Raw genomic sequence first — 288,358 nt, 5'->3', positions numbered from 1 at the left:
ATTCAATCCCTCTGGGAGGAAATCTGAGACGTGTAGCTCTGAGAGAGGAGTAGGGGTCTCCTAAGAACTCGTATCACCCTTAGAATAAAAGAATCTCTCCCCCCCCCCCATGCTTATTTCCATGCTTAATACATACAAAAAAGGGGAACAATACTGAAAAGGGGGTACAACTTAAGAGGGAAAAGGAAAGTAAATAAAATTTACACAATCTGTTAAGATAAAAATTATGACAAAAATTTGTGATTACAATTTCATGTTACAATAAAAGTAAAAAAATCTCATTATATTTTATACCCGATTTCCCATTTATTCCTTAATTCTTTTTACATAAATTTACAGTGGTGCCCCGCAAGACGAATGCCTCGCAAGACGGAAAACCCACTAGACGAAAGAGTTTTCCATTTTTGAGCTCCTTCGCAAGAGGATTTTCCCTATGGGCTTGCTTTGCAAGACGAAAACGTCTTGCGAGTGTTCCGATTTTTTTCCGCTCCCCCCCTTTTTCTAAGCCGCTAAGCCGCTAATCCACTAAGCCTGTAATAGCCGCTAAGCCTTTAATAGCCGCTAAGCCTTTAATAGCCGCTAAACCGCTAATAGCGCTAATCCGCTAAGCCGCTAATAGGGTTGCTTCGCAAGACGAAAAAACTACTAGATGAAGAGACTCGCGGAACGGATTAATTTCGTCTTGCGAGGCACCACTGTACTGCCTTATCAAAATACTATTTCTTATGTTAATATTTTCACAGTTTATAAATATTTATATTTATATAAGCAATTACTAAAAACTGCTGGGGTCACTTAAAAGCTGCTACAGATTTTAACATGGTATAATTTTGTTTAAGATATGTTCTGAAGGCCTCCCGTTTTGATACAAATTCAATTCTCGGTTTATTTTTTCAGATAGACCATCTAATCCAGCAGATTCAGCCAATTTTTGTATCCACTCTTGTCTAGAAGGAATTATGTCACTCTTCCACCTTGTAGCGGTGGAAGAATGAAAGAATCTCATAGAGTTGGAAGGGACCGCAAGAGTCATCCAGTCCCTCCCCCTGCAGTGCAGGAGCCTTTTGCCCAACGTGGGGCTCGAACCATGACCCTGTGATTAAGAGTCTCATGCTCTGTCATCTGAGCCATGAGCCCTCAATGAACTCCAGTTCCCAGGGGAAGCTTATAGGGGACATGAGAGAAGCTTATAAAACAATGCATGACACAGTCACAGCGGAGAGGGGAAAGTTTTCCTCCCTCTTTCATAACACTAGAACTCATGGACATTGCTGGAAGATTCAGGGCAGATAAAAGAGAATCCTTCTTCATGCAGCACATAGTTAAGACTATAGATCTAGCTCCCACAGGAGGCAGTGATGGTCACCAGCCTATATGGCTTTAAAAGAGGATTTGACAAATTCATGGAGGAGAAAGGCATTGATGGCTTCTAGCCCTGATGGCTCTACAGTTGGAGGCAGCCATGCTTCTGAATACCAGTTGGAGAGGAGAGTGCTCTCGTGGTCAAATCCTGCTTGTGGGTTTCCTACAGACATGTGATCGGCCACTAAGAGAACAGCATGCTGGACTAGATGGGCCACTGGCCGGATCCAGAAGACTCTACTTTGTTCTTATGTCCAAGCTGTGTCTGTTAAGGTGGCAAATGCCACTTTACATGTATAGAGCAGATGGGATACCTAAGACACCGGATGCCACTCTATTCAGAACACTATCCATGGCTAATGTTCTTATTCTGTCCTTGTAAGGTCGCTATCACCTCTGGCCTGAGAGAAACCAGGATGCAGCTGCAGTAAAGAATGGTCCCTCCATCCATCCAGCCATTCTGTAGGAAGCATGTGAGCAGCTTCCCATCCCAGCAACTTCAGGCCTTTTAAAAAAAAGATCTCACTTGACGAGTGACTCATGGAAAGAGACAGGGGAGATATTTTGCTTTCGCACAAGCACTGCAATGAACCTCCCTCCCTTCCCATTTGCTCTGAACAATGTGTTATTTTGGAAACACTTTGATTCCCCCCCTCCATGTTGCGAAGAAGCGGGTCATTGTTGGGGGTAATTAGGCATTATGTACTACATAATTGCACAGATTGCAAAAAAAGCGGCTTGTCCTTTTTTGCTGGGGGAGCAAAGAGAAAACGTTTAAATACATGATTACCACGAAACCCGTAACAGAAAAGCATTTTGAAAAGCTAATTTAAAGCGCCATTTAATTTCGCAATTGTGGCTTGATAACAACAGCTATCTTGGAACTGGGAAAACAAAAACAATGGCTAGCTAACTTTCCTTACCAACCACGGCCCATTATTCAGGTGGGATTGTTTGTTTTTTCTCATTGGAAGCTTAGTGCCTTGCTAGAGATGTTAGTCAACATACTAACAGATGTTAACTTCTTTTTTTCTTCTTCTTCCAAGAAAGTGGACAGCTTAGGCATTGATGGGCCAAGTGGTGGTTGGGTGGGTGCAATGGAATACCAGGAGGGGATAGGAGATGCAATGAAGTATCTTGGGAAAGGTTGTGGCTGGCTTGCTTGAATGCAGAACAGACTCCATGTGTGCACACTCCATGCAGTAACTTTTTGTTGAAGGTCCCACTTGCAGGATCCTATGACAGATTGATGAAAGGTTGTTGTTTTTTTGGGTGGGGTAGGGTTGCCATATGTCCTCTTTTCCCAGGACACGGCCTCTTTCTCATGGGTATGTAAAATGAGAGTCGCCATAGCAATCCATAGTTAAAATTAGAAGTTGCCAAACGTGTCCTCTTTTTTGTTCTTCACAATATGGCAACCCTAGAATAGGGCTTAAATGTTTGATATAAATAAAATCCACTTTTGCTATCAAATTCTTGTCCCCAACTGAAACAAAGCCATTTGTAGCTATATTTCCATGCCTTCACCTTCCCCACCATCTCTCTCTTTTCTCTCTCTCTCTCTTTCTCTTCTCCCCACACTCCTTTCCTCTTTCTGCCTCTCCATAGCAAAACTTTGTAAAATTGCAACCCAAAATGCAGGTCTTGCTTCTGTTGCTTTCTGCAGAGTGCTGTGTTTGTACCAATAAAGTATTGTAAAAGAAAAAGCATTCTAATGTCAGCAATTGCAGATGCAATTTGTTCTTTTGTAGCAATTAATGCAAGGCACCAGGCATGCGGAAGGTCATTTCTGTGCAAATTTTGCCTACAAGTCGATGAAAACTACAAACAACCCCTCTTCCACAGCCTCGGCGTAAAATATGAATCTCTCTGCAAAGGACAGGTGTACTTGCAAGATCATTCATGACAGGCTTGTCTGCAGTGTCTCTTTTTCAAGGTTTGAAAAAGTTCATCGTTTGAGACTTCAAAGAACCCTTCCATTCCCAAGTCATAAATACGAACTCCCAACGCTTCATAACTTATTTCACCTCTTGTTGAAGAGAGGTGTGTGTCATGCTGGAGATGAGAAGGCTGTTTTCCTCACCAGCACATTTGCAGTGCTCTCTAATAAGCACAAGACTGCTGTGAGTTATTTTCTGTTTGCACAATTGATCCTTGAGAGCATGGGATTGAATATTGTGTTTGGTATAGCTCTCGTCTTGCGAATCTTAGCTCTCGTGTCAAAACAAGGCAAGCTTCTAGTCCATCAGTGCAAAGATGCAGCAGTCATTCTCTTATGTGGGAGAAATGAAATGGATGCTCTTAGGGAGCAGGACTAAGCCTGATCCATCTCCTTGGCTTGCAGTAAAAGCAACCCACAGCTTCATCGTATTATTGAACACACTCTCACGAGAGGCAGTGATGGCCACCAACCTGGATGACTTCAGAAATGGACCTATTGAAATGAATGACTCTGACTCATTTTGGTCTGTTCATTTCAATGGGCCTACTCTGAGTAGGAACAGTGTTGCATACAGTCCTTTACTCTTCTTTGCTGCAACAGGCTCAGCGCAGCCATCCCTCTGGAAGTTTTCGGGGACAGGAGTGGTGAGTGGGTTACCCCTTTGCTATCGACATTGCCTCTTTACCCTGTACAGTAATAGCTAGCGGGAGCCACTGGGATCCAAGCCCCCTTCTATCTGCATAGATCCACCGTTCATCTGCAAAAATCCTGCCTGGGCTTCTGTTTACTGGTGGTGCCAGGAGTCAGCCTTTTCAAATACGAAAAGTGATTGCGGGACCTTATGTCACAATTCTGAGCTCATCTTTCCAACATGTTGTAGAATGAGGAAGGCTGGCTGTGCAAATGAGTTAATCGTGTGCGATGGCCCAGGCCCATTGTAAGCGCTGGAGCAGCCCGGCTCTGCAACATCTCCTCCCTTTTCTCTCTAATGTGGGCTTGATTAATTTGAATTGCGCCAGGCAGCTCCTTTTAATTAAAAATAAACGGATCACATCTGAGCACTGAGCACTGAGGCTTCGGGATGGATGGAAATGCTCTAGCCATTCAGATTATATGCGGGCTGCTCCTGTCATTCTGATGTCTGCAGGGCATGGAAGGAGGCATTCTGCTGTGCTCAGGGCCTGCTTGTGTGCTGCCCATGTAGGGGTCTGGTTGCCCACTATGACAACAGGATGCTGGACCAGATGAGCCACTGATCTGAACAAGCAGGGCTCACCTCATGTCCTTAAGGAGAAGGAAGAGGGGACAGCCTTCCAATGGGCTATCAGTCCTGAAGACATATGTACTGTGGTACCTCGGGTTAAGAACTTAATTCATTCCGGAGGTCCGTTCTTAACCTGAAACTGTTCTTTCCAGTTTCCCACAGGCCTCATTGGAATCATTGGACAAATTCACTGATTTTTTTTTTGATTTTTTTTTGCAGTTCTCATTTCCTGCACCTGAATCATTTGTGTCCTGCCTTTAATATTGGGGGATCCTCTATTCTTATTTTCCTGTATCATGACCATCAAATTTTTGAGAGCAGACTCCTGCTTTGTTCCAGGCACTTCAGTGAACCGTGTCTCCCATTCCACCCATCAGCTTCATTGGCTTCTTACTCTCCTCCAGAGCAGAGTCCAGCTGAAGGACAGATTAATGCTTCACTTGGCATCTGAAATGCACATCCTCCATCACTGCTGTTATGCTGTTGTTCCTGTTCCCTGGCCATATTTCCATTCGACAGCCCAACCTATGTTCTCGCTCGTATGCCCTGCAGCAGGGTGGGGGGGAACTGTTCTAGCCTGATGGCCACATTCCTTCTGGGCAGCTTGTTGGGGGCCACATGTCAGTGGTGGGAAGGGCCAGAGGGAGAAGTGGACAGAGCAATAAATGTCATTTTTTCCCTGTTACACTAGGCGAGTTTTTTCACATGTGGCAGCCCTTTAGATATTTGAAAATGCCTATCATATAGAGATATATGATATCTCTATATAATATCAGTCTCAGTCTCCTCTTTCCCAGGCTAAACATACTTAACGCCCTCAGCCATTCCTCCCAAGACCCCTTATCATCTTGGTCACCCTCCTCTGCACATGTTCCAGCTTGTCAATATCCTTCTTAAACTGTGGTGCCCAGAACTGGACACAGTGCTCTTAAGTGTGGTTTGACCAAGGCAGAATAGAGAAGCCAGTGTGGCATAGTGGTTAAGAGCGGTAGACTCGTAATCTGGTGAACTGGGTTCGATTCCCCGCTCCTCCATATGCAACTGCTGGGTGACCTTGGGCTAGTCACACTTCTCTGAAGTCTCTCAGCCCCACTCACCTCACAGAGTGTTTGTTGTGGGGAAGGAAGGGAAAGTAGATTGTTAGCCACTTTGAGACTCCTTCGGGTAGTGATAAAGCAGGATATCAAATCCAAACTCCTCTTCTTCTTCTTCCCTTGATCTGGACACTATACTTTTGATGCAGCCTAGACTAGCATTAGCTTTTTTTGGCTGCTGCATCACACTGTTGACTCATGCTAAGCTTGTGGTCTACTAAGGCCCTTAGGTCCTTTTCACATGTACTATTGGCAAGCCAAGTATCCCCGTCATACTTTGGTGCAATTAATTCTGCCTGCCTAAGTGTAAAATCTTACATTTGTCCCCATTGAAATTAATTTTGTTTGTTGTGGCCCAGTTCTCCAATCCATTAAAGTCATCTTGTATTCTAATGCTGTCTTCTGCGGAATTAGCCACCTCTCCCAGTTTGGTGTCATCTGAAAATTGAACGAGCATCCCCTCAATTCCTTAATCCAAGTCATATATAAAGACGCTGAACAACAGATACACTCAAGGTGCTAAACGCTTTGGTATAAGAAGCTTAGAATTGAGCTCTGCATTTCATTGTCACAATAGGGAATTGCAGTATCTTTTATCCAGCAATATTGAAATGATTGCTGCTTTCCTGATGTTATTGGTGCACCACTGATATTAAACAGAATGCAGTACCATACTATAAGGTGCTCAGCTCGGTTTTCCTCTTTTTGAAGTGCTGATTGTTACTATTACATTACTGGTGTGAAACTTTTGCTTTCTGCCAGCAGTCTGCTCTGTTCCTCCCACACCATCCCAAGCTGCTTTTCAGACTGAGCAGTTTGAAGGCAACCGTGGTAAAATTAAAAACTCCTAGGTGTTACTGAATGACATTTTATGGAAATGCATATTTACCTAGACGGCTACCTTGATTGATGGGCAGCCCAAGGTATTTTGCTGCTTGAAGTAAATGACAAAATGGCACAAGACATCTCAAGACACACTGGTTAGAAATTGAGCAGGCATTGTCCACACAACTGTTGTGGGTTCCCTGGTTATGGAGTTCTTTGCATCTAGCCGGCGACTGGACTAGATGGTGTAAGTAAGGCCCACACCAATATGATAATTCTATGTGCTGACTTGGGGAGGAGCTTGAATCCCCCTCCATTTTTTCCTCTTTTGGTTCATTCCGTACTGGCTGCAAATCCGCTACTGAGCCAAGTTAAAGGTGTAGGTGTTACTAACATGTAAGTCCATATACAGCTCAGGACCAGGTTACCTTATATACCCAGCAGATTGCTGTGTTCAGGGGGAGAGTATCTCATGCAAGTTCCAGAGATCCCAGGAGACCGCTCTGCAGTGACCCCTAGCAGGGCTTTTAGTGTGTCTGCCCCTGTTCTGCATATGTACTGCAGCAATTGAAGCATTAAAGCCTTTTGGGAAGAAATCTTCCTCCACTCTCAGTTCTTCCGCAACTGGGGGCCAGGACAGGCACTGGTGATGTGAAAAAGAGGGACAGGAAGGAGTTAAAGCATGGGTAGGCAAACTAAGGCCCGGGGGCCAGATCCAGCCCAATAGCCTTCTAAATCCGGCCTGCGGACGGTCCAGGAATCAGCGTAGAATGAGTAGAATGTGTCTTTTTATTTAAAATGCATCTCTGAGTTATTTGTGGGGCATAGGAATTTGTTCTCACCCCCCCAAAAAAAATACAGTGGTACCTTGGGTTAAGTACTTAATTTGTTCTGGAGGTCTGTTCTTAACCTGAAACTGTTCTTAACCTGAAGCACCACTTTAGCTAATGAGTCCTCCTGCTGCTGCTGCGCCGCCGGAGCACGATTCCTGTTCTCATCCTGAAGCAAAGTTCTTAACCTGAAGCACTATTTCTGGGTTAGCAGAGTCTGTAACCTGAAGCGTATGTAACCTGAAGCATATGTAACCCGAGGTCCCACTGTAGTTCAGCCCCCCACAAGGTCTGAGGGACAGTGGACTGGCCCCCTGCTGAAAAAGTTTGCTGACCCCGAGTTAAAGTCTCGGCTCAGAGGGTCTTCATTTATTGGTTTGCAGGCTGCCTGTTGAGGAACAGGGAGCAAAACGCCTCCTTTCTATCCTGAAATATTTGGAGAGTGATTGCAGCCAAGCGTATTTCTGCTTCCTTCCCCCACCCCCCCAGGGGCATTCCCACCGTGCCGCTGTAACACAGCTTATTGTCTCAGCAGCACAGCAGTTACACATGGCTGAGGGGAACCGCAGGCCACATGAGGCTACTTTGTCTAAAATGGCATCCCGGATTAGTAAATACTCAGGGCAGCCTCAGAAAGGCACGTCAAGGAGCCACGGCCTCCGTGAGGAAAAATTGCCAAGCTTCTTCCTCGCTTCCCCACAGGAGTCTTTCAGCTACACAGCCTAAAATAAAGGAACAGGCAGTTTTAAAAATGAGAGGAAGGGAAGATGGAGGCGGCAAAGGCAGGTGCATCGGTGCTGGGATAATGAAAGGGTTCTAGTCAGCTTTGGAGAACCATGGAATCCCTCAGCCGGCTGAGCACTTGTGTTCATTTAAAGTGGCCTCTGGTAAAGTAATTGTTCGGTAGCAGGAAGGGAAATATCTGTTGCATATGCGCTAATTGAATGCACTGCTGCTTTTAGCATGGAATATACCAGTGTGGTGTAGTGGTTAGAGAGTTGGGCCAGGACTTGGGAGAGACCAGGGTTCAAATCCCTGCTTGGTCATGAAGCTCACTGGGTGACCTTGGGGCACAGCCACCGCCTCTCAGCCGAACCTACCTCACAGGGTTGTTGTGGGATTAAATGAGGAGGGGAGGAAGAACCATGTATGCCACCTTGAGCTCCTCGCAGGCCTTCTCTGGGGTAGTTCCAATGCTTTTAAATTCTTTACCTAGAGAGTCACCTTGGCCCAGAAAAACCATTTTCTGAAATGCTGTGCAGGACATTTCTATATTGGTAAATATTTAGTTCCTTTTTGTGGGCATGTATTTTTCCCCCATTGTTTGTCTGGAATCATGTTGTTGTTGTTTAAAAAAATAAATACATCTTTTATTATTTTATTTTATTATTTTTTATTTATTTATTTTATTCATTGAATTTATATACCCCTATACCCGGAGGTCCCAAACCATCTTCTGTGGTTTGGGCAATAAAAAAAGAAAGAAAACAAAAGCCCAACATAGATGCAAGTGATTTGTAAGCACCTATGAATTATTAAAGTCTTTTTTTATTTAAAAAAGAGACAGCTCTCAAACAGGTTGGTCCAGCGAGAAGAGACAGACTCTTTGGCTCTTTGATTCTGCCCCCGCCAATGATATCCTCTGGCAAGAAGCTGGAGTCCTGCTCGAAGGATAATAAGGCCCCGTGTCCCAGAGCCCCTTGAAGAGAAGTTCTTTTATATAGGAGGAGTAGGTGTGTTGTCTTCCTAGAAAGAAAAAAATCGATGGCTTGGCTGTGTGGTCCGACTGCTAATTGGGAATGCCTTCAGAGTGCTGAGTCATTGATTTCCTCCTCCTGCTATGGAGGTTTGTGTGTGATCCATGCTGCAGAAAGCTCCTCTCTGTGTGCACAGGTTAGCACTGGATGTTGCTGCACATAAGGACACCAGGTGGGGAAGCAGGTCCCATGGTTTATATGTGCATGGCTGTGCACATGTTGACATGATCCATAGCATTTTTCCCAGGAAAAACGAGGCTACACTTTTCATCTGCCTCCTGTTGCAGATGCCAGCCTGCATCCACATCTAAGATCTGGACTGACATACACTAAGTGCATTTTTCTGTGTGCAAGTGGCCCTGGATCTGGGCCAAAATCATTAGGACCCAGAGAGGTGTCGTCCCCCCACCCCAGCAAGCAGACAGAGAAAAAAATAACAACAGTAATTAAAGACTTACCATATTTTTCGCTCTATAAGACGCACCAGACCACAAGTTTTTGGAGGAGGAAAACAAGAAAAAAAATATTCTGAATCTCAGAAGCCAGAACAGCAAGAGGGATCGCTGCGCAGTGAAAGCAGCAATCCCTCTTGCTGTTCTGGCTTCTGGGATAGCTGCGCAGCCTGCATTCGCTCCATAAGACGCACACACATTTCCCCTTACTTTTTAGGAGGGAAAAAGTGAGTCTTATAGAGCAAAAAATACGGCAATTTAAAAAGTTGAAATAAGACTAGACTAAAAACAGATTAAAACTCGCATAAGCTTTCTGAACATTTGGGTAGGCTAGTTTAAACAAAATTTATTTAGCAGGTGCTGAAAAGACTATGGTGTCAATAGGCAGAGAGTTCCAAAGGGTAGCTGCTGCCACACTAAAAAAAACAACGAGTTCTTACAAATGTGGAACAGGTGGCACCCATAAGGGTGGCAGTTCTGCCTATCAAAGTGGGCAAATATGGGGTAAGGCAATCTTGCAGGTAAACTGGTCCCAATTTCTTAAAGGCTTTCTATACTAACACCTTGAACTTGGCCTGGTGGCAAACCAGGAACCACTGCAGATCTCTGTGTTATATGCTGACAAGGCCTTACTTCTGCCAGCAATTGTGTTGCAGCCTTTTGTAGTCACTGCAGCTTCCGTATCACACACAGGGGAAGCCGGATGAGTCTTCCTAGCCCACGCCCAGCATTTTGACCCCCAGCTTCACAAGGAGCCCAAGATGCTTGCGCTGGAGAAGGGCTGCAATTCATGGCTTGTCAAGCCAGTAATGCGAGACTTATGCTCTTTGATGGATGTGTAGACTGAGTGAGGAGCTCTATGCTGCCTCACAACTCCAAGCCTTTGAAGTGCATGATGAGAATCAAAGCTGATTGATGAGATGTTTGCGTGTGTGAGTGTGTGTGAGAGAGAGCAGTTTTGTGTATAATGATTTACTACTTTCTCTCTGAGTTTCTCCTCTCTGAAAGATGAGAGGCACGTCAAGATGAGTATGGCAGTCAACCTCCCAGAAGATGAAGAAGCATTTCCATATTATTCTTCCACTCTGCTGCTTCCCCGCCCCCCTCCTTGCTGTAGTACAACACCTTATGCAAAGTTAAGAATGGTTTCTTCCAGGTCCTTTTCCTGTCATGGCTCTCCTGGTGTTTGCCAGCTTGCATGTCAGGGGTCAACAACCATTTTGGAACAGTAGCAGCTGGTGAGAGGGTGTGGCGTCACAGAAAATGGCTGTTGTGGGGGAGTGGCTTAGCACAAAATGGCTGCCACCCAGAAAGAGCAGAAAAAGAAGCAGAAGCTCAACATGGTGAGGATGTGCCACCCTATGTTCACCACTGTTGTGCGTCCTCACATAACTGACCTCTTTGAACCTCTTCAGAATAGATGGCAGTGGGTGTCCAATCCTGACACCCAGTGAATGTGGGCAAGTTTAAGGGGTGATTTGTTCAATGTGGGAGGCTGGACCAGTGCAAACAGGAACTGAACTGGAAGGGCAAACAGGAAATGATGTCACAGAGATTGGTAGAAGTGGAGGAGCAATGCCCCAGTTTCCCTGGGGCTCGGGGCTTACTGGGTGCAATGTAATTACACAGAGCCTTTTCTAGTCAGGTTACGTCAGGCTCAGGCAGGGCAAGGCAGATCAGGACCCTGGGCAGCTCCCAGTGGGCTGTGATGGCCGAATTGTGATGCATGTTGTCTCAGCAAAGGGCCAGGGTCAGCTGAAGGCTTAGGACAGCTGGCAAGGTGTTCCCCAACCATGGCTTTGCCCCCCTGGGACACCTGTCCGCAATCCTGAAAAGCAGGTATGGGAAACCTTTGGCCGGCCAGGCTCTGGATGTTGCTGAACCACAACTCCCATTCGCCTGAGCAAGAATGGCCAATGGCCAGGGATGATGGGAGTTGTGGTTCAGTGACATCTGCAGTGCCAGAGGGGTTCTTTACTCACATGCCCCTACTAGGCATGTGAAAGTCATCCCCAGAGCTTAAAAAATGATGAGGAAGCCACATCCTAAGGCTGGGAATGTGTAGGAAAGGGTTCCAAGGATTCCTCAACCCACAACTGAGGTGATTTATGCCATCTGTAACTGAGTCCCCCTTGAGCTGACACAGGAACCTGGATTCAGGGTCCATCATTATCATTATCATTATCATTATCATTATCAACAACATTTATAGATCACCGTTCCTTCAAGGAGCTCAAGACAGTGTAAACATTCTTCCCACTATCCATTTTACACTAAAAAACCACCTGTGAGGTAGGTTAAACTGAGATATAACAGTATGTAACAGAGACTTGGTTGGATGAACCAGATGGGCCTGTCCTTGCCGCTGCTTGTCCACCAGGTTTCTCTTACGCACAGCAACCCAGGTCACGTGGGCGGGGGGGGGGTTGCAGTGATTTTTAGGAAGTCATTAGTTTGCACCAGGCGTCCTATTGGGAAGACCCAGTTTTCTGAGTGCATGTTCTGGAAGTTGGCCAATAGGGGCAGTACAGGATTCCTTTTGGTGTACCGACCTCCCCGCTGCACCAAGGATTCCCTGCCCGAGCTGCTTCAGGTCGTGGCGGATGTTCTCCTGGAGACACCTAGTTTGGTCGTCCTAGGGGATTTTAACATCCATGCCGACACGACCTTACAAGGGGCCGCTCGGGACTTCGTGGAAAGCATGGCCTCCATGGGGCTGTCCCTGAATAAGTCTGGCCCAACCCATAGCCGTGGACATGGCTTAGACCTGGTGTTTACCTCTATGGATGTTGGTGATCTGACACTAAGTAAAAGCGAAACAAAAGAAGTGCCATGGTCAGATCATTTCCTGGTGCAACTGGACTTCTCTGCGACCCATCCCCTCTGCAGGGAGGTGGGACCAATTTGGATGGTCCGCCCCTGCCACTTAATGGATCCAAATGGTTTCCAGAGAGTGGTAGGGGATGCTTTATCCCATGTTGATGGCCTTTCAGCTGATTCCCTGGTGGCCCGCTGGAATGTGGAGTTAACCAGGGCTATTGACTGTTTGGCTCCGAAGCGCCCTCTCCGATTGCATGGAGCCCGGACAGCCCCGTGGTTTTCCACGGATCTGAGGGCAATGAAACAATCATTGAGACGGCTAGAGCGCCGGTGGCGGATAACTCATTCCGAATCTGACCGGACACAGGTTAGAGCTCAACGTCGAGCCTACCAAGTGGCGATAGCGACGGCGAAGAAGAATTTCTTCACCGCCTCTATTGCATCTGCAGAAAACAGCAGCAGGAGACTTTTTCAGGTGGTTCACAATTTAGCGGAACCACCTGCAACATCGAGGCCCAGTACGGGCCACATGTTCTCCTGCAATGATTTTGCAAAGTTTTTTGCAGATAAAATCGCTCAGATTCGGGAAGAAGTAGACTCCACAGTGGGAGCAGGGCCGGGGCGGGAGAGTGCTAGAGTTCTGTCTAGTCAAGTTGAGTGGGATCAATTCCAATCTGTTACCTCTGAGGATGTGGACAGGCTGCTTGGACGAGTGAAACCAACCACCTGTCTCCTGGATCCTTGCCCATCCTGGCTTATAAAAGCTAGCCGGGAAGGACTGGGCGATGGGCTTTGTGGGGTGGTGAATGCTTCCCTCCGTGAGGGAGCCTTCCCAGACCCGCTGAAAGAGGCGGTTATTAAACCGCTTCTTAAAAAACCATCTTTAGATGCGGCCACGATGGCCAACTACCGCCCAGTCTCAAATCTTCCATTCCTGGGCAAGGTGATTGAGCGAGCGGTTGCCGAACAACTCCAGGCACGCCTGGAAGAAGCGGACCATTTGGATCCCTTCCAGTCGGGATTCAGGCCTCATCATGGGACTGAAACTGCCTTGGTTGCACTGGTTGATGATCTCCGGCGGGCTAGGGACAAAGGTGAGAGCTGTTTCCTAGTTCTGCTGGATCTCTCAGCGGCGTTCGATACCATCGACCATAGCATCCTTCTGGACCGTCTTGAGGGGCTGGGAGCTGGGGGCACTGTTATACAGTGGTTCCGCTCCTTCCTCCTGGGCCGTGTTCAGAAAGTGGTGGTGGGGGATGAGTGTTCAGACCCCTGGGCTCTCACTTGTGGGGTGCCTCAGGGTTCTGTCCTCTCCCCCATGCTTTTCAACATCTACATGCGGCCGCTGGGAGAGATCATCAGGAGGTTTGGGCTGGGTGTTCATCAGTATGCGGATGATACCCAGCTCTACCTCTCTTTTAAATCAGAACCAGTGAAGGCGGTGAAGGTCCTGTGTGAGTGTCTGGAGGCGGTTGGAGGATGGATGGCGGCTAACAGATTGAGGTTGAATCCTGACAAGACAGAAGTACTGTTTTTGGGGGACAGGAGGCGGGCAGGTGTGGAGGATTCCCTGGTCCTGAATGGGGTAACTGTGCCCCTGAAGGACCAGGTGCGCAGCCTGGGAGTCATTTTGGACTCACAGCTGTCCATGGAGGCACAGGTCAAATCTGTGTCCAGGGCAGCTGTTTACCAGCTCCATCTGGTACGTAGGCTGAGACCCTATCTGCCTGCGGACTGTCTCGCCAGAGTGGTGCATGCTCTGGTTATCTCCCGCTTGGACTACTGCAATGCACTCTACATGGGGCTACCTTTGAAGGTGACTCGGAAACTACAACTAATCCAGAATGCGGCAGCTAGACTGGTGACTGGGAGCAGCCGCCGAGACCATATAACACCGGTCTTGAAAGACCTGCATTGGCTCCCAGTACGTTTCCGAGCACAATTCAAAGTGTTGGTGCTGACCTTTAAAGCCCTAAACGGCCTCGGTCCAGTATACCTGAAGGAGCGTCTCCACCCCCATCATTCTGCCCGGACACTGAGGTCCAGCGCCGAGGGCCTTCTGGCGGTTCCCTCATTGCGAGAAGCAAAGCTACAGGGAACCAGGCAGAGGGCCTTCTCGGTAGTGGCGCCCGCCCTGTGGAACGCCCTTCCAGCAGATGTCAAAGCGATAAACAACTACCTGACATTCAGGAGACATCTTAAGGCAGCCCTGTTCAGGGAAGTTTTTAACGTGTGATATTTTATTGTATTTTTGGTTTTTATGGAAGCCGCCCAGAGTGGCTGGGGAGGCCCAGCCAGATGGGCGGGGTATAAATAATAAATTATTATTATTATTATATTATTATTATTATTTCTGGTCTGTGACTATAATAAACTGGTTCATTCATTCATTCAAACTGAGATTTATAATGATGGGTTAAGGTCATCCAGTGGGCTTCATGGAGATTTGAACCCTGGTCTCCTATCTGACACTCTACACCAAACTGGTCCTTCAGTCTGTGACACCATGGTCAGGACAGGGGTAATCATAGGAAATGAGATATGGAGGAGCGGGGAAAAGATGGGAGAGTTTGGGATAGAGTTTGGGCTAACATTGCAGATACTTCAGTGCATTGTGTTCCCGTGAATTGTAGCTATAAATGGCCCAGCTCCCGGGGGGGGGGGGAGAGATCTGTTGAAGAAATGATGGGTACATCTTGAGAGAGGTCAGCCTGGAGAGGAAAAAGAAAGAAAGAAAAAGAGTTTTATTTTCCTCACTGGTAGCAGCACAGCCTATGAACTCTTTGCTCACTTCAGAGGCACTTTACATAATGGAGACTGAGATAAACCAAGGAGATGGTATTCTGGTCCAATCCTTTGCTGTAAGACAGACCTGCTGTGTTGCTGTTATTTTTTCCCCTGGAGGTGGGTGGGGAGAAAGTTTGTTTGTGTGTGTGTGTGTGTGTACCTGCAAAAGGGGAGGACAACGAGGGAGAGGCAGTCCCAGTTGACACAGGATGTCAGATTAAATCACTCGTGTTTGCTTATATAACATAATAGGACTGACACAATGTAAGGAGATGCGATGAGCCTCAGAGCTGTCAGTTGTGAAATGCTGAAGTTGTATGGCTTGTTTGACGCTGCTGAGATAGAGGGTGTTATTGTTTCTGAGACAAGACAGAGACCACCCTGTGAATGGCAAGCGAGACGCATGTACCACATCGCAGGCACTGTGGAGACATGGAGCATCTCCCAGGAATGGAGAGTCGTTTCAGCATGGGCAGATTCCTTCTTTGCTTTTGCCTGTCAAGTCCATTATTTATTTTTATATATGAATGAGAGAGGGAGGGAAAACCCGTTAAATAGATAAATGCCTCCTGGCAGATTGGGAGACCCAAACTAACATTCTGGTCCAAGCCACATGGCCATACCATATGTGCCATTGCCAGTGGAGGCTGGCCCATTAGGGCAGGTGGGGTGCTGCCCCACCAACCTCAGTGTGCCTTCAGCCAGACCCCACCTAAACCTTACCCCATATATGCCCACTCATCCACTTCAATCAGCGGAAGTGGCACTGTTACAGGTGCTATATATTATGCACTCCACATTCATAATAAATCAATCTATTAGCACCAACACTTTGGAACTCTCTGCCTATTGACATCAGGTGCCTTCATTGCACTCTTTTCATCACCTGCTCTATATGTTTAAAAAGTGTGTTCAAAAATACCGTTTCTTGAAAAACGACGGCTAGTGGGTCACCTATATTAGCTATGGTCTTTCTCCAATTTGCAGTGTGAGGAATCTATATCCTCTTTTTGTATGTAACCCTTTGGTTCCTGTTTCTTCCATACCGCAAAATATCACCAACACAACTCAAGAGTATGGACTTGGAGACAAACATCCCTTGCCTCATTTCATGCTTTTCTAATGATTCACTTGAAGAAGCGGTAATCTTTCAAGCCTGCAACTTCAGCCCATCAAAATCTAATCTTTGATCTGCGTTGACCAGGTTCCCATTGATGTTGTATTGCTTGACATTAAGGATGTTTCCTTTCCCTGCCAGTTGTGCATGATATTCAAAATCTGCCTTGAAGTATTCTTTTACAAAACAGTCAAATTTTAGATGCTGCGGCTGCACTCAAAGCAAGGAGAGTCGGGGTGATGAAGTGGTTAGAGCAAGGATGCGGAATTTGTAGCCATCCAAATGTTGCAGAACTCCAGCTCCCATCAGGCATGACCAGTAGTCGATGGGAGTTGGAGTCCATCCATATCTGGAGTGCTGCATGTCCTCCACTATGGCCCTATTGGAATCCATCAACAAAAAAAGTTCAATGGGTTTTTGCCAAATGGCCTCATGTTGCTTAGATGCATGATGGACATGGGCTCCCTTGAAGCCTAGGCCAATATATTTCTAACCCGCTGATTTCAGGTAGGGCAATTTGAAGCCCTTGCAGCTTGCCCACCAGCACAGTACACAGAAGCCAAGCTTACTGATAAAGAGTTCCCACCAACGAGCAATTAATGTTACTCTTTCATTCCCCGTGGCAGTAGCACGGGAGAAAAATAAACAAGTGCACTTCTAATGGGTGACCCCACCAATTAGAATTTGACCCTCCCGTTTAAAGATGATCTCCCCAATTAATCAACTTGCACTTATGTGAGCACTGGCTTCAGCAGATGCAAGGCGGGGCAAGAGGGTTCCAGGCAGGGTTTCGGCTGAATGCTATGTTCAGTATAAATAAAAAGTGCAACTTAAATGATCAAGGTGGTGGAGCAGCTCCCTTGTGAAGGAAGGCTGCAGTGTTTGGGATTTTTTTTAGCTTGGAGAAAAGGCGAGTAAGGTGAGTGCAAGATAAACCTGCTGCCTTGGTTCCAGCAACTGGGATTCAAAAGCATGACTGCCTCTGATCATGGATCCAGTTACAGATAGGTAGCCGTGTTGGTCTGCCATAGTCAAAATAAAAAAATTCCTTCCAGTAGCACCTTAAAGACCAACTAAGTTAGTTCTTGGTATGAGCTTTCGTGTGCATGCACACTTCTTCAGATACACTGAAACAGAAGTTGCCAGATCCTTCTATATAGTGAGAAGGTGGGGAGGGGTATTACTCAGAGTCGTTAACAGTCGTTAATGACTCTGAGTAACAGTCATTAACGACTCGTTAAGAGTCGTCAACAGGCTCATCTCAGCTATCTGCCACTCTCCCATTCCCACCACCCTTCTGAGTAATACCCCTCCCCACCTTCTCACTATATAGAAGGATTTGGCAACTTCTGTTTCAGTGTATCTGAAGAAGTGTGCATGCACACGAAAGCTTATACCAAGAACTAACTTAGTTGGTCTTTAAGGTGCTACAGGAAGGATTTTTTTTATTCTGATCATGGAGGCAGAGCGTGGCCACCATGGCTGGTAGCCACCAATAGCTTTATCCTCCATGAATTTGCCTTGCTGTTTTGCAAAGCCACCCAGGTTTGTGGCCATAACTGCCCTGTATGGGAGAGGGTTCCATCGTTTTAATTATGCACTCTCTGTGCAAAGAGGTTCTTTCTTTTATTTGTCCAATGTCACCCAACATTCATCTTCATGGATGTCTCTATGTTATAAGAGAGGGAGAAAAACTATCCATGTTCTCCCTGCCGTGCATCATTTTATAAACTTCCATCATGTTGCCTCTTAACCGCCTTTTCTTTAAACCAGAAAGTCCCTAATGCTGCAAATGTTCCTCAAAGGGAAGTCACTCTGTCCCTTTGATCATCAGGGTTGCCCTTTTCAGAACCCTTTCCAACTGTGGAGTGGAGTAGTGGTTTGACTCTGGCCACCTGCCAGCTCACATTGGCCAGGAAGGAAGGAAGGAAGGAAGGAAGGAAGGAAGGAAGGGGGGTTTCCTTTAGTTATGGCTACGCCAGTTCCAGGTGAAAGTCCAGATTGGGGCACTCTCAGGTGAAGTGACAAGCTTAGGATCTACGGCCAGCTCTGCTCTGTACCCCTTTCCCTGGGTTATCCTACACCAGCTACCATTGATGAGGACCCCACTGACAGTAACATCCTCCCAGGAAAGATTGTACTGCAATCATGTACAGTGGTACCTCGGGTTAAGAACTTAATTCGTTCTGGAGGTCTCTTCTTAACCTGAAACTGTTCTTAACCTGAGATACCACTTTAGCTAATGGGGCCTCCCGCTGCCGCCGTGCCGCCGGAGCACGATTTCTGTTCTCATCCTGAAGCAAAGTTCTTAACCCGAGGTACTATTTCTGGGTTAGCGGAGTCTGTAACCTGAAGCGTCTGTGACCTGAGGTGTCTGTAACCCAAGGTTACCACTGTACGTACTTGTCTGGGAGTAAATCCCATTGAACCCAGTGGAGATTATGTCTCAATAGGCATGTTTAGGACTGCAAACTTCAGCCCACTGAACAATTTATTAAAAAAAGGAATTCTTTTTAATTTACAGTTTGTGTGAATGCTGTCATTTACCATCTCCTTTTTTATTGCGTAATACACACAAATATGAAGAAGCCGCCAAGACAAATCTTAAGCACGGCCAATTTTTCTACTTTGGGCCCATACTCCTGGTGTTTCGACCACTTCACACACACACACACACACACACACACACACACACACACGGGTTAATTCAGAGCCCCTGTAAATTACCAATCTAATGTTTAATTTGCATTGTAGAGAGACAAAACAATTTCCATCTGTTTATGTGGGGGGTAGGGGGAATTAGATGCCTACTGGAAGAATTACAATTCATTCGGGCCACTTATGAAGCAATGTTTACCCCTAAAAGTATTCTTAATGTTTAATCAAAGCTGGAACAGATGCTAAATTCATCAGAAGGAAGTCTCTTTCCTTACCCGTCTAGATCATCTTCACCAGAGGCCTTGAACGAGACACTAATTTGTATCCTCCAGCTCCATGTTGCACTGTTAGCAGATCTTCAGTCCAAATATTTCATCTGCCAGGGATCATTTTCTTGATAAATGTAATCACTGCTGCAAGATGAAAACAACAAGAGGCTCCTGGACCTGACTTGAAAAGCAAAGCAAAACCACGAACAATTTCCAATAGAATTACACAGGCCCATGTCTCAATTTTCGCCAGCAGATGCCCTCTCCTTGAAGAAGAAGCATCCATCATAATGATGGGAACATTGAAACTTGCAAATCAGGGTAAACAATTGTACATGGTCTCCCTGCTGGCAGACTTCATGCAAGCCCAGGCATCTTAATTTCACAATCTCTAGATCCAGAATGCTTTCGTCATCACTGCTGTTGCCCAGAATACAGTTTTTACTCACAGAACAAATGTGTTAGGACCAATTTAAATGCTGTTTTCTGCCAGGTCTACCAAGTACCATAGAAAAATTGAGTAAGGGGATTACAGTCCCCATCATTCTTGGCTATTGGCCATGCTGTCCAGGGCTGACGGGAGTTGAGGTCTGACAAGTTGGGGATGGCTGGGGAAACCTGGGTTCAACCCTCACTTAGCTGTCATTGTCTCTCAGCCTCATCTACCTCGCAACTGTTGTGAGAATAATGTTGGGGAAGAAGAGTAAGTGCCTGTCACAGGAGTGCGCTGGCAGTAAATCACACTGTTGGAGTTAACTCTTTATTAGCAAAATGCCATCTCCACAGACTTGGTTGTGTGTCAGGCCTGAAAGTTCCTGCCTCCTCACAGCCATCTCAGGGCTTTCCCCCAGTAGCCAGAGACTGTGCCTGCATGCAGCCAACCTCTCCTCTGCCCTTTTCATGCCTCTTCTGGTTCTGGGACACCAGGGGTAAACAGAGGTTGTTACAGCAGGAGGGCAAGACACTTGTGACTCTTCACCAGCCTGACTCAGCTCTGACTCTTGGTCTCCCTCCTCCCCTGCTTCTGCCTCTGATTCTGAACTTCTCTCTGCCATAGACTCTTCCAGCTCACTAAGCATTGCCACCTCTCCAGCTTCTGACACTTCCTCTCCCGTTCTTCTTCCTCTTTTTCCTCTGATCACACTTTGCTGTCCCACCACCACTCCCTGGGCTCTGAGTCTTCTTCCCTTGATGGTTCCCTAACTGGTTCCTCCCACCATTCCTCTGTGTCCAACCAATCTATGACAGAATTAAAATGCAGAATTAAAATGCAACAAATAAATATGATTCACCTTTCCTGGCATGCCTTTGACCCATCCCTTCAGTCCTCAGCCCAACCTTAGCATCTGATCCTCTGTGCCTTTGTCTGCACTGCTCAGACTGCAGCCATTGCCTCCAAGTGAGCCCACCAGGTGTCATGCCCGGCCCCAACCTGGTTCCAGCAACTGAGTCTTTGAAGGATGAACCCATCACTCTGCAGGTTGAGGACCCTGAGGAGTGGGCAGGGTCTCCTGGAACTAGTAGAGAGGATCCCATAGAGGGGCCTTCTAGTTGAGAACCCTTAGAGAGGTCATAGGAGGAGGTGGAGCCACCCCGTAGTCCTTGAGAACATTGGTGCCAAAAGGCTCAAATCAGGACTGGAGAGGGAGGTGGGATTTCTGTAAAACCCATTATCAGTGAGACCAGTGTCACATATGCAGGAATACATCCTGACCACAAAACTGGTAGAATTAGTTAAGGAGGAATCTAAATGTTAAAGTGAAAAACAACTCCAGGTAAGGTGCAAGGAGGATTCAGCACATACAGGAAAAGAAACTGGGTTGAATTCCAAGGACTGTGGTTGGATGAGAGATGGTGGGTCAATGGGGTGGCAGAAGACGGTTGGGAAGAAGATGAAACAGCCAAGATGACATATCTTTTGCCTATATAGTGTGTGTCCTAATGGAAAGCTCTTGCAGACGCTTTGGGCTTAGTCCACTAATACATTACTGAATAAATTCTAATTGGGAATTTGCTATGAGCCTCCATACAGTGGTGCCCCGCAAGACGAATGCCTCGCAAGACGAAAAACTCGCTAGACGAAAGGGTTTTTCGGTTTTGCGTTGCTTCGCTAGACAAATTTCCCTATGGGCTTGCTTCGCAAGACGAAAATGTCTTGCGCTTTTTTCTTAAAGCTGCTTGAAGAGGCGCAGTTGTGACGGACCGTGCTTCGCAAGACGAAAAACATCGCAAGACGAAAAGACTCGCGGAACGAATTATTTTCGTCTTGCGAGGCACCACTGTACTTGGACCTCCAAGGCAAATTCCCCCCACCAGAGTTATGACATACGTAGTATGCATCTATGGACCCAGAGTTTTCATGCGGTCTCCTTGTGAGTAGTCAGTCTCTGGAAAGCCTTGACTACCAGCAGCTCAGGTTAGTAAGGGCTGTGATAGTGACCTTGGACTACTTGCCTCTTGATCTCATTTTGAACTGAGACTGATCCTCTGTGCTAGTCTTTGGGTTGTCAAGATGATGCTGTACCATGAACTGCACTCTCTTCAGTGTTTTGGATAAGAGGCTTTTACCTCCTTGAGACCCTTGACCCCGAGGGCACACAACACCAGGACTCATTGATAGTAGAGGGAATTTTAGCCAGGCCCCACATCAAACCTGGAGGTGGCCCTAATGTTGGCGGGTGGTCCATGTCAAAAATGTCAGTGTGGGAGAAGTCCTCAAGAGGTTGACAGGTTTTGGATGCCGTAATCTCCGTGTTAGTCTTCTGCGCATTTGTCAAGTTTTGTGACTTGCCAGTTGTGTGCATCGCAAAACCAGACTGCGTAGGAATGAATATGAATGGTTTTCTAATTGGCATGTGATTCTCGAGTAAACATGTCACATTATCAATGCACATGTTTTATGACTCGAACCTGCTACACTTTTCCCTCTCATTATTTTTCCCGGTGACAACTGTCGCTTTTGCGTGTGCATATATATATATATATATATATATATATATATATATATATATATCCAGCTACAAAAAAGCAAACATCAAAACCTCCCAATCAAAAGGAGCATTAACTGTTAGGGAAATGATTTCCGAAGATTAATTTGAACTTCATTTTACTGCAGTGTTCCCATCCTTCACTTAGGAAAGTTTTTCGCCAGAATATCATTAGCAAGTTACATCCAGCTATTGGGAGTTTAGGCTCTTTGACTTAAGCCTCAAGCGATTCTGTGCATGCACACAAAAGAAAATGACAATTTTCTGCTCCACATAGAAGCTACAGGATATTGTTCCTAACCCTCAAAAATGAGAACTTGCAGCATAGCAGAGTCCCCTAGAGCTAGTATACAAATCTCCCCAAAATGCATACAAGGGCAAAGGTGCTCTCTTCGATATTAACACACCCTCTCCTTGGTTTCCAAGGATTTTTTATCTTATTTTTGGTCCTTCTGGTGGTAAAATAACATTTATAAAAGTCTCCAGCATGGAATGTAAAAGAATGAAATATTGCTCTCGAAAGGTAGAATAATCTAATTACTGAAAACGCAAGGACGGCAAATGATGAATCTGGTTTATAAAAATTATTTTATACCCAAATCTTTGAGATGATGTATTCAGTGAGAAAGTTTAACTCATCTTCCGGATACAAATAGCATCCCATTTCTTAAAGCCTGCAATGATGGTGTTGTGTTATGCTCTGAAAGCATTTCTAAAGATTCAGGTCACACACAACTGAATCTTTTTGGACTCTGCTACAGTATTAATCTTATATGTGTTTATATCTATGAGCAACGTAGATATAGACATTCTCTGTTTGCTAGTGTAGTGGGTTTTGCACTAGCAGGTGGGCGATGAATCAATCAAAAGAACATGATGGATCCTACTGGATCAGGCCAATAGTCTATCCAGTCCAGCATCCTGTTCTCACAGTGGCTGACCAGATGCCTGTGGGAAATAGGCAAGCAGGATTTGAGCACAAGAGTGTTTTCCCCTCCTGTGGCTTCCAGCAACTGGTATTAGGAAGCCTTGGTGGCTATCGGTCCTCCTGCAGGAGTGAGTTCTGTAGCCAAACTATTCATTGCATGAAGAATGACTTTCAACATTCAGCTTCACTGGAAAATTAAAACATACAATATATTTATCAAAATAGTATATTTGTCATCACCTGTGGCTTGGTGTGATTCTGCTGCAAATGGATTTGAGCATGCATTATTATTATTTTTCCTGCTGCTTTCCCCAAGGAAGAACATTTATGCCAAAAACGTGATGGGAATCAGCTTGGTGATAAGTTCATTTATGCACCAGGTGTTTTCTGTTTCTGCTTCTTTCTTTCTTTTTTTGGCATCTATTCATAAATATTCCAAATATTGCTGTTTCTTCTTCTTCTTCTTTTTAAAAGCCTCCCTCTCTTGTCTTCCCGCATCATCATCCTTTGGGAGTCAAGCTAAAGAGGTAAACAGCAGCTTTCCTGTGACCTTGAAAGGTGTTGTTTATTCCACCAAAGGCAGTTTGCAGATGGATTGGGGGGGGGCTGAAGAGGGAAGGGCTTTGTATCCAGTTTGTGCTGTCCCAGGGATTCAAACATGTCCAGTGACCTGACAACTTCAGTGTAAATGTAAAACCCTTTTGAAAATGACTAGAGGGAAAGCCTTCAAATGGCACAGCTATTACTGTGACAAGAAGCAGCTACGGATCAGTCCTGTGTGTAACGAGATGAAAAGTTGTGTGTGATGCTGACTAGGACCAGATAATCTGCCATGCTCTGTCCTGACTTGACCCCAGAGGATTCATCCTTTGACGAAGGACCAGACTTCTTGGAGCCAGGAGAGCAGAAGGATACCTGCCTCCAAACTCTGGCACTGACCCAGAAGACTTCAGTATCCAGGGAGAGACCTCATCAGGTTGAGAACAGACTGGCTCATGAATAAGAGGGTAAATGACTTTGTTGTTGTTGTTTAGTTGTTGTTTAGTCGTGTCCAACTCTTCGTGACCCCCTGGACCAGAGCACGCCAGGCACTCCTGTCTTCAGGTGAATGACTGCTGTTGTTTAGTCGTTTAGTCGTGTCTGACTCTTCGTGACCTCATGGACCAGAGCACGCCAGGCACTTCTGTCTTCCACTGCCTCCCACAGTTTGGTCAAACTCATGCTGGTAGCTTCGCGAACACTATCCAACCATCTCGTCCTCTGTCGTCCCCTTCTCCTTGTGCCTGCCATCTTTCCCAGCATAGGGGCCTTTTCCAGGGAGTCTTCTCTTCTCATGAGGGGGCCAAAGTATTGGAGCATCAGCTTCAGGATCTGTCCTTCCAGTGAGCACTCAGGGCTGATTTCCTTAAGAATTGAGAGGTTTGATCCACTTGCAGTCCATGGGACTCTCAGGAGTCTCCTCCAGCACCATAATTCAAAAGCATCAATTCTTTGGCGATCAGCCTAGTCAAGGGCTAGTCAAGGGCAGAATTAAGAGCTTGTGGCTGGTCTGGATAGAGTACTTATGTTCTTATAAACAGTTCCTAACAGGTGCATTTATTCTAGGCTAGGGTTGGGGAACCTCTTCTCTGTAGGCTGAACGTGGCCTCCACACCTCATCATCTGGCCTTCATAACTACACAGACTATGTATCCTCACTGGCCATGCCCCTGGTTGGAATGCATCCTTGAACTGGAATGATACCACTTGCTTGCCTGAACAGAGGGGGGTGGGTGTGGGTGGGTGTGCACAGAATCCTGTGAATTTTGCATGGATGCAGACCCTCCAAGTGTCCCTATTTTCCAGGGACAGTCCCGGATTTACAGAATCCGTCCTGGTTTCTGACTTGATCACAGAATGCCATGTTTTCCCTTAAAGGTAAAGGGACCCCTGATCATTAGGTCCAGTTGTGGCCAACTCTGGGGTTGTGGCGCTCATCTTGCTTTATTGGCCGAGGGAGCCGGCGTACAGCTTCCAGGTCGTGTGGCCAGCATGACTAAGCCACTTCTGGCGAACCAAAGCAACGCACGGAAATGCTGTTTACCTTCCCGCCGGAGCGGTACCTATTTATCTACTTGCACTTTGACGTGCTTTTGAACTGCTAGGTAGGCAGGAGCAGGGACCAAGCAATGGGAGCTCACCCCATCATGGGGATTCGAACTGCCGACCTTCTGGAGTGTATGGAGTTATGCGACACACACACCCCCGAGCCAAGGAGATGGGTAACAATACAACAATACAACCTAGAAGAGAAGGTTTTTTTTTTTTAAAAAAAATGTTTTATATATATTGGAAGCCACACAGAGTGGCTGGGGCAACCCAGTCAGAATGGCAGGGTTTAAAAATAAAGTTGTTTGTTGTTGTTGTTGTTGTTGTTGTTGTTGTTGTTGTTGTTGTTGTTGTTGTTATGGAATAGAACATCCCTATTTTATCAGATAAATGTTGGAGGGTATGTGGTAGAATGTAGCCTACTGTACAAGTTACACCTATTGCTCTGTCTGCTTTTCGTCTGGTCCTACTCACCATTGCAATACAGCCCCTGGAAACTTTCCCTCAAGGGGATGGAGCCGTTCATCTGAAAAGAATCCCCTGCCCCTGAGTTCAGCCAAGGTTGAATCAACATGGTGAGAAATAGGATGAATGTTTTGCCAAAGACCTGGGTTTTGGTTTTTCTGGGCTTTGGTTTTCCTCTATTTGGTCAACCAGTTCTGTGGGCTGTGTGTTTATATTTGAATTCATGAGCCAACAACATCATTAGGCTTTGAAGATTGTATCACATTCTTTCTGGGTTAAGTGTTAGCGACATGTTAGGGCCTTCGAGAATTTAAAATCTGGTCCTTCGGAGCAGGTGAGATATTTTTAAGTTGCTCTTTTGACTCACAACATTCTGAACTTGGGATTTAAAGTCTGTGCTTCTTAAATGAAGCAAACTTTCTGTTCTCCTGCAGGGGTTTTTGGGGGAGCGGGGAAGGAGGGAGGCAAAACTAATGAAGGCATCAGGCAACAGGGACAAGCTTTTTTTTTTTTAAAAAAAACTGAACACTTTGCACAAATGGATTTCTGGGGCCGTAAGCCATTGATTAACGCAGTGGCCTATAGTAAGGCAAGTTCCAGATCTGGGGCACTGTGTTCCCCTTGGGCCTTTTGAAAACACTCCTTGCATATAAATAGCATCACAGTGACACCCCTGGAGATATACTGCTCAAAAAACAAGAGTTCACAGCAGATCCACAGAGGCAGAAGGAAAGGACTCTGTAAAAGGTGTATCTGAAGTAAGAAAAAGATGTAGATTAGTTTCAAGGAGAAGTGTGAAGCTGATCCTCTTGAGACTGAGTGCCTCTCCGAAACAGCACAGGTTTCAGTCCTGTTCCATCCCTTATTGTTCCATGAACCAAACCATAGCACTGCATTCCCATTTTGTTCCAAGAAAATGAAGAGAGGTCCTTCTTTCCTCCCTGACCTGAGGTTCTGCAACAACAAGCTGAATTTCAGCAAGTAAAGCTTTCCCCATTGTTGCATTTCCATATTGGGGAACGCTGCGCCTAAGAATACAAGAATAACCTTGCTGAATCAGGTTGAATGCCTCTTGAATACACCATCAGGCTTCCTAGAGTGGCAAAGCAGTGGCAGAATGTATGATCTGCAGGCAGAATGTCCAAGGTTCATTCTCCAGCATATTCAGATACCCAGCCCTCTTTGAAATCTCATCACTATTATTTATTTAGTTACTAAATCTCTATACTGCCCTTCACCTGGGGATCACAGTTTAGAATATAAAAACACAAAAATACATACTATGGTAGCAAACAATACAATACCGCCCCCACCCTGGTTTAAAAGATCATAGGTTGCTTAATTAGACAAAGGCCTGGGAGAAGAGGAATGTTTTTGCTTGGCACCTAAAAATATGTAATGAAGGCACCAGGCGAGCCTCCCGGGGAGAGAATTCCACGAGCAGGGAGCCACCACAGAAAAGGCCTCTTCTGGACCTCTTGTGGAGGAGGCACATGAAGAAGGGCCTCAGATGATGATTGCAACATCTGGGTTGGATCATACGGGGAGAGGCGGTCCTTGAAATTTTGTGGCCCTGAGCCCTTAAAGCCTTTATAAATCGAAAGCAGCACTTTGAACTGGGCCTGGAAACTAATTGGCAGCCAGTGCAGTTGGGCCAAGATTGGCGTTTTATGCTCAAACTGTCTTGCTCCAGTGAGCAACCTGGCCTTTGAATTCTGCACCAGCTGAAGTTTTCAAAGTATCTTCAGAGGCAGCTCCACATATAACACATTGCAGTAAAGAAGTGTATCATCAGCATTTGCCAAAAGCTGTACAGTCATACCTCGTGTTGTGGTAGGTTCATGTTGTGTCTTTTCGGCTTGCGAACGTGGCAAGCCCGGAAGTGTATACTTCTGGGTTTCGCCACGCGTGTGTGCGCAGAAGTGTTCTGTGCACTTCACGCATGCGCAGAAAAGCTCTATCACGCTCTGTGCTTGCACAAATGCCCCCTCTCTAGTTGTGGACTTTTCGGGGTGCGAATGGATCGTGTCTGCAACTAGAGGTACCACTGTATAATGAAGGTGGCAGGCACATTCCCCTGTAAAGAGGGAATTCCACAACTTAGGAGCCATCACAGAGAAGGTCCTCTCCTAGGCTACCACCATTCCTGAGCTTCTGAGGGTGGAAGAACTACCAAGAAGGCCCCTCTGCTGATCTTAAAACCTAAGAAGGTCTGTAGGTAAGGATGTGGCTTTTCAGATATTTACAGCCTGAGACGTTTGTGGTTTAAAAGACTAATGTGAGCATCTTGAATTGGGCCTGGCAAGAGACTGGCAACCTGGGTAGCTGTTTTAAAACAAGGGTTAGATGGGTTCTAAATGGAACCCTGGCCAGTCACCTGTCCAAAACATGGGAGAGAGAAACCAAAGTTTATCCACGGTGCTATCATTTGCATTCAAGGAGACAGTTGGATTCAAGGTGTCATTTTGGGCACAAATGTAGTCTGTCACCACTTCCCAAATGGCTTTAATTATCTGTTTTTAAAAAGTCTATAATTGAAACCATTTAACTTGATGGAGCATATTATTTCTCCCAAAAAAGAAAGAAAGAAAGAAAGAAAGAAAGAAAAGAGAGCAAATTATGCTAATACAATTATTGTTACAATAAAAATGGTGCTAATTTGAGGCTTTTAAGGATACAAATTCACCACTCATAAACGTTATGTTCTCATTAGTCACCTGCAGAAGAACATGACACAAAGCAGGTATTTCATCTTTCTTGGAAACAGAGCAGCTCAAACAAAGGAAAGATAGCTAATCAATTCACCAACGGAGAAAAATATGTCAGCTTCAGCAGACTGGGTCTTGCAGAAAACATGGAGCAGGGAGCAGAATGGGGAAAATACTGTCTTGAAGGGGAGAGGAGATTAACACACACACACACACACACACACACACACACACACACACACTTTTCAGCTTTCAAACCTTCAGTGTTCAGTGACACCTTTGCCACCTGCACTCGTGTGCCAGAGATCCCCATCATTGGCAATCTGCTAAAGCAAGGCTTCAGAAGCTTTCTTTTTCCAGCCTGAGGGCCACATGGGCAACCTTCTGGGGGCCACACGCCAGTGGTGGGCAGTGCCAGAGCTAAAAGGGGATGGAGCAATGGATGTTTTACCTGGGTACAATGGTCTACTTTCTACATACATTCACACACCTATCCAACCACCCAAGCAAGCAAGGGGCATCATCAGAATTGAAGGTCACATCCCAGCCAGGTAAAAACGCTAAAGGAAGAGTGCAAGGGAGTGCCGCAGGAGGGACGTGGCCTGAGGAGAAGGGGTGTGGCCTGAAGAAAGCCCTGAGGATCAGATAAAGAGGTTCCAAAATGGCGGAAAGACTCCAAGCAGGTATGTAGCAGCGCTGATGAGAGACGTGGCCTGGGGAGGAAGGATGTGGCTGGGGAATAGGCCCCTCACCAGCCTCACAGGAAATATGGAAGTCGAAAGACTTTCTAACTGGACTTTCTGGCTCCCTTCTCCACATTTTCTATCCTCTCATTCCTATTCAGCAATGTATGTGTTTTGCAGTTGTTCCAGATGTATGAACTTAATCCTCTGCCTTTTTATCTGTTTGTCTTTCGTTTGCCTTATTTTGTATCCGTTTTTCTTTTTTGTATTGTATTAACATAAATTACCACAAAAGTAATGATTTCGTGCCCTGAAATGGCAGAGATACTAAAAAGCTTTGCTGCATTATTAAACCCATGTTAAATGTCATTGTGGGCTTGTCCACACTTTCTAGACATGCGTCTGAGAGTTTTTCATTTGCCCTGGCAAAACCTGCTGTTTACCGTTGACTCAGAAGAAGCATCAATCTTCAGAAAACCCAAATGACCTTTGTTCCGGTTCAGGGGTAAGCAGCTGGTTTCCCCAGGGGAAAGCGATGGGACAAACAGAAGTGTGGCGGAGTCCCAAAGGAGCATCTTCTGTGCATTTTATAATCCATGCTATCTCTCCCTTTATCTCTCTGTGGCCAAGATTTTAAAGCCTTTAAAAACGACTGCTTCTGTTAAGCTTGCAGCTCTGTCAAGACCAGTGAATTCATCTCCCCTTCAGGGCCTGAGGACTCTAATAACATACAAGAGGTGTAACTTAACAGAAGTGGTTCAAGACGCTGCCATCCATTTCCTCAGCTCTCCCACTTAAATATCTGCCCTGTGGGTTTTCTTTTAGGGTCTGCTTGTTTTCGTTTAGGTGTTTATACAGGTGCTAATGTGGATTTAAGCACTTTTGAGGCCAGGATGTAACTTAGAAGGCTGGCATTCTTCCCTACCCAGACTTCCAAATGCCCTGATTTGTTTTCCCTAGCCGAGCATTATTTTTAATTTGCTTTTAATCTGCAATCATCTTCTCCATCCTATTGAGAACAGAGGTTGCCTGCTCCACTAAAGGGGAATCTGCATGAGTGAAGGGCTCCCTTTGCTCTTCTTGTTGCTTGGCTTGAATGCTCACTCAGAGAGGGCAGATGAAGAGGAGGAGGAGGAGGAGAGGTGCCAGTGAGTGGCTGTGGGCCCACTCCTGGGGTGCTGGCCTTTGCAGTGCAGAGGTTGGGTATCCATCTGCCATGTACGATTTAGTTGAGATTCCTGCACCTCGACTTCCGGTCGGCGCCAGCGTTAATGGCGGTCCTCTTTCCGAGCTCCGGAGGAGGGCTGCTCTGCGAGTTCGGGTCTGACCCGCTACGGCAAGCGGGGGACCCCTAAAATCACAGGCGCTGAAGCCTGTGAACAAGGAGACTCGGCGGGCACCAGAAGCGCCCCCCCTTACTGCAGAAAGAGCCTTTTTAAAGGCTCTGGAACGGCATCGGGAGAGCGCGGTGCTGAGAGTCGCTACCCAGCCCGCAGAGTGAAGCCGCGTCGCCATTGACGGAGAGCGCCGATTCCTTCCTGTAAATCTAGGACTGAAAAACCTGTGAGTAAGACTGATTGCTAATTTGGAACATCTTAAATTGAAAATTTGGCTGAAAACGGGGAAGGTAAAAATTAAGGAAGTCTGCCTTCCCCCGACTGCATGACAGCTAAAGCAACGGAAATTTAAAGCTGCATCCGTATGAAACATTCCTTGATTATTCAACCTGGCATTGGACTTAGATCTCCCCTCTAGCAAGCAGGACAGAGGGGAGGAAAAAGGGACAATAAGAACTGCATGATTTATCTAAAAGGGAAAAATCTTCTGCTGCCTTAATACCCTGAAAACGGACTGCCAAACAAAACAATAGAGCACTGAACTGTCTTTAAATTCTTGGGAAAGTTACATGGTTGAAGTTTCCTTTGCTACAAAGTTTTTAGACCTTGTTGCCACAATATATTGGAGTATGTTGAAATAGTATCTACTGGAAAAAGTACTGTAACATATATCTATAAGCCTCCTGATATATCTGTCTATAACTTCTTTGTCCCCGTACTCGGACATTTTGTTTTGCTCCCCCTAGAGGGCTTGAGTAACGGTTGTAACAGTCTAGGACAGTGGAATTTTCCATCGGGGGACTGCTTTCGTGAGAACGTCCTTGGGACATGAGTGGCCCAGCAGAAGAGATAACCGCCAGACCCAAAGCTAAACAGCAACAACACCAACAACAGCAACGAAAGAAAAGAGGCTCAATTACAGGCGTAACTCCTACAGGAACAACAGGACAAGAAAAAGTGACAGCTGCTTCCATGGAGTCAGTGACACAAGCGCTACTCAAGATAAATCAATCTTTGGAGACCTTGACAAAGCAAAGTACAGAAAATACACAGAAACTAACAGAACTAACAGCAAGACTGGATTGCAATACAGAATCTATAAACAGGCTGATTCAAGAAAACTCTGCAACACGTAAGATTGCAGAGGAAGCTAGAGCTATTGCCGGAGAGACACAACAGAACTTTGAACCGATTGCTAAAAAGGTTCATGAACATGATGCAACTTTGGCTTTGTGGGAATTACAGAGAAAGGAAAGAAATCTGAAACTGAGATTGATTCCAGAGAGCGAAGGAGACAACCTCGTGGAGTTCTTAACACAAGAGTTTGCTGATTTTTGGGAAGACTTGGAGGAGGAAGAGTTTAAGATAACAACAGCATTCAGACTGGGCAGAAGACAGAACAGAAAGACCCCGAGGGATTGCCTGATTACCCTTAGATCTAAGGAAGAAAGAGATAAAATATTAAAACTACATTACCAAAAGGCCCTGCAAATTGAAAATTCATCTATACAGATTTTTAAAGACATCCCTAAACATATTTTGGAGTTGAGAACCTTCTATAAGGATCTGGTCTACCTGCTGAAGAAGAACATCATTCCTTTCAGGTGGGAGTTCCCACAAGGACTGTCTTTTGACTACAAAGGAAAGAAGGTGAAAATAAAGACAATACAAGACAAAGAGAGGTTCCTGGAAAGAAACCAAGAGGACCTACAGAAGGGAACTGTGGACCCAATCGCAGAACAAAGGAGAGTACTAGATATTCTGAACTTATCGTTTGGACTTAATCCACCACCATCGGAGGAAGAGCAACAACTGGGAGCAGTTGGAGGAACAACGGAAAAGTAACAAGATGGCCCTGCAATTCCTTAGTTGGAATTGTAATGGGCTCAATATGCCTTTGAAGAGACGTCAAGTTTTTCATATTTTGAAAAGAGAACAATTGGATTTGATATGTTTACAAGAAACCCATGTAACCAGAGCACACAGGAAACTACTTATAAATAAAAGACTAGGACAAGAATTCATTTCATCGGACAAAGTTAAGAAAAGAGGAGTTGTGATTTATGTAAAAGAGAAATGGGTCCCAAAAATGATGTTTAAAGATGAACAAGGAAGATATTTGGCAGTTGAAATACAAGTGCAAGGAGAAAATTTTTTAATAGTTGGAGTTTATGCACCAAATGAAGGCAAGGCGGAATTCTTCAAGAAGCTCCATGAAACTTTGATGGACTATTTGGATTATAATGTGATAATTATGGGAGACATGAATGGGGTGGTTTCTACAAATATGGACAAGGCACAAAGACTGACAATTTCAAAGGAAGGGAGACTTCCGAAGACCTTCTTTGAAATGACCGAAAACATGGATTTAATAGATATATGGAGAACGAGGAACCCTCTTGAGAGAGAAGGAACATTCTTTTCTCAAGCAATGATGACCTGGACCAGAATTGATCAAATCTGGATCACTAGTGGGATGGCTCCAAAGATTAAGAAGATAGAAATCTGTCCGAAAACTTGCTCCGACCATAACGCCGTAAAGATGGAAATGAAACTTACAACAACTGGTCAATTTAGATGGAAGATGAATGACACCATATTTAGAGACAAGGAGATCCACATGAAGGCCCAAAAAACTTTAAAGGACTATTTTGAAATAAATCTAAAGGCCGATGTGGAAAAAAGAGTGATCTGGGACGCAAGTAAAGCTGTGATGCGAGGTTTTTTGATTCAACAAAACTCAATAAAAAAGAGAAAGCAGAATGAGAAGAAGGAAAAGATCCTGGAAAAGATAAAAGAAGGAGAGAAAAAATTAAGATCAAAACCAAAGTCCCAGGAGATTTTGAGAGAGATTAAGTTATACCAGACACAATATATGGAATTGATGAATCAAGAGATTGAGTGGAAGTTAAAGCAAATGAAACAAAAGACATTTGAATCGGCAGACAAATGTGGCAAACTTCTGGCATGGCAATTGAAGAAAAGGCAGAAACTAAATACAGTTACAAGCCTAGAAGTGGATGGAAAGAATATATCTAAACCTAATGAGATTAGAAACTGTTTTCTGAGCTATTTTAAAAAACTTTGTTCTCAAGGGCCACAAAATGAAGAGGACATAGATAAATTCCTTAATAAATATGGATTACAAAAAATCTCTCATCAAAGTAAGGTGGATTTAAACCAGAGAATAACAGAACAAGAGATAGAGGGTGCCATTCAGGACATGCAATTGGGCAAATCTCCAGGACCAGATGGACTGACTTCCAGATACTACAAAGCTTTGAAGGAGTGGTTGGTTCAACCGTTAAAGGAAGTCTGCAACGAGATCTTAGAGGGAAAAAAGGCACCAGAGTTGTGGAAGGAAGCGTATATTTCACTCATACCAAAGACAGAGACTGAAAAGACTCAACTTAAGAACTACCGCCCAATATCATTACTTAATGTGGATTACAAAATTTTTGCAGACATTTTGGCGAAAAGATTTAAAAGAGTGTTGATGGAGAAGATTCATAGGGACCAAGCAGGCTTTCTCCCAAAGAGGCATTTATCAGACAATGTAAGGAATATAATAGACATTTTGGAACGGCTAGAGGTGAACATAAACACCAAAGCAGTGTTGATTTTTGTGGACGCGGAGAAAGCCTTTGACAATATTTCTTGGAGTTTTATGAAAAAGAATCTTCATGGGATGGGGGTAGGCCAAGGATTTGAGAATGGTATGGGTGCGATATACTCTGAACAAAAAGCTAAGCTGATTGTAAATAATGTGATAACTGAGGAACTGAAGATAGAAAAAGGAACACGACAGGGGTGCCCAATTTCTCCATTGCTTTTTATTTCTGTTCTGGAGGTGTTGCTGAATATGATTAGAAATGACCAGCAGGTTAAAGGTGTACAGGTCGGGGTTAAACACTACAAGTTAAAGGCTTTTGCAGATGACCTTGTATTGACTTTACAAGAGCCAGACACTAGTACGAAAAGGGTGTTGGAGATAATCCAACAATTTGGCCAGGTAGCTGGATTCAAACTGAACAAACAAAAAACTAAAGTATTAGAAAAAAACTTAACAGTTACGGAGAAGGAGAAATTCCAAGAAGAGACAGGTTTGACAGTGGTTAAGAAGGTGAAATACCTAGGGGTCTATCTGACATCTAAAAATCTGAACTTATATAAAGACAACTATGGAAAATGCTGGTCAGAAATTAAAAAAGATCTAGAAATATGGTCAAATTTGAAATTGTCAATGTTAGGCCGAATTGCAGTTATTAAGATGAATGTATTGCCTAGAATGTTATTCTTGTTTCAAACTTTGCAGATTCTTGACAAGATGGACTGTTTCAAGAGGTGGCAGAAAGACATTGCGAAATTTGTCTGGCAGGGCAAAAAGCCCAGAATAAAATTTAAAGTACTTACAGATGCAAAAGAAAGAGGGGGATTTGCCCTGCTGGACTTAAAATTGTACTATGAAGCAGCAGCGTTCTGCTGGCTGAAAGAGTGGATGCTCCTCGAGAATACAGATATCTTGGATTTAGAAGGTTTCAATAATGCATTTGGTTGGCATGCATATCTATGGTATGATAAAATCAAAGTGCATAGGGCCTTTAAAAACCACATTGTTAGAAAAGCGTTGTTTAATATATGGATAAGATAAAAAGACTTGTTGGAAAACAAAACCCCTAGATGGTTGTCACCTTTGGAGGCTAAGGCATTGAAGAAACTCAATATGGAGGCCGGATGGCCAAAGTATTGGGAAATTTTGGAACAAGATGGAGACAAATTGAAATTACAGAGCCAGGAGAAATTGAAACCAAAAGTACAAGACTGGCTCCATTATTATCAAATAATGGAGGTTTACAAACAAGATAGGAAAATTGGCTTCCAGGTGGAAAAATCAAAATTAGAGACGGAATTGTTAGAACCCAATACTAAGAATCTGTCAAGAATGTATAATTTGCTGCTGAAATGGAATACACAAGATGAAACAGTTAAATCGGCTATGATCAAGTGGGCACAGGACATTGGTCATAACATTATGTTCGCTGACTGGGAATGGTTGTGGAACACCGGTATAAAATTCACGGCATGTAATGCCTTAAAGGAAAACATTATGAAAATGATCTACAGGTGGTACATGACCCCAGTCAAGCTAGCAAAAATTTACCATTTGCCTGACAATAAGTGTTGGAAGTGTAAAGAAACTGAAGGTACTTTCTATCACCTTTGGTGGACGTGCCCGAAGATTAAGGCTTTCTGGGAAATGATAGATAATGAAATGAAAAAGGTACTTAAATGTACTTTTCCTAAGAAACCAGAGGCCTTTCTCTTGGGCATAGTCGGCCAATTGGTGTCAAAGAAAGACAGAATCTTCTTTATGTACGCCACGACAGCAGCAAGAATACTTATCGCAAAGTATTGGAAGACACAAGATCTACCCACCCTGGAAGAATGGCAGATGAAAGTGATGGACTACATGACACTGGCTGAGATGACTGGCAGAATCCGTGATCAGGGGAAGGAGACGGCGGAAGAAGAATGGAAGAAGTTTAAAATTTACCTTAAGGACTACTATAAACTGTATGAATGTTAGAATGTCGAGGTTTTGAGAAAGAAAGGGTTACAGCGATATAAGATTAGAATGAAGGAAAGATTAAGAGGACAGAGGTTTTGACAGAACCATTTAGAAGTTGCTGAAAAACTTTGGACATTGGGATACAGAAAGGGGAGGTATGGGGGAGTCGAGAAACAAGGATTATGAAAAAAAGGGTACGAAACTATACATGTTTGTATGTCTTTTTATATGTTTGTATTGTTTTAATTTTTTTTTGTAAAACCAATAAAAATCTTTTAAAAAAAAGAGATTCCTGCACCTCAGGGGGTTGAACTAGATGACCCTCTTCCAACTCTGCAGTTCTATGATTCTTGACAATGGTGCCCCCCCCATGCTACCCATTAGCACAAGGGTGGGGAATTTCAAGCCCCAGGGCCACATGTGGTCCTCCAGCCATCTCTATTTGGCCCTTAGGACTCTGCCCTGACTACTCCCCTCGCCAGCCCTGTTCCATGCACCTCCTGAATTCTGTTGCCTGGCTGGAATGTGTCCTTGAACTGTTCTCATGCCTATTGCTTCTCTGGATAGAGAATGTGTTGATATATCAGAAAGGTAAAGGTAAAGGACCCCCAGATGGTTAAGTCCAGTCAAAGGTGACTATGGGGTTGCGGCGCTCATCTCGCTTTCAGGCCGAGGGAGCTGGCCTTTGTCCACAGACAGCTTTCCGGGTCATGTGGCCAGCATGACTAAACTGCTTCTGGCACAACAGAACACAGTGATGGAAACCAGAGCGCACGGAAATGCTGTTTCCCTTCCCGCTGCAGCAGTACCTGTTTATCTACTTGCACAGGCGTGCTTTCAAACTGCTAGGTTGGCAGGAGCTGGGACAGAGCAACGGGAGCTCACTCTGTCAAGGGGATTTGAACCGCCAACCTTACGATCAGCAAGCCCAAGAGGCTCAGTGGTTTAGACCAATGAGATGATAAAATGTAAGAAACCCCATTTATATACCGGTATATATTTGGTTTTTTTTGTTTTGTTCTCTTGACTGTCCACTCACACAGGGACTGGGTGAGTCTCTCTTTCTCTCACACCCACCCACACCCACAAGCCTCCCTCACGTTTTGCTACTTTCCAAGTACTGATTTCTAAAAAGCAGCCACTGAGAGTCTTAATGGACGCCACATCTCATTTCCCCCTTTCCACTAGACATCCAAAGGCATCCAGAAATTTCAGTGAGGGGGGTAGGGGAAAATATTTCAGGAAATAGGCTTCCAGAAATGATAGCTGTAATGCATTTACTCTGGGCCTTAATATTAACAGGTAAAGTGTTGCAGGAGAGAATGTTGTATAAATGCAATTTTGAAAAGCCCCAAAAGGGCTTTGCCCATAGAAACAGCAACAATGCTTTTCACAACAGTAATTTGCTTGGAAACTGTTGGAATAATTATATACAAATAGCACCAAAACCCGATAAGGCTTTAAAGAGCTTCTCTACCCCCCTGGTCCCCACCCTCCTCCTCCTTTGACAATTGTAATAAGTCATTCCTAATTAAAAAGATGGTGTTTAATGGAACTGGCTGTCAATTCCAGTGGCAATCATAATTTAGAAAAACGTTGCTTTTTGATGCCTTGCTTTTTAATGCGCAACAAAAGCCCAAAGCTGCTTGTGTTCTGCTTTTGCAAGATTAGAGCATAATTTAATGGCAACAACTTGCTTACCTTATTTTTCTGTACGTACAGTGTATAGCAGATTTTGTGTAAATACATAAAGATGTTTGTGGCTTTTCAATTTGTCTTGCAAAAATTACTGGTCCTGTTAGAAGGTGCTTTAGATGCACTTCCTTGCAAATGATGGCAGCACAACCCAGTGGCAGTCAGTGCTGCGATTAGACAGTCCCCACCCCAAGTGTAGCAAAATAACAGGAGCAACCCATCACACATGGTATGCGGTCGCATGGTGAATAAGTTGGTGGCGGTGGCGGCAGCAGCAGCAGGCGACTGTTTCTTCTCTTGCAATCCCCTCTCCCTCCTTGGCCAATACAACCACCCCATCTCAGTTTCAGTGTGGTGCTGTGGCTGTAGAGTTGGACTAAGACCTGGGGGATCAGGGTTCAAATCTCCTCTTGACCATGAAACTCACTGTGCATGACCTTGGGCCAGTTGCTGCCTTTTAGTCTAACCCTACCTCACAGGGGTGTTGTGGGGATTAAATGAGGAGGGGGAGAAGAACAATGTAGGCTACCTTCAACTTCTTGGAGAAAATGGTGGGATATAAATGCAGTCAGTCAGTAAGTATGTTTGTTTGTTTAATTTGTATTCTGTCCTTCCTTCCAAACCAGCACAGGGCAGAAAACAACAGGTGATAAAACTAGATGAAATCATCTTTAAAAAGCAAAGCCAATACAGATACAGGCTGGGGAAGAGCTCAATTCCAAAGGTTTGTGGAAAGAGGTAGGTAGGTGCCCAACGCTCACCTGTCTACTCTTCAAGGGAAGGCGCAAATCCTACATCCTGCAGAATGGACCTCCTGATAAGGTGGGATCTGCAGGAGGCCTTGCATCTGCAAAGCAAAGGGATCAATTTTGTATGTAAGGGGGTGAAACAATCTTTCAGGTATCCTAGTCCTAAGATGTATAGGGCTTTATACACCAAAACTGCCAAGCTTAGTCCAGTAGCTAGCTGGCAGCTAATGCCATTCTTTCAACAGAGGTCGCTGTTGGTGATCTCTTGCCCCAGGGAAAAGCTGAGCCACTGCATTTTGCAAGGGCTGCCACTTCCATACCAGCTTGAAGGGCAGCCTGGAAGTTACCAGTGGTCAGGCTATCCCAGTCCAGAAATGGCTGTAGCTGTCTTACCAGCCAAGTACTCAATAATAGGATTCTATAGTATCATTTGCTTAAGCCACCCATTCACAACCTGGTAGACCAGGGGTGTCAAACTCAAATTTATCGGGGGCCGCATCAGCAGTTTGGCGCCGCTAGAGGGCAGACATTCTCTGGCTTGTAGGCTGCCGCGCATGCGCTGAAGAGGCGGCTTTCTTGTGTAAAAAAAAAAGCAAGAATAAAAGTTGAAGGCTGGCGGCCGGCGGCAGCTACACGGGCCACATGACGAGGTCTGGCGGGCTGGATTTGGCCCGCGGACCTTGTGTTTGACACCCGTGTGGTAGACGAACCTCCAGTTGTGACCCATATGTAAACTGCAGAAAGGCCCTTGATTATTGGGGAGGTATAGATTACATTACACTTGACATAATGCCCAGGTGAGGGTGGATTATGGGGTGGGGGTAAGGAGAGGTAAGGGATGCGGGTGGCGCTGTGGGTTAAACCACAGAGCCTAGGACTTGCCAATCAGAAGGTTGGCAGTTCGAATCCCCGTGATGGGGTGAGCTCCCATTGCTCGGTCCCTGCTCCTGACAACCTAGCAGTTCAAAAGCACGTCAAAGTGCAAGTAGATAAATAGGTACCGTTCCGGCAGGAAGGTAAACGGCGTTTCTGTGCGCTGCTCTGGTTCACCAGAAGCGGCTTAGTCATGCTGGCCACATGACCCAGAAATTGTATTCCGGCTCCCTCAGCCAATAAAGCAAGATGAGCGCCGCAACCCCAGAGTCGGTCATGACTGGACCTAATGGTCAGGGGTCCCTTTACCTTTAAGGAGAGGTAACAGTGAAAGTCTATGCTGGTGTGGGCAAATAATTGTGCAGTATGCTTTTGTTTAGCTATGAGCTTCTTCTGTTACATACAAACACTTCAAAGAGTTGGGATAAATATAAAAATTACTTCCGCCAGAACCCGCCCCCCTCCCTGGCAAAGATGTGAAATCTTTCCTCTAACTCAAAGGCCAGTCTTGTGATTGGCGGGTATAAAGGCCTTCCTCTCATTTGTAAGGAATGGAAAGCTTTGCTAATGAAAGCTGGCTGGATTTGACCTTCCCACAACTCTGCAGGGACCATCTCAAGCTTCTCTCGTTAGTCTTGCACAAACAATTGTTCCGGCTCAGTTCAAACGCAGTGTCTATAGCAGGAGGAAAGAAGTGCAAGGAGGATATTATCTTTCAACTCTGCTGAAGATCACAGACACACATGTATGTCCATTGCTTGGGACTTTTTATTACCTAAATTCAGTAATTGTGTTAAGGTTTCTCATTGTCAATAATGGCAACAATCTACTGTACGCTTTGGAAAGTTGTTTGTTTATCCGCTATGCATTTGGACACCTCTTAAGATATCACTATAAAATTTTGCATGAAATCAAGGATCTCTAGAAAGCTTTGTGTGCAACCTAGGGTGGATCTAAACATGGGGGGGGAGGTGGGGGGACCACTATAAATAAGTCAGGCATTAGATCATTTTAACAAACGAAAAGAAATCTCTATGGAAAACCGTGTTTCAAAATTTACTGCTCTCTGGTGCCATCTGGTGTTGCATGTTTACAGTGCGTTCAAATCGCTGTTTCTTTACTAAGGTGCCTAGATGGCTTGAGAAGAGGACTGAACAACTTCATGGAGGAGAGGGATATCAATGACTACTAACCATGATGGCTATGTTCTGCCTCCACAGTTGGAAAACACGATCTCCACAGACTTGAATTCTTGTGCCTCCTCCAAGAGAGGTCTGGAGAGGGGCAACATGAGAGGGAGCCTTTTCTGCAGTGGCTCCCAGCTTGTAGAATGCTCTCCCCAGGGAGACTTGCCTGGCAGCTTTGTTACGTATCTTTAGGCACCAGGGGAAAAACCCCACATTCCTCTATTCCCTGGCTTTGGCTTTTTAATTTGGGGGTGGGGTGTTGGTAATTGTTTTGGTTTGTTACTATGGTATGTATTTTTCTGACTTTTTTCATTGTGAACCACCCTGATATCTTCAGATGAAGGGCAATATAGAAAATAAATAAATAAATAAATAAATAAATAAATAAATAAATAAATAAATATGATGATGATGATGATGATGATGATGATAAAATTATTATCTGCTCTTCACCCTAAGGTCCCAGGGTGGGTTACAGCATTTAAACAGGTTACAGTCGGGTTACATACGCTTCAGGTTACATACGCTTCAGGTTACAGTCTCCACTAACCCAGAAATAGTGCTTCAGGTTAAGAACTTTGCTTCAGGATGAGAACAGAAATCGTGCTCCGGCGGTGCGGCAGCAGCAGGAGGCCCCATTAGCTAAAGTGGTGCTTCAGGTTAAGAACAGTTTCAAGTTAAGTACGGGCCTCCGGAATGAATTAAGTACTTAACCCGAGGTACCACTGTATTTAAAACAGTTTGAAACAACTTATGAGTACAAAAACTAGGTAGGTCCTAAAATATACACCTCAAGTGTCAAAAGTAAGGGTGAAGAGGTCCACCCTCAGAATATGTGCAATGAAAGTGAGAGAAGTTCCTCTCACACAGTAAGCAACAGTTTGGCTCACCGTGACGTGTGAAGTGGGAACCAGGCCGCAGTGAAGAAATGGGGAGATTTATTTCAGTCACACGTCTGTCGTCTGTATACAATGGCCCTATATTGAAAAGGCTTTTCCAGCAAGAGAGAAAGAACATGACCTGCGATGGATGTTTCCAATGCTCATCATATTCCTGAAAGGGCTTTCTCAAGTGTGCAAACTGTAATAATCATAGTAGAGAGAGAGAGAGAGAAGAAGAAGAAGAAGAAGAAGAAGAAGAAGAAGAAGAAAAAAACAACTTACAGTAACCGTTTGCTCCTTTTGTGTGATGAGGTACAAAAGGAACCCATTGGAAGAACGATTATAGAAATATGACAAGATTTGTAAGAAAAGAGAGCAGGTTCAATAGAATCCCAGGGCAACAAAGGAGAACTTTTTTATTATTTTAAAAAAAAGCTTTCTCTTCCCCGCGCTTGAAAAAAGAGAAAAATCAAAGCTCATCCATTAAAATAGCAACAGAAAAATAAAATAGCAGTAGTTAGTCTTACAACTCAGTCACCTTCAGGAGGAGACCTGCTTCCAAAGCAAAAAGCACTTCGTTTATAAAGGTATCCTTAAGAGTGGTGTGTCCCCCCTCAACACCTCCCCCTTCTCTGTCAAATATACTTATTGTAGAAAATTGCTTCCCCATCATTTTCCAATTTTATTCGTCTTTTGTTAGTCACCAAACCGTGCTGCACTTATTCCCTGCATGCTGTCCCTATCTTCTTGTGACTGTCAGATGCTCATTCACTTCCTTGGCATTTTTCTGAATATCTCACAGGCAGAGGAAACCTTTCCCAAGATTGTGTAAGGGCTGCATACACAGCATGGATTGCAGCCAACCAAACCCTACTCAGAGTAGACCCATTGAACTAAATGCACATTGGGTACTTCATTGATCTCAATGGGCCTGCTCCAAGGAGGTCTAGCATTAGCTACCATCCCTATACATTTAAAGCCCCCTCCAAATAATGCTGTAAACTGTAATTTCCCCCTCACAGAACTACAATTCCCAGTGCCATTAACAAACTACAGTTCCCAGAGTTGTTGTTTTTTGCTGTGTGTGCATGTGCTTGAAATGTACAGCCAAAGACAATCTGTGAAATGAACCCTCCCCCCTTTTTGCAACAGCAGAGCAAGGCTGGACCAAAACATTTTGCTGCCCTAGTCCATACACAGGGCCCACTTGCACTATACAGTTAAATAGTTTTGACTTTTCCCAAAGAATCCTGGGAACTGTATACGGGATATCTAACAATCCGGGATAGCTGCGGGAAACAGCGCTGGAATAAGGGAATAAGGGAATTTCCTGCAAAAAAAGGGAAGGTTGACAGCTATGGTCTGGTAACCCTACTTTATAAGCTTGAGGTACCTAAAAAGTATAGTGTGATTGCATGCTTGGGCGTGTCCAGTAAGAAACAGGATGCTGAGCTGGATGGATCTTGTTCAGTCATATATCTTCCTATGTACATAAAATATAAGGCTGTCATCATGCTAAAGTTTGCGCTGCCACCACCAGGCAACCACGTGATGACAAAACAGCTGGCAGGTGAGCAAGCAAGCAGTGAGGGTGGCATACAGCCCAGGCAAACTGTTTAATGGATGCAGGCAGGCGCTTCAGAGAGCAGTTTGCCAAAATACTCTCTGAAGCACCTCCCCCACCATTAAATGCAGCTGCAGCCAGGTAACATGAAGAGGAGGGTCTTGGGGTGAGCTGTGAGGGGATAGGAGAGGGGGTGGGTGACATGTTGGCCAGGTACGGGGTAAAGGAGGTTGGTGAGCACAGTGGTCAGGGGTGGCAGCCCCAACGCGTGTGTGTTCAATAAGCTTCTTGCGGTTTTTAGGCTTTGTGGGCACATTTGGATTTTAGTGCCATGTGTGCCCCCTATGTGGATAATTTCTCTCATCCTCCTCCAGATCAGTGCCTCCATAAAGAAAGAGAGAAAGCATGCACATAAATAAATAAATAAAATGAAATGAAATAATGAAATGAAATCAATCAGTCAATCTAGTAGAGTTGATCTGTGCCCTGAAAAGCACATAGAGCTGAAAGAGGAAGTGGGAAAGATGTAAAACTCAATCGTTAGCTCCCTGGATCAAGGTAATGTAGCTAAGTGGCTAAGGCTGCAATGCTATCCTATCTGATTTTGAGTCTTGGCATTTGTTAGGGCATTTGCTTGTGTTTGTATTAAGTAGGACATTTTCGAAAACGCCATAATTACAAGCACTGCATATTTACCTTTCCATATACATTCATTCTTTCTTCCAGAGGCCTGAAGCCTTACCAATTAACACTTTTAAAAGATGAGATACGTATTGACTTAACCTTGCAAAACACGAAACTCCTACACATTCGCAGTTGAAAGGGAAGGGGGGGAGGAAGAAGGAGGAAACGCATCGTACAGTCCAAATAGCGCCAAGAAGATTAAAAACCACATTTTATCATGCCTTTTAAACACGCTGTCAGGTGGGCAGAAGATCAAACATTTTTTAATATATATATAAAAGAAGTATTGCTTTGAATCCAGAGCTGATAACTCAGGCCGGTGTGTGTGTTGTGTGTGTGTGTGTTTAAAAAAATCTCCAAAGATAACCTAGTTTGCAATGTGTTTAGCCCATCTATATTAAACGAAAGAGGCTTTCTTAGGCACATACATTTTTTTTGGAAAAGAATTCTCATTCTACTCGATTTCTTTAGAATCAGATACAACATAACACATCTTGCTGGATCAAGAGAGCGCCGTGGTTAAGGGTCCAAATTTGCACTCCCCCCCCCCTTACTGCAGAAACAGGTGAGTGGTGCTCTCAGTCATGAAAGTGCTGCTCAACGCTTGGGAGAAGTGGGTGTCTGGATTCAGTCCCCTTTCCCCAAACAGGCATCATATTCTTTGGTGTTCCCTAAGCTATGGAATTCCCTCCTCACAGAGGGCCACAAGCCAGTTGAATTGTATGGTTTTATCATGTGCAGAAGACATGGCTCTTTCCCTTAACCTGAGATAGCTGCATAACCTCCAACATTTCTCCAATGAAAATAGAGACTTCCATAATAATAATAATAATAATAATAATAATAATAATAATAATAATAATAGTATCTATACCCTGCCCATCTGACTGGGTTGCCCCAGCCACTCTGGGTGGCTTCCAACATATATAAGGTAAAGGCAAAGGGACCCCTGACCATTAGGTCCAGTCGTGGCCGACTCTGGGGTTGTGGCGCTCATCTCACTTTATTGGCTGAGGGAGCCGGCATACAGCTTCCGGGTCATGTAGCCAGCATGACTAAGCCGCTTCTGGCGAACCAGAGCAGCGCACGGAAACGCTGTTTACCTTCCTGCTGGAGTGGTACCTATTTATCTACTTGCACTTTGATGTGCTTTTGAACTGCTAGGTTGGCGGGATCTAACATATATAAAAACATAATAAAACATTAGACATAAAAAACTTTCCTCTACAGGGCTGCCTTCAGATGTCTTGATGCCTTCTAAAGGTTGTATAGTTACTTAGTTACTTATCTCCTTAGTTTGGAGATCACATAACTCCTCATTCTCAAACATTTCTCATGAAAATAGGCACATCCTCAGGAAAAGCAGGACATTCCGGGATCAAATCAGAAACTGGGATGGCTTCAGTAAATCCAGGCCTGTCACTGGAAAATAGGGACACTTGGAGGGTCTGTAGCTATAGCTATAGATCAGGACCCACCCCATTCTGCTTATTGTAATTTTTTAAAAAAACTCATTTCAATATTGTATTTTGATATTGTTGTAACACCACCCTGGGGTCTTATGGTGGAGAGTGTGTAAAAATGCTAATTAATAATGGTGACAATTTGATCGCAAATCACCAACATGCCTCCCAATTTCATCTCCTGTGAATCAGCCAGGGACAGTGGGATTTTCTGTTATGGCTTTACACACTCTAAAAATAAACATTTTGGGGTGTAAGACCCAAACGTGTCTGCATTTCTAACCTCAGACATTCAGGAAATGCTACCTTAGGGCCAAATTAGGAGAGGCGCCATTCATACAAGTAGAAATTCATGAGCAGCTCTTAAAAAGTAGATTTCAGGTGCATGTTTGTGCAGGAGGCTAAGCCAGATCTGGACAACAGCGTGCAGAGTAGTGGAAGTTAACCCTCTGAACCCTGCTATGGCCCCAATCTGGATTGGCTATTTACACCAGGGGGAGAAAACGTCCAGTTGCTCCAAAGGAAGCCACCTCACTACCCTACAATCTGCACTGGGATTGCAACGGGAGACTAAAAATTAAAGCGCCAGTTTCTGATCCAGATTCCGCCCCCCCCCCAGGGCATATGTGTCATTTATTTTCCAAAAACCTCTGTGTCAAATCTGGCCCTCAGCAAATAAATGAATCGTCCACTGGAATCCTCAGTGCCACAAAGGAGCCCCTGCAAAGTAGGCCATTCGTGGGGCTGGCCACAACTCACCACCTTTTGTGCACAGCTCCCCATTCATTTCTCAGTCCAGTTCATTGCTACTTATGGACCGCAAACAGAAAAATAACCACACAAAGCCCACACACCACAGGAGCCTGATTTGATTTTTCTGCTTAGCTGCTTCCAGGTTTTTTAATCAGCTGAGTGTAGTGTTTTATATATTCAGCAAGGATATTTTTAGGAACCTCTTGGATATGTATACAAAAGGTGCAGGAGAAGTGGATTTGATCCAGTGAGCTGTTACTTGTTTCCGTTGGGGAGCTAATGAAAAATGACAGCCCGGCTTTCGAATCTCAATCCCCCTGAGCCCCTCTTTTTATACTAAAACGCTAATTTTGCTCACAGTTATACTCCTTGTTGACGAAAGGTCACTAGAGTGCCTTGGTCTATAGAAGAGTTAATTTTTAATAACCAGGGAGAAAGCATAGTATTCGCTCATTCAATCTTTATTATAAAAAGCAAGCTCCACAGAGATTTGCCTTGCCCTTTAAATAATATACAGTGGTACCTCTGGTTAAGAACTTAATTCGTTCTGGAGGTCCGTTCTTAACCTGAAACCGTTCTTAACCTGAGGTACCACTTTAGCTAATGGGGCCTCCTGCTGTTGCTGTGTCGCCGCCACGCGATTTCTGTTCTCATCCTGAAGCAAAATTCTTAACCCAAGGTACTATTTCTGGGTTAGCAGAGTCTGTAACCTGAAGCATCTGTAACCCGAGGTACCACTGTACTTGGTATGGAAATATGGGGAAATTGATTTCTTATATTTATGGGGGAAATTCTTTATGGCCACATCCACAACCATATATTTTAAGCACTATTATAACATTTTCAACAGCTCGTGCCTTCCCCCAAAGAATCATGGAGACTCTAGTTTGTTCACAGTGCTGGGAATTTTCTCCTCCCAGTTTGTGGAGTGGTTTAGCAATCAATCTCTCTTCCCAGGGAACTCTGCATGAGGGGTACAGGGGTCTCCTAAAAACTCTCAGCACCTTTAACAGCCTGCAGTTGCCAAGATCCTTCAGGGGACGCCATGACTGCTTAAAGTGGTATGATAACGCTTTAAATGTGTGGTGTCAATGTGCTCACATATATCTGCAATTGCATCATGAAGTTTAGGGTGGAAAGATGCAAAACAGGTGAGGGCTCATGCACCTTTAATAGCTCCACTGCATGCCATACCTGCTGAAACTGTCTCTTCTACATAACTATTAAAGGTGCACGGGCCCCATCCTCTTCTGCGTCTGACCACCTTCAGGAATTCCTCTCCTCCTGTGAGCTGTTAGTTGCTAAGCAGATGCATTTGTGTGTAAGTGTAGCTATCAATCAACCCTTAGCAAATAGAAGTGTGGGTTGTGTTGGTTTTTTTGTTGTCTCTCTTTGTGGGCCAATGGGAATCCTCTAAATCCAAAGAACCAATTTTCATTACCGTGGATAGAAATAGCAAGATACATTTGCCCATACAATCTGGTCAGCCAATCTCACAATTAGTCCATTACTCAGTTCATTACCTAATTGCTTCCTTTGGGGCCTAATGGTCATCTATAACCAATATTAGTGCATCACTCGGCGAATGTAGGAGCTGCCTTACACAGAGTCAGACGTGTGCTTGAACAGAAGATTGGACAAATTCATGGATGAGAGGGCTATCGATGGCTGCTAACCATGCTGGCTATGCTTTGCCTATAGAGTTGAAGGCAGCAATGCTTCTGAATACCATTTGATGGGAACCACAGGAGGGGAAAGTGCTCCTGTGCCTGGGTCCTGCTTGCACTCAGGTCTGGCTGACCACTGTGAGAACAGGATGCTGGACTAGATAAGCCATTGGCCTCATCTAGACGTTAGTGGCCTCCCATCTGCCCCAGCCTGCCTGCCCAGTAGTCAGAGACAATGGGGTCCTGACCTCACATTCTCTCAGTCATACTGGTTTCTCAGGGATCAGGAGTTCATTTATATGGACAAGCATTCAGACACCTGCCACCCCCTTCTCTCTGGAGCAAATGGTACAGGCCAAAGAGGGCTGTACCGCTCTGTATTTCTCAACATGCAATTCAGCGCTAACTGAAATCTCATTTTCTTCTTCTTAGCCTTTGCTCTCCTCCTCTGCTGCCTTACTGCCCTGCTTTTTTGGCAGCTTAAAATTCACATTACTCCTGACTGTCAGCCCATCTGTCACTCAGGCAAAGGTTCCGCTCTTCCAGAAGCGAAACCTACAGGCAGCTCATGGTTTCTATTCTCTGGCTAGAGGGAAGGCTGGTTTCAGAATTATAGCAGAGACAGCAGGACTACCGTCAGTCCACTGCTGAAACATGCCCGTTGAAAGGAAGGAAAGTACTTTATTAATTAGAAAAGAGTATTTGCATGCTGTGTGCAAATGGCATCAGGGAGAAGGGGGGTTGGAGACTGACTTGGAAGAATGAATTGGTGATCTAGGGGAGCCAGGATAGCCACACTCAGCCAGTTATATCATTGTAACTCCATTGTAAAGATGCAACCTCAGATGGCGCTGTAGAGCAAAAAAACTTTGTGTGATTTTACAGAGGTTTTATTTCCCCTTTTGTTATAATAATCTAATTTATGACTTATTTATAGCGTTTCCCCCCCTATACATAGATCCAGCGCCCAGAGGCAGGAGAAGCTTCAGGATTGGAGAGTGAAGAACTGGTGCAGGAGGTAGAGATAGGTCAGGCTGGTGTAGAGTCAAGGTTTTCACACCTCCTCCTACTGCTCCCACCTCTCCTGCTCCCCTGTCTCCCTGGGCCCAGAAGATGATTGAAGCAGGAGGAGCAAAAGGTTACACGCAGCTGGAGTCTTCACCTGCTTGTGCACAGCTCAGGTGGGGAAGGCAATAATTTGAGCTCAGTGGTGGGGCCTTTCTGTTGCAGCAACTGCCTCATTGGGTGCGAATCTAGAAGTACCTGAGAGACATAGGAATGATGGAGATGCCTTTTCCTAATTTGTATGTGTACTTTTGACATTAAAGAGTTAATTCCTCACTCTGGACAACTGTCCTTACCTGACAGCTCTGGGATGCAGCATGCCCCCTGAATGCCAGTTGTTGGGAATCACTGTAACAAGAATATTGCTGGCACCTGCCTGTCTCAAGAGACAATGGAGTGTGAAGTCAAATGGCTGAAGAATCACAGCGCCTGCTATGGTTGCAGAGACTGGTAACTCGTAATTGCTGGATCCCATGTTGTTTTTGCTGCATTAGCAACACCAAAGTGACCTCTCTGGGGCGCAAGCCTGGGCAATGTGTATAGAGGCCATGGGCTGACCAGACACCTCCACTCAACCTCATTGGTGTGGTCCAAATGAAAGCAGAGCAATACATCTGGTACCAGCTTGGCTGGAGGAGTTTCTGGAAATAGGTGTAAATTACACCATCCAAGTAAGTGTTGGAGGTGTAATCATGAAAATGGAAACCTTTTCCACATGTGGTGGACGTGTCCCAAAATTAAATTATTGTGGGACACGATGTATGAAGAAGAAAATGTTAAAATACACATTTCCTAAAAAAACCAGAATTATTTCTATTAGGTATTTTTACAACAAACATCCCAAATGTTAATAAGAGTCTTTCTATATGCAAATACAGCTGCCAGGATTCTGATAGCAAAGTACTGGAAAAGTAATGTAATACCGACAAAAGAAGAATGGCACCTAAAGCTATGTGAGTATCTTGAATTGGCGAAATTAACAGAATCAAGAAGAAATAATTCAAGAGATAAGATAAAAAAAGAATGGGATGTTTTTTAAAATTATATGATGAAATATGGTTCCAATGGTTATACTTGGTTGAGCATAGCCTAAACTCCACAGAGATCATGGAAAGGTTCTCCGACAAGTGAAAATGGAAGCAGAAATTTTAAGATACCAGAAATTAGGAACCACATAGAGGCAGAAGGAAGTCATCAAATCAATCATGGGAATAAAACCAGAGACTAGGTATAGATAAGAAAGTGAGAGTCGTGAGGAGAAAAAGATAAGGTGAAAAGAAAAGAAATTCTTACTGGAAACATATGTTCATAATAATGTCGTTGATGGTTTGTATTTCTCAAATTACTGTATGTTTTTGACAAGATATGTCGTTTAACATTCTTTCTTTCTTTTCTTTTCTCTTTTTTCTCTATAACAGAATATTGTGTCTTATTATGTGTAATTTTTAATGTGCAAATAAAAATAAATTTTTAAAAAATTACATCATCCAACCTTCTTAGGGACTCGGCTCCGGATTTGTGTAGGGTTTACTCCTTAGCCTTTTCTTCCCCTGAAGATGTTCTGCACAGCAGTAGGTACGGATTCTTCCTCAGCGTTTACTCCCAAAGTGTTTCCCACAAATGAGTGTAGCCGCAAGGCAGCAAACGTTTAGGACCAAAGATTTCCTTCTCCAAGATGGAATACCTTCCCAGGTTGATGAGCCCCAACTGCCCCTCATTTTTCTCTACAGTATGTGCAGTAACTGCCGTCTTGACTGTTGGACCCACCATTGGTCTTATCCACTCAATTCGCTGTAACCTGTCTTCACATGCAGGGAAAGTCCCTAACTCACTGAGGGTTTGAAATCCATTGGCTACCCTCACCTGTGGTGGATCTAAACATGGGGGGGGGGGAGCTCTACACACAAGGGCCGCAGATGGAATCGAAAATCGACCAATTTTTGAACACCAATGGATTACAAAAAATTTCTCAAGAAAATAAAGATTTTCTGAATCATAAAATATCTGAACAAGAGGTGGAAGGCGCAATTCAAAATATGCAACTGGGTAAATCTCCAGGACCTGATGGACTCACCTCCAAATACTATAGAACTTTGAAAGACTGGTTAATTCAACCTTTGAAGGAGGTTTGTAACGAAATTATGGAAGGGAAAAAGGCACTTGAGACGTGGAAAGAAGCTTATATCACACTTATACCGAAAATTGAGTCTGAGAAGACACAACTTAAGAACTACCGCCCCATATCCCTGCTTAATGTGGATTATAAAATTTTTGCTGATATTTTGGCCAGAAGATTGAAAAAAGTTTTGGCAGAGATAATACATAAAGACCAGGCTGGCTTTCTGCCTGGAAGGCACTTATCGGACAACACGAGGAATATTATTAATATTCTAGAAAAGTTACAGCTGAACATCAATACTAAAGCAGTTTTGATCTTTGTAGATGCGGAGAAAGCCTTTGACAATATTTCTTGGAGTTTTATGAAGAAAAATCTTCAGGGGATGGGGGTTGGACAGAAATTTGGAAATGGTATAGGTGCAATATATTCTGAACAAAAAGCTAAATTGATAGTCAACAACATGGTTACTGAAGAGTTTAAAATAGAGAAAGGGGCACGACAAGGTTGCCCAATTTCCCCATTGCTCTTTATTTCAGTCCTGGAGGTTCTCTTAAATATGATTAGAAGGGACCAGCTGATCAAGGGTATTCAGGTCGGAGTTAAACAATACAAACTTAAAGCCTTTGCAGATGACCTTGTTATGACACTACAGGAGCCGATACCTAGTACTAAGAGGGCCCTAGAAGTAATCCAGGAATTTGGTCAAGTGGCAGGTTTTAAATTGAACAAATTGAAAACCAAGGTTTTGGAGAAAAACTTAACACAGACAGAAAGAGAAGGGTTTCAGAATGAGACAGATCTAACAATAGTAAAGAAGGTAAAATACTTGGGGGTGAACATGACATCTAAGAATTTAAATCTTTTTAAAGATAATTATGAAAAATGCTGGTCAGAGGTGAAAAAAGATTTGGAAATTTGGACGAACTTGAAGCTTTCCTTGCTGGGTCGAATCGCTGTTATTAAGATGAATGTATTGCCTAGAATGTTATTTTTATTCCAATAATTGCAAATCATTGATAAGATGGACTGTTTCAAGAAGTGGCAAAGAGATATATCTAGATTTGTCTGGCAGGGCAAAAAGCCCAGAATAAAATTTAAAATTCTTACTGATGCTAAAGACAGAGGGGGGTTTGCCCTGCCAGACTTAAAACTCTATTATGAGGCCGCAGCTTTCTGCTGGCTGAAAGAATGGCTACTTCTGGAAAATACAGATGTTTTGGATCTTGAAGGAAGTGACAATGTATTTGGGTGGCATGCATATCTTTGGTATGGCAATGTTAAAGCTCATAAGGCATTTAGAAACCATATTGTCAGGAAATCACTGTTTAATGTCTGGATAAGGTACAAAGACTTTTTGGAGACCAAAACTCCAAGGTGGCTATCACCTATGGAGGTGAAAGCTTTGAAAAAACTCAACATGGAAGACAAATGGCCAAAATATTGGGAAATTTTAGAACAGGAGGGTGACAAATTGAAATTGCAGAGTTATGACAAGCTTAAGGAGAAGGTGCGGGACTGGCTACATTATTTTCAGATAAGAGAGGTTTATAATTTGGATAAAAAAATTGGTTTCCAGGTGGAAAAATCAAAGTTGGAAACAGAACTGCTAGAACCCAATGTAAATATACTTTCGAGAATGTACAACCTGCTGTTGAAATGGAATACTGAGGAAGAAACAGTAAAATCGGCAATGATAAAATGGGCACAAGACATAGGTCATAATATAATGTTCGCTGACTGGGAGAAGTTGTGGACCACCGGGATTAAGTTTACGGCATGTAATGCCTTAAGAGAAAATATAATGAAAATGATGTATAGGTGGTACATGACCCCAGTCAAGCTTGCAAAAATATATCATTTGCCCGATAACAAATGTTGGAAATGCAAAGAGATTGAAGGTACATTCTTTCACCTTTGGTGGACGTGCCCAAAGATCAAGGCCTTCTGGGAAATGATATATAATGAACTGAAAAAGGTATTTAAATATACTTTCCCGAAGAAACCAGAGGCCTTCCTCCTGGGCATAGTGGACCAATCGGTGTTAAAGAAGGATAGAAGTTTTTTTATGTATGCTACAGCAGCAGCAAGAATTCTCATCGCAAAGCATTGGAAGACACAAGATCTACCCACCTTGGAAGATTGGCAGATGCAACTAATGGATTACATGAAGATGGCGGAAATGACTGGCAGAATCCGAGACCAGGGAGAGGAGACGGTGGAGGAAGATTGGAAGAAATTTAAAATTTATTTGCAGAAATACTGTAAAATTTATGAATGTTAAGGACATTGAAATGAACCGCAGGGGCTTTAGCAACAAAGTAAAATGTAAGATTAGACTAACAACAGATAAATCAATAGGATATGAATTTGCTGAATTTTTAAAAAAGGGATACAAGAACGGGAGACGTGAGGAAGTCGGGAAAATAAGCTAATTGAAAATGAGAAATTAAGAAAGAGGGAATTTTTGTTTTTTGTTACTATATTTTTTTTGCTTTTATCTTTTTTCTTTTTCCTTGATGTGTTTAATGTTTGTATTTTTTTTCTATTGTATTGTTTCTTGTGATTTTGTATTTTCTTTGTCTATGTATGCTTGTCTATTGTGAAAACTTAATAAAATATTTATAAAAAAATAAAAATAAAAATAAACATGGGGGGCGCTATAAATAAGCCAGAAATTAGATCGCTGTAACAAAAGAAAAAAAATCTCTATGGGAAATCGTGTTTTATAATTTCCTGCTCTCTAGCGCCATCTGGTGTTGCATGTTTATAGTGCATTCAGATCAGTGTTTCTTTACTAATGTAGCTGAGTCCCTAGTTTAGCCAGCCAGTCAAAGCTGTTCCCTGGGGTGTTGCCGCTGTTGCATGCTGGCAGCTTCCAGGAGCGACAGGTGAGAGCTGAGTGCAGAGTGGGGACCAAAGGTGGGGACCAAAGGTGGACAAAGGTAGTACCAGTGGTTCTACCCTTCCATTAGCACCCCAACAAGAATACAGTGGTACCTCAGGTTACATACACTTCAGGTTACATACGCTTCAGGTTACAGACTCCGCTAACCCAGAAATAGTGCTTCAGGTTAAGAACTTTGCTTCAGGATGAGAACAGAAATTGTGCTCCGTCAGCGCAGCAGCAGCAGGAAGCCCCATTAGCTAAAGTGGTGCTTCAGGTTAAGAACAGTTTCAGGTTAAGTACGGACCTCCGGAACGAATTAAGTACTTAACCTGAGGTACCACTGTACAGTTTCAGGTTAAGAACAGACCTCCAGAACGAATTAAGTACTTAATCTGAGGTACCACTGTATAGCAAGAAGAATACTGCAATAAAGTGCAGATAATGCAGAGGGCATCTGATGATGATCACAATGCATAGGCAGGCTGATGTGGAGGTGGGTTCACAATAATGGCCTACATATGCAGGGATGCTTTAAGGAAAGCAGAGATAAGGTTCATGGAGAACTTAGGGGAAGAGCTATAAGACTGCTAATATTAAGCCAAGACACTAGGAAAGGGCTCTGAAACAGGGAAGGACTGGTAGAGCATTTGCCTTGCATGAAGAAGATCCCCATCAGCATCTCCAGGCACGACGGGGAGAGAGCCCTGCCTGAACCCTGGAGAGCTGCTGCCAGTCAGTGTAGACAACACTGGGCTAGATGGACCAATGATCTGACTCGGTATAAGGCAGCTTCCTGTGTATGGCTGCTCCTTTCAGAAGTCAAATTAAGAAAATGTGAATAAAAATGAAGTAGAAGGGAGACCCTGTTGTTTTCCTATCCCACCCATGGTTTCATGCTATTAAGAGCTCCACTAAGATAGATATTTATTATAGGCGGCGGACATATATTTTTCCAGCGTTCTCCAGATTGAGCTGAACTGACAGGCATGTTTTGTAGTTTCAAATGTTAATGAGGTTCGGCTTAACTTTACTCGACTCTATTATCTCTACATTTATAATCCATAAAGCGCAAGAGTTTACATCCGCTACAGATTTACTGGGTAAACTGTCGTCATGAGCAATATCTTAATCCTATTAATTGCCATTTCCATGGATAAAAGTGCCATTTGCGTATCATATTTTTATTGGGAGCCTCATCAGTATTGTATGAGTAGCCATCAAAGAGCAGGAACTGTGCCAATAAAAAAGTGTTTATTGCCGGCGCCAAAGTGTTGTTAAAACCAAAATTCAGCTCAGGTTATTCTCCATTTTATGACTGTCACAAATGTAATTAGATCAGACGCAAGCTAGGATGCAGTTTATGTCATCACCGGTGTCTGGGAGTTTTTTGATCCACTTCCTAGGCTGAATCTGCATTTATTCCTCATGAAAACACTTCAGTTGGTCCTAAATGTCTCAGGGCATTTTGATAGGATCCCTAACTTGTCCACAAGGGTGGGGGAGTGAGAGAACATGAGAGAACACAGCAAAGTGGACAAACTGCACCCTGTATTGAGTCAATACAGTACATAGCATTTTGCATTGAAATATGGCACGATCCCTTATTACCGTATTTTTCACTCTATAGGATGCACTTTTCCCCTCCAAAAATTAAGGGGAAATGTGTGTGTGTCCTATGGAGTGAATGCAGGCTCCTTGGCTTCAGCGATAGCACCGTGAAGCCTCCGAAGCGCTGAGGGAGTGTTCCCTCCGCACTCTGGAGGCTTCGCGTTGCTTTCACTGAAACCTGGAGAGCAAGACTCTCCTGGCTTCAGCAGAGAGGGAGAGCTGTGCAGCGCCCCTTCAGCCAAGTGGGAGGAGAAATGGAAGGAGCTCCATTTCTCCTGCCGCTTCGCTGAAGGGGCACTGAGCAAAGAGGGGGAGATTTTTTTTCCTCGTTCTCCCCCTCTAAAACAAGGTGCGTCCCATGGTCAGGTGCGTCCTGTAGAGTGAAAAATACGGTATATGGGGTGGGGGCCCCAATTGCCTACAAACCATCTTGGAGACTAGGCGGAGGAGGCCATCTTTGTTGTTCTACCACCCTCAGAAGATAGGAAGATAGAGACATCACAGGAGAGGGCCTTCTCTGTGGCAGCCCCTAAGTTTTGTAACTCCGCCCTCACAGAGGTCCATCTGACACCTTCATTATACATTATGAATGCTGAAGACACCATGGCCTTTGACACCTGAGATGTATATTTTTAGGATCCACCTTATTCATATCATACCCTCCAACATTTCTCCGATAAAAATAGGGACGTCCCATTCCATAAATGATAATTTTACTATTTATACCCCACACAGCTTACTGGGTTGCCCCTATACAGGGATTGCCTTCAGACAGCTTGGGAGTCGAATGACGCCATATCCTCCAGCATTTCTCCAATGAAAATAGGGACGTCCTAAGGAAAAGCAGGATATGATTTTATCAAATCAGAAACTGGGATGGTTTCTCTAAATCAAAGATGTCCCTTGAAAATAGGGACACTTGGAGGGTCTGTTATATGATTGTATAGTGTTTTGTCCTGTTTTTAATGTTGTGTTTTAATTGTTGCAACCTGACCCTGGGACCTTGGGGTAAAGTGTGGGCAAATAATAACCACATTAATAATGATATTATTAGTAATAAAATGTTAATCATAACATACCCATGCTGTCCTCATGGCACACCAGGATTTTGTATGATGTGGTTAAATTACAAATGTCTGCTCCATGCAAAGTCCACTATGCTTGTTTGTATGAGGGGGCCACAAGACATCCTTTGCATACAGAAGGTTTCAGGTCCAGTCCATAGCATAGGCAGAGAAGGAATCTGGTCTAAAGCCCTGGAAGGCTTCTGCTAGATAATGTTGCTGGATGGACCAATGATATGACTCAGAATAAGACAGCTGAGCATGACTGCCTTGCCTACATGCATGCACACACATCGTTTTATTTGTATGTTGCCTTCCCATAATTCAAACCATGCTCAAGGAGGTTTACAACACACACACACACACACACACAAAGACAATTACAAATATAACAAAAGTATATCTGGAGAAAATGGGTAAAACAAACATCATTAGATGTGTTGCTGGATGTTTAATGGTTATTACGTTTGTTAAAAAAACAATGAAAAATTGTGTATGTGTATATATATTTCTTTGACAGAAACTTCCTTTCTACCTGATTTTGGAACTGGGAAAGAACGTCCATAGCGCAATACTGTTGTTGAATGCAAGAATTCCTCCAACCCCTCTCTTTCACTATCAGAATAAAATAACTACAAGCCAGCTCTTCAGCTGGGGTTAAATGCCACGTGCTATTATGCACATTGACATCTGCACACTACCCAACAACATGCTTTAAAAATGGGGAAGGAGATGATTTGATGTGTTGACAATCTTGCCGTTAGCCCCTAATAGCAAATCATATTTTTAAAATTTGCTTTTATTGCTTCCCATGTCACAAAAATAAAAAAGAATAGAAGGCAGTGTTTTTAATACAATCTGCATAGAATGAATTCTGTCATGCATGAAATATTTCTCATTTACGAAGATTCATAAGAAGGGTCCCCCCTCCCCTCCCCCCCGCTTGTCGGAAATAGGAGTGTTTTCATTGCAATACACATTACTGTCAGAAATTACGATTCTCTTCACTGAGTGCTTGCTTTTCTTATCATATTCCCTTGCAAATGGCCTACCTAGTTTATTATTTCCATGAAATATTCAAGCTTGCCAAAGCATGAAAGGAAATGTCAGTTTGGTTGCTAATGTTGTCAGATCCCAGAGAAATGGAGGAGGCAAGTTTGGGCAAACCACAGGGCCAACCCTCCTTCTCCCTTGGTAAGCAAAGTACCATATTTGGACTGCAACAGCTAGGATTGGCAGATGACATGTCATTGAATTATGATTCTAATTAGCAAGGTGATAATTAGGAGCAGAGGGCTTAGAGTCTTAGGGGAGTAACCTCTTTAGTGTTGCAAAGGGCAGACAAAATCCACGAAGCATTTGGGTTGCATTCTGTTATTAGGAGTTTATGTTTAGGAAGTTTGTCCTTAGCATGTCCCAGTAGTTGGGAAGGAATGGGGTGAAGAAAGAGGCAGAAAAATATATATGCTGGGAATATGATTGGATGTTGTGAATAAAGATCTCAAGGATTATATTTGAATCTATTCCTCATAAGCAAAGCAGGAAAAATAAAAATTGAGAAGGTGTAAATTTTTCTAATAATAATAATAATAAAATATTTATATCCTGCCCTCCCCGGCCAAAGCCGGACTCAGAGCGGCTAACAAGTAAAAATAGCACAGTGTACAATTAATTAAAATACATTCTAAAATCAATTCAGAATCAAATTAATGGCAACCATTGGGCTAGAGTTCTATGAGGATTACAGAAGGAGAGAGGGGGTCAGACTGTACCTTGGCCAAAGGCCTGGTGGAACAGCTCTGTCTTGCAGGCCCTGCGTAAAGATGTCAAGTCCATCAGGGCCCTAGTCTCTTGTGACAGAGCGTTCCACCAGATTGGAGCCACAGCCAAATAAGCCCTGGCTCTGGTTGAGGCCAGCTTGACCTCCCTGTGGCCTGGGATCTCCAAGATGTTTTTGTTTGAAGACCATAAGGTCCTCCGTGGGACATACCAGGAGAGGCGGTCCCGTAGGTACGAGGGTCCTAGGCCGTATAGGGTTTTAAAGGTTAAAACCAGCACCTTAAACCTGATCCTGTACTCCACCGGGAGCCAGTGCAGCTGAAGTGTGGAAGGTCATCCTGACAACACCCATATCTACACCCACAAGCAGCATCCAAAAATAGGGACGTGTGTGTTAGAGAGTATGTGTACACACACACACAATTTTAGCAACCAGGACTATCTGTGTTTACTAGGCATGATGGCTATGCTTTACTTCCGCAGCTGGAGGAAATAACACTTCTACTTACCAGTTTCTGGAAAACACAGGAGGGGAGAGTGTTCTTGTTCTCGGGTCCTGATTGCTGGTTTCCCCCATGCATCTGGTTGGCCACTGTGAGAACAAGATGCTAGACTACATGGGTTATTGGCCTGATCCAGCAGGCTCTTCTTATGTTCTAATGTTCAAAGGGAACATCCAGTGGAGCTGATTAGCAGGAGATGCAGGGCAGATCAGAGAAAATACTTCTTCATATAGTGCAGGAACAGGAAATCTTTGGTCCTCCACAAGTTGCTGAACCACAGCTAGAAGCATGGCCAATGGCTGGGGATGATTGGAGTTGTACAGCAACAACTGAAGTAACAAAAGTTCCCTGCATCTGACATGGTGCAATATGAACTTCTGGAATAGGTTTCCAGAATCACGACATCACAAGGTGTTGCGATTTCCCACCAGCTTAGTTGGTATTTCAAATGGAATTTGCCAAATGTATGAAGGACAAAGCTATCAGTGGCTACTGGTCCTGATGATTCTATGCAATTACTAGTAGGCAGGGTGCCTCTGAATACTGGGAAAGAGCAGGATATAGTTATTTTGTGTCATGACTCACCTGGGCAAGTCCTCGTTGTTGTAATATGCAATTACTGACTCAACCTTGCATGCATGAAAGGGTTAACTTGAGCCCTGAGCTCAAGTTACCAGAGTGGGTGTGGCTTGGCAGGCTCACAGCAGTCTCTGTTCCCCCAATCCATTCCCCCACTTCTGAGACTTTTACTCTTTGCGCTTCCTGAAACAAGCCCTGAAAGTGAACTGAATCCCTCTAAAATGAGATTTTAAAGCCTGCATCTTTGCTAAACCAAAGGTTGCGTGATCCTTTTGCAAGGAAACCAGGCACTTCTTTTTTTTCAATCATTTGGAAGCTTTTTCATCTTCGTTTTACTGCCAGCAGATGAAGACTTGTTTGTTGTAACGTCTAGAAACTCTGTGAGTAAAGCAATCACTTATTTGCAAAGCTAAATGTCTGTGATTTATTCTAGTCTAAGTATTTTATGTGGGGAATGTTTGTTTCGAGGTGGATGAGGGCAGATACAAATCTAACCAAGTCTAAATGTGTTCGGTAGCAATCACCATTGTGCTTAGCTGTGCTATGAAAGTGTAAGAATCTCTCTTCCAAACCTCTCTCTCCAATCACTTGTCAGAGGAAGCTCTGGCCTTACAGCAAGATCCATCTGGGGGCATGGAGCCAGGATCCTGCAAACAGACGAAGAAGAAGAAGAAGAAGAAGAAGAAGAAGAAGAAGAAGAAGAAGAAGAAGAAGAAGAAGAAGAGTAGTAGTAGTAGTAGTAGTAGTAGTAGTAGTTTGGATTTGATATCCTGCTTTATCACTACCCTAAGAAGTCTCAAACTGGCTAACATTCTCCTTTTCCCTTCCTCCCCCACAACAAACATCTGTGAGGCAAGTGGGGCTGAGAGACTTCAAAGAAGTGTGACTGGCCCAAGGTCACCCAGCAGCTGCATGTGGAGGAGCGGGGAAGCGAACCCGGTTCACCAGATTATAAGTCCACTGCTCTTAACCACTACACCACACTGGCTCTTTGAGGAGAGAGTGTCTGAGGAGTTAGTGTCTATACCCAGGGTCAGTTCAGCCTTTGACATCGAGGGCAATGGTTCCCAAGTCTGAGGGAAAGGCAGTGCTTTAAAAATCAAGTGGAAAATCTTGGCCTCATCCTGGCTTCTCACCCCCAGATGGAGCTTCTTCCAGGACTTGGTGAAAGGCTGGGTCCTCTGCTGAGGACTCTTCTAGCAGAGACCTGACACAAGGAATCCAGAAGCTGCCCAAGGGTGTGAGGTGCTCAGACAAGCCCTGACTGTGTGCCAGGGATTGCAAACAGAAGGGGAAGAGCAATTACCTTGATGCTTTATTGTTAGATCACCCGCCCTCCTCAGTTTACCCCCGGATTATCCTTGTGTTCCTGCAGCTGATTGTCAACCAGTCAGTTCCTGCTTCTGTAAGAGATTTGCAAGTAGGCCCCTTGACAACACAACTCCTTATCTTGGTACAGGGCATGCATGTGTTTCTGGGTCAGGAAGATAAAACATTTTTATCAAAACAGCATTCATTTAAGGATGCAATGTGGGCATCTGCTCCCAGCCTCCTCTAAACCAATTTGGTATTTTGTTGAAAAACTGTCATAAAGATCCAAAAAATGTGATTATAAATATCTTGGCAGGAAGGAGACCCACATATCTTTAGGAACTGCTACACTTGCTGGGGCTGGATAAGGCATCTGCTTCCAACAGCTTAATTTTGTTATTATCAATAATGTATGCAAAAAAAAAAAGACATACCTAATTAACATCTCCAGTTAGCAACACAGCAAGAGTGTTGGTCCGTGTGCAATGACGTCCTTATAGTTTTCCCCAAGTGCAGGGACAAGAGTCTTGCATATTTCAAGGGGAACCAGGACTCGTTTTTAAACTTAGGGAGCGGGCTTTAATGGAAAGAAATATGTGCCAATTAGAGCATAGCTGCCTGGCTCATTGGGCAGATGGTTTCAAAGCATCCAGTCCCTGAAGTAGTCAGATAACACCTACTTCAGCCTAGGTTTGTCTCCCACCAGGTTTGATGGTTGATCAGGCAGATGGCAGGATCAGTGCTCCTTCGTCTCACAGCAGATCATCGTCTTTTTGTTCCCATGCATATTGTGGTATCTTGAGGTGGTGTGCTCTCCTCAGCTGGAGGTATTTGAGCAAAGGCTGGCTGGCCACCTGCAAAAAGTATTAAGAACCTAATATAAGAAGAACATGATGAGCCAGTGGCCTATCTGGTCCAACATCCCGTTCTCACAGTGGCCAACCAGATGCCTGTGAGAAACATTCAAACAGGTCCTGAGTTCATCAGCACTCTCCCCACTTCTAATTCCCATAAACTGTGGGAATTCAGAAGCATTCATGCCTCCAACTGTGGAGGCAGAGCATAGCCTGTTAGGTTTCTGTTATGCCACTGTGCAGTGCTTGGAGTCACAAGACTCTGTTTACATTCCAGATTGTTGGGAGTCACACGGGAGACGGGAGACGGGTGTTGATGTTACTGGTTTCCTGTTTTCTTTGTTCCAGTTGCTCTCTGCCTTTCACAGAGAGAGGATGTATATTCTTTTCTGTCTGCATAGTTAGAAATAAATCATAGCGATGTAGCACACATTTCTCGTCCTTCTGCTGCTGTTTGTATACTCTGCATAATGGGCACGTGCCTGGAGCCTCATCAAAGGCTTAGGTCATTAATCACCGTTGGAGGAGATTCCGAAGACTCGACCGGAAGAGTAGCTCGGTCGAGCGGAGATTCCGACATAGCCATCATGGCTCATAGCCATCAATAGTCTTTCCCTCCATGAATTTGTCTAACCCTCTTTTAAAACCAACCATGTCAGGGGCTATCCTGCCTCCTGGAGGGATGAGTTCCATAGCTGAACTATGTGCCGGGGGATGAGTACCTCCTTTTCTCTGCCCAGAATCTTCCAACATTCAGTTTCATTGGATGTCCATGAGTTCCAGTGTTGGGGGAGGGACTTTCCTCTATCCACTTTCTCCATACCATACCATACCATACATAATTATACACACTTTGAACATCGTCTCTTACTTAGTTTTGCTTTAAACTAAAAAAGTTGTGACTTTTCCTCAAAGTGAAGATACTCCATCTCCTGGATCATTTTGGTTTCCCTTTTCTGAACCTTCTTCCACCTCCGCAATATCCTTTTTAAGGTGAGGCAACCGACTGTACTTTGTGGTTTGCAAGATTCCTGCATTGAGTAGGAGACTAGACTAAATGTCCTCCCTGGGCACTTCCAACTCTAAAATTCTGGGATGGTGCTGGTACCCACATCCCTTCCTGCTCCCTTTCCAGGGAGATCTCCAGATCTCTTGGTCATTGCAAAGAATGCATGACAAATAGATCTGTTGTATCTATGCCAGGTTATCATCACCCCATCCCCCAAATTCATGCACCCATAAACATCTTTCTTCTTTATAGCACTTACAGTAAGTTCCTTTTTATTTCCACTTTGTGGACAGACTAAAAAGTGAATTTAAGATTCAATTTCTATTACTTCTTTTGGAAGTTCTACTTGTTTTTAAAATAAAAACACCCCTATTACACAGATGTCAGCTCCTGTGATTTTGTACTAGAATCTGGAACATTGCATTTTCTCTCCGTCGGTCTCCCTAACACACTTCCAGTGACAAAATGGTCTTGTCACTGATTGGATTTACCCAAGGAGAAGATCGTTCCACAAGATAATACCTTCCATAACCTGATGGGCTGCTCATTAGGGATTCCCAACACGTTAGCAGGCACTGCCACCTTTGGATCAGAAATGAAATTTGATTCTAGCTTCAGATAATTACTTCTACCCTTGCCAGAAATTCATAGATCAAAGATCAGCAGCCAGACCATAGCAGAACCCCACCCCACCCTCATTCTTTAATTCTCCTCTGCATTTCATGCTTCCTGGCTGGCTCACGACTTTCAGAGTGCATGATTTATCTTATGCCTCCTTCAGTTTTTGTTCTGTTTATTTATGTATCCTACCTGTACTAACCTGCTTGACTAAATCTGTGAATCGTTGTCATTGCTTTCTTTTGGGATTCCTGTGAAAGCTTCCCTGCCATCCCCGAAATGAATGGCACACTGGTGCTCAATGGTGGGCATCCTTTCTACGAGTTTTTTTAAATTATTATTTTCTTGCTCTAGTGTTTCACCATTCTTCCAAGCTTCGGTTTATGCTCACAACAGCCCAGACAAGTAGGTTAGTCTAAGGTAAAACTATGTTGAGCTAACAGCGACTGGCCCAAAGCCAACCACTGAAATTCAGAGCTGAGCAGAAACCCGAACCTGGAATTGTAGGACATATCCTGGTATCAATGTCAAGTGCACAGTAGTTACCTGGGTCTCCTCTTTTTGAAGATGGGGACAACAGTTGCCTGCCTCCAGTCTGCTGGGACCTGATCTGTTCTCCAAGAATTCCCAAAGATCACAGACAAAGGCTCTGAGATTACATCCACAAGCTCCTTTAGCGCCCTTGGATGCAGCTCATCAGGCCCTGGAGATTTGAATTCATTTAAAGTAGCTAGGTGTTCCCTTACTACCTCTTTTCCTAACTTGGGCTGCAGCTCCCTTCTTACACCATTTATTCCAATATCACCAGGTTGGATATCCCTTTCCTTTTTAGTGAAGACGGAGGAAAAGTCAGGGTTGAGCAGTTCCATCTTCTCTCTGTCACCCAATAGCATTTCTCCATCTTCTCCACGCAAGGGACCTAGTACTTGCTTGCTCTCCAGCTTGCTTCGAACATAGCTGAAGAAAACTTTTAATAATATTTTTGACCTCCTTTGCAAGCCTGCGTTCATTCTGAGCTTAGGCCCACCTGACATTTTCCCTTCAACTGTTGACTACTCATATATACCCTTCCTTCGTAATTTCTCCTTTCTTCCATGTCTTATACATGACTTCATCAAGCCACAAAGCCCCTCCAGAAGGACTTTTGAATAGCAGGAGGCCTGGACTCCTTGGATTGGAATTTAATAAAAGAAATAAAGAAGAACCAATCAGTCTCCAATGTGTCTTTGGTAGTTTCACCATTCTAGATTTTTGCTTAAGCCTGTCGGCCAATGCCAGGTTCCACACTCTGTCGTACCGTTTACACATTACATCCCTCTGCAGCCTTCCAGTCAAGTGCTATTCCCATGCTTGTGACAGTCAGAAGGTGTCAGACAAGTGTCTTGCATGGAAGATCTTTATTTCGCCCTTTGGAATCAGAAAGGAAGGTAAGCCCAGCCTCTACCCTGTTGCAAAAATCTCAGATATAATTGAAAACACAGTGAGTCAAACCCCCTGAACTTTGGGGCATTCCTACCAAAGATGTATCAGGGTTCAGATAGTCAATTCTGAGCAATGCACCACCTCCTGAAAGAGGAGACCCAGCAAAGAGGAAATTCTAGTCGATTATCACCTGCCACGATGAACCATCAGCTTCTCCCCACGTCTTCCGGTTGCTATAGAAACATGACTCATGCTTGTTTGTGTTTCTCCGGTAATGATCCCCTACATTCTGGCTGTGCTCACACATTCGTTACCTGTGTTAATACTCCCTGTTGTGGTTTATGTAGTAGCAGGAGGGTTGGGAACTGCTCCCCCTCTCCCATATCTCTAATAGGGTCTAGCTTAGAGCTTCTGCCAAGCATCCGAGGGCTTGCTGTTTGACATTACTTTATAAAATGACGAGACAAGAATGGGGAAACCCAACGCAGTGTTGATTAAACGCATGCCAGTGGAAGCAATGTTCAAGCAGTACCTGAAATGCCTGGTTGCTAGCAGAGTGGCTTTGGCTCCCTGCTGTTTCCAAGTGAAGGCTGAAGGTCTTAGGATTTTTGGAGAGTGCTACCACATGGGACGCGGGTGGCGCTGTGGTCTAAACTACAGAGCCTGGGGCTTGCCGATCGTACTGGCCACATGACCCGGAAGCTGTACGCCGGCTCCCTCGGCCAGTAAAGCAAGATGAGCGCCACAACCCCAGAATTATCCGCGACTGGAGCTAATGGTCAGGGGTCCCTTTACCTTTTACCACATAATACCTGTGCTGCATTTGTAAGAACTTAAGTCTTCTAGTGTGGAAGCATCTATACTTCAGAATTCCCTGCCTGTTGATGTCAGGGAGGCGCTTTCATTGTATTGCACGTTTTAATCTGTTTTTAGTTTATTGTTGTTTTAACTTTCTGGAAGTCTTAAATTATTGTTATGAATTCTTCTTGGTAATTTTAATGTTTATTGCATTATCTTTATTGTAAATTGCTGTGAGGCTTTTTTTTTACAATCAAGCAGTATATAAATTCTAGGAAATAAACAAATAAGTCTGAATTGGAGGCAGGGAACCTGTTTGTATCCCTGGGCCAGATCCTTATCAGGACTGGTCTTGTGGGCCATATCTGACAGGTAGACAGAGCTGTCAGCCTGCTACTCACTTGATGTCATAGGGAGGTCAGGTGCAAGGTACTCCTAAAACAAATGTTTTCCCCTTTCATTGAAGGTCCTGCAAAGTCCTACTAAAATGTAGGTGAGGAGCATTTGTTTAGCCGGTGTTTTCATGGAATACTGCCAGACTGTTTTAACCCCCGCTTACAAGCTGATCAGTAGGGTTAAATTCTGCTGCTTTGGCTGTGCACCCCTGTTCCCTACTGAAAACAGGCACACACAGCCAAGGTAGGATTTAACCCTGCCCTTCTAAAGAAAGGAACTGGACAGAATGGTCTGTCTTAAGAATTAAACATAAGAACATAATGAGATGAGGCAGCCAAAACTCCAAATATTCTAGTGTTCCAAGTGCAGTCGCACCACAGAGTTGTATAACTGCATTATGATATCAATAGCTTTATTTTCAATTCCGTTCCTAATGATCCCTAGCATGGAATGGAATTTGCCTTTTTTTCACAGCTGCCACACACTGGGTCAACATCTTCATCAAGCTGTCTGCTACAACCCCAAATATTTCTTTGAGAGTCGCTTGCACGCTCAGGATCTGATGGGGTGCATGCTTGTTAGGAAAGTGGAAAAATAAAATCCATATGGGGGTGGTTCTCCCCATCACGTCCGATGACTAATCCATGTACCCTCCCGTATCCCAGTGTGATGCAGCCTGCTTATTACAGCTGAACAGCAATCTTACTGATTGCCAGGTTGTTCCAGAGGTGGTGGCCCATCTTGCATTTACAGACTGTCTTCTAGCAAAGGGCAATAATTTGGGGTTGAGCCTAAGCTGTAAGTTATAATTTGTTTCAAAGGAAGCTTTTCATCTAATAACCTCCATGCTTATACTCCAGCCCTTTCTCTCTCTTTTTATTACCCTCCTTGCTGTCTGGTGTTCTAAATTCAAACTGAAAGTATGTAGCATCTACCTATTATATTATTAGCATCAACAACAATAACTATAATGATACTTGACTGCCTTGTACACTCAGAAGATCGCTGCAGTCTGTGAAAGAGCTTGTTCTGCACATTCCACAGATTTCAGAAGCCCACTCCCTAACAACTTGGAGCAGGACTTTTAGTGTGGCTGGCCCGTTCTGTGGAATAGCATCCCTGTCAAGAAATGACAAACACCCACTAGCTGCACTTTCCAGAAACATTTGGAGGACGTTTTTCTTCTGACAGGCTTTGCCAGACCCTCCAAGTTTCCCTATTTTCCAGGGACGACCCTGATTTAGAGAAGCCACCCTGGTTTCGGATTTGATCCCAGAATGCCCTGCTTTTCCTTCCCTATTTTCACTGGAGAAATGTTGGAGGGTATGGAGTTATCTGACCCCAGAGCCATCTGAAGGCAATCCTGTATAGGGAAGTTTCTTTTAAATGCTTTATTATGTTTTTATATATGTTGGTAGCTGCCCAGAGTGGCTGAGGCAACCCAGTAAGATGTGTGGAGTATAAATAGTAAGATTATCATTATGGAATCGAATGTCCCTGTTTTCATCAGACAAATGTTGGAGGGTATGCTTTTCCATGTGTCCAATCATTTGATACCACCCAGTTGCAAATGTTTTCTAAGCAGTTTACAAGTACAATAAAAATAAAAATCGAACCATAGAAAATAAAAATAAAATCTAAAATCAGCAACAGGGTGAAAGCAGAATAAATCCATAGCATCATTACAACAGGTCTAGCAAGTACTAAAATATTTATGAATGGAAAAGCCAGGTGATCTTCTCTGGGGAGAGTGTTCCATTACTGCAGGGCCAACACTGAAAAGGCCTTCTCTGTTCTAGCCACATAGTGGTTTTCATTTTGACAGAGGTAACTGAATAAGGGCCTCAGATGACAATATTAGGGCCTGGGTAAGTATATGTGGAATTACAGAACCTACATATGGGAATAACAACAGCAAACAGTGAGGTGGAATATGAAAGCTCTTAGCTTGCCACTCTTGGACCATGTTCCAGATAAGCATTTGGGCCAAGGACTTTAGAAAGAGATGGAAAGAGATGGCCTTTTGACCTGAGTCTAGCTTGGGTTAATGACTTGCATACAAAATGACCCTTACCATCACCGATATCATTCCCCTGACTTTTGAGGTAATGGATACATTAATGATTTAGTGTTATGACTAATTAACTGCTTTAGTGACTTGGGAGAAATATGCCTGCATAGTTGCTGCCTTTGGGTTGTAGACATATTTCTCTCCATACACATTTCCGTAGGTATACTGTTTCTGTGAAGAACCTAGATTTAGAGGCATGAAAATAGTCGATGTTGAGGGTAAACATTTACATGCAATGTCTAAAGAAGGCATTCCCAAACCTTACCCTCCAGCTGTTTTGGGACTACAACTCCCATCATCCCTAGCTAACAGGACCAGTGGTCAGGGATGATGGGAATTGTAGTCCCAAAACAGCTGGAGGGCTGAGTTTGGGGATGCCTGGTCTAAAGAGTCCCTGACAGGTGGCCATCCAACCACTGCTTGAAAACCTCCAAGGAAGAAGAGTTCACCTTCTGAGGGAGTCCATTCCACTGTTAAACTGTTCTTACCACCAGAAAGTTCTTATTGGTTTTTTTTGTCAGAATCTCCTGTTTTTGCAATTAGAATTCATTGGTTTGTGTCCTGGCCTCCGGAGCAGCAGAAAACAAGCTTGCTGCAGCTTCCATGTGACGGCCCTTCAGATATTTGATATGATAGTCATCACCTCTCAGTCTTCTCTTCTCAAGGCTGAATATACCCAACTCCCTCAACTTTCCCTCATAAGGCTTGATTTCCAGACCCTTTATCATCTTGGTCACCCTCCTCTGCACATATCAATACCCTTATTAAACTCTGGTGCCCAGAACTGGATGCAATACTCCAGGACCAAATTAATTCTAGTCTGTACGCCCTTCCAGAAGGTTTTGACAACTGGGCACCTTCATAGTAGGTGGGTTGTGTTTGTGGCTCTTTACAACTCCAGCAGTCATCTGGGGGTGTAATGATCATGACAATGCCCAGTAGGCCCAGAGGAGTATTTTCTGTTAGATGAACCTCAGTCTACTGTCATATGCCTCTTTGACTTCCTGGCTACAAGTGCTTCCTTTTTGCTCTGGCTGCTGTTACTGATACCTACTCCTTTATTTTTTAAATGTTTCCTTTCTTTTTTAAAAAGTGGAGATGTGGAGGATTTGATTTGGTGCATTCTGCAAGCAAAACATGAGCTCTAGGACTGAACTATGGCTGTTCCCTAACTGGACAGTCTCCCTAAGGAAGCTTTGTGAGATCCTCTGGGACAAATAACCTGCTGTTGATAATTCCTAGTCAATAACTGGATTTATGGTTTGAGAGATACACACACTGTATTTATTTGCCTCCCTGATGAAAAGGGTTATCATTTCATGTGTTTATCTGAGCAGAGAGCAATATGCTTTCCCCAATATCGTATCAGGTTTGCAATTTGCTATATATAATGCACGCGCGACAACTGTGTTAAAACAAATTCTGATGATTTTGCAAAATTGATGGTTTCCGTTGAGTTTAAGGAGCTGCTTTATCTCCCTTACTATCAGAGCTGTCTGTGCTTTATTTTCTTCTATGCTGCTTTCTGCAAGTTGAATGATGGTTTTAAGGGGTGGGGGGAAAGGACTGTGTTCGCAATTCTTCCCGAGGATGCTCGAAGGTGCAGCAGAGATCAGGGTTTTGTTCTGTGCAAACTCTAAATTAATTAGCTAAATACAAACTACCATCCAGAGAAGATTTGGAAATGGCAGACATTTAAGAAGCAATTGCTCCCCTGAGAATCCCAGCCTCTTGTTACTGCGAAGTCAAAGGAAGGTCTGCAGAAATGAAAACAGTGCCAGACTCTCTAGAGATATGACTGTAGAGATATTTAAAATTTGATGGTATTCTTCAGTCCCATGACACGTGGCCTGTTGTTAGCATGCCACAGCAATAACTGCCAGGATAGGCTCACTATTCTCCAGCGGCCTTGTAAGCATTTGGAAATGCAGAATAGTTTTGCTTCTCTTAATCCACTGCAGCTTCTGGGCCCAACCATAACAGCCTATTTACAATGCTTAGGTTGAGTGTCATTGCTTAAGCAGCCCAAACAGTGCCTTCCATGCACAAGAGGGTGGTATTGTGAGGCATGGCAAAACACCAAAGTTTGCAGGAGTACCAAAAAGAATCTTGAGAACCACTAGGCACCTTACACTTATTTTGTATTTTGCCTCCTTGTCTGATTTGCAATACAGGTGGATACACACACACACACACACACACGCACACACACACACACACACACACACGCAAAACTCTTGCAGAAGGAACAGCTGAGTGGCAATAAAAGAGATCTGTAGGCTCAGCTTGCAAAGTTCAAAATGAACATTCACAGTGTTGCGATTGCTCTGGGTATAAAAATTTGTCCCTGACCCCATGCGGAGTTCTTCCGAGTCCCTCTGGCAGGAATTTATATTAATCATCATGATGGCTCCCTTTCCCTGTGTTTCAATTATAAGAGGGTGGTCTGTAAAGTCCTCGGCTGTCTAAAGTTACACTTCCCAGTTGATAGAGAATAATTACTTTTTATCGTTGGAAATGTTTCAGCTGATTGCAGCAGTCAATGTTCTTTTTCTTTGCCGGTGGGTTTTTAAGCCAAAGGGGGGCACAGGAGGTCACCTGCTGAAATACAGCTTCACATGCCAGTTTATTTTCGGCCTCCCAGTGGGTAGCAAAGGAGGAGAAGAAGCCATTCAAATGTTGCTTTTGGTGCTGCCATTTACGGTGATCACTTGGGGTGCCGGTGAATACTGACGGAAATGGAAGCAGAAATTGCCAATGTGCACTTATTCATCCCATGTCCAGAATGCAAATCAGCCTAGTGAATACAAACAATGTGTAATTGACAACATATCCCCTCTCCCTATTTGCATTGTGCTTTCATTGAATTGAAATGAATGGGATGGGAAAACATATGTGACAAGGTAACTTACATAGTTAATTATGTAAGTTATGCAATTTAGTCACAGAGGAATAATGTAGGTTTTGATGGAAGACAAACTGCATCAGAATGGAAACAGCGCTGCATACAATGAATGCTTTATGAAATTACATCCCTAGTGATCGCACAGTATATTGAGTGTCTTACTTAGTTAGGGGGTGCTGATGGGTGGGGTAATAGTAGCAATTTCCCCAGTGGTTCCCCTGAGCCTCTGCACCTGCCATTCCTAATCTCCTGAACCAGCACCCAGGTGTTGGTGATGCTTATTTGTTGTTGGTCTAGGTTGTCTGGCTACCTCACCTAATTGCCTTCCCTTAACATGTCAAAGACATTAGGAAACAAGACAGAGAGACAGCCAGTCCAGGCTACAAACACCATCAGGCATCTTGTGTGCCTATGCATGGATGCACTCTTGTGATTCATGCCAGTGCTACTTCAGCCACCAGGCGGAGTGGTGAACAAGGACTGAGCTGTATTTGCCATGCGTTCTTCCCTACACCCCTAAGTTAGCCTGGTGCAATGGAGGACACTGCCCCATCACCCATGTTAACTAGTAACCCAATTGGCTTCTGTGTATCAAATGGAGACCACCGCCTTTTCCTTTGTCACAGGTCTTCCACCCCCACTGTCTGTTTGCTTGATCCTGTGGTGCAGGTAGGTCATTTTAGACTCTGGACTTTATGGCTTAACCAAAGAGGGGAAGAGGTTCTCTGGATGGTAATGTGTATTACTTGCCTTACTTTAAAATGTGGTAAGCACTGCTTCATTTGGGGACCTTCCTGCTCATACTGCTGAGTTGGGCCCTGGGCTTCTGTCCTAAAGACCTGTCCTGGTGGCATTATTGGCAAGGCCATGGGTTCAAGGTAGCAGTTCAGTATACAGCAGCATTTACTGTGATTTTACAACCTCCCATTTTAAACTGTGCCCAGTTATAGGCACCACATATTAAGAAGGCTGTTGATAAACTAGAGTCTGTCCAGGGGAGGGTGGGATGGACCCATTCAAGTTCTCAGAGGGGACAGAAATAAGTCCATCCAATTTCCAGGTGGGTATTTAATGGAAAACCTATGAAAATCCGCCAGGAAACACACATTTAAAAGACAATTGAAAATGCTTACATTGTCTCTGTTCCCCTTCCAGTCAGCCATAGTGGCTAGCATATGGGGCTTCTTGCCATCCCATGGAACAAGTCTCCTTGGAGCAAGGAGACCTGATGGCATTCCATAGCTCCTGGGGGAATTGTACATAATAAAACCATGGCGGCTCCATTGTAAACAGCACTGATCTATATGTATCAATAGGTGCAGTGAAAAGAAGCCCTGCACACTAGCTGCTCAGGCTGTGAGTAGCTGGATACACTCTTCCTGAAGTTCTGAAGGGAATTTTTGAAGAAGGGAAATAAAGGCAACATGTAACCCTCAATCCCTCTCATAATGGAATTTGTGAGGTTGCAAATTCTGGAGTGGGGGAAGTTAGAATCCAGCTGCCAGTAAGATTTAATTTCCTACTGCTGCCATACTGCAAAGAACACCCGTCTGTGCTTGGATGGTGTCTCATTTTAGGGTGGCAAAGAGGTGCATCTCCCAGACAGATTGCATCCAGATGCCAGACCCTCTTTGCCAGAACTAGCACACTTTGCAGATCAGTGTCCTCCTCCTGCTGCTGCTGAATTTTGCATTATTTTGTCTACAGCTGCCCCTCTGTTGTCCTTCGATCAAATTTTGCCACCTGCTGCTACTAACAACTAGATTTGCATGACACAAAGGCCGGGTCTCCAGCTGAGTGGCAATTGTTAACAAGGGATATTTAACCGAACTCCTTTGATAATAGACTCCACCTCCCTTTCAAAGATTATTGTAGTAATCTACTTTTCTCTCTTAGATGATAAACTTTTATTATAAGCAGTGTTCGACAAAACTTGAAGGCAGTCTCTGGTGACTCAGTCTAACAGCAGCCATATGGAAGTATAATTTCAAAGTCCCACAGAACTCATTTAGTTTTATGCTGTGTTGGATTACATGTCAAAGTCATTGCTGTGCCATCTGCAAGATTTCTTACACTCTGAGTGGCTTTTCCTCTGGCTCCTACTATCAAGAGATGCATTCTTTACGTCGGGTTACCAAAATTAGAGTTCTTGTGGAAAAAATGTTCTACAACTTAATTTATCTCCTTGCCTTCAGTTCTGCAGACCGGATGTTAAATTTTACCATAACAAATGGCAGAAGAGAAGCCTTCCGCAACCTAGTGCCCTCCAGATGTTTTGGTCCACACTTCTCATCATACATTAAAGTGATGTGAGAACCAGCTCTGATATTTATGGTATACTGAAACCAGATGGAGGAGCCAACTTGGATTGCTATCAATGGCTACCAGGCTCCTTTGCTATGTTCTACCTCCACTATCAGAGGCATCACACCTGTTGCTGGGAATCACAGGTGAGTCAAATGCTCTTGTGCTCAGGTCCTGTTTGTGGGTTTCCCATATAGATATCTGGTTGACAACGGTGAGAACAGGATGCTGGACTAGATGGGCCATTAGCCTGACCCAAAAGGCTCTTCTTATGTTCTTATGGCAGTTATCCTGAGTATTTGGGAGGTACTTTCCAGCCTAGGGGCCACATTACCATCTGGGAAATCTGGGGGCCACATGCAAGTGGTCGGTGTGGCCAGGGGCAAAAGTAGGCAGCACAATTAATGTAAAATTTACCTTTGTACAGTAGGCTAGTTTCAACGCACTCACACACCCCTCTGTGTCCTCCAAGCAAGGAAGAAGCATGATCAGAGTTCAAGGAGACATTCCAGCCAGGAAAAAGCCCTCATAAAAGGTGCAAAGTGGAGCCAGTGATGGGTGTGGCCTGAATGAGTGTGAGTGGCCTGTTGAGAGTCCCATTGGCCAGTTAGAGAGGCTTAGCGGGCTGCAGGTGACCCTGAGGTCCCCCACCCAGCCTTATAGCCTTTCCCATGCCAACATGGAAAGCAACTACACTGCTGGTGGGAGCAGCTGCTGAAAGGGAAGTCTGTGGAATATGTTTGGTGTGAATGGTTGGTTGTGTAAATAGATTTGCACCTCTGAATTGCAGCTTAAACCTGGTTGCTTTATGATATGAAGGACTGTAGGAGAGAACTTACATTGCACTTGCACTTGTAGGATGAGGAAGCCCATAGAGGCATTCAGCTGCCCACTGTTGGAAGCAACATGCTAGACCAGATGGCTCTAGGGTAACCCAGACAGTCAGTTCTTATTGTCTTCTTCCCCTGTAGCAGGTCACCTTACAGCTCAGGTAGTCTTCTTTCATCAGAAGAGCAGAACTTTCTCCTTCTCCTTTCTCAACTGGATAGAACTAAAAATGACCAAGTGGAAAGAAGATTGTTGTGGTAGGGGAAAGATGCTGAATCAACAAGGGAAACAGACCATGGGGCTGTCTTGCATTTTAGGACTTTCATGTTGGTACTGTTTTATGCTAGATTTTTGAGATTTGTATTGCTTTATTATTTATTTGTATTTATGTTAGGGTTGTCATACGTCCCCAAAAAAGCTCAACAACAAGTTTCCCAAAGAAAGCACAACAACTTTTCCTGTCTGGATTTTTATTTCTTGAAATATGGCAGCCCTAATTTATGTATAAGCCTCTTGGAGGTTTACAAGAAATGTTAAAATGATCAAGAAACAAAGTTTAAAACAATCCAAAACATTTAAAAATGGTTAAAAAAATTTAAAAGCATGTCAGCATCTCTGTGTCTGATAGGCTTGCTGAAACAAAAATGTTTTAAGCAGGAGCCAGAAAGAGTACAGCAAAGGTCCATGCCTGATGTCAATTGCCAGGGAGTTCCAAAGTGTATTACATTTGTATTTGTATTGTTTTACTTTTCTAAGGTACCGAGCATTGAATAAATTCAAATCAATGGGATGAACAACATAAATAAAAACAAAGACTCCTTTTTCTCATTCTAACTAAACATGCACATGCCGCAAGTGGGATACAGAGAAGAACAATGGAACTGGAGGGAAGGAAACCAGTCAGACAAAGCATCACTATATTGAACTGCAGTGGGCAGACATCTATTCAGTCGTGACAGGGAATCTGCAAATTCGGCAAAGCTTGAGTCAAATGTGGGCTAAACAAGTGAGTTTCTAACTTGATTTTGACAGAGCTATAAATCAGTCTTACTGTAGTCTTTCTCTTGATTCTGCTTACCAAGCTTTTCATTTCATGGCCCTCATACATGCTGCACAATTGTCTCCTTTAGTAGTAACAAGGTCATGGACAGAGGTGGCCATTTCTTCTAATCATTGGTATTGTCATCTTTCTGAGGTTTTCCAAAGACCAAATGTTCATGGAGGTACATGATGCAGTCCTGTCATGGTGACTGGAGGGAGAACCAAAAACAACAACAACTGGGAGATGAGTTCAGCTTAGGTCCATAAACAGTTCCGAGTGGAGCTAGGAAAAGTTCAGGCTGGATAGAGGCACTCATGACCAGGCGTACAGGGTGTTTCTCCAGCAAAGTCCTGAATCCTATGTTGAGTTTAAATAGGCCATGGTTCTTCTACTTCTGGGGAAGCTCTTGGTGTTTCAGGGGCCCTGCTCAAATCTTCAGGTGTGGGCTCCAATGCAGTTGGTGATGAGGCTTCTAACAACATAAGAAGAGCCTGTTGGATCAGGTCAATTGCCCATGTAGTCCAGCATCCTGTTCTCACAGGCCAACCAGAAGCCTGTGGGAAGCCTGCAAGTTGGACCTGGGCACACTAGTGCTCTCTGCTCCTGTGGCTTCCACTAACTGTGGCTTTCCCTTTTAAAGCCATCCAAGTTTCTGGCCATCACTGCTTCCTGTGGAAGCAAGTTCCATAGTTTTTCTATATGCTATACAAGTAAGTACCTTTTGTTATCTGTCCTGAATCTTCCATCATTCAGTTTCATTGGATGTCCATGAGTTCTTGTGTCAAGAGAGAGGGAGAAAATTTTTTCTCTATCTACTTTCTTCATGCATAATTTTATAAACTTCTATTATGTTGTCTCTTACTTGCCTTTTCTCTAAACTAAAAAGAACCCAAAAGTTGCAACCTTTCCTCAAAGGGGAAGTTGCTCCACCCTCTTGATCATTTTGGTTGCTTTTTCCTGAACTCTGCAATGTCCTTTTTGAGGTGAGGTAACCAGAACTGTACACATTCTTCAAGGCCAAGAGTTCAGAGATGGAGTCTTCAGGAGGGGAGGGCAGAATGACATCTTCAGGCTGCAAAGGTAGCATCTGGGGCTTCTCTCTCATTGAGGCTCTTGGCTGAGCGACATCTCCTGGGGTGATTTCAGTACCCAGAGCTCTCCCTCACAGGTATAATCAGGGGGCCACCTTCAATAAGGCCTTGTATAAAGTCATCACCCCTATGACTTCTAAACATGTTGGAAGCCAGAAATGGTCCTCCATCGCAGATCTTTTAAAGAGGGCAGATTAATATGGGAGCAGTGGTCCTTCCAACCCAATCCTTTAAAGAATTAGCTGAGAAGGCATCAAAGCTGACAGCCTGTGCACATCAGAGGTAGCAGAGAATGCCTTTGAGCACTGGCAAAGAACATTTCCAACTCACTTACACATATTCTGAGATGAGGAAGAAGGGCTTCGGGGTCAGTGGATCTTTTTTCTTTTCTTGCAGGCAGACCAAAGTCCTCCTCCTCCCCACCACCACCTCTTTCCCCCATCTCTTACTTCTGAGAACGAATCACTGAGCAATATGGAGGTGAATATTTTTCAGCTGCATCACAGGAATAGGAACCATCCTTTGCGCTGCCATCCAAATTCACAGAGACGTAAGAGACTTTCTCTAAAGGAAGAAATAAAACAGCCTTCTAATCCCCCCGCTGACAAATGCATGTGCTTCCCTTGTATGTATTCCTCACCAATCTCCCTACAAAGCTCATTCATGCCTTTATCTTCTCCAGATTAGATAACCGCAAGGCCTGCTCACTGTTCTATCAAGCAGCTTGATTATTAAGGATTCTGCTTGTGCAAAATTTCTCCTGCTGCCAGCGCTGTATTTCATGCAAGAAAGCACATATTCTCTCTCTCTCCCTCTCTTTCTCCTTCCAATCTCTGCACAGGCTACCTATGAAATAACAGATTGATTTTTAAAAATCTTCTTATTAACCTCAAAGTCTCCCCACAGCCTGGGCACCAGCTCTCAGAACAGTGTGGATTTAATTATAAGACAGGCCTATCCAGAGTCTCGGTGGCCCGCAAATTCCCAATTATTTCATTGTCAAAGTCGTTGTAATGTGAACAGTGGATGACAGGGTGTTCTGGCTTCTGCCCCCTCACCGCGCCTCAAGGCGTACACTTCTGTCTGAGGGCTTGATAGCTCTGTGTGCCTACTCATGAATATAATTTTGAAGCTGTTTCTCACAACAGCATCGCCGGGCTGGTCTCATTCAGCTGTCTTTACAGCCATCAGGCTGCCTGGTGTAGTGATAGTAACTTAGGAGGGAGATTGCAGCCTCAACAATTATCTAAAGGCAGGGTGTCCCTGTGCAAATCTGGGAGCTAATGTCGTTTAAGAGGCTCCATTGACCCTGCAAGACCAGGGTTCAAGTCCCCACTTGGCCATGACACTCACAGGGTAACTTTGGACCAGCCACACTCTGGCCACCTTCACACCATTCATTTAAAGTGCTTTTATGATGCTGCTTTAAACAGACATGGATTCCTTTAAAGGATTCTCGGAGCTGTAGTTTGTTAAACCATGCTGGGAACTGTAGCTCAGTGAGGGGGAATAGGGATTTCCTAACAACTCTCAGCACCCTTAACAAACCACAGCTCCCGGGATTCTTGGGGGAATCCATGACTGCTTACAGTGGCATTATAGTGCTTTAAATGTGTGGTGTGAACGAGGCCCCTCCCAGTCTAACCTGCCTCATAGGGAGTGTGCACTATGCATTTAAAGTGGTATCATGCCACTCTAAATATGGCTTCCCTCAAAGAATACTGGGAACTGTAGTTTGCTAAGGCTTCTGGGAGTTGTTCGGAGACCTCTGTTTCCCTCAGAGCTTTTCCTGTCTCAGCCCCCACCCCCGGCCATCCTCCTCCTGCCCCACTCCAAACTATTTCGGCCTGCCACTCCACACCTGTGTCCAGTGACACCTCAGGACTCAAGGCAAAGGTGGTAGTCATTAAGTTTTAAATTTAAAACTTTGAAAACCAAGCAGGGTATTGACTTTCTGTCAGTGGGGGGGGGGGAGTGAAGGGATGGACACTGAAAGGAATGGAATGGATAATGTGAGTCTACTCTGACTCTGCACTATACATGTAAAGGAGTACCATACCACTTAAAAACAGTCATAGCTTCCACCAAAGAATCCCAGGAACTGTAGTCTGTTAAGGGGGCTGAGAGTGCTTACGATATCCCTATTCCCCCTCACAGAGCTACAATTTCCAGAGTTCCCTGGGAAGGGGGAATCAATGGTTGCACCATTCTGGGAATTGTGCTTCTGTGGGGGCAATGGGGGTCTATTAATTTCCAGCTGCATTCCTTGGGGAAAGGGTGGCCCTGCAGATAATATTTTCCGCATCCTGGACAGATTTGGCCCATTAGCTTCTGACTTCCATTAAATCAAGACTTCCCACTTCCACGTAACTTTGTGCCTTCCGAAGTTCTGAGCAAATTTAATGTCTCTGCTCAAAATACCTGGATAGGAAAGAATGGATTTTCCACTTTCTTGACTCCTCCGTTGTAACTACAGCCTTAAAGTAACCTTACTATTCATTTCCTTTCAGAGAAAGGCATGCCTATACTTTTGCCTGTGTCAAAATGTTTGCCGGCACCTGACATACAGCAGCTGAGAAAACTGGGGCTTCGCTTCCTCTGTCCTCCTACAAGAAATGACTGTCTTATTTTGCAGAGTGAAAGCCCCACTCTGCATAGTGATCAATATTAAAAAAAAACCAACCCAAAATACCCAGCAAATCCCAGGGGGCGTTGTAGAGAATACATTTTGAGAAGCTAAGAGTATGTTTTACTCACTTTCATGCTGCTGCCCACTGCATAATAATAGTCCTTTCTCTGCACCATGACCAAGAGGAAAATGCATTAGGGATATTGGGCACAGAAGGTCTCTCTCTCTCTCTCTCTCTCTCTCTCTCTCTCTCTCTCTCTCTCTCCAGTGCATCTGCATTGGAGTTTGGACTGGAATATGAAATATGAAAGCTTACCCGCCCCTGTCTGTCAGTTTAGATCAGCAGTTAAATGCTCAGTGTCTTCAAGCATTGGCTATAGAAAGGAGCTGTGACTGCACTGAAACTGAATCTGCATTGAGGTACCTGCTGTTGGCATTTGACATATAGCCAGCCCTGCAAAATTATGTATTGAAAATTGCCACGCTGCTGCCGTGGTGGGGAAATCTATGACCCTCGCTCTTGTGCATGGCATGAAGAAAGTGGGTAGAGAAAAGCCCCTCTCCCTCTCTTCTAACACTAGAACTTGTGGACATCCAGTGAAGCTGAATGGTGGAAGATCCAGAACAGACAAAAAGAAGTGCATAGTTAAACTGTGAAACTCGCTCCCACGGGAGGCCCTGATGGTCACTAATCTAGATGGTTTTAAAAGAGGACAAACTCATGGAGGAGAAAGCTATTGATGGCTACCAGTCATCGTGGCTATGTTCTGTTTGCACAACTGGAGGCAGTGATGCTTCTGAATACCAGTTTCTGGAAACCACAGGAGCAGAGAGTGCTCTTGCACAAGGGTTCTGCTTGGGGGTTTCCCACAGGCATTTGATTGGCCACTGTGAGAACAGGATGCTGGACTACATTGGCTATCCAGCAAGCTCTTCCCATGTTCTTGCACCTCCTGTCATTGTTGTTCATTGGTCATAGCGGCTGAGGCTAATGGGAGTCCAATAGCATCTGGTTCCCTAGTCCTATAGCAAACTGTGGGCTTTCTGGGGAACTGTCCAGTGCTGATTCCTGATTTTCGCTCCCCAACAGCTGTGGCACTGTGACGTTCTGATAAGATCTCTTGTTGTTCTTGTTCGGTCCTCTAAAAGCTGCCTCTCTGTGGCTCCCTATCTCTTGCAGCAGCAGGACTAGCTTGATATTTTTTTTAAAAAAAAATTATCATTATTCATTAGAGTTTATATCTTGGCACAATTAAAAGTGTTGGTGCTGACCTTTTAAGCCCTAAACAACCTTGGTCCAGTATACCTGAAGGAGTGTCTCCATCCCTACAATTCAGCCCAGACACTGAAGTCCAGCGCTGAGGGCCTTCTGGCGGTTCCCTCGCTGTGAGAAGCCAAGTTACAGGGAACCAGGCAGAGGGCCTTCTCAGTAGTGGCACCCACCCTGTGGAATGCCCTTCAGGCAGATGTCAAAGAGAAAAACAACTTCCAGACTTTTAGAAGACATCTGAAGGCAGCCCTGTTTAGGGGAGCTTTTAATGTTTAATAGACTATTGTATTTTAATATTCTGTTGAAAGCTGCCCAGAGTGGCTGGGGAAACCCAGCCAGATGTGCGGGGTATAAATAATAAATTATCATTATTATTATTATTATTATTACAAATCTCCCATGTCATTTTTTTGTCTTTTGTTTTCTTATTGACCTAGGCCCTGCAGCTTCACCTTAGTGAGTTAAGCATGCATGAAATGTCTGCAAAAGTTGGTAGAATTGGTCGAGTTGTGATCTCAGCTGACATGCAATGAAGCTGAATGTTGGAAGACTCAGAGCAGGTAAAATAAAGTACTTCTTCATGCAGTTCACAGTTAAGCTGTGGAACTCATTCCCACAGGAGGCAGTGAAAGCCACCAACCTAGATGGCTTTAAAAGAAGACTGGAAAATATGCATGATGGCTCTGCTCTGCCTCTATAGTCCAAGACAGTAGCGTTTTCATACTCCAGGTTCTAGAAACCACAGGAGGGCAGAGTGCATTTGTGCTCAGATTCTGCTTGCAGGTTTCCCACTGAGACACCTGTGTGGCCACTGTCTGTTGGAGGAATATCAGGGAAGAGGACTGCATTGCCTCGTGGTGGGAAGGAAGTTTCCACCAGAACAAACAGGGAAGCAACACATCGGAAGCGGTGACCCCAGCAGTCCTCTCTCAGGTGCCATTACGCAGTAATCATTGGCATATTATGGACGTCGGCTGTATCAATTACCAAGCTAAGATAGCGCTTCATCCCTGCTAATGAGGCACCAAGCCTCCATCATATTCTGAAGTCATGCAGAAAAATGAGCTAAGTGATACGCCAAGGCAGACTATCAAGAGACTTCCAGATAGAGTAGAAAGATTAATGTGAAATGCAAAGCTGGAACGAGCACTTGCCAAACACATGTAAAGGAACAAGGATTTATCTAAGCAAGTCAAAAACAAGATCCTGCTTCAGATGATAATTCAGATATATGAAGAGACAGGGGACCACTAGGAAGTATTGGGAATGCTGCAGTGAGCTGGTTCAAGTTACTATATTTGCTGGCCTAGTCATGGAAGTAAACTGCTCATGCAAGAGGCACATTCAATAGAGAAGTGTCCTGGTGGAATCGCACCCTCATGGAAGAAGTAACAGCAGTTCCCTTCAGCAGGCCATGCTGTGGATGATCTATTTACCTAGTTCAATGATTTATGTATTGTTTAACACCATACTTTCCAAGCAGTGTGCAATAAGGACACAAGAAGAGCTTGCCAGTGGCCCATCTAGTCTGGGATCCTGTTCTCACAGTGGCCAACCAGGTGCCTGAATTTTCCATGAGGTTCCTTAAGCTATGTTGCATTGCCCACATTTCTAAAAAGGCTGTTGCTCAGAGTTCGGGCACACCAGTTTCATGCAGTTAAATCCAGAGCAGTTCCAGAGATCAAAGGGTCTTATTTTTACTTGTAGGTGAGAGTAATGCTATGAATATGACCTTGCACTTGAGTTGGCACAGACCACATCATACGTGTAGCAGCTGTTTCGTATGGCATAGATAAGCTATGGAATTTGCTCCCACAGAAGCCAGTTATGGTCACCAACTTGGATAGCTTTAAAAGAGGATCAGACAAATTCTTGGAGGACAAGACAATCCATGATTACTAGGCATGATGGCTATGTTCTTCCCCTGCTGTAGGAGGTAGCAATGCTTCTGAATACCAGTTGCTAGGGACTGCAGGAGGGGAGAGTGCTGTTGCACCCAGGTCCTGTTTGTGGATTTCCCACAGGCATCCCACAGTTGGCCACTGTGAGAACAGGGTGTTGGACTAGATGGGCCACTGGCCTGATTCATCAGGCTCTTCCTATGTTCTTATGACTCAGAGAAGTAATATGATGTAAGAGCTGTATGAGTGTAGCAGCAACTCTTTGTAATTCTACCAAGCTCAAGCTTCAGCAGCTGAATGTGAAAGCATCCCAGGTCCATCTAATGCCCTGTGCTAATTATCTGAACATTATCCTGCCATTGCAACAGTGATCATGCCACTAGATGCTAGAATCCCCCACAGCTGGGCATGCCTTAGCATACAATTAAGGGAGCGTCGCTTGGATTGTTTAAAAATAGGCATGCCATGTCACTACTCATTTGTGCCAGCGCATTTCTGAAGAGGTTGTTACCAGCTGGATGCTCAGCAAAACCTGGTGATGTTGCACATATTGTGTAGGAGAAACAGAATAAGTACAATTAGCAGACAAGCCACGCAGTAATGGCCAGAACAACTTAATTTCAAAGTAGACTCGCAGCCACAGTCCTCAGCACACAGTTACAGGCTGCTGGGTGAACTTTCCTTTGTTGGGGAGATTGCTTTCTAATTGCTCGGAATGGTCAGTTGATGCTGCCTCAGTGGTAGATCATTGTGAGGAGATGGTTGGAGGATAGTTGGCATGCAATGAATCTGAACGTTTTGAATAGGAAAGTCGCCAGAAATTGGAGAAGGTGCCGTTCCCACTCGCTCCAAGGCAAGACGCCAGACCATCTTCTTTTGACAGCCAAATATCACTCCGTGTAGATCCAATCCAGTCTGATCCAGCCAAATCCCCAAACTGGCCCCCAATCAGCCCTATTTGGCTTGGGATCCAGCCAGATTCAGTGCACAGCCTTCATCCTAGCTTTTGAAAATAGCAAATGAAGTGAAAATGAGAAGGAGGAGAGGAGAGGAAGAAGTGGGGGAGAGAAGCCTCGATGCCTACCTTTGGCAGCAAGGAAGGCTTCCGTTTCTCCCATTAATCATGCGATACCAGATTCTTCTCTCCCACAAGATAGTAATTTGCAAGTTTCTGGAACGTTTAGACCAAAGCACACCCTCACTTGAAATCTGGGCCCTCTCTGCTAGAAAGGGTCCCCAGCTTGGCTGAATCGTGACTTGCGTCATTGGTAATAGATGTGAATAGATGATTTAGTGTCCTGAAGGACTGCACAGCAGCTCTGACTGCTTTGGCTCTTTTCTTTTCTCAGAGGCAGGACCTGGAGGAAAGTCTCAGAAGCTAGCATTTCCTTATCTTTCTAAATGTGTATGGCAATGTTCTTCAGCCTTGGGTCCTCATACCTTGCTGGCCTACAACCCCCATCATCTCCAGCCAGCATAGTCAATGGTCAGAGATGATGAGGGTTGTAGAAGCCACAGGAGATATGAGTGATCTTGTGCTCCAGCCCCACTTGAGAGTTTCCCACAGGCATCCGGTTGGCCACTGTTAGAACAGGATCCTGGACTAGATGGGCCATTGGCCTGATCCAGCAGACTCTTCTTATGGTCTGAGTGGCTTATATCCTTGTGAGGGCGGGGGGGGGCACTCACATCTATGAACACATGAGACGGGGATGTAAAGGACAGCAACTCATTCCATAAACCCCCTCGCAACTTGCCAAGTTGAGCCAAGTCCACAACAGGGGAGTGTACATCAAAAGTCGACCTGGGGGAAAGTCCCCACTTTCTTTATTGTTATCTGACTATTGCAAAAATGTGCTCATGTGGCTTGATTTTAGTCATTTATTTCCAATCAGGTAAAAGTTTCTCTTGGTGGGCTTCTTTCAGAACCTAATGAATGAACTGCTTAAGGAGTTCTCTTCAAAAGGATGGGAGTCTTCCTTTGCAAAGGCAAACCCCAGGCGTCTTTTTTTTTTAGTTCTGTTCATCGTTTGAAGAGGAAAAGAGATCCTGAGAACTATCACAAAGTCTTTACCGCTGCAGTGTGACGTGCCTGTAGAAAACTCTGCATCAAGATGAATTTAGAGCCAAAAGAAGCTGCTTTGGGAAATGGGGATGGGGGGAAAACTGGAGCCATTTCTTCATTGATAATTATATTAGAGCAATTCTCCACTGATGGTTGAACATGTCCCCTCTACCACAGGAGTAGAAACATCATGCAGGAAAGGATTTTGAGGCAACTGGACATACAGTTACATCAAGACTAGGCATGGGGGAGATCCTTGATTCACTTTGCATTTAAAGCCACCATGATAAGCAAATCAAAACACAGCTATGCATTGACATTCATACTTCTCTGAATTTTGCAACACAGTTCTCTAACCAAGTGACATGTACAAAAATGCATACAGCAATGTAAAAAATATATATGCATATATTAGTGAAAATAATGTACCAAAAATGCATTATGTGAAGAAAAACATTGTCTACAAAAATGTGTATGTTTGGAGAAATTTGTGCTAAAATGCTGGTGAATTTTCATGAGGACAATTGCAGACTGATGTGGAAATTTAGAGAACTGAACTTATGAACATAAGAAGCAACTGATACCCAGAAGATTACTTCTTCTGACCACAGAACCACAGAGACAGAGCATTGTCATTCTGGCTAGTAGCCTTGAATTTGTCCAATCTTCTAATGCCGACTTAGTTGACAGCCATCACTGCTTCCTGTGGGAGGGAGTTCCATAGTCTGTGAATTGCATGAGGAAGCACTTTTTAGCATGGCTAAAAGTCAGGGATGATGAAAGTTGTCCATCTTGAAGGTACCAGTGAAGGTTTCCTTTCTTGGAAGATTTCCTTGGACCTTGAACTGCAGGACCTACTTTTGCCTTTGGTTTACAAGAGTGGTAGGGAACCTGCGGCCCTCAAGATGTTGCTGGACTACAACTCCCATCAGCCCCAGCCATTATGGCCAACAGCTGAGGGTGATGGGAGTCGGAGCCCAACAGAATCTGAAGGGCCACAGATGCACCATCCCTGCTTTAGAATTATTTCTTCTTCTTGATGTTGCCCTTGACATTTTTATTGCTGGTCACTCAACTTTTTAAAAATGAATATCGTTTATAATATCTCAATATTTATGAAAGCTAGTTCTGAAGGCCTCTTTAGTTTTTTTAAAAAAGCAGCCTAGAAATATGAAAAGGAGGAAATAATCATGTATGCTGAGTATTCGACAACACCATCTTAGTGCTGTATAAGGATGGCATAGGTGAGCTTATGTAGATTTTTAGCAGGAAAAGTAAAAAATGACAGTCCTACAACTCGAGTCTTAGATGCTAATCACACTTATGACTTCATTCAGTACCTTTCATTCCCAGGGTCTCAAGGAACGTTGCCAGCATTAATTAATTCTCTCAACATCCTCAAGCTAGTAGGAACATACAGTATTATCTACATTTTACAGGAGGCAAAAGAGGGCAACAGGGTCACCTAGGAAATCTGGAATAAAAGCCAAATCAATGGCAGACTTTCATAGCTTTGCAAATTCGCTGAAACCTCCTTCAGAGAGATGTCAGCGGAGGCTGTGTTGGCACCTTCTAGTCACCTCTCCATATTAACAAACAAGCAAAGCTGGGAAGAAAAGCCTGGCTCCCCGAACCTAATCAAAAGAATTGTTCACACTCCAGTATAGGCTGCAGATGAAAGAAATGTTTAAAAATACCCATAGAGCTGAAATACTGTAGCCCAGATTCTTTTTCACCCTTGTAGATACTTTCTTTAAAAAGGTGTGTTTATGTAGTTATGTTATTGGACAGAGTTGTAATGTGAATCGCGCAGAAGGTGCCCTCATTCTTGCTTTGCCCTTGTAGAATTCAGCAGAAGGATGGGGACAGAACAAGAATTAGTTGGCTCCACCAATCATTGCTCTGTTTCTGCCTGCCATTGACTCTCTGGCTCCACCTAGTGTTAGCCTCCCTGTCTTTGGACCTTCCAGTCTCAGTGGGTGCCAGCCAGAGCTGATCTGGAATCAGAAATCTCCCTTTCTACCCTCCAGCAAGGACTTCACCAGCTAACTCCAACTGAAGACCCTGAGTGCAAGCGGCGGCCATTTTGCATGTGTCCAATTGGTGCACAGCCACCAATGCGTGTGCAGCTTTTTGCCCTGAAACATTATGGGCATTTTCTATCAATTAAACTTCCCATATTTCTGTGACAGCGTCATATCCTCCTTTGGGGCTTCTCAGAAACATCTGGTTGACCACTGTGAGAGGCAGGATGCTGGAATTAGTTGTGGGATAGAAATCTGCCAAATTAACTGTTTCTAAAATAACACGTAAACCTAAATTCATCCACCCTTTGGAATCTGCATTTATCTGGATTTTGTAATGCTGTTCCCTAGCCAAATATTGTGTACAGAAATGCATATACTATGGTAAAGTTTGTGTCTAAATGCATATATTGGAGAAAATAACATAATGCCTTATATTGGGCAAAATTGCCTTGCAAATAATATGTGCATTGGGGGAACTTGCATACAAAAATGTCTATTATTGGGAGATATTCACACTTAAATGCTGAAGAATTTTCATGAGGGCTTTTAAAAAAAAATGCAAACTGATGTGGAACGCGAAGAACTGAATTTAAGATTGGAAAAATGCAAAAGTGAAAGAAATTGAAATCGACACACCTACTCATCCCTAACAGAAATATATAGGCAAGTGCTTTGATTCAGCAGAGTAACTCTGATATTCTTTATGAACAATTTGCCACGGGTTTGTTTGGGGGGATTTTTAAAGAAGAAATGTAGGAGGAAAAGAATTAGCAAGCAATATTTTGCAAGAGCTACTTCTGGCACTCCCTTAATTTTTATGCAGAGGAGAAAGCAGTCAGTGCCTCCACGAACACTCTCCTACAGAAACGACATTAAATCAATAGGCAAGCCCATTATGAGTCATTTGCTTTAATGACTTGAAATATGACAGAATGCTGACCCATATCAAAGCAAATCACAACAAATGCCAGGACAGAACGCTGCAGGAGTTACATGGCCTGAAAGAGATTGAGTGTCCTCACTTAACCATCAGAGGGACACCCAAAGCTGTATCATTTCCATTCAAATCAAGACGTCGAGCTGCAGAGATGTATCATTTCAGTACAATTGTCAGAGTGAAGAAAGGAAGGTATGTGATGAAGCAAAGGCGGGCTTGAAGAAGACATAGATGCAATGCGGAAAACTGCTAGCTAAATATTACCATTTGCCTAAGGGTTGTGAGTAAGACATCAGTAGCACATATAACGAAAACAGAAAAAGTCAGTGTGAGTGAAGAAAAACAAAAATAATCAAAAAAGTATTCAAAAAAGTAATCAAAGAATACACCAATGGAGACAGACTTTAGTTACACTAGGTTGTATTCAACTAAGTCCTAGTCAGAGTAAACCCACTGAAAGTAATGAACCTACACTAGTCATATCCATGAATTTCAGTCTTCTAGCATGTCACCCAAAATATCCAGGCTCAGAAAATATGGAAATCAGGTGTGTGTGTGTGTGTGTGTGTGTGTGTGTGTAAAGCTAACAAGCATATGCAATGTGCTAAGTGCATTTAAAAGATATAATGAAATGAAGATTGCATAGAATAATAATAATATGAGCAAGATTATGAAGAGGGAAAGATTAGGGGGGATTAAAGGATACGTGCCAACTTTTCTAAAAGTTTGTGGTTCCCCCCCCAAAAAAAAGGGATAATTTGGTTGCTGGCTTGGCCGGGGAGCAAATGGATGATAATTTGTTAATTCTAAGAAATTGAAAGAGCTCAGTTCAGGAGCTAGATGGAAATCTCTACCAAGCAGCAAACTGCTGCTCTTTCTCATGCAGAAAAAGAAAAATGAAAGCACCAGAAGCTTAGTTAACTTAGGCCAAACTGCATTCCTTCCAGAAAAAGCCAATGAGAAGGCTCTTGCTGCCCTTCTGAATTCCTGATTGGTCATTGGATTCCCACAGGAATATGGTGGGGCTCTTCGAAACCTGTAATCCTGTGTACAGGAGGCTAGAAACTATAAGAGAAAGCTTGCTGAACCGGTCAGGCCAGTTCCTTTGCCAAGGCAATGAGCTTAGCGGCTCATCTAAGTGCCTTTCATTCACATCTCAAAAGAGCAAGCCCCATTGCCATAGAGACAAAAGGGTAGGCTTTTTCCCACCTCACCTGGCTCGATGCCATGTCATCCTAGGATGGAGAACAATAGGCTGGTGTAGAAGAGAGTTGTGAGTGAGTGAGTGAGTGAGTGAGTGAGTGAGTGAGTGAGTGAGTAGGGCTGATACTGGAATCTGGAGACATAGAGGAATGCCCAGCTCTGTGCAGGAACTGGGAATCCCATGGAAACCTAATGGGGAACCAAGATCTGTTGGAGTGCTAATACTGTGAGCTCCTCCATCCAATGCTCAGGTTGTATATATGTGTAAATAAATGATCTGGTGTCATTATGATATATGTGTATATCATAATGACACCAGAGTCTCTGCTGACCTTCATTCCAAGGAAACTGAACCATGAGCAAGTGCAGGCACCCCTGGAGTCTCCCACCACTGGGAGATTGGTGTGATATATAACATTATTTAACAATTAAAAATATGTTCTCCTATAAATGTCTGAATTTGGTGATGGTGTTCTGCATTTATATATGTTTTTTTTTTTAAAAAAACAAACCCTTCTCACTCATCAGTAGGAGAAAGTTCTGGGGGAAGTGCAAGAAGGAGCAAGATAGCCAAGCTGTTGATTCATCACAGCATCCAGTCCCTAATCTTACACTTGATATCATTCCCTACATTCACGTTGTTTTTCATGGTCCTAGGAAATAACATTGGCCTCGCCTGCCAGCTCTCTGACCCTGGGAATATTTGCTCTTTCGACTCTTTTAAGTTTCTTAAAACGAATCTTCAGCTCACATGGTGACGGCAAATAGAGTCTGTTCCAAGTTGGGGATTTTTAATGCAAAGGCAGCACTTTCTCTGTCCCTCTCTCTCTCTTGTTCCCCCTTAGCCTATTTGAAAGGTAACTGGAGGTGAAGGTATTTCATCTAAGGGACATGAAGGTCTCTGTTAAGACAGCAGGAGGGAGGAAAATTCCACACAGTGCTTTGTGCATGCCTTCGGAGCTTACCTACTTATTGAACTGCGGTGGAAAGTTTTTCTGTCCACTCCTGCAACTTTTAACAGCTCACTTCTTCTCCAATGCAGAAATAGTGTGATTGTATATAAATGATGATGACATATATCCCAAAATGGATTCCTGGTATGCACGCTCTATGGAGCTGCCCTTGAAGATGACTCAGAAACTTTAATGGGTACAAAAGGCAGTGGGCAAGTTACTGGCTGGTGTTGCCCTTTGAACTCATATAAGAAATTTTCTACAGTAACTGTCATGGATGCCAGCTAATTTCTGGGTCCAATCTAAGGTGCTGATGTTAGTTTTTAAAGCCTTAAATGGCTTAGGCCCCAAATATCTTAAAAGTCCATTTCCACCCCAGTGCTTTTTTCTGGGGGTACTCACGAGTATGCAGTGCCTGAACCTCCCCCCACAAAAAAATGTTAAAAGTGTGGTACTTACTGTAACAACTTCATGGTGAGTATGGCAGCTTTTTTCTATTTCATCCCTACAGACCCTCCCAGGTGTTAAGATCAGCAGTGATAGCTCCATCTCTCATAGAAGGTTGGAGTGGCAGCAGACCTGAAGAAGGGTTTTCTCTGTTGCAGCCCCTAAGTTGTAGAGGTACATCTGGTACCTTCATTATACAGCTTTTGAGAAATGCTGAAGACATACCTCTTTACCCTGGCCTTTGACATATGAGATTTGTGTTTTCAGGACCCACCCTATTAATGTGAATGTAATATGCTTGAACTGTTTTTAATTCTGAATTGTAAATTGTTGTAACCTGCCCTGAGATGGCTGGTGAAGGGTGGTTAATTAAATAATAGTAGTAGTAGTGATAATAGTAGTAGTAGTAGTAGTAATAGTAATAGTAATAATAAATATATATATATATATATTGGTAGCTGGGGGGGTTGCATGGTATTGGTGTTCCACTTAGGGTTTCTTGAAAAATAACAGTGATATTCAATGCTAGTGCTACTCATAGTAGATAGACCCAATGAAGTTAACACAGCAGGTTCATAAATTTCATTGGGTCCACACACACCACCTGACATAGGACACCTGCCATGCACCAGGTCATCCTATTTGTTCATCTAGTGCAAGGCTAACCAACATGGTACCCTCTGGATGTTGTTGGACTCATCCTCCCATCAGCCCCAACCAGCATGGCCGATGGTTAGGGATAGTGGGAGTTTTAGTCCAACAGCATTTGGAGAGCACCACATTGACAGTCACTGATCTGGCCCAGTATTGCCCAAAGTTGCCAGCATCTCTACATAGTCTGCCTAGAGGTGCAGCCAATCATTTGATGACTTACTGCTTTACGGGTAAATGCTGGGGACTGAACCTTCTCACATGCCATGCATGTGCTCCACCACTGAGCTAAGTTCTCTCTGAACAATCATGTCAGCATTATGTGCATTTTAGTATTTTTCACATTATCCATCTTAGCGCTGTATTCTGTATAACACTGACCACCAGCTGCTCTCCAGGATTTCTCTCCCACCCCCTACCTGGAGAAGGCAGGAATGGAACCTGGGGCCTTCTGTATGCAAAACACTTGCTGTGCCACAGAGCAATGGCCTTTCCCTGAAATAATTCAGAACCGATGCTAGCAATTATCTGCATTTGGGGTTGAAAGAAGCATCAAGTGAAAGCTTTGATATGCCTCCAGAAACAGCACACAGAGGCAAATAGATCATTGCTGCATAACCAATGAAGGTACGAAACTGCAAAGAATCAAAACCTTTATTTAAAAATCTCAGGCTGGCTAATATGAAATAAGAGCCAGTGAAACTTATATGATTCCCTTGACTTCCAGCCTTGTAGTGTTCGAAGCACAATGTCAAAAGCCCTAAAAAACAGTACGTGCATCAGTCTCCTTCCCCCACCCCCCAAAAAGATGGAAAACCCCTGGGAGCATTTTATCACCACCAATCACATCCAGAATGCGGCAAAGAGAATGAATGGGAAAGATGAAAACATCTTCATTTTATCTTATTTACCTGAGAAAAGTTCCCCAGAAAGCGGGTTATGGGTAGATTTCCACAGCGACGTTTATACAATACGAAACAGAAAACACCCCCAGAGGTCATAAAGGTCACAATTCAATATTGAGTTTAGTTTGCCATTTCAATTTGCATGGACTCATTTATATGCACAGAGACCCTATCTATGCTATACATTTGAAGCAGCCTCAAGTCACTTTAAACAGTTGTGGCTCCCACCCCTCCCAAAGAATCCTGGAAAATGTAGTCCGTGAAGGGTGCAGAAAGTTGGCAGAGCTATATTTTGCAGAGTAGTTTAACAATCCCAGGGAACTCTGGAAGTGACAGCTCTTTGAAGGGAACAGGGACCCCCTGACAACTCTCAGCATACAGTGGTACCTCAGGTTAAGAACTTGATTTATTCTGGAGGTCCGTTCTTAACCTGAGGTACCACTTCAGCTAATGGGGCCTCCTGCTGCTGCTGTGCCACTGCCGCTCACTGCCCGAGGTACTATTTCTGGGTTAGCAGAGTCTGTAACCTTAAGCGTTTGTAACCTGAAGCGTCTGTAACCTGAGGTACCACTGTACTTAACTAACTACAACTCCCAGAATTGTTTGGGGAGAAGCCATGCCTGCTTAAAGCAATATAATACTGCCTTAAATGTGTGGTGCAGATAGGGTCTTAGTGAACATCTAAGTGCTGGTAGCACTTAGATGACCTTGCCAACAAAGGTCCGTATAGTTAAAGCCATGGTTTTCCCGGTAGTGATGTATGGAAGTGAGAGCTGGACCATAAAGAAGGCTGATCGCCAAAGAATTGATGCTTTTGAATGATGGTGCTGGAGGAGACTCTTGAGGGTCCCATGGACTGCAAGAAGATCAAACGCATCCATTCTTAAGGAAATTAGCCCTGAGTGCTCACTGGAAAGACAGATCCTGAAGCTGAGGCTCCAATACTTTGGCCACCTCATGAGAAGAGAAGACTCCCTGGAAAAGACCCTGATGTTGGGAAAGATTGAGGGCACAAGGAGAAGGGGACGACAGGGGACGAGATGGTTGGACAGTGTTCTCGAAGCTACAAACATGAGTCTGACCAAACTGCAGGAGGCAGCGGAAGACAGAAGTGCCTGGCGTGCTCTGGTCCATGGGGTCACGAAGAGTCGGACACGACTAAACAACTAAACAATAACAACAACAAAGTGCTGGTAGAAGAAGAGAGAAGAGTTTGGACTTGATATCCCGCCTTTCACTCCCCTTCAGGAGTCTCAAAGCGGCTAACATTCTCCTTTCCCTTCCTCCCCCACAACAAACACTCTGTGAGGTGAGTGGGGCTGAGAGACTTCAGAGAAGTGTGACTAGCCCAAGGTCACCCAGCAGCTGCATGTGGAGGAGTGGAGACATGAACCCAGTTCACCAGATTACGAGTCCACTGCTCTTAACCACTACACCACGCTGGCTCCCACGCTGGTAAACAAGTCAAGGAGATTCTGTAAGCCTAAAATCAATGTTTGAGTGTCTACTGTGATGGTATCAGCGGCTCTTTTATTTAGGATTCTGTTGATCATCTTGTATGGGGGGGGGGAAGCAGCACATTCATTATTTATTAGTGAAGATTACATTTAATCTGCTCTTATTGATTTTCATGTTATATTTGTTGAATTGTGCTATAATGAATTTTTCCGCTGTGCGACTTGTTTCAAGGCTTTTTTTTTTAAAAAAAGCAACCAATAAATTGAATTATTCCTAATAATGGCAATCATAATGAATAAAACTTGCCCACATTTAATAATAATATAATAATAATTAATAAAATTTGCCAGTGCCCGTTCTATACCACACTGACTAACTTATCCACCAGCATGCTTTTAATATTCAGAAAGCATTTCGGTATAAGTAGCATTAAAGTTAACTAAAGAGATTAAGCCTAGATGTAACAGGAAATCAGTACAGATAAAAAGATGCATGTTCTGACATTGCAAGTTTAGCATCTAATTATGCCAAGGGAAGGAGATTCTGAATGCAAAGCAACTCTGCAGTTTGAGAAAACTGATTATTTTATGAGTTAATAAATCATCATCACCTAGCCAAACTGAGGTGTAAAGGAGTAACATAAAGGTAAAGGTAAAGGGACCCCTGACCATTAGGTCCAGTCGTGGCCGACTCTGGGGTTGAGGTGCTCATCTCGCTTTATTGGCCGAGGGAGCCGGCGTACAGCTTCCAGGTCATGTGGCCAGCATGACTAAGCCGCTTCTGGCGAACCAGAGCAGCACAAGGAAACACTGTTTACCTTCCCGCCAGAGCGGTACCTATTTATCTACTTGCACTTTGTGCTTTCGAACTGCTAGGTTGGGCAGGAGATAGGAGTAACATAAGTCTTTGTAAATAAATAGCTATGGAAGTCAGAGAGGACATTGCAACATCCTTGATCAACATTGCTGCAGCATTTTAGGTCATTCACCCCCAGTTAGGTGACGAGAGGAACCTCATACAAGCTAGTTTATCCCTACCCCTCCATTTTTTCAATCTCAAGTTCCATTCTCCACATTTCCACATCAGCTTGCAATAATAATAATAATAATAATAATAATAATAATAATAATAATAATATCATGAAAATACATCATCATTTTAGTGCGTATTTCTCCTAATACGCATATCTCTGTACGCAATTCTGCAGAATATACACATTTTTGCAAAGGGATTCCTCTTACTAGAATGTATCCGTGTATCTTATTTTCACTAATATATGCCTTCCTATGCACCCTTTACTCTAGTTCCATGCATTTTTGTGCACATCAGTGGGCTGGAGAATTGCATTGCAAAATTTGGAGAAGTGCAATTTTCAAAGGATGGCTGTGTTTCGGTTTACACCTTGTTTAGGAAAGTGCAAATGATGTAAAATCACCCTTAAATGCAAACTGCATCTAATTTCTTATCCACTCCTGCTACCTTAATTATCACAGAGAAGAACAAAGTTGTTTCGTAAGTGTTTGTAGTTATGAGAACAATTCTGGGGCACTCCTACTGCATGGATTTGGTTTTGATTTGGGATGCAGTGATTCACCTAATTCCATTCAATGTTAGTTTTGCATGTGTAGGGTCAGAGGTCTGTTCCATCCCATACAGCCAGTGTGGTGTAGTTGTTAGAGTGTCAGACTAGGACCTGGGAGACCAGAGTTCAAGTCCCTACCTGGCCATGAAACTCCTTGGTGACCTTGGGCCACCATATCCTCTCAGTCTAACCCACCTTACAGGGTTGTTCTGAGGATAAAATGGAGAAGATAACAAGAACCATGTATGCCACTTTGAGCTCCTTGGGGGGTGGGGGGTGGAGGTAGAATATAAATCAGGCATAGGCAAACTCCAGCACTCCAGATGTTTGGGACTACAATTCCCATAATCCCTAGCTAACAGGACCAGTGGTCAGGGGTGATGGGAATTGTAGTCCCAAACTGTGAGATTTTGACCAGCTTCGGATGGCCCTTCTGAAGCTGATACAGGCTCGTCTCATCTTGAGCAGAGCGTCATCACACAGCAGAAGGATAAGCAGTATGTGCTACATTCTTAACTTTATTTCCACTCTATGCTGAGAGAATACAAACATGCATCTTCCCTCTGTGAGAGCAGAGAAGCAACCGTCTCTCTAACAAAGAAACCGAGAGAACAGTGAAAAGCATCTGGAGGGCCGGGGTTTGCCTATGCCTGATATAAATGCAACAAATAAATAAAGACTTTTAAAGACTTTAAAAAGTGGACATTAGACACACAAATAAAATATAAACATAAAAGCAGTTTTATATGCTTTTCAATGCAGCTCCACTAAAAAAATCAATTTTGTTGCACACACCTTCCAGTAACATGCAGTTTGTATATATTTGAACAAAAACTGCATCTCAAAATTCAGAGGAGTTAATCTGATAGGCCATTGCTTTATCTAATCTCTCTCTCATCTAATCTATATGTACAGTATAATCCCAGAATGGCAGGTTTCGTAGGCTTGCTTTAAAATGCAGACAGAACAAGATTCTCATCCATCTGTACGTTTGATGTAATGAGGAGAAGCTTCGAAAGTTTGGGGGGTAGGGAAAATGAGGAGGCTGCAAGTGGCATGCCATTTACGTCAGAGTAACTCCATTTTCTAGAATAAAAATTGTTATGTACTGAAGTTCTCACCCTGGGCCAGCAGGGGGATACTGTAGATAGTTATGCAAATGAAGGATCGAAAAGTGACGTTCAGTGATTGGATAGTTTTGTATGCAAATGAAGGATCGAAAAGTGACGCTCAGTGATTGGATAGTTTTAGAAAATGGCAACAGTTACACTGTTCTGGAGCTCTATATAAGCAGGCTGACTGAGCTCCTCAGCTTAGTTCTGTTCTGACATCTGAATAAAGAAGAGCTGTTTGAAGAATCGCTGTGTCGTCTACTATGTTCACCCACAACTTAACAAAAATTGTTTTAAAAACCTATGATCCGATTAGTAATTCTCTACTTTTCTTCAGCCAGAATTGAATAAACATCTTTAGATCAGGACAAATTCTGAGCCCTCCCAACGTTCACTTCGCAACACAAATTTCCCCGGTAATCCTTATTGTTCTCCACAACCAGGTATGCTCCTACTATGCCACGGATGCTCTCTGCGTTATGATTTTCACACTTGCCTCAAAATTCTAGCACTGTAAAAATCACTGCTGCCACTTCATGTTTTGTTGAGGCCATTGGACAAAAAGGGAAAAAAGAAAGAAAGCATGATAGATAAAGGGACATTTATTATTGATTTTCACATGCCACTGTCAGGAAAATCCATTTCATTTCCCCCAAAAGATGAATTCATTTGGTGCAGAAGTTCACCCACCATAGCCTTATTGCCTTATAGTGCTGGAATTCTATTAAACAGGCAGAGGTTAGGAAATAGCTGCTGGATACTGTTAATACTGGCAAAGCTCTTCAAAGCATCCTATGGGAGTTAGAGCTTCTTACTTATATAGACTTACAATGAATGGGCCTTTGTTCCAGAGGCTGGGCATGTATCTGACTTCTCAGGATGGAGGCCAGGCAGTATATCTCTCTTGCCCCATTCTGTGAACCCAAATTTAGACAAAACTAACCAAAGGAACGTGTTTTGTCTTTGAGTCTCTCAGAGCAAGCTGGAGTGATGGAAACAATACTAACGAATAGAAGTATGTGGCCAAGGGGGAAAGAACCACTGCGTCTAACCACACTAAAGCGCTGCAACCTCTCCCATTCTCACCTTTTTGCCATTAAGTTGTTGGGAATGGTGCCACACAGTGTGAGAGGAAGGGAACAGAATAGATCTGGAAGTTTTTAATAGCATTTCAACATGAGAGGTGAAGGTCTGGGTCAAAGTGAATCTCAGACATGTGGAAGCACAAATGCATCATGGTGGTGGGATTAGGCTACCAGTTTTTGTTGTTGTGCACAATATTTGATTCCTCCTCTGTTTTTCCCTCTTTCAGGAAGGGTAGAGAGGAAGACGCTGTTTTCTAATCTGTTTTGGTTGTGGTTTTCTCTTCTCCCCTTCTTTTCCATCTAATGAAGCTGAGTGAAAATGAATAATGTGGATATGGGTTAGGGCCTGGGGTCTAAATGCAGCCCACGTGCCCTCTCTGTATAGCCCCGGGGATACTCCTCAGGTGTCAAGCCTAATGAGCACAGCAACTCGTCGCTATCAAGTCTTGCCCCCATGAAGCAGTTGCTCGGACGGAAGATCCCTCACCTACTACAGCTGCCTAAGTCCCCTCTCCATTGTTTTCCTCAAGCAATCTGAGACTGTGCCTGCATGTAGCTAACTTCTCCTCTGCCCTCTTCATGCTGCCCCTGGTTCTGGGAGACTGAGGGGAGAGCAGTTTGCCACAGGAGGAGGGACACTGATGCCTCTTCACAAGCTGGACTCATCTCTGCTTCCGGGCCTCCCTCCTCTCCTACTTCAGCTTCTACCTCTGATGCTGGACTGCTCTCTGCCACAGACTCCCCCTGCTCACTAAGCCCTGTTACCTCTTCAGCTTCCGACACCTCCTCTCAGTCTGCTCCCTCTTCTCCCTCCAACCACTCATCGTTGGCCCGCCACCAGGCCCCAGGCCCTGAGCCTTCTTCCCTTGAAGGTTGCCCAGCTGGTTCCTCCCACCACTCCTCTGCATCCAGACAACCCATGACATCAGGTCATGCTTCTGCCCCAAGCAGACCCTTCACTGGTTCTACACATCCTTGAGTGCTTTTGCCTGGCTGGAATGTGCTCTTAAGCAGATGGCTCTTGCTGGCCTGGATGAAGGATGGAAAGATGGGGAGGTGGAGAAACCTCTGGTGTTTGCATGGCTGGAATGTAGCCTACCACCGGGGGCTGGTCCATGATGGCAAATGGGGCACTGCCCTACCAACTCCACACAGTCCTCAGCCAGCCCCTACCTGCTTGCCTTCTTGCCTACTACCAGTCCAGAGGGTGGCCAGGGCTGGCAGCTTTCTCCTGCAGTCTCAGGTTTGTTCCTTGTAAAAATCAGCAGGAAGGAAGATGGAGACAAAATTAGAATTCCCATTGGCTTTAGCTGTTCTAGCACGGCTCGTCCTATGTTTGTAAGTTCTCACATTGCCACCCTTGTTCTTTCTGTTGTGCTTCTCACCACTGCCCACAGTCCTGAGATTAAGTCAGGAATGTTTGGTTTTCTCTTTGCCCCCTACCCACTTCCTGAAGCCTTTGATGCTCTCTTCCAGGTCAGGATGACACCCCCCCCCTCCAAGGGCTATATAGCACACTCCTTTGAAACTTGGGAGTCCATACCAATTCAACTGAGACAGTTGACTTGTAAGCATTTATAAATCCAGCCTGTTACGAACTGGCTGAGCATTTGTGCAGTAAGTTAACATGTGTTTCCAAATTCTAAGCTCGCTCAGCTCCTAAGAAGGAAATTGGAAATGTCACTTTGGCGGAATGACTGCTCTTATAGCTGGGCTCGGTGAGGCTCTTTGTTATAACCTCTTTGCTGTGCCGTCTCCTGATGGAATGCATTATTTTTCTTAATCTAAGAAGGGTAGCTAATTTAATTTAATGGAATAAAAGGCATATTTATACAGCCTGAGCTTTTCTCTCAGAGCTTAAGAAGAAGAAAGCCACATTTATATTTATTTGCAATGAATATCTGAGTGAAGAATCCTGCATCGTCCAGCAGCACTGCACAAGCAAGATCTCAATTAAATTACTATATGAGTTAAGACTGTAATTTAGCTACAAATTTGACAATAATGCCATAATGCTGTACATCGCTCAGACATATCTAATTTACAATTGTAGTGATAAATCAATAGTAAGGGCAGCTTCGCTGTCTTCTGCAGAGTTCCCCACCACCCTCTGCATTTAGTTACTTTCTTTTTTTTTACTCTGCCAGCCAATTGTTGAAGCAGAAATAGTATCATTCTGTGAGAAAATGAACGGTGCCCCATCCTATGCAATAAGCCACCCCTGAACAAATGCTGTAAGGATTCAGAGCTCCACTGGGTATTTTATCAGGGGGGGACAGGACAAAACAGATTTGGGGGAGTTCAGGACTACTTTATCTCAGCGATCAAAGATGAGCCCATTGCTACATGCACCAGAGTTCCCCAAGCATGGAGAATTTTCAGGGTTCCAGTGCTTGACTGGTTTTGGCTCCCTTTGGGAGGAAGTAGCTGGAGACTTGTACCGGTGTTTTGTAATATTTGGTGCATTTTCAAATAGAAAGGTTGAGCATAGATGGAGGACCCACAGTTTAAACCTTAAGGCACATGAAAGCCACTGAGTGCCCACTGGCTTCATGTGTCCCTCCTAGGCAAACAATGTCCCCTGCACCTGATTTTCCAATGCCTAATTTTGTGGCTCCTTAGCTCATCCCTTCGGCTCCCCTAATAGCTGCTGAACTTGTGGTGGTAGAACTTCCTTTTCTCCCAACTCTGAATCCACACAGAAGATGACTTCTTCAATACAGTCTGCAACACACTGTGTTGCCCTTTGCTTGACAGGGGAAGGGCTGTGGCTCAGTTGCAAAGCACCAGCTTTGCATGCCAAAGGTCCCAGGTTCCATCCCTGTCATAGTCAGATAAATATGAGAAAGACCCCAGACCCTGCAGAGCTGCTGCACGTCAGTGTGGACAGTATTGAGCTAGATGGAGTGTCTGTCTGGCTTGGAATAAGGCAGTTCCCTTTGTTCGTTGTTCTTGCGACTGTCTCCTTCAATATCCTAGAGTTTGGGGAGGCCCCTCCTGCTGCATCCTGGGGCTCTGCTTCCGTAGGCGTTTCTCTTGATCCCTGCAGTTCTGCCAGAGACTCCAATGTTTTAGCTGATCCGTATTGGCCACCCACGACGTAGTCAGCACTTTGCAGCTTTTGATCAATTGTCTCCTTAAAGCCCCGTCGTGTCTCATGGCCGCTCAATTTATCAGAATTAGCGTGGGCTCTGAAAGGACGTGTTTGTTGCTCTCTGCGTTATATGGATTGGGAACGGGAAGGAAAGCCAAGCTAACAATAGCTGCTGCCATACAGGGTTGTCCCTCAGTTTCATAAAGCCAATTCATGACGGTTGGCTTTCAGCACAGAAGGCAGGCCCTTATGCTGAAGGGTGGATAATAAGCAAAGCAAAATAAATAATAAATAATATAATTGGTAGGACTTGTTGGGGGATGGTGTCCTTTCACAGAATCCTGGAGTTGGAAGGGTCCACTAGAATCATCTAGACCAGCTCCTTGTAATTCAAGAATCTTTTGCCCAACATGGGGCTTGAACCCATGACCCTAATATTAAGAGTCTCATTGTCTACCAACTGAGCTACTCCTCTGGCCCTTTACGCCTGGTGTGCCTATTTTGGGTGAATGCTGGACAGCAGGGCCTGGGCACATGTGCTGGGTTCATATTCAAGGCTCACCTAGCAAGGAGGGAGTCATCCCCGCTCCCCCATCCTTTGCTAGGGAACCACAATCTGTGGTTGTTAACACATGCCCCAGGATCTGGAGGGATGCTTCCCTACCAGAGTTAGCAAAAGTCCCCACCGGCTCATACTTTCTGGATTGGCATCTTTTGACTCATTTGGTTTGCAGTTTCTCCAAGTAATATAGAACTGTTTCCCCAGTACTTTGGTCTCATAGGTGGGTGGGGGTGCAGGGGCAAAGTGTGCATATAAAAAAGAGTGTATATACAGGGTGAGTCTTTTAAAAGAGGCCCCGTGGAACATGTGTACTCTGTATACACGGGGCCTCTTTTAAAGGACTCACCCTGTATAAGAGGCAATTACATACATATTTGTGCTAAAATGCTGGTTTTCACATCAGTCCCTATAACAGCAAGCACGGGTGGTTCAGTGCTGACAACTTTGGCACAATATTGGCGCACGTTGTCCTTTCATTTTGTGAGATGCTGCTGCTAATGGGACTTGAAGGGAAAAGGAAAGAAATGGGTGAGGAGGAGGAGGATATGGATGCATTTTGGGAAGGGGTGCCATTAAGAGGCTCCCCACCAGCACCCCAACTCCCATCCCAACAACAAATGGAAATGGCCTTGCCAGAGAGTCCTTGTTCCACCCAGTAGCAATCCTTTGGCAACTACAACCAGCGGCCTGCAACCAGGAGTCTCCCACAGCATCATTCCATATACTTGGTGCCTAATCTTGGCTGAGGAACTCTGAGCAATGGAGAAAGCAGGATGTAACAGCAGGGGAATTGTTCTCTTGAAAGCTTTGAAAACAAGATTTGTCCCAAAATGGTTTCCCAATGAGAATACATGAGTAATTGTCTACTGTCAGCTATAACAAAGGGAAAACTTATTTGTGTCTTGGGGGTGATGGGTGGGCAGCTCCTCTGAAAAAAGAAAAGGGGGGGAAAGGCCTCCCAGTGTGTGAGTGAATCTGTTGGTCAAAAGGCTAATGTGTTTGAAGCAAATAAAATAATAATCAGTGCAGTAGATTTGGTTGCTGGGGAGAAAAAAGCCATGCGTTTTCAGAGTCGAGAAGCTTTAGGGTTCGTGACAGGATTTTGCCGAGTGGAAAAGCAAGTTTGACAGTACGGGCTGTAGCTGGAGAAGCTTAGTGTGTTTCAAAAGTCAATCATTTCCAGCTTTAAACTAGAAAGAAGACAAGAAAGAAGGCTATTTCTTTATTCTTTCAAAAACTCTTTTCTTCCTTTTTCCACATCTTAAAACATACACACCCAATATTTTCTCTACTATATTTCTATAGCAAATGTGTATGAGGATGTCAGTATCTGAAAGACCCCCTGGTGGTTTTAGTAAGATTCCAGCAGGCTGCAGAGCTTGCGTGATGCTAGTTTAATGGCCACCCAAACAGGACTTGCTAGGAAATGTCATTTCAACATGATGCCATAAGAATTCCTGTGGATATCAAAACTGCCAAAGGGAGGAAATATACATCTGCCACACCAGGTCACTTATCAATCTTAAGAAACTTTGGAGAATCCATTATTTAAGCTGCACATACGTAATAATAAATGGTGCCCATTGCTGTTAACACACTGAATCGATACATCGGAATCCTGCGTGTTGACCTGACATGCCAAATACTGATTACTTAGCAAGGCATACACAAATGACAATATTTTCCAAACCGACTCAGCCATGCAATCTTTGAGAACAGTAGTCTTGTTACAAATGTAGAGCAATTGGGAAATATTACTGAGAAAGAGAAGTTGCTTTTGGACTGCAGTTACTGGTATATAGTATTCACAGAGTCATAAAACTTCAGAGCTGGAAGGGAATTTGGTCTCCAGTCAATGCAGGATCTAAAATGTCAGGAGTAGTCACTGTGGTAACCTCCAGAAAGTATTGGACTACAATACCCATAATCCCTAACCTTTGGCCATGTTGGCTGGGGTGGATGGGAGTTGGAGTCCAACAACATCTGGACAGCACCACGTTGGCCACCCCAGAACTACAGCATCCCAGTGGGAGATGCTGAGTTAAGTAACAGAGTGATGGAAGTATGGAAGTATGAAAATTGTCTTGAGGGCATTGACAGGCAGTAAAAATATACAGTGGTACCTCGGGTTAAGAACTTAATTCATTTTGGAGGTCTGTTCTTAACCTGAAACTGTTCTGAACCTGAGGTACTACTTTGGATAATGGGGCCTCCTGCTGCCGCCGCTGCACAATTTCTGTTCTCATCCTGAAGCAAAGTTCTTAACCCGAGGTACTATTCTGGGTTAGTGGAGTCTGTAATCTGAAGCGTCTGTAACCTGAAGCGTCTGTAACCTGAGGTACCACTGTACATTGTAATTATTGGGTACCAAATGCACATCATGTTTGTTGCCGGTAAAGCAAACAATGGGGAAAGTAAGTGCATGCCTATTACACACGTGCTATTCACAGGCTGTGCCTGAAATGTAAAGACAAATGCATGTCCTTAAAAAGAATAATCTGTGGGCTAGGTGAACAAATAATTGGAATTGGTATAATGTAGCTTCCTATGTGTGTTAGATGGTGGAGCAGTATGAAAACAAAGTGTCTGAGGTGGGATTTATAGCATGTATATGCATTTGATTATGTATCTTTAGAGATTCATTGACTGGAAGGGCCCGTTAGGAACTGTACTTTATGGTGTGTCCTGCTGTCACTCTTTCCACTTGACACAGGACCAAAGAGCTGTTCATGTTCAGCTCCCTCCAGAGCATTAATGGAACAACATTAAGTCCAGCGACTGTTCACTTGGATCCATTTCAAGATGTCAGGACTGCGGTGCTCTCTCACTGATCAAGCCTGCAGAGGCTGATTATTAAAGCAAACTTGGATTGAGTGGTGTGATGGGGAACTGGGAAGGCAGAAACAACTAGGGATGCTTCCAAAAGCCTCATTAAAAAAAATCCTTCCTGGGTTCTGGAATTTTGAATTAGCCAGACTTGTTCCTCAAGTGGAGTCATGTGCTAGGAATGCTCCAGTTTTCCATGTTTTGCTTTCAGAATTTTCCAGTGTTTTTTTCCCCTGGGGGGACACAGGGGTACGCATACCCCTAAACATTTTGTGAATCTTTTTACTTTTGTCCATTTACTGTATTTATTTTTCCCCATTTGAACTATAAAATGGTGTTTTCTTGAGTCAAAATGAGAGTACCCCTAAACATTTTTTAACAAAAAACTGGAATTTTCTACCGAGAGCTGTCAGGTAGCTTCTTTGTTAAGTCCTGAGGATCCTTAGTCCCAGAGACTGCCTGGTGGGAAACTTAATGCAAGAGCTTGGAAATGCCTTTTTCACCACAGGGCCCCTTTTTCTATTTTTATTTCTAAGGTGCAAGACTTTCTTATCTACACTTGTGTCTAATTTTCTATAGCATAGTCATTCCCTCACCTGCCCATGCTATTCTGCAATGTTCCCTTACCAGCTTACTACCACTTTCCCTTTTACTCGCTTTTTGCTTCGGCTTTTTCTGGCTTGTTGCTCTTTTATTCTCTCTTCTTATTCTAAGTGGGTGTGGTGTGGCGTGCCATTTGGTTGTTTCCTCCGGTGACTGGTGTATTGTCCTTAGGGACTGTCTTCTCTGGTCACCGGTGTTTAGCCAATGTTTTACCCCACTCTTTTTGCAGCCTGCCAGTTTATTTATTTATTTGCTTCTTTTTCGCTGTTGTTGTGGGTTTTCCTGATCTTTCTCCCATAGGCCATTTGGTTTCTACAAAAAAAACCTTAAAAGTAAAAAAAAACAAAAAACCACTGGTGTGTTTTCCATTGCTCTCCTTGAACAGTTGTGCTGCTTCTTGGAGAAAGGGATGCATTCAGTGGCTGAGTGGCTCTGCCCCCACAGGATCTGTTGCGAACAGATGACCCACTTCAGGGCCTGCTAGCAATGAAGGCAGGACAGCAAATGCCTTGGGAAGGAAGCAGAGCTCCCAGAATTTCTCGGTCTATGGACTCACCAAGCAGAAAGCAAGCGGTAAAGCTAAAATGGTTATGAAGAAAGGACAGTAATAAGAAACAAACACCTTTCTGTTCTGGTTCGAATTGCTTCCTTTCCAGGTTCCCTCTTACTTTCCCTGTTTTGTCCTTTCCTCCTTCTTCCATCCTCTGTTCCCTTCTGCTCATAAATCTCCTGGGCCTTCTCTCCCAACACTCCTCCATCTTGCCTTTTATGCAGCCACTTTTCATTTGAGTGAGCTGGGAGAGGAACGTCACAGAAGGCAGCCCAAGCCTGAGAGCCTGACTCTTTTTGTCCTACCTTTTGCAGCAGCTTCTGTTTCTCAGAGATGGGGGAGAATTGTGCTGCAATGACATCAAGATTATTTGAGGAGAGGTGCTGTTTTATCAGTGCTTAGGAGTGCATGTTAAAACAGGCCACCCAACAAATGTATTTTATTTACTTTATTTAGAAAGGTGCATATACCACTTCATTAAAAAAAAATATCTCAGCAGTTGACATAACATTATATAAAATGTTGATTGAAGTCCCAGAATTGAACTGGGCTAGTTTGAAGGGGCATTGCTTGAACCAGGTTGAGATAGCCCCAGATTGTTGCAGGTTGAGTGGCCCAGAGAGATCTGGGGCTGTCAGGGGGTATCAGAGATGAAAGAGAGGCAGGCATCTGGTGGAGAGAACAAGAAGCCACACACACACACACACACACACACACACACACAGAGAGAGAGAGAGAGAGAGAGAGAGAGAGAGAGAGAGAGAGAGAGAGACAGACATACCTCAACAGCTTCATCTTCCAGAAAGAAGGGGAAGTGGATGCCTTTGGATGCAGGGTACCAACTTTCCCACTGAATCTCTCCTTCCTACTTGGCCTCTCCTTCTTCCTGCCTGATGCCACACCCCCTGAAGCAGCCCTGCATAGGGGGCAAGCAGGGAATTCCAACCTGTGGGGTACAGGTTGTTGCTCCTTCACGGGTATCTTCCCTGCAGGGAAGTTAGAACACCCAATGGTCAGGAATGGTGGGAGTTGTGGACCACAACTTCTGGAAGGCTTGATGTGGGTTATACTTTGCTTTGCAATCTGTAATGTCTTGATCATCTTCAGGGACAGCTGCTTGTGGAAGATGTTGCTCAGCTTTCGCTCACGCTACCATTGTTAGGAACCGCTACCTTCAGTTCCATAGCCTCACATTCTCCTCCTTTCATGTTTATGGTGCTGGAGAGGAGACTTGGCAGCTATCGTTTTCAGTGCAGCCCCTGCATCTATCTTTCAGGCACGACTCACTTCCCTTGCTTCGGTTATTTAAACCAAGATGCGTGCCCTGCGACAGGCGCTGTAATTCTTGCTGTGCTTCCTCTTTTCAGCTGTGGGGGAACTGGGCAGGCTGCTCATTTATTTTCAGAGAACCCAATGGACTTGGCAGCTGGATACGTTACAGTGGTGTTGAGCAGTCAAGCAGCAGGTGGAAAGTGGCAGCTACAACTGGTGTCTGAAATGAAGGTGGTACAATAGCTCAGTGGGAGAGTAACTCCTTTGCATGCAGAAGGTCCAAGGTTCAATCCCTGGCATCACCAGTTAGTAGGAATGCAGGAAACTACCTGATACAATGTCTATTAGTCCATCTATCTTGGTGCTGTCTGCATGGAATGGCAGCAGTAATCCAGGGTCTCAGAGAGGGGACATTCCCAATGCTACTTGGTGTTTGAACCTGGGGCCATCTGCACCTACAGCAGATACGCTGCCCTTTCCCAATGAGGAGGTGGCAGATGATGTCAAAGACCCCTGCCTGAAACCCCAGAGAACTCTTGCCAGTCAGAGGAGACACTACTGGGAGCCAGTGTGGTGTAGTGGTTAAGAGCGGTAGTCTCGTAATCTGGTGAACCGGGTTCACGACTCCTCTCCTCCACATGCAGCTGCTGGGTGACCTTGGGCTAGTCACACTTCTTTGAAGTCTCTCAGCCTCACTCACCTCACAGAGTGTTTGTTGTGGGGGAGGAAGGGAAAGGAGAATGTTAGCTGCTTTGGGACTCCTTAGGGTAGTGATAAAGCGGGATATCAAATCCAAACTCAAACTCCTCCTCCTCCTCCCCCCCTCCTCCTCCTCTTCTTCTTCTTCTGTATGACCTGGCATCAAATAGCTCCCATTGTTCCTTTGTGAGAACAGTATCCATTCATTTCAGATCTCAGTTAGAACAGAAGGTCTTGGAGATTTTATGAATACAATTATGGAGAAGCTTAAATGATAAACACAATATAAGACACTTGGTCTACTGCAGGGATACCCAGTGTGGTGCCCTACAGATATTGTTTCACTGTAGCATCCATCTTCTCTGACCATTGGTCTTGCTGGCTGGGGCTGATGGGAAATGGAGCTCAACAAGATCTGGAGAGTCACTGGTTCCCCCTTGCTGCCCTAGCAGAATGCTTCGGTGGAGTCCACAATTTACATGCTTGGCTATTGGATAATTAAGCAATCATCAAGCAATTAAAGTACATGCCCGTGTGAACCAGCCTAGCTTAGGACTTTGGGAACCAAGAACCTTGAAACTGAGCAGCTACTCCCATCAAAAAGTAAGCATTTGGGTTTCTCCATTTTCTCCTTAACATTTCTGGGTGTTCTTCTGGAGCTCTAACTAGAGCAGCACACATTACAGATGAAAAAGGACCCCAAGGCTGAAATGGGCCATTGATCTGCATCCTTGTGTGACGGCTTCTGATCATGCATGGAATCATTCCGTAGTGTTTACAGCCAGATCAGCATGGATGAGCAAAGAGCCGCCATCATTTGCATACATATATTCTCCTGAAGCACCTTAATTGCAAACGTTTTGATCAGACATTTATAGCCCTTGACTCTTTTTTTATTTGTTTAAAGTATCTCTGTAAGTTTCAGGAGAAATGCTAACTGGAGTTTCTCTTAAGCACTTGAAATTCCTCTTAGCCACTATAGAAACTGATAGCTCAGTTGGTTAGAGTGTGATGCTTATAGCACCAAGGTTGCAGGTTTGATCCTTGTATGCGTCAGCTGCATAAGGAAGTTGGACTAGATGATCCTTAGGATCTCTCCCAACTCTACACTTCTATGAAACAAAACAACTGTACTGAATTCCCTTCTTCCCCCATAGAACAGGGGTGGGGGAGCTTTTTTCCAGCCCAGAGGACATTTTCCCTCATGGGGAACTTTCCAGCAGCCACATGCCAGCAGTGGGCAGGGTCAAGAGCAGGGGTTGGCAGCCTAAGGCTCATGGGCTGAAAGTGGCCCATGAAGGCTGTTTAACCGGCCCACAAGCCACCCCCTAACCGAGCCACCTGCTTCGCGAGTCCCCACGCTCTGCGCTAAACCCGTGCAGCATGGCACGGGGACTCTCTTCTGCAGCTCCAGAAATCACTTCTGCACATGCCCAGACACCAGAAATTGCGTTTGCGCATGTCTGCGGTGCCAGAAATCACTTCTGTGCATGCCCAGATGCCGAAAATTGGTTCTGCGCAGGCATGATTTTCGGCATCTGGGCATGCACAGAAGTGATTTCTGGCACCGCAAACACGTGCAGATGCAATTTCTGGCGCTTCGCTGCACTGGCCTGACCCACAGAGGATCTCCATGGGAGTGATCCGGCCCATGCCTGGTAAGCCTTGCTGACCCCTGGTCAAGAGCAAATAAAGTGACCAGTACCAGTGAGCACCATACAAAAAGCACAGGATCTGACTCTCTCTTTGTATAGCAGGCTATGCTGTAGATATGCGCAAACCAGAGGTTTCCAGACACACAAACCTTTCCATCCAGGCAAGCTAGAGGCATCCTATCACATATCTTAACAAAGGGAAAGCACATGAAAGGGGCACAGAGCAGGGTCAGTGAGAGGCTTGGCCTGGGGAGAGATCCAAGGGCCAGATGAGGAGGACTGGAGGGCCGCATTCATCCTTGCTGTGGAATATCAAAATATTAGACCCCTAAAACCCCTTGTGGGTGGGGTGGGAAAATGTCCAAACACATCTGCAAGTGATCAGTTCAAACCTGTGTCTCTGGAACCTTTTGGGCAGAGGCATATAGAAAGAGAAGGCGATGACTGTTGATGGCTAATAGTCATCAGGGCTATGCTCTGCCTCCAAAGTTGGTAAGCAGACATGCTTCTAGATACCAGTCACTGGAAACCACAGGTGGGAAGAGGGCTCTTGTACTTGGGTCTTGCTTGCTAGTTTCCCACCATAGGCATCTGGTTGACCACTGTGAAAACAGGATGCTGGACTAGATGGACCACTGGCCCAATCCATCAGCCTCTTCTCATCTTCTTATGTTCTTAAGAAGCAAGTCCATTACATTCATGTAATGAGTCTTTTCTTGAGACTAGAGAATGGTGGTGGACAGGAAGGTGGTGGACCCAACCTTCTATCCTTCCTTTATATAACTGGCTAACTTAATCCAGGGGAAATTCATTTGCATAGCATGCTCATTTCTTCTTTCAGGCATGTCAGTTGATTTCCACCCCCTAAGCGACTTGCATCCCTGGCCCTTTGATTCTACTGGATTTCTATATTATCTTTCTGTTCCGTGCAAAGGGGTAACCTCTTATTTAGCATTCCATTTGATGGGAAATTTACATTTTGAGTAGCGGAACTGTAACTCTTGATCTGCACTTAATTGACATGGAGAAACGTTCCCGTTTATTCAAGGCAAGCTAAAGACTGAGATGTATAATTTTGATGGCAATTAGTCTTCTCAAGTGAGGTTAGCTAATGAAAGGCGGTGTTTAACCGTTGAGACAATTTGGTCAAGGAGATCTTGGTGGGGAGTGGGGGAGAGGAAGAGGGTTGTATGTGGCAACCTGCAGAGCTGAAACTCTTAGATCAGCATTAGTTGGGAAAGCAAGAAAATAAAAAAACCAGCAGTTGCTGTAAGAATTTAGGGAAAAATAAAAACTCTGCAGATCTTGTGTTAATGGCATTGCTCTATATTGCATAGTTCAAAAGTTACAGTCAGGAATGAAAATACCTCTTCTGTATACACAGGATTTTAGTTGTAGGAATGAACGTGAGTCAAGGTTATGTCAAACACAAAAAAGAAGGTTGAAATCTAAAATTATTATAATTATTTTATTTTAGAGATTTACACAAACCATATCTACATAAATAAACATCTTTCATGCCTAATATTTCTCAGATTCGTCTCACAATAATTTGCAAAGTATGACCACCTGTCAACCAATTTTTTTATTTTAGGAACTGTCAATTCTCTTATGGACCAAATCTGTCAACTTGTCTGTTTCTGCTAATTAAAAGGCCCTTCAAAAGCCATTTCCCTGAAGACGGACATGAGAGTATTTTCATTTTCTCACCCATACAGCTCTAGCTGTGATTAACAAGATTTTTTTTTTTTTTTGCAAAAGACATCTGTTTATTATTATTATTTGCAAACATTTTTATAACCATTTCATGGTCTCCCAAGCACAGGGACAGTGGTGGCAAAAATCCCAAATGGCATTGTGATAAAACATAGAGAAAGGAACAAAAAGCCTGAGCTTTGTCTTCTCCAGGCTAAACATACCCAGTTCCCTCAACCATTCCTCATAAGGCTTGGTTTCCAGACCCTTTAAAATCTTCATTATCCACCTCCAGCTTCTCAACATTCTTCCAAAACTGCTGTGTCAAGAATTAGGCACAGGACTGCAGGTGGGGTCTGGCCAGGGCAGAATTGTTGTTGTTTAGTCGTGACCAACTCTTTGTGACCCCATGGGCCAGAGCATGACAGACTCCTGTCTTCCACTGCCTCCCACAATTTGGTCAAACTCATGTTCGTAGCTTCAAGAACACTGTCCAACCACCTCATCCTCTGTTGTCCTCTTCTCCTTGTGCCCTCAATCTTTCCCAACATCAGGGTCTTTTCCAGGGAGTCTTCTCCTCTCATGAGGTGGCCAAAGTGTTGGAGCCTCAGCTTCAGGATCTGTCCTTCCAGTGAGCACTCAGGGCTGATTTCCTTAAGAATGGATAGGTTTGATCTTCTTGCAGTCCATGGGCCTCTCAAGAGTCTCCTCCAGCACCATAATTCAAAAGCATCAATTATTCGGCGATCAGCCTTCTTTATGGTCCAGCTCTCACTTCCATACATCACTACTGGGAAAACCATAGCTTTAACTATATGGACCTTTGTTGGCAAGGTGATATCTCTGCTTTTTAAGATGCTGTCTAGGTTTATCATTGCTTTTCTCCCAAAAAGCAGGCGTCTTTTAATTTCGTGACTTCTATTGATGCAGCCTAGGATTGCAGCAGTTGTTGTTTTTTGCTGCTGCATCACACTGTTGACTCACATCAAGCGTGTTACTTTTCACAAGTTTTGCTGCCAAGCCAGGTACCTCTCCCACCCCACCCCCCGCTTCCTGGTTTGTGCACCTTTGGTTATTTGTTTTTTCCTGCCTAACTGTAGAACCTAAAACAAACCCCTGTGTTGCAATAAGGATATCATTCAAATTATAGGAGTAAGCCAATCAAAGTTCATATGTACAATATAACAGAGTGGTACAATGTGCTTGCAGGTAACTCAGTTTAGTTATCATTCATCAGTTGTATGTATTGTATCTTATTTTCAGCTGATGAAGACTATTACGAAACAGTAGTGTCATTCCGGAGACACTGTCCTTTTGAGGCTTTTGAGACGTCTTCCATTGAAACTTTTGAAATACTATTGTGAGACTGTCCTTAGACATCTGTTTTGATTGGCTTATTCCTATAATTTTAATGATTATCATTATCCTACTATATATTTTCTACTAACTATTAGCCTACGTATTGTGTTTGTATTGTTGTGATTGGTTCTTATTCTACTATATATTTTCTACTAACTATTAGCCTATGTGTTGTGTTTTTATTGTTGTAACTGTAGAACCTGACATTTTTCCCTACTGAAATTCATTCTGTTAGTTTGGGTCCAGTTCTCCAACCTGTTAACAGTGGTGGACTTGGGGCTTTCAAATTTCAGTGGCACCCTGTGCAATGCTAAAATTCACACACACACACATACACACACACACACACACACACACACACACCTCTCACACACAAACACACATTTTGCGCTCTGTTCTACAGCACTGTTGTGATGCCCCCTTCAGTGTGATGCTCAGTGCAGCCATACTGGTTATACTACCTTAAAACTGCCTCTGCTGTTAAGGTCATCTTGAATCCTGATTCTATCTTCTGAGGTATTTGGAGGGTGTATGTGTACCTGTTCAGAAACTATGAAAACATTGGTTTGTTGTAGGATGGCAATGGTGTAACCTAGTATATATTTGGTATCATCAATAGGTTAAAAAAAAAAGTCATCTTGAAAAACTGGCTACATTGGAGGAGACAGCAAAATAAAACAAAATGACTGTGAGAAAGTGCTCAGAAGGTTTGCCCAAGAAAGATGGAGTGTGTCTGACAGAGAACAAACACCAAATGCATGTAAGAATTGTGACAGTGAATTCAATTCTCTCATCCATTTCGCTGATGCCCTCCTTCAATTCATTTTCTCCCCCTTCTCACCTTTTCTATTAACATCTCCCCAACACATTTGTGAATTTAAGACCTGCCAAGCCCCCAGCTCCCCAATCCCCTATTTAACATCTCTCTTTTTATATGGCTTATCTCCAACTAAGCTGTATTCAGAGGAGATCCATTGAAATGAATGGATGTCCGTTACTCAAGTCCATTGATCTCATTGGGTCTATTCTGAGCACGTCTTCTTTATTTACTTGTCAACATTTCTATAAAGTCCATATTGACGGGTGAGGAGAATAGCATGTTAGTGAATGGCGAAAGATCAGCAATAAAATGATATTCATCAAACCACATGCAAAATGCCTTGCGAATCGGTGGCTCAGCTTAATACAGCAACATAGCTCAATCAGGCTGGGAAAAAACCAGGGTGAACAGATAAGATTTTAAACAGGTATCATCTCTTTCCTCCCTTGTTTACCTCCTCAAGGTATCATTGCCTTTTCTATCATTCCTCTTGGTAACCTTCTACTGCTGTCCATATTTTCCCTGTAATCTTCTTGCAGCAGAATCCTACCTCCTTTAGGTGTGCATAAGTTAGTTAGTTGGGGTTTCCCCCCCTCCCCATGTACAGCAGTGCTGGGGAATAGGCTTGCCAGGTCAGAAACATCCCAGGCTCTGAGATTTCAGACCTTAGACCTAGCGGTGGCGCCTGATGATGCCATGGGTGAGTGGGCCCCAGTGACGTCATTAAGCATGGCACATTAAGCATGAACCACGGTTGCCAAGAGCATGTCATTCAAATAAAACACATGAAATCTAACAAATGAGCAAATATGTCACTGGTTGGCCATTAAGATAGAAACCTCAGTCAAAGAGGTTGTTTCCTGGGTAGGGAAGGTACTCTTGCCCACCTAGAGATTCAAGCCCTCCCCATGCCACCTGCAGAGAGGCAGGCAAACCTGGGGACTTCAGGTCAGCCCGGTGGGGTCTGGCAGCTCTATGGTTCATGTATGACACTCTGAGATCACTGAACCAAGGCTGGGGAACCTGGGGAACCCAGCTGTTGAGGGATTCCAACCAGAGATGGCTCACCCATTACGCAGGATGAAGCACCTATCTCAGGAAGTGGAAGTACAAGAGGCGGTGCTCTGCCCAGAGCCGTCTTTCCCATAGGGCTTAGTGGTGCATCGCGCCAGGGCGCCGGCCTCTCGGGGCGCCCCAGCGAGTGGGGGAGCTGCGCGGCTTTGCCAGCGGCTTCCCCTTTCCCTGCACGCTTGCCAGCTGCGCCCTGCCAACCATATGGCTGGTGGACGCACGGCTTCCCCCCCCCCCCACTATCCATGGTAATTTGGGGGCGCTGGGTGGATATTTGTACCCCAGCTCCGCATCTGCTAAAGACGGCCCTGGCTCCGCCAAGCTGCCCCACCGCTTCCACTACCAAGACGGAGGCATTCCTGCATGCAGCATTGCTGCTCATCAAGGGTGAAGAAGCCAAGCAAGCAGCAACACTTTGAGGAGCACCCTGGTTCCCACCGAGTTTGGCAGATGCCAGGGTGTTTCTCTGCTCCATGTGCTATTCATCTCCACCACCACCCCATGGAGAAAGCTGCTTGGCAACACTTCAAGGAGCATCCCAGGTCCTGCCGAGTTTGGCGAGAATCAGTGGCATGCGGTGCAATTTTTCGTGGGGGACGGAGGCACCAGCTTGCGAGGGCGATGGTGGGGACGTTGCACACATGAAGCATCACACCTCCATCCCTAAACTGAGTAGAAGCCTCCTGGGCTTTGGGAAGGAGGCGCTAGGTCTCTGATGGGATACTGGATCCCTTCTGCCTCCTTCCCAAAGCTGGGTGGGCTTGGGGAAGGTTGCAGGAGGGCTCTTGGACCCGTTGGAGCACCACGGCTCCCTCCCTAAGCCAGGCAGAAGCCTCCTGGGCTTTGGGAAGGAGGCAGCAGGGGGACATTTAGGGGACTAGCCTAGTTCCCTAGTCCACTGGCTGCACACCACTGGCTAAAGCTGGGGAGCAGAGGTGCCAGAAGTAGGGTGTGGCAGGCCAGGAGGTGGCAATTCTCTTTCACTTCAGGTGGTGAAATGGGACAGGCTGCCCCTGATTCCAGCTCCCATCAGCCCCAGCCAACACGGTCTGTGATCAGGGATGATGGGAGTTGTAGTTCAGTAGCATCAGGCAGGAGGCGCAGTTCCCTTAGCCTTCATGTAGAGTAATGGTGTGGTGCTAAGATGAACTCTGCTTCCCTGTGTCAGACCTGTCACTCTGTCTGCCAAACCAGTGTGCATTTGCACCCTCACCCAGAAACGCCTCTCACCCCACCGCCATTGCAATTGTGGCACCCATCAGCTGTATGCTGGAGGGGTGGGGGAAGCAGGGATGCTAAATTCACGGCGGCTTGAAATGCCAGGCTTCTTGATGGGCCTTACGGGGAATTTGCTCTCTGCTATACTGCAATTATGGTTGCTGTCACATCAATCTGCCACCTCCCCCACCCCCACCCCCTCCTCCTCCTCCTCTTTGCTGGAGCTGCTAAAACGACCCTGTTTTTCATTCTGATCAAGGACCAGAATTTCTACAGCATCAGGCATCTGCTCCAGGGAAACATCACTGCCTTGCACCCACGCAGTTTAAGAGAAAGGGAAAAAAGAGAATCAGCTGGCAATCCCTGTTTGCACTCACTTTCCTGTTTTCCTTCTCACATATTTTATTTCCTCGTCTATTATCCTTTATCTTCACTTCATATTGCCAGGACTTGGAAATCGCTGCTATATATCACTGTCATCCGATAGCACAGCTCCCCTTGTGTCAATGTCAACCAGGCATCAAGCAACTAACCTGCTGTTATGGGTCCTCATCGGCTTTCCCCTTCTCACTATTGCTTCACCGGTTCGACCCTTGCTTCCTGAGCCTGTAGCATGGGTGATATCTGGGTCTGGCACCCATTCGCCCTCAGGTAGGGCTTCCTCTTGCCAGTGGCAGGTTGTTTTGCCTACTGATCATCTCACCTTCAAACGCTGAAACAAGGAATTAGTCTGTGGCAATACCAGAAGTCAATGCCTACCAATAATAATAATAATAATAATAATAATAATAATAATAATAATAATTTATTATTTGTACCCCGCCCATCTGGCTGGGTTTCCCCAGCCACTCTGGGCGGCTTCCATAGAAACCAAAAAAAACACTAAAATATCATACATTAAAAACTTCCCTGAACAGGGCTGCCTTAAGATGTCTTCTGAATGTCAGGTAGTTGTTTATCGTTTTGACATCTGATGGGAGGGCGTTCCACAGGGCGGGCGCCACTACCAAAAAGGCCCTCTGCCTGGTTCCCTGTAGCTTTGCTTCTCACAATGAGGGAACCGCCAGAAGGCCCTCGGCGCTGGACCTCAGCGTCCGGGCAGAACGATGGGGGTGGAGACGCTCCTTCAGGTATACTGGGCCGAGGCCGTTTAGGGCTTTAAAGGTCAACACCAGCACTTTGAATTGTGCTCGGAAACGTACTGGGAGCCAATGTAGGTCTTTCAAGACCGGTGTTATGTGGTCTCGGCGGCTGCCCCCAGTCACCAGTCTAGCTGCCGCATTCTGGATTAGCTGTAGTTTCCGAGTCACCTTCAAAGGTAGCCCCACGTAGAGCGCATTGCAGTAGTCCAAGCGGGAGATAACTAGAGCATGCACCACTCTGGCGAGACAGTCCACGGGCAGGTAGGGTCTCAGCCTGCGTACCAGGTGGAGTTGGTAGACAGCTGCCCTGGATACAGAATTAACCTGCGCCTCCATGGACAGCTGTGAGTCCAAAATGACTCCCAGGCTACGCACCTGGTCCTTCAGGGGCACAGTTACCCCATTCAGGACCAGGGAGTCCTCCACACCAGCCCGCCCCCTGTCCCCCAAGAACAGTACTTCTGTCTTGTCAGGATTCAACTTCAATCCATTAGCCGCCATCCATCCTCCAACCGCCTCCAGGCACTCACACAGGACCTTCACCGCCTTCACTGGTTCTGATTTGAAAGAGAGGTAGAGCTGGGTATCATCTGCATATTGATGGACACCCAGTCCAAACCCCCTGATGATCTCTCCCAGCGGCTTCATATAGATGTTAAAAAGCATGGGGGAGAGGACAGAACCCTGAGGCACCCCACAAGTGAGGGCCCAAGGGTCTGAACACTCATCCCCCACCACCACTTTCTGAACACGGCCCAGGAGGAAGGAGCGAAACCACTGTATAACAGTGCCCCCAGCTCCCAACCCCTCTAGACGGTCCAGAAGGATGTTATGGTTGATTGTATCAAAGGCCGCTGAGAGATCCAGCAGAACTAGGAAACAACTCTCACCTTTGTCCCTAGCTCGCCGGAGATCATCAACCAGTGCGACCAAGGCAGTTTCAGTCCCATGATGAGGCCTGAACCCCGATTGGAAGGGATCCAAATGGTCCGCATCCTCCAGGCGTGCCTGGAGTTGTTCAGCAACCACACGCTCAATCACCTTGCCCAAGAAGATTTGAGACTGGGCGATAGTTGGCCATACTGGCCGGGTCTAAAGATGGTTTTTTAAGAAGCGGTTTAATGACCGCCTCTTTCAGCAGATCTGGGAATGTTCCCTCACAGAGGGAAGCATTCACCACCCCGCAGAGCCCATCGCCCAGCCCTTCCCGGCTTGCTTTTATTAGCCAGGATGGGCAAGGATCAAGGAGACAGGTGGTTGGTTTCACGCGTCCAAGCAGCCTGTCCACATCCTCGGGGGTAACGGATTGAAATTGATTCCATGCAACTTGACCAGACAGAGCTTCAGCACTCTCCCGCCCCAGCCCTGCTCCCACGGTGGTGTCTAGCTCCTTCCGAATATGAGTGATTTTATCTGCAAAAAACTTTGCAAAATCGTTGCAGGAGATCTTGGGGTCTTTACAAGGCCCCGGTGGTAAAGGTGGTTCCGTTAAATTGCGGACCACCTGAAAGAGTCTCCTGCTACTATTTTCTGCAGATGCAATAGAGGCGGTGAAGAAAGTCTTCTTCGCCGCCGCTGTCGCCACTTGGTAGGCTCGACGTTGAGCTCTAACCTGTGTCCGGTCAGATTCGGAGTGAGTTTTCTGCCACCGACGCTCTAGCCGTCTCAGCGATTGTTTCATCGCCCTCAGCTCTGGGGAAAACCACGGGGCTGTCCGGGCTCCATGCAATCGGAGAGGGCGCTTCGGAGCCAGACAGTCGATAGCCCTGGTTAACTCCGCATTCCAGCGGGCCACCAGGGAATCGGCTGAAAGGCCATCAACATGGGATAAAGCATCCCCTACCACTCTCTGGAAACCATTTGGATCCATTAAGTGGCGGGGGCGGACCATCCGAATTGGTCCCACCTCCCTGCAGAGGGGAAGGGTCGCGGAGAAGTCCAGTTGCACCAGGAAGTGATCTGACCATGGCACTTCTTTGGTTTCACTTTTACTTAGTGTCAGATCACCCACGTCACTAGAGGTGAATACCAGGTCTAAGGCATGTCCATGACTATGAGTTGGATAATATTTCATTGAGGTACCAATTGAACTGTTTACTTAGTACTGAATAAGGTTGCCAGGTCTGGAACAACCCAGATCCTGAGATTTTAGGACTCAGACCTGAGTCCTAGGGCAGTCCTTGGAGATGTCATGGGCAGTGGCAGAGCTTCATGCTCCGGCACCAGGGGCGGACAGCAGGTGGAGGTGGGGCTGGCATGCATCCTGGGGGCATGGTGTGGCACCCAGCACAGGGGGCAGCCACGATGGCACCCCACCGGGATTGCACTGTCGGGGGCGGTGCGCTCTCCCCCACTCCTCTTCCTCCGCCAGTGGTCATGGGGATGGGTCCTGGAGAGGGAAGTTAATTGGAAAAGGGGAGCAGAGGACAGCCCCCCCAGTGTCTACTCTATAATTTACAGCTGTCTCCTGCCCTATTAGTGAACCTTTGTTTGTTGAGGCTGCATGCACAGCACACATTTAAAGCACATTTAAATCCACGCTGAATCCTAAGCTCTTATCATTACAAGTTCATGTTCAAAGTCTGTCCCAGGCCCAGATGGCTCCAACTGTGTATGCACCATGTCTTCAAAGCGCATTTAAAGCACATGTCCCTCACCCACAAAGAATCCTGAGAACTGAAGTTTGCTAAGGGTGCTGTGAATTGCAGATCTGTAAGCTGTAAACCACAGTTCCAAGATTTACTGATTTATTGTGATGAAGCTAAATGTTGAAAGATTCAGGACAGATGAAAGCAAAGACTTCTTCCCATAGCATGTACATAAACCATGGAACTCGTTCCCATAGGAGGTAGTGATGGCCCCCAACTTGGATGGCTTTTAAAAAGGATTAGAGAAATTCATGGAGGAAACTGATATTGATGGCAACTAGCCGTCAAGGCTATGCTCTGCCTCCACCATCAGAGGAAGCAATGCTTCTGAATGCCAGTTGCTGGAAGCCACAAGAGGTGAGAGGGTTCCTGTACTTGGACCTCATTTCTTCATAGGCATCTTCTCTGGGGCTGCTTTCAAGTGTTGGGGGTGACTTTTATCTTTGCGCCGAAGGCTATCCATGCAAAATCCAGAGGTTTCTACACAAGAGGGGCAGGTGTGTGCTGCCTCTTTCATTGAAACTACAGTGGTGCCTCGCAAGACGAAATTAATTCATTCCGCAATTCTCTTCGTCTTGCGGTTTTTTCGTCTTGCGATGCACGGTTTCCCATAGGAATGCATTGAAAATCAATTAATGCGTTCCTAGGGAAACCGCCTTCAGACCAGGTCCGGGGACAGTCTGTCCCCGGACCTCTTCTGAAGGCTGGGGGGGGGGGGAACAAGGGCTTTTCTTCCCACCCCCAGCATTTTAAAAAACCCTGGGACAGCGGAGGACTCCTCCGCTGTGCGGGGCTATCTTAAAATGCTGGCGGGCGGCATTTTAAAATCGCTCCGGACAGCGGAGGACTTCTCCGCTGTCCGGGGCGATTTAAAAGCCCCTGGGAAGGCAGGCAGGGGGGACAAAGACTTTCGCCCCCTGCCCGCCTTCAGAAGGTGTTCCCGCCCCCCGCCCCACTTCGGAACAGCTTTCCGAAGTGGGGCGGATGGGGCAGGTGTCCCCGCCCCCCCGCCCCACTTCGGAACAGCTTTCCGAAGTGGGGCAGCGGGGCCAGGTTTTCCCGCCCCCCCTCCCCACTTCGGAAGAGCTTTCCGAAGTGGGGCGGCGGGGCCAGGTGTTCCCGCCCCCCCTCCCCACTTCGGAAGAGCTTTCCGAAGTGGGGCGGCGGGGCCAGGTGTTCCCGCCCCCCCTCCCCACTTCGGAAGAGCTTTCCGAAGTGGGGCGGCGGGGCCAGGTGTTCCCGCCCCCCCTCCCCACTTCGGAAGAGCTTTCCGAAGTGGGGCGGCGGGGCCAGGTGTTCCCGCCCCCCCGCCCCACTTCGGAAGAGCTTTCCGAAGTGGGGCGGTGGGGCCAGGTGTCCCCGCCCCCCCCGCCCCACTTCGGAAGAGCTTTCCGAAGTGGGGCGGCGGGGCCAGGTGTCCCCGCCCCCCCTCCCCACTTCGGAAGAGCTTTCCGAAGTGGGGCGGCGGGGCCAGGTGTCCCCGCCCCCCCCCACTTCGGAAGAGCTTTCCGAAGTGGGGCGGCGGGGCCAGGTGTCCCCGTCCCCCCTCCCCACTTCGGAAGAGCTTTCCGAAGTGGGGCGGCGGGGCCAGGTGTTCCCGCCCCCCCTCCCCACTTCGGAAGAGCTTTCCGAAGTGGGGCGGCGGGGCCAGGTGTTCCCGCCCCCCCTCCCCATTTCGGAAGAGCTTTCCGAAGTGGGGCGGCGGGGCCAGGTGTTCCCGCCCCCCCGCCCCACTTCGGAAGAGCTTTCCGAAGTGGGGCGGCGGGGCCAGGTGTCCCCGCCCCCCGCCCCACTTCGGAAGAGCTTTCCGAAGTGGGGCGGTGGGGCCAGGTGTCCCCGCCCCCCCCGCCCCACTTCGGAAGAGCTTTCCGAAGTGGGGCGGCGGGGCCAGGTGTCCCCGCCCCCCCTCCCCACTTCGGAAGAGCTTTCCGAAGTGGGGCGGCGGGGCCAGGTGTCCCCGCCCCCCCTCCCCACTTCGGAAGAGCTTTCCGAAGTGGGGCGGCGGGGCCAGGTGTCCCCGCCCCCCCCACTTCGGAAGAGCTTTCCGAAGTGGGGCGGCGGGGCCAGGTGTCCCCGTCCCCCCTCCCCACTTCGGAAGAGCTTTCCGAAGTGGGGCGGCGGGGCCAGGTGTTCCCGCCCCCCCTCCCCACTTCGGAAGAGCTTTCCGAAGTGGGGCGGCGGGGCCAGGTGTCCCCGCCCCCCCTCCCCACTTCGGAAGAGCTTTCCGAAGTGGGGCGGCGGGGCCAGGTGTCCCCGCCCCCCCTCCCCACTTCGGAAGAGCTTTCCGAAGTGGGGCGGCGGGGCCAGGTGTCCCCGCCCCCCCGCCCCACTTCGGAAGAGCTTTCCGAAGTGGGGCGGCGGGGCCAGGTGTCCCCGCCCCCCCGCCCCACTTCGGAAGAGCTTTCCGAAGTGGGGCGGCGGGGCCAGGTGTCCCCGCCCCCCCTCCCCACTTCGGAAGAGCTTTCCGAAGTGGGGCGGCGGGGCCAGGTGTCCCCGCCCCCCCTCCCCACTTCGGAAGAGCTTTCCGAAGTGGGGCGGCGGGGCCAGGTGTCCCCGCCCCCCCCACTTCGGAAGAGCTTTCCGAAGTGGGGCGGCGGGGCCAGGTGTCCCCGTCCCCCCTCCCCACTTCGGAAGAGCTTTCCGAAGTGGGGCGGCGGGGCCAGGTGTTCCCGTCCCCCCTCCCCACTTCGGAAGAGCTTTCCGAAGTGGGGCGGCGGGGCCAGGTGTCCCCGCCCCCCCTCCCCACTTCGGAAGAGCTTTCCGAAGTGGGGCGGCGGGGCCAGGTGTCCCCGTCCCCCCTCCCCACTTCGGAAGAGCTTTCCGAAGTGGGGCGGCGGGGCCAGGTGTCCCCGTCCCCCCTCCCCACTTCGGAAGAGCTTTCCGAAGTGGGGCGGCGGGGCCAGGTGTCCCCGCCCCCCTCCCCACTTCGGAAGAGCTTTCCGAAGTGGGGCGGCGGGGCCAGGTGTCCCCGCCCCCCTCCCCACTTCGGAAGAGCTTTCCGAAGTGGGGCGGCGGGGCCAGGTGTCCCCGCCCCCCTCCCCACTTCGGAAGAGCTTTCCGAAGTGGGGCGGCGGGGCCAGGTGTCCCCGCCCCCCACCCCACTTCGGAAGAGCTTTCCGAAGTGGGGCGGCGGGGCCAAGTGTCCCCGCCCCCCCGCCCCACTTCGGAAGAGCTTTCCGAAGTGGGGCGGCGGGGCCAGGTGTCCCCGCCCCCGCCCCACTTCGGAAGAGCTTTCCGAAGTGGGGCGGCGGGGCCAGGTGTCCCCGCCCCCCCTCCCCACTTCGGAACAGCTTTCCGAAGTGGGGCGGCGGGGCCAGGTGTCCCCGCCCCCACTCCCCACTTCGGAACAGCTTTCCGAAGTGGGGCGGCGGGGGCAGGTGTCCCCACCCCCACTCCCCACTTCGGAACAGCGTTTTAAAATGCTGGGGGTCGGGAGCGAAGCGCTGCCGACCCCCAGCATTTTAAAATCTTCCCAGGACACGGGGAGATTTTAAAATGCTGGGGGTCGGCAGCGAACGCTTCGCTCCCGCCCGCCAGCATTTTAAGATCGCCCGGGGCAGGCGGGGGGGAGGCAGGCGGGGGGGAGCAAAGACTTTTGCCCCCCGCCGGCCTTCAGAAGAGGTCCTCTTCTGAAGGCCGGCTGTGGGCGAAAGTCTTTGCTCCTGACCGCCAGCATTTCCCTATGGGCTTTCGTCTTGCGATGCAAGCCCATAGGGAAATTCGTCTTGCGAAGCGCCTCCAAAACAGAAAACCCTTTCGTCTTGCGGGTTTTCCGTCTTGTGAGGCATTCGTCTTGCGGGGTACCACTGTAGATTGGTCTCACTTGGATAGTAACTAGCTAAGTTTCATATTTGGGTAGAAACTGTAATTATCTGCAAGATGTAATTGCTACCATGCTTATATCTCCAGCTTTTGCAGATATGTATGTTGTGGAAAATCCACATTGGGAGTTTTTGTTTCTTGAGGTTACAGGCGCAATATTTTGAGCCTCTTCTGCTCAAAATATTGGGAGCCCCAAGCAGTGCTAGAGACTTAAAGAACAGCACATGGAGATGACTCAAAGGTTACAGTCAACAAGAAAGATTGTGTGTATATGCAAAACATACATATGTTTCAAGTGGGCAAGTTTCCACAAACTAGTGCTGACACCAGGTTCTGGGAAGGGCAAGGCACTTTCAGTGCCCCCCCCCCTGAAGAGACTCTCCTTCTCCTTGAACTCTTTGGAAGTATGTTGCACCAAGTTCCACAGAACCTGTTAGTACGTGTTCCTAGGACTGCACAAATTTATGAAGACATTAAAGGGCTCAGGAATATGTTGTGATCTTGGAGGTGGCTGAGACGATCCCAGGCTGGCTTGATGGAGTTCATTTTGCAGCAGTGCAGATTATGTGTGTTTGTCGGGGGTTTTTTGCTGGCATTTCAAGGCATGATGAGAGATTAGTCAATGTATTGACAGCCATTGTTCAAGCTGGCAGACGGTTGCCAATAAATGCATTAAGGGGAATCTCTGTTGGTATACTGCACTGAACTGCCAAACAGGAGCTGAGGTGGGAGGTATGAGCTGCATGTTGGGGATGGAAGGGAGCGGTGATTGCTTATTATTTCATCTCTGTCGCTGCCAAAGCCTGTTGCTCTGTTTCTCAGGGGAAACTTAGCTGTTAGCTATGCTAGTTAAAAGGGACGCGGGTGGTGCTGTGGGTAAAAGCCTCAGTGCCTAGGGCTTGCTGATCAAAAGGTTGGCGGTTCGAATCCCCGCGGCGGGGTTCGCTCCCGTTGTCCGGTCCCAGCGCCTGCCAACCTAGCAGTTCGAAAGCACCTCCGGGTGCAAGTAGATAAATAGGGACCGCTTACTAGCGGGAAGGTAAACGGCGTTTCCATGTGCGGCTCTGGCTCGCCAGAGCAGCTTTGTCACGCTGGCCACGTGACCCGGAAGTGTCTCCAGACAGCGCTGGCCCCCGGCCTCTAGAGTGAGATGAGCGCACAACCCTAGAGTCTGTCAAGACTGGCCCGTACGGGCAAGGGTGCCTTTACCTTTACCTTATGCTAGTTAAACTATGGAACTTGCTCCCACAGGATTAGATTTTTAAAAGGCATTAGATAAATTAATGGCGGAGGGAAACCCAGCCAAATTGGCGGGGTATAAATAAATTATTATTATTATTATTAGGAAGGAAACCCAGCCAGATGGGTGGGGTAATAATAATAATAATAATAATAATAATAATAATAATAATAATAATGGCTACTAGACATGATGGCTATGCTCTGCCTCCACAGTCAGAAGCAGCAGTTCTTCTGAAAACCAGTTGCTGGAAACCACAGGAGGGGAGAGGGCTCTTATGCTCACCTCCTGCTTGCTAGTTTCCCACAAAATCTGGTTGGCCACTGTGAGAATATGCTGGACTAGATGGGCCACTGGCCTGAGCCACCTGACTCTTCTTGTGTTCTTACGTTTTTACATGTTTTGCACTTACTTCCATATTATTTAATTCCAGGAAAAAACCAGTTTGTATCCCCTTTAACCTGGAAAATTGAGGGAGTCAGAGAGGCAAAATTTGGGGTGGTCAATTGGCATGCAGTTCTTTCTTTAGTGGTTGGGCTCACCTCCTTTTATTCTGACTGGCTGCAATCAAGAGAAAGGGTGAGAAGACGTTTCCTCAATGCCGAAAAGTATTTCATGCCGATTTGGCAGCTCTGGGAAACTGGAGACAGGAGCCCTGCTGCAGAAATAGCAACAGCCCTTTGATCTCTTATGACACCCTTGCTGCTGCCGTATACCAATACCAATTTCGCTCTCCAAATGTAGCCAAAACAGCACCATCCACACTTGAGGGAGGTATGAGTGGGCTTGGAGAAACCCAAGTCCTTTTGCAGAAAAGGGTGGGGGTAGAATGGAGTATCCTGGGAAGGGAGACGTGCCTGACTAGCTGGGCACCTGGATTGGTAAACTCCACTCTGTCACATTTCTGTTGCACATCAGAACTGTCCCCTTCAAAACACTCGGGGTATATCTCCAGCTCTCAGGAGGCCATCTCCTGCCATTTTCTCCCACTGATGGACCATCTGATGGGCTATTATCCTAACAAACAAATTGTCAGCCAGCATCCCTGGCTGCCTCCTCTGATAAAGCATCATTTTCCCCGGCTGGTGGGCTGTCCTCCCTTGGGAACTTCCATCCCTGTGGATGAGTCATGCAGCCAGTATCAATTTAGCAGAGGAGGGTTTGGTTTCCTCCCTTCAGCTCTTGATGCTGCTGCAGCTTCTGAAGGCATCCAGATGAGACTCTTGTCATTGTAGCAATTGTGCGCTATCCCTTAGGCATGCAATGTAGAGCTTCAGTATCCATTAGGAGCATTTTAGATTCACACCCGGAGCTCCGCTTATGGCTGCTCGGAAACAGCTTTTGCTCTTTTTTTCTGCTCTCCTTAGTGCTGGCGAGAAACAAAAGAACGGCTTTGTGAAACAATTGGAAAAAAAGAGAGAGAGAAAAGATACCTGGGGTAACTCAAAGCCAGGAATTAATATAGAACCTGAGCCAATTTGTGTAATAGAGATACACACAGAGCTGGCAACCTGGGAGCTTTCAAACCATGGAAACAGACAAATATTAACTAAATTAATATACTCAGACTTCCCAACAAGACTGTTTATCCCATGTGAACAGCCATAAGATATGTCAATTTAACTGAGGGTGGGTATGCATTGCAGTTTTGCTGGTCTTTAATAACTCAAGAGCCACTGAGATTGTCTTTACTGGTGTGGGAATTCACTTACCCCCTAGAGGTAACACTATTAAAATGGAAATTAGAAATGTATTGATGTATAAATTTACAAAGCCCTGAGCAACTTAGGCTTAGGGTACCTCAGTCCATCTCCCTGAACTCTTATATCCCAGCTCAGTCACTGAGATCATCTGCAGGAATGGCACTGGTCCCTCCCTACGTTAGCGAGGCTCATTTGACAACAATGAGAAGTCTTTAGTGCCCGTCGTCCTGTGGCTGCCCTGCCGACAGAGTCTCAGCAGCCGCCTTCTGTGTTAACTTGTAAACACCTGTTGAAAACTTTTCTAATCCTTGGGTAGCTGCCCTCAGCCCCAGGACCCTGGCAGCAGCCACCGCGGCACCTGCAGTTAAGTCACATCAGGATGTGGAACATTTTTCAGCCAGAGGGCCACATTCCCTTCTGGGCAACCTTTTGGAGGCCACATGGCAGTGAGCACCTTCTCTCAGTCCCACCAACATAGGAAGCACAGCTGGTGGTGTTAGAGAGACTTTTCTTCTCCCATATTATTAAGGTTGCCATAAAAATCTGGACACAGTTGAGCTGTTTTTTGGCCAACTCCCTCCCAGAAGAGGTCCCTCTTTGCTGTCCTTCCACTGGCAGGTTAAGACCTCCCTGTTAAGATGGATCCTTGAAAACTGAGGTGCAGGTGTTGCCTATCGCTGGGCTGCTGTCAGGGGAAACTGTATTAATTGCTGGTTCTAAATGTGTTGGGTTCTGAGGTATTTTAACTATTGCTTTTCACTAGCTTGTTTTTATTAGTTTGTATTATATAATGTTTTTAAATGTCTTAAGCTGCCTTGAATCCCAGCTTGGGAGAAAGGCAGTACAGATATAATAATATAATATAATATAATATAATATAATATAATATAATATAATATAATATAATATAATATAATATAATATAATATAATATAATATAATATAATATTAATGCTTTTGCTTGTAGTACTGTGCAGAGAACAAAAGCATATGTTTGCAACAGCGGGCATGTGCCAACATGAAATATATCTGTTGAAAATAAGAAATTGGTAGGTGATAATTCCAAAACCTATAACTGCAAGAAAAATGAATTAACAAGTGACGTTACAGTGGATGGTATTCTTTACTGCATACTTCAATGACAAACTACAAGAGTGCTTCCTCCATTGGAGCCTATGTATCTTTTTCTCTTTTCTTCTCTTCTTGGAAAACAGATCACATGGTATGCAGAGAAGTGCTGGGCACAATGCAGCCAAAGGTAAGTGTCTGGTGTTCTGTTTTGCTTTTTGATGATTGATTCCAATTGGCGAAATAAGCATATACTTACGCTGTTCCAGTTGAAATCTATTGGACCATTCAGGTGCTCAACAGGCTGGTTTGCATGGGCTCCTTTTACCCAAACACTGCCGTGCATTTTCCTTGCAAGCACCAGGTACAAGCTAAAGGCAGAAGCTGTACCCAGCTAGGCTGCTTAAATCCCACTGTAGTCAATGGAATTGAAGAAGCCCATCTGCTTACAGTATGACAGCCAAATAGATGAATTGTTCCTTTAAAAACCAGCCGGAATTTTTCAGCTGCCTAAGTGATACGTGGTGGCTCCGATCCAACAGAGACTGGTTGCCACAAGTTCCACTGAAATTCCTGGGACTTGAGTTAGTTGTAACTAACTCGTTGCACTGATTTTGGTGGGGCTCAGTCACATCCTACCTTGGCTGAGTTGCAGCCATTGTGACTATGCAGTGATCAGGTCTACATCATTTGCCTTTAAAGGTTGTATGGAACGTACAATGTTTAACTGTTGTGGGATGCTAAGGGTGAATACCCTCTGGTAAGTCTGCCGATCATGTTAGCACCCTCTGAAAATGTGCTGATCCAACACACCATGTTAACAGGTTTCCCTGCAGATGGGCTACATTTTTGAATGAATTCCAAAATCAGCAATCCAATGCCATGTGTTTTTGCAAAGTTCTTCTTGCTCCCCTTATTTAGTTCTTAGTTTCAGCTGCCCCTGGTTCTATCAAGCTTCAGAGTTTGCCCTTAAATGTGACCTTCAGTGAAGGTTATCATATTTCTTTGTTGGCAAGACGTTAGATATGAATTCTGTTCTTCCTGTCCATATTAAGCCTTCTTTTCTGAAGTCCACAGAGAAAGCACCATTCAATATTTTCACGTCCTAGGATCCGACGTTGCTTGTAGCAGCTAGGAGTGATGCAAATGCGGAATTGGGTTTTTGAAGGAGCTCATCCGGTTTGCCAAACTCCACTATCTGAAAGTCATTGGGAAAGAAATTGAACAAATGTCAGGCGCGTTAGCAAATGTCAAGTATGAAGCAAGAATACAGTGCAGTTGGGGTCGTTTTTTATGAGTATCCTATCATGTGAAAATTGCCTTGGGGAAGGAGAATAGCAATGGGGGGGGAATACATAGTAATAGGGAAGAAAGGATTTTCTCAGTTCCGTTCCTTTATTGTGGGTTTGCTTTGCCCTGGTTTCCAGTTGTCTGTAGTAGGATTTCTAAAATTAATTGTGGAGTGTGCAGTTTGCCTACAGCTTTCAGTTCCTTTAGATCCTTTGGTTTAATGTCCCCCAGTCTACATTACTGATGAATACGTGTTTGTGTGTGTGTGTGTGTGTGTTTGTTTGTTTGTGTGTGTGTGTGCGCGTGCACACAGACATCTACACTTAAAAAAAAATATGTTCAGCCTTTTGGTAGCATCACTTACCCCAAAGTAAGCACAAAGACTTACTTACCATTCCTGAAAATAATCACATTGCCTTAGAAGGCTATTTCTTTGATGTGCTGAACTTGTATGTTTTTCTGCCATTAGACAAGATGAGGCAACAGGCAGCAAGGTGTTAGAGCACAGAGCTATGCCACCATGCCAGCCTCTGCACTCAAGTTTGCTGAAGGAAAATATCCCAATGCCAGCATTGAAAGGGGATGGGAGAGAAATTCCATTCAGCCTCTGCACATGGAATGCTGTGGGTGGGGTGGGCACCATCTTATCCTTTGCCTCAAGAAGAAAAATGTCTTGGGCCATCCCAGCTCCCTCTGTGAGGTTTCAGGTGTCATGCTGATTTCTAAAGCTGGGCTAAAACCATACTTGCTGCCACCAGGAAATTAACAATCTTCCTTGCCTCATCTGCAATTGGTGCCTCCCATTTAAAATACTGGTAACTCATTGTATCAGTCCATGCTGCTTATGTGAAAGATTGTCTCTATTATATCCCACCAATAACATCAATTTCTTTATATTAAAAAAAAAATGTCCTTGCCCTCTTTGGACACTCGGGTTTTGCATAATTTGGGCCTGGTGCTTAGCAATAGACTTCCAGGGCAGGATGGCTGCTCCCCTATGGCCACTGCAGACCTGGAGAGGCAACAAGAGCAATGAAAGGGCAAGGGAGAGGACATGTTACGACACTGTTCCCCTGGGGCAGGGGTGCCTAATCTGTGCCCCCACCCGATATTTCTGGACTACAATTCCAGTCATCATCCCTGAACATTAGGAGGCCAGCAGTTAGCCACACCTCCCCTGGAGCACCCAACAGCCTTCTCCACCAAGAGATGCAAGAGCAAAGGTCCGCTGATATTGTCTGCCTGAGAAGAGCTATGAGACTCTTGCAAAAGCTTTAGAAACTATGTTTAGAAGATAGCTCAATTCCAGACCTATTTTATTGGTCCTCGGTAGGAGCTATGAAGCTTATTATCATTCTCGTTCTTGTCAGGTGTTGGTGTGGTTGCTCAAGAGCAAACAGGCAAAACTCCAACCTGTCTTTTCTGGGCTTTATTATTAGTACAAACTATTTACAGTGCAGAGCGTCGCACGTCCATGTTTGCTCAGTCACTAGCAGAATCTGGGAGTGGGCAGTCCTTATACCTTCCCCAGCATAACAGTCGTGTGACCCCCATCCTTCTCCTCCCCTCTCTGTGCCCAAACCTACTGCGCAGAGTGGGCGCTGGCAAAGGGGGACTTGCCTCCCCTCTGCTTTGCTCAGGCTCAATGTTGAGGCTTTCCCTAGCATCTTCTGGTCCCTGCACCCCCTCCCTACTGGAGATGGGGCTTCCCTCCTCGCCAGAGGAGGAACTGCTTTGCAAGATCTTTGGAGGCTCCCTGTAACACAACTGCCCTTCCACCTCTCGCCTCTGAGCTGTTGGCAGTTCCCTGACAATTATCATTATCATTATTATTATTTACTTCTATGGCTAAGTACCTTCCCCTTATCCATCACCAACACACGGTCACACTCCTGGATGGTGTTCATACGATGAGCAATGGTCAAGACGGTGCAGTCGGCAAAAGCTTCGCGGATGGTCTGCTGAATCTGCACATCTGTCTCGGAATCGATGGATGCAGTTGCCTCGTCGAGAAGTATTATCTGCAGGAGTAATGATGTTTGAATTTTAGAATATAGCCACACATACACCCCAGCAAGCATTGCAGAATGCTGGAAAGTGGGGATCATCACATTTTCGCAGGCGAAATGTCACAGGGCTAAATTTACCATCGCTCTTCCTATACCTAACCATGTGTAAATATGTACCATTATGGAACATCTGAATCTGTAAATCCCATTCAGATGTTCCAGAGGTCAGACAGGGCTTTGAAAATCCCCCAATACATTTCATAGCAACAAAGAAAGAGTGACCATTGGGGGAGGGGTGTTTCTAAGACAAATTTACGTAAAACACCTCATAGAAAACCTGCAGTTGATAATAGTCATTCCAGGTTAGCGTTTCCCAAAGTGTGTTGTGCATTCTTCTGGGGGTACACAAAAGGGTTTCAAAGGGCATAAGGCAGAATTTTTTTATTATTTTACTTGACCATAGTTGTTTTTAGCTACACAAAGCAATTAAAAATAGTATTATTAGAAGCACTCCAAATTACTTTTGCTTGAAAAGGGGCATGGTAGTAAAACAGAACTCTCAAAAAGGGGATATGATGTTATTGTAAGTTTGGGAAATGCTGCCCTAGGGCATATAATCAGAAGTTGTTTCATATACGAGAAGAAATGGCAATATATGAAACAGAGGAACATATATTAGATAAAATGTGTGATGTAATGGAGAAATGTGTATTAGATGAAAAGTATGGTATTATGCCCTATATAAAAGGGATGGGTATAAAAACAACATGGAAGGGAATGTGGGAAGTCAAATTATAAGAGAAATGTATAACAAATTTGAAGTTGAATAAAATAAAAGGAGTTGTTTCATATACAATAAACATCCAAACACATTTCAGTCCAAAACAGCCTCTCTCAGTGGGTCTGCTAAGGTCTTCGTTCTCATATACCATTAAAAAGAAAATAAAAATTTGATGCCTTTCAGCTCAATTTTCCAGACATAACGTAATGATAGAAAGCCAGTGGTGTCTCTGCTTGGGAAACCAGATACTGCCCTTTAACAATGGTGGGAGTAACAAGCGATACACATAAACATTCCCAAATGGCAGAGAGACACTGCCATGGACACAGACTTCGCAAGGACTCACAGACACCCGTTGGAAACTGGCAACCAATTACAGCTTCCCAGCACAGAACCACCTGGTGAAACTGATGTGGGGGTGTGCAAATTTCACACACCTTAAGGTGTGCGTCGCTGAAATCTCAACAGGTGCACCTCTCCTCTCCCCTGCATGACACACTTCACCTGCCAAAAGCAGACATTCTCCCTTCTGCATGTTTATTGTGTTATTATAGTTATTTAGGACTCAGCAGGCATAAAAGAGTCCTGACTCTCACGCTCCCTTTGCAATGTGTGTAAACAGGAGCTCAGTGCGAATAGCAGTTACGGCCTTCATCAGAGGGAGACCAGCTGCCATTTGACTCCTCCCCTTCGTGAACAGGCCCCATCTATGTCTGCTTCATCTGGCCACAGCAGAGGGAGAATGAGACAGCTCTGCCCATAGGCTCAGTCGGGACCAGCTTAGTCTAGCTGCAGCACAGGAAGAATCCAGCTGCCATTTGGTTCTGCCCTGAACTGCCTCCACCAACAGCCATCTTGCTTGGTCATTCTGCAACTTCATTCTGTAACAGAATAAAATATGTGCCACCTGTGCTTGGGAAAGAGCCACGCCTTGGTGGTAGAGCATTTGCCTTGCATGCAGAAGGTCCCAGGTTCAATCCCTGGCATCTCCAGGTAGATATGAAACCCTGAGAGCTGCTGCCAGTGAGTGTGGGCAACACCAATGGACCAACTTGGTATACAGAAACTGTTGCGTGTTGAGTCCCACAATTGCCACCCCAAAAAATTCACACTTCACACATCAATTTTTGTTTAGGTTTTTGGCATAATTTTGGCCACAACTTTATTCAAATACAAAAAATGTGAGTGGTTGCTTAGGCATTGGTTATGACTATCTGTCCATGCCCTCAGGGACAGAGCTGGCATTCCGGACACCAACGGAAGCCAGTGTGGGAAACAAGTATTGGGTGAGAAAGTGAAGCCGGGCATCAGTCTCGCACTACTCACCCTCATGTTCCGGTGGGGCTTGCACGGCCGCAGGTCCGACTCCGGGGACAAGGACAAATTGTATGGCAAGCCCCTGGATTCCTTTAACGGAATTCCCTTCGCATCATTTGGAGGGGTAGGCACTTACCCCTCCAAGCACCAATTTAACCAATGCCTAACCGCCAACCTTACAAGTTGTGACGATTTGCTACGCAGTAGGCGAAAACCAAATGGCACCAGCCAATCAGCCAGATGGCAAAATTCCTACCAGGCCCCCGCACCAAGGCGGACGACCCCATGACAGGCATAGCAAGGTCAAGAGAACAAGAAAAGAACCCTATTAAAGGGAGGGAGGGCGTGTGATCCTATGCAAAACGGCCAAGAGGACATCCAACGTCTGGCCCCTGTATTTAAAGACTCTAACCCCTCCTCCAAATTTGGCAACAACAAAACTGCCCCAGCAACCCAATCTTAACCCCTTAGGAGGCTTGGGTCTCTCACAAATCTGCCTAGTCATGGCAAGGTGGCTTGTTACCCCAACCGCAACACGTGCTCTCTGTTAGGGAGAACACGCTCTGTTGTTCTGAACTGTGTTAGAGGCATCAGGACTGGGACCCAGAAACAAGCCAAGAGGCAGTGCAGCTGGTGAACACCCAGTGCTAGCTAATAATTTGGTTTACAGGTTTCAAACAAATCATGGCTTCCCACTGTTTGAAGGAGGGACATGGTGAAGTTTTTCAGCATTCAGGAGGATCTGGTACCATAAACTGTGATTGCCATGGTAGAGCCCAAGCTCAGTATCCCTTAAGATCCACTTAAACCAATATTGGGATTCATTATTAGCTAGGGCAGACAACGCCAACATCTTTTCGAGGAGGGGGAAAGGACAAGAGGGTGTGCTAGTCATCTAAAGCAATAGCACCACCTTGCTCTTAGGGTAAGGATGGCTGCTCAGGTAGCAGCACCAATAGAGAAGGAAGCAGGACCCACCCACACCAGACCCTCTGAAACATTTGAAAATATTTGCAGTTGCTTTGACAAGTTCCGTGATGGTGGTGTGTCATCATGATGAACGTGAAATGTGCCCCAAATTTATTATTATAGCTCTTGAACTGTGCTATAATTTCAGCAGTTTGTCATATTAATGAGGCAACATAAATCAGCGCAGCAGCACAAATAAAGCGGGGTGGAGGTATCAACACAGCAGGGGAGGAATGAATGGGAAGAACATTTGAATGAGGTCCAATAACAGAAAGTTATTGAAATCGGCTCTGGGGGCTCTGGCAAGCTCAGGAACAGAATGTAAAAAAGAACCCTGGCTGGATCATGTCAAAGGTCCATCTAGGTTCAGCATCCTGTTTCCAGCAGATGCTTCTGGGAAGGCCACCAGCAGGATTTCAAAGGAATCAGGTCTCTCTCACTCATCCCTGCAAGCAGCTCTGCTGTCAGAGGCAGTAAATGTCCCTGGGTACCATTTGTTAAAAAAACAGAGACATCACCTTGCCAACAAAGGTCCGTATAGTTAAAGCCATGGTCTTCCCAGTAGTGATGTATGAAAGTGAGAGCTGGACCATAAAGAAGGCTGATTGCCGAAGAATTGATGCTTTTGAATTATGGTGCTGGAGGAGACTCTTGAGAGTCCCATGGACTGCAAGAAGATCAAACCTATCCATTCTTAAGGAAATCAGCCCTGAGTGCTCACTGGAAGGACAGATCCTGAAGCTGAGACTCCAATACTTTGGCCACCTCATGAGAAGAGAAGATTCCCTGGAAAAGACCCTGATGTTGGGAAAGATGGAGGGCACAAGGAGAAGGGGATGACAGAGGACGAGATGGTTGGACAGTGTTCTCGAAGCTACCAGCATAAGTTTGACTAAACTGTGGGAGGCAGTGGAAGACAGGAGTGCCTGGCGTGCTCTGGTCCATGGGGTTACGAAGAGTCGGACACGACTAAATGACTAGACAACAACACCATTTGTTGGTAATCACAAGAGTGCTGTTGTGCTCAGGTCCTGCTAGCAGGCTTCCCGCTGAAAGCAAGAGCTCAAGAAGAGCCCTGCTGGATCAGCCCAATGGCCCATCTAGTCCATAATCCTGTTCTCATGGTGGTCAGTGTTCCTGCGTTGCAGTATTGTCTACGCAGACTTGTCAGGGGCTCTGCAGGGTTTCAGATGGGGAGTCTCTCCCAGCCCTAACAGGAGATGCAATTGGGGATTGAACCTGTGACCTTCTGCATGCAAGGCAGATGCTCTACCTTGGAGCTACAGCCCTTCCCTTTAGAAACGAATGCAAAGAAGGAGAAATGCAGGAAGAAGTGTGTTTTTAGGACCAAAGGTGCCTTATGCATTCTGGAGCAGTCGAGAAACAGCGACTGCTCCGGGAACTCACTTTTGAATTTCGGAGGAGCGCCCTCGCCATACAGAGCAGCTGCCGTTGCCCCACGGAGAAGTTCTCTCCATTTTCAACCACCCCTGCTTCTAACTTTCCTGGCAGTTTTGAAACCTAGGATACAAGAGAAACACCACCATGATTACACATTTTATTATTTGTTGCACACACAACAACAACAGGGCAGGAAACCATCTTTGACACAACATCACTGAACCCTGTAAAGTAGAAGGAGATGGATGTGCAAGAGGGAAGAGGCAAAAGCTGCTTGAACGTTTAAAGGCGGCAGGCAAGGGTGAGAGAGGGGGGAAGCAACTGAAGGGGAGGCAGAACGACGAAGGAGTGATGTGAATAAAAGATCTGGCATGGAGACGTTTTGGGATGGCCACCAGATTCTGTCTTAAGCAAACAATCACTGCACAATGGTGATACCGTATGGAAAACATACACCACCCGGCCAGGCTCAAGGTTCTTGTGTTATTTTACAAGGCCCTTAACAACTTGGGTCCAGGGTGGCTCAGGGACCACCTGATCTCTTATATCCTTGCTCTACCATTGAGGTCTTTGGGGGAAATCACTGTTAGTGGTCCCCATGGCTCAGTTGCACGACTTGCACCCACAAGGAGCCATGTGTTCCATATAGTGGGACCAATTTTGCAGAGCGGGCCCCTCTCTGTTGAACATCTGGCGCTTAGGGAATGAATACTTTATTATATTTTTATTCCATCAGGCTTTTTAACTGAACTCTTGGATTCTGTAGTTTTAACTCATTTTTAGCCCTGTTATATTGGGTGTCTTGAACACCGCTTAGAAATGAATGTGATTAAGAGGTATACAAACTGTTGAAATAAATAAAGGAATAAATGAAAAAATTAGAAATCGTATTTCTTTCGCACGTGTGTATGTAAAACTAACTACCAGCCAATAGATTGACTCTCTCTCTCCCTCCCTAACCTCTCTTTCTGGTTTCAACATGATTTGCTTCCCAAAGGATGGAGAACACCTGTGGTTCTCCAGATGCAGTTGAAGTACAAGTTGGGGTAAATCTCTGTATCTCTCTCTCAGTTTTGCACATTTCCACATGAGTTTGCATTTTTTTAAAAAAGTGAAAGTCCTCATGGAAATCCATCAGCATTTAAGTGTGAATTTCTTCTAATATAGACAGTTTGTTTGCAATTTTGTCTAACACACAAATTTTTGTGAAGCGATTTCCTTTAATATAATGCATCTTTGTATGCTATTTCCATGAATATATGTGTATTTATATACAACCTTTACCCCAGTATTTTCATTTTTGTAAAATTTACCTGGCTAGAAAATGGCATTGCAAAATTCGGAGAAGTGTAGATTTTGAAGGACGGCTGTGTTCTGGTTCTTGTATTTTTTCAGAAAGTGCAAATTAAACCGGTTCATTTCTAAATGCAAACCGAATTGAACTTCTCCTTCATTCCTAACTACAGCTCCCATAATTGGTCAACATTGGCCATGTTGGCTGGAGTCCAACCACATCAGGAGGTTTCCCCATCCCTGACCTGGACCCAGAGGATTATTGGCTGCTGAGTCAATATCCCAGCTTAATCTGTTTGGATTTCCCTCCTCTCACATGGAGCACTGGTGGCAAAGCAGAACAACAAATTGAAATCCTCCGGCACCTGGGCAAATGCTCAGAGCAGCTTGTGCAAACATTTATAGTTTTACAATTAAAATCAAGGTGGGGTGGCGGGGGAGCCGATTTTATTAGAGCTGCTCTAAGGCTTTGACAGGTGCTACTGCCTCCAAGCAATTCTCTGCTCATCCCATGCTTCTGGTTGGAGGAGAAATTGCAGGTAACTCAAGCTGGGATACTTGGGCAAGTGCCCATAGTCCTGCTGACCCAGGAATTGATTGACTCTAGAGGACATGTTCTATTCCACTTCTTTCTAAAGCTTCTAAATCAGCTAAATTCCCTATTTTTCTCCCTTTTCTCCCTTTTTGGTCTTCTGCCTACTCATTACCTGTCCCGAGCTACCAGATCCCTGCCTTTTGAACCTGACAGCCTTATGAACACTATGAGGTATACATCTCATAGTATGTATTTTTTTTTACAAGGGGAAAAGTTGTCTTGCTGTAGTTTGAGTGGTCACCAATAGGTGTAAATGGTGGGGTGGTAAGGGATTTGGGAATAGGCAGAATTGTCTCTTTGCAACATGGGGGCTGCATTTGTACAACTGAAGGCACAACCCTAACACACACACACACACACACACACACACACACACACACACACACGTATTTGCGCTTTCTGAAACAATACAAGAACCAAAACACAGCCATACTTCAAAATCTACACTTCTCCGAATTTTGCAATGCCATTCTCCAGCCATCAATTATTTCTGCCTTTAAAAAAAAGGACAATTAAGAATGTAATTAGTGAACATTAATTGTTCAAATCTTAAATGGGACTGAATATTAGCCACATTATTCTCACTACTGTTTTGGTATCTTGTGATTAATGATGCATGGTTAACAGGGAATCAAAATTTTCCATATGCTGTCATTTTACATCTGGCAATAATAGATTAGATTGGGAAAACAAAGAAATGCATATATATATATATAAAACATACTGTGTTTTTCATAAATGTTCTGCTCAGAGCTTGCCAAATTTGATTGTCTGTGTGGTCTGTAAATGGATCTAAGTTGTACCTGTAAGGTAGAAATGAGAATGAAAGAAACACATTGCCCCTGCAAAAGAAAACATTGCCTGCTGCTGCAGTTCTTGTGGACTAGACCCTTGGATTCATTATTATTGCACAGGTGAGACTAAGGACAAGAAAGATGGAGGGACATTGTTGCCATGTCCTGTTTGTGAGCTTCTGGAGATATCTGATTGTTTGGAACAGAATGCTGGACTAGATGGGCTTTGGTTTGTTTGAGAAAGGCAACTTCTATGCTCTTAAGAAGTTATCTGTGGGATATATCACTCTTATATAAACAGCATGCATAGCTCTAGTTAAGGCATGAAAGGATTAAGATCATAGAGTAAACTGTCCTGCCAGGCTTAGCTAGGTTACACCCCCTCACCTTGGGAGGAAGGGTTACCTACCAAAACCTTTGTTCTCTCTCTTTTCCATCATGAAAACAACCAGAAAGGATGTCTGGGCTAATCACTCCAAGCCAGACTGTGTGGGTTTAGCAAGCCATATTTGTGTTTTTATACAAATAATTTAGAAACATTTACCAGTTTTGAAGCTAAGTTAAACTGCCTGTCTTTTGTTGCTGCTGCTGTATGGAAAAGCACATGAATCTGACCTTTGAAGAGTTTGTAAGTAAACCGTTTTTAACTTACCAAACAGTGTGGTCTCTTTTTATGCTAAAGGGAAGTGGGAGCTTTGGAATAAACTTAGAAGGGGATATTTTAAAGGTCTAACAGCCTATATTTCCACACTTTACTTTGCTGCATGTTTTGTGATTTTAAATCTTTGCTGGGGCTTTCTCAACAACAAGTACTTGCCCCAAACCAGCATCTGGGCATCCAGGGAATTCTCATTCTACTATTTTAAGCCAGTTTATTAACCAAAATACCAACATTATTGGTGTTAGCAAGGTCATTTAAATAACACCAATGGAGTCCAGAGAGAAAAGAAATCCTGATAACATTGTACTGCATGACCATTGTATAATGGTCCTTAATTACCTGTAAAACAGGTGTCTTTTTTAAGGACTGTAAGCCTGCAGACACAGACTGTCTTTTTTAAACTGCACATTAGCCACTCCAGGAGCCTTTTTGGCTAAAAAGTATGCTACAAATGCCCTAAATAAATAAATCAATAAAATAATTTCTTAAATTGGTTTTCCGTTCTAACTTCCAATGCAAAGTACATATACCATAGAGATGCCACAACAGCCACTTGATGTTCACAGGGTCTGCCTTTCGCTTGTTTACCAGGGGTTCAGGTTCTGCATCACTGTACCTTCCCCCGCTTCCTCTATGACCCAACCCGAGCCAATAACTTACTGGGTTACTTTATGCAAACTACTTTCTCTCAACCTCCGGTCTGCAGCAGAGGGCAAATCATGTTGATGCTCTTCCCCTTCCCTTACAGAGCAATTTTGAAACCAGCACTAGTTGGTTAGCTTTCACTTTTGCAGCAAAGGTTAATTTGATAATCGTCACAACAGCTACCTTACTGTACCTACAAACAGAACGGGATCTTGAGGAATGACCGACAACTTGGTCCTTAGAGACTCCAAACTAATAGTGAGGATATCAACATTGTCAATGAGGATGGTGCCAGCAGTTGGTTCCGCTAGTCTGAACAAGGCGACCCCTAAGGATGATTTTCCTGAAAGAAGAATGCAGCATTTAAAAAACCAAATACACGGATTTTCATCCTACTAAAAAAGTTCTAGATCAAGTGTGCAGGATGGTGATTTCTGAGGGCAGACCAGCATTTCCCTCCAGAAACCTGGAGATTAGTGAGGGGCTTGGTTGGAGGACCATGGGATGAAGATTGGATTCCATCATGTAATGAACTGAAATCACAATGGGATCCAAATGGAGTCTGATTCTCTCAGATTAAGCCAAGTTATTTCCTGATTCTGGGTGGGAGGCAAATTATTTAATCCAAGGCAATCCAAAATGAGCCCAGCACGGCTTGCCCAGTGGCGAAACTAGCCACTCAGGCACCTGGAGCGGCACACATGCCGTGCACCTGGAGGGTGGGGTAAGCCACGCAGGCGGGCGGGGCGAGCCACCCAGGGGGCGATTGGCATGGTGATTGGTGACCATTGGGGGCAATCGGTGCAGCAATCAGCGTGCAGGGGGCGGTCAGTGCCCATTGCGATTGGCGCATAGCAGGGAAATCGGCGCTCCCATTGGCACCCATTGGGGGCTATTGGTGCGGCGATCGGCACCTGGGGGTGTGGCAATCCACCCAGGGGGATTTTGTCACCCCCCTCAGGGATGACACGCGGGGCGGACCGCCCCCACTGCCCCCCTTCCTATACCTCTGGGTTTGCCCATCCTATCCATATTCCACAAATGCATACAACAAATCATATTATACTTTCAATGCTTTTTCCATTTCTTAAGCCCATATTCCACCACAGTACAACATCAGACCAAGAAATGGAACATGGGACTGAATTATGTAGATGAAGGGGTGGGACTATGCAGATAGGGACAATGACTCCCATGATTGGCTGGATGGTTGGTGGAGTTTCATGTTACATAATATATATTAAGCAGTTTCAAACAGTTTGTCTCTTGTTTAGGGTGTTACCTAATGAGAGTCCAACTCAAAGTAGACTCATTAAAGTCAATGGACATGGCTCACTGAAATTTATTAATTTCAGTGGGTCTAATCTGAGTAAGACCGTTAGAATCTTAAGAAGCAAATATTCCATCACACTTGTGTCTCCAAGATCCCGTCATGGAACACAGCATTGCACCAAGAAACAGAACTCAGAGTTTAGCTATGCAGATGAAGGGGTGGGACTATGCAAATAGGGACATGCTTCCTTCTCAGTGACTCCCATTGGATTTGATGGGATGGGATCAAGGGACTGCAGTCTGGGACATGGCTAAAAAGGACGGTGAAAAACCCTTCAAAACAGATACTTTATCTGGTAGGGGATGGAAGCGAACAGGGCAGGCTCAGCTCCATCTCAGATGATGACTCTTAACATACCCATTTACTTGCATAATAAGCACTTCGGGAAAACATTGCCACAGGGGCAATACTTTTGCCCTGTGCTGCTGATATGGTGGGTGGCCTGGCCTAGGTTGATCAGGACCCAATGGTCTATCTGGAGCATTTATGCAGAGTCAGGGAAATACAGAAGCCCTCCTTCCACCCACCCTCCCCAGCCAGGAGGAACTAAAAGTAACACACCAGAGCCCGTCCGGCCAACAATCCCGATTTTTTCCTTGCCGTGAATGTTCATGTTTAGGTCGTGAAGCACCAAGGGGCTGTCTTCTCTGTATTTCATCTGGTAGTTCTTGAAGGTAATTTCACCCTGAGAAGGCCAGTTTGGGGGAGGGACAGCAACTGCCTTGCCCTCTGCTGCTTCAGGAACACATTTCTGGAAGAAAGCAGGGCAGGGGGCTGATGGGATTCATCTGCTATCACAACAACTTGGGTCAAGGACTGGGCTTTTTTTAAAGAGGTGCAAACATTTTCCGTAACTGGCTATCAAGGCAAGTGCAGTCCCAGTTACTGATGGGGGGCCACAGTGTGTGTGTGCGTGCACGCGCAGCCCTCTCCAGCCCCCAGAACTCAACTCCACACTGGTCACACACCCCTCTCCTCAAGCCACAATCCTTACCAACTGGCCTGTACCTAAAGTGCTATTGCCAGGCAGGAAGGGGTCACTGAGCTGTGATAATGAGGGGGTGTGTTTGGGGGTGCGTTTGTGTTTGCGTGGAAGTCAATACACACTGGAAATAATGGACCAACACCTCAAGGGCTGTGGTGATTGTTGAGAATGTCACTTCTGATCTGACTTTCCTCTCAGCATCCCTCATAACGCTGCACTGCACTGCACTGCACTGGTAGGTCAAACTAATGTGGGTCTATCTACAGTTTGCACTATACACTTAAAGCAGCATAATAATAATAATAATAATAATAATAATAATAATAATAATAATAATAATAATAATAATTTATACCCCTATACCCCTCCCATCTGGCTGGGTTTCCCCAGCCACTCTGGCCGGCTTCCAACAAAAGATAAAAAAATACAGTCATACCTCGGGATAAATACGCTTCAGGTTGAGTGATTTCGGGTTGCGCTCCGCTGCGACCCGGAAGTAACGGAGTGTGTTACTTCCGGGTTTCGCCGCTCACGATTGTGCAGACGGTCAAAATGACGTCACGAGCATGCAAGGAAGCGGCAAAAGTGACACACGCATGTGCAGACGCGCTGTCACGTCTTACGTTCTGTTCGGGATGCGACCAGGTCTCCGGAACGGATCCCATTCACAACCCGAGGTACCACTGTACATTAAAACATTAGTCATTAAAAACTTTAAACAGTAGTGGCTCACCCCCACAATAATCCTGGGACTTCGAGTGCTGGCACCTCATTTTCCTCACAGAGTTACAATTCTGAGTAGTTTAACAGCCAATCTTCTTCCCATGATACTCTGGGAACTGTAGCTCTGAGAGGGGAATACCTTTTACCTTTACCTAGGGGCCTCCTAACAACTCCCAGCACCCTTAACAAACTACACTACCCAGGATTCTTTGGGGGCTGTTCCATGTGGTGTCAAACTGCTTTAGTACAGCTAGAATTGCTTTAAATACTCTCACCAGGAGCCCTTCTTACCGTGATATATTCCATAATTTGCTCGACATGTGTAAATCGAGCTTCTGTCTCCGATCCCGTTCTCACACACACTTGCAGAAGTCCATTCAACTATGAAGGAGGGGAAGAGAGGAAGGGGAAAGATCAGGAAGCTGTGCAGGGGGATATTTAGCTACCTGTGCGCCAAACAGAAAAGCAGAAAGAATTCAGTTCTATTCATTGCAGTCGCTGCAGGATATACCAGAATCTTATTCTCCCACACGGGAACCTGGGAATCTGCCGGAGTCAGCGCCAGTTTTGAGAGGTCAGGTGAGCTCCACCACCCCACCACACTGTTGCTGCTGATTCCCGGGAAGTACTGGGTGTGAGGTTGGCATGGTGCAAACACACTTGTGGAGCCAATTTGGTCCTCCCACTGGTGTGTCTGCACCTCACCGCCTTTCCTGTACTGGCAGTAGCATGACCAGCCAGTGGTCAGGTGAGTGCCACCACCACCATGCCTGCTATTGCCTCCATGGAAAGAGTTATCCCTGCCTCTTGACCTCCCTCATCCCATTTCGCTACTTCAGCTTCTACCTCTGATGCCACGGACTCCCCCCCCCTCACTAAGCCCTGTTACCTCTTCAGCTACCGACAACTCCTCCTTGTTTTCTCCTTCCCCTCCCTCTGACCACTCATCGTTGTCCCACCACCAATTCCCAGGCTCTGGGCCTTCTTTCCTTGTGGGGGTTCCTCAGCTGGCTCCTCCCACCATTCGTTTGTGGCCAACCGGTCCATGACATATGGGATCAGTTTCCGTACACCCATGTACAGCCCACGTCTTCAGCGCCTGCATGGGCTGGGTCTCGGGAGCACTTTCTCTGACCTTCCGGTCACAGGAACGTAGGAACAGCAGCACAGCATTCCCGAGGAATAGGTCCTGGTGCAGTGGACTCACATTTGCTCATGTGAGCACCTCAAAACAGCAGAGTAACGGAAGCAAAGCTGTGGAGGTTTTGTCGCATACCTAATTTATTTCTTCTAATTAAACAAATAAAAGAACATAACTGTTATGTACTGAGTTGAATAGGATCCAAAATGCAGCAGTCTGATTGCTCCTAGACAATAGGATTCAGAATGCAGCAGTCTGATTGGTCCTAGAACAATAGGATTCAGAATGCAGCAGTCTGATTGGTCCACAGGAGCCACCTAATCCAGCTCACGGTAGAAGTGAATCCGCAACCTGATTGGCCTACAGGAGAATCCCGGAATTAGCCAATCACGTGGGGCCCATTGTGTAAATAATGTATATAAAGCAGACATTCTGGGGGAAATTCCATTCCTCTTTACCACTATGAGCTGAATAAAGAGCATGAAATCTACTCTCGACTCTGAGTATATTTCAATAACAAACATGTACGAGAGAAACAGCTCTCTCATACTGCCATCTTGTCTCTAGACAGATCAAAGAAAAAGCCACACTGTACTAGGGATGGAAGTCTGGAAGAGTAGCTTCCGCCCCCTCCTTTCTCTCAGACAGAAAGTAAAACAAACATGATCCGGTGATCCTTGCAATGGGAGGGATGAAAATACTGACAATCAGCTCATATCGTTCATTCCCAAATAGGTGTGTTTACTCATCATCTCACAACCTGTTGCTTATCCAAATTTGGCTCTACAGCCAGCGGTGGAGCTAACCGCTCAGGCACCCAGAGCGGCGCACATGCCATGCACCCAGGGGGCAGGGCAAGCTGCTGAGGGGGGTGACCAGCACAGCAATTGGCACTTGGGGGTGATCGGCACCCATTGGGGGTGGTTGGTGCAGCAGTTGGCATCCAGGGGAACGATCTGCGCCCAGGAGGGCGGCACGGCGATCCTCTCAGGGAAGTTTTTTTCACACACCCCTCAGGGAAGACACCCAGGGTTGGTCGCCCCCCCACCCCCTCTTCCTACGCCCCTGTCTACAGCTTCTGGGAAGCCCCTCTTCATCTGCTTTCATGGATGGCTGCTGGGTAAAGCAAAGTGCAGGAAATATTCAAAGCGAAAATGAGGCTAAGGAAAAGAGAGTGAGTCACAGGCCCGGCAGCAACACTCTCGAACGATGAACCCCCGAGGCCATTTCAGAACTAGTTAACAACTGCCCATGGAGAATGACTAACTACAGGCCTAGAAATATATATATATATATATATATATATATATATATATATATATATATATCGTTCACAATTTGACTTGAGGGGCCTATGCTTTGCTGGCAGCTCTGCTGACTCCCAGGAAAGAGCTGTCCTTTTGGAAAGTGAATTGAATAAAGGGACTTGCAATTTACCATGACCAAAATAAAAATAAAAATGCCTCACACTTTAGGGAAAACAGCACCACTTTAAGCTAAATCTGCCTTTCCCCCTATGTGCTAACGTGCATAAAGCATAGACATGAGCGACACATCATTAATCCTGTGATAATAACAGATGGCTCCTTGCATTCACTGTATAGAAGCTTAAATGTCAGGAACAGAGTTTCTGAGTCAGGACGAGGAAAGGTTAAGCCAACAAATACAGGCAACCATTTGTTGCCTCTGAGAGATCCATTACAACTGGAAATGTATTTCCATCACTAGTCTGAGAGTGTAAAGGTTAAGGATGGAGAATAGGGGTGGGGGAGCATATGATGAGTGTTTCGCGATAAGGATGCTTAAGATGACTTAAGAAAATAACATATCGATCGCCATGTAAGATGAAAATCACAGAAGGAAGATCCTACTGCATTTCTTTGCCCCAAAGAAAGGTTTTGTAGAACCTGGGGAAAAAACTTTTTTTAAAAAAGAAAATAAATGGAAGGTCACTGACTTCAGGCATTCCAAGGAGCCCCCATCCTCAGCCCTCCATTCCTGAGGGTCGGTTCACACAAATTTCTGGAGGGTTGTGGAAGATGGATCCCCCACCATGGCTGTTTTCCAGACTACTCGGATAATTCTGTAAGAATCAATCACTTGGGTTGGGCGATAACTTGCTCCAGGAATAACCACATCTGTCACTCAACTGTTGCGACTGCTTCTATGGATGCCACAAACTTTGGACCACTGACATCATGTGAGGAAGGGCGGAGGTTCGGTGGCCGAACACATGCTTTGCACTTAGAAGGTCCCAGGTTCAGATCCTGGCATCTCTGGTTCAGAGAGGATCAGGTGGCAGGTGATGCAAAGGACCTCTGTTTGAGTCTCTGAAGAACTGCTGCCAGTCAGAGTAAAGCAACACTGGACTAGATGAACCAATGGTGTGCCTTAGTAAGAAGGCTTTTTATCTACAGATAGTGGTGGCTGATTCCTCTTGGGACTGGTAGGGGGAGTGGAAGGGAGATCAACAGTAGGTGGAGCCAGAGAAGCCTATGGCAGGCAAAGCCAACTATAGGCAACAACCAATTTACATGCGTCCACTTGACGCATCGTGCTAAATCTGGAAGCTTTTCAAATGGCAGAAACAGCCTTAAAAGAGCTAGACAGGGCAAAAAAAAGGAGCAGAAACAGCCCCTAGCAATCCCACAAGCCTTTGCAAGTGCAATTCCAGGAGCTCTTGCACTGACCGTTGAGGACTGTGGAGAGTTGGAGTTTAGTCAAGGAAATTTGGAAAGAGCCATTGTGGTGGAATTTGGCAGAGTTTGACAACTGGTAAATGCTGATGGTTTTCCCAAGGGTTTCCATAGGTTTAGAGGGTGTTTGCAGGCTTTTCTAATGGTGTTTCAAATATAAGAGATCTCATATAAACGTGCAGTGCCTTGGAACGTAACCCCTGTGTAAATTGGGAGTTGCCTGTAATTCTGGTTTCATCCATGTCCTCTTCCAAATTCTACAAAGGCAACACTGAGACTGAGGGGAAGGAAGCTGCGGCCCTGGTGTGGCTGGAAGAAGAAAGCAGGCATGAGGAGAGTGGTGGGGCAGTGACTTATTTGTCCCAATGGGCCACTCTCCGCCATCTTCAGATTTGCATCTTCCAATGCATGGACTCAGGTCCACTTCACCATTTTATGTGGCAGGGTGGACACCACAGAAAGTAAAACGGCGACACATTTCAAAGCACTGGAGGGCAAACGGTAAGCAGGCATGTGGCAGGATCCCCAGTTGTCCGCATCTCCTTCAGCGTGGATCTCCTGTGTGTTTTTGCTAACACATGCCTCCTTTTCACACTTTTAACAGCTGCCGAAAACTCCAGAAAATGCACAGAGGCACAAATTGCCCCATGTAACATGGCAAACGAATACCACAAATCTGTGCATTTTGGAAGAGCAACAAACTAGCTCCCCCAAAACAATGTGTTTAGCATTTCAATCCGTACTTGACATTAGCAAAAAGGGGTTAGATTGCAAAGCTAACTCAACCGGATGTATTTGAAGGGTTCCAGCAGCTGGGCTTACAAATACAGCGAGAAAACATGCTCTGTGCCTATTAAAGCGGTACAGTTGGAGGGCAGGTTCTTTCATGGTTGTTTACCACATGGGCCTCTGTTTGCATTTATTTAAAGGCAAAGCTTTCTAATGCACACTTTCCAGAGCAATGCATAAACCAAAACACAGCTATCCCTTCTCCAAAAATTTTAGTGCAGTTGTCCAGTCAAGGAACATGTAGGAAAATGTATGCACTAGGTCAAAGTGTGCAAAAAGTACACACTATCTGCACTTTCTGGAAACAATTGGTGACACTTTGTTCCAAAAGGCTTTCCCAGCTAGATAAATGGGTCTTTGCCATGAGTGTCTACTTGTTAGGGTTTCGGTCTTGTTTTAAATTTATTTGATGTTTTAAGATGTTTTAAAAATAATCTTGTGGGCAAATTGGCTCAAGACAGTTGTTTAGAAGGCAAATAAATCAATGATAATAAAATAAACAAATAAATTAGTGGGAAAATATATAAAACACGCTATGGTAGTGGGAAATTGGTTTGGAAAACTGTACATTAGGCGAAAAACACATACAGGAATGTTTATGTTAAGAGGAGAAATTTGCATTAAAATGCTGGTGAATATTCACGAGGACTTTTTTAAAAAAATAATAATTGCAAACTAATGGGGAAACATGGAGAACTGAACTCAAGGTTGGAAAAAGGAGAAAGTGAAACAGACAGATCCTTCCCACCCACCCCCAATGGTGCAATGGGCCACTTCAGGCCTGATTTGGAGTGTGTCGGAATGAAGCCTGAGTTATCCGGGCGATTCACTTACCTGGATAGTGTAAGACAAAGCCAAGCCTTTTTCCGCAGTGCTGATGGAAGAAGGGCTGAGGACGACAAAGAGGGCGACGATCAAAGTCATGACGGTCATGAGCATGTCCGTCCTCAACGCAAACCACCGCAGCGCATAGTTGAACAGCATGAAGTGACTGGAGCTCTCGTCGTTCAGCTTTCTAAAACTGGAACCAAAATCAGGGATAGTACTTAGAAAGTTGGCCTGAGTTTGGATCTGTTTTTAGTCTACTGCTGTTTTGGCTTTTCGGAAGCCTGAAATCGTTGTCGCCGGTTCTTCTTTTTGGTAATTTTGTTGTTTTAGCTTTTTTGTAAACGGCTTTGAGGTTCTTAACAAAATAATAATCGAGCAGCATATGAATTTTATGAAATAAAAGCTTTCTCTAGTCAGTTCACACAGAACATGAGCACAAGAGCATGCAACCATTGGGATTAGTAGCACTTGAGGGTCTTATCCTCTATTATTTTTTCTTATCATTTCCCCGAGAGAGAGAGAGAGAGAGAGAGAACAAAGGGCAAACTGTGGTTTGCAAACCAACTTCAACCCCTGGCTTAAACATAGGAGGAGCCTTGTTGGACAGGCCAAATACCCATCTAGTCCAATGTCCTGCTCTCACAAAAGCCAACCAGATGCCTATGTGAAGCCCTTAATCAGGACATGAGCACAACAGTACTCTTCGACTCATGATCCCAGCAACTGGTGCACATTGCCTCTGATACTGGGGGCTGTGTACAACCATTGTGAATAGCAGCCACTGAAAACTTTATCCTCCATGAATTTGTCTTATTCCCCCTCTGAATCTGTCCATGTTTGTGGCCACATCTTGCGGTCAGGAACAGACATAAGGACATCATAGGAGTCCTGAGGATCAGCCCCCAAAAGCCCATCCCGTCTCGTTTCATTTCACTTTGGATTTGTATGCCGCCTTCCTATATCACCGTACAAAGTGTGGTTTACAAGCGAAAGAAAAGATTGCACACCTTGATTTGATCCAATACAAAAATGTCATCATTAAAAACATAACTTTAAAAGAAACAACTTATATCAAATAAAGTAATATTCATTAATCTATTAGAACATAATAGCACACAATAAAATTAAATATCAGCAAATAATAATTAAACAGTAATTTACTCTTAACGATTGCAATAAATAATCTGGTCCGGCATCCTGTATCACAGTGGCCAAATGAATGCCTATGGAAAGCCTGCAGGCAGGGCCTGAGCTCAGCAGCACTCTCCCTATTTGTTATTTCCAGAAACAGATATGCAGAGGCAAACTGCCTCCATCACAGGAAGTAGAACATAGCCATCATGGATGGTAGCCATTGATAGTCATTGACTAAGAGCCCTCCAAACCCATGCACTCCAGCTTCTGGGTGTAAGGATTTTGCAGGCCCACTTGAACAGGTAATCACCAAACCTTCTCTTCTCTTTGGACCCATTTTGTAAATTCCACCAGCTCGGGGAAGAAAGGATTTGGAAACTGGGATGGTTAGGTGCCCTCCTTCTGCTGGTAGACTCCAGGTTACAAGGGAACTGGAAGAAGACTCATGGACGTGTTGAATAATTGCGATTTAAAAACCAGGTCTTGCCAATAGCTTCATGCTTTGTGTGGATGGGGAGGGTTATAAAGGGTGCAAATGAGGTTATCACTTGGCTGCACATGTAACAATTTTCTTCGAGACAATGCTAAGAATTTGTGACGTAATCTGGAAAGCTTCCCCACAGCTTGTCATTTCCCGCAAATGAAAAGCCACAGGACGCCAGTGCTTATGGAGCGGCTTCATCTATGGCCCGGCAGGTGGGAAAGATGCAGGATTGGTGGTCAAGAGAAGAAGAACGACACAGCTTGATCCGCCCCATCCGAGGGACCGAGACAGAAAGAATGTGACTTTGGGGCCAGGCAACTTACCGAATGCTGTAGTTTTCCTTCTTATTGTATGCGTGGATTGTGCTAAGGCCTGGGACAGTGGACATGATCATGGAAAGCCATGGAGACTTGCTCATGTTTTCGAATCGCTTGAGCTCTCGGATGGTGCTCTGGAAAATCCTGCAGCAAAATGCAGGTAAGATTGCACAGAGTTAGATCCTGGCTTTGGAAGGGGACTTGGAATCCCTTCCTAATGAATATTCCTAATAAGTATTCTGGATTTCCAAATTTGAAGCAGTTGGTCACCACATCCAAGAGAAGTTTTACAGTGCAACCTCAGACCTGTCTCAGAAGTATGTCCCACAGAGGGTTCATCCACACTTGGGCTTCACCCTGTGTTTTGAACATATTGTGTACCAATTGATTCCTCTGGGTTTGAGAGCTTTTCTTCTTGTTCCATATCGGAGCCTTACGGAAATCCAATCTTATCCGCTAAATCAGATCCTATCAGATATGCAGAAAGAGAGATTCTGCTTAACTGAGATTCAGTTCACCGGGATTTTCACAAGGCATCACTGCGGAACAACGAGAGAAGTTCTTGGAACCAGGGGAATTGAATTAGTATACAATACAATCAAAATACAGGTTAAGCTAAAGTGTGGATCAGCCGTGGGCTCCATGGGGATTTCTCCAGGAGAGTGGGTGTAGGATTGTAGACTTAGGCCAGATCTATTTTAATTATCTGTAAGATAATTATCTGTAGGATAATGAATTTATCCTGTACATAAGGTTTCTGGGCGGGTCAGGATAGCATTGTGCATTTGTGAAAACAAGGGAAATGATTCAAAAAGGAAGCAGCATGCAATGGGTTACAGAAAGCAGACTGAGGTGGGTCTTTGAAGCATACCTGAACTGCAAGAAGCTAAGCAAATAAAGTGGAAGCTACAGAATGGAGATCCTAGAGGCACCTTTGTGGGGAGGGACTTCTACAATTCAGAGGATGCCCCTCTCAGGCTGTCATTCCTCACTGTGGGTGGCAGGAATGCCAAGAGAGCTGACTCTGCTGACCTCAGCATCGAAGAAGTTCAATTGCAGTGGTATCTTGGTTCTCAAACTTAATCCATTATGGAAGTCCGTTCCAAAACCAAAGCGTTCCAAAACCAAGTCGCGCTTTCCCATAGAAAGTAATGCAAAATGAATTAATCCGTTCCAGACTTTTAAAAGCAACCCCTAAAACAGCAATTTAACATCAATTTTGCTATCTAACGAGACCATTGATCCATAAAATGAAAGCAATAATCAATGTACTGTGCTATAAAATAAATAAGATAGTATTGTAGATGTTAATTTTTTTAAAAAAATAATAATCTTATCTGCACTGATGATAGCCATTATTTGGATGGGGGGCTTTTATCCATTTCCACAGTCACACAATCAACCAATCAGTAGCTGAACTGGGTTCCACAGAGTCACAAAAACAAATTAACTGAAAAAGCCTCAAAAACAAAAACGCAAAATAAATAACAAAAACAAAAGCACCAGACATAATCCTTTCCAGAAGTCCATTTGACTTCCGAAATGTTTGAAAACCAAGACACAGCTTCTGATTGGTACAGGTGCCCCGGAAATAATAGCCGAGAGCTGCATCAGACGTTCAGCTTCCGAAGAAAAGTTCAAAAACCTAAACACTTCTGGGTTTTCGGCATTCAGGAAGCCAAGGTGTTTGAGAACCAAGGTACCATTGTAGTTGGGATAAAGGGGATATTTGGGGAATTAGAGGAGCCCAAAATGGAATCTGTCCCTTAGAGACTGTGTTCTGGAAAGGAAGGGGGGAACTACAAACTGACAGGAGGGGAGGGTAGAATTAGAGACCAGTGGGTCCCCTTAACTTGCAAGGGGCAGAATGAGCACACAGATCAAATACACACTGCAGGGTTGTTGTTATTTTCAAAAGAAATTCTAGGGTAGGAAAAACAACCATATACCAGAGAGAGGGGGTGGGAACCTCCAACTTACTGGAAGAGTAGAATGAAAAGAATCATTAGGACAGCAATTCCAATTAGGAGGTAAGGAAACACAATGGCGACGATGACAATGATGGAGAGGACCATGAAAAGCTGCTGCAGAAACATTTCGGCATGAAACGGAAGCCGCACGTCCAGTTCGTCCATATCTTTAGAGAAGCGGTTCATTACTCTGCCAGTGGGAGTCGTATCAAAGAAACTCATGGGGCTCCATAAGATCTGCGGATAAGAGGGGAGGGGTGCGGTAAAATGACAACAACAAATTGGGATGGCAGACATGTCTTTTGTGGCACTCGGTGTTTGGGGTCGCAGCTCTGTGCCAGCTTAATGTGAGCTGGGGTGTGAATACAGTACTGGGCTGTTGTTTTCGTTTGGCGGCTGGGGTGGTAGTGGTGGGGTCTTCTTTGTAAATCAGACTTGAAAGGACAAGCACAAATCGTGGTTTCATTTCTCACCATCGCCACCACAACAGTTAAGGGGGGGGACGAAGTGTGCACGAGAATCTTAGCACTGCAATTGCGATAGTGGGGATGTAAAACAATTCTGTTCAGAATGGGAATGGTTTCAAAATGGGAGGAATCCTTGCCGTAATGAAATGTAAAATGGCAGAGAAACCCATGGTGGGAGCTCATGCAGTCCATGCATGACCAGGCGTTTCAGCAAACTGCACTAGGGTGCAGGGGAAACCAGGGGGCAGGTGAGGTCCTCTAAGATTCTCTATCTGGCCCTGAAACTTTCACTGAGTCTCTCCTCTCCCAGGCAACTCTCTCCACTGAACGTAGGAGCAGAAGAAGAGCCTGCTTAATCAGACCAAGGGCCCATCTAGTCCAGCATCCATTTCTTACAGTGGCCAACTAGATGCCCTTTTGGAAGAGTTTGGATCTGATATCCCGCTTTATCACTACCCTAAGGAGTCTCAAAGTGGCTAACATTCTCCTTTCCCTTCCTCCCCCACAACAAACACTCTGTGAGGTGAGTGGGGCTGAGAGACCTCAGAGAAGTATGACTGGCCCAAGGTCACCCAGTAGCTGCATGCAGAGGAGCAGAGACGCGAACCCGGTTCCCCAGATTACAAATCTACCGCTCTTAACCACTGCACCACACTGGCTCTCTGGAAACTTGCAAGCAGGACGGGAGCACAAGATCACTCTCCCCTCCTGCGGTTTTCACCAACTGGTATTCAGAAGCAGGACTGCCTCTGTTCATGTAGCTTTATTGGTTGTTTGCCCAGGCCCAGCATTAATGGTCATTATGGTCAGGTAAGTGATGGGGTCCACGGATAGCTCAACAGAGCGCCTAGAGGCCACCATTCTGTTTAGCTAAAACATGTGCCCAACACCTCTCTATTTATGGCACCCGCTTTCCTTCTCCCTCTCGGCTTCCCAGTGACCATCCCAAGGAGCTATCACAGATGTCTCTCCATCTTCCATCCAGGCATGTGCTCCAGTTCAAGACCCCAAGCTCTGTGAAAAATTGTAGTTTCGGGCTGACCCCCCAATACTGCCAAAATCCAGGCTTGCCATTTGCCACCTATGTGTCAATTTTTCTCCATTTTTGGGTTGCATGCTAAAATGCAGTGCTGTTCTGAAAGCACACCTTTCATAATTTCTAGGTAAAAAGAGTGACCCGTGACTTTCTGACAGCACATAATTGGACGATAAAAATCAAGCCAGCTTGTTAAATATGCAACAACCCTGTTTGCCAGCTGGAGATTTGCGATACCTTGTGAAACATGGTGTCGTGTAGTCTCGATGACGCCCGCAATGTTGTCTTAGTGAAAACAAAGCCTTTGATGAAGCTCAGGATAATCATGGAAACGATGCTCATTCCATAGATGAGTTGGTAGAAGCTGTAGTTTGCCTTTAAGGAATGGATTTTCAAAGAAACTGTAATTGAGAGCAGATTACTTTTCTCTCTCTAAAATAATGACATATTGAGACACAGGAACAAGGGGCCATTATCTGGACTATATAATGAGATAAGGCTCCATCAGGAAAGTTAGTGATTTCGCCAAACAGAACCCAACCCAACAGTTTTGCAGTAAACATTTAAAATATATGGCAGAGTAGGAACTCTGCTTACCGATATAACCCTCTTCGTATTCTTTGTGTGAACTTGGGCAGCACTTCCATTAAAATATACATTCCTATTTCTATGCGTAGTCTGAGATCGGACGAGTTCAGACATAATGTCTATATACGGTAATAGTTTAGCACAACAAGAACAAGCTTGGACTCACCCACTTCCTCACCAGCATAGCCACAGGGAGGACTTTGAAATCTTCAATTTTCATTTTAGATCAACCACAGGTTGTCTGAACCCAACAGGCCATGATGAATCATAGCTGTGATTTGCTTAAACAAAGCAACTCCAAGCCACAATTTAAGAAGCTGGCTTGTTTCAAGAAACTGTAGTTAACAATGAACCACAGTTTATGGTTTGGGTGTAACACTAAACTGTAGATAATTTAAAGTGGAAGACAAGGGTTCAAATCCTTGCAGGCCATGACGCCAACTGGATGACTTGGGGCCTATCACCACCTCTTAGCCTAACTAACCTCAGAGTTGTTGTGAGGACAAATCAGGGAGAAGGAGAACTGTTTTTGCCACCTTGTGCTCTTTGAAGGAAAGGTGGGCTTTATATGTAATAAATAGGTAAAGGGTAAAGGGACCCCTGACCATTAGGTACAGTCGTGACCGACTCTGGAGTTGCAGCACTCATCTCGCTTTATTGGCCGAGGGAGCCGGCGTACAGCTTCCGGGTCATGTGGCCAGCATGACTAAGCTGCTTCTGGCGAACCAGCGCAGGGCACGGAAACACCGTTTACCTTCCCGCCAGAGCAGTACCTATTTATCTACTTGCACGTTGATGTGCTTTCGAACTGCTAGGTTGGCAGGAGCAGGGACCGAGCAACGGGAGCTCACCCCGTCACGGGGACTCAAACCACCGACCTTCTGATCGGCAAGCCCTAGGCTCTGTGGTTTAACCCACAGCGCCACCCGTGTCCCTTATGTAATAGATAAATGTATACAAATAAAACACATTATAATGCTGAAAGGTGTGCTTACCCGTAAGCCCTGCCTTAACCAGTAACTCAACCACCAGTTGCTGAAGGCTGAACAACTGATCATCAGAACAAAGAGAAGCACAATGAAGAACCAAAGAATGAATCCTAAAAAGGGACCATCAGGCCAAGTTAGTAAACAGGGAATGAGTGAACACAATGCACTGGTGAGTGCCCATTTAGGGCTGAAATCAGATAGGCATTTTCCTTAGGCGCAAAGTCCCACGAACGTCAGTGAAACTTGAAAAATGCATGGGAATTTGCTGCACATTTCCTTTAAAAAGGGACAGGAGGAGCTGGTGCCCATTGAGACTGGTGGAGGGGAAGGCAGGGAGACCCGGGCTTAAGTGGAGCCAGGGCCCACGACAGGCAGAACTAGTTTCATGCTAGCTCTGTCCCCCAGATGTGTAAAAACATTTAAAGCATCCATGTCTACTTAAAGGCCAGCACACACACACACACACACACACACACACACACACACAAACACAACATAAACTCAGACATTCTAAAACCAGACCACAGCACTGCTTCTGAATCTCGGTTTATAATTAGTCACTGAAAGCCACAGCAAAAAAAGAACAATGGATCTTTAAGTCTCATTTGGTGATACTGGGGGGACAGGGCTTGCCTGATTTCGCACCGAATTTCACAACTTTGCAGCAACCATCAAGAGGGGGTTTATTCCATGTGTCTGCCAACCTAATTGTCTTCACATGGTAATTCTGTCTTCCAGGGAACCTTGAGAACTGTAGTTCTCTAGGAGAGGAAGGGGGCTATGGATCTTTAACAGATCATGTATTGCACTCTTATCAGCTATAGTTCCCAGGATTCTTGGGGAGGGGGACATAGAAGTCTGTACCAATTTGTACAGGAGATATTCTCAATAGCCTCTGAGCATGTGCTGAGTACATTGCCCTCAGTGCTTAGTAGTTAGGGAGCCAGTCCCAACATATACATAAAATCAAGAGTGGATTTTCTGGGCAGGATTGATTCCTGAGTAGTTTCCCACTTACATATTTACATACTTTAAGAGGTTCCATTTTAGCAGAAATCTACAATAACAAAATAAAGGTTTTCTTTGGGGGGGGGGAAAGAAGCTTGTTGCAGGATATACCTCCAGATGCCTTAATGTAAGCGTGGTAGGTTTTCCATCTAACAGAGCCTTCTTGCTTCTCCTCTTTCTGAACGAGTTGATTTGCAGGAGCTGGAGCGGAAACCATCGAGCATTTATTCACGCTGTAATGTTATCCAGCACTGACAAATCTCATGCATTTTAAGTAAAATTGGACGTCACTCGAGTCTATCAACTAAAATAAACATTTGAGGCTTCACAGGAGCCTCAGCGAAATGCTCTCTCACTGCCAGGTTCCCCCAGATGAAACCATATGGTAAATGCTACCTCTGTTTTCCTAATGGCTGTCGAATGAATTGGAATCCGTGACTGGAATTAAAAAAGCGAAAGGGCATTGATTTGACGGAAAAGTGATCAATATTCCCCAGCCTTTGAATGAAAAACCTTATTGATGTGCTTGTTCTCCTTTCTGATCAAATATAAAGCTTTTTTTCCAAAAAAAAAGAGGAAAAATGAAAACATTCAGCAAAGGGACCAGTTTCTTTTTCTCTTTTTCTTTTTTGCAAATCATCTTTATTGGTTTCTTTTAATTTACATTCGTAGAATCACGTTATAACATCTCAGTTCTCCTACGGCTAAGCATGTATTTCTAAATAATAATAAAGAAAACAAAAACAAAAATTTGTGCTTAATTGCTTGATTCATTCATATTCCTTTTATACTTGACTTCCCTCCCCTTCTTACTTGGGTCCTCTGTTTCATTTATTTGAATGCCTCTCTTAACATGTCTATGAGTTTGTTTTCCTGTTTCTCCACTATATTTTAGGATTATTTTTTTCTTACAGAAGTAATTCTAAACCTGTCAAAATTTCAATTTCCCAATAATAGTCTTTCAAATATTGTTTTGAATATGTTCCAATCTTTTTTAAAAAATTGTTTTGTTTGATCTCTTATCTGCCCAGTCAACATGTCCATCTTCATGTACTCCATTAATTTGGTCAACCAATCTTTTTGGGTCAGTAAACATTCCCTTTTCCAGTTCTGGCAAGCACAACCCTTGCTGCGGTGGTGGCGTACATGAATACTTTCTTTAAATCTTTTGGCATCTCATTTCCCACAATCCCTAATAGAAATGCTTCTGGTTTGCGGGGGAATGAGATTTTAAACATCCTTTTTCATTCGTTATGAATTAGATCCCAAAACTCCTTTCATAATTTCGCCCATTCTGACAGCTGTATATTGCCTCCTAAGTCCACTGTCCACTCCACCATAACTGCCTTCACGTCCTCATCCTTTACTGACCACTCTAATAAGATTTTATACATTTTAGATAGGGTTTTCTGGTTGCTATACAATAGATCTTGCACAAATCTTGACCACTCTTTCCCGAAACCCCTCTTTTTGTCTTGTTTAAATAACTCATATACTTGGTGCTATTGTAGCCAGTTTGACACCTTATTTTTTATCTTGTCAAAGTTCTTAAGTTTCAATTGGTTATCTTCCTCACACAGGATTTCCTTTTAAGTTGCCCAATCGTTTCCCATGTTGACCTTTTTTACACTCATGGCCTCCATGGGTGACAACCACCATGGTGTTTTGTGCTCCAAGATACCCTTATTTTTTACCCATCTTTTTCCCCCAAAAAAGGAAAAAGGAAAACATTCAACAAAGGGATCACTTTTTCTTTTTCACTCCAGCATGGTTTTGTTACGAAGCTTTTCATGTGAAACATGGACATCGCTGTCAATTAATTTTTTTCATTCTGAAGTTTTTACAGTGTTCCCAGAACTTTTGTTCAGCTCGAAAAGCATCTTCAGCACACTTTTTGTCTGAGAATGTTTTAGGGGAGGAAATACATTGAGTATAAGAGATGAGCCATATTTTCCAGTCTCTCCAAGCAGTAAAAGTTGGAGGGTGGAGAATCAAGGACACAGGCTGAACATTCAACAGAAGGACTTGCCTTATACCAAGCCAGATCATTTGCCTGTGTAGCCCAAGGTTTGCTGTAGGCTTACAGCTTGTAGTGTGTGTGTGTGTATAAACAATTGTCCAGTAGCACCTTAGAGACCAACTAAGTTTGTTCTTGGTATAAGCTTATACCAGGAACAAACTTAGTTGGTCTCTAAGGTGCTACTGGACAATTTTCTTATTTTTTGTATATATTTCGACTGTGTCAGACCAACACGGCTACCTACCTGAATCTAGAAGCTTGTAGTTAAGGAAGAGAAGCCATCAGCACGACGCTTAGTTCAGGCAACACGCTAGGCCAGAACTTTGCTTAACTCCCATCCCTAAACGATTAAGGTCCCAAACATCTGATAGACCGCCCCCTTCTCTGCATACCCTCTTGGGTGTTAAGATCAGCAGAGGGAGCTATCTCCACTGCCCTCAGACTTTTGGGGACAGGCAACCTGGGAAAGGGCATTCTCTGTGGCAAGTCCTAGGTTGTGAAATTCCATGTCCACAGAGGTGCACCTGGAACCTTCATTATACAGTTGCAGTTATATGCTAAAGGCACACCTCTTCATCCCGGCCTTTAGCATATTTATATATATTAGGACCCACCCTATTCCTGAGACTGCAATTGGTTTTAAACTGTTTCCAGCACTGAATTTCAAATGGCTGCTGCCTGCTCTGGAACCTAATGGTGAATGGCAAGAAACAAAACAAATTAACCTGGGATAGCTCAGTTGGTAGAGCATGAGACTCTTAATCTCAGGGTTATGGGTTCAAGTCCCATGCTGGGCAAAAAGATTCCTGCATTGTGGGGGGTTGGACTAGATGACCCTCGTGGTTCTTTCCAACTCTGTGATTCTGTGCGATTCTGTAACAATAATGAGGAGGAGCAGGAAGAGAAGGATCCTGCACTGAACTTAAAAGTCCGGGGCAAAGCAAAGCAGGTACATGCTCCTTTCTGAAATCCATGGCATGGAAAAAAGGTCAGTATAATTCAGCTAGGGCTAGATTCTGTAGTGATGGGGCCTTCGCGTGTACAGCACGCATGTAGCCATCCATGTAAACCGAACCCTGGCAGTTCCAGACCCCTTGAAAGCTTTTGGGTGCATAGGAACCACCCACCCCCAGCTCAAGCCCCCCCCCCCGCAAGCATTACAATGATACCCATTTAAATTCCTAATCGATTTAAACCAATTAGCAAGAGATTGCACAAAGTACCTGTGTCTCTTCTCATTTTGTGGTCGCTCCTGGATTCCTGGCTCGGCTCGTCAGAAATGCCAAAAGCTGGAGGATGCGAGAGAACTGTCAGGCGAGCAGTCAAAGCCATTTCGAAAAGAAGATTACGATACTAAATGATCTCACCGGGATTTTCGGTTCCTATGTAAGAGATTTCGGGGACGTCCTCCTGATCCTCCTCCACACGTACATCCACCGTGTCTGAATAAAGAAGAGCGTCATGTGGAACCTGAAATAGAGAAATACACGGAGTGAATGTTTTGCAAGAGAAGGCCAGCTGGAGGAAACCAGGGTCACCTGTAACCCAGCATCCAGTTTCCGATGGCGGGAAGCTTCCCCTTGAAACAGGTTGTGAAGGCAATCCCTTCTATTAGCTTAAGTCCAAGTGACACCATAGAGGTGTTTAAATTATGTGTTGTGTGGAGAAAAGGGGAGTCATTTTTCACGCACTCTCATAATCCTGGCCCTCAGGGCCATGCAATGAAGCTGAATGTTGGAAGATTCAAGACAGGCAAAGGGAAGCACACAGAAGTTAAAATATGGAACTCTCTCCCACAGGAGGCAGTGATGGCCAACAGCGTGGGTGACTTTTAAAGGAGATTAGACAAGTCCATGCAGGAGAAGGTTATCAATGGCTACTGGAAATGGTTGTTAACTCCTTCCCCAGGGAAATCAAACAGTCCACACGCATGCATTCAGGAAACATGCCAATATTATTATTTTTAAATTGTCTAGGCTTTTGGACAATAGTCTCCTGGAGTTCTTACGCGACTCATTTTGTTGTCTGCAGGGCATTATGGTGCATTAAACTGTTTTTGTGTTGTTGTTTTATTATGATGAGCTGCCCTCCCCTGAGGAAGGTCCGATTAGGCATTTGAAATAATAAATGATGGTTCTATCAGGGATGAGGAAAACTCGGGCCCAGGTACCAAGCGTTCCCCTCTCCCAACAGGTCACTCTATCTGGCGCTTCAGACTCCCCCCAAGCCACCCCCTTCACTTGCCCTGCTTTGCATCTCAAATCTATACAATTGTTCCTGGCTAGAAATGTGTTCTTGAACTATAATTGTGCCTCTCGCTTCCCTGCATGGAAGATGGAGAGGGCCGTGTGTGTGTGTGTGTGTGTGTGTGTGTGTGTGTGTGTGTGTGTAAGAAAGAGGGAGACCTTTGAAATGTAGCTATACAAAAAGTAAGAGTCACATCCATTGCTCTGTGTTTTTCCCCCACCGGACCTCGTCCACCACTAGCATTGGCCCTTGGAAGATTCCCCCATGGGAATGTGGCCCCCGGGCTGAACAAAGGCCCCCCACTCTTATTCTAGCTGTTAAGTATATAAGGAAGAAGAGTCATAACAACATACAAAGAGCCGGCTGGGTCAGGCGAAAGCCCAGCATTCTGTACTCACAGCAGCCATTCGCATGCCCCAATGGGAAGCCTATGAGCAGGAGCCCAGCTTTCTGTGGTTTCCGGCAACAGGTATTCAGAAGACCTGCTGCCTCTGACCACAGAAGCAGAGCATAGCCATCATGGTTAGTTTCTCTGGGCAGCCCTGTCCTCCCTCCCTGAGTCCTTTAAAGGCTCAGCAAACCCAGCCTCTGGTTACTGACAGACATCAGCAAGATGGCCCCTGTAAAAATCCGGCACACAACCGCTTCCTCTTGTTGTTTGTCCTGGTATGTCAGCGTTGAGGACTGGAACTCACCGGCGTTTCCTCCAAGTGCAGGTTTTCAATGAGATGAGCGTAACGCCCCTTCGCAGCCATCAGCGCTGCGTGGGTACCACTCTCGCATATTCCTCCACCTTCGAGCAATATGATTTCATCACAAAATTCTAAGTACTGGAGTGTGTGTGTGTGTTTAAAGGCAATGGGGAGTGGGGGGGGGAGAGAAAGAAAATTGGTTAAGTTGGAAATGAGCTGAAGGGAAAACGCACTGCAAAACACATTTTCAGAATAAAGACAGGTTTCAGTTTGTAGTTCAGAAAACATCAAATGTTGTGCCGTCGTGCACCCTTGTTGAGGATAATAATTATAGTTTATAGAAAAAATGCTACATTCTGCGCACCAGGCAAAGCAAGGAAGAGAGCGCGTCCCGATTCTCCCTCCCTCCCAAAGTTGTTAGAGACGTGTAAAGACTGCAATGCTTCAGGAACAATAAAGGTAGAAAAGTACTTTGAGTTTGGTGCAAACTGCAAGGAGACAGCAGGCTGTTGCTGGGTTCTGCCTAGGGATGAATGAATCTGTCAGTTTTGGTTTCCCTCCATTTCTCGTTTTTCCAGAATTAAATTCAGTCCTCCACATTCCCACACCTGTCTGCACTATTCAAATCATGAAAATTCAGCAGCCATTATTCTTTAAAATGCTATGATACTGCTTTAAATGTACAGTGCAGATGGGGGCCTTACTATCAACAATGCAGATGATGAGGCAATATTGTCTACTTGGACCTGAGGCTAGTTTAGGGCAGCACTCCTCAATTTTGAGGCCCCAGAAGATGCTGGGGTACAACTCCCATCATTCCCAGTATGCTCAGCCAATGATCTGGAATAAATGCAAGTTGTGGTCCAACCAGAGACTGGACACATGTAGCACACTGCACTGTCCCTTCAGCACTTTCACTCCTCAGCATGTGCCACCTGTGGTGTCTGCCTCACTCTTCCTAATGTTAGGGCCGGCCCTGTTCCCACACCTGTCTGAAGCAGATGAACTAAATATTACTGAAGGGGGGAAGTCTAAGGGTGTGTTTAGCTTGAACTGCACACATATTTTGTGCGTAGAATGGCTCCATCTATGTCAAGCAACAGCAAATTTCCAGCATCGCTGAGAAGAAATACCTTTCCTTCTCTTCTGAATTTTATTTTTATTTATTTTTTAAGCTGAGCCCCTTAAGCTTTGAGCTGTGGCTCTTGTGCCCCCTGCTGGTGTATTGCTGTTATTTCATTTTTATCAAGCTGGTGGCAGGAGACTAACAATGAAACAACGAAACAGAGCATCTGCCTTACATGCAGAAGGTCTCAGGTTCAATCCCCGGCGTCTCCAGGTACGGCTGGGAGACAACCTTGCCTGAAACCCCAGAGAAATGTTGGCAGTGAGTGTGGAAACGACTGAGCTACATGGACCAATGGCCTACCTCTTATAAGGCAGCTTCCTCTGTTCCAGCCGCTGGGTCTGTCCTATGTAAGACTTAAAAACAAATTCATATGCTAAGCTATTGAAACCCATTCCCTTCCATTTCCATTACCTGCAGCTGGTGAGTAACGAGGAGGATAGTCTTCCTTCGTAGCGCTTCTTTGATGCATGCTTCAAAAATATACTTGCCAACATGTGCATCAACCGCTGACAAGGGATCATCCAATAAGTAAATATCTCTGTTGGCGTACACAGCACGAGCTAAGCTGATTCGCTGCTTCTGGCCTCCAGAAAGGTTGAGCCCCCTTTCCCCTATCTTTAAAAGGGAAGAATTGCCATATTCAATATATATACAATGTGTTGTATGCAATCAGGGGTGCCAACTTGAATAAAATATGGAGGGGCAGGTAAGGCCCTCCCCATGCATAATCAATCCCAAGATGTGACACATAAAAACACCATTTGATGGCAATGCCCATCATCGGGGGGGGGGGGCTGGCTCCCTTAAATATTTTATTGAGAGGGGGCTGAAGGGACCTCGGCCCCTAGGAGTTGGCTCCTATGTATCCAACGTAGTGCTTAGTTAAAGTCCCTTAGCAGCATCCTTATTCTGCTAGGAACTGTTTTGTACCCTTGGAACTCTGTTGCACAAGGGAATGCATAAGCAAGCTGGTTACTTTGTTGCACAATGGAATGCACAGGGTGTTGTGCAACGTGCTTCCACGAGAGCAACTGCTGCAATGGATTCCTCTGTTGTGCAACATTAAAACCATTCCGCCCGCTAACCAAGAGCCAGCTTGCCAAACCAGTCCATTTTGCCTACGTAGTGGCTTTGGCCAACTAGTTAAGCACCGCAACCAGCATAACCAGATAAGTTGTTCTGTGCTACAGAACAAATTATTGCTGTGAGCCCTTCATCGTATGCAGAGGTTGCATAGATGTGTATCCTAACACCACCACAGTCTCAACTGACCTTCATTCCAAGGAAACTGAACCCTGGATAAGCACAGGAACCCCTGGAGACTTTCACGGCTTGGAGAATGGGGTAGTGTGCAACTATATAAATACACATTCTTATACCTCTACATTTCTGCAGCGAATAGCAGCTCAGATGGAAGAGGAGATCTATTTATAGGGGGATGTCTATAAAGGGAGTTTGCATGTGTGCTTCTCCAGATTATTCTTCTGGGGATATGTCCCATGGCAGACACTTGGACAGATCTGCAGACACAGACTCCAATGAGGCACCTGGTGTCTTTTTCAAATATCTGCCACGGCAGTACAGAAATAGCTCAAATGCGATTGAGTTCCAAGGTAGATTACACATAATAATAATCCCAGGTACAGAGTGCCCTTAATATAAACTTAAACTGACAAGGTGGCCTGTGGGGGACACAGTGCCAAAATCCATTATTGTAGTGTTTCTATCCTCCCAACCCCCTACCCCCTTCCCTCAATATGGACCTGCTTTCATTGTAATCAGTCACAGGGAAAAACAGAGCAATCCAGATGGAAATGAAACAGGAAGACCCTGGGGTTTTTGTTTGCTGCTTTTGTGGCTTTTTTGAAAATTAGGTGAGGTGCTTAAAAAATAAAACAGATCCAGACAGAGCTTTCCTATTCTGCTCCCATTAAATTGTCCAAGACAAAACATGCAAAGGGTGTCTTGGCCTCGAGACAAATTAGAGTCTCATCTTCAATCATAAGGCTGCCTTGAAAGGTGGGAAGAAAAGGACCCACCCACACCCTGGGTTGCTAGCCAACAAGTCTTAGGACAGGTTGTGGTATTAGGGGTTTTTTTTAGTCTGCAGAATAAGGTAAGTGGAGGCATGAAAAAAAAATATAAAATTAAGCATGGCATGGAGAAAGTGAGTAGAGAAGTGGTTGGTTCCCCTACCCCATAACACTAGAAGGGCATAAGGAAAGAAGATTAATGCTGGAAGATTCAAGACAAATAAAAGGAAGTGTTCCTTCATGCAACACATAGTTAAACTGAAGAAGTGTGCATGCACGCGAAAGCTTATACCCAGAACAAACTTAGCTGGTCTCTAAGGTGCTACTGGACTCCCCCCCCCCCCGACTGCGTCAGACCAACACGGCTACCTGAAAATAGTTAAACTATGGAACTTGCTCCCACAGGAGGCAGAGATCTGTATCAAATTGGATGACTCTAAAAAGAGGACTAAACTAATTCATGGAGAACAAGGCTATCAATGGCTATGCTCTGCTTCCACAACTGGATGCAGTAATGCTTCTGCATCCTAGTTGCTGGAAACCACAGGAGGGGAAAGTGCTCTTGCGCTCAGCTCCTGCTTGCGGGTTTCCCACAGGCATCCGGCTGGTCACTGTGAAAACAGGATGCTGGATTAGATGGGCCATTGGCCTGATCCAGTAGGGAATCTTCTTATATTCTTATGTCCTGATGGTCATGTCACAGGCTGAGTGACACGTCACAAGTGGTCACTGACCATTTTGGGCCTGCGGGCCAATTTGTAAACCAGAGAAACTGTTGTGGGAAAACACACAGAGGGAGCAACCTAGTCTACTGGCTACAACAAAATGCTTCATTCAACAGCAGGAGTGGACTAGAGAAGGCCTCTGCAGGCAGATTTGTGCCACGGTTGCCACCCTGGCACTCCCCGTAAGGGACGTCTAATCCACATAGCAATTTATTGTACATGTCAGGAAGTGTACACTGAGGCTAGATTGATTGTTGCCCTTGTGTGCTTTCATGCACCTCCCCATCCCCCAGCCCCAGCCCGTGAAATCAAAAGGGACTTGGCAAGATTAATTTGACAATGCCTTGACAGATAGGGTAAGAATAGGAAAGCTGTTTCACTATGAATTAAAGCCCTTACAGGAGGGCATTTGTCAGAAAATAGCGCTCGATAGCATGCGCTGAATGGCCAAGTTAAATGCAGCTTGTATTGAGACACTTACTTCAGTCATATCTCCGTATGGAAGAAGGTCCATATCTGACTTCAGGCTGCAGACTTCAATGGCATAATTGTACCTTTTAAAAATATGGAGCATTCAGACTCTTGCAAATCACTATTTCTTTCCAAGCAAGAGACCCTGTGCTAGTTTTGTAGATATGAACTAAGTATATACTAATACATAAAAATCACTAATAGCACACTGGCTTTCAGTTCGCTCCCAGGCAAAATTCAAAGTGGAACTAACATAATGTTGGAAGCCACCTTAGGTCAATTTAGCTCCATCATGTCTATATGGAATGGTAGGGGCTCTCCAGGATTTCAGACAGGAGACATTCTCAAGCTTACCTGGAGATGCCAGGGCTTGAACTTGGGACCTTCTGTATGCAAGGCAGATGCCTTACCACTGAGCTATGGCTCTTCCTCTGGTTTTTACCTGCACTGCTCTAAGTAGTATGGGATCAGGACAGTTGAAGGACCACCACCTCCCATTTGCTCTGCTCACCCATTTCCCACAGCATCAGAAGTCCTGCCAAGCACCCTGCCCCTTGCAGAGGCCCATATGGTCAGGGTGGCACCCCAATTGTGGAACCAGACATTGACCCATCTCTTCAACTTTAGATGAACTGTAAATTGGCTAGCTTTTAGCTTGGTTTGAAGTCTGTCTCCCTCGTTGCTATTCTGCTCTGGGTTTTATTGTATAAAATAGATTAAGGCTATCCTAACCATGTCTACTCAGAAGTATGCTGGATTCAATGGGACATGTTCTGAGGTCAGTGGGGTTAGAATTGCAACAGTAAGCAACACTTGCTGCTTTATGGTCCAGCCAGCCTATATAAGACTTCAGTTGGAGCTGGGCACTTGCTGAGACAACAACTTGCAAAGCTAGCTCAGCAGAAACCTAGGAGCTCTCCAAGGTGCTGAAGGTGCTCTGGGTGCCTGGAACTCCTGATAAGACAATGCTGGGTGAAATGTGGCCATCGATAGTGGGGTGAGGAAGAAAAGTTGCCTGCCCCTGGGCTAGATGGATGGGTGTCACTCACCACAAGGCAGTTTGCTTCGTTTATAGAGCTGACTTTAATTAATCTCCCCAAATTAAAAAGCAATATGCATAGACTGAAATGACACTAATTAGCAATGCCATGTCTCATTAGCTGCTGTTTTTGATTTTTGAGGGATGCCTCTGTTGGTGAGCCAGTGGCAGACTTAACACATTCAGAGTTACGCATCGTTATCATTATTATTTCCCTCTTATTCTACACTTTCAAAGCACAACCCATGGCAGTTGGAATCTGACACACGCCACACGGCAATACAAACGGGGGGGGGGGTGTGATAATTGAAACATGAGGACCGCTATGTCGGATCGCTGGAATGAGAAGCACCCAGCTGAGAAGACAAACCAGACTAAGAACTATAGAAGCAGTCTTCCTCTGGTATGAACACACAAACCCCACACTTCCCCAAGATCCACTGATGTGTGAGGTGGAATTCTCCCCCTGAGCTTAAAAGCCTATGGGGGAATGGGCCTTCCAGGGTGCTTCTGAGGTCAATCCCTGACCACCAGTCGCAAAATGTCCACAGAGGCCTCCTTCAGGCCTGCTGCCTGTTCTGAACAAAGGAAAGGTGCAAAGACTTTTCTCTCCATGGATGATGGCAACAGTGGGTGAGGTAGGTGCCTTTACCACATTTTGATGGCTGGTGTATCCACCCCATTCTGTGGCTCTGCCTCTCCTTTCGCTCTTTTAGACGGGGAAGCCATTTTATGACGTGCCACACATGGGGCAGCCACTTCCTCAAAATTCCAAGTGAGCCCATGGGCTGCAAAAAAAATTGTGACCCCCTGGCTGACAAAGTCAGGTTGACCTTTCTAAGGGTGGGTGCCTCTCCCTGCTCCTTGGGAGAAGAAGATCACAAAATAAACATGTGGCCACCTAGAATGAGCTGCGCCGCACCATAAGATCGCAGCCTTATAGTTATTTAACTTGTATTGCTCCTTAGTAATATGTTGGGTAGAAACCTGCCTGCACACTTCACATAAAATGACCAGAGAAAGTTAAAGTTTAGGAAGGAACCTGCAATGTTTCTGAGGCAGGTGCGCACACACACACACACACATGGTGACAACCTCATTAGCCTCTTGTCTAATTTAATATTTACTTCTGCTCATCGTATGCTTCTCCAAAAAGAACGTTGTCTCTGATGCTCCCATGAAATATCCATGCCTGCTGAGACACGTATGCCAAAGTCCCACCCACCGCAACAGTCCCCTCATGGAGGTACATCTGAAAAAAGCAGAGTGCATAATTATTTTATCAGCTAAAAATGTTCTGTCTTGCTTAACCCCCCCTTTTTTTTAAGCAGAACCAGCTCAAAATGGATTACACAAAGTTAAAATTACGTATCATTGAAGAATAGATGGTTACAATAGAATCAGCGCAAATGTCATTAAAATAAAAAATCCCAGCTCAGGCTACAAAAATAAGTTTCAGACTTTAAACCAAGGGTTGAGAACTTCAGGTCTGGGTGCGGCCCTCCCTGGCCTTTCTCTCTGACCCTTGAGACTCTTCCTAGCCACACCTATTCTCCCCAGGTCACCCCCCTATTTGGCCCTGCTTCCCACCCTCCTTGATAGTTTTTGCAGGGCTAAAATGTGTCCTTGAACTCTGATAACGCTCCTTGATTGCCTGGCTGGAGGACAGACAGGCGCATGTGTGGCTGCAGCAACTAACCTGCTGTGCAAAAATAAAATTCATATTTATTGTTCCACCCACTTTGGCTTCTGGTCCTGCCCACCACTGGAATGTGGCCCTCAGAAGGTTTCATGGGAGAGCCCTTGGGCTGAAAAAAGGGGGGTCCCTACCTTGGCAATAAACCTAGGAGCAGGATCAAACAATTCAGGATAAGAAGAGGGTGATCTTCTGCATCCTATGCACGCTTACTCGGAAGCGCCAGCTGAGCTGAGTGGCATTTACCTGCAAGTAAGTGCCCGTACGACTGCAAACTTGAGAGAATGCCTTGCAAAAACTGCCTGATGTCTACAGCACATGCTACCCACCCTGAAAAGCACAGCTTCAGAGGACACTGTTGCACTGCTGGTGTTTAGTCTGGATCCTCCTAATCACTCCATTACAGAAAATCAAATGCATAGAGAGGTGCCCTGATTACATCTAATTGAAACTGAGTGCTAAGTGAGTGACACAGATTTTGTAATAGTGGAGGAGAGCAGCTTCAAGAGCAGATTAGCTGCCTGCTTCCTTTTCTTCCTCTTGCTCCTAATTCAGTGGCATGCATTTCTGAATTTCCATATTTTATAGGCAATCCTTCCTGCCCAGGGCAGAAGTGGGGTCGTGTGGCCCTCCAGGTGCCAAAGGACCACAATCCCCCCCCCCATGAGCAAAGCTAGCTGGGGCTCACGGGAGTTGGAATCCAACAACATTTGGAGGACAGCACATTCCCCACCGCCAGTCTAGAGAAACTTAAGCAGTGTATACTAAATAAAGAAGAAGGTGCAAACATTTGTAATAAGGAAAATGGGCCTCAGAGAGCAAGCAGAATTTTCAGTTGTTTATATAAAGCATCACCATGTGCTCTGCGTTCACCTGGAGAGTTCAGTGCAGTTTGGGGCTGCATTTGGGGACAGGCTAAAATGTTAAGTGAAACAGAAGTGGATTGTTAGTTTTGGTGGGCAAGGCATGCAAGAGGAAGGGAGGAGCTTGTCTGCTAGCCACAGCTATTAATAAATATGTCGGCCATTCTCCCAGAATGGATCAGGAGAGCTTGACCACACCTGTTCAAGCACTGGTGGCTCCAAGATTGGATTACTGCAATGCATTGTATTGTAGGGCTTCCGTTTGTGCTTGATCTGGAAGCTGCAGTTAGTGCAGAATGCAGCAGCTAGACTGGTGACTGGGAGCGGCCGCCGAGACCATATAACACTGGTCCTGAAAGACCTGCATTGGCTCCCAGTACATTTCCGAGCACAATTCAAAGTGTTGGTGCTGACCTTTCAAGCCCTAAATGGCCCAGTATACCTGAAGGAGCATCTCCACCCCCATCATTCAGCCCAAACACTGAGGTCCAGCACCGAGGGCCTTCTGGTGGTTCCCTCACTGTGAGAATTGAGGTTACAGGGAGCCAGGCAGATGGTCTTCTTGGTAGTGGTGCCCACCCTGTGGAACACCCACCCATTAGGTGTCAAGGAAATAAACAATTATCTGACTTTTAGAAGACATCTGAAGGCAGACCTGTTTAGGGAAGTTTTTAATGTTTGGTGTTTTATTGTGATTTTAATATTCTGTTGGAGCTGCCCAGAGTGGCTGGGGAAACCCAGACAGATGGGTGGGGTAATAATAATAATAATAATAATAATAATAATAATAATAATAATAATAATAATACAATGTTGTAGCATGGTTGCTGACATGTAACACTTCTCTCAGAGATCTGCACTGGTTGTTACCAACATGTTAACTTTCCCTTACCCTCTATGTGCCCATTCGGCCACTCCATTCTGTGAAACTTGCACTGTTACAGGTGCCATGGGATACTTGTTCTTCACTTGTAACAAATCAATATTTTAGTGTGGCAACACCTACACTTTGGAACTCCCTGCCTATTGCCAGAAGCTGAGTGGAGTTTTGAACCCTGATCTCCCAGGTCCTAGGCTGACACTTTAGACACTGCACAACACATGACGCCTGTACTTTGCAAGTGCTGAGGTTGATATTCTTATTCGACCAATACAACCACAGAATAATTTAATACAGAAAAATGTACAATATTACAAGCAACTCCACTAGATAGTGTGCGTTTTCTGTGAAATGTTTAAAAGGTAGCATACCTGCCCCAATATCGCTGACATGATCGAGCTCTTTCCACTTCCAACGTGTCCGCAAATCCCTAAAACCTTGCCCTACGAAGAAAATTTATTTTGAAACAGCAATTGTGCATTTTCCCCCAACTGGTATGCCACATGAACATGCACAGAGTGATTGCTTAACTCTTAATCGTAACACATCGAAGTCAGAAAGAAATGTTAGAAAATATTTATTAGAAATAGAATGAATTACCCCAGTTAAGTGCATAGCTATCACCAGTGCTTTTTTCTAAAAAAAAAATGTTTAGGGGTATTCTCATTTTCACTCAAGAAAATTACCATTTTATAGTTCAAATTGGGGAAAATAAATGCAGTGAATGGACAAAAGTACAAAGATTCACAAAATGTTTAGGGGTATGTGTACCCCTGCGTTCTCCCAGAAAAAAGCACTGGCTATCACTGTCTACTTTACTTCATCTAGGCCAGGCATCCCCAAACTTGGCCCTCCAGATGTTTTGGGACTACAACTCCCATCATCCCTAGCTAACAGGACCAGTGGTCAGGGATGATGGGAACTGTAGTTCCAAAACATCTAGAGGGCTGAGTTTGGGGATGCCTGATCTAGGCCCCATCTGTACTATATATTTAAAGCAGTATTATACCATTTTAAATAGTCATGGCTTTTCCCAAAGGATTCTGGGACATACTATTTTCTGCATCATGGATAACATTGGCCCATTAAGTTCTGACATCCATGAAAACTAGACTTTCAGAGAAAGGCCCATCAATAACATCGCTGTGTCTAAAACTTTATGCACAAATTGTGTGTAAGACATGAGAAATCTGTGATTTGTTTCCTTCCTGTGAGAAGCAATTCTTTTGGTCCTTGTTTTCTGTTTTCCTTGGGAGAAGCTATGACTGTTCAATGGGATGCAATAGATATACAGTGCAGATGACACTTGAATCTCCCTCTGATCTCGAATTTTTACCGTTCCCTCACCCAACCATGGGCCATAGCCAACTAAGTTTTAATCAGAGTAGACCCACTGAAATTAATCTACCTAAGTTAGTCATGCCCATCAATTTCAATGGGTCTGCTTTGAGTAAAGATAGCACTGGGTATAACCTGTGTTCTGTGCATGTATCAGCAACTCGGGGTAACATTTCATACATCTGACGGACACCAGCCCACAAAAGCTTATGCCATAGAAACGTGTCAGTCTTCAAGCTGCCACACGGCTCTTCCTTGCTGGACTTAAAACAGCTACTCTTCTGCAAATTATCGTTCAGGTATACCTACTTTCTTCACCATAAAACTGATGTTGGACAGGACATTGCTACTACTGCACTCCTTCCCAGAACTTGATATCTGAGAGTGAGACGTGGCGACTCCAGTCGTGGATTGGGGCTTGCGTGCACTTTTCACTTTCAGGACATTCTCCTTATTACTTCTAGTGCTGCTTTCACTAGGCAAATTCACCCAGGACAAAGTGGCGTTTTTCAGGATGACAGCATTCCGGGGGTCCTCCAGTGCCATCACATAGGCAGGAGGAGTTTTGGTGAGCAGAATTTTCTAAAGGAAAAAAAAGGAGAGAGGCAGGGTCAAGGATGGCACCCAATAAAGTAATGCACAGAATTAACTCCTTATGTGATTGTGGCAGAGGTATGCTTGGAGTAAAATGGGATGTCCAGAAGCTGTGTGTCTAGTCACTGGATAAATAAACTCTGGGAACTAGCCTGACTGTCAGAACTAACATAATTAAAAAAAAAAAAGATCAAGAGCAAAGGGTTATGAACAGAGTAAAATTACTTGTACAGTTTCCTGTAATTTCCCCAGCAAGCAGCCTCCGGTGTAATAATAGATTAAAGTGCATATTGCTACAGCAAAAGTGTGGTCCAGCCCAGGAACCTCAGCCTAGGCCATTGTTTCTCATGCTCCCGCTGAACAAACCTAAAACATTTGTGTTGTTGTTGTTTTACCTCCATTCTTTTAATAGCGACATTTGCTTCCGCAAAGGCTTTCACAGAAAACGGCAGAATGGCAAGTGAAAACCTCATGACGTTAAACATAGCAATCATGCTGAAGGCCTGAAAAGGGAAAGGAGTTAAAAGGCAGCTGGTATCATGGCAGACTGGGACTTTAAACCTCGCTCCCTGCAGTCCGAGCCCAACATTCCAACCGCTACACCACCTTGACAATGGCAACATGGACTAAAGCTGCCAGGTAGCAATATGAATTTTGATGCTGCACTGAATTTCTCTGATGGAGGCTTGGGAGACACAGTTTCCCCTGTTCCCACTCCTTCTCCAGCTCTTTTCCCATATAGAACATAAGGAGCTGCATTATACTTATCGTCAAAGTGCTCGTCTGTCTAGCTTAGTATTGTTTACAGGGACTAGCAGCAGCTCTCATAGGAACATAGGAAGTTGCCTACTGAGTCAGACCGTTTGGTCCATCTAGCTTTGTCTACACTGAGCAGCAGTGGCTTGTCAGTATTTCAGACAGAGGAAGTTCCCAGCACAACCTGGAGATGCCAGGGATTGGATCTGAGACATTCTGTTTATGCTGTAAGATGCCCAGAATGGCTGCAGAAATCCAGCCAGATGGGCATGGTATTCTTAATAATAATAATAATTCTGCATACAAACCAGGTGCCTACCACTGATCTATGGCCCTTCTGAATTTGCTGTGGAAGGAGGTAAACCAGAAATCCAGCTCATCAGCACAGGTATGTAGACAAAAGGACCAACTCCAAATACTGGTTTTGACCTATAAAGCCTTGCACAACACAGGACCCCAATACCCCAAGGTTGCCAAGGGCTGCCTTTCCAGGTATGAACTTACCCAGACCCTACAATCAGCATCTGAGGTCCTTCTCTGTGTGCCCCCCTCTAAGAGGTTTCCAGCTAACCTCTTAGAATGTTGGGGGGGGTTATATTTTTTTAAAAAGGCATTCGATCAAGTGGACTACTGGAGGAGGGATGGGATGGAGTGATCTTTCTCATCTCTACCCCCCATGCTTGTTTTGTGTGCAGGTTGTGGATGAAGAGACTTTCCTTCTTCCACATCTAGCATGGAAACAAAGCAGGCTGGTAGACAAGGGATGGAGTGATCTATCTTTTTTTCCACTGACCTTCTCACTCTTACCTCCAAGGAATGCAATGCACTCACCATCACAGAATGTCTGGTCATCCGTGGTGAACTACATGGTGAACAGGTGAGTAACCACATACAAAGCTGGAATAATGTTAGTTTGACCCTAAGTTTTAGGGTGGCAGAAAAGTAATGTCAACATCATCAGGGTCAAAATATGAAACTGACAAAATGATCATTGACAAAATGTAAATTGGGGCTAAGCCTTACAACAGAGGCTGTTAGCTCTTGCTTCAGAAGAATGTGGAAGGTGAATGTCAAGACAATCGCCGTGGTGGACACGATTGGAGTTAGGGCAGAATTCACGCTCTGTACATATCCGGCTTTTTCCAGCATTATCCTTTCCTTTTTTCTGGTGCCTGGGGAGTGCAAAATACATATATCAAGCTGTTATGATTTTAGCAAAGTGGTAAACCACAGAACCTTCTAGGCTAGGAATGCCAATACCCTAGATGAGCTACCCCACTGCAAGCAAATGACAAGACCCCACTGATTTTGGAGGCAGTGGTAACCCTTCCGCTAACAGAGCTGGGTTGAATGGGTTTAAACCCCTTTTCCAAGCCTAGGTGCCCTCATGGGGAAGCAGATCACTCCTTCCCCAGTCATCAGTTTGAAAATCATATTTTGAAATGTATTTATCTGCATTTATTTTATCAAAAACATATAATTTGATAACATATAAGAAATACAGTAGAGAGAACTGAACGAAAAGGAAACCTACGGAAAAGGTACAAATTCAGGTTGCTGCATTCACAATCCCTGGGAAGAATAATTATTGGGATTGGAGGCTTGTGACCTGTCCTTTTTAAAGCTTTGTTCTGTCTTTATGTATCAGGATGTTCTCCTTGGGGATCCTATATTCTCCCTTGAAGCTGAAGAGCTACTAATAATTCCAAATAGTGGCATATTTCACTGTGAGGCATCTGAACATTGGCTGTCGTCATTTGTATATAATGCCCCTCCCATGCGGACCTGCATGGATCAGCTGAGAAGGAGGGCTGTGTGCTTGTACTTGCCACATGGCAGGTGTGCAGCGGCGACATCCACTTTTGGCCACACCACTTGTTCTAGACAATGGAATGCTATTTTGCAAATTATAATCTCGGATGACCACTGAAACAAAGACAATTGCAGGTAACAATCCACTTAAGGAACTCAGCTGAGATGCAAAAGAACTCTTCCCCCGCCGTGCCCCATACCTTTGATGGTATTCGCAAAAGATTTCTCCCAAGCATACATTTTAATCAGCTTGATGCATGTTAAAATCTCAGACATTACTCGCACACGCTTATCCGTCTTCAGAATGGCGGCTCTTCGGAATACAGATGTTATCTTGGCTATGAGCATCTACAGCAAATAGGCAAAATGCGAAGAGAGCAAACAATATAAGAGACAAATACTAACAGGCCTGTTTTTTGGTTTTTTTAAAGCCCTTTCAGTGTTGGGGAAGGTCCAAGTAGCTCAGTGGTAGAGCACACGCTTTGCAGAGAAGGTGCCTCTCCCCCTACGAAGTAGCCCGGTAGTGCCCCTAAAGGGCAGTGGGATTACGTGGGCAGGGACTATGAGGCAAGAGGGTGGCAGGGGACGCTGGGAGTTTAAATTACTATCAGACTTTGGAAAGCTTGTATGACTGGATCAAGTTCATCAATTTTGTTGAATCAATTAAACTAAATACAGTGGTACCTCAGGTTACGGATGTTTCAGGTTACGCATTTTCGGATTGCACACCGAGCCGAACCCAGAAGTACCAGAATGGGTTACTTCTGGGTTTCGGCAATCAGCCTTTGCGCATGCGCAGAAGCGCCAAATTGTGACCCACACATGCGCAGACGCGGCGCTGTGGGTTGTGAATGCTGTGGGTTGTGAACGTGCCTCCCTCACGGATCACGTTCGCGACCCGAGGTTCCACTGTAGTTTTAACTGGATTTTGAATAAATGTGCAATTGATTGTTACGGTTATGAACTTTCTTGTGCCATTATCTTTCTTAGTGTGCAGTGCAAACCACTGTTCTGAATAATGCTTTTCGTAGGGCTGAGTAGGGCACACAGAGGAATGGGTTTATGGAACCAAGGGGGTTGTGGCCTGGGGAAAAAAATTGGGAACCTCTGGCTTAGAGGACACACCAGTCAGAAAGTTCTTGTTCAACTTCCTGACCCACAACAAGAACATGACAGTGGTGAGTACAAATAAGTCCAGTGTCATCCAGTGAATAGACTATGGGCCCGTCCAGACACGATGCGTTCAGAATTATTTGGGCTCATGATGGTATGGGGACCATTACACATGATCTTGCTTTCAGCCCTGTTTGCACCTGAAAAAGTTTTGAGAAGGACATACCGCTTCATATCCACTCCTGTAGCTTCCTGCTGAAATCCTGTGACATTTCACACTACCAATGTTCCAGGTTGTGCTGTATGAATTTTGTACTATAGCACAAGGGTGACGCCCCAGGCGGCAGTAACACAATAATATTGGGGAAGCATCACAGAACAACTAATAAAGGGGAGTGGTGTGCGGATGCCCAGGGATAAATCTACCACTATTATTGCATCAGGGGCCGTATTGACATGCTAGGCATTTAAAGCACCACTTTAAATGGCCGTGGCTTATCCTAAAAGATTCTGGGAGCTGTCCTTTGTTAAGGGTACTTAACAAAAGAGTTGTTAGGAGACCCCTCTACTCCCCTCCCAGAGCGGCTGTTCCCAGAGTGGTTTAACTATGCATCCTCTTCTGAGGGAACTCTGGGAAATGGTAGCTCTAAGAGGGGAAGAGAGGGGTTCTCCCAACAACTCTCAGCACCTGTAACAAACTTCAGCTCCCAGGATTCTTTGGAGGAAGTCATGACGGTTTAAAGCAGGACCAGAGTGCTTTAAATGTATGGTGTGAATGAGGCCAATGACATGTTGCAGAATATACCCACCCAAAATGCCCACCCGTCTAGAGGTTCTCTAGGGACCTTTTTTCTAAAACAGTTATTGACATAAACTTACTTCGCCAAACCTTTATTACAAATATAGGCGATCATAAAACATTCATATATAAAATTTTCAAATGTATACAGATAAACAGCCATGTAAAAAATATGTAATAACGAGGATTTTCATTTGAGTTTTTTCCCACTAAATAGTACCATGATTATGTAGGACATAACTGCGTTACCTGTACAGGTATGAATATAATATAAAGAACCAGCCCTAGGAGTGCCGTGGGACCAAGGATGATGCAGGAATAGATTGTGCCGATTATCATCAGCAGAGGTACAGCAAGCGGCAGGGGACAAACTAAAGCAGCGTCAAATACTCGATAGCCGTCATTGCTTAGCAAATTGATCATCTGAAAGATACAAAGGAACCAAGAGTGATGCTGTGACCAACTAGTCAGAAGGAAGAATGAGGGAGAAATTCAGTTTGGTTCACATTTAAAGACGAACCTACTAAATTTGTACTTTCTTAAACAATGTGCGAGCCATCCTTGAAGTTTCCACTTTTCTGAATTTTGCAATGAAGTTCTTCTGTACGTGTAATGTGTACCAAAATGCATATAATAAAGGTACATGTGCACAGAAATCTCACACTAATAAAAATATACAAAAAATGCATTATCTTGAGGAAATGGCTTGCAAAAATGTGTGTTATTAGTTTAAACTGCTTACATCTGTTAAGATAAATTTGCACTAATATGTCAAGTTTTCATGAGGGCGTTAAAAAAATTAGAAGAGTGTTGTGGAAATGCAGACTGGAAAAATTAGAAACTCAGAGAATCAAAGTCGACAGATTTGTCTGTCTCTAGTCAGAAGTGATCTTGTAATCAAAGGTTTTCAATTCATTGTCAAGGCATGTATAACACCTGAATCGGCTGATGTATAACCACCTGGTTTTTAATGCCAGCCTGCTGTTCTGGATCTTCCTGAAGGCCTACCTAGTCCAGCGTTCTGCTGCCCAGCAGGACTAAACAGAAGTCTGCAAGTAGCACAGGAGGGCAATGGCCCTCTCCCACTGTTGTCCCCCACCAATAGCTGGCTCTAGACCTGGAGGAAACATCTGGTCCATCATGACTTGCAGTCACTCATAGCCTTATCCAGTGACAGGGACGCCAACTTGGGCCCCAGGTTATATTGTATTGGCCCAAATATAAACTGCACTCACCAAATAACCCGCAATTTCAAAATTCAAGGGGTGGGGAGAAAAAAAGACATTTTCCCGCACCCCCGGTCCGCCAGCAGCCTCCCTCCCTTCCCTCTTTCCAGTGGCTTGAGGGAGGCTTAGGAGCAGTGGGAGGGCTGTACACCATTGCCCCATGCTCCCAGGCTGTTCTCGGGGGGGGGGGGAGAAGCCACACCGCTTTGCCGGTGGCCTTCCCTTTCCTCCCAATGGCCAGCAAAGCGGTGCGACTCCCCCCTCCCCAGAGAGCAGCCTAGGAGCATGGGGCAACGGCATGCAGCCCACCTGCTGCTCCCTAGCCTCCACGGAGCTGTTGGGGGAAAGGGAAGGTCGTGAATATAAGCCACACTTTGACTTTTAGCTGTCAGAATTTGGAGGGAAAGTGTGGCTTATATTTGGGGCAATGCAGTAGGTGCCCAGCACATGTGACGTGACGTCATGATGTCATGCACCCCACAGCCTCAGAACCTGACTTTAGGTGGCACTGGAAATCGGATTCTGAGGTCTTGCAAGGCCTCGGGCAGCATCTTTGAGGTCTTAAGAGGCCTCGGTCGTGACTTCCAGTGCTTCGCGAGGCACCAGAAGTGACATTGGGGGTCCTGCGGTGTGGGTACTGAGCATCCCTCAACAAAATTTTTGTGTGTGCTCGTGGCCCTCAGGGCCCTCTATAGCCGGCACCCCTGTCCAGTGATCAGAACAATCCTTTCTAAACCTTTCATCAAAGAAGTTTTACCAATCAAATGCCTTCTAGGAGGTAAGTTAATGAGAGCAGGGGTAAGGAAATACTTTCAGCTGGAAGGCCATGTTCCCACATGAGAAATATTTTAAGGGCTGTATGGCTGTAGTGGGTGGGGACAGAGGGAAAATGGGTGGGGCAATGAATTTGACAGGAAGTTACATGCTAGTCATTCCAGTTTCTGTACAGTGGTGCCCCGCAAGACGAATGCCTCGCAAAACGGAAAACTCGCTAGACGAAAGAGTTTTCCGTTTTGGAGGTGCTTCGCAAAACGAATTTCCTATGGGCTTGCTTCGCAAGACGACAATGTCTTGCGAGTTCCTGCTGGTTTTTTCCCTCCCCCCCCTTTTCTAAGCCGCTAAGCCGCTTATCAGCTGATCCGATCAGCAGATAAGCCGCTAAAAGCCGCTAATGGGCTTGCTTCGCAAGACGAAAAAACCGCTAGACGAAGAGAATCACAGAACGGATTCTTTTCGTCTTGCGAGGCACCACTGTATATACACACACTCCACCTAGGCATGCAAGAGGCATTATCACATTTCAAGGGAGCATTCCAGATAGAGGAGAGTGTGCAGCAGGAGCAGTGGACGGTGTGGCCTGAGGAGAGGGGGTATGGCCTGAGGAGAGGGGTGTGGCCTGGTGGACCATATATGGTCCTCATGTCTGAGATTCCTCACCCCTGAATGTATGTGGCCAGAGTGCTAGAAGAGCAGTGTTCAAATGCCTGCTTAGCCATGAAACTTGCTTGCTGACCTTGGGCAGTCACCATCCCTCATTGTAACCTACCTTGTGGGGTTGTTGTGAGGATTTTAAAAATGGGAGGAAGATAACCATGTCCACCACCTTCAGCTCCTTGGAGGAAAGGTGAGCTACAGATAAAATAAAGCCAACTTACTTCGCTGACAGAGATGCGTGCCAAAGTCTTAAATGACAGCAGCTTCTCAAATGTCAGGGTCGACACGGCAACTTTTAATCGGATAGCGGTGCGGTAGTTGATGGCCCAGGCCATTGACCAGAAGAAGACTTTGGAAAACTCTGTGATGAAAAGGGCTATGCAGAGGCCAATCCCATGGATGACGTCCCAGGAGTCGTCTTCACTGTGCACCAGGATGTTGTGGATGATCACTGTCTGCAAAAGAGTTTCTCGGTTACTTTTCAGGGTGGGGAGATAATCTGCCAAATGGAAGGTATGCTGGCCGAGGATGATGGGAGCAGCAGTTCAAACACATCTGGAGAGAGCCAGGTTGGCGAATGCCGCCCGACAATCCCCCCACCCACCTTCAAAACACACATTTCAAGCGTGTTTATAAATTGTATTTCCATGCTACTCACCGGGCCCAAAGCACCAATAATAACTGAAATGATGTTAGCCGATATGTCTACCAGAATCCGGGTCCTTTGAAATTTAAACACCACTCTGCGTAAGGAAGCTTTATTGGGACCGACTTTGGCCAGCTCTTCTTCCCAAAGGTGTTGCAATCTGTCAAAGGCAAACAACAGCACTGCACATTTCCTCCACTCGCAAGCTGGTTGGAAGAGACCCACTTCTTATGGCTAGCTACAAAGTCAGTGCTGAACAGATGACCTTTGCAATTCTATGGGAGTAATTCCTTGCACAAGTTAGTTACTCTGAGCATGTTAAAAGTGCTGCTGCTAGCTAAAAACAAATTCCACACATTTAATGGGCTTCCAGGTATGCGGGCACACATTTTAAAGTGAAATGCCGCTTACCGCTCACCTTCATCTCTCCAAAGACACATTTACACTGTAAGCTCCTCAGGAGCGGAGACTTTTGCCCTACTGCCATTTTTTCTGTGCGCATTTGGGGCCGCAATGTCACACCAACAACAATAAAAACTTTTTCTGTGTGTGTGTGTGTTTGGGGTTGCTGCTAATGTGTGTGTGTTTTTAGCGGTTGAGGCAAGAGCTGCGCTGAGGGAGATGCTGCCCACCGAAGTGTCTAGGACACCTGACTGAATTCTTTGCCTCTTCCTCTGTCTTCTTAACTGGCAGGAAGGACGGTGGAGCCGGCTTCTGTATTGCTGGGCTGAGGGAGGGAGCGAGGGACGGATGGAGCAGCTTTGCTGGGCTGCTTTTCCCTCAGAGAGGTGCCCCTTCCCTCTTGCGCTTCTGAGGGGTACAGCGTGAGAAGCCACCCCATGGCTGAAGATAACGGCTCTGTGCCAGGCGGGGACTCGGAGGAAAGCGAGCGCCAGAGCAGCATGTGCTGTGCACCCAGGGGCGGGACAATCAGCCCATGGGCCGATAACAGCACAGTGGTGCGATCCTCTCGGCAGGGGGGTGATCGTGGCATGGCAGCGTGATCCTCCCAGTGGGGAGCCAATTGCGGTGGCACGATCCTCCTGGTGGGGGGGGGCGATCACGGTGTGGTAGCACTATCCTCCTGGCAGAGGGTTTATCACAGTGTGGTGACACGATCAGGCCAGGGGGGATTTTGTCACCCCCCCTCCGGGATGACACCCGTGGCATGCTGCCCCCACCACACACCCCTTCCTACGCCCCTGCCTCTGGGGTCATAGGAGTAAAGGGGACAGTGAGCCAGGGAGGAAGTTCAGGCATGAGTGATACTACTTGGGAGGAAGGGGGAGGCATATGTAGGCACCTGCCTAGATCAGGGCCTCGCTGATAGTTCAGAAGGCACCTCCAGCTCAAATATAAGCTCTCATTTTGACCTGTACCAACGCTGAAGCAAATGCTCCACTAAGAATTTTAATATCCAGTGTCAAGGCAAAAGATGCCATGCTGATGGCCAACGTGGATGGAGGACAGAGCTATCAATTCTATGGCATGTATTCACGAATTAATCTTGGATTTATATACCAAAAGATCTCACAGTGGTTCACAAGATAAATAGGGATGGAAGAACACAAGGCTATGGCTACTTTCCTTGTTGGCGCATGATGCTCCTCCTTCCAATGATATGTGAAGCAGCAGGAAGACCGTACCTCTGAGCAGATGCAGAGGCCTTTCAGCTTGGCTACTAGCTAAGAGGTCTTCCCTTTGGAGGCGGCATGTCCTCTGAATGCCACTTTGCTGGGAATCGCAAGTGGGAAGAGCACCATGGTGCTCAGGTTCCTACTTCCAAGCTTCCCACCTGGCCGGCCACTGTAAGAACAGGATGCTGGAGCAGCTGGGTCTTTTTGGCCTGATGCAGCAGCTGGACCCTTCTTGTATTCCTGTGTTAAGCCTTCCTGAACTAAAGAATGAGGAACAGGCCTTACTGGGGTGCCTGGGTTTGGGTGTTCACAGATACCAGGTCATGGCACCAGCCCTGCTCATAAGGTGACTCTGCACGGAAAAATTGCAGGGAGACTGGATGAAATCAGGATCATAACATTGCATGCACAACAAAAGATCGGGGGGGGGGGGGACAGTGGCCTTCCATCCTGTTCCCCTGAACTTTACATGAGTGGAGGAGCAAGAAGCTGCAAATAGTGTTATTTCCTAGCTAAGAACTGCCTATTATACTCAAGTTCTCGAGAGCAGAGATGGGCATGAGGACATGCAAATGATCGTTCCCTGCATGCAGAAAAAGCTCTTAGATATACAGTGGTACCTCTGGTTGTGAACGGGAACCGTTCCCAAGGCCCGTTTGCAACATGAAAAGAGCGCAACCCACAGTGGCGCGTCTGCACACGCATTGGTTGCGATTCGGCGCTTCTGCACATGCGCGTGGCGTCTTTTTGTATTTCTGTGCATGCGCGAGCAGCGAAACCCAGAAGTAAACCTTTCCAGTACTTCCGGGTCGCCGCGGGACGTAACCTGAAAGAACGTAACATGAAGCAAACGTAACGCGAGGTATGACTGTACCGGTGTGTCAAAACCCTGCTACCTTTTGGTGTTTGGTTCTGAGCTATCAAGGGGAGAGAGAGGAGGCAAGGAGTCCATGCTGAGTTTGTGCTTGAAACCTCGGAGCATGAGGTACGAGAGCCAAGAAAATGTCGCAAATGAGAGCAGCCCTGCGTTGTCTATTGGATTCACAGCTGACCTGCCCGGGAGAGGGGAGAGAGTAAAATAAAACAAAAAGCTATTGCATTGCTAGCAAGCTGCTTTCTGCTGCATCAGGCAGTTTGTCCATCCAAACTCAAAAACTCTCATGGGTTTTCTCCTAATGTCTAACTGAGTGGTTTGCAAATTTTCTAGGGTCACAGCCCCTTGGTTCCATAAACGTATCCCCAGTGCCCTCTACCCTATGAAAAGCATCATTCAGAACAGTAACAATTAATTGCACATTAATTCAAAATCCGTTTAAAACTATTCAGCTTAATTAATTTGACAAAGTTGATGAAGTTGATCTAGTGAAACCAGTAACTGCATGATATATATATATATATATATATATATATATATATATATATATATATCACATTCTTAACTAATGAAAACATAAAGGTAAAGGAAATATGAAGCACAAGCTATTTATATATAGCTACTTACCAAATATGTACAAACCTTCACCTGCCACAGATGTGCCGTAACTAATTCATAAAGAAATCAATAGCTATTACCAATAATTGGCTAAATACAAATAAATGTGGCCAAAAGGAAGTAGCTCTGAAAGCGATAAGATTAGTTAAAGTTTCTGCTTTTTAATGCGGGAAGTCACACCCCAGCTGAAGGTCCCCAAAAGAATTGGGCACTTCTTATTTGCTATCCTTTTGTTGCTTACGTAGATCATTCCACTGTTCATATGTACGTATACTCTTTCTCCTCTATATTTCTATTTGCAAATATGCTTGTTAGCGCAGACCCAGATCATGAAAAACCAAGGGTGGAAAAGGTGTGGCCCTCCAGATGTTGTTGGACTACAATTCCCATCATCCTTGACCATTGGCTGAGGCTGATGGGAGTTGGAGTGCAAGAAACATAATGAGGGTCACCATCTCTTCTGCAAATGGCTTTTTATGCATAAGGTACAGGTAAAGGGACCCCTGACCATTAGGTCCAGTCATGGCCGACTCTGGGGTTGCGGCGCTCATCTCGCTTTATTGGCAGAGGGAGCCGGCGTACAGCTACTTACCAACATGACTAAGCCGCTTCTGGCGAACCAGAGCAGTGCACAGAAACGCTGTTTACCTTCCCGCTGGAGTGGTACCTATTTATCTACTTGCACTTTGACGTGCTCTAGAACTGCTAGGTTGGCAGGAGCTGGGACTGAACAACAGGAGCTCACCCCCTTGCAGGGATTTGAACCGCTGACCTTCTGATTGGCAAGTCCTAGGCTCTGTGGTTTAACCCACAGCACCACCTGCATCCCTTTTTTTTTATGCACACCCGTGTGTTATTTATAATTCATTTATTTCTTGACTTTGGCAGAACTCGGAATGGTATATCTAGAGCGCCAAGCACTGACCAGATCTGGACCTGCTATGCTAGCTTCAGGAAGTTTCTGGTTTTATCATAGAAAGGATAAACGTCAATGGAATAAAATAGGACTTCTTTTGTTCAATATCATGGTAACATTGCATTGAACAGAGAGAGCCATAAACAGAATCCTTTCAAAAGGTCTGTCTCTCATCAATCAGTGTTAAGGAGACGCCTTAACATTTCAACGGATGGAGTATTTTTACAGCCCAGCAATTCACAAAAGAAATTCACCTTTCAAAATAAATAAATAAATAAATAAGGTGCACAGTTTTATGCCGACCCACAAGTTTGAGGTTTATTTATTTATTTATTTTTGCTGGCCTTTTTCCAGCGAAGAACGAGAGTGTGCAAATGCTATTCAAAGCAATCTTTGTTAAGCTGTTTGCATTCCAGTGGGAAGGGATGTTGTTCAGTGGTAGTGCATCTGCCTTGCTTGCAGTAGACGCCCCCCCCCCGCCACCCTGGTTCAATCCCCAGCATCTCCAGGTAAGGCCTGAAATCCTGGAGAGCTGCTGCCGGCCTGTGTTGACAGTACTGAGCTTGATGGACTCAATGGTCTGACTTGTTAGGCAGCTTCCTAATGCCACACAACTTGCCTTGCTTTCAGGCGGATGGGGATCATGGTTTCCAAACTTGGAGAATATTTCTGGTGGAAGGACTTTTTGGCAGTGACTGTGTTGAACCCGGGACTCAAGCAAGAATCCGACACATACACCTTGCCCGCTTGCAGATCCCATGGTTCATCGCTTACGGTCAGATTTCTCTTCGAAGTAAAAAGAGAGGGAGAGAGAGAGAGGCTATTACTTTAACGACGAGAAAGAAAAAAGGGAGTGGAACAGGCTGCTTCTGAAGTAGTGGACCATCCATCATTAGGAGGTGACTAAGGTCGATGGCCATAAAGAAGGTTGATCGCTGAAGAATTGATGCTTTTGAATTATGGTGCTGGAGGAGACTCTTGAGAGTCCCATGGACTGCAAGAAGATCAAACCTATCCATTCTTAAGGAAATCAGCCCTGAGTGCTCACTGGAAGGACAGATCCTGAAGCTGAGACTCCAATACTTTGGCCACCTCATGAGAAGAGAAGACTCCCTGGAAAAGACCCTGTTGTTGGGAAAGATTGAGGGCACAAGGAGAAGGGACGAGAGAGGACGAGGTGGTTGGACAGTGTTCTCGAAGCCACTAACATGAATTTGACGAAACTGTGGGAGGCAGTGGAAGACAGGAGTGCCTGGTGTGCTCTGGTCCATGGGGTCACGAAGAGTCTGACACGACTAAACAACAACAACAAGGTCAATGGCCATCTATCAGGGATGGTGTATGTAACACTGGGTTTCCTGTGCCTTCAGGGATCATACCACATGGCCTTCCAACTTTAGCTTTTATTTTTTGAAAACTTAGTTGACTTTCCTATCATTGGAGCAAGAGAGGTCTCTGTTTGCCATTGCTGTGGGGCAAGATACCCACAACTATCAATTCCGAGAGCCCATCTGCAAGTAACCATTTTCATTTGGGTGGCAGAAAGAGTTGGTTAGGTCTTGAGCAAGTAAGGATCCCAAACTGACAGGGCACCATTTATTGGCTCTGTTCGGCTACGATCCTTTCTTCCCAAAGAGTATGGAAGTCAGATGGGGGATTGCCCAGGCGTTGACAGACTAGCTGGGGCCACAAGGCTCTCACTGTTGCTTACCTGGAAAGGGAGTGACAAAGGGAGTAACAAAGGGAGTGAGAAAACTGTGGGAGGTCAACATAGCATAAACATAGTGGTGACCAGGAGCACCAGACTGGTTCAGCTCCTGCATTTGCACTGCACCATCCTCTCCATCGCCTCACCTTGCCCCCTACCAGGAAGAAACAGTTACCCACCTGTTGGGAAGCCAGCATAGCAGCTCCATCCTAACCAGCTTACTGCTTCTGCTCCTTGGGATAGTATAATTAGAATCATAGCATCATAGAGTTGGAAGGGACCCAAAGCATCATCTAATCCAGGCTTCCTCAATCTCAGCCCTCTAGATGTTTTTGGCCTACAACTCCCATGAACCCTAGCTAGGACCAGTGGTCAGGGATGATGGGAACTGTAGTCTCAAAACATCTGGAGGGCCAAGGTTGAGGAAGCCTGATCTAATCCAAATCCTGGAAATGCAGGAATCGCACTGAAAGAATCCCTGATAGGTGGCCACCCAGTCCCTATTTACAAACTTTCAAGGAGAGAGAGTCCACCACCTTCTGAGGGAATCCATTCCACAGGTGAACAGCTCTTACCACCAGAAAGTTCTTCCGAATGTTTAACTGGAATCTCCTTTCTTGCCATTTGAACCTGTTAGCTCGGGTCCCCCCGCAATGGGGCAGCAGAAAACAAGCATGCTCCATTTTTCATCTGACAGCCATTTCAGATAGTTGAATCCCAGACTGAAGGACTATCCATGGCCTCCTGTGTGGTGGCCCTTCGGATGTCATTCTCACAAAGGGGGTGGAGCTTAGGAGAGGTGGACTGGAGGTAGTGCGTAGCTGAAGTATGGAACTCGCTCTGACAGCAGGCAGTGACCAATTCATGGAGGAGAGGGCTATCCATGGCTACCAGAGATGATGGCTATTGCTCTGCCTCCATGCTGTGCTGAAAACCACAAGAGGGGAGAGGGCTCTCGTGCTCAGGTCCTGCTTGTGGGTTCCCCACAGCCACCTGGTTGGCCACTGTGAGAACAGGATGCTGGACTAGATGGGCCATTGGCCTGATCCAGCAGGCTTTTCTTAGCAGCAGTCAAACCTCCCCAGTCAATTCTCCACTGCAAATACCTCCCATACCTGAACTGATTTTTCCTCTTGGTGGGCTCCGAAATAAAAGTGTGTCCATTCAGGAGAAACTGTATAAAGGTAATACAATTACTTGGAGGGACTTGAAACAGAAAACTATTGGGCAGGCTACTCTCTGCTTAAGCCAACCTCCTGCAAATGTTTCACAAAGTGGGGAACCCCATTGCCCACCCTTGTAATCTCTAGCTTTGCCCTTGGCTATAGTGGGTTCAGCACTTATCTCTTTTCTTGGTCTGCCATCTTCTCTTCAAGGTGACTTTTCTTGGTGCTCTAATATGGCTTCCCCTCCGTCCCTCTTCTCACTTGCTTGCCATGTTAGTTCGCTTCCATCTGGAAGGAAGCTTTTGTCTCGGTCATTCCGCTCAGACCAGCTTCTCCCTTTCCAACTGCCCTGCTCAACGGTCACTCTGAACCTGCACGGAACATTCCGACATCCATGCAAAGTTCCTTCCGCAGTGCTGATTCCTGTTAAAGAAATACCAACCCAAACATTCTGTCCGGGGGGGGGGGGGGGGTTGGATGAAAAGCCAGAAATGTCTACCGAGATGCTCTGTGTTAGTCTAACATAAGAACCGCTGACTGGATCAGGCCAAGGGCCCATCTAGTCCAGTTGTCACAGTGGCCAGCAAAGTGCCTGGGGAAACCCACAAGCAAGACCTGAGCCCTCTCCCCTCCTGTGGTTTTCAACACTGGCTCTGGCCTGGTGGAGCGCTCTGCCTCATGAGACCAGGGCCCTGCAGGGTCTGATTTCTTTCCTGTAAGACAGAGGTGTTCAGCCTGGCTTTTGGCTTGGAATTAACTTGACCCCTCCCCCTCTTTCTTTTTTCCTTTTTCCTTCTGTGATGGAACTCCTACTTGGGGACTTCCCTGGCTTTTTTCTGGCCCATATAGCAGTGTTTCCCAACCTTTTTTGGGCAAAGGCACACTTGTTTCATGAAAAAAAAGTCTCGAGGCACACCACCATGCCAGATGGGGAAAGGTCACTTTTTACTTATGTAAAAAAAAAATAAAAAAATAGTAACAGCATAGAAGGTAATGGTTAGGCTAGCATCCCTCTTCCAAATATGCTAGGTTTTTATTTGCAGGGACTGTTCTACATGGGAAAGCATTCAGCACTGTCATTCTCCCATCTGCCATCTGAATTGGTACTATTCTGGGTCAACTTACTCTGCTGCATGTGTAGATGAAAATGGCACCAAGTGTGGGGGAGGGGGCAGAACAGGTTTCAGATACAGGATATTAAGCATACACGTACTTCAGATTGAACTGGTTGCTTGCTTTGCAAGTTTTCATTTCCCAAATGACTGCCTTGGCAAGCGCAATACCTACCAGGCTCAACGCCGGTCTCGCGCTGCCGCTTCCCGCGCTCTCAAGGACCCGGGAGGAGGAAGGCGTGAAGGGAATCCCGAAGGCGCGAAAACCTCGCGCATGTGCAGGCCTTCTGCCTGCGACAGCCCAGTAGGCCGGCCGAAGCGAGCGGCGATGGGATGTGGGAGGGAGCTCGCTCGCCGCCCCGCGTGTGCCTATGTGGGGCACGTTACAGCCCCGTGACGTCAGCGCCACGCAGGCAGCCAGGCAGGCAGACGGCGAGAGCCCCGTGCTGGGCGGCCTCTCCTCGCCGCTGCCGCCCCGCCTCTCGCCGGCCGACTCGCCGGCCTCCCTCCCACGGCAAACCAGGCAACGTCTCGCACTGGTTGGGAAACACTGGTTTATCTCTTTGATGTCTGATGGGAGGGCATTCCACAGGGCGGGCGCCACTACCGAGAAGGCCCTCTGCCTGGTTCCCTGTAACCTCACTTTTCACAGTGAGGGAATTGCCAGAAGGCCCTTGGCACTGGATCTCAGTGTCTGGGCTGAACGATGGTGGCGGAGACGCTACTTCAGGTATACTGGACCGAAACCGCTTAGGGCTTTAAAGGTCAGCACCAACACTTTGAATTGTGCTCGGAAAGGTACTGGGAGCCAATGTAGGTCTTTCAAGACTGTCGTTACGTGGTCTCGGCGGCAGGTAGCAGCGCTCACAGCTTACGGACTGCACCGTGTAACAGGTGTCTGGCCCAGCAGCCTAAGGCGGACAAGCCACTGAAACAGGCATTCAGAATCCATTCATTTCATAAAACCTGCAGGGCTCAATCTCTGTGTTTGTGTATGTGTGTGTTTCTGTTTTGCCCAAGGGTCCGGGGGTGGGAGAGAGCTCTTTAGCATGATGCTTTTAAAACAATTAAATTATCAACAAACAAACCTGATGATACGAATAGCAACGTCAGGTGCTACGGGGGGGGGGGGAGAAGGGGGCCTACTCGGAAGTAAATACTGCGTCCAGGCGCAATTAGCGCTGATTTAAGGTGGGAGAAATAAGAGCATGCTGCCTGCGTCGGATACACACTCGCAGCCTCCCCTTACACAAGGGTAGCAGCTCAGGGAGCAGGTGGAGAGGGGATTAGACGCACACCCTCCGCGCTACACGGCGGAAGGGGGAGGGAGGAGGACAAGGCCATTCTCCATGTACAAAGCGGGAGGGGGAGCAGAAATGCGCGCCCCTCTCCCAGCCCCACATTCAACAAGAAGAGTCCCTCGCAGAAAGGAAGGGGAGGGGCCTGCCGCCGCCCCACCACCGCCACCCTCCCATTCATAGCCACACACTCGGCGGCGTCAGGCTGCGACGCTGGGTCCCCGGGGACTGAGGCGCGTAGCAACCCCAACACCCAGAAGCCCGCGACTAGGCCTCCGCCCTGAGAGGCCGGCACCAGCCGAGCGAGTCCCGCACGAGCACCAAGGCGCTGCTGGGGCCGCCGCCGCCAGGGTCCCCTCCCCCCACCCAGCCAGGCGCACGGCAGCGGCAATGCGGCTCCCTAGGCTGCGCTCTCACCCAGCGGCGGGCAGGGCCTAGTCGGGTCCCCCGGGAAGGGGGGACTTCGAGGGCCGCGCGCACACACAAAAGTTGGGAGAAGTTAAAAGCCCGTCGCTAGCGGCCGCGGAGGAGGGAGAAAGAAAGAGGAGGCGACACCGCCGTCCCGTCACTCCACCCCCCCCCCCAAATCTCGATTCCTTCCGAGGCGATTGTCAGGCAGGCGCTCCGCGCAACTCACTCTCTTCCCTCGGTCGGAGCAATCGTTTTTCTCCACAGAAAAAACGATTGGGGTCTTGCCACACAGTTCTCCCCCCGCTCCGAAGAAGAAGCCACACAGCATTCTCGCCTGGAGAAAAGGAGAGACGGTCCCTCTCCCATCTCTTCCCCCCCCCGGCACCCCCATTGTCAGCCACGCAGCTGCCACCCCTTCAGTCCTTTCTATTGAGGAACGACCTTCCTCCATCCCTCGCTTTTCCCCCTCTCTTTCCTTTTTTTAAAAAAATATTTTCTCTTCCCCTTCTTTTTTCCCACCCTTTCTTTTTTCTCTTTCTCCCCCCCCCCCCGCCCTCCTGCCTTGCTGGGTTAAAGGATTTGAGCAATGGGTCTGGAGGTGGAGCTCGTCGGAGGATTAGCCCGACTCGCCCGCCTCCCTCCCACGGCACACCAGGCGACGTCCGGCGGCACACTACTGTGCCGCGGAACACCGGTTGGGAAACACTGCCATATAGGACCAGTCTGGATAGTTAGCCTTGGTGAAGACTTGACGTTTTCATCCCCAAAAAAGTTTTTGAGTTTCTGCTGAAATGAGGCTGCATTTTAATGTTGTATTTTAATCTTGTTTTTTAAGTTGTATTTCAATCAATTGTTTTATCTGGTGTTAGCCGCCCTGAGCCCGGTCTTGGCTGGGGAGGGCGGGGTATAAATAAAATGTATTACAGTGGTACCTCGGGTTAAGTACTTAATTCGTTCCGGAGTTCCGTTCTTAACCTGAAACTGTTCTTAACCTGAAGTACCACTTTAGCTAATGGGGCCTCCTGCTGCCGCTGTGCTGCTGGAGCACGATTTCTGTTCTCATCATGAAGCAAAGTTCTTAACCCAAGGTACTATTTCTGGGTTAGCGGAGTCTGTAACCTGAAGCGTATGCAACCTGAAGCATATGTAACCGAAGGTACCACTGTATTATTATTATTATTATTATTATTATTATTAAAGCCATCCTGGTTTGTGGCCATCACTGACTCCTGTGGCAGGGAGTTCTGCCTCCAATGTTTGCAAGATTTTAAAGTGAGTTGTCCTTGTTCTGTCTCCAGTTAGAACCCTTGTTTCTGTAGGAGAAAGGAAAGGCATTTATTCTGGGACACGGCTGGCATGAGAGGCAAAAGCTGCTTCCTGAAACCCCTGATATATTAGCACATGCAGGGGAAAGATGGGTTGCCAGTAGGGGTGGCTGTGTCTAATGATTTCAGTACTTTCAGCTTCTCGTCTTTCCAGTTCTCATCTTTCAGTTCTCCACATTTCCACATCACCTTGATTTTCTTTTTTAAAGTCATCATGAAAATTCCTCAGCATTTTCGAGCAAGTGTCTAATATACACTTCTGTGTGCAATTTTGCCTAACGCACACATTTTGCAAAGCATACTTCTCCTACTATAACGCATGCTTTGTTATTTCCACCAAAACATGCATTCTTGTACACTTCTTACCCTAGGAAATGCATTTTAGCACACGCTATTTGACTGGAGAACTGCACAGCAAAATTCAGAGAAGTGCAAATTCTGAAGGACAGCTGCATTTCAGTTCATGCATTGCTTCGGAAAGTGATAAGTAAGCAGGTTTCCCTTTATATGCAAAATGAACCCAGTTCCGCCCCCACTCTACTCCCTGTCCCTAGTTTTGGGCTTTTAACCCAGATGGAGCCCAAGTTAATATGTGTGAGGAATGGGAAATCTCAGCAGCTACAACCTCTTGCTTCTAACTTAAATATTGTTTCCTGCTCCCTCTATTGGCCAACGTTTCCAGAAGCTTCTGCTACTGAATATACAGTGGTACCTCGGGTTAAGTACCGTATTTTTCGCTCTATAAGACGCACCAGACCACAAGACGCACCTAGTTTTGGGAGGAGGAAAACAAGAAAAAAACCATTCTGAATCTCAGAAGCCAGAACAGCAAGAGGGATTGTTGTGCAGTGAAAGCAGCAATCCCTCTTGCTGTTCTGGCTTCTGGGATAGCTGGGCAGCCTGCATTCGCTCCATAAGACGCACACACATTTCCCCTTACTTTTTAGGAGGGAAAAAGTGAGTCTTATAGAGCAAAAAATACGGTACTTAATTCGTTCTGGAGGTCCGTACTTAACCTGAAACTGTTCTTAACCTGAAGCACCACTTTAGCTAATGGGGCCTCCCGCTGCCACCGCGCCGCTGGAGCACGATTTCTGTTCTCATCCTGAAGCAAAGTTCTTAACCCGAGGTAGTATTTCTGGGTTAGCGGAGTCTGTAACCTGAAGCGTATGTAACCTGAAGCGTATGTAACCCGAGGTACCACTGTACTTTCCTTTGAGTAAAAGAGTACTGGAAACCTGCCCCAGTTCCTGGATGATGGAAGTTCTGGGGCACTGCATGTTTTTAGGACAATGACCATTGTTTAACCCACAAAGCCATGGAGCCAGGGCATAACATTTTGGGGGACTTAGAAGGTGGCCACAAACACAGCTGCAGGTGACCTGGAATTAAGGAGCCCCTTGGATGTCAACATCAGCAATGGCCCCAAGCAGCTGCCTGGGGGATGACAGGCACTGAAGCCCCATATCCTAGAGACTTAAGGTGTCTTTCTAACATTTGCTTATTTACAAATATGCAGGCAGAACATGAGATGGGGCAAAAGGATGATTATCCAAAGCAGGACATCCTCCCCAGGGAGCAAGTTGTGGAGGCCTGGAGGCTGTACCTTCAGTTCTGGCTAACTCCAGCTGAAAACATTCAGTTTTTTCTCACTCTGACTTTTTGGACAGCTGTGTTTGGGCTCCTCCAGCTGAGCTGTTTATGGAGCATCCATCCTGATTTGCTTGAACAAAGCAAATGCAGCATTTAGACTATGCCCAGCCTTTATTGAGCATTTTTTTCTGTTTGGTTTATGGAGGAGAGGTTATACAACAGTGCAGGGTTTTTTGTTTTTGTTTTTTTGCATCTTCCTATTAATCATTTGTTCATTCCACGCTTTTTGGAGCATTTGCTCAGCACTCCTCTAACCTCAGGAAGTCAGGTTTTCTCCCAAGTGGATTTATTGTACTAGGAATGCTTTAATCCACTTTAATTGCTTAAATTTCTGGCATGAATCCCTTTAACAAGATAGTGAGAGTCTGGGGCACCTAGCCTGGGGGCACACATTTGCTTACTTCTTTCAGGTGAAGGGGTGTCATATTATCTGAGATCAGCTGATCATCTCATGAGAAAGAGAGGGAGGGAGGAGGGAGGGAGGGAGAGAGAGATTCCTAGCTATTAGGAGTCATTCTGTGACCCATAAACTCCCTTTAATAGAACATTAACAGACCATTCCAGACTTAGTCTGACTAGCAAAGCAATAGCTGCCCTAACAACAATTTTACTCACATAGGTCAAACCAGTGACCCCGTTCTTATCTTCATCAGCCTTGTTATTGCTGGATTCTGAAACACATGTACTAATTTTCCTGGGCATTGTCTTATGAAATCAGAGCTCTGGGTTCTGCAGAGGGAGAAAATTAAATATAAACATTATTTCAAACACTTTACAAAAGATCAGAAATGCATATTCATCTGTATCAATTGATGGAACTGCCCAGGGAAAATGGTGAGGTTTGCACTCAAATAGCAAATTCCAGGGAGAATAAATCAATGCAGTTGATTCCCTGCCATGGAATGGTTTGCATCTGTTTAATCTTTGCATCTAAAATAAAAACTTCAGGTTAGCACAATTAATAACACCCCTCAGTCAGATGGTTTTGCTGATGCTTCAACACAACCAAGAATCCACAATTCAGAAAAGAAATTATCATCAATGGACACTCTCTCCCTGTTAATCTCTCAATTCTCCTGGTAGAGAAAATATCACTGTCTAGATTTCTATTTTGTCTTTTTTGTGTGAGGTTCATAAACCGATATTCCTAGCATATACCTATTGTGGAATGATCAGCCTTCAGCCAACAAATATGCAAACAGGATAAGGAGGAAATCTATAAAGCTTTGGAGACTGATTTTGAAAGGGTAGAGCTGGGGGGGGGGGAGATGTCTTTCTGTTGCATGGTGTTAGCTGCAAAGAGCATTCTGAGGGTTTATTCTTGCCAGTTGATGAGTATCCGCAGCTGCCAGCAGGTCTTGGCACGGATTCCATGCCCAGAGCTTAAACAACAAACTGGCACTAATTCCCAATCCATCTGAAGAGGAATGAACAGAGATTCTTTCAAGCCAGGGCACAAAAACTGATTAAGGAATCACAGACGGCTCAACTACACAATATAGGTAATGGTTGCTGCTGCTCTTGTTACTGAAAATGAGCTGAATTGGTTTAGAGTAACCACTGAACTGGCGAGATCGAGAAAGAGAACCTGGTATGAGTAGGCTGCCTGCCCACCAGCCCATATGTAGCAAAAAAAAAGTGTAGTTTTGCTCAGTCCATAATCATTCTCGTTCATCTTCAATGTGCTGTTTTTCATTCTAGATTGATTCTAAATCTTGCCATTCACAAGGGTGGGTGTGGTTGCTTGATACGCATTTGAAACTCCTCCCTTCTATTAGGTTATTCATACATTTTCCTCCTCACACATGCTCCAGCTGGTTGAAGAAGCTTGACTGACCGAACCCAAAGAGCGCTCGCCAATGGTTCCTTGTCATCCTGGGGGAAAGTGGGTACTGCAGGGTTCTGTCCTGGGCCTGATGGTGTTTTTGAACATTTTTATAAATGACTTGGGTGCAGGAATTAGGGGGCGCTCACCAAATGTACAGATGACACCACACTGGAAAGCGCTGCTAATACTTCAGAAGATAGAATAAGAATTCAAGATGACCTTAACAGACCAGAGAACTGGGCCAAAGCTAACAAAATGAATTGAATTAGGGACAAAGGTTCTACACTTAGGCAGGAATAATCAGATGCAGAAATATGGGGTGGAGGGCAGCAGTATATATGCAAGGATCTAGGTGTCTTAGTAGACCCCTAGCTTAACAGAAGTCAACCGTGTGATGCAGCAGCAGATCAAAAGACAAAACAAAAATTAATGCTATCCTAGGCTGCATCAACAGAAGTATAGTGTCCAGATCAAAGGAAGTCATAGTACCACTCTATTCTGCCTTAGGGGTCCCTTCCAACTCTACAATTCTATGATTCTGATTGGAAGATTTACAGCCCACCATTCAACATTTGTACCAAGTGGGGTATACAATGTAAAATAAATTACAAAGCCAAATTCATACAACAACAACAACAACAACAACAAGACGCTAGAATGAGCTTGTCGAAGATAGATAGGAATAAACACAGATGGAGGCTGCTAAAATCAGCAGGGGTAGGCTAAACAGTCACCCACTTAAGAACACCTAAAACGCCTGTGCAAAACAGATAAGCTGTAACTTGGCGCTGAGATGATGACAGCATCAGTGCTTTTCATACTTGTAAGGGAAAGGCATTCTACCAGATAGAACAGTTGCCCGATCTACTGGTCTTTGCATCTAGGATCAGAGAAAGCAGCTTTATTCTGAGTCAGACCACTGGCCCGTCTAACCTCCATACTGTCAACACCCAGGCCACATGATCTGCACTATACATTTAAAGTGGCTTCTCCCAAAGAATCTGGGTAAATGGAGAATGTTAGGGTGCTGACAGTGGTTGGGAAGCTCTTGTTCCCTGCACAGAGCTACCATTCTCAGAGTGGTTTAACAATCAACCCTTCTTCCCAAGGAACTCATCCAAATGCTAAGAAGAGAAGCTCAGGCAATGATCCTTTAAGACAAGGGAGATGATGAGCCCATTTTCCTCTATGGCAAGGGTTCCCAGACTATGCTCTACCAGCTTCATTTAGGTGGCCAGTGGTGTGGCTGTGGATTTGTGGTTGAGGATGAGAAATGGCACATCCATTGCACTAAATATTTGCCTTGCTTTTCTCTTGCATTTTGTATCGCTTCTTGCATTTCCTACATTATCTTGTATGTATTGTGACACAACAATCTACTACCAAGCCAGGTTCAAGGTCCTTGTATTAATTTACAAAGTCCTGAATAACTTAGGTTCTGGGTACCGGTACCTTGAAGGGCCGCCTGAACCCTTCTATCCCAGCTTGATCACTAAGATCATTTGCAGGAGCATTGCTGGTCATTCCCCGAGTTCGAGAGGCTCACTTGATGACAACAATAAGCCGAATCCTTAGCATCATTGGACCAGTTCGGTGGAACACTCTGCCAATAAAATTTCAGCAGGTGCCTTCTGTTTCTGTTTTGAAATGCCTGCTGAAAACTTTTTCTATTCTGCCAGGCCTTTGCAGACAATTAAGAATACATCCTCCCACAATGGTAAATTGATGTCAGTTTTCAACTTTTTAAACATTCTTTTTTTACTGCATATACAGTATTTATGTATTTTTGTTGTGACGGCTTCTTATGTTCCTATGTAAACTCTTCTTCTGTTTCTATGTAAACAGATTTCTTCTGCTTATTTGCAGATTCCTTCATAGGATCTCTTAATTAACTATAAGAGTGAAGGTTCTGAAAGGGGATTCTGCATGGGGTTCTAATATCCTTTCAACGAGCATCTCTGAACCTCCATGCTTAATTCTGACATCCTCACTTCTTGACAAATCTTTCTAAATCGACTGAAACTCCCACATTTTGGAAGTGGGACAACAAATTATGCAAAGGGGATGCAAATTTGGCTAAATTGCACACTTTATTCTGACTGACAAGAAGCAAATCTTTTTGGCACAGGGTGCAGAGCGTGCCGATTAGCAAATGAGTGTGAAATTAGTGTTATTAGTCATTCTTCGCTTTCTTCATATTGATTTGGGAAATTACATACTTTGTCTTTTTCACTTTGGTCATTAACATGGAGGATATTTATTTAAAATGTCTGCAAGACAATTAGCAAAAGGAAAAAAAAGGAGAAAGAAAGCAGAAATAAACCCCACGCCGCTGTGAAGCCAAAAAAAAAAAAGGTGTCGGTTTTGTGAACGTGTTTTGCAGCAAAAACTGCCTGATAGAGAGAAGCATCAAAACCTCAGAGCAAAAGGGCATTGTTAACTGAGTGTTAGAACAGGACAAGCGTAATTGAACAAAAATGTTCACATGAAGTTAGCAGCTGTTCCCAGGGACTGGCTGTTGTAAACAATGGGCAAGATCCACCTTGCATGGAAAGTGTCATTAAACAGGACTCCTCCAGATGGGTAGGATTTTATATATTAGAGAGCCAGTGTGATACAGTGGTTAAAGTGTTGGACCATGGCCTGGGAGACCAGGGTTCAAATTCCCAATTGGCCATGAAGCTCACTGAGTGACCTGGGAATAGTAACTGCTTCTCAGAGAGGCACTCATTCACTATGACTTAGTAATAATTTGTTGTTGTTGTTGTTGTTGTTGTTGTTTATTACTTTTATCCCGCCCTTCTGGCTGGGTTTCCCCAGCCACTCTGGGCGGCTCCCAACAGATTAAACAGAATAAAACTTCAAACATTAAAAACTTCCCTAAACAGGGCTGCCTTCAGATGTCTTCTAAAAGTCAGGTAGTTGTTTATTTCCTTGACATCTGATGGGAGGGTGTTCCACAGGGCGGGAGCCACCACTGAGAAGGCCCTCTGCCTGGTTCCCTGTAGCTTTGCTTCTCACAGTGAGGAAACTGCCAGAAGGCCCTCAGCGCTGGATCTCAGTGTCCAGGCTGAACGATGGGGGTTGAGACGCTCCTTCAGGCATATTGGGCCGAGCCGAGGCCGTTTAGGGCTTTAAAGGTCAGCACCAACATTTTGAATTGTGCTTGGAAATGTACTGGGAGCCAATGTAGGTCTTTCAGGACTGGTGTTATATGGTCTTAGGAAAAGTGGAGCAGAAAAACAGCCCCACCTGGAACATTTGCGGTATAAGAAGTTACAGGATTTCAACACTGCTTGGAAGTGGATCACAGGGTTGTCAGACCTTGCAGGAGAAACCTGGAGAGGGCTTGTATCTTCAGGTGAGCAAGAATGCCTTCCCTACCCAGGCTCACTAAGCAGGTGAGAACGAATCATCTCCTCACTTCAGCTGGACCTGGGAACATTTCTTTTAGCTACACATCTGGAGGGCTGCAATTCCTCCTCCCTTAGTCTATATAAGGGGATGTCAGTAGCTCTTCAGGCCTTCAGACAACAGTCTTTCATTGCCCTACTTGGAAATGTCAGGGGTTGAGCCAGGGACCCTGTAGAAGCAAAGCATTTCCTCTGCCACTAAGCAATGGCCCTTTGTAACCATTCATAAATGTTTTCAATACAAGCAGCGTAATGAGAGGTGCTGAGGAATAATCTGAAAGTGTGTGTTTCTTTGAAGCATACTCAGTACTCAGATTTACTACAATCTTAGACGAGTTTAGAATGACAGAGAAGAACACATTATTTCCTAACTTACTTTCCTATAGCGCTTTCAGATAATTATTATTTCTAGAGAAAGTAATTCAAAGGACTAAGACAGAACTAATGAGGCACTCCAGATCTGAACAACTGAAAACAAGAATCTACTTGTGTTGGCTACACATCAAAGGTATTCCCAAATGAAAACACTCATTTGGTAAGTATTTCCAGAATCAATAATTCACTCTTGCAGGTTTCAGGCTCCAAAATAACAAGAATTTTTTGATGATGTGGGTGTGGGTGAGGAAGTCCTAGAATTAAGTGGTTACCCAACTTGCTAGAATAAAATAGAACTTTAACCACTTACCTACCGTGTCATGTGAGACCCAGCTAACTTCCTTCTCCTGTTCAGTCAAAGAATGAAGTTCTTTTAACAAACAACTTTTCCATGTCCAAAAGTTTTAATAGTTGCCAATGTAATTAGTCCAAAGGTTCGTTTTGATTGCAGATGCACGATGCTCAGTCGTGCATGAGGGCTCTCCAGATCAAGAGCTTGAGATCCCTTCACCCCCTTAAGAATTGCATGGCAAGGCTGTTGCCCCAGGTGACATAGCACAGCTAGGAATAATTAATTTCCCCAAGATTTCTCAGACTTCTGATAGCTGAGACGGTTGGTTCATGTCTGCATTTATTTGTTTCTGGATTAAAATGGGAGTTCTGGTTGAAGGAAATGGGTAACCTTGGAGAAGGCAAAGTCAGTCCTCAGGGAATGTGCAGGCGACCTTGGAACGGACAGCTCATGGAAGAACCCCGACCAAACCTAAGAGGAGGCGTGTAGTGGTGATAGGGGATTCCCTACTGAGGGGAACAGAAGCAGTGATCTGTGGGCCTGACAAGATGTCTCGGGAAGTGTGCTGTCTCCCCGGGCTAAGATCCAAGATGTAACTGAACGACTGCAAGGAATCATAAAACCCACTGACGAATACCCCTTCCTCTTGGTTCATGTGGGAACCAATGACACTGCAAGCAATAGCCTCCAGAAGATCAAAGGAGACTACGAGGCTCTGGGCAGGAAATTGAAGCAATTAAATGCACAAATTGTCATCTCATCTGTCCTCCCAGTTGAATGACGTGGCCCAGGGAGAGAGGGAAAAATAGTGGAAGTGAACAGCTGGCTTCGCAAATGGTGTAAACAGGAACGGTTTGGATTCTTAGATCACAGACTGCAGTTTCTTGAAGATGGACTTCTGGCAAGCGATGGGCTGCACCTCACAACGGTTGGGAGAAATGTTTTTGCCAAAAATCTCAGAAACCTCATCAGGAGGGCTTTAAACTGACTAATGTGGGGGAGGGAGACAGTGCTCCTGAAGGTAGGAGTCTATCAATTGATGAAGATGATCATCCAAATGTCATAGACCAAATGGAGCAAACAGCACGCAGACCTAGTGGTGGGAGGAGAAAATCCTTAAATAAGAGACATGGGGGAATGATTAATGGACTTCAATGTCTGTACACTAATGCGCAAAGCATGGGAAATAAACAAGATGAGCTTGAGCTCTTGGTACAGCAAACTAAATATGACATAATAGGCATCACTGAAACCTGGTGGGATAAGTCCCACGATTGGAATGTAATAATGGAGGGATACAATCTATTTCGGAGAAACAGACCAGACAAGAAAGGAGGAGTGGCGTTATATGTCAGGGATGTGTATACCTGTGAAGAGATCCAAGATTTAGAACCTCAAAGCCAAATTGAGAGCATTTGGGTCAAAATTAAGGAAGAGAAGAATAACAGAGACCTCATTGTGGGAGTTTACTATAGATCCCCAAGCCAAACGGAGGACATAGATGATGCCTTCCTGGAACAGATGGCCAAGCATGCAAAAGGAAGGGAGATAGTAGTAATGGGGGACTTCAATTACCCGGATATTTGTTGGATGTCAAACTCAGCCAAGAGCATAAGGTCAAACAGATTCCTCACTGGCCTTGCAGACAACTTCATTGTCCAGAAAGTGGGAGAAGCAACAAGAGGAACAGCCATTTTAGATCTGGTCCTAACCAATGTTGATGACCTGGTTAGTGGGGTAGAAGTGGAAGGATCATTAGGCGCGAGTGATCATGCTCTTCTGAAGTTTACTATACAGCGGAAAGGAGCAGCCAAGCATACTAGGACTCAATTTCTTGACTTTAAGAAAGCCGACTTCATAAAACTTAGGGAAGTGTTGGGTGAGATCCCATGGACAGTAATACTAAAAGGAAAGGGAGTTCATGATGGCTGGGAGTTTGTTAAGAGGGAGATAGTAAAAGCACAACGTCAGGCAATACCAATGAGACGGAAACATGGAAGGTGCCTAAAGAAGCCAGGGTGGCTATCTAAAGAACTTTTAAGTGAGTTAAGATTAAAAAAGGATGCGTACAAAAAATGGAAAATGGGGGAAACCACCAAAGAGGAATTCAAACAAATAGCCAGCACGTGTAGACACAAAGTCAGAAAAGCTAAAGCACAGAATGAACTCAGGCTTGCTAGAGAGGTTAAAAGCAACAAAAAAGGCTTTTATGGGTATGTTCGTAGCAAAAGGAAGAACAAAGAAACAGTGGGGTCACTCAGAGGAGAAGATGGTGAAATGCAAACAGGGGACACAGAAAGGGCTGAACTCCTCAATGCCTTCTTTGCCTCAGTCTTCTCCGATAAAGAAAACAATGCCCGACCTGAAGAATTTGGAGCAAATGATTCAGCAAAGGAAACACAGCCCAGAATAACTAAGGAGATAGTACAAGAATACTTGGCTAGTTTAGATGTATTCAAGTCTCCAGGGCCAGATGAACTGCATCCAAGAGTATTAAAAGAACTGGCAGATGTGATCTCAGAACCACTGGCAGTCATCTTCGAGAATTCCTGGAGAACAGGCGAAGTCCCGGCAGACTGGAGGAGGGCAAATGTTGTCCCTATTTTCAAAAAGGGGAAAAGAGAGGACCCAAATAATTACAGTCAGTCTGACATCAATACCAGGGAAGATTCTGGAGCAGATCATTAAGAAAACAGTCTGTGAGCACCTAGAAAGGAATGCTGTGATCACCAATAGTCAGCATGGATTTCTGAAAAATAAGTCATGTCAGACTAACCTGATCTCGTTTTTTGACAGAATTACAAGCCTGGTAGATGAAGGGAACTCAGTGGATATAACCTTGATTTCAGTAAGGCATTTGACAAGGTGCCCCATGATATTCTTGTAAAGAAGCTGGTAAAATGCGGTCTTGACTATGCTACCACTCAGTGGATTTGTAACTGGCTGACTGACCGAACCCAAAGGGTGCTCATCAATGGTTCCTCTTCATCCTGGAGAAGAGTGACTAGTGGGGTGCCACAGGGTTCTGTCTTGGGCCCGGTCTTATTCAACATCTTTATCAACGACTTGGATGATGGACTCAAGGGCATCCTGATCAAATTTGCAGATGACACCAAACTGGGAGGGGTGGCTAACACCCCAGAGGACAGGATCACACTTCAAAACGACCTTGACAGATTAGAAAACTGGGCCAAAACAAACAAGATGAATTTTAACAGGGAGAAATGTAAAGTATTGCACTTGGGCAAAAAAAATGAGAGGCACAAATACAAGATGGGGGACACCTGGCTTGAGAGCAGTACATGTGAAAAGGATCTAGGAGTCTTGGTTGACCACAAACTTGACATGAGCCAACAGTGTGACGCGGCAGCTAAAAAAGCCAATGCAATTCTGGGCCTCATCAATAGGAGTATAGCATCTAGATCAAGGGAAGTAATAGTGCCACTGTATTCTGCTCTGGTCAGACCTCACCTGGAGTACTGTGTCCAGTTCTGGGCACCACAATTCAAGAAGGACACTGACAAACTGGAACGTGTCCAGAAGAGGGCAACCAAAATGGTCAAAGGCCTGGAAACGATGCCTTATGAGGAACGGTTAAGGGAGCTGGGCATGTTTAGCCTGGAGAAGAGGAGGTTAAGGGGTGATATGATAGCCATGTTCAAATATATAAAAGGATGTCACATAGAGGAGGGAGAAAGGTTGTTTTCTGCTGCTCCAGAGAAGCGGACACGGAGCAATGGATCCAAACTACAAGAAAGAAGATTCCACCTAAACATTAGGAAGAACTTCCTGACAGTAAGAGCTGTTCGACAGTGGAATTTGCTGCCAAGGAGTGTGGTGGAGTCTCCTACTTTGGAGGTCTTTAAGCAGAGGCTTGACAACCATATGTCAGGAGTGCTCTGATGGTGTTTCCTGCTTGGCAGGGGGTTGGACTCGATGGCCCTTGTGGTCTCTTCCAACTCTATGATTCTATGATTCTAAGTTTAAAATGTTACCCCTTAAGAAGAGCCCTGGTGGATCAGATCAAAAGCCTACGTAGTCCAGCATCCATTTCCCATGGTAATCAATCAGATGTAGCAAACAGAAATAAAGAAACAAATAGAAAGGGGAATCCTAAATTGGGACACCCTACCCTTCAGTAAGGGACGCGGGTGGCGCTGTGGGTAAAAGCCTCAGTGCCTAGGGCTTGCCGATCGAAAGGTAGGCGGTTCGAATCCCCGCGGCGGGGTGCGCTCCCGACAGCAGCTCTCCAGGGAGAGTGCGCTCCCGTTGTTCGGTCCCAGCGCCTGCCAACCTAGCAGTTTGAAAGCACTCCCAGGTGCAAGTAGATAAATAGGGACCGCTTACTAGCGGGAAGGTAAACGGCGTTTCCGTGTGCGGCTCTGGCTTGCCAGAGCAGCGATGTCATGCTGGCCACATGACCCGGAAGTGTCTCCGGACAGCGCTGGCCCCCGGCCTCTTGAGTGAGATGGGCGCACAACCCTAGAGTCTGTCAAGACTGGCCCGTACGGGCAGGGGTACCTTTACCTTTTACCCTTCAGTAAGAATGAGCATGCTCAGTGAGCACAGAATGCTGTTGGGCAGGGAACAGAAATCCAGGCAAAGTGTGAGTTATGGAATGGAGTATCCTGGGAAAGGGCAGAGCTGTAGCTATGGTGGGACTAGCCCAGGGTTTTTGCCCCGGGTGAAGCCTCAAGGGGGCACCATTGAGGTTCCCAGCCTGTGTGTGCATGGAAATGCACATGGGGTGCCAAACTGGGTCTTTGACCTGTGTGAAATAAAGCCAAGTTTCTCCCCTGGAAAGGGCTACCTGGAGTCCTGAATAGGAGATTGATGCAGGTCCAATTTGTAAAGAACTCTGCTAACCAGAAGTGAAAGGGGGATGAGTGTGCACATTCCACAAGCAACAATCCCTTAGTCAAAAAATATGTAACTTGTTGGGAGAAGAAAAAGTACTATCTGGCACAGAACAATCATTGTGGCCAGTTAAGGATTTTGCAATGAGTGTATTTACCACAATTATCATTCTGTGCAGAGGTAAAACCTATAGGCTTTGGGTTGTAGCCACTCAGGTTCTACTCAAAAGTAGACCCAGTGAAATTAATAGAGGTATTTAAATTAATGTATTTACAGGTTCTACTCTGTTTAGACCTAATATTGAACACAGCAGAGTAACTCAAGACATAACGCCACTTGATCAAAGATCCCCAGGCACCATTACTTATTTAAAAGGTTCAGATCACATCGGTAAAGGATAAACCAAGATACCCAATGGGACCTCATTCTATCTAATACAGTAGCAAAGCAACGACTGACTTTTCGAGATTTGTTGGATCAGAACTAAAGAGTAATCCATTGACTGCTGCTTTTCCTCATAAGTCAGTTTGGGGGGAACTGTGATTCCAGAGAGCTTTTTTAAAAAGTGCAGGTGTGAGAGAACACTGTGGAACCAGTATAGTTGTAACCAGAAGTTGATTCACATTTCCTAGATCTCAGGGGATCCTTAAATAACACACTCTAGTTAGACCGGTAATTCTGTGGTTTGATTCCTGACACCTTCAGAGCTGAGATTGTCCTCTTCTTGAATCCCTGGAGAGCTGCTGTCGGTCAGTGTTGTCTATACTGAGCTAGATGGACTGATAATCTGATTTTGGCCCCATCAGCACTGTACATTTAAAGCACTATCATACCACTTTAAAGAGCCATAGCTTCCCCCAAAGAATCCTGGGAGATGTAGTTTCCTAAGGATGCTGAGATTTGCTAGGATGCTCCTATTCTTCTCACAGAACTACAATTCCCAATGTTCACTGGGAAGAGGGATTGAATCACTGAGAATTGCAGCTCTGTGAGAATATGAATGTATAGTATGGATGGGGCACTGATATCAGGATGCTTCCTACATATTCCTTTACCTGCAAATCACCTGTAACTCGTGTTTACTGCAGTCCACATACATCAGAATTGTGGAAACTTTTTTCAGCCCGAGGGCCACATTTCCTTCAGGGCAGGCTTTCAGGGGCCACATGTTAGTATTTGGTGGAGCCAGAAGCAAAAGTGGGCAAGGCAATGGGTGCAAATGGTACCTTTGTATAGTAGGCTAATTTCTAAACACCCCCCCCCTTCTATTCAGCATCCAGACAAGCAAAAGGCACAATCAAGATTCAAGGGCACATTCTAGACAATAAAAAAAATAAATCCTTTTGGGTGCGAAAAACAGCTGAGGTGTATAGTCTGGGGACAGTTCCAAGGACTAGTTGGAAAGATTTGTCCCCCAGACCTGAGGTTCCCATCCCAGGAGTAACAAATATGTTAGTCTTTAAGGTGCTACAAAACTCTTCATTTTTTAAATTGTTTTTTTATTTAAAGATTTTTTTCATAAGTAACAAAAGTACATTCAGCATCTGTTTTCAAGTCATAGGGTCCTTCATACTGGTCAGTTACAGTCATTTTGAGACATTCTTGTCATAGGCAATGTGGGGTTGAGGGGGGAGACAAGTTTTTGCTGCAATTGAGAAACAAGGTTACCCCTCCAGACTATAAACTGATGCAATTTTCAGGTGCTGAATGGCATTAGTTGATTGCATCACTTCACACCACAAGCACAGCAACGAGCAAAGCTGTGATAAAATCTCCCAAAGCTTGCAACATTTCATAATTACTGTCCTTATTCAAAAAAGTGAACAGAGGAGGCTGAGAGGCTTTTCACAACAAGTGATGCTACAAAGCTTTTTTGATTCACAAGCACCTATTAATCTGGGATATGCCACTTTGCTATCATTAATGCAAGAGAGATAAACTGACTAAATGACTTGCCAAACATAATTTAACACATTTCAGAATGTAGATGATCGGGGGGTGGGGGGTGGGGGTGGCAAATTTCCAGTGGCATAGCAGCTTCAAAGCAGCCCTTAAGACTCAAGGATTTCAGCTAGCTCTAAATGCACCTGTGCACAGTTTATTTTGTTTTCAACCACTGCTTTATTTTCTATATATATTTTAAATATTTGATGGGATTTTAAGCAAAGGAAATGTTTTATTCATTTTATATATATATATATATATATATATATATATATATATATATATATATATATGCAGGTTTTGGTGTCTTCGGGTGTCTTCCCGTGTAAGAGTTGGGGTGTCTAGGCGACGTTTCGACGAGGTCTCACTCGTCATCTTCAGGCTGGTGCTTTCGGCTTCTTGTTACTGGAACAGAGCAGGATCTCAGTGTTTGAGTTCCTATAAATACTGTTGAGGGGGTGTGGTGTATAGCCTCCAACGTTCTGGGCAGAGAGGAAGTTCCCAGGTTAGTGTGCCTTTTCTTCTTTTGTTCATTAATTACTTGAGGGATATCTTGAGTGATTTCTTGAGTGATATTCTGAGTACCACTTAGGAGGGTCATTAGGTGTGGATTAGTTGCTAAAGCTTTCGTGTCTTGACCTCTTGAGCTTGTGAAGAGTTTTTCTGAGAAGATGGCTGTACTGCAAATAGTTGTGCTCTGGCTTGGCTTCGTGTATAGGGGCGAGCTGTGGTTTTGTGCCCTGTGCCAGCCAGATCTGTGTAGGGATTGTAGGGGGGTGCAGCATCCGGAGGTGCCACTATGGTTTGGCTACTGGATGGTGTCTGTAATTTATCTGTGGAGAGGGTCTGGGTTTGGGTCTGGTGTGGTTGATTGGAGATGGCGTTCTGTGTGCCTCTGGTTCTGGTGTCGGTTTTTGTGGGGAGGGCTAATTTCCAGATGTCTGGCAGGCGGGACGTGTCGTCACGCTTGTTCATGTTGTGAGGGTGTTTCTCTATCTCGATGGCTTCCATGATTATTCTCTTGTGGTGATGTTCCATGTTAAAGAGCAATTTGGAATCTGCAAAATTAATTTCGTGTCCTGTTTCTTTCATGTGTTGGTAAAGAGAGGAAGTTTTTTCTTCTTTTTTGACGGCATTCTTGTGTTCTGCGATACGTGCATTTATTCGTCTGTTTGTTTGTCCAATGTACGTGGCTGGGCAGACTTTGCAGGGTATTTCATAGACCCCTTGGTTTTCTAGCTGGATTTTATCTTTGGGGTTTCTGAGGATATTGGCTATTTTTTGGTTGGTGCAAAAGGCTGTTTTGATATTGTGTTTATGGAGGATTTTGCTAATTTTATCTGTAGTGCCCTTGATATAAGGAAGGAGGGCCATGCCATTGTTTTCTTCTGTGTCTTGGTTTTTGGGGGGTGTTTCTTTTTGGATTAGCTTCGTAACCCTGTTTTGCTGGTATCCGTTGGCGATTAACACATTTGAGAGATTCTGTAACTCAGTTGTCAAGTGGTCTTTGTCAGCCAGGCGTTTGGTTCTGGAGATGAGAGTCTTGGCTACGGAGTTTATTTGTGCAGGGTGGTGGTGTGATTGTGCATGTAAGTAGCGGTTGGTGTGTGTTTTTTTCCGGTAGATAGTGTGTCCTAGGGAGCCATCAGGTTTTTTGTAGATTAGGACGTCAAGGAAGGGAAGTTGGTTGTTGGCTTCTATTTCCATAGTGAATTGTATTTTGGGGTGTAGGCTGTTGAGATGTGTGAGGAAGCTATCTAGTTTTTCCTTCCCGTGTGGCCAAATTACAAAGGTGTCGTCAACATATCTGAGCCAAAGTTTGGGTTTGTGTTCTGACTTGTCTAAAGCATTGGTTTCAAAGTGTTCCATCTACAAAAAACCTGATGGCTCCCTAGGACACACTATCTACCGGAAAAAAACACACACCAACCGCTACTTACATGCACAATCACACCACCACCCTGCACAAATAAACTCCGTAGCCAAGACTCTCATCTCCAGAACCAAACGCCTGGCTGACAAAGACCACTTGACAACTGAGTTACAGAATCTCTCAAATGTGTTAATCGCCAACGGATACCAGCAAAACAGGGTTACGAAGCTAATCCAAAAAGAAACACCCCCCAAAAACCAAGACACAGAAGAAAACAATGGCATGGCCCTCCTTCCTTATATCAAGGGCACTACAGATAAAATTAGCAAAATCCTCCATAAACACAATATCAAAACAGCCTTTTGCACCAACCAAAAAATAGCCAATATCCTCAGAAACCCCAAAGATAAAATCCAGCTAGAAAACCAAGGGGTCTATGAAATACCCTGCAAAGTCTGCCCAGCCACGTACATTGGACAAACAAACAGACGAATAAATGCACGTATCGCAGAACACAAGAATGCCGTCAAAAAAGAAGAAAAAACTTCCTCTCTTTACCAACACATGAAAGAAACAGGACACGAAATTAATTTTGCAGATTCCAAATTGCTCTTTAACATGGAACATCACCACAAGAGAATAATCATGGAAGCCATCGAGATAGAGAAACACCCTCACAACATGAACAAGCGTGACGACACGTCCCGCCTGCCAGACATCTGGAAATTAGCCCTCCCCACAAAAACCGACACCAGAACCAGAGGCACACAGAACGCCATCTCCAATCAACCACACCAGACCCAAACCCAGACCCTCTCCACAGATAAATTACAGACACCATCCAGTAGCCAAACCATAGTGGCACCTCCGGATGCTGCACCCCCCTACAATCCCTACACAGATCTGGCTGGCACAGGGCACAAAACCACAGCTCGCCCCTATACACGAAGCCAAGCCAGAGCACAACTATTTGCAGTACAGCCATCTTCTCAGAAAAACTCTTCACAAGCTCAAGAGGTCAAGACACGAAAGCTTTAGCAACTAATCCACACCTAATGACCCTCCTAAGTGGTACTCAGAATATCACTCAAGAAATCACTCAAGATATCCCTCAAGTAATTAATGAACAAAAGAAGAAAAGGCACACTAACCTGGGAACTTCCTCTCTGCCCAGAACGTTGGAGGCTATACACCACACCCCCTCAACAGTATTTATAGGAACTCAAACACTGAGATCCTGCTCTGTTCCAGTAACAAGAAGCCGAAAGCACCAGCCTGAAGATGACGAGTGAGACCTCGTCGAAACGTCGCCTAGACACCCCAACTCTTACACGGGAAGACACCCGAAGACACCAAAACCTGCATTCCTGTACCCGTGAAAATCTACGAAAGCATATATATATATATATATATATATATATATATATATATATATATATATATAAAGGCTGCTGTAAAAGATGTAGTCACAAAATATAGTTTATTTACAGCAACAAATTCCATAAATTGAATTTTGTGTGCTGTCCTGACATCTTGTGGATGTAGTAGACACAGCAACAGGGTGGATGACAACCAAAGTATTCAAAGCGGAACAAATATTTCTAGAGTTTTCAGCTGCAGAATAAGTTGCCTGAAGTAAGTCCCTTCCGAAATATAAATGGAGAAAACAAGACAAATTTCCCAGGGAGAAATAATGTCCAGGTAGGAAATACTATAACTGAGTCTATGTGATGAATATTTCTATGTTGTTCTGGACTGGCTCAATACATTTTAGTGCTAGTAAAATAAAATATATTTTAATTGGCTCTTGCTCCTTTAACAGCAATCTGATCAACACACATTAGCTAGTGATTACCTTTCTCTCCAAGTTGTGACAAAACTAATTTTTCCACATCAAGCCACTCTTTTAAAGGTGGAGGATCAGGCCAGGTCATCCCAACCACCCCAGTTAGTTGGTAAGCATGTCCTCTTAATCATAAAGGGCACAATCCACGATTAAGTTTTCCTATACATGATAGCTGCCCTGTGGATAAAGGCAAGGAATATTTGTCTTCATTGAGCTAGCCTTCTTCTGGCAGATTCCTAGAAAATTAATCTTAGCTGCAAAGTTTCAAGTTAATACACATGGAGGTTTGAGTTTTTACTATTACTTAAATGCAACCACACTGGTGAGATTAAGCATTCTCTTAACAGTATCATCTTATGCAAGTTTACTCAGATGCGAGTCTCAAATGTTTATTATCTCCTAAGTGTGTTCAGGATTGCAAGACAAAACAATTAATAGAAAGTGCTTTTTAAAAAAGCATTGTAGACCAAAGTTTGTGTTTTTTTAGGAAACTTTCAAATTATGTATCCAGTGCCAGGTGATTCTATTGAGCTGAATATTTCTTCTCCCCACTTAATCGTTTTGATTCGTTTCCTTCGCTTCCTTTAATGAACTAGTTTTCATAGCGCGGGGGACAAACGGCGCAACGCTCCCTGCAGTCTGCAGGGGGCAGCGGTGTGCGCGCTTGGCCCTCGCCGGCCGCCGTAGCGCGGCCTGCAAAACGATTGACGCGCGGCCTTTGCCCTCGCCGAGCGCTTCGCCATGGCGTCGTCCCAGTCGTCGGGCGGCAGCGCCATCCAGATCCCGAGCCGGCTGCCGCTGCTACTGACTCCGGAGGCCGTGCTGCTGCCGGGCTCCACCATGCGCGCCAGCGTGGACTCGCCGCGGAACATGCAGCTGGTGCGGAGCCGGCTGCTGAAGGGCACGTCGCTCAAGAGCACCATCATCGGCGTCATCCCCGACACCAGCGACCCGCCCAGCGACCTCGACGCGCTGCCCCCGCTACACAGGTCGGAGCCCCGCCCACCCTTCTCGTCGCCACGGCAACCGCCGGGAGCCTCTCCCCCCCCCCACACCCTCTGTCGCCATGGCTACCTTCCCCTCCTATCGCGGTGCGCCCCCTGTTGTCATGGTAGCTGCCCACCCTCCCAGAGATACGCCCCCTGTCGCCATGGGAACTGTTTCTCACTACCTCTTAAGGGCTTGGTCTTCGTCGCCATGGCAACCGCGCCCTCTTCCTTCCGACGGCCCTCCCCTTCTTGGCCACAGCTATTTCTCCCTCATGTGGCTGGGGAAACCCAGCCATATGAGTGGGGTATAAGTAATAAATATAAATTATTATTATTATTATTATTATTATTATTATTATTATTATTATTATTTGTTGAGTCGTCCGTCCCTGCACTTGCCTTGTTAGCTGCCCACCCCGAGCCACGATAGGAGCATAGGAAGTTGCGTTGGACAGAAGCCTGTCTGTCCCCATCTAACTCTGTATTGCCTACATTGACTGGCAGCAGGGGGTATTTCATAGCCCATCCTGGAGATGCCCAGGATTGAACCTGGGACCTTCTGTGTGCAAAGCTGGTTCAAAGAGGGACAGAGGAAACTGCCTTGTACTGAACCAGACCATGGGCCATCTAGGTCTGTGTTGCCTACACTGACTGGCAGTGGCTCTCCAGGTCTTCAAACACAGGGAGTTTTCCAACCCTACTGGCAGACTCCAGGGATTGAACCTGAATCTTTTGCGTGCAAATCATGTGCTCTACTGTGCTCTTTCACCAGCTCTAATCACTCCCTGGCCAACCACTGGGCTGACTTTGCAGCATGATGGTAGTAGTTTTGCAATCAAAGACACCACCCTAATACATGCAGATAATTCTGCTGCATTTTGTTACATGTAGTACAATGATATATTACAGTCGTTGTCTACACGGACTGGCAGCAGCTCTTCAGGATTTTAGGCACGCGGGTCAGGACATTCGCATGACACAAGAAAAATGACAATGAAGAGAAGGTGGTAGGTAGTGTTGCACTCCTTGGTCCAATAACTCAATTTTTAAAAAATGAATCTTAGCTGCACCTATAGTCAATAAAACTGCTTTCTTTATTTATCAAATGTCTTCTGTCTGTCCTGCCAAAGGATCCAATGTGGCAAACAGTGAAGTGGCTGAAACAATACAGTTTTTAAAAACAATGGCAATATAACAACAAAATCATGAGATGGAGCTATATTGCTCCAATCAAAGCACACTCTTCCTGTTGTGTCACAGCAAATAACTCATCCTCTTAATGCTTCCAGGATCGGCACAGCAGCCCTGGCAGTCCAGGTGGTTGGCAGCAACTGGCCAAAGCCGCATTACACTTTGCTGATAACAGGCCTCTGCAGGTTCCAGATTTTGCAACTGGTGAAGGAGAAGCCCTACCCTGTTGCTGACGTAGAACAGCTGGATCGGCTGGAACAGTTCACCAACAAGTCTACATCCGAGGAGGAACTGGGAGAGCTATCAGAGCAGTTCTATAAATATGCATTGCAGGTTAGGTGGTTGGAAGTAGGAAATGCTGATCTATAGTGGCTGTTGAATGTAGATAGCGTAAAGATTGTCTCACCCCCTTATATACCCAATCAATTACTCTACTCTGCAGGAGAGAGCCTCTTGTAGATACCATGTTATCAAAAGGTCTGTTTTTTCACAATCTGCGCCTGCCCTTTGGAATTCTCTCCTGTTAAATATTAGACCGATGCTGTCTCTGATGTTTTTTGGCTCCTGCTGAAGACCTTACTCTTCCAACTCGCCTTTTAGGTAGAGATGCTTCCCAGTCTGCATCTGTACTGGAATTGCTTTTAGATGTTTCAGTTGTTTTGTAATTTGTGTATTTGTCGCCCTGGGTTCCTTAGGGAGGAAGGGCAAGATAAAAACTTTGCATGTATTATGTTCTCATTTTCTATTTTTATTTTGTGAACCACCCTGTGATATTTGGCTGAAGGGTTTAATAAACAGCAGCCCATCTGATTATAGAGGAAGGACTTGTAGTTCACTGGTGGACCACATGCATTGGGGGCCTGGTATCTCTAGTTAACAGCATTTCAGCATCAGGTAGCAAGGACAGAAGTAAGCAGGAGATCCATGAGAGCTGCTGCCAGCCAGAATGAATAGTATTTGTCTAGGTGGACCAGTGCTCTGAAGCTATAAAAGAGAGATTCATTATATGTGTCTACTCTCCAACTATAGTTGCATTTCTTCCTATACACATAAAAATGTAAGGTGTCATCATGTTTATGAGGCTGCCGGTAGGTGACCACACCAACTGTAGCAAGAGGGGAGAGACTTTGGGTGAGCTGGGTGGGGGTGGTTGAGGTATAGAAGGAGGGTGCTTGGTTAGCTGTTGGGGATGGGCGAAGGGCGTAGGCTGAGTTGGTGAGTAGAATAAGCAGGGGCAGCAACTCCTTGTTAATTATGCTTTTGATGATATTCAAAACCACCACTTCAGAAATCTTTAGTGGGCCCAAGAAGCACCATTTTTGCTTTTGCAAAGTTCTCTACAAAAAAAGGCTCTTAACAGGAAGAGGGACTCATGTGATGGCAGTTTAAGAAGTGATAGGAAAATTCAGTACAACTGATTCCTTGTGTGGTATGTGGCGGCTTACCTCGTCCCTCATGCTGTTAAGGTTCTCGTTAGTCCTTTGCTGGGAATCCTTTTGGACACCTAAGGGCTTGCCTGCCTGATAATCAGCAACAGATGCTTGTGTTTTGCTGATCCTTTTGGACTCGGCAAAGGAGCACATAAACTAAGTGCTTCCATACATGGTTTTAAGATGTGGTTCATGCTGGCAGGGCTGTGGGGCTTGCTGCAAGCTACTGCTTGCCCTGAGTAATAGATGTGCATGTTATGCAAAGCAAATGAACTCCTAAGGATGATTGCATCAGAAAGACAGTCAAATTGTACAGCAGCAAAGCCCCTCAAGCTCTTCTTGAGTCAGCAGTGCTGACAGACTTCTTGATGCCAATCATTCTTCTTTGTTCAGGTAGATCCATGAAGGAGATTTGCCTGAAGACAAATGGTTTTTTAAACTGCTGCAATTGAGAAAGTTTCAGACAGATTCCTTTCTGGGCTGTGTAATGTATAGGTTTGTGCAGCTTATCCAAAATGATATCTGTTCTGAAAATTCACTATACGTTTTTTTCTTTCTTTCTATGACGAAGCTGGTTGAGATGCTAGATATGTCAATCCCTGCAGTGGCTAAACTGAGACGCCTGTTAGACAACCTGCCTAGGGAAGCTTTACCAGATATATTAACCTCCATCATCCGCACCAGCAACCAGGAGAAGCTTCAGGTAGGGTGTGCTGCCTTTGCACAGACTGAACAAAGAAAAAGAGTGTCTCCTGTTCTAGCCAACTCTGCTCAGTTTCCAAGTGTTCCATTTATCAAAAGGATGAAGCAAGAGTATGCTGGCACAGAAATAAATGCCTTGAGCCCTTTGCCATAAATTAAAAAAAATGTATAAACCATCACAGTGTGTAGCTTTGGTGATAAAGTGGTATACACCTATATCCTGAAAACCACACTGTTCTCATACATTTTGACATGGAACATCCGTTCTAAACTTGTGTCTTTGGCAAACACTCCCTCTCCCTAGTATTGTGGGCCCAATTCTATGGAAATCCCAGCTGAGGCCAGACAGGCTCCCTCCCTACTGAACTTCCAGTGCCTATTGAATGTTTTTTCTTATTCCCGCAGGCATTTTAAATTGTAGTGTGATCTTACAGTTTGAACTGATTTATATTTTTGTGTTGTAAACCATTTAGAGACTATTGGAGTTAAGCAATGCATTGTTTATAAAGAAATAAAAGTGGATTTGTTCTGTACATTAAGTATAGCGCATTCCTTTTGGGGTCATGGGTTATAGGTTTTTCTGCTTCTTTAGGGGAAGTCTGGCTACCCTACCGCTAGGAATGGCAAATATGTAAAGTGCATGCGGAAGGCCCCAGGTTCAATCTCCAGGTAAAGCAGGGAAACCTGTGGGCCTCCAGGTGTTTCTGGACTAGTAACGCCCATCAGCCCCAGCCAGTAAAGCCAATAGGAAGGGATTATGGGAGCAGTCCAGCAACCTCTGGAGAGCCGCAGCTCCCCCAGCCCTGCACTAGGCAGACACACAGTGGCTAAACTCAGAGAGATACACATGAGATTAAAATATCAGCAGATAGGACAGATTTTCAGTTAGGCATCTTCATATTACAACGTGGCTTCCTTGCTCCTTTATCCCAGGAGAACATCCTTGCAAGCATTCCGATACGTTCCTTGAAGCTAACCGCTTGTTGATTTTTCCATACAGCGGCACAGACACATTTCAAATAGAGCAAATTTATTTTGTGGGAGAGAGTCTGGAAACTGTAGTAGGTGAGGAAAAACACCTAATATGTTGTGCCTTTCTGTTAGATTTTAGATGCTGTTGGGCTGGAGGAACGGTTCAAGATGACCATACCCTTGCTTGTTAGGCAGATTGAAGGCTTGAAACTGCTTCAGAAAACTAGAAAATCCAAACAGGATGATGACAAAAGGGTAATCTCTTAATTATTATAATTAAATAATGTGTTTTATTGCTTTTGTTGGGGGCTGACATAACGTTAGAGTAGGTGATAAAGACAAAAGCATTATTAAATATATTTTATGAAATATTTATTTATTTTGCATCTGCATTTATCAGCTGGTCCCAGGGTGGCTTACGTACACCTGAATATAAAGCTATGTGATTTTTATCAGATCACTAAACCAGCTGTTAAAACATCCTTAAATAGCAACAATTTTAGCAGTTAATTTTTAGCAGGTCATTATTATGGTTCTTACTGATTTTCCCAATAATGATTTTTGTTTTATCATTGTGTGGACCGCTTTAATATTTATTTTTGTGAATGAAAAGTGGTATAGGAATCTTTTAATAAAGTGAATGAATGAATTGGGTAATTGGTTGCTTAGTGCAGTAGCCACAAGCTCACACAGAGAAAGTTCCTGCTATCTTAGAGCCTTTCAAACTTTGTAGGTTGTGGCCATACGTCCCATTCGAAGGATCACCCACTTTCCAGGCACTGCTGAAGACGAGGAGGAGGATGAAGACCACAACGATATTGTTATCCTTGAAAAGAAAATTCGAACCTCCAGTATGCCTGAGCAGGCTCTAAAAGTGTGTGTAAAAGAGGTAAAGAGGTAGGTAGTTTATTTAGATTCTGAAGCTCTAAATTTGTAACGTTGTTTTAAAATCTGTTTTACAATCTTTGAAGATATTGCTTGACTTTTCATGTTTTCTGTATTCTTGAATACCACACTTTTAATACGTCATAATCCAGCCTTCCGAAGCCAGTGCCCTCCAGCTGTTTCAGACAGCAGTTTCCATCCACCCCAGCCAGTGTGGCCCGTGTTCATGGTTTACAGATGTTGTAGTCCAAATCATCTGGAGGGAACCACACATCTGGCTGATAAATTGTACTTGAGAGAAGAGGCAAAATCATGGGAACACAAAGTGAATCAGGGGATGAACCCAGTAACTGTGGCTTTAAAAGCAGTTAAACATGTGCAGCACGGTTGGAAGTGAAGCTTAGCATGTTCAGATTACTTGCTAGGATTTTAAAATACAGAACTGATGAGCGCACATCTTTAGGAACAAATATGCTTAAGTTACACATTTCAGTTTTATCTGTCCTTCTAGATTAAAGAAAATGCCTCAGTCAATGCCAGAATATGCCTTAACTAGAAATTACTTGGAACTGATGGTGGAACTGCCATGGAGCAAAAGTACAAAAGGTAAAGGGAGTCTTCTGTGCTTCTGTAGACTATGGCTACTACAAATTGTTTGAAAAATGCAAAGGGAGGGAATATTGGTGGTGTTACCAGGGTTATACATTATTGTGGCTATTTGACCAGCAGAGACGCTTAAGCTTGGCGTTTAAACACAATTAACATTTGGTCAACAGATCGCCTGGATATCCGTGCAGCCAGGATTCTTCTGGACAATGACCATTACGCTATGGAGAAGTTGAAGAAGAGGGTGTTGGAGTATTTGGCAGTCAGACAGCTTAAGAACAACTTGAAGGGCCCGATCCTTTGCTTTGTGGGACCTCCTGGGGTTGGAAAAACTAGTGTGGGAAGATCCGTGGCAAAGACTTTGGGCCGAGAGTTCCACCGAATCGCCCTCGGTGGAGTGTGTGACCAGTCTGACATCCGAGGACACAGGTATCTTTAGTGCTCCGTTTGCGAACTGGTGATTTACAAACACTTCAGCTCATGCATTACAAACAGCCTTCTCCAACCTGGTACCCTCAAGGTGTTTTGAACTATAACTCTCATTAGCCCCAGCCAGCATCACTCTGCTGGCTGGGACTGATGGGAGTTGTAGTCCAAAGCATCTGGCTCAGGTTATGGAAGTCTGCATTGCTACATACATTCCCCCCCCCCCCCACACACACATAGGGAGCAGTCTCTGCAGCAGGAAAAAAATTAACGGTCAGCATCCTTAAATTCTGCTGCAAATGGTCTTAATTTATAGTGCAATCCTATGCAAGTTTACTCAGAAGCAAGCCACACTGTTTTCAGTGGGAGTTTTCCTCTAGTGGGGAAGTTTGAAAGACTGCAGCCTTAGGTAAGTTTTGTTGAACTCAGCTGGACTTACTTCTGAGTAGATACACATAGGATTGTGCTGTTAATTTCCTTCTCTTTTGTAGAAATGGGGAGCAATTTTAATTGGGAGGCTGAAAATGAATCTTTAATGTCTCAGGAGGGTTTGGGTTTTTTTACATGTAAATATAGATACAGATAATGTTATTTATTTATAGTGGGGTACACGGAGGCAGTATTCAAAAACAGCATCTGTTCATCCTATTTAATCTTTGGAAGTTGCGCCTCATTTGGTATATTGTATCCCACCCTCACTGGGAGACTTTGGTATGTACTTGTCCAGAGTCAGTGTTCACAAGTGACTGGCGATTGTGACGAAACTGAATTCAGGAGTGTATGGAAAGGTGGGTGAGATACTTGGAAGTGAGTCCTGCCACCGAAACAAACAATTGATAGCCAACTAGTCAGATGGGTTTTGACAGATTGATTCAATTTAAATATGCATGTGACTAAAAAAACAGTTCTGCAAAGGAAATGGGCATAACTTTGTATTTAAGATTGTGCATGTGTATGTTGCAGGAGGCCCGTCTCCAAAGAGGCATCCCCTTTTATGGGTGACATTGAAGGGGGGGGTGCCTCTTCTAAGATGGTTCCCTTCCACCTGCAGTTTATAGAACATGGCTGGGCAAACTAAGGCCCGGGGGATGGATCCGGCCCAGTCGCCTTCTAAATCCACCCCATGGACGGCCCAGGAATCAGCATGTTTTTACATGAGTAGAATATGTCCTTTTACTTAAAATGTATCTTTGGGTTATTTGTGGGGCCTGCCTGGTGTTTTTACATGAGTAGAATGTGTGCTTTTATGTAAAATGCATCTCTGGGTTATTTGTGGAGCATACAAATTTGTTCATCCCCCCCCCAAAAATATAGTCTGGCCCCCCGCAAGGTCTGAGGGACAGTGGACCTGCCCCCTGCTGAAAAGTTTGCTGATCCGTGTTATAGAACTCCCTTTCTTTAAAAAAACAATGTTGATGGCGATAATGATGATTTATATATTGCCTTTCATTTCAAAAATAAATACCAATGTGGTTCCAGGATTATGGAGAGCCCTGAAGAAGGCTAGGCAGGAACCAGCTTTAGGACCAAGTTGTAGTGGCTAGTAGTAGAGGAATATACCCTCAGGGTGTTTGGTGAGGGTAATGGGCCATTACCCAAGCAAAAAGAGTAGCGGAAACATATTTGCTACAGGAGATTTGAAGGTGGTGATTGACTGACTGCAACAAGTTGTGACAACTGCCATTGTGTACTTTGTTGGAATGGGACACTTCAAATGGGCAAATAAAATGTAGGGCTTTGCCAAAGTTACCTAGCAAATTGAGATTTATGTTCAAGAAAATGATTTGGGAAAGCACACATCAAAATGTGTTCTTCCTGTTCAGTCATATATCTGGGGCCTGTTAGGACACAAATTCCTGAATTTAGTGGGGTAGTTTCTTGGGAAATGGTGTGTTTATGCAACAGGAAAAGGCAAATTTTACCAAGCAATGGAAGGTCCTTAGTCCTTCCCCACATAGACTTTCAAAATGGCACTGTAGGCAGTCCTGCATACAGTTTTGTGCAGTTTTCATTTCTGGCCCACCTGCTTTTTCCATGCATCTAAATCAAGACACCAAGACAGAACATCCTCCAGGTGATTGCAAATCACTCCGCTTCAGGTTAGCTTTGATAGGCTCTTTTCACAGCTTCTACCACCTGTTATAATTGGATTAATACAATAAGCCCAGACAACACAATATATATCTCTCTCTGCTGTTGACAGTGCTCTACCAAAGTGGTAACAGCATGCTGCTGTTCACATGGAAACCACTAGAGGTTGTCCAATGTTTAGGAAGTGTGAAGGGAACATATTTTTATGAAGAGAGTGGCAGCTTGGACTTCCAGCTGAAGCCTGCTAGTTTCAGAACACATGCTAACTAAGTTTTAAAAGAGCACAGTGCAATAAATAGCTCCCCACCTTTGTGTCCCCACAAAGCACTTGTGGCTCTTTCTAGGAGTTCTCATCTCCCACCTCCACATGCATCCTTTTGGGTTTTCTTAAGCCCCCTTAAAAAAATGTTCAGCTTTAAGAGCAGCAAACAATTTTGAGTCTGCTGTTGAGGGATGGCAAGAGAAGACTTTGTCGCTTCACTGTGCACCGTTTGATCTCTTCACAGCAGTCTCTGGCTTGTGACCCAGTGCTCTGACAGCACCAGAATTCCTCTTTAGAACTGAGTTTGATAAGCAGCAAGACCAGCTGATACCCTTCGACCTGTTTTTGTTGTGTGTGTCACTCCTGGGCAAAGCTAGCCTCTAGGAAAACCCAGCTGATTCTGCTAAAAGCGAAAGAAGAGTTGCCAGAGGCATGCCAGTGTGTTGTGCCCAATTAGTGCCATTGCCTTCCGTTAAGAGTTTGGGTGTAATCCTTGACGCCTCCCTTTCCATGGAGGCGCAAGTCACAGCAACAGCCAAGGCGACATTTTTCCACCTTCGCTGCATCAAGCAGTTGGTCCCTTACCTTTCCCGCCCCGACCTGGCCACAGTGATCCATGCGACAGTCATCTCCAGGCTTGACTACTGTAACTCGCTCTACGCGGGGCTGCCCTTGAAGCTGTCCCAGAAACTCCAGCAGGTACAGAATGCTGCAGCGAGGCTCCTCACAGCGTCTCTGCCATGGGAGCATATTCATCCAGTGCTTTTCAAGCTGCACTGGCTCCCGGTGGAGTACAGGGTCAGATTTAAGGTGCTGCTTTTGACCTTTAAAGCCCTTCACGGCCTAGGACCCTCGTACCTACGGGACCGCCTCGCCTGGTATGCCCCACGGAGAGCCTCAAGGTCCATAAATAACAACACCCTAGTGGTCCCAGGCCCTAAGGAAGTTAGATTGGCTTCAACCAGAGCCAGGGCCTTTTCAGCACTGGCCCCAACTTGGTGGAACGCTCTGTCTCATGAGACCAGGGCCCTGCAGGATCTGATCTCTTTCCGCAGGGCCTGTAAGACAGAGTTGTTCCGCCTGGCCTTTGGATTGGAGCCAATTTGATTCCCTCCACCCCCTTTTTCTTTTTTCTTTTCCTTCTCCTGCAATGAGGCTCCATTTTAATATTTTAATGTTCCATTATTTTAATGTTGTATTTTATTTTTGTTTTTAAGTTGTAATCACTCATCTTGTTTTTATTATTGCTTGTAAGCCGCTCTGAGCCCGGCCTTGGCTGGGGAGGGCGGGGTATAAATAAAAAATTATTATTATTATTATTATTGTATTTGGGGAAGGACTTGTAGCTCAGTGTTAGAGGAGATGCTTTGCATGCAGATGATCCAGGTTCCGTCCCCGGCCTCTTCAGGTAGGTCTGGGAAGCTCTCCTGTTTGGAACCCTGGAGAGAAGTTTACATGTTTAGGAGCTGAGCTAGGTGTATCTGTGTACTGAGATAAGTTCACCAATGATCTGACACCAGCAGAAGCTAAATTCCTGGAAGTGTTGGGATAGTTCTCGAGCAAAGCTGCGTTGAAATCTGTACTCAGCTGTGAAGTTCACTATGTGGCCTTGGGAAAATTACTCTCAGCTTCAGTTATTTCTCAGGATTATTATGGGGATAAAATGGAGGGGCTGGGAAGAAGTCATGCACATTGCCCTAAATTTCTTGGAGAAAAGGTGGGATATAAACAAAATAAATAAAGTAAAAACAAAGTGTTTATTCCCTCATCCACTAATGAAGACATGGTATCTGCATGCTGTTGCTTTCTCCTTGCTCTCCCTCTTTTGTGTAAGGGATAGGTTGGATATTCACTGAGTTAGCATTTTTGATGAGGTCTATTCCTAAATCAGGACGCGGGTGGCGCTGTGGGTAAAACCTCAGTGCCTAGGGCTTGCCGATCGCATGGTTGGCGATTTGAATCCCCGCGGCGGGGTGAGCTTCCGTCGTTCGGTCCCAGCTCCTGGCCACCTAGCAGTTCGAAAGCACCCTTAAGTGCAAGTAGATAAATAGGTACCGCTTTATAGCGGGAAGGTAAACGGCGTTTCCGTGTGCTGCGCTGGTGCTGGCTCGCCAGAGCAGCTTCGTCACGCTGGCCACGTGACCCAGAAGTGTCTGCGGACAGCGCTGGCCCTCGGCCTCTTAAGTGAGATGGGCGCACAACCCTAGAGTCGGACACGACTGGCCCGTACGGGCAGGGGGTACCTTTACCTTTACCTTTATTCCTAAATCTGCAATTTGAAGGACAGTATCAACAAGGAAATGAGAGCTCTTCATAGTATTGTGTTGCGCAGAAGTTGTGTGTGTGTGTGTGTGTGTGTGTGTTTAAGTACCATCTCATGTGATATTCAGATATGGGAAAAAGGGAACACCCAGAACTTGCCTTGTAAGGGCAGCTCACGTGCTTAGAGTTTGCCGTGCCTGTGAATCTGCCTTCCATTTGGGCTCTGAGGATTCACTACTGTTTTCCATTCTGCAAACAAAGTTAGTCTCGTAATAGAGAACCCAAACTGACACTTTCCAGCTGTCCTTTGCTTTCGCTGGGCAGCTGTTCCGTGCTTGTGTGTGAAAAGTTTGCCCCATCGTGTTAGAGACCAAGCTTATTTGGGAAAATAGAACTGGCGACAGCTTCAGAATTTCTGCTTCATTCTTAGCATATATCTTCCTTCTTTAAAAAGAAATACTCTGGGGGCAGATTCAGAGGCTTTGGAAGAAAGCCACACAGTCAGGCATCTCCTTATTTGGCTAGGTAAAAGTGAAATCAGCATAGGTTAATTAAGATACGGATCAAGTCCACTGTGCCAATATATTAAGACTCCTTATTTAAATTTCTGACTCAACAAATCAGCTTTGTATAAAGGTAGAAAATACATTTTTATCCCACCCTGCCTCTAAGGAGACCTCTTACAAAATTGTTATTCTCCCTTCCTAAATGGTTATCATCGTAACAATCCTGTTAAGTAATTTACACTGAGAGACAGAGAGCAAATGTGTCTGGCCCAAGGTAACCCATGGTTTAGCAAGGACTTTAACCCAGATCTCCCTGGTCAAGGTCCAACCCTGTATCCACTTCATCCTGCTGACTTTCCAGGAACACAGTTCTATTGATGTTAAGCACTTTGAAGTCCCATTGATTTTTTGATTTTGTGTGTGTGTGTGGAACTGACTTAAGGGAGCAAATTCCTTTGAACTTGTGTGTGCTAAAGTTGTTCTGTGAATGGCTGCCAGTGGGCCCACTGTTCATCTGTCTTCCACCCACCCCCTGTATACCCCCTTTAGGCATACCAAACCTTCTCACTTTTCATGGTGCAGATCTTTCCAAGGCATTTGTTATTTTTAAAAACTGCAATAGGCAGCAGCAATACGTGAATAGTGATCAGGATCCTTCCCACTGGGTGGTTGATGGTAGACTTGTTCTGTGATGTGGAGGGGAGCTGTCCAGCTGGAGCAGACTCTCAGGCTGGCTTCGTTTGTCTCACCCCCCAACCCTTTTTACTTGTAGTTTACAGTGATGTCCAAATCAAGCAAGCTATAGAGAGTTTCTCTACAAACCAGAAACTGAAAACAGTAATTTGAAGTGGGTTTTCAGATTTGGTTTGGTGGTAAATAATAGCTGTATCCATACTTTTCCCAGTTTGGATGCCCTGGCAAATGGTGTTTACCACTAACCAGGAAACTGAGCAGGGAATTGGTATGGAGACAGATGGAGAGAATGAACCCCCAGCACATTCCTACAAACCAAACCCTGGTTTAGTCATAACATCTGATTCAGGCCAATGTAGTGCTTTAATATGGCTAGAGTAGTACCAGTCCTCAAGATTAGGATAATTACAGGCATACAGAGAGAGAGAGAGAGAGAGAGAGAGAGAGAGAGAGAGAGAGCTGATGCTATCCATTTATGGAGATTTCTTGCAAATAAGAGTGTCATTACAGGCTACTGAGTCTAATTCTGATTACTATTGTTTTCCAGATCAAAGAATTCCCACCTCCATGCCAAAGCAGAAACTAAATGATTTTGCTTTGAGCTTAGAAACTTTCTCACAGTTTGTTCCTTTAAATTGTCTAAATGTATTAAATACTTCTATTTATTCTGGAGAGGCAGTGGAAATATTAGAGTTTGGATGCAGTGTGGGTGAATAGTTTATTTTTTCATTGGGAATAGTACCAACATAAAGATTCCAAGCAAAGGTTTTTGGTGTGTGTGCGGTTGTAAACAACCAGGCCAGTGCAGAAAGAAACCTATTTCCTTATTGCTTGACATTTTCCAGGGCTCACCATGGCAAGGGAGGTGGTGGGAGGAGGGAGGAGGCAGAGCACTGAGAATCCAGGGCCCGAGGGAAGCGTGAGTGAAGAAGACATGGGGATCATGCCTCTGCCCCCTTGGTTTCAACGCTGGAGGCTGAAGCTTCTCTCCAGCTACTTGATATTCAGGTGAAATGTTATGCTGATTAAGGGCCTTTCCCTAACCATGCTCCACGAATGCCATTTAAAAACTTTTGATTCATCGATGCCTTGAGCGGTATCTGGGCAGTAGGAAGAGGAGAATCATCAAAGGCGGTATCATCCTGTAAAACTCCTTGAGGGTTGTGTGACACTGGCTAATTTAGCAGCGATGAATTTGAAAGAGAAGGACTAGGTGCAGAGCTTGTGTGCCTGCTCACCTGGGGTATCCCTCCTTTCAACTCTGCCCCTCCCTTGTTTTGGATTTCTACAGCCCCTGTTGGCTCCTCCCTGCAGGCACAGCTTCCACATTCTGCACTTTTCTGTTGGCACACATCCAAACCAGGAAATATGATTCATGGCTTCTAAAAGATCCCAAATGCGAAACCATAGTTTGAAGTTGGCTTCCAGGTTTCATTGGAAGCCATTAAACACTGTTCTCAAGCCAGACATAACAGGGCAGCTCACTGTGACTTCCTGCCATTTGTTTCCCCATTTGTTCAAAAGGTGGAGTGAGCCATATGCATGTGTGTGTCTGAAGCTTCTTTGTATTTTGACTTTGGTTGATTTTAAACATCAGAACACAGCCAATCTCTAAATCGGCCTTCTGCAACCTAGAGCCCTCCAGACGGACTGCAGCTCCCATCAACTCCAACCAGTATGGCTAATGGTTGGGGACGAACGAAGCTGTAGTCCAAAATATCTGGAGAGCAACAGGTTGCAGAAGGCTGATGATTAGCTGATTGGGTTTTTTTGGGTGACTTTAGAAAGAGAACATAAAACAATTTGCTTCCAGTTTGCTGTTCCGTACTTCAACCTCATCCCTTGCTCCCCACAAGGCGCACCTACGTTGGCAGCATGCCTGGGAGGATCATCAATGGCTTGAAGACTGTTGGGGTTAACAATCCGGTGTTCTTGCTCGATGAGGTTGACAAGCTTGGAAAGAGCCTGCAGGGGGATCCTGCGGCTGCTTTGCTTGAGGTAAGAAGTGAAATGAGCTCCTTCTCTGTTGCATGTAGCTCACCTTTTTCTTCAGATCAGCTGTCTAATTCTGAGCTTGGCAAATGGAGATATCATTTTTCCTGATCACAGTGTAGGGCTTTTGGAGATGCAAATAACACTGGACAAAAAAAAAAAAACAATTAGAAAGCCAATTCCATTTGTGTATGTGGAGTCATCAGTTGCTTAATAACTGTGGTATTTGATGATTAAGAGCATAAGAAGAGCCTTCCTGGATCAGACCAAAATCTGTCTAGCTCAGCATCTTGTTTTCCCCTCAGTGACCAACTAGATGCATGAGCAGGGAATGAACAAGAACCATCTCATGTTGTTTTGTCCCCAGGTTCTGGTATTCATAAAACTGTTGCATTAACAATTGGGGATTTGTGTGCATCAAAAACTAAAGTAGTGACTTGCTTTTTGACAGCATATTAATCTGAATGTTTGATATGGGCCCCAGATCCAGGGTAAAGGGAAACTCCAGTTAGCCCCATTGCTGTTAACATCAGGAGTCAATATCTTAACTACCATGAAGGGGGTGGGGGTAGAGATTTGCTCCAGGTAAAGGGGGGGTACTGTAGGGACAGGGGCATACAGTCAGGTCACATCTTAATGTGCATAAGCTTACTGAAACCTCTGGCTGTATATAAATTCAATTTTCTTTAAAAAAAACAATACACAATTTCAACTGTATGCCCTTGGCTGCATCTCCATTCCAAGACCCATTTCAGCCATTTTGATCAGCCATGCTTTCTCTCTCTTCCCTCCTCCATCCTCCTCCCTTGCAGGTGGAGGAGTGAGGAGAGGCAGTGGGTACACCAGGAAAGGGTCTCCCAGTGGAGCTTGCCAGACAGCAACCAGCCATGAAAAGGTCATTTTGGCAATACACGATTTTGACATAGGCATGCTACCCTTGGAGCATGACCCCAGTATATGAGGTGACTCAACTGTGTTCTTGAGGCTGATTTCCAGTCCGTTAACCAAGTTTAACATGAAGCCAGTGTTGTATCCACATGTTGGGCCCAGTGTGTTTGAAGAGCTATTGAAAGTAATATGGGTGCTTTGTTTCGATATATATTTGTGTGTGTGTGTGTTATGATGATATCAGAGATACTTTCTGGCATGTTGAGATTGGTAGCTATTTTGGAGCACTGAGATAAGAAAACAGCAACACAAGGGAGAGTCCTTGGGCAGCTGCTGGATCCTTCATCTGATTGCCGTGGGACTAGCTGACATTCTTACAAAAAGGCATTTTTATTTATAACATGCAGCAACAGGAAGGAAGTCAGGCAGAACGATCCGGCTCCATTTGCAGAATGGCAAATGCTTTGCCGTGGCAGAGGCTCTGCAAAGGAATTTGTCTTCATATAGTATGGAGGATCCCCAAGTGCTGTGCCTGCATTGTACTAGTACTGTGGCAAAACTCTTGTTTTTTAGTGTGACTGAAGACAAGAGAAGGCCGGCTTTGTGTAACCTGGGGTTGCTACCTAGCTTTGGATGATTGCAGTTAGTTTGATTGTGAATGAAACGATTCTATGACTACAATCTCCAAGGCATCCCTGAGTTTCTTTTATCCTTAAAGCTTCCCAGGGCAGCTTTAACATGGGCTGCGCCTGGCGTTGGGGAAACTTGTGACCCTCCAGATCTTGCTGGACTGCAACTCCCATCAACGTTCTTACTGGTGCTGATGGGAGATGGAGTCCACCATCAGCTCAAAGTTCCCTGCCTCAGGCTGGGCCATTCCTTAAATTGTGCTGAAATATTTCTGAGGAGCAAATTCGTATTCTAGGGCTGAAGAAATGTTTCGTTTTGTAGACACCAGCATTGAACAAGATCCCCCAGATATGTTGGCACCAGCATTGCCTGGGGCTCCTTTTTTTTCAACCCTCTATGATAAAACTGAAAGGACTTATGGTCCTTCCCAAATATTCCCTGCCCTATACACTGGAGGGAGAAAGACCCAGTTTGTCCATTGCTGGGTAATGTTGGTAGTTCAGATGGTGGAACTGAGGTGCAGTGTTGCCTGAGCAAAACAGAATGTCTTCCTATTTCCAGTTACTGTCCATCAACAAGAGAACATTTGTTCTATATTTGGATGACCCCACTGAAGGTCAGAGTTGTCAGAAAAGGTTCCAAGTGTGTCTCGATGGAAAACCTTGGTAGGCAGATATGAAGCAAAAAGCAAGTAGGCAGGCCACTAAGTGTTCTTGGGGTTTTTATGTATGTTGTGGAAATGAAGGAACTTAATTAAAATAATAATAATAATTTATTTAAAAACTTTAGAAACCACTCTTCCATAAAAGTGTAAAAGGGCAGTATACAAAGAAATTTAAAGTTACAAAAACATTATAACACAGACCAATGGTACAGTGAAATCAAAACCATTCAACCAGCTAAAGATAAGGTAATACAAAATGCCTAAGCAAATATAAACATTTAAACCTGGTGCTGAAAAGAATACAGGGTCAGGGTCAGGCATATCTTCCTCTGGAAAGCATTCCGCAATCTGAGGAGTATTATTGGAATTATTGCAAAAATGGATAATGGGGAGGATGATTAGTTAAAACAATTAAAGGCAATATGAATTTAAGAAATGCTTAAAAGGTGGTCAAAACGGTGGATCATCAGAGGTGATGATGGAAGTCCAAAAAAAAAAAAATTATATAAGTGATGAAGCTTTGTGGTATGTATTGTAATTTATATGTTAAAATTAATTAAAATTAGTATAAAAAGGAAAGCATTCCGCAATCAGGCGGTCCCCAGAGAAAATATCCTTTTTCTTTGCACATACATAATGTACTTCCCCTAACGATGTAACACGGGAGAGGTTTTGAACACATAAAAACTCTCCCTTTCACCCTTACTATGTATGCTGTTTTTTTTGGTGCTTTTGATCACTTTACATTTTAATCTGCGCCAGTTATGGTAAGTTTCATTTATTGACCAAACTGTTGACCGAAACCCCAAGGCAACTCACAACAATATACAGAATCATAGAGTTATAGGGGTGGAAGGAACTCGAAGGTCATCTAGTCCAACCCCCTTCCAATTCATCTGTTTCAGTGCAAGCAATATCTAGGCCTCCACCAAACACCCCACCCATGGCCAAATGACATAAGATTAAACAATGCCGCCAAAGGCCTGACAGAATAATGTTTGATGATGCTCTATCACCAAAGAAGGGTCATCCAGGCATCTTGCAGCAGTTAATACCAGAGCCTGGGGCCATATTGGTGGAGGCCCTTGCATCAGAACTGGGATGTAGAGCAGGGCTTCCATCCACTGAGGACTGAAGTGTGCAAGCTTTGGTTTCAAATGAGGACATGAAGAGGTTAAGCAATGCCAGCAGATGTCTGTCGAGGAAGGAGCTGCCTATTGCTTTCCTACGACAGATGGACTACCTGCTTTAAGCGATGAGCCTTCCCAGTCTTACCTGTTGAAATCCAAGCACCATTTTCATAATTAATCCCCCACCCTCTCCTCCACCAGACATCGATGAACGTAACAAGCCTTTTCTGTTAAGCAGGCCATAGACATTCCTTATAGCTTTATCTCTGATTCAAAATGGGTCAGTGGCAGCACAAGAAAGAAGAAACTCCCTTAGTAGAAGGTTCCCCACTATTTTAGATTCACATGGAGTTAAAGGTCCCCCCCTCACTCTCTCACTTATATTTCCCTCGTTCTTCAATATATATATTTTAAGTTTCAGCAATGAAAGCTAAGTGAGATGGCTTTCTATTCTTGACAAATGTTCAAACTCTCTGTGTGTACGTGTGATATATAATTTTAATTAGCAGCACTCTTCTGGGTCCATAAGTCAAGTCACTAAAGCAAAAGGGATGTATTCATGCCATAATGGAAAGGATAAATTATCTTGACAGCAGCATGCAATTGCTTGGGCATCACAGAGGTCCTGTCATGTGTTATGTGAGAACTTTTCATGTCAAAGCCACATTGATAATTTATCAAGCGCCAAGCAAGAGCTCTAGAGTTCAAGGGAAGGGTGGTGGAAGAAAGGTGTGAGCTGAGTGTGATGTTGCCGACAGGTGTGGATCACAGAATTCTATGTAGATGGAGTGAAGGTGACTAAGGAAGGGGAGTTGTGTTGCCTTTCGATACCTAGGAAACCACAAATATCAAGGTTTATATAACAAGAGCTTCATTGTATGATCCTCTGCCCTTAATTTTAGATAGTGTGTATGTTAAGGGGCGTGGGTGGCGCTGTGGGTAAAACCTCAGTGCCTAGGACTTGCCGATCGTATGGTCGGCGGTTCGAATCCCTGCGGCGAGGTGAGCTCCCATCTTTCGGTCCCAGCTCCTGCCCACCTAGCAGTTCGAAAGCACCCCTAAGTGCAAGTAGATAAATAGTTACCGCTTTATAGCAGGAAGGTAAACAGCGTTTCCGTGTGCTGCGCTGGTGCAGGCTCGCCAGAGCAGCTTTGTCACGCTGGCCACGTGACCCGGAAGTGTCTCCAGACAGCGCTGGCTCCCGGCCTCTTAAGTGAGATGAGCGCACAACCCTAGAGTTGGACACGACTGGCCCGTACGGGCAGGGGTACCTTTACCTTTACCTTTATGTTAAGGGGAATGCAGGTTGAGTAGTTAATGTGCACAATAACTAGTCACTGTGTCCTTTCACCAGCCCTCATGGAGAATGTGAATATAATCCTTTCATGAAGAGGGAAATATGCACATTTCCCCATCTGTATACATAATCTTCAGCAGGCCTTGGGAAATGTGTATCTATCAGTTGAATTCTGTACATTTTCCAGCTATGGAATAGCCTTGAGGAATGTGCATATCTCAGCTGAATTTTGTCCATTCTCCATGTAACATGCATATATTCTCCAGTCAATATGCATCGTCTCCACAAAACATGTTTCCCCACTCTGCATTTCTTGTTCAGAAATTGTGCAGTGTACACCTTTCCTGGGCTGCTTCTGGCCCACTGCCTAATCTTAGATGGCGAACAACCTACCCTGTCACTGATCAGCCAAGCAGCAGGAAGGGGCAGGAAGGGAGGCCTCCAGATAAATATTAACTTTGTTTTGTAGCCCGCCTGCCCCCCCCCCATAAATCTGATTGAAATTCTACCCTCTTCCGTACTGTTTTTAAACTTCAGAAAATTGTCAGCCTGTGCCAGAAATGGCAGTGGGTGGGATCAGAGGTACTTCACACTCCTTCTTCCCCAGCCCTCTTCCCTGCTGGGTAACTCTTCCTCAGCATCACATTGTCCTTTCTGCACTGGTCTTGCATCAGTTATAGGAGAGTACTGTAGAACTGCCTTCCATTCAAATGCACTATCATATAGTAAAACTAGACTGTGCAAGTATCTCGCTAACTGAATTAGGTTTGCACACGCAAACGACTTTCCTTGTTTTTTAGGGCAAGAAACTAAAATCAGTTTTCCTTTGAACGCTTATCTTAATATACCGCCCAGTGTATACGGCATGGACCAACTCAAGGGTTGTCCAACCCACTCCGAGGCATACAGAAATTAGTGAGTCTTTGTTTTGGTGAAATGGAGGGTGCTCGACTTCAGACATGCTGGAACTCTGCTTCAGCCACACCCACAAATTAAATCCCCCTCCCTCATTACATTAATTACAGGATTTTCTTTTCTATGCACTGCATATTCCCTTTGAGTGCCAGCCCTACTCCTTCAAGTTAGAATGTTGTTTTGGGATGTAATGGATCCTGCAGGCTGCTTTCTGGAAAGCTGTGCTGCTTTTTAGGAAACGGATCTCATCGGGAGTCATTTTTAAAGATGACTGGTGCCGTGCACCTCCATAAAGTCAGTTTGTTTCTTTCATTCGGCATCATTCTGCTGTTTCCTCTGTACTACAATAGTTGGGCTTTTGCCTTCTGCTTTAACTGATGCTTCTGGCAGCAACTCAGGAAAGCAAAAGAAAGCTTGGAAATGATTAAGAAGTTCCTTTTTGCAAACACTGTGAAGAGCAGCTGTGCCTTATGAATAGATTTAACGTTTTCTTTCAATTTCTTGTGTTCCACCTGCCCTTAGGTGGGCATAAGCAGTTGCAGAAACATGTACAGTAGTGTTTTATCTTGGTGCCCCAAAGCCTGGGATTCTTAGTGCAGTTCTGCACAATACCTGACATGAGGTGGTAAAGTGAGGTGGTAGTATTCTGAGTGGTATCCACTCTGATGACAAGTATATTTTATGTGTGTGTGGATTGCTAATAATCTTGGATGCTCCTTTGCAGAGAAAAACTCGTTATAGTCAACTTGCATCATAAGAGAACATAAGAAGAGCCATGCTGGATCAGGCCCAAGGCCTATCTAGTCCAGCCTTCTGTTCCCATAGTGGCCAGCCAGAAGTCTCTGGTAAACTCATAAGCAAAACATGAGCACAGTGTCACTGTCTCTCCCATGTTTCCCAGCAACTGGTATTTAGATCCATGGCACCTGTTAATACTGAATACAGTCCTCATGGTTAGTAGTAATTAACCAGAGAGAGAATTATGCAGGGAATCTCTGACCTTCCTGGTGTGCTTGCTGGAGTTGATGGAAGTTGTAGCTTAGCATCATCCGAAGGGCCAAAGTTTCTCCACACCTATGCTAAAGCTTCTTCTCTGGTGTGTGAATTTACTATGTGCAGGGAATGTTTAATGTGGGAGAGCCTTTGGAAATGTAAACTTGTTGAGGCGTGTACTGAATGCCCATTCAACACGCCAGTGGGGTGTGCCAATGGAACAGAAAAAAGCACCAGACAGTTTGGGTAGGGTCGGTTCCATTACTGACAATATATTGCAGTTCCACAGCTTAGCAGTTACCTACTGGTGTAGTATACAGTCTTTACAGCAGTCTTTCCGGTCTCTTTGCAGTTTTCCAGCACAGACTAGGCTCTGGCCAAAGGCAAAGGCCAAGATCAAGCTTGCTTCAAACACAAGTATATTTATACTTTAGATTGTGCTGAGTCACTCTCACATGCTTGCTGACTCACTCTCACATGCTTAACTGGTTTAGGCTTGCCATATTTCGAAAGGTGGAAATCCGGACACAAAAGTTGTTGAGCGAAATCTCAAAAAAAAAAAAAAAAAAAAGGATTTTTTTGAGCTATTTTAACGGAAAGCTGCCAAAATCTACACTACCAACATGAGTTGCCATATGTCTGGATTTTCCCGGACATTTAAGCGATTCCCACCCAGGCACAGTTTCTGACGGCCGAATCCCTGCTATGTCCGGGAAATTCTGGGTGCATGGCAACCCTAAACTAGTTGCAGGTGCAGGACAAACAAACCCCAAATTAACCAGCAAACCTAACTTTTACCTGTCCTTTTTCTCTGCATAAATAAGCCCTTATACATTAACAAAACTCTGCTCCCATCAGGAGTGGTACAGAATTCCACTATCCCATTCTTCTAAAAAAAAATTTAAAATGTACTTAAATTGTATATCGGTGTTTTTAAACAAAACGATCTACTTTTTTTAAAAAATTCCTGATCCTTGCCCTCTCACCAGCATATGATCATTTACCTACCTAGCCTGAAGCTTATCCCTCCCAGCAGAAAGGATACGAGAGAGGGGGGAAAAGAGAGAGAAGGAAAGGTGGAGGGGAGAAAATAAGAGAGAAAAGTCTTGACTAACACGCATGTTGAAAACAGAGCCAAAGCACTGGGTTGCAGCAACGTTGAGACTGATCCAAACATTATAGTGCAAGGTCTTCCAGAAAAGCAGGCTCACATAACTTGCAATTTCTCAGATGCTGCATTTCTTTAAGGTGCCTCCACGCTTTTTCATGTTTGACCACAACTACCCCTCCGGAAGTGGTGCTTCTCTTCAAAGCAATCTGCGAATTATTTGCAAGGTGCAGCATATCTTCCACGCAGGAGTCTTAGACTTCCAACATCGCCTGTGATGTGAAGGTCAGCTCTGAGAACGTGCCTAGAATTAAACGGGCAAGTCCTTGTGCCATCGGCCACCTAATGGCCCCACACTCCTAAATAATTCACCAAGTGACCGCTTGAAACAAGTGTCATATTGTGAGCGCTTGTAAGCGCCAGTGTTCACCTTGAAACGCAGCAGGAACCAGAGTGGAGTGCCCATTTTAATTTATCCTTAATTAGCATCCCGTTACTCAAGTGACAGTGGCAATTTTGCTTGGTGGCTGTTTGACAGAGAAATAAGCAAAGGGAGGTGCTTGGAGTGTAAGTGTTCGTATCAGTGACACTAGCTCATCCTTTAATGGATGGTAAATTACCCTGCTGTGTCCTTCTTGATAGCCTCAACAGAGATCCATGCTTGCAAGCACTCAGCCAGAATAAGAGCTAGTGACTTAAATGCATCCCTCCTAGCTGTGTACAGTCAAAGTAGCTTCTTAGATCCGATGCGCTCTAATTTCCCTTTTCACCCTAAATTTTCACATGTACCCATTTAAAAGTCATTTTAAAAAACAGCAATTGATTACAGTGGTACCTCAGGTTAAGTACTTAATTTCTTCTGGAGGTCCGTTCTTAACCTGAAACTGTTCTTAACCTGAAGCACCACTTTAGCTAATGGGGCCTCCTGCTGCTGCTGTGCTGCCGGAGCACAATTTCTGTTCCCATCCTGAAGCAAAGTTCTTAACCTGAAGGACTATTTCTGGGTTAGTGGAGTCTGTAACCTGAAGCGTATGTAACCTGAAGCGTATGTAACCTGAGGTACCACTGTATTGACACTTGGATTTTGGAGCGTTGCTCACCCTTTACTCGGTTCATTTGGCTTCTGCCCATCCCACTTCCTTCAGCTGACCACACTCAGAAAATAGGGCGGGGTTACAATTGATATGGGCAGCTCTACCGTCCAATCACAAGTGCAATTTAGTTTCACTCCTACCTTCTCACTGGCTGTTGATTCTCCTGCTCTGACCATGAGAGGATGATAATTATAATAATAATGGGATGTAACCAGCTCAGAGTAGACCCACTGAAATTAATGGCCTATGTCCATTCATCTGAATGGGTTTACTCGGAGTGGAGCTAACGTTGGCTACAACCCAGGGAATAATAGAATCAGAGATTAAGATAATACTTTGCATTTATACAGCATATTGCAATTGTTCAAAGCACCATGCCTGTCTATTCTTTTAAATGGAGATGCTAGACATCGAGCTGGAAGACTTTCTGTATGAAAAGCATGTGTTCCATTACTAATCTACCACTGATCTATTGTCTCTCCCTGAGCCACTCTTCTGCCTTGAGAGCTCTGGGAATTGAAGTTCAGGTGGTGACGCTTAGGGAGCTCTAGCAGAGAATTCTTTCCATCTTCATAAAACTGAAATTCTGAGGAATGTGATGTGAGGGAATAACGGCAGTGAAACGAATGGAGAACCTGTATACATTTGGTGCGCCTTCCTCTGTTCTGTGGAATAGCATTCTCATCAAGATACGACAGGCACCGTCTGTCTACACTTCCTGTAAACAATTGGTAGGACATTTTTGTTCCGACAGGCTCTCCCAGCTGGAGAAATGGGTCTTTGCCATGAGCATCTATTTTGCGTTGTTTCAGTTTTGTTTTAACTGTATTGGCTGTTCTTTGTGTTTTAAATGGTTTTGGGGTTTTTTTGCTGTTTTTATTGTATATCACCTTCAGACTGTTGTGTAGATGGCTGTTAATAAATAATATTAATAAAATAAAAGTGGGAAGTGTACTTATGCCTTCATTTTCTCCATCTCCTCTTCCCACACCCTGGTCTCTTTTGGACAGAAAAAAGAGGAAGCTTGTGGTGCTATTAATGTGAACCTCTTGTGGGTCCACTCCTTAATGGCCAAAGTTTTTTTTTTTAAGTGTAGCTATTTTTTAAGAAAACTATTTTCCTGCCAACTGTCTTCTAAAATATAACTAAATATAACTGTTAGAGAATGTAACTGCATATGTGGCTGTAACTACGGTCATACTTTCTGAGAGGAATTAAATTTGCAAATCTTTTTCATTTGCTTTTTAAGGTCTTGGATCCTGAGCAAAACCACAGCTTCACAGACCATTACTTAAACGTAGCCTTTGACTTGTCCCAAGTACTTTTCATTGCCACAGCCAACACGACTGCCACCATCCCACCTGCTTTGCTGGACAGAATGGAGATCATCCAAGTTCCAGGTGATTAGAACTGACCAGGGTGCGGGTGATGTTAAGGCAGGATGTATCAATGATTCCTGCTGCTTGTCAGCACTGCCTGCCATACTTGTATATTATAGACGGCCACTGCCGGTATCTTCTCCCATCTCGCTCTCTTTCCAGGTGAGGCTAAAACTTCATTTCCTTTAGAAATCTGGCTTTGTATGTGACTTCTGATCTGAGTTCAATATCCTAGTTCTTCTAAAGGATGTGTCTTGTTTCAAAGGATACACGCAAGAAGAGAAGATAGAAATTGCACATCGCCACTTGATTCCAAAGCAGCTTGAGCAACATGGACTGACTCCTCAGCAGATTCAGATTCCTCAAGATGCAACCCTGGCAATCATCACCCGGTAATTTTAAAAACGTATTTACAGTCGTACCTTGGAAGCCAAACGGAATCTGTTCGAGAAGTCCGTTCCACTTCCAAAATGTTCGGTAACCAAACTGTGGCTTCTGATTGGCTGCAGGAAGCTCCTGCAGCCAATCAGAAGCCGCAGAAGCCCCATCGGATGTTTGGGTTCCAAAGAACGTTCACAAACCGGAACACTTACTTCTGGGTTTGCGGTGTTCAGGAGCCAAATGTCTGAGTACCAAGGCGTTCAGGTTCTAAGGTACGACTGTGTATGTTTATTTTGCTGTTTGGTACATTTAGTTGCTCTGCTACATTCTTGCAGCTGCCTAGGAAAATCGATAAGTTTAGGTTTGCATTCAAAATGTTGTTCCATGGCACCTGGATTCATTCCTGCCAGGATGGGGACTGTGTGGCCCTCCAGATGTTGTTGGACTCCAACTCCCATCATCCCTAGCCATTGTGCAAGCTGGCTGGGGCTGATGGGAGTTGAGTCCAACAGCACAAGGAGAGCCACAGATTCCTCATCCCTTCATTAGGACGCAATAATGTCCAACAAAGACTTTCCCCCATACCTTTTTCCACATTAAAACCATTCATAGAAATATGTTCCCCAAGCTAAGAGATAACTTTCCTTGTTGTGGAACAGGGCCCTTAGACAGATCCAGGATTGTGTCAATTTAGACGGGCACTGAAAAGGACAATCTTGGCTGCTTCTTTGTACTAGATACACTCGGGAGGCAGGAGTCCGCTCTTTGGATCGCAAATTTGGAGCCATTTGCCGAGCAGTTGCCGTGAAAGTGGCAGAAGGCCAGCACAAGGAGGCAAAGCCAGATCGCTCTGAAGTGACAGAAGGAGGAGGTTTGTGTGCCTTTTATATCCTTCTGCCAGTCGCAAGCCTTTGCCAGCTCTCTGGCTTGGAAGGTTGCCCAAGGAAGGGGGCCGTCAACATTTCCGAGTTTGTAGATTTGCATATGTTTTCTCCTCGACTGAAATAAATATGCAGTGTTTTTCATTTTGATCGCTCATGATGAGCGATAGAATTATTTGCAGTGCATCTCTGGGGAGAAAGGAAAACTCAAGCCAAGTTTGTGGCTGAGAAATGGGCGCACAGTGAGCACTGGCTGCTCAGACCACGTTTTGAACTGTGAAGCCATTAATGATATGGGGCTAGCATCCTTGATAAGCTGTTCCTGTCCTGTATCCTGTTATGTTCCCCCGTAGCAAGTGCTATCCAGAAAGGCAGGGAGTAAACCAGGAGTTTCCAGAGAGCTATCTGCAGTTATTGAGCACCTGAATACACTACAGAGCCTGAGCAGTCACCCTATGCTGCTTGGGTGATGTTGGGAGTTTAGAGATAACATGGGAAGGAACAGTTAAGGATGCAGATAAACCAGCATCGCCAGGCCCCTCCAGTGTGATGAATAAGGTTCCAGCAATAACAGAAGCATCAGCAATGCTGTGATGTGGTCATGTGAAAAAGAGGCCCTGAGTCCTCTTGCCAGAGCAATGTGGCCAGATAGTTTTCTGTAACAGTAGCACCAAAAGGATTTCTGCATAGAGCAGGGGTGGGGAACCTTATTCAGCCCAAGGGCCAGATTTGTTTCTGGGCAACCTTTTGGGGGCCACATACCAGTGGCGGGTGGGTGCAGAGGCAAAAGTGGGCGGAGCAACGAATGTGAATTTTACCTTGGTATAATGGGATAATTTCCTACACACAGTCACACACCCCTCTCTGTCTTCTGTGTAGACAAGCAAGAGGCATGGTCAGAACTGAAGGGTGCATTCCAGCCAGGCCAAAACACTTGAGGGTGCGAAGCAGGGCAGTGAAGGGGGTGGCTTGGGAGAGTCCTGAGGGCCAGGTAGAGGCCTGGCAGGCTCCAACTGAGCCCCAGACCTGAAGTTCCTCATCCCTGACATAGAGTAATGAAAGCAACAAGAAGTGATCAGCGACAGTAGATATTTACCTTTGACTCTAGTGTATATTTACTTGTGGGTTATGATGCTGCCATTCAGAAATCCTTTAAAAGCTTGCATGAAATCACCCACGTGCTGTTGTCAAGGAGGAGGCCATTGTACTACAATTGGGCATACCTGCTATAAACCGCCTACACGACAAACATAATCAGGGACTGCAGTCTTGCTGATGAGTCAGATGCTTCTGTGTTGGTTGGCAGACTTAAATATGATCATTTAGCACTCGCTTCTTGTCTGAGTGATAGCAAAAAGACATTATGGAGGACGCTTCATCATTCTACCTACCACATGGCAGTTTAAAGGCATGTTTTTTGAGGCATCTGTGCTGTGTAGAAGAGCCTTATGCCCATGAACTTTTACCTCATTTCCAGGAGCACCTTAAAGACCAACTAAGTTAGTTCTTGGTATGAGCTTTCGTGTGCATGCACACTTCTTTTTTTTTTTTTTTTTTTTTTGACTATGGCAGACCAACACGGCTACCTATCTACTACTCATTTCCAGGTTTCTTTAACTGCTTGGGGCGGGGACTTCATTGGCAGCTGAGTTGTTGATACAGTGATTGCCAGCTAAGGGTTTTATGCCAATTTCTTTTTTTCAGATCTGAGAACAGAGGAGACCCAGATGTCTGTATAAGCTTTTCATACTCCCCCCCCAAAAAAGCAGCCCTCTGTTTACTGTTTTGTTATTAATCATCAGAAATAAAATTGAACAGCTAATACACCTTTTAAAAAGATAATGTACCACTGATATCTTACATGGCATGTGCACTCAGATGCTGACACCCTGCACTATTGTAATTTAAGACAGTGTTTCCCAACCGGTGTTCCGCGGCACACTAGTGTGCCGTGAGACATCGGCTGGTGTGCCGTGGGAGGGAGGCGGGCGAGTCGGGCAGTGAGAGGCGGCGGCGGCGAGGATCCGCGTCGAGCCGGGGGCGGCTCCGCGGTGGTGGTGCCGAGCGGCGGGGCAGCGCGTGCAAAAGGGAGGAGCGCGAGACAGCGGAGGAGGAGGAGGCCGGCATGTCCAGGCAGCAGCAACTCCCGCCGCCGCCCCCTCCTCCGCCCGCTATCGCCGCCACCACCACAACAGCCGCCGCCGCCTCAGCTGCCGCCGTCCCTCAGTCCCTCGCTCTGCTGCCTCCTCCCCCCCCACCCCCAAAGCTTGGAGGTTCCCCGGCAAGGGGGAGGGGAAAAAATTAAAAACTTTCACTTTCGTGCGTCCCTCCCGGCGTGACGCTGCGCGCTGACGTCACGGGGCTGTAATGGTGGTGTGCCGCGAGACTTTTTCATTAAACAGGTGTGCCGTTGCCCAAAAAAGGTTGGGAAACACTGATTTAAGAAAGGGTGTAGATGGCATCCAGGGGCTGCCTGTATGTGCCTGGAGACAAGAAGTATTTTGGCAATGATAGGCACCCTCAAATATCTGAAGGGCTGTCACGTGGAGGATGGAGCAAGCTTGTTTTCTGCTGCTCCAGAGGGTAGGACCCAAAACAGTGTTTTCAATTTCAAGGAAGGAGATTTTGACTAAATTTTAGAAAGAACTTTCTGACAGTAAGAGCTGTGGAGCAGACTCCCTCGGAAGGTGCTGGACTCTCCTTCACTGGAGGTTTTTAAATCAAGGTTGAATGGCCATTTGTCAGAGTACTTTAGCTGTGATTCCTACATTGCAGGGGGTTGGACTAAATGACCCTTTGGGTCCCTTCCAGCTCTTCAATTCTATGAATACCTCAACCAGGAGTCAAAGAACAATGCAGCTAATTCCAGAAGGTCCCAAACCATTTGGACTTGTATCTGTCACCACCACATGGCAAACCTCTGTTTAGAATCAAGGGGTGTTTAAAAAAAACAGTTCATAGTGGGAGCTGGTAGGGGAAAAAATAGAAAATTCCCCATGTGGGAACAAGCCCATGAATGTGCTTAATATATATATATATATATATTTGTTTTGAATACAGGCCATACAACCATAGCAGCAGGATGACCTATGTAAGGCATACAGTAAAAACCTTTTGGTATTTGGCAGCCCATGTTGCTATTCTGGGCTGCTTCAAGACAGCGATGCTGATTTTCAAAATTTTGTCCTGTATGCTGGAGCTCCTGTATCAGGAGTTTGCTACACACACTGTTCTCTTCTCTTTAGTGTTCCCAAAATTGAAGTGAAGCGCAGGCTCATCTGGAGTTCTCTGTGTGCATTGGAGCCTCAGAGAGCATTAAGTCACAGCTCATGACGATGCTTGGTTTTTCCCAGGTACCACAGTGCCTGCTTGAGCAGACTGGGAATCTGATAGCTGGGCCTTGTGGTCCAGAACTGCACATACAGATCTAACTCTAGTAAGCGGCATTCACCATCACATTTCTCCCCTCGCAGCCTGGACTCTGGAAGGGATCATGGCTCAATGGCAGAGCACATGTTTTGCATGCCAAAAGTCCCAAGTTCAATCTACAGGCATGGCCAAACTTGGCCCTCCAGATGTTTTGGGACTACAATTCCCATCGTCCCTGACCACTGGTCCTGTTAGCTAGGGATGATGGGAGTTGTAGTCCCAAAACATCTGGAGGGCCAGGTTTGGCCATGCCTGGAGATCTGGCAGCAAGTAGTGGAACAGGCCTCCCACCTGAAATTCCCTAACTGTCAGAATAGATGATACTGGAGGCTTGGTAAATGCACAAATAGTCTCAGCTGATACAACTATACTACCTATGCAGAATGCTTATTGTCAAACCTTTTTAGTGCATCCTTGTTCGAGTCAAAAGTTGTTTGTGTGGCTTTTTTGGCTCCATCATCCCTGCTTAAAAAGGCCAGTTTTTTCCCTTGAAAGGTCATGTTTGCTGAGGCTGATAGGAGTTGTAGTCCAAACAATTTGGTTGGTATTAAGTTGCAGAAAGCTGTCATTGGAGGATCCCCATGTATGTGTCCTCTTTAGCACTCCCAAGAGAGAGGCAGGGAAACCTCAAATATGTTTAATCTTTGCAGTCATCTCAGATTTCATAGAATGCCCACATGCTTTCCAATAATGCAAGGCAAGGGCTGCATCTTGTCTAAAGAAATCCTAGTCAATAAAAAGTATGTGTTAATCAAATATTAAATAAAATCTACGTATAACAAAAAAAAAGTTTTGAAGGTGAAGAAGCATGCTTGCTTTGTTTTGTAAGTCATAGATGGGTGTCATCTTAGAAAAAGGCATCTTCTCCTAGGTGAGAATAGGAGAGTGACTCTTCTGTGATGAAGCATGCATATTAAAGCACATTAACAATTTTTAAAACCATTGCCTTTTAAGTATGTTGCTTGTTTGGGGATTCTTTAGTCCATTTAAAAATATTGTAAATGGAGTAATTGGTTTTATCGGTGATAGAGTTTTGTTCTGTTTCTAACTGCTTTCTAGAGATTTTACTGCATGCCATTATTTGTACTTTTTTGGTTTTATGTAACCTATGTACTGTTTTTTCTTATAGTGGGTTTTTTTAATATAAGTAATTAATCTACCCAGTTAATTAGTTTAAAATGTGGAGCCCTGGAGAAGATAAAGAAACTAAGATATTTCATAAAGAAAAAAACCTCACATGCAGTGCTGGTAATCAGTTTAAGAGCCCTGAAGTCTTAGTGACTTGAGGAAGGATAACATTTTAGTTATCTAGTTTTACTAGGGAGAGGGCCAAAGCTCAGTGGTAGAGTATCTTTTTTGTTTGCAGAAGGTGCCCCAGGTTCAGCTCCCAGCAACTCCAGGTAGGGCTTGGAGAGACTCCCAGACTGCAGCTCCAGAGAGCCACTCCCAGACAACAGCACTGAGCAACGTGGATCAATGGTCGGAAGCATTATGAGGCAGGCAGCTTCCTGTGTTTCTAGCAGAGCAGTTTGGAAGCTCTTCCCTTCACATGATACAGTGACTTGTTTACTATTAAACGCAGAACAAAAGGGAGGCTGTCTTCAGCATTCCAGCTAATCCAGCGAAGGAGTTATTTACAGTGTTAAAATTAGAGCTGGCAATCGCTGCCAGCTAGGAAAGTCATAGCAAGCTGAGTGCTTCCAAATGGTGTAAAACTCCAGTTTGTTAAGGGCTGTCTTTTTTCTTTTTTTTTCTTTTTGGCTGTTTGGAGAGAACCCAGAAATCCTAATCTGTGAACAGTTGTCTTTGTGTGGCCTGAAATTGACAGCAGGCAAAACAATGCAAAATAAAAGAGAGCCTGACAAACAGGGAAAGGGCTTGATGTTTGGCTGCGCTGGCATTAGAATGGCACTGCTTTAGCCCCAGAAGGAGGTGGGTTGTTTTGTAAAAAAGAGAGAGAGAGGAGGAGGGCAAATGCTTTGCAGCACGCAAGCCCTGCAATTGTAAGGAGCTGTAATGAATCAAGCTGTCTTGGAAAACGTTGCTCAGGCCTGCCCAGCTTCAAAACACCTAGCCCAATGCAAGCCACCTGCCATGTATTGTGACTTGTTGGGTCCTTGGCGACATTTCAGTTTCTTCAGTCTTCGTTGACCTAGCAGCCAAAAGCCAGGAGATTTATCAAGCCCACCCACCCAACAGTCTGTACTATGTAGCTGGTAGGAAGCCTTCAGCTCAGGTCTCCAGCTGCAGTTTCTGTAGGAGACTCTCAAAATATCATCATACAATATTCAAGCCCAAACAGAGGGTGCCTGACTTCTCATACAGTGCCTGTCCTTCTCCTAAAAGGAAATGATAGAGAGGTCAGGAGACTGGACAAATGGCACGCTTTAAATTGTGTAGCGCAGAATTCAGAACATCACCTAGGGACAGCTGTAGGCAGAATTCCTGTATTGCACGGGGGTTCCCTTCCAACTCTATAATTCTAATGTTCTCTTTCTTTTCTTTTGAAAATATCATTTTTTACTATTTAAGCTACATTATCAAAATGTAAGTTGTGAAATTTATCACCATTACTTTCATTTAACCCTGATAAATCCAAGGATGAAGTGGGTTCAGCTACCCTAAAATCAGATGGTGTGAAGCAGGCCCTGGGGTGGGGTAGCTAATCTATAGTCTTCCAACTCCCGCCAGCTCCAGCCACCATGGCCAGTGGTTAGGGGTGATGGGGGAGGGGGCTGTAGTTCATTCAATATCTGGAGGGGCCACCCCTGCCTCAGATGAATGAAGGAGTAAGGATTTACAAGCCAGCCAAATGCCAGATCCCTCATATCACAAACTAACCTTAGCATTGCATGACTAAAACAAAAAGTTAACGCATTGAGATTCCCTGTTTAGTGTGCCAGAGAAATATAACAAAGTAGTTACTACTTAGAACTGAATTATTTGCTGCAATCATTTTTTTGACCCGACTAATTTGAAAGGAAATCTGAAAAGCATGAATTCCAGGCAAAAATCCTCTTGCGAGTTAGGCACCATTCTTAATAACCCACACTGCCTCATACTTAGGATTTTAAAGTCAGTCTCGGGTCTGTTTTGGCTAAAATGTGGAATTTTATGAGAAGGGTATAAAATCCCGGGATCTCAATTTTTTTATTATTAAATTCATTTGTTTGCATAGCAAGCATGTGGCTTTAAAACACCTGGGCTTTTAACAAAAAGTAGCCAGTCTCTCTTATTTGCCTTGGGGCTTTCTCCCCCCTTCCCCTTCTAAAAGAGCACAGGGTTCAACTTCAGCCAATCTTGCTGCAGAAACATTAACGAAAATCTGATGAGAGCAAATCCCAAGGTGATACGGCTGCAGGCAGCTGTGAGCTTTGAATAAAGCTGCACTGTGGTTAACACACTTAAAGGAATGTCAGCAAAAATGTAGCACTTGGACGGGGCCCCCAGTCTCTGGCACCTTCTCTTTTCTCTCCAACCCCCCCCCCCCACAGCTTATAAAGCAGAGGAAGGGAACCTGTGGCCCTCCAGATGTTGTTGAACTCAAAGACCCATCAACTCTGCCAGCATGGGCAGCAATCAGAGATGATGGGAGTCTGACAGTATCTGGAGGGCAAAAGAATCCTCACTCTGCCCTGTTGCAAAAGTCAAAGTCTACTGGCACAATCTGCCCAGAAAATTATCTGGTGCTGGCCCACTAAAATGGCAAAGAGCTGGGTAAGAGTAAAGCTTGTGACCCAAACACTCTGTGTAAAGGAGTAATATCAACAGCAGGGGCAGGCAACCTGGTGCCTTCCAGATGTTCATGGAATGCAACTCCTGGAGTGCTAACTGGGACTGGAGGGAGGGAACCCAGTAGACTCCCCCAAACTATACATACACCCTGTCTTAAGTTTGCTCCCCAAGCCTGTGCTTGCATGTTTGGCAGTCAGTCCCACAGAGCTCAGTGGGGCTTCCGCCAAGAAGCTGGGTCACAGTATTTTGCCCCTCTTTCCTAGCAACACAGACTGTGGAAGTACCATATCCAAGTGCAGGTCCCCACAGCTAACTGGGACCCTCAGAGACAGGACTCTCTGAGCCCAAATCTTCTGAGAAGATTCTCTAGGCTCCCTTCAGACCAAAAGCCCCACACAGTTTAGGATGGGGAACCTGAGACCCTCCAGTTGTCTTGGGACTCCAGCTCCCATCAGCCCCCCCCCCCAGCATGGCCAATGGTCAGAGGTGATGGGAGTTCAAGTCCAGCAACATGTGGAAGGGGCCACAGGTTCCCCATCCCTCTGAAAGATGTCCTGTCCAAGCCTTCCTCATGGACAGATCCATTCAGGACCAAATTTAGTTCAAAGGACAATTTAGGATAATCTCCTCCTGCCCTCACTGGACTTGTGTGAAATCTTAACATCATACTTTTTAATCTAGTTGTTATCTTTCTAATTTAAAATAAGCCAACCTGTTTTGTAGGCGATACTTTTTTTATTACTATTCTTCAGCCTGCTTGGTTCTGTAGCCTCTTGTGAGGTTTGTATGTTTATGTAACAAACGCCAATCTGATTATTTGATGCTTCAGTCCGGCCTGTGTTCTATTTGTAATCAGAATGAGCTAAGAGAGCTTATTATTTGAAGCAGAAACCACAACGCTAGCTGTAATTGCACAACTTGGTATGCAAAGTTGAAAATTTTGTGTTACATCAGATTTGGGGCAGTAGGGGAGGGGGTCAGAGAGTGGATTAAATTTCTGCCGAAAGATGGGACACTGTTGTTTGTCACTGCGACGTATTATGAAACCGGCCTTCCTAATTGGGTTATCTGAGTATAAAGCAAAAAAAGAAAGAAAGAAACGTGGTTTTCTCAATAGGACAGATGCCCTTCACAAATTCAGGAGAGAATCATTTACAAGTCCCCCATGTTGCCAACTGCTGTCTGCAGAGTGAGCAGCTTGAAATAAAACTGGACCAAGTCCCAGTTAAAATATGAATAGTTTCCTGTATGCTTTTAGTTTCTTATTTATTTATTTTTATTTCATAAAATTTATACACTGCTTGATTGTAAAAAAAGAAAACCCTCAAAGCAGTTTACAAAGAGAATTAAAAAATGAAAATATCAGTAGAAACAACTCTTTTAAACATTCAAAAGATAAAACCAGCAATAAACTAAAAACAGACTTAAGACTTATGTCAACATTCTACATGTCTGGGTAGGCTTGCCTAATAAAAATTATTTTAGTGTGCACCAAAAAGAATACAGTGAAAATGCTTGCGTGACGTCAATAGACCAGGAGTTTCAGAGTGTAGGTGCTGCCACACTAAAAGATTGATTTCTTACAAATGCGGAATGGGTATTCTGTAACACCTGCAACAGTGCTAATTCCTCCTATCTTAATGGTTGAGAAGGCATGTATGGGTTTTCCAAATAAACTAGCTGCTTAAGTCTTCCAGCAAAATGCTGGAGAGCATTCCTATGGTGTTATGTATGCGTTGGTGTCTTTCGTTGCACACTTTTCCTTCCTGTGCCTTCCACCATTGCGCTGATGAGGGACACTGCGGGACACAGTAGTAACATACATTCTGTCATTCTAAGGATACCTGTGCAAAGCTTGCCTCCTGCTGCCAGTACCCCTTGCTGTAGACTCTACTCACTCTGTGTGCTATGCTGCAGTGGTGGAGGACCTGTGGCTCTCAAGATGTGGTCAGACTCCTGCTCCATTGGTCATGACCATTGGCCATGCTGGAGATGACTAATGGGAGTTGGAATCCAACAACATTTGGAAGGCCACAGGTTTCCCACTTTGGCTCTATTGGTCTAAGAACACAGGACACTTTGTTCTACGGATCCTTAGTGCATCTATCTCATTATTGTCTTGGCAGGGAGAAGCGAATGTGGGGTCCTGCAGATGTTGTTAGACTAGAACCCCCATGCTGGTTGGGGCTGATGAGCATTGGAGTACAACAACACACATTGTCTATAGTGGTTTACACGGACTGGCAGCAGCTCTTCATCTACCCAACTCTACCTGGAGATGTCAGGGCTGAATCTGGGGGCTTTTGCAAGCATAGCCATGTGCACAACCACTTAGCTACTTCTTTCTCCCATAGGGTCTTCCTCATGGACTTATATGCTCTCTTTTGTTGATTTAAAAACAAAGAACGTGTTTGTTCTTTTGGTTAAAAATACCGACCTGGAACATGGGTGGGGGCTTGTGACACACACAGAAATGTTGTTGGAGTCCCAATTCCCATCAGCCCAGCCAGTGGGAGCAAGGAGCAGGGAAGATGGGAGTTGGTCCAGCAACACTTTGAGGAGCAAAGGTTCTCCACTTCTTTTCTCGAAGAACATAAAATCTCCTACAATGTGTTATCCATTGTTCAAAACATACGTCAGGGAGAGACTATTGCCGTGTGGCAGAACACATACTTTGCATGCCAAAGGTCCCATGATCAATAGCTGGCATCTCCAGTTAAAGAAGAATCAGGTAGCAAGTGTTGCGAAAGACCCCTGCCTTTTGTGCCCTGAAGAGCCGCTGCTTGTCAAATAGACTCAATGAGAACAGTGGTCTTTACTTGGTGTAAAACATCTTTGTGTTCACTTGCACCTCACCAGCTGCTGTGGGAGAAGTGGCAGGCTGCACACTCTGCAGTCTTCATGCACACACATTTGGACGCATATGTGTTTGAGAGAAGATGCATCTTCCCTACAGCATCTTCCCTACAATGGGTGTGTGTGTGTGTGTGTGTGTGTGTGTGTGTGTGTGTGTGTGTAGCTGTGTTAAATGATGTGACTGAATCATTGATCCTTAGGAGTAGCTCCATCAAGTGGTTGCCCATCCATTTAGTGGAGCCAGTCAATATTCTCTCTAGAACAGGCATAGGCAAACTCGGCCCTCCAGCTGTTTTGGGACTACAACTCCCATCATCCCTACCTAACAGGAACAGTGGTCAGGGATGATGGGAATTGTAGTCCCAAAACAGCTGGAGGGCTGAGTTTGCCTATGCCTGCTCTAGAAGTTGCCGGCAAATGTTTCTTATGATCATATCTGTGAAGTGACCTTTTTTCTAACCTTAAGAGTGTAGAGAGCATGTTGCGGAAGATGCGAAGCCTGATTCTCTCAGCGACACTGCTGATCTGGCTCTGCCACCTGAAATGCCCATTCTAATTGACTTAGATGCCTTGAAGGACATTCTTGGGCCACCAATGTACGAACTGGAGGTAATTATTGACTATTTTCTATCTTTGCTCTTTTTTATTTTGTAGCTTGTATAAATTAGTTGGTGGTGGTGGTTTGTTTGCTTCCCCACCTTCAGAACAGCCAGGTTGGGAAGGGACTTCTGGGGAGAGTCCCATGGGCCAGATAGAAAGGCTGGGGTGGGGCCTGAATTTGGGCCCCAGGCCTGCTGTTCTCCACCTTATGCTAGTGGCACGAAATCTAAGCTCTTCCAGAAGCTACTTGGTTACATCCAGACTACATCTGAAGCCTCTGAGCTCTGTTCAGGCGCAAGGGTAAAACCCCTCTTATTACATGCAGTAGCAGGTAGCTCCCACTGAACTGTAGGTCTTATAAGGCCAGTGAAAAAATTAGGACCTAGGGATGGAATGTCAAACCTCCAGTAGCTCTGTGTGCAACTTTGAACCATTGGGGTGTTTTTCCTTGCGATTTTGTCACCAGGATCTGGCCACATCCAGGGGCCAAGATTACCGGATGGCAGCTTCATAAAAGAAGTGAGGCTTTGGCATGCTTGAAGGGGTTTCTTTCTTCTTAAGCTGCTGTTGCCCTTCTCTCTGCAGCGAGGAGCGCTGAACTTCCGTCTCTGTGAAAAACATTCCAGATTGGTTCCGTTTGTTTTTCTTTGCTGCAGTCTGCAGTGGGGCCTCTCTCCCTCCCCACCCCACCCCCGGCTCAGAAAGCCTCACCTCTAACCTTCGCTCTGCCATCAATAACTAGCTGGAAATCAAGACCCTGCAAAGGCCAGTCACATGTCAGCGCTCAGCTCGAGGAGGCCCGGCAGAGAGAAATTGAAAACCTCCCGTAATTGAATTGACTGGCCCTTCCGGAAGGGGAAGGCCCTTTTCAAATGAATATATATATTAGAGAGAAGTTAGGCCTATAATCTCATAAGCGAGGGTGCTTTGGAAAGAATCAATTCAATCAGCTGTTCCAAAGTCACAGTTCGCTTTTAGAGTCAAAACCTCTTTTGGTGGAATCAGAATATGGCACACCCCAGACGGATACATGTCACTCGCTGGAATTTCGAAATCCGATCCTGGCAGAGTCTGAGTGTGTATATCTAAAGCACCCTTTTGCCTCTCTCAAGAGAGATGGCTCAGCGCTGGCTGAGGATGATTAACTCATGATGGTTTCCTGAAATGCGAAATCCCTTTGTGTGCCTAGGAACACCCTGTGGCCTGCCTCTTCTCACATCTGTCTCTGCTGCTCCATAGGGCTGCTGCCACCCTGGTCCCAACTGCAATGTTATCTTTACAATATTGTTGATGAATCCTGGGCTGCTTAATGGCCACTGGAAACAGCAGGTGTATAGGACTGTTGACAACCTGGAAGCTGTAGGTGAGGGCAGGAGTTGGAAACCTGTGGTCCTCCAGATGTTGCTGGAGCCCAACTCCCATTCTTCCTAACCATCAGCCATGCTGGTTAGGGCTGATGGGGGTCCAGACAGCAGCTGGGAAGCCACAGGCTTTACCCCCAGACTTAGGGGGGGGGGTAAGGCTGACTCGCCTAGCACTTTGCTTGAAAAATGCTGCCTTAGGTTTACAACAATGGACTCCTCTGAGTATTCAGTGGCAGCTCATCCCACCATTTGAAAGCTAAACTTCTCATATGTGTGGCAAAACAGAAAACGGGTTAAAAATCAGGGCAGGGTGTTTGTCTGCAGCATTAACACTAAACTTTTAAGATAGAATTATCTGGGTGGATAAGAAAGTCTTCACTTGGTGCTACAAGGACACAAGACTTGGCAATAGGTGTGCCATTCTGGGGAGAGAATTTCACAGAAAAGTCCACAGTTGAGGTGCCACCACTGAAAAGGCCCTTTGTCTCGGAAGTGTGTAGCAGGGAGCCTCTAAATATGGCTTCAATATTTGGGAGTAGGTTGCCCTTTGTATGTCTACATCCTAAACCATATGGGACTTAAATGGTTTTAAGCCAGCACTTCAAATTATACTTGGAGACAAACTATTAGGCAGTGATGCTCTGTAAGTGAGATGTGTTCTATTCAACCAGCCTCAGTCAGCAGTCTGGCAGCTGTATAACAACTGCCTGAGGCAGTTGAAGTTCTGTGGGTGTAGACACTACCTACCAGAGTTGGAACACTTCTGAATCCCATTGAGTTCTGTAGAACTCTCCAATTAAATCAGGGAGACAGAAAGGCACCTAGCTTTGGCTAGATCATGGCCCATGTGAAGGTTTGATAGAGCACTTTTTAAAAAGCATCTTCCTTTATAGCAGTTAAAGTTGAAGGTATAAGAGCTGACCTTTCCTTACTTGGAGAAACTGAAAAACAGGGTAGATCTCTGGGTTGTTGCATAAATGAAAAGTTCCATTTGCCAACTTCAAAAAACTTTAACTCATTTTTGCTGTTACAAAAAAACAGTACTCTATTCTCTGCTCTATGAAGCACCCATTTTAAGCCCCTACCCACATGCACCCTAGCCTTAGGAAACTTTCATCAGAGTATATGTTTGCAGCTCCACCCTTTCAGAAAGCTGTTATCAGTGGTGTTTCAGTCCTTGGCTTCCTTGGCCTGATGCAGGGAAGAAAAAATATGTGTAGCCGGAAAATATTAATGTGTGTAGTGAAAGGGTAACATTTCACTTGAAGTTTTGCTTGCTTTGTTTGTTAAAGCTAGGATTCTGGAAATGATCCATGCTGCAAAATGTTGACATCTTTCCGCAGGGCCTGCAAGAAGGAGCTGTGCCGCCTGGCCTTTGGTTTGGACTCAGTCTAACCCTTATGTTTCCCTCCCCTTATGGTTCTGATTTATGGGCTACTGCTAAAATGAGGCTGCATTTTAAATTGTATTTTAACCTGTATTTTAATTAACTGTCCCCCCCCTTCCTATTACATTTTATTGTAATTTTATTGGTGTTAGCCACCCTGAGCTGGGTTCTGGCTGGGGAGGGTGGGGTATAAATAAAATATTATTATTATTATTATTATTTTGCGCCCAGTAATAAGCAGAAGTCAATAAGCAGAAGTCATTTCTGAGATTCCCTCCTGTAATCCTCTTAGGAATGTTCCTAGAAGCTTGTCCAGAATGCCTGTGAACTAGGACCATTTCTGAGTATCAAGGATGCTCTAATAGCATGGGCATACCGTCTCTGCTGGCTCCTTCTTTGTTTCTGGGCTCAGTTCAAGATGCTGTTCAGCTCTTTGGCCCCATCAATGCAGAGTTACTCATGGCTCAGTTTTATCCCTTATGCTCATGGGCGTAGCCAGGATTTTTGTCAGGGGGGCTGACCTTTTGTTAGGGGGAGCAGAACCTCAGTTTGCTATGTAGTCTTATTAATTGGGGAGGGCAGCTACACCCATGCTTATGCTATTTAACATCTACATGAAACCACTTATTAGGGTCATTCGGAGAAACCCATCTTGGCCTTTCTGCAGTACTGAAATCAGAAGACCTATTTCAAGCGGGAGCCTTATTTTCGGCACCAAGCTGTCCTTTTCCACAGAAATACTATGCTTCTTTCAGGTGTCCGAGCGGCTGAATCAACCCGGCGTAGCAATAGGTTTGGCTTGGACTCCTTTAGGAGGGGAGATCATGTTTGTAGAAGCCAGCCGCATGGATGGGGAAGGCCAGCTGACTCTGACTGGGCAGCTGGGCGATGTCATGAAGGAGTCGGCACATCTTGCCATCAGCTGGCTGCGCAGCAACGCAAAGAAATACCTACTGACAAATGGTATGTGAGAAGGCATGAATGGAAAGATCTGGCGCGTGCTTCATGCATGCATAGAATAGGTTTTGAACATGTCTGGCTTTTGCTGCCTGCCTCGGACTATAGAAGTGGAGGCCATCAAGCCTCTGGAAGACACCATACATTTTGGGTGGAAGGCATTTTTAGCTTGGGGCAAGTTGCAAAAGGAGACTGTTGCAAGTGCTTTGCATGGAAAAGGTCCCAGGTTTGGGCCTCAGCACAGCCCATGTAAATTAGCCGCCAAACAATACTAGCCTGCTCAGTTTTTTACTAGCCTACTTTTTACCCATAAGAAGAACTGGCAGAGAACAAACAGGGCAGTCTGTCCCAATTTTACCAGCCTTTTACCAGTTAAAATCAGGCTTATGATTAGCAGGCTAAAAACACAGTAGGCTGGCTAAGAAAGGCGCTGACATGTCTCCATTTTATTATATTAAATGTCTTTATGCCACCACTTTGGTTAACCCAAAGAGCCTTATAGCAACCCAATGTAAAACAGAAGCTTTTCTTTTTAAATTTCTCTTTTTGGGCAAGGGTTTGATCTTTAAGAGTGCTTGGAATTGAATTAGTACTGTATATTTTGACACTGCTGTCTGGTTAAATTAGTCTGGGAATTCTTTCCTCTTGCTGCAGTAATTGCTTTGATTGTATTTTTTTAACTCCCGTTCTCAGGACATACATAAACTGAAAAGCAGATAGGAATGTTTCCAAATAAACAAAGAATTTGTAAATGGCCTCAGCTGGAAATTCCATTTTTAAGAACAGCGCAGCTATTGAAAACAGCAGAGTATTGGTTTTGAGGGACTTGCCTTCGTGTGAATGATCTGCACCTTGGTTTCTTAAGGTTGCTTTTACAAAAGGCTAAGAATGCTGTTTTCCCTCTAGCTGCTTTTTAAAGATGTGCTTTAAGCCTCAGCCCCTCATCTGTAATACGGAGATAATATTAGGCACATGAAACCATTGAAAGCTGCCTTATAGTGAGTCAGACCTTTTGGTGCACCTTGCTCAGTCCTGCCTACTTTGACTGGCAGCATCTCTCCAGGGATTCAGGCAAGGGGCAGTCCCAGTCCTGCTTGGAGATGCCAGGGATTGAATGCATGTGAAACCACGTGCTCTACTCACGAGTTACAGTCCAGATCCACTTTTGCAGATGCCAAAGGTGGTGTGTGTTTTCAAAGTATGCTTTGAAAACTCAGGACACTTCCTAGCGATGCTCAGTGTGTTTGTCCAATGGTGACTTTGCCTTAGGCTTAGTAGAAAGCATCTCCACCTGGGCAGCTGATTTTCACCACTGGGGCCCTGCCTTGTGCAGCCCTCTGTGCCATAAAAGGTAAAGGTAAAGGGACCCCTGACCATTAGGTCCAGTCGTGGCCAACTCTGGGGTTGCGGCACTCATCTCGCTTTACTGGCCGAGGGAGCTGGTGTACAGCTTCCGGGTCATGTGGCCAGCATGACTAAGCTGCTTCTGGCGAAACAGAGCAGTGCACGAAATCGCCGTTTACCTTCCTGCCGGAGCGGTACCTGTTTATCTACTTGCACTTTGACGTGCTTTCGAACTGCTAGGTTGGCAGGAGCAGGGACCAAGCAACGGAAGCTCACCCCGTTGCGGGGATTCGAACTGCCGACCTTCTGATCGGCAAGTCCTAGGCTCTGTGGTTTAATCCACAGCGCCACCCGTGTCCCCCTCTGTGCCATAGCTCATACTATTTCAGTGTCCCCCAACCTTAGCAACAAGGAATTTGAGGGGAGGGGTGCCTAAGCAGGTAGGTACGACTGGCAAAAATTGGGTGTCCCACCTTGTGCAAGCCCCAGTAGATAAAAGTCCTAACTAATTTTATCATTCACTTGAAGATTTATCCAAGTGAATTTACTATTGACTGACTACTTCGAACAGCATACATTTTTGCCTGATCAAAACCAGCAATTCTGAAAGAAACCAGTGCTTTTATTGCCTGCACCCCGTATCATCACCAAAGAAGCATTTCTCCTCTCACATGTGCAGAAGGGAATGCCTCTGCTGAGATGGCCCTTATTCAGCTACAGTTCTTATAAACACTTTAAAAAAATTAAAAGTAACTTTTTTTAAAAAAAATAATCTGTCCAGTTATGGGGGGGGGCACCATTTTTAATCCAATCAATTCATTTTAGTACCACGGAAAGTGTTCGTACTGCTGTTAAACCGGTTTATCTGGGAAAGTGTTTCCAGATTCAAAGTGTAGCAGAGTATATTGACACAGGTGTTTTCTTCCTTAATCCTTCTGTCTCCCCCTCCTCCTCCACCACCCGGCACAGATCTCCTTTCAAATGCTCTGCTGCCAAGTGGAACAAGCGTCTGGAATGCAAGTCCTCCAGTGATGTGGTTTGTTTATTTGTTTGTTTGCTTTCCCCCAAAGAACAAAAGACCAGAAGCACCGCAGGTTTGAATTTTCCACACTGAACATCCCCCCTCCCCAATTCTCTTTCTTAAAGCTTCTGGAAGTTTTGATCTCCTTGACAACACAGACATCCATCTGCACTTCCCAGCTGGAGCTGTCACAAAAGATGGACCATCTGCTGGTGTTACCATAGTAACCTGCCTTGCCTCCTTGTTCAGTGGGCGGCTCGTGCGTTCAGATGTAGCCATGACTGGAGAAATTACACTAAGAGGCCTTGTTCTTCCAGTAAGTATTCTTTGCAGATAGCGATATTGTTGAGGCTTTCTATCTCTCTATCTCATCCCCTGCCCCACCCCCTGCAAAACAAAAAAACCCATCACACCGCACATTCCAATACTAGTTCTAATTCTTTAATCTAGTCACGCTACTGAAGGTTGTCTGGTAAAGTTAGCACAGTTCTACAAAACAAACAGTTAGCAGATACTTTATTTTTCAAATCTGCTCTACATTGGTGATCTGCCACAGGCGACATTTGCAAGACAACAGAGAAGATAATAGTAATTTATTCCAGCGGGTGGGGCTTATATTGTCAGATATTGCCTAATTGAAAACTGTGGCCGCATCATCACTTTGTTATCTGGGGAGCTGTTGAAGAAGGATTTTTTTTACCAGATTCAGCCAGTTTTACTTCCTTCCCACTTCTGTCTTGATGACAGCTAAGAATACCCCTAGATCAGACATGTTCAACCAGTCGACCATGGTCTACGGGTAGATCCCTGGGTGCTCCTGGTAGATCATGGTTGATCGCGGGACCCTTATCGATCTCAGGATTAAAATAATGTTTCCAACCCCCTCCCCCCTCTGTTCCTCCGTCGCGTAAAGTGTTTGCTTGTTTGGAGTTTGTTGCTGTCAATCGTGGATATGATCATTGTCTTAATTGGTGCGTGCATTTGTTTTCTTACGGTTTTTTTGGTGAGCGATGTATGGCATTTCCCCCCAAAAAGTTCAACAACTCTGGCTCCTCCTCCCTCTAATGTCAATGGGTAGATCACTGCCAGTTTTTTTATACTGGGAGTAGATCGCAGTCCCTTGGGAGTTGGATGTGCCTGCCCTAGAAGTTTGGTTAAACACCACTTCCAAGAACTGGAAGTGTTGCTCACTGGGACAATATGGTTTGAGCATATGATGCCAATCCTGGCCTGACTGCAGTGGCTGACGGTTAGTTTTCGCGTCCAATTCAAAGTGTCGGTTTTGACCTATTAAGCCTTAAATGGCTCAGGTCCACAATACCTCAAGGACTGCCTTTCCTCACATGAACCGACCTTCAGCCCCTCTTCATGTGCTTTCTCCACGAGGTGCCAGGGGTAGGAATATGAGAGGGCCTTTTCTGTGGTGGCTCCCCACATGTGGAATGCTCTCCCCAGGGAGACTCACCTGGCACCTTTGTTACATATATTTTAGGTGCCAGGCAAAATTAAACAATCTGTGTAACTGTAAACCACTCTGTGATCCTCAGATGGAAGGGTGGTATAGAAATTTTAATCATCATCTTCCTTTTTAAAAGGCACTACTTGTGCGGGGATTTTATTATACTTGCCCAAAATCATCTTTCATAGGTTTGCTACAAAAATAAAAATACAAAACTGACACATGCCTCAGCTAGCCCAGGCCATTGTGATCTGAAGTGCTTTCTGGAATGTGCATAGTGTTGGTTGAGGTCACCAACAGCAAGCAAGAAAACACTCCCTCTTCCATGTGACATCTCAAGGCACCATTCAGCCTGCAAAGAGCAAGTTTGCACTGGACCAGAAACTGACTAATCTCCGGAATTAGTCCTTTGCCAGTTTCAACCCTTATTCCAATCGAGACCTTTTCAGGATTGGTCATTGGGCTAAAACTGATGATGAGGCTTTTCTGCTCCTTTCCCTCCCTTGAGGTTGGTTTCAGGTCTTCTGTATTTGTAGTCTTAAGTGTTCTCATTTCGCAGGCTGGGGCCAAAATGGGGTGGCTGAACCAATATGGCTAACTGCTCTCATCCCCAATACACACAAGAAACAAAAACCAGAATCTGCATAACAGTTACACTTGCTTTGCTCTGTGTAGATCGGCAAACAAGTGATTCAGGTTAAAGGCAGTCCTGTTGGTTAATGATCCCAGGGAATGTCCTGAAGGCTCACACACATCACAAAGCAAGCCTTCTGCAGCAAAATAGCTTCAGCTCTGTTCAGTTCCTAGGTGAGAGACCATCTAGGAAACTCATGTATGTTGTCTTTAATGATGGGAAAAGGTGGAATATAAATTTGATTAAATAACACATAGTCCAGGGTTACATGTGTTTTTGTGCCCCCCCTTCAAATCTGCATGTGGCAAACCCAAATTATGTATATGTTTATTACATTTTATCTGTTTGACAAGCATTCACATAATTTGGATTCTTTAAGGAAGGGGTGAAGGGAACAAATGGACATGGAGACAAGAGAGGAGTTGGCAAGAAAACACTGGAGTATGATGCATTGGTCTGTGAAAACATTAACAAAACAAGTTGAGAAAATTATTTGCACATAGCATAGTAATAACACAATGCCTTATTTCTGCCAGTAGCATCCTCCTTAAACTCTCTCTGCTCTCCCCATTTCATTCTGTGTATTTAAACAGGTTGGAGGAATTAAGGACAAAGTTCTAGCAGCACACCGAGCTGGACTAAAGCGAATTATCATTCCTCAAAGAAATGAAAAGGATCTTGAGGAGATTGCCGCCAACGTACGGCAGGATCTGAATTTTGTGATGACAAGCTGCCTGGATGAAGTTCTTAATGCCGCTTTTGATGGGGGATTTTCAGCCAAGACAAAACTTGATCACTTCAACAGTAAACTCTAAGCAGATTGACTTGGGCTCACTCAAGGAACAAAATGCAAAGCTGATGTTCATCTGGCAGGATGCAAAAAAAAATGTGAGAGTGTTTAAAAGTGGCCAACACTGGAATGAGATTAGAATGTGTGAAAGGGCTCTTCTTCATTTGGCGGTACAAACTTGCTGCCCATTCTTACTGGTCTTTATGTGCATTAGTGGACAGGAGTCCAAAGAGATAGATTTGAATGCTAAGCTCTTAATTGTTAATCCCCTGTGCAATTAAGGGGTAGACTGATACAGCAGCAGAATATCCAATCACATGAGCCTCCATGAAATCTGCCTGTTAATTTATTGAAGCCTGCTTTCTTCCACCCCCACCCCCACCCACCAAGAGCCTGATGCAAATGTTGAGATTTTACCTTGCTTTAATATCAGAGCTGTAGTTAAACTGTCACTGATGCCAAGCTACAGTATTGTTCACTTCGGGTTTTTAAGCTGAATGGGTATGCAAATGAATTAGTTCTGGTCTTGCACATGGGATTGTCCTGAGGTCTCATTCTTACAATAGACCAGGGACTTGCAGCTTTGAATCATAGGAGAGTCTCTGAAACTAGAAGAGTCTAATTTAGAACAGTCTAGGAAGTGTTGCAACAGAGGTGGCGAATTGTGTCTTCACCATTGGCCTTGCTGGCTGGGAGAAGTCCTACAACATTTGGGTCCAAAGGCTCCCCCACTCCTGCTTTAGAGAGTAACTGCATCGAATTTAGTCTGCTGCCCCGCTGCTCCTTTGACTGCTTTAAATTAATGAAGTGATTCATTTGAAATGGTAGAGGAAGAAGCAAAGCATTTCTAGACAATATATGGCCTGGCTGATTTGTTAATAATAGTGCTGTTAAAATAGTGTTTAATATCAGAAACTTAACTTTGATTATTATAAAAGACTTTATTGCCTTGAAAAGTTGTAATGAGATCAGACACAAAATAAAGAGCTGATGGTACACAAGAGCCAACTTTCCTTTCAGGCTGAAGGTTCTCCTAGCACTGATAACACTTTCTACATGGAATGAGAAAGAGCCACATCTGCAGTGGTTTGGTTAGGGAAATAAGTATATGAAAGAGAGAGGAGATCATTCTGGTAAAAAAGGGGAAAATAATTATCTATTGATTGCCTGAAGTATCTCAAGATGCCAGCTGGCTCACAGGGGCATTTCTGAACAGAGGCTTGTTAGTGACATAACAGCTGTGAGAGATGTGACATACAGAAGAGAATGAGGTCTCCCAGACTGAGCAGTAGCAACTGTTCCCCCTGAGCAGCCCTCCGGCTGTTGGACTCTAACTCCCATCAGCCAGCCCCAGACAGCATGCCCAATGGCTAAGGATAATGGGAGCTGTTGTCCCAAAATATATTGTGGATGGTCATCATAGGGTGTTTTCAGAGCACATTCATTCATTTCCACAAAGGAGTCCATTTGCGTTCGATACAAAATGGGTTGTTTACACAACCCAGTTACCTAAAGAATGCTCATTGGTTATTGCAGGGATGAGGAACTTGTGGCCTTCTGGACATTACTGTACTCTTAACTCCCATTATCCCTGACCTTACTGGCTAGAGTTAATGGGAGGTGGAGCCCTACACCATCCACAGGAACACACGTTCCCCACCCCCTAGGTTATTTGAAGCTTTTGCTTGTCTAAAAACCACCTGTTTCACGGAGGCCACACACAATGACTTCCGTTTAAATTACATTTTAAATAACCTTTTAAAGGTTATATAGCCTTACGTTTCGCACAGACACGTTTTCAGCATTCTGTTTCACATAAAAGAAGTTCTAGTAAACGTCCATCCATGTAGCATGGCATGAATAAAGCACAATGCTTAAATGTCATAGGATACTATGCAAGACAGCACTAGCCCTGGCCTTGTTCCATGGAATGTAGCTTGGGCATGTGAGCAAGAGATGCATCCTTCACAGGGCTTAATATATGACTGCAGTTTTGGCTTTTAAGAACTCCATGTGCAACACACTACTTGACTAGTGTACAAAATCATACCATAGGGACGGAAGGGGGTCTTTCTTACCACACCCAGTGCTCAAAGGACATGGGGTTCTGCAACCCACCGCAGGCTACAGGCACTTTGATTTGATTGATAGATGTGAACACACGAGCAGCACTACTTTATTGTACAAAGTTGTGGGTACAATTAGTATTTATGAGAATTTTGTTTTACAAACATACAAGGCTACAGGCAAGCACTTCAGATACGCAGTGTGGTGTTGGATCACTTTCCACTGCATTTTATTTATTGCTCTTTCAGCTGTTCCTGCCCCTCCCCCATCTTCTCCCACATCAAGCAGGGCAAATCTATTCTGGTCATGAATAGCTCAGGGCTTCTGAAGTCACAACCTCATCACACCCAGAGGTATTTGATCAATGCAAGATTGCAAGCGATACTGGTAGGGTCAGCTTGCTTAAACCATTTTTGACACACCCACTATTTTGACACTCTTGGAAATATGCTCCCTGCCACAAACTCTGTGTGTTTAAATGGGCCAGCTGCAATTCCTTTTGTTCACTCTCAAAATAAGCTTTCATCATAATTGCCCCACACAAGCCCAGCTTTTGGTTCATATATTCAGTACTGCTCTTTAAAAACGTTTTCAAAGCCACTGGGAAATTTTCATTAACTAAGGGCTGCACAGTGCTGTGCAGTTACTTAGAAGCAAGTCTCACAGAATGCAATGAGGCTTGCTTTTGCAGGCAAACGTAGGATTGCAGGTTTATCGTGACATCAACTGAAAACAATCTAGTCAAGTACAGCAACCCTCACCCTAGGACAACTGAGTCCTGCAAAAGAACAATAGATGTTTTAGAACTCCTAGTAAATATTTTACTTTTGAGTGTCAACCAATATATAGAGGTGATCTAGTCAACACTGTGTACATAGGGTTGTATCCAATTCAAGAGTGGACCCAATAAAATAAATGGGCGTAAGTTAGGTATATCCATTACTTTCAATAGATCTACTCTAAGTAGGAAAAACACTGGAAACAACTCTGACTTTGAAAAAACCCTTCACAAAGAATACCCGAGTAAGCTTCGTAGTTATGGGATAAAAGGATCTCCTAATGGAGAGTGAGATAGTGGAGTCCCCTTCGTTTCAGTATTGCAACCTGTGCTTTTCAACATGTTCATTTATAGATGTGTTTGATAAAAGTATTTATAAACCACCAACAATATATATATATATATAGTACGTAGGCTGAGACCCTATCTGCCTGCGGACTGTCTCGCCAGAGTGGTGCATGCTCTGGTTATCTCCCGCTTGGACTACTGCAATGCGCTCTACGTGGGGCTACCTTTGAAGGTGACTCGGAAACTACAACTAATCCAGAATGCGGCAGCTAGACTGGTGACTGGGGGCGGCCGCCGGGACCATATAACACCGGTCTTGAAAGACCTACATTGGCTCCCAGTACGTTTCCGAGCACAATTCAAAGTGTTGGTGCTGACCTTTAAAGCCCTAAACGGCCTCGGTCCAGTATACCTGAAGGAGTGTCTCCACCCCCATCATTCTGCCCGGACGCTGAGGTCCAGCGCCGAGGGCCTTCTGGCGGTTCCCTCATTGCGAGAAGCAAAGCTACAGGGAACCAGGCAGAGGGCCTTCTCGGTAGTGGCGCCCGCCCTGTGGAACGCCCTTCCAGCAGATGTCAAAGCGATAAACAACTACCTGACATTCAGAAGACATCTTAAGGCAGCCCTGTTCAGGGAAGTTTTTAACATGTGATACTTTACTGTATTTTTGGTTTTTATGGAAGCCGCCCAGAGTGGCTGGGGAGGCCCAGCCAGATGGGCAGGGTATAAATTATTATTATTATTATTATTATTATTATTATTATTATTATTATTATTATTGTGTAAAATAATAATAATTTGTTAATTTATTATTTGTACTGCATCCATCTGACTGGGCTGCCCCAACCACTCTAGGCGGCTGATTAAAATCATTTAAAAAATCATAAAACACAAAGCCAACGACCAACCCTGAATCAAAGTAATTCTCTACAAAACACTTGGCAACAAAACATTGTAATTGCCTGTTTAATTTCCATGGGAACAGTTATCCAAAGTATTAGCACCATGATGCTAAAAGCTTTCGTTCTCATACACACTAAACAAAAATGAGGGTGGCATTTGATTATTGTAGTGATAAGAGACAAGGCAAGCCGTGATATTCTACCTCCTCTGTCAGCAGCAATCAGAAAACCAGTTTCTGGAAATTGCAAGAGGAGAGAGTGTTGTTGCACTCAGGCCCTGCTTGCAGGCTTCCCACAGCCATCTGGTGATCACTGTAAGAACAGGATGCTGGACTAGATGGGCCTTTTGGACCAAGTCAGTGGGGCTCTTCTTATGCAGTGTATCCTCACCTTCTAACAGATGCCTAAAAACCTAAACAGCCATGTAAGGATACTGTAAGCTGTTAGGTACTCAAGTCCCCACTTCTTGCCCTATTTTTCTTTCCCAGCTGACAGTCAACATACTGACTGCTGACCATGCTCCATTATCATCGGACTAAATTTATATTGGGCCACTGCAGAAAAGGCCCTCACTAGAACTTTTTAGATGAGTCTTATTTAAAAGGGAGAAAGCAGGGTAAACAATTAGGGCACCAGGCAGCAAATGCATATAGATGAAGGCCCTCCTCTTCCTAAATATATTTTCTCCAGACAGAGAACTGAAACCCTAAGGGGAGGACACACACACGCGTCATTCCTGGAGTTTCCTTTCTCTTGGCTCCCGTTAACCAGCTTATTTTTATCGTTCTTGAACCCTGCTCAATTTGTATTTGTCAGTGGGAGATTCTTCCTTGGCTCAGAAGCGGGGAGATTCCTCAGCTAATCTTTTCCCTCCTCTGCTCCTGTAGAGCAAGCTTTGTGGGAAATTTTGCCCTCCGACCCTCACTGCTAAGGAATGCAACCCTTTGTCTTCCTGCTAGCCAGTCTGGAGACACTTGATGAGAAAATCCTGCAGGCACCCCTTGCCTCTCCTGGAATGGGAAGCTACCCCGCCTGAACTTATAGGAAGCCACTGGCCCAGGCAGGAAATGTTAATGGAGAACTGGGAGGGAGAACTGATTGAACTTCCCTTTTGAAAAAGCTCTGTAAGCTCCCCTTCCAACACATCACTGAGTCATGATTCAAAGCAAGCTGCTAGGCATTGCTATGAAATCACCCTTTCCATCTACTCCAAATCCAGGGCATGAAAAAATTATCTTGAACCAGAAGGGAAGTATTCCTTAGTGCAGCAACTCTAACTCCCAAACTCTGGTCTATGAGCCACATACAGGTGGTCCATGGTATAGCCCCATTAGATATCATGTGTTTAATTATACTTTTGTTGCTTCTTTTATTGTAATCCTAAATGCACTTTATTGTATTATAATCTGAATTCTACGATTCAAACTGTAATACAGTGGTACCTTGGTTTACAACCATAATCTGTTACGGAGGTCCATTTGTAAACCAAAACAGGTTGTAACCCAAGGCACGCTTTTGCCAATGGGGCCTCAAAAAAAAAAGGGGGGGGAAGGGTTGTAATCCAAAAAAAGGTTGCAACCCGGGACATGCACTTCCGGGTTTGATGTGTGTAATCCAAACTTAGGCAAACCAAGGTACCACTGTACAGTATAATACAATGTAAGAAATAAAAGCAGCAATAAAAATAGATTAAGAATGGTACAGCATCTAGCACAACACATTGGAAAAGGCAGCTGAAATATCAGAGCTATAGTCAAATTGTCACTGATGCCAAGCTACAGTCTTATACTTGAGTAAACTTCGTAAAAAGCAAAATAGAATTTCAGTAAAGGAAGGTTACAGCAGGGATCAACACTTCACTACCCCACCCCCCAAAAAAATTCCACATTACAACCAAAAGTTCATAGGGAGACATCTCCAACCAAGGAGGCAGCTCCAAGATATTACTCCAAAATGGAAGAATGAATACACAGCTCCTCTCCCATTGGTTATTGAATATGTGGTCATAATTCTGTTTCAGCAGGATTTGATGTCATAATACTGTTCCCACCCTATTCTTCCAAAGGCCTGTGCAGGCAGCCACTGTAAGGGCTCAAGAATGAAAAGCAAACAAGTAAACACTTCCTTTTTAATACAGCCAGGCTGCATCATTGTCTGTCTTGAAATTTGTATTTCACAAAGGGGAAAACACACATAATGCTTTCCCTCCAATTATTGTATGTATACATGAGCTGAAAGCAGCCAAGGATGGGGCTAGGGACTGCCCTAAACACTGTGACACAAAATAAAATTGATGCTCTGGAAAAACCCACTTTTTTCATTCTCTCGTTACATGTCATAGCAACATAGACTCCTACAAAGCCCCACACCCATATGCTAATATTTCATTTCCATAGTCCATTTATGAATTTAACCCAGCAAGTATAACAGGAGTCTCCAGTAACAAAAGAGATTCAAACCGGTCTAACTTGCACATCAAAAGCCAGGATGTTAAGTGTAGTGTATGAACAAAGGATCTGAGATTTGTTTACCTCTTTTGTTCTCTCACATCTCTGACTTTCTAAGCACGAAGGTTTCAACCCTAAACACACCATTACTAGGAAGTAGTTCTTACTGAAAACAGTTGGTTTTACTTACAGGTGAAGATGTGTAGAAGAGGGCTGCACACATTTTTTTAACTGTTACATAGGCAGTCTATTTTCTCCATTAAAAAGGGCACACGAGGACAACCTGGATCTGACTGCAGTGCATTCAGCTTTTTTTTAAAGGCAGTAACAACATTGCCTCACTCCTCAAAACCATTTTTATAAACCTGGTAAAGGAGTCTGCCGCTGATGCTGCAGCAATGGCTCTCACTTCAAGCTGCATGAGAGTGAGAAGCCACAGGGCAACGAGAACAAATCAGCAGCTACTTTCTGTTTCATTAAACAAACGTGTGGCATTCATCTTGGACCATTTAAAAAGATTTTTAAAAATAAAAAATGTCTGTGCATGTCAACTAGAATTGCTCCCCAACTGATCTGGATTATTATTTTTTTCAGAAAAGAAAAATCCACTGGAGAGCTGCTGGTGATCAGGGTATGCACTAGCAGCTTAGACAGACTCTGGGCAGCTTCATTATGACTTGGCACATAGTTTGAAGGCACATAGTGCAACTGATTTGCTGACGCTAAGCAAGTTTAGATCTGGGCAGGGTCTGAAAAGCTTCCATGTTCATTGCTTTGAGTTCCATCCCGGAGGACAGGGGAGATATACATATTAAAAATATATGTAACCTTAGTTATACTGCCAAGTGGGTTTGCAAACATTCCCAGAACACAAGATAATTCAGGAAACTCAAAGAAAAACCTTTGCAACGTCAGTAGTGCAGCAGTTCAACACCTAAATCCTATATGGCTAGGATCCATGTTACCTGAAAGATTATCTCTCTTTTTGAACCTGCCCTGGGGCTAAGATCTGTGGGAGAGCATCTTCTCTTAGTCCCATCAACATCAAAGTTGGTGGTGACAGGAGAGCAAGCCTTTTCCTATATTGTGGGATTCCCTCACAAAAGGGGTTAGACCAGATCTCTGTTATCATTTCACCAGTAGGTTAAGAACTTCCTATTTAGACAGAGCTTTAAAAACCAGGTGCAGTTTATGTTCACTACTAGGCTGCTTGTTATCAGGACAATCAGTATGTTAATACTGGCTCTAAGTGTGTTTTACCGTATTTTAACTATTGTTTTTAACTAGATTGTTTTTATTACTTCACATTTTAAAATGTTTTTAAAACTGTTGTAAGCTGCCTTGAATCCCAACTTGGGAGAAAGGTGGAATAGAAATACTTTAAATAAACAAACAAATCCAGCATAATTGGCTGCAGTATGCACAATGGTCCAAGGTGCTCTCTAAGTATATTTGCAATGTCACAGAAAACAGCAGGGCAGAGATTCTCAGAAAACATACAGCTGCCAAGATGCATGCCATCCAAATTGCATGCCATTTCACTGATGCCCTGAAACGTATCACTGTCCAAAGCAAGGTTATCTTAAAATATCTGCATAATTCTTACTCAGTTTCAATGCCCTTCCTTAAATACAAGGGGGAAAGAGGGGCAAACATTCAGAAGTAAACTTCAGAGTTAAATGACCCCCCCCCAAACAAAAAAAATCAGAAAAAAGTATTTATGCAAATACATTGATTGGTTATGTGTACATTACACCTTAAAGTGAGCAGAGCCCTGCTGGATCAAGACAATGCCCCAACTAGTCCAGTACTTTGTTCTCACTGCAGCCAACTGGATGCCTGTGGAAAGCCCACAAGCAGGATCAAAATGCAACAGTGGTTTATCCATTTGAAATTCCCAGCAACTAGAATTCAGAGACATACTGCCTCCACCATCAGAGACAGAACCAAGCAATAGTGACTTGTATTATTAACAAAACAAATTCCTTCCATCCAGTAGCACCTTGGAGACCAACTAAGTTTGTTATTGGTATGAGCTTTCATGTGCATGCACACTTCTTCAGATACACTGAAACAGAAGTCACCAGACCCTGATATATAGTGAGATGGTGGGGAGGGGCATTACTCAGGATAGTGGGAATGGGTGATTGGCTGATAGGTGTGATAAACCTGTTGACAACTGTTAACGACTGCAATTGGTCTTACAGGAAAAAGCAAGGGGTGAGATGGCTTAAAATAGCTTTATCGTGTATAATGAGATAAGAATCCAATGTCTCTATTCAGACCACGTCTCTCCATGGTTTTAAGCTTGGTAATAAGTTGCAATTCAGCAACTTCTCTTTCCAGTCTATTTCTGAAATTCTTTTGTAATAAGACAGCTACTTTGAGATCTTGTATAGAAGGTCCTGGGAGATTAAAGTGTTCTCCTACTGGTTTCTCTGTCTTGTTATTCCTGATATCAGATTTATGTCCATTTATCCTTTGGCGTAGGGTTTGGCCTTTTTGTCCAATATAGAGAGATGAAGGGCACTGTTGGCATTTGATGGCATACACAATGTTAGATGAGCAATTAAATAGTCCTGAGATGGTATGTTTTATGTTGTTGGGGCCAGTAATGGTGTTGTCCGGGTGTATGTGGCAGCAAAGTTGGCATCTGGGTTTATTGTAGGCTCTGGTACCAGTGTCCATGTTAAGTCTGGTTGTTTAAGGTTGGGTGGCTGTCTGTAGGCAATGATAGGTCTTCTTCCCAGAGCTTGAGAAAGAACTGTCATTGTCTAGGAGAGGTTGTAGATCTCTGATGATGCATTGAACTGTTTTAACTTGGGAGCTGCAAGTGATTACTAGTGGTGTTATTTTCTTTTTTGGGTCTGTCTTGCAGCAAGTTCTCTTTGAGTATCAGTCTGGCTCTGTTGATCTGTTGTTTAACTTCATCAGGTGGGTATTTTAGTTCTAAAAAGGTTTGCCGTAGATCTCTTAGGTGAATGTCTCTGTCTGTAGAGTTGGAACAGATGCGGGTGTAATGTAGGGCCTGGCTATATACAATGGATTGTTTGGTATGTTTGGTATGGTAGCTGGAAGCATGTAGATATGTTTGTCGGTCAGTTGGTTTACGGTATAAGGTGGTGTCTATACGCCCATCCTGTATTTTTATAGTAGTGTCCAAAAATGTATTTCTTGCATAGATTGGTTCATTGTTAGGTTGATGGTGGGGTGAAAGTCATTGAATGTCTGGTGGAAGGTGTCCAGGGTCTGCTGACCATGTGTCCAGATAATAAAAATCGTCAACGTATCGCAGGTATAAGAGAGGTTTGAGTGGGAAATGTTGTTCTAAATCTGCCATGAAGCTGTTGGCATACTGTGGGGCCATGTGGGTGCCCATTGCTGTGCTACTGATATGGAGGAACAGGTCATCACCAATTTTGAAGTTGTTGTGGGTAAGGACAAATGGCAGAGTTTGGTAGCAAAGTCCGCTGTGATTTTATTTGAAATGGTGTTCCTTATAGCTTGTAATCCATCGCTGTGTGGGATGTTGGTATACAGAGATTCCACATCCATAGTGGCTAGTATAGTATTGTTAGGAAGATTATTCAAAGATTGTATTTTCCTCAGAAAATCTGTGGTGCCACATACGTAGCTGGGAGCACTGATGGCATATGGTTTCAAAACAGAGCCCATATAACCGGAAACACCCACAGTAATAGTGCCAATACCTGAGATAATGGGGCATCCTGGATTTCCTGGTTTGAGTATTTTAGGTAGAAGACAGTATTTTTAAGCAAGCTTAATACGCAACAGGCTGAATGGCACTTACCTTAATGCAGCTGCTTATTTCATACCTGCTTTGAAGTCAAAACTAATTAGTAGCACAGTCAATATCCTGTTAAAGCAAACTGCAATCTATTGAATTCTAGATTACAACTAAATATTTACATATAACATAGCAGCGGGGGGGGGGGAATGGGCAGGATCAGCCATATTTAAGTACTTTGAAGTACTTTGATAACCAAGGAATCGCATGTGGGCGAGTGACTGGGCTGATTACCAGACTGATTCAGCCACAGCAGACATGGAGAAGTACCCCTCACACAGTGTATTCAAACCCTCTCTCCTCCCAGTTCCCTATCTGCATTGTGCTGAAGCTTGCCTTGTGGGTCTTGATGAAATGAGGTTCTTTTTGTGCCTCACCTATCTGCATCCAGCAGCCTTCTGCTTCCTAGACCCCCTTCCCACCACAGTGCTATTCCAGCTGTTGAATAGATAGAATATTTCCCATTCTTGCATTGATTCCTGCCTGCCCCTTCTATTAAAGGAATCCTTATAGATTACTTTTAATCTTTCACAAGCATTTCCCTCAGGATAACTTTTAAGACATGCAGAGTGTTCATCTGTGTAATCCGCACAAAAATTAAGAGCGCCTTGGCACAGATCCCATTGGCAAAACAAAAGTAAACACAAAAGAAATATCACATTGGTTGACATTTCTGGAAAGTAGATGCAGCACTAAGCCCTGCATGTTGAATCCCAGAAATCCCAACCATTAACGTTCCAGAAAAAAGGTCAGGTCAAAGAATGGCTGCTACTACCACCACCACCACCACCACTACCACTGGGAATTCCTCTAGGAGCTAGGAACACTATCAGTGTTCCCCTTGTGCAAGAACAGGCAGCATATCCTTGGACAAAGGAACAAGGAATTCTGAGCAATGTTGCATTCAAGTGAGCTTCTATTCCGTTAAGGCAAAAAATTCACTTAAAAGAGTTTTCAGTTTGCCAGGAATTCTTTTAATGACAGAATTTAAAAAAGACCAAAAACAGCTTATTTCAACTGCCTCATTTAAACAATCGGTCTGTAATTTATAGTTACAAATACTGTATAGACAATGCCTTCTTGTACTGCACAACCAATAAATACAAGAATGACTTCAAAATGTCTAAAGGTCTCTAAAGTCATTTGAAAATGTGCCTGACCTTCCACTTTTTTAAATTAGAACATTCTCAAACAAATCTGCAGTTATGCTTGAACTCAAAATACAATGGCATCTACAATTTAAAAGAAGCCTTTTTAGGAATCAGTTCAATGTTGCCCCTTTTTAGACACTGTTATGTTCACAAAAATAGCTGAATGAACAACAGTATCATCGAATGAACTACTGGAAAGAGACTAAGGACTTCAATCCTTTGCAGAGTTACTCAGGTTTAAGTTCCATATAGGTCCACAGGACTTATCTGTACTATATAACCAGTGGCAGGATTGCACCCCCCTAAAAATGATACCAAACATACAGAAGTATACACTTTACCATAAGTAATTATAAGTATCAGAAAATGGACACCTGTAATTAATCTCAAAGGGTCAAAAAAAGGAAAAAGGAAAAACCTGAATTACATAAAAGAAAAAAAAATCATTTATTTAATGAAAAACTAGAAGTTAATAAAAATTAGCAAATACACAGAAAATTTACACAAGAACAGCAGCAATACTATGTAGTGACTTACGCAGTGGGAGGGGAGGAAGAATAGGGGGAAGTAGCGGCCAGAGACTGGACCGCCTTGCATGGCTTGTCAGTCAAAGGAAAAGAATACAAATTAAACACAAAACAGTATCTGTTCCAAACGTACAATCAATCTACAAACAAGTTTAGAATTATTTTACAACACATTTCATTCAATCAGTTCTTAATACAAAAAGATGCCCATTTTGGGTAGAATATATATATATATACACATACACGCATATATATATATTTTCAGTGGTTTACTGCTGACTTATTTTAAATATATTAGTGTTATTACATGCAACTGTTTCCTGTACTTTAACAGCCTTCCTATTAATTTACCTTCATATATGCTAACCTCTCCCTACCAAATTGTTCACATCTGGCAGTCAAAGATGTTTACCTTTGTTCTATGAAACTGAATGCTGTGGGTTGTTTTTAGACACTGGCCTGAAAACGTCAGATCGCGGTTTCAACACATCGAAATCGTCACATTAATGCCTAAATTGCCGTTCTCTGCAAAAAGCTGTGCAATGCTGGTGTCAAAGACTAGACAGTCACTGTTCATGATGGCAGTTGCAATCCCTTCGTGAATTGATCGAGGAGTTGCTTCCCAAGTCAATCGTCGCCTATGACCATTTAGCTCAAGTCGATAAGCAAAATTTTCAGCTTGTTTCCGTGTTCCTATCAGCTGTACAATTGCAAAGAACTGCTGGTGACCATCATATTTCTCCTGTTTCTCCAATACAAGCATGAAGTGAAAGCCAAAACAAGACTGCATCATAACCCAGTCAACGGCACCAGGAAGATTAATGTCTGTAGCAAGGAAAACTATATCTTCTCCCTGTAGCGTCGTTATTGACTTATGCTGGTGCATGAGATGAGGCATGACAGCATCTAGAGAGCCTTGCCACTTACAAGAAGCACCAGGACATGGGCACGAATAAGGCCTGAATTCACAAAGCTCTTCGTGGTCTGCTTTTTCAGTGTGGGGCAAAGTGATTTCGCAGCCAGAGGAGGCATATTTACAAGGAAACAGTACAGAGTTGGCAACCTTTTCCATAGCCAAGTTACGAATTGAACCCAGTGGGCCTCGGCAGGTCGGACAGCATGTGAGCTTGGGACGACAGTTGCTACAAACAAGATGGCCACTTTGGCACTGCAGAATAGGTGGCAGTACATAGTCAAAACAGACAGGACACTCAAAGAGACTAGCCAAGTCATTGTTGGAAGCGGTGGTGCCAGTCAATGCAGGCACCCTCTGTGATGGTGTGCACTTGGAGGTACCCGTGGGAAGCGCTGTAGCAGTTTGACGACTCATTTCTGTAAGAAAGCAAAACAAAATGAGCACATTTGTAAAGCTCCTTCTTTCAAAAGAAAACAATCAAGCCTACTTTTTTTTTGGGGGGGGGGAGAATCTGACACATTTACTAAATGTAAAAATGGTCTAATCCAGCGGTTTCTGGACTACAGGCCACCATCCCTGACCACTGGTCCTGCTAGCTAGGATAATGGAAGTTGTAGTTCAACAACTGCTGGTGATCCAAGTTTAGGAAAACTTGGTCTAATCCAACAGGGCTTATAGGTCCATCTAGTCCAGCATTTATTTCTCACAGCTTCCAGAAGGGTAACAAGCACAACATGAAGACAGCAACCCATCCTATATGCCAACTTCCCCAGAAACTTGGTATTTACAGTGATACTGCCTCTGATCATAGAAGCTCCACTTAGCTAGACCAATTCTCCATTAAATTTTCCAATCCTTTTTCAAAGCCATCTAAGAGGATGGATGTTGGGGAGGTTTTGCTAAGACTTCCGGGTATAGGGCAGTATATAAATTCAATAAATAATAATAATAATACCAACACATGTTACTTGAATTGCAATCAATATATAATGTATTGGAATATGTATTTTAACCACATTTATTAATAATTTGTAACTAAAGAAATGGATGAGATAGTTGTGAAGGAATACTGCTTAATTAAAGCACGTAATAAGGTGGTTTGGGGTAAATGAGTTTTAATCTATTTTTTAACAGCCATCTAAGCCATGGTCAACACCACATCTTGTGGTTGGGAATGCCATACATTAATTTGTTGTGTGAAAGGTGTTTTCTTTTGTCTCCCCTGAAATTAATTTCACCAGGGGACCCAATAAATGCTAAATATTACCACATTTCACAATGTCTGAAATCAGAACCTGATGTGATCTGCATTAAAACATAAGAGCCACCATCAAGTTCATGCTCATGTCTGCGTCTAGGTCTCAGTGGAAGCAGTGGAAGTTAAGCGTGTTTAACTGTGTCTGGACTACAGCCAAAGTACCAATGAAGTTTAAACGGTATTAAAAAGTATTATATAGCAACTAGTCATATGGCGTTAATAAGTAGTACAGACATTCAGGTGCTGGTTTTGTATGGAGTAACACAGTCTGTTTGAGAAAGTAGTATCTCGGAGTTAAAATGCTCCTGAAACGCAAATGCCAAGAGAGCTTCTCTACATGTAGGATACATCAAACCTGTGATTGTAGCCACACCCTGAACAATGTATAAAAACACAGGACTGCAGTCACAATCCTTCTGTCATAACAACTGCAAGCAAAACCCGCAAGTGACCAGTAAGCTGGTTTGTTTTACTGCATATATTTACCCCACAAAGAAAAATCCCTGAGGCATGCAACAGTGGGCAACTGCTAATGATCTCAGAGATGAGGTGATTCTTTCCACCATCTCAAAAATAAGACTAATTAGTGTCTACTTAAAAACATAACAGCTTCTCTAGTTAAGTTTTGTGCTATTCAGGAAACCTTATCCTTGATACATTCAAAGTTCTTGCTCAATATACTCTGGGCAGCAATTAGCAATTTTGCTTAGCCGTTTGCAGCACAGAAATCTCTACCTCACTTAAAGACAAGCAGTAACCTTACAAGGAAAAAGAATGAGAAAATTCCTGGTGTATGTATTGACACATACTTTGCATATAGTGTTGTTTTAAAGAAAGGATAGTAACATCTTTTTAAAAAATAATAATAAGCAGACTAAAATAGAAACGTTTTGTACTATTCACACTTCAAGCATGGTAATAGCTTACAAATTGGTTTTTCACATTAGTCAAAATATTTTCACAAAGTCTCTAACCATCTGGCTACATTTTTTGTGTGTGGTTGCAATGCTATTACATACCTTAGAGACTATAGCTAACCTTAATAGCCTGCTAAAAGGTTCACTGGGAACTGAGAAGCTTATGGTGCATTTTTAGTGAACATAGAACTGCAAGTATTTAAATCAATTAATGGTATGGATCAAGCAATTAAAATATTTTGAATAAAAATATGCCACCAATTAATTGATAGGCAGATTCTTTCAAGAATCTAATCACACTTTGTAGGGAGCAATTCCCATTAACACAGTGGGCCTTACTTCTGTGTACACATGCATATAGACACACTGCGCTAATTATTTTTGCTTACAAAAACATCATATTGGAACAGACATTTCTTCTATCTCAGACAATAAGGAATCTCTTTCCATATGCTGCCCCCTGTGACACGTGTACGCATCTAAAAGCAAAATACAATTTCCTTCAGAATAATTCATTTGTACACAGGTGTAACCAACAGATTACAATTTATGACCCAACCATTAAAAACCTTTAAATCACCTGACAGCCCACACATGTAGATAATCCAATGTAGGAAGAGTTAAATGTTCATTTCGGCATCCCCTCTTCCCATCTTGTAAGCCTTGCAAGGTAATTACCACTACGCATATGCTTAGAAGCTGGGCACTAGAACAGGCAAGCTCAGCTACCACACACATTTCAATACACCACTGAACAAGTCACATTCAACTCTGAATGACCATTTAGACATAAGCACGTTGCCTCACTTTTTACCAAATTAATCTGCAATGCAATAAATATATCCACTGACAAATATCAGGTTGTCCCAACTATCTTGCAGGCCCAATCAGAACCTTCAGTTATCTATGGAACTCATTGCTGGAAGACTGGAGAAATCAACTAGTTTTCCTATGGGCCAACTCTCACAACATTTTAATATGAGTAAAATTACAATATCCAACAAGAACCCAGAACCTGCGCCTTCTCCCTCCCTCCCTCCCTCCTCCTGGCTTCTCCCTGCCCTGCCTAGAGAAGGAAGGGGGCTGGGCTTTGATGAGCCGCGGTTGGCTGAACACCATTTTAAGCAGCCTCTGTCCGGAGCCAGCCCTTTTGTGCCGCTCATCGTCTTGCCGCCAGCCCCTGCCGCTCATAAGGAATAGGTAAGCAGCCACTGGGGCTCATCCAGTGCTGTAGAGAAGGGGAGAGTCAGTGGGGGGGGGGCTTCCCAAAATATATTCCGCCCCCCCACAAGGTCTGAGGAACAGTGGACCGGCCCCGTGCGAAAAAAAATTGCTGACCCCTGGATTAGTGCACTGTGTTGTGTGATTGGGTTCACTTGAAAATGGTTTGGAAACCACAGCTAGTGCAAAATTCAGCTGCCAAATTGCAGGACAGTTTGAGCATATAACATCAATATTGGCACAACTGCACTGGTGGCCAAGTTTAACTCTGGTTTTGACCTATAAAGCCTTAGGCAGTGCAGTACCCCAGTATCTCAATGACCACCTCTCTCCACATGAACTAACCTGGACCCTGCATTCAATCACCTTTCACTATGTGTCCCTCTAAGGGAGATGCAGAGTGAAGATACAATAAAGGGCCTTTTCAGTGGAGACTCTCCACTTGTAAAATGCTCTCCCCAGGGGGTTATGCCTGGAACTATCACATTGTTTTTAATTGCCCAGGCTTTTAACTCTTAATTTGGAAGGTGGTGGTTGTTTTTAGCCTACTTTTGTGCTCATCCTTTTAGTGGGGTAAGTTGGATATGTCCTTTTTATATATTTTTATGAATGAGCATTTTAGGTTCTTGTTTTAGTCTTATTATTGTTTGGTTTTAATGTTTGTTCTTGTACTGCAAGCTGCGTTGCAAAAAGTGACAAGTATAATCATAATATATATAATCATATATAATTATATAAATATATAATCATAATACTATTTTATGTACAGTTGACTTTCTTTTTTTCATGGTTGATTGTTTTATGTATTCATTGTTGCAACTTATCCTGGGATTTAGGACAAAAGGTATAATATTTTGCTTGAAATTATTTGATATATAAAATCAATCAATAAGACAGCCTTTAATATTAATGCGGACAACCCATTTTTAAATTTTTTAAAACCCGCAACCTCAAAAAATAATCAGAATTTACCCTATGCCAGTTCAGAATGTTGCATCTGGGTGGTCCCTCACAACAGAACACCAAAAACACCTGTAGTTTATACTGAATATATTAGTACAAAAGGTTTACGAGTTTTTGCTTACAGTTACTCAGAATGTCTCATCTCTCCTTTTTGGCAGGGTTTGCTAGAAGAGAAGCCGCCTTGTTCTGTGGACACTGAAGTCAACACCATAATGCTCTGACTACTAGGCAAGATCTAACTGAAACTGCTGGTTTTACCAAGTGTGCTGTGCAAACTTTACCTCCAATTTAAGTTAATATGAGAATTTGTTTTGACTTGTTATATGTTTCATAAGACATCTGTAAACCCCAAACAAAACTCAAATCGTATGAATTTTGTCACACACAAAAATAAAAGTTTGAAAGATTCAAATTATCTCTTTGAGTAGCACCAAATGTACTGCAATTCAATCAATAGAGCCTGCCTCCTTTGTTCTCTAAGAACCAAAGAACTAACAGTTAGGTCATAAAGTATTAGACCTTGATGCACTCTTCTCAATTTCTACTGGGTATACTGTACCTATGGCTGTTGTCACTTGTTAAGATCTAAAAGCTTGATTTAAAAAAAACACACACCCCTTAATGACCCATTTTTTAAACTACAGTTGTGCTCACAAGAATACCTTATCACTGTTTGACAGCCAGAGTTAGTCCATCACAGTGTCCACACTTTACTACAGATAATTTGGTGTTAAATCTGAATTAGTTGTAAGCATTCCTGTGAGACCAGAATTAAAGTGTTGAAGCTACTGACCAACAGTCATGTATTTTCTAAGTACATATGCCTCCTCTGCATTACAAGGGCTTGCATAGTAAACAACATTTTTGCAGGGTGAAGTAGTGAGCAACCAGAAGAAAATGGAGTAGAGGAGGGAGGGAAAGAACAACATAAACAAAACTGCAACAGAACTGTGTGTACAGATGCTTCTGCAGTGAAATAGTTAATCCTGAAGTCACCAAGGGAACACAACCAGATGTTGGAGGTTGCTGTACTTTTTGATAGCCATCTGAGTGTTTTATTCACCTCTGCTACTCTACTACAATGCACAAGGCTGCTGTTTTAAAAAAGAAAAGAAAAAGTAGTAGTGATAGCTATTTTCATCAGCACCAGCTTGGAACGATAGCCCTCGCTCTTGACAAAGTTCTGGCTGCAGGCTTGGACACTATATTGTGATTCAAGGAAGTAAATAAAACCTATTTTACTTTGTCACCATCTCCTTTATTAACACAGGACAAATAGTACAAGAGGAAAAAGACATTCAAATTGACTCTCATTATGTCTATTTTCTAAAGCCATGTCAATTGTTCTGCTACATTAATTCCATAGAATAAAAATTAAAGTGAGCAGTATGCACACCAACTAATTACAGCTGAAGTTACAACCAAGGTCTTTTTCACCCACATAAACCTTTACACAAATCTTCAGGAACAACACAGATAAATATGAAGTGGACATATATGCAACAGCCTGGGGTGCTTGCGGTAGAAAGTGGATCTCTACACAACAAAGGAAATCCAGGGTAGCCTGTGAGTCACTAAGTATGTTTTGCACACCACACACACACGTGGGTAAGTGCTGGATCCTGTCCCACCATCATGGAGCCTGCCAGATCCCGCCCAATTCTGCAACTATCTCTAACATCCATAAATTTTATGTGGCTTTTTGATTGCACCAGTTTCATATTGTGTCTTGATACCCGCAATACAAAAATCCATGTCAGAATCAGATTATCACATGAGGAGCCCAACTTCTCACTAGTACACCCCCAAATTCCACTGTGCAAAGTATTTCTACAATGTCTGCTCCAGCTGAAAGGAAAAACTCTATAAAAAGTTCAGGTGCAGGCAAACAAACTAAAATTCCGTACCTTGTTTCCCCAAAATATTTTGATCATGCTGAGTAAACAGAAGCATTTGAATGTTGGATCAAAACTTGGTAGGGGTTCAAAAAAGAAAATGCATTCAAATCCAGCCTCCAAGTCTGATTTCCTTAACAGGTGCCTTGGTAATGAAAAGAGGGTAAACACCTGCATGGATTATATGATGAGCATTCATACAGTATGTTTCCCCCCAGTAGTAGTTGGATTTTGAGGGGGAAGGGGAGCTACATTCCAAACGTGTAGTGAATGTAAAGAAAAATAAAACATGGGCAACAAACCTATTTCTGATAGCTCTTTAAGATTACAGGATCAGCTACTGTACTCATCAAGTGAGAAACTAAAGATGTTTCTGATACTGTGCCAAACAAGGAAAATTGGCCATTTGCGATATCCCAAGCAACTGCTGGCTTTCACAAATCTCACTGAGGTCCAGCGCCTAACAATGCCAGTGTAAGAAATGCTACCTTTTCTTTTGCTGGTTTTATTTCCTGGAAGGCATGTATCAAGGACTCCTTTCCATGCGTATAAAAAACTGAAGGCGGATTTCCCCGTCATGAGGAGTAGAACAGCTCATTGCGTTTCTCCATAGAAACAAAAACAATCCACAACAGAGGCCCCTCCTGGAAACGCCAAGGCTTAGAGACAGCCGGCGCGAAAACAATACCCAGAAGGGGGCACAAATCCATGCGAGGCAGGCAGCTCCCTGAACAAGGGAAGGGCGTTCCTTTAATGAAAGTTTCCGAAGTAATCCAAAGTGAAAGACGTGCTAGTGTGAAGAAGCTGCAGAAAGTCTCACCAATTAGATCCACTTTGATTAGGAAGCCTCCTAAGATGGAGACCCGAATTTCGACCCCCACCCAACTCCTTTTCTTGCGCGATCTCCGGAGCCCTCGCGAATCTGAACTGGAAACAACTGCGCCCAAACCCAAGAGGGAGGCGCACGGTCACATCCAAAAGCAGAAGCAGCAACTCCCGAGTCCAGTCCGAAGCCTCGTGTGGCAAAGCTATTGGTCGCTGAAGAAAGCCTGAACTCACTCTCCGCCAGCTCCTCCTAACGCCAGTGAGAACGAGGAGGCGGTATCCTGCTTGGGCCCAGGGAGGGAAGGAGGCTGGGCGGGCAGATCTGCCTCACATGATCAGCCGGACTCCGTTTGCAGCCAGCTATCGCAAGCATCCGCCAAGGGAGACTGCTTAGCGCAGCAAAGGTCGCGCCGGGAAAAGAAGGCTTGGTCCTTCCTTCGCTACGAAGGGACGATCCTGGTCACTGCTCGCCCGGAAGACGCTCTCGAAGCGGGAGGCAAACGAGCGCCGGCCCATCCACCCCCAGCCCCTCCCTCTCCAGCGATTAAGCTGTCTCCAAAAGCAGCTGACAGAGTTCAATTACTGTCCTTCCTGCACAGCAGGATTAATATGGAGCAAAATTCGAGTGAATGAGTCAAACTTGACAGGCTGGTAGGCAGAGTCAAAACAATGGACTTGAACCATCTAGTAAAACAGTTTACTACGTATCTGATTTGGATCTTCCCCTTTAACTCTTAAGAATGTTGGTAATTTGCACAGCTGATGTTTTGAAACAAAGGAATCTTGACGTCTACCAAATCATACTATTAGTCTACCTAACTCAATATTGTCTACACACTACTTGGCAGAACTCTCCGGTTTGATGCAGGAATCTTTCCCAGCCCTACTAAGATGCCAGGAACTGAACCCTAGGCATTTTGCATGCAAAGCATGTGCTCTACCACTGAACTATGGACCTTCCCATAAAAGGTCTTTATATACACCCTGAGTATTTTTAAAAAACTGGGATAGCATGAGCAGGAAACTCCACGGAGATTTTACTGATACCAATAGAGGAATGAGCCTAAACTAAACTGAGGAACTTCTGCTGACAAAATTCCTTAACCCAAATTCTGTACCAAGGAAAGGGAGGATAGTGCCTGCAGCCTGGAGACACAGACCATGCAGTCAACAGAGGACAATTACTATGCACAAAATGCCAGGGATAGTACTGACCACAATGCTCCACAGCAATGACACATGGAAGAAACCACTCCAAGCTCAACAGGTTCATCTTTATGCCTATACTCCTGCCTAGTTAAACACTTTAAGGAATGTATATGATCAACTAATTAAGTCATAAGAAAATTGGCAAACAGCTAACGAATGTATTAATTGTCTTGCAAGCTCAAGTGCATCATGGTGAGGATTTGAGGGGCTAGAAGCACATTTCTGGCTAGCAGACCACTTCAAGCCTTGTTACAAATTGCTAGAGAGCTCTTTACATAGTTTAAAAGGGGGCTGAGGGCTCCCAGCAACCAACTAATGATCAGGATAGCCACACTCCCTCTCCTTTTAAGGCAATAAAGCTTTAAGTGCCATTTCCTCCTTCAGGCCTCCATACTGCTCACTGTGTCTGCCTAGCTCCCAAACTGTGCTGCCATTTACTGTTCTGATCACCTATTTCGAGAAGCTGGGCAAGATAATGAAGGACTTCTGCGTGTGAAAAATGGCAACTAAAATGATCAGGGGACTGGAGCAACTCATTTACAGTACAAGGAAATTTTACGTTTTGAGATACTGAGCTTCAGAAAAAAAGTGGGGTGTATGTTAGAGATGTATAAAACGATGCATGGTGTAGAGAAAGTAGGCAGAGATGCTTTACTTCTTTGCTTCTAATGATTAGGATTAGAGGATATCTGGTTTTCAAAATTGTGATATATCACTAGCTAAAAATTGTGATATACCAATATATTGTGATGTTGAAGTAAGGATGGAACTATGCAAAGGTGAACGGGGCAACGTCCTGGCAACTGCTACTACTTGTCGCAGAGGTGGCCTGCAGGGCCTCAGGGAGCCAGTGGCAGAAGTGGCAACAGCCTGTGAGGCCATATCATGGCGGTGGGAGGTGGCGGCAGAAGTTGTGGTGGCTTGTGAGGCCTTGCCGTGGCAACGGGAAGTAGTGGTAGAAGCAGTGGCAGCCTGGCAGAAGTGGTACAATAATCAGGGACTTGCGAGGCCTCATGGCAGTGGGAGGCAGCAGCAGCAATGAAGGCAACTTGTGAGGCCATGTTGTGGAAGCATGATGTGGCAGAAGTTGGGGTTGGCCTGCAAGGCCTCATGGTGGTGGTGGGATGTGACGGCAGAAGCAGCCTGTGAGGCCATGTCACTGAGGCGGGAGGTGGCAGCAGAAGCGGCCTGCCTTGGTGAGGCCTTTAAGGCCACTGCCGTTTCTCACCACTGAGAAGCTTTGCAAACCGTCACTTTTGTGCCCCTGACGCAAGGCCTCACAAGCTGCCACCACTACTACTGCATTGCCGTGGCAGTGTTGATTCTGTCACTGCCGGACCACTGCCGTCACCTCCCGTTGCTACCACAAGGTCTCGCAGGTGGCTGCTTCTGCTGCCACTTCTGGCCACTGCTTCTGCCGCCACAGCAACATGACCTCACAGGCCGCCTCCTCTTCCTGCTGGACAAGGCCTCACAGGCTGCTGATTATCATGCCACTAGTGCCAGGCTGGCACCACTTCTGCCACCACAAAGTGACCTTGCAGGCCACTGCTGCATCTGCCTCCTGCTGCGACATGGCCTTGTAGGCTGCCGCCACTTTTGCTGCCAGCACAAGGCCTTACAGGCTGCTTGTGTTCAAGCAAATGTAAGCAAAAGTCTCCTGCAGGCTTTCCCCACACAAGACAAGGTTTGCTTTTGTTCTTTTTTATTTTGTGTTTTTTTATCTCGTATTTTTATGTTGTAAACTGCCTTGAGATCTATGGATGAAGGGCAGTAAGACAAATTTTACTACTACTACTACTAATAATAATAATAAATGCAAGTCCTTCTGAATTTAATGCAGCTTACTCCCAGATAAGTGGCATTGGGATTGCAGACACAATAATGTATAATTATATAAATAATTTAATCTTCTACATCAAAGAGCTCAATAGTTGTAGTCATAATGTTTCTATATTAGGAGTTTTGATTATCATGTTCTTTTAGGATAACTTAAAATTGTATCTATTTGTATATTTTTTCACCTCTTAGGTATTTAAAAAGTGAACCAAGTATAGTGGTACCTCGGGTTAAGTACTTAATTTGTTCCGGAGGTCCGTTCTTAACTCGAAAGTTCTTAACCTGAAGCACCACTTTAGCTAATGGGCCTCCTCCCGCCGCTGCGCCGCCGGAGCGCAATTTCTGTTCTCATCCTGAAGCAATATTTCTTAACCTGAAGCAATATTTCTGGGTTAGCGGAGACTGTAACCTGAAGCGTATGTAACCTGAAGCGTATGTAACCCAAGATACCACTGTATGAGGAACAATAAGCTGGGCTTTAATCTTGACAAAATTGGAAACATGGTTCCTGTGTCCAAGAAATCTGTCAACTGCTTGTTCTAGGCAGGATTGCACACCCCCTGATGAAGCAGGTATGCGGTCTGGAGGGCTTCTTAATCCAGCTTTGTCACTGGAAGTCTGGGTTGCCTCAAGGGCTAGAAGTGCCTTTAACTAGCTACACCTGGTATTACAGCTATGATCATTCCTGGGCTGGGAGAGCTTGGCATAGTAGTTCAGGCACTGGTGACTTCAAGATTGGATTACTGCAATGCATTCTTTATGTAGGGCTGCTTGGGCTTCTTTTAATTGAAAAAAACCCAATAGTTATTTTAAACCACTTAGAGGTTTCATAATATTCAAAAGGTAGATACATTTTGTTAAAAACAACTACATGTAACTACCTTAACTCTGTATCAAAACACAACCGAGGAAGTTCAAAAAGATGGAACTAGGAAATGCAAGTATCCACTCACTAATACACACTGGCACACTCTCTCACAATTATTCATGTGCAGGCTTAAAAAAAACATTATTTAACAAAATGAAAATAACACCATGGGTGCAGCCAGGATTTGGGGGGGGGGCAGGACTCTGTTGGGGGGCAGAACTAACATGATTGGACTATTAGTTAAGTATTTCTATTGTTTCACTTGATGGGGGGGGGGCTGCCCCCAGGCTACATCCATGTATACCTACCACTAAATAAAAACAATCTTAAGTGCTTCCCCCCACTCTTAAATAGAAGTTAAGCCAATATTTTAAACCTAGTCCAAATGTATTTGACTTATATATCAACACATTGTAAGTGAAATGGAGAAAATAAGTAAGAAATATTTGCCGAAATAGTAATGATTTCTTTTTAATCCGCCTACTATCCAGAAGTCTGTATAATAATAGACCAAGACAGATCTGACTACAATGGGTATGGATTGTTGCAACTCTTAAATTTTAATGCATGTCTTATCTAAGACTATATATCCTACCAATTTTCCTTTCAAAACACTAACCCAGTAATGAAATGTGTTAATGAACCACTGTAGTTTAGTTATTTTTGTATTACACAAACACAAAAGCCTCAGAAGAGATAATTATGGGTTTTCTTGAACTCCTATCAGTCAGGAAACTTCACATCAAGTTCCAGTTTTCAATACATGCATTAGATCAAAAAGGAAAGTTATATCATAATATTCAAATACATAGGGCAATACTTAGCAGATGGGTTTCAAACCCTTGGTGAGTTAGGTACTTCCCCTGCATGTGAGGACAAGCTCTGGGTGGAGGAGACAAGACGGGGTGGGGAAACAGAGCGATGTAGACACCATTATCCCACCCCAGGGGAAATGACAAAACAGTGCCAGGGCAGGACATGCTATTCCTTCTGTGACTTATGTCACAGTAGTGTTGCTGCATTTTCTCTGGATGCAGCAATGCTCTGCCTGCATAGGCTTGGGCAAAGGCAACATTTTCAAGCCCTGCCTATACAAAGTACAAAATAAGATTGCTGCTGTTAGTGAGAGTTACACCTGCATGGTGGCTATAACAGTGCTTGCAGGACTACAGCCATTGCAAAGAACCTTCAAACTCCAACAGACTGCTAGCAATTTATAGGACAGAAGTGTCCAACCTTTTTGGAAAGCTTGCTATAAATCATGTTCAGAGTACAAGACAGACTTTTTCTAATGTACACTGCAATGCCTATTTGGATCTCAAGAGCACTGTTTGATTGGTTATACCACTAGCCTATTGAGCCAAAGGTACATGTAGCTGTACAGACGCAGGCAGAAGTTTGGGCCTAGATATGGTATAGTCAGGACTGGGGAGGTGGGTGGGGACTCTTTCCTTGCCTATCAGTGGCACACACCTTACAGTGGTACCTCGGGTTACAGACGCTTCAGGTTACAGACTCTGCTAACCCAGAAATAGTACCTCAGGTTAAGAACTTTGCTTCAGGATGAGAACAGAAATCGTGCGATGGCGGGGTGACGGCAGCGGGAGGCCCCATTAGCTAAAGTAGTGTCTCAGGTTAAGAACAGTTTCAGGTTAAGAACAGACCTCCGGAACGAATTAAGTTCTTAACTCGAGGTACCACTGTATTTCCATCCATCTTCGATAGTATCTAATGGTGGCCATATGTCCTCTTTTTCCAGGACACGCCCTCTTTTTCATTTTAGTGATTGATAGTTAAAAGTAGAAGTCGGCAAATATGTCCTCTTTTTTGCTCTTCAAAATATTGCAACCCTAGACCTGGGAAAGACATCTTCAAAGTGGAGCACCCAATTTTCATCAATCCGTCCTACCCACCTAAGCCCACCTACACCTAGAAAAACTACTGCACTTTTGAAAAAGTATGGAATACAACACAGATGACACCTATCGAAAAAGCCATGACTGGATATAACATATCTTTACAATATCAAGCATGATGCAGATTTGACACCAATTATGTTAATCTGAGGTCTCTAACCAACTTCTCCACTGAAGACTGTGGTTGGGTTATTAAAAAATTCTCAAAGGCACCTTAATTAAAAATGTAAAATAGTTATTTCAGTTCTTCATTTAAAGGTATGATGCCTTTTCAGGAATCCCAAGATGAATCTTAGAAGTCTATTCTAGTTCACTTCAAAACTTAAGAAGCAATAAGGGCCCCATATTGTTATACAACTGCATGGGTATTCTAAGTGAACAAAAAAGAAGAAGATTAAACTAGATTTATGAATAAGAGAACCCATTTAAATATTGCATGTATTTTCTGGAATGCTCCTTTCCTAAAATAAATACATTTTCTGTGAAAAGTTCTTGAAATGCAACATGAAATTCTCAGTCCTTGGGCCAAGAGTGTTTACATTAATGCTATTAGTCTAATCTAGTGGCTTACATGATGCAAGAAGTATTTACTTCGCCTTGCATCACAGCTAGAATGATAAACAAACTGACTTAACAGATAATAGAGAGCACAGGGACCCAATTCAAAGAGCTAGTTAGGACTTCTGAAGTCCTAAACAGCTTGGGCCCAGCATGAACCACAACCTCTTAAGGTTAACAAGAAACTCTGAATTATGCCATCTATGTATCAAAACCAAAACCATAAGAGCTAGCAGAAAAGCATTCCCCAAGAGCTTAGAATTCTCACCACACCATATTTTATTTATTTATTTCTATATCACCCTCTCATAAGGTATCAGGACTGTGAATAGTAAAATAAAAGCAATTAAAAGCAGTAAGGTAAAGGTAAAGGGACCCCTGACCATTAGGTCCAGTTGTGACCAACTCTGGGGTTGTGGCGCTCATCTTGCTTTATTGGCCAAGGGAGGCCGCGTACAACTTCCGGGTCTGGCGAACCAGAGCAGCGCACGGAAATGCCGTTTACCTTCCCGCCGGAGCAGTACCTATTTATCTACTTGCACTTTGATGTGCTTTTGAACTGCTAGGTTGGCAGGAGCAGGGACCGAGCAACGGGAGCTCACCCCGTCACGGGGATTCGAACCACGACCTTCTGATCGGCAAGTCCTAGGCTCTGTGGTTTAACCCACACCGCCACCCGCGTCCCTTGTATTAAAAGCAGTACAGATCATTAAAATGACTAGCTACTACTAATAATTTTTAAAAATGGATAGATTTCAAGAGACACGTGAGCCCAAGTGGTTTCTGGTGTTAGACATATTAAAGGTAAAGGTACCCCTGCCCGTACGGGCCAGTCTTGACAGACTCTAGGGTTGTGCACTCATCTCACTCTAGAGGCCGGGAGCCAGCGCTGTCCGCAGACACTTCCGGGTCACGTGGCTAGCGTGACGAAGCTGCTCTGGCGAGCTGGCACCAGAGAAGCACACGGAACGCCGTTTACCTTCCCGCTATAAAGCGGTACCTATTTATCTACTTGCACTTAAGGGTGCTTTCGAACTGCTAGTGGGCAGGAGCTGGAACCGAACGACGGGAGCTCACCCCGCCGCGGGGATTCGAACCGCCGACCATGCGATTGGCAAGTCCTAGGCGCTGAGGTTTTACCCACAGCGCCACCCGTGTCCCGTTCCGCCACCCGCGTCCCGTTAGACATATTATGTTCAGTTAAATGCACAGGATTCACAGATTCAACAACTGTAACTTCATTTTTACAGCAGCAAGAAATTATGAAAAACAGTGCTACAATGGTCTGAAAATAACCCTCAGGCAGCTTTGCTGTTTTTTAAACTGCATTTAAAGGCCACCTTTTCTTCTCCAAGAAGCTCAAGGTGATTATGTTGTTGTCCCCCTCTTCATACAAACCCCACAACAACCCTGTGAGGTACATTAGTCTGAGAGGCAATAAGTGGCCTAAGGTCAGTGAGCCTCATGACTGAGTGGGGATTTGAACCCTGCTCTTCCAGTTCCTGGTCAGATACTCTATCCACTTCACTACAATGACTACAAGCTACAATTCCCAGGGCTCTTAAATAATTTGGAGGTGGGGTTGTTGGGTTTTGTTTGTGTGCTTAGAATGCCATTTTATAAGTGTTCACTTCAACAAAAGTTTTCATCCCAACTGCACTTCTTTCAAAGCAAGTTGCATTACTGTGTGCAACTTCCTTCCAGTTACATTTGTTTAGCACTGTGGAATAAAAGCAGGCAATACACATTCTCATATTAGACCCCCAAGAGCACCAGATTACTTGCTTTTAAAATTGTGCATACATTTTAACCTGGGATAGCAAATATTTTCAATGACATTTTCAAGCGCTGAAAATTGTGCTCAAATTCAGTCACACAACTATCCCAATATGGCTTATGTATTTGAACTTCTGCGATCACTGTCTATTGCATTACTCTATTATTGAAACTATCTGTCCTTAGGTATGATGGTTAACATCAGAAATGAACTTAAGTCAGTATTCTGAGTGCTTGGTTCCTCAGGTACCTAAAAATCAGAAACATTTTTTCTTTACCCCTGTGCAAGTAATGCCATGAAACCAAATGCTGCTCATGAAAAAATTGGCAGAGGCACTGGGAAATCTTTAATCCCCACTACTGCCTGCATGGTCCCTTGTCCATCTAACATAGTTTGACTGCTCCATTAGGATTTTTCAGGCTTTTCTCATTTTAAGCTATGTGAACAGCAAATGCAACATACACCAAACAAACAGAAAAAAACAATTAGGAGAAAATATGTAACTTCATGCCATAATCTCCCCAAAAAAGGCAGGGCTAGTGAGGCAAAATGAATCAAAAGAACTAAAAGGGACTTACATAAAATATACTTTAAAATATTTTAAAAGGCAACTATAAGCCTTGAATTGAAAAAGAGCTACTTTAGAAGTAGGGAACCTCTGGCCCATGGGCCAAATCTCTGTCTGTCAGGGATGCAATTTGGCCAGCAAGGCCACTTGCCTCAAACCACATCTGCCTATTATCAGATGAGCAGGGTTCAATCCTGTTGGGTGCTGCTTCACCAGTGTCTTTCCTGTGGTGGCAAAGCAGACCCTTCCCCTCCCAGCAGTGTTAGAAACTCAGATATGTAAGCTAAAAGTCAAATGGCGCCTTAACCGTAGGTTATGGTCGCCACAATGGAGTTTCTAGGCGCTCTTTTGCAATTAAATAAATAGTATTGCTAAATCAGTGTTTTATAAATGTATAAACACTTAAATAAGCTATTTACAACCTAGCTGACAGCACTTTGTTAAGAGCTGAAAGTATATTGGGGTGCAGGGGTGCTTCTCACTGGGGACTAATGGGATAGTGCATTTTCTGCTTGTTGGAAGCATTTATGCCATCTGCACTCACCTATTCTGTTTGCAGTCTCTGAACAATAAATCAAATTATTACAGAAAACACCAGAAATCTCCAGTGATCCCAGATAAGTCCTGCCACAGAGTTTTTTATCATCACTAGGGGATGTGGGAAACATGTACCACATATTTACTTCTCTCACCTAATATAGCAGTAATCATAGAATCTCTGCATATTGCTCTGAACTACATGAAAGTGTTGATTTGAGTGAAGGCTGTTCGTCACTTTGATGTCAGTTAAAGAAAGTTTTGTAACTAACCCTGTAATAAGACCCACATTAAATACAGTTTTTTTAGGTTACACTATCCTAACCACCTTATGCTAGGCTAGTTCAGTTCTTGATTAGTACAAACTAATCTTGATTAGTACAAACTAATTTATTGGACTACCAAAATTTCAGTTTCTCTATAATTTTAGTACAAGAAAAACAGGACAGGACTGCAGTTATCTTGCCCAAGGCTTCTGAACTATTTTGTAATCAATGAAAATATTTTATAGCAAATGTGCCAATACTACAACAGGTAACTGCAGTATGGCATTTGGAAGACTTTTTTTTGTTTCTGGAACATTTAATATTTTTACTCACAGCACTGTTTCACACATGATGACAAATTCCTATTTTCTTAGATAATGATTATTTCAACACAGGAAAGGAACAATATGTCAGTCTTCTTTAAACCCAATTAAGAGATGGGGAAAAATTCAGACACAGAAAAAGAAGCAATTAAAATTGTTGTGATGTATGCAGAATCCATATTTGCTTAGTGATCATCCAATCTTATCTATCTTTCTCTAGAACCTTTCTTTTATACTAAATTTATGAAATCATCAACCCTTTCATCACAATGACCCTCACAAATCCAAGCTAGAATTATAGAGGACTAGTTTAGTTCAGTAACTAAGAGTCAGAGACCCAGGTTCAAATCTGACCTCAGCCATGGGATTAAAAAGTGGCCCTAGGCAAACCACTATCTCATAGCTTCAGACCCATATGCAGCATGGGGATAATAATATTGGGACTATACTATCCTGCAATGTTATATTAAGGATTATCAAATAATGTGCCAGGTGTTTTGAACAGGTGAATTAAACTACATGAATGTTTAATATTATTTAGCTATTCCACAAGAAGTCTGCTTATACACAGGTGGCCCAATGCTTTCTGCTTTTCCAACTCTTATTTAACTTCATGAACCAAGTCATCATGCAAGGTTGATGTCACAATACCAAATCAACTATTCCGTACTCGAAAAAGCAGTGATTTAAAAGTAAGCATACAGCATCTATAGGGAGAGCATGAAGAACTAGGTCATGGCTCAAACATGTAAAAAACAAAACCACAAACAGCATAGAACCTTGCATTTTTAAAGAGTGTTATTACACAATTGTCCACTTCTGTCATATATGATTAAAGCAAATAATGATTTTATTCTTTATTCTGGAAAATACCATATTTCTCTGTATACATCAGGGGTCAGCAAGCTTACCGAACGATGGGCTGGTCCACACTCTGTCTTTCAGATGGGCCGGAGCATGTGTGGACGCATGCGTGCTCTTCCGGGTCAGACGAGAGCCCATGCGCACATGCTATTTCCGGAGCTCCTCTGACCCGGATGTGGGCCGGAAATAGCGTGTGTGTACAGGCACCATCAACCCGGAAGTCGGTCCCCGCGCCGCACCAGTAAGAGCAGGCAGCACCATGGGCCGGATAGAGGAGCCCCGTGGGCCGCTACCAGCCCATGGGCCTTAGGTTTCCAACCCCTGGTATATAGCTAGGAAGCCTACACAGGCAATTTTCATGATACATGTATTAAAGATTTTTTTTTAAAAAAAAACCATGAAATTGAAAGTGGCAAGATGTGTTATATATTTCCATACTCCTATCTTTACCATTTGCACACAGTTTCTCTAAGGCCACATTGCCCCTAATTTATCAAGTTTCCACAGTTCAAAACCAGTCTTGAACTTCCCCACACTACACAAGAACAGGAACCACTTCTGCAGTAAAAAATGTACACTAAACATAAACAGCCCTTTCCGAATTTTATGTAATGCCTTCACTCTACACAGGTAAAGTAATAACATATCATTATGTACATATAACAATGCATGGTGATGCATTGTAGAACAAAAAAAGGGCGGAGACAAACAAGCAGAAACACATCACAAACTAGGAATTTAAACAGGGAAAATAAGTGTGCAATAAACAGATCAACTGAGATGTAGATACAAGATGAGGAATGTCCCTACCTCTTAAGATCTCTGGTGTAATAAATTGGTAAGGAGAGGTAGGGAGATTAGAAAGTCCAGCAGCAATTACAACTAGGGCTACAATCCTATGCATGCTTAGCTGGGACTAAGTCCTACTGAAAACAATGGGAGTTACTTTGAACACAGTGGATTAAGCTATTGGGCTGCATCCTAATCACACTTACTGGAGAGTAAGGCATACAGGATATAATGGCAGTTTTAAGTAAACACTTGTACAGCAGATCTTGCATTTTTGTTAGAAAGGAAAGGTGATCAGCATCCCTTCCAATTTTATTTGATGTCAGGAATTGTCCATATAAGGGATGTCAAACATCTGGGGATCAGGGAAGTGGGGGTGGAGAGATGTGATCAGCTCCCAATAAGTTTTGAAAACTAGAGAGAAAGGTAAGAGAGAAAGTGCAGCTTAACCCTCCAGTGTCACACTCATCATTTAAGGTTCCAATCCACAATTAACCTGTTTCTCTTTCTTCTTGTTTTCTCCCCACACACCAAAGAACCAGTGTGCTCTAATAAGGGCTACAGACAGAACCCAGTAAGTGAAATGTGCATTTCCAAACACCCCAAAATGGGGAACTATCTTCATTGCTTCTTTTGTCCCAAGTACCCCCCCCCCGTGCATGCTGCCATCTTGTACGGTGGCAAGTGTGGCTAATATCATTACATCTATCTAGCCACCACGTGCATTCCAGCTTAAAGACCGTTACAAATTGCACACAAGTTTTGGGCAGCAAACATCATTGGGATCACCATTCCCCCTTTCTCACCCACTACCACTTGTTTCCTTTTAACATCTTGACTGAGAGTTCTGGGGAACTTGAAAACTTTGCACGTGGCTTTGCACGACCTTTTGGCGTCAGTCCTACTTAGTTATTAGTCCTTATTAGCAACATTAACAACAGCAGCAGCAGCAGCAACAGACTGTGGCTGCCGGCCTTCCTCGGGAGCAAGCGCAACATCTGAAGGCAGCGGGGCTTGCTCCCTAAGCAGCAACACGACTACACCGTGGCTGTCAGACTTCCTCAAGAGTAAGCGCCGCTTCTTGAAAGCTGCGGGGCTTTGCTCCAGAGGAAACCGCGCCGCACGGGCCGCTCCCCACCCGCCTCGCACTTCCTCCTCCCCGCCACTGAAGCGGTGACCGTGGAAGACGAGGCTGAGGGCTGCGAGGAGGCCGCCGCCGAAGCCACGCTGTTGTTTCTGGTGTCGCCGAGGCCTGCCTCCCCTCCGAACTCAGCACAAAAGGACACCCGAGGCTAAGCAGGCGACGCCGGCCGGCCGGCCGCCCAGCCAGCCCCTCTCTTCCACCACAAAGGGAAGAAGGCGAGGGAGGCGGAGCGGGGCCTGCGCGCGGCGGGGCCTGGGAATCCGACCAAGCCAGTCAGCCCACCCACCCTCCTTCCGAGGAGGCGAGCCGCGGGCCTCCCCTCCTCCGGACTCTCCCCACCCCCTCGCACTCAGGCCCGCCGCCGCCACTTCTCCTCAGACTCCCGTTAGGCCGCGGCGAGGCCTGTTCGGGCCCGGCATGAGGCGGCGGCGGCGACACCACACATTCCCTCTCACTCTTTGCCTCCTCACCTGTGGGCGCTGGGCTGGGCGGCGAGCCGCGGCCTGGCTCCCACCCCCGGACGGGCCGCGAGAGGACCGTGTGAGGGGGGCGCTATGAGCTGGCGAAGCGAGCACCGGGGGGGGGGTGGAGGGAATTTAAAAAAAACAGGGGGTTAAAAGAAGGAGTAAAAGAGGCGGGCGGGCTTATCTCGACGATGGCCGCCAAAACGACACTCACAAACACGAAAATAAAACGGAGGAAGAACCAGCCTTGGGAGAAAGCGGGGTCGGGGTGGGGGGAGTTAAATAGTCGGCCGGCCGAGCGACCCCGCGCTCGCTCGCTCGCTCGTTCCCTCTACCGCCACCACCAGCGCTAGGCCGGGAGGGGAGCGCGCTCGGCTCTCTTTCTCCAGCGGTTGCGCTCGCTCGCGCACACACACCCTACCCTGCCCTCTCCCTCGCGCGTGCGCGCGCACCCCGGCTAAGGGCAGCAGCTGCAGCTCAGAAAAAGAGAGCTGGCTCGCTCTCCTTGCGCACGCGCACGAGACCTCGCCTGACGGGGAATGAGCGGCGTTAGGTGGAGGGAGGATAGAATTAGATGGATTTGTGGCGCCGCCTCAACTTTTGGATGTACCTCATCCTTCACTGAGGTGAGACAAGATTTATTCCTCTCACCTAGTTAATGTTGAAATATATGGTTGTTAACTTGGGATCTCCTTTAATAATAATAATAATGATAATGTCCTGTGATATTTAAATAACAGGAAATAATAGTAAAGTTTAACCATTTAAAGCAGAAATGTTTACGAAATTAACTTTCAAGCTAATTTTAATAAACTTTCAAAATTATTTATTTATTTATTATTATTTGCTTCCCATGAGGCCTCTAGAAGCGATTTGCAATATGCAGTAATGACGTATGTAGAAGTTATGTATACAGAAACCGTATCTGCATATAAAAACAATTTTAGGGACAACAGCAGCAAATCTAGAAACAGTTTAAAAGAACGCATACTGACTGAGAAATATTTTAAAGGCTTTTTGAAAGAGGACTGAAATGATTATTATGTTGGGTTATATTCCATTTTTGCTTGACTCAGAGTAGACCTACTGAAATCAATAAACATGGGTAACATTAAGTCCATTAAATTCAGTGAACCTACTCTGACTAGTCCTGAGTAGGATTAACATTGGATATGATCCATAATTGTGTGTGTGCGCGCACGTACATACAGTACTTTTTTGATTAAAAATAAAATGTGCTGGTACTTGTATCTTGGTACAAGATACAGCACAAAATGGTTGACATGGGCAGCGGAAAAAGAGGTGGTTGCACCAGTGAATACATACACACACACTGTTATTATATCAGGCTCCAGAACACATCGTATACATTTATCATATTTTTGTTTGGCTCTCCTCTTGGTCTGGGTGCCTAACACTGAACAACAGACCACAACCAACCACGATTTGGCATAATGTGTTGGGTGCTTCATATTATCTTCTTGAGTTAGAATTCCACACCACCTTATTTCTCTTTCTTTCTCTCTCTCTCTCTCTCTCTCTCTCTCTCTCTCTCTCTCACCGACCTACCAATCAGGCAATAACAAAGAACCCACCCACATTATATGCCAGGGATAGAGAACTCTCCACTCTCATAATCACTGAGGGACTACTCCAACTCCCATAATCCATGACTGTTGGTCATACTGGCCGGAATCATTGTCAAACCCCATTGCTGTAATAACTGTGTTTTAAGGGCATGTGTTTGTGTATGCTGGTCTGGCCTTGCCCAGTGGAATGTGCCTTCCCAGTGTGGTTCTTAGCCTAAAAATTTCCCCATTCCTGATTTAAATTATGATTTAACCAGAATGAAAGTACTGTAATGGAAACATTCAAGTGAGCTATCTGTTTTAAGTATTAGATTATCTATTAATTGTTGTAATAAATGACATTTGTTTTGAATTATGGAAATGTTTGATAAATTCTGCTCTTAAGTTTAGTAATACTAGATAATGTAAATCAGCTCTGATGATTTATAATTTCCTGAGATTGGAGGACAATTACTTTTGCATTCCAGTACATTAGGTGCAGTAAAGTAGATACAGTCATTAATTACCTTGGGTGCCAATTACCTTGGGTGCCATTTCATTAGATAAGGAACTGTTTGCTTATCTGCTAAATCAGTATTCGTGATGATGAATTTATTGTCATTAAATTCTACAATCTAAGATATATAATTCATTTATTATGTTGATTTCCCATGTACTTAAATATTCTCTTACCTATTGACAGCATTTCTGGAGGTGAACAATAGCCCCAAGGCTTCATTTTGCTTCTTTGCCACCACTTAACAGTTGTTAGATCACTTTCCCAATAGCAGGAATGGGGACATGTGGCCCTCCAAATGTTGTTGGGCTGCAACTCCCATCAGACCCAACCAGCATAGCCAACGGCCAGAGATGTTGAGATTTATAGTCCAACAACATATGGAGGCACACATTCCCTACCCCTGACAAATAACTCATGATCTGCAGCCATCTTGTCCAGGAGAGGCTAGTCCAATACATGCATTACATGCCTGCAGGAATGCATTCACACAACAATTTATTCCATTTCTCCTAAAAGGCCTGTTCTCATGTTGCCACCCTCCGGAGAGGGTCAGGGCTAGCCTCTTCTAGACAAGATTACATGTATTGGACTAGCCTCTCCTGGACAAGATGACATCAGATCATGGGTTACTTGTCAGGGGTAGGGGATGTGTGCCTCCATATGTTGTTGGATTCAAATTTGAATTCAAATTGTAATACAATAAAAACTCAATGTAAGAAGCAATAAAAATATGAATTAAAAGTCAGTAGGAATATTTAATGTGATAAATGTGCCATCTTCAACCATAAAGCCACAGATGCTCTGCGGACCACCTGAATGAAACTCACAGACCATTGAAGGTCTGCAAACCAGTTTGGGGACTCCTCTTTTAGACGGCAAAGTGAGATATAAATGATTGGCAATAAACAATAGCTATAATTGACAATAATCACAACTCTTGTCTTTCCTTCCCTTCTTTTTCCACCCTCTTTCTTCTTCCAATCCAACCCATCATTCTTTCATCCCACCAGTTTATCCGAACTATTGTGTTAGAAATCTGGGTTTTATGCACAAAACCCTGCTCTCCTGTTGGCTATAATACAAATAGCCTGTTCATTTAGCCTATCTGATTTGCATATTCATAATTGGACTAACCTCTATGACTCCTCCAAAACCTCCTGCGAAGCTGTTGTCTTCTCCTTCCGCTATAGCTCACTAGTCACCCTAGTGTAATATGGCTTTGGGCAACAAGTGTAAAACGAGGGGAAATATTTACAAAATTAGGCAATGTTTTAAATGCCCCTGCTTGAGACCAATTGCAAAACCTTTTATCATGAGAGTACAACACTTCAGAAATTGGCAAGAAACAGAGGCCAAA

The 288,358-nt window shown here is 44.7% G+C and overlaps 3 protein-coding genes and 1 long non-coding RNA gene across 14 annotated transcripts; 2 read left to right on the top strand and 2 right to left on the bottom strand.

Moving 5' to 3' along the window:
• Window positions 1-59,257: 59,257 nt before the first annotated feature.
• On the top strand, window positions 59,258-74,578 carry LOC308590953. The gene is made up of 3 exons (XR_014009966.1): window positions 59,258-59,442; window positions 72,642-72,896; window positions 74,335-74,578. It is a non-coding gene; the product is annotated as an uncharacterized lncRNA (long non-coding RNA).
• A 50,441-nt stretch (window positions 74,579-125,019) lies between these two features.
• On the bottom strand, window positions 125,020-181,617 carry LOC308590842 (ATP-binding cassette sub-family C member 12-like). 5 transcript variants are annotated; one of them, XM_081201117.1, is made up of 29 exons: window positions 181,404-181,614; window positions 179,273-179,428; window positions 176,752-176,899; window positions 176,315-176,548; window positions 173,683-173,856; window positions 171,722-171,869; window positions 170,733-170,881; window positions 169,349-169,456; window positions 168,669-168,941; window positions 167,393-167,464; window positions 164,710-164,834; window positions 162,554-162,626; window positions 159,726-159,929; window positions 158,179-158,323; window positions 156,614-156,688; window positions 156,470-156,535; window positions 153,338-153,427; window positions 152,225-152,328; window positions 150,879-151,016; window positions 149,149-149,375; window positions 147,175-147,312; window positions 145,240-145,426; window positions 140,071-140,160; window positions 138,633-138,822; window positions 136,922-137,081; window positions 135,363-135,441; window positions 132,757-132,870; window positions 128,130-128,294; window positions 125,020-126,181 (listed from the first exon to the last, which is right to left on the bottom strand). In XM_081201117.1, exons 1-29 carry the CDS (start codon window positions 181,427-181,429, stop codon window positions 126,089-126,091), a joined length of 3,951 nt encoding a protein of 1,316 aa, XP_081057243.1. In that variant the 5' UTR covers window positions 181,430-181,614; the 3' UTR covers window positions 125,020-126,088. The 5 variants fall into 5 exon arrangements, 3 of the variants coding, with proteins under 3 accessions (XP_081057243.1, XP_081057242.1, XP_081057244.1); XM_081201116.1 differs by having other exon boundaries at window positions 156,614-156,716; window positions 158,189-158,323; XM_081201118.1 differs by lacking the exon at window positions 169,349-169,456 and having other exon boundaries at window positions 156,614-156,716; window positions 158,189-158,323.
• Window positions 181,618-195,201: 13,584 nt separating this feature from the next.
• Window positions 195,202-252,829, top strand: LONP2 (lon peptidase 2, peroxisomal). Of its 3 annotated transcripts, none has more exons than XM_081201160.1 (15): window positions 195,202-195,233; window positions 208,164-208,398; window positions 210,067-210,198; window positions 211,302-211,424; window positions 211,903-212,066; window positions 212,566-212,660; window positions 212,831-213,089; window positions 220,757-220,898; window positions 230,861-231,011; window positions 231,256-231,382; window positions 232,109-232,242; window positions 242,739-242,881; window positions 246,379-246,586; window positions 249,071-249,261; window positions 251,632-252,829. In XM_081201160.1, exons 1-15 carry the CDS (start codon window positions 195,217-195,219, stop codon window positions 251,851-251,853), a joined length of 2,343 nt encoding a protein of 780 aa, XP_081057286.1. In that variant the 5' UTR covers window positions 195,202-195,216; the 3' UTR covers window positions 251,854-252,829. The 3 variants fall into 3 exon arrangements, with proteins under 3 accessions (XP_081057286.1, XP_081057287.1, XP_081057285.1); XM_081201159.1 differs by lacking the exon at window positions 195,202-195,233 and adding an exon at window positions 206,604-206,874; XM_081201161.1 differs by lacking the exons at window positions 195,202-195,233; window positions 249,071-249,261; window positions 251,632-252,829 and adding exons at window positions 206,601-206,874; window positions 248,894-249,046.
• A 10,240-nt stretch (window positions 252,830-263,069) lies between these two features.
• On the bottom strand, window positions 263,070-285,232 carry SIAH1 (siah E3 ubiquitin protein ligase 1). Of its 5 annotated transcripts, none has more exons than XM_081201263.1 (2): window positions 284,920-285,232; window positions 263,070-265,128 (listed from the first exon to the last, which is right to left on the bottom strand). In XM_081201263.1, the coding sequence occupies exon 2, from the start codon at window positions 265,124-265,126 to the stop codon at window positions 264,278-264,280; it is 849 nt and encodes a 282-aa protein (XP_081057389.1). In that variant the 5' UTR covers window positions 265,127-265,128; window positions 284,920-285,232; the 3' UTR covers window positions 263,070-264,277. The 5 variants fall into 5 exon arrangements, with proteins under 5 accessions (XP_081057389.1, XP_081057387.1, XP_081057390.1 ...); XM_081201261.1 differs by lacking the exon at window positions 284,920-285,232 and adding an exon at window positions 271,455-273,550; XM_081201264.1 differs by lacking the exon at window positions 284,920-285,232 and adding an exon at window positions 271,787-273,544.
• Window positions 285,233-288,358: the final 3,126 nt, after the last annotated feature.

Source organism: Podarcis bocagei (genome assembly GCF_964188305.1).
Source record: "Podarcis bocagei genome assembly, chromosome: 7".
Taxonomy (NCBI): Eukaryota; Metazoa; Chordata; class Lepidosauria; order Squamata; family Lacertidae; genus Podarcis; species Podarcis bocagei.
Note: the sequence above shows the minus strand (reverse complement) of the source record. Positions and strands in the feature narration are given on the sequence as shown.

Excerpts from the sequence above, each read along its gene's own strand:
- LONP2 (XM_081201159.1), top strand. The coding sequence starts at position 206,627 with ATGGCGTCGTCCCAGTCGTCGGGCGGCAGCGCCATCCAGATCCCGAGC. Across the intron at positions 208,399-210,066 it reads TCTATAAATATGCATTGCAG|CTGGTTGAGATGCTAGATAT; the intron begins GTTAGGTGGTTG and ends TCTATGACGAAG. Across the intron at positions 212,067-212,565 it reads TGTGTAAAAGAGGTAAAGAG|ATTAAAGAAAATGCCTCAGT; the intron begins GTAGGTAGTTTA and ends CTGTCCTTCTAG.
- SIAH1 (XM_081201261.1), bottom strand. The coding sequence starts at position 271,545 with ATGACGGGGAAATCCGCCTTCAGTTTTTTATACGCATGGAAAGGAGTC. Across the intron at positions 265,129-271,454 it reads TAAAACCAGCAAAAGAAAAG|AAATGAGTCGTCAAACTGCT; the intron begins GTAGCATTTCTT and ends GCTTTCTTACAG.
- LOC308590842 (XM_081201116.1), bottom strand. The coding sequence starts at position 181,429 with ATGATCCCCATCCGCCTGAAAGCAAG. Across the intron at positions 167,465-168,668 it reads TCAGTTTTATGGTGAAGAAA|GGCAAGGTTTTAGGGATTTG; the intron begins GTAGGTATACCT and ends TTTTCTTCGTAG. Across the intron at positions 158,324-159,725 it reads TCGTTACTCACCAGCTGCAG|TACTTAGAATTTTGTGATGA; the intron begins GTAATGGAAATG and ends CACACACTCCAG.